Raw genomic sequence first — 275,626 nt, forward strand, 5'->3', positions numbered from 1 at the left:
ACAACTGGTAAGTCTAGTGTCCTGTTGCCAGCATCTTTTGGATTCAGATAGTCAACAAATTATGAGGTATTCTATATTATAAAATAGTCTTTCTACTAAATGACTTTGCCTAATAGCAGGCTGAGTATTCTGAGTATACTTACAGTAAGCTATTGTTATGCTCGGTATATAAGACATATTAAATGCATTTTCAGTTTATATTTTCAACTTAAAATGGGTTTGTAAGGACATAATCCCATTGTAAATTGAAGTATGCAGATTATTTGTAGACCAGGAATCTTTTTTGTTGTTATTGTTGAACCCAGTGGCACTTAACCACTGAGCCACATCCCAGGCCATGTTTTTTTTTGTATTTTATTTAGAGATAGGGTCTTGTTGAGTTACTTAGGGCCTCTCTAAATTGCTGAGACTGGCTTTGGACTCAGCTTCCAAAGCTGCTGGGATTATAGGCATAAACCACTGCACACAGCATAGACCAGGATCTTAATAGAAAGTACCCTTTTTAGTCTCTTTTTCTGACCTTAACAAACAATATTTTTAGATACCATTCTTTACTTTGCTCTGAAGATTTAAAATAAATTTATGAAGCTCACATTTGACATGAAAAAGCTACATATACAAATTAAAATTTATAGTTTTAATTCCTTATAATTTTTTTCAGTGCTGAGGATCAAAACCCAGAGTCTCATACATGATATATATATATATATATATATATATATATATATATATATGTATGTATATATAGATGCAAAATTACATAGTAATTATAGTATTATTTATACATCTTTGACCTCTTTAAAGTTTTTGAACATATTAGCAAACTTTGTACTTTCTAAATATCTGTAATTTTCTTTAAATGACCAAGGACTGGAAACTTAATAAAAACGTTAATTATCTTAAAATGGATGAGCTTCTTTTCCCCTTCAGCAGTCTAAGCCTGGATGGATCTTTTGTAGCCATACCTATTTTTATTTCAAGGGACATGTGATGGATTCTCTGTTAACCAACTTTATTTCCAAACAAAAATCCTTAAATAGAGCCAGTCTATATAAATATGATGGTTACATGATGGTGTTAGTTTTTAAAACACATTTAACAAACAAAGAGGTGACATAAAAGATTGTGGTATGGTTGGTGAGTCTTAATTGCGGAATTTCTTCTTCTTACGGAACTTTTTTCCTGCTGCATTTGCTGCTTTTTCAGCCATGATCTCTGAGTACTTCCTTCGGTTATATCTGGAAAGAAAAAACAAACCCAGGTTTTCTAAAGAATAACACATCAGATATTAGTAGTTAATATAACATTATGTAAGGGGTTTTAAATCTCAAGAGTTTTTGCACTTTTCCTATTTATCAGTAAGTTGCCATCACATGTCACGAGCCACACTGAGAACTAAGGATAGAACAGTGGACAGACAGCTATAGCTTCTACCCTCACACAACTTGCTAAAGACCCATGACAATGTTAAACACAGGACATAAATGGAGATAAAAATGCAAAAAGGACAAGTAAAACAAAAGTTTACACTTATCTGAAAAAACAAATATGACTGGTACATATTTCCTAGAACTTTAGAAAACATACTAATGGTTTTCAAAGGGTGATCTGAAGACCCCTTCAACAGATCCATTCAGTAAAGACTATTTTTTACAAGAATACTAAGGCAGTAATTGTCCTTTGCCCTCATCTTCTCCTGAGTATACAGTAGAGTTTCCTAGATGCTACATGATGTGTGGTATCTGCAGAAACAGATGTGAGGCTCTGTCTTTTTTGTTTTGAGTACCAGGGATCAAACCCAGGGGGGCACTTAACCACTGAGCCACATCCCCAGGCCTTTTTTATTTTTTTATTTTGAGACAGGTCTAAGTTACTTAGGGCCTTGCTAAGTTGCTGAGTCTGGCCTTGAACTTGTGATCCTCCTGCCTCAGCCTCCCAAGTCCCTGGGGTTATAGGTATATGATACCATGCCTGGTTTCTAATTGTCTTTAATTATGCCAGACATTAAAGAGATTTGCACTAAATTGCTTTTGTTATTTTCATGAAAGTGTATATTCATGTTTATATATGAGGGTTATTTTAAATGAGTTAATATTTTATAATTAACTGAAATTTTATAGATTTCTGCATATTTTAAAGAAATGCATAGATGTTACAAGATGAAATATAAAAATTCATTACCTTCTGAATTCAGAATCAGCCAGCAGTTCTTCCACAATAGTTCTTTTCCTTTGCTTTTTGGGAATTCGTGAATGGTAGAAATCAGCTGGATTGTCAACAATGGTTCCAACCTATGAACAATTGAATGAAATAAGTCATACAAAACCTGATTAAGTCATACAATGCCTAAATGCCACTGTTTATTCCATATTTCAGTGTAGTTTGAACAAAGTATATTTACAAAAAGGAGTGTAAATCACGAGCTTATCTTATAACAGTATTAAAGTTTATCTTGACATTTTTTTAAGCTAAAATAAATCACCTATGAGCACAGTGATGTTACTAATGACAGAGTATATAGTAGATCCAAAATTTCTTTTATATACATAGTACTAAACAGTACAGTTAAATTCACAATGAATAATAAAAGAAAAGTAGAAGTTAATAAACTGTTTGTTTTCCAATTCAAATACAAGTTCTATATACAGACCTACCTGATCTCCTAGACTATCATAAATACTGCCTTAGTAACTGCTCTGCATTTGTTCATTCAACTGACTAAAATTACAGAATGCCTACTGTGTGCCAGGCACTGTGATAGGTTGAGGAAACAAAGACAAACATCTAGTCCTTAGCAAGGTTCCAGTTTTAAAGAATACCAAAACAGAAAACTGAAGAATTAAAGCATAACATAATAGACACTGAACAAAATATTATAGAAGCTTTGAACACTGAGTGACAAATTCTGACCAAAAGGAAGAAAAGAAGACAAAGGGATGTCATTTTAGCTTGGATTTGTATAGGCAGAATTAAATACTGGTATGTACACATTCTGAGAAAGGGACTGAGTAGCTGAGCTTAAGAGTGTGAGCTTAAGAGGGCTATGACAAAAAGAAGAGTTGGTGAACTGGTTTGGGTGCAGATTATAAAGAACCAAATAAAAGGGTCACAAAAACTTCTTAGCAGAGTTGTAAAATGAACAAAATTTTTTTTTGTTGTACTGGGGAAGGAACCCAGGAATGCTCTACCATTGAGCTACATCCCCAGCCCTTTTTACTTTGACTCAAGGTCTTGCTAAGTTGCACAGGCTGGCTTTGAACTTGCAATCCTTTTGCTTCAGCCTACCAAGTTGCTGGGATTACAGGTATGTGCCAAGCTTAAAGAATACATGTATAACTGGCTACATTTGGAAGATGGATTGTAAGACAGCAAAACTTGGGAGACCAAAGACTATTATATAATCCTGATGAGTGTCAAAAAGTAATCAAGAATGAAATCTTTAAGGATAAATCAATTGGAGTTTCATCTGAGAATGCTTTGAAAACCAAATTTTTAATGATTTTTCAGAATTTGCTGGGGGAATTTGCTCCGTCATGCATGGTCTCTTGCTCTTAGGCTAGCATTCTTTATACACTTATGTTAACCCTTAAATTTATTAAGTTCCATTTAGAAAGTTAACCTGGAAATCCACCTATCATATTTAACAAAGTCTTTCTACCTGGGAACCCAATACAAGATGGTTATCATCTGAATTATGTTTAGGACATTATCTGGCCTAAGCAGATACGGTCCAAATGTCAGATATACACATTATAAACATTCGTCTGTTTTAGGAGTGAAAAGATGACTATACTACCCAAACTAAAATCTATGGGCTATACCAGAATTCTGTTTGTTCATACCTGGAAATACTTAGGGAAGCCATCTCTATCATTTTTCTTGTAGAATCTTTTTGGGTCCATGCTTGCTCTCATCTTCAGTGCTCTGAGATCATTTTTCAGTTCATCTGTCAATTCTGGAGCTTTCATACCAAACCAGCCATCACCTGCTGTTTTTTGTCGCTCTTTCTAAAGTTGAAATTTCAAAAATAAACATTATAACTTTAAATAAAACTATGAGTATGTTCATTTCCCCTAAAATTATACAAACAGAAAACTTTGTGAATAGAAAAGTTTCTTTATAGAAAGCATTCATCTCCAGAATCACCTTTATAAAAGGAATTAAGTAAAATCAGAAAAAGAGACTTTTTTTTTTTTTTTTTAGGAAATCAGGCATTGCATTACCAGAGTCAGAAATGAATCCTCCTTAAAATCTATTTTTTTATCTCAGCAAGTAACTGATGACTTGCTGGGAGAATCACACACCTTCAAATTTTTTTTTTAGAGAGAGAGAGAAGTTTTTAATATTTATTTATTTTTTTAGTTTTTGGTGAACATCGTTATTTTATTTTTATGTGGTGCTGAGGATCGAACCCAGTGCCCTGCGCATGCCAGGCAAGTGCGTTACCGCTTGAGCCACATCCCCAGCACCCACACCTTCAATTTTTACTTAAAATAATCCTTGTAAGTGACAATACATAAAAACATTTTCATGTCTGGAGCTTATGTGTAAATGTTAATTCTTCCCCACTTTTTTGGGGAAATACAGGGGATTGTAACCAGGGTCAAGCACTGAGCTAGATCCCCAGCACTTTTTATTTTCAGACAGAGTCTCACTAAGTTGCTCAGGCTAGCCTCAAACTTGGAATTTTCCTCTCAGCCTCCCAAATAGCTGGATTATAGGCAGATGCCATGATAACCAAATGTTAACATCAGTTACCTACGTGTCTCAGAGAGCCACTCACACAAACTAGTCCAGAAATTTGTATGATTTCTAAAATAAAAGAAAAATTCTATTCTTTTGAAAATTCCTAGAATTAATCAGTTTTGTTTCATTCATACAACAAATATTCATATGGTGCCTATAATCTGTCAAGGTACCCCATATTAGTGACATTACTGGTGTCCCATCCTCAAAGTTCCCTAGGGAACTTTTATGCTTATTAGTTTCCTTTAAAAGTGCAACAGAGAGCTTCTGGCCTTTGGTAAAACAGTATCTAAAAACTACGAGAAGCTGAGTGCACTGGCACACGTCTGTAATCCTAGTGACTCGGGAGGCTGAGGCAGGAGGATCTCAAGCTCAAATTCAGCCTCAGCAACTTAGCGAGACCCTGTCACTAATAAAATATGGAAAAGGGCTGTGGCTTGGTGATTATTAAGTACCCTTGGGTTCAAACCTTGGTATCCCCCACCGCCACCCCCAAAAGCTAATAGATATAGACAGTGAACCTATATGTTGGCTACTACTGTCCTTAAGGTATATTTTTAAAAAGCTATATCTGTGTATACCACTGTAGCTGCAGAGATATTGTAAATTAATATTAAATGTGTCTATAAAATGTTATTTTATGGCCCTTAGGTATCAAAATAATTTCATATATATATATATATATATATATATACACACACACACACACATACATACACACACACATACACACCTAGGTTTAACTTTAATTGTACAAACATGTTATATAATCTGAAGGTACAAACACACAAGCATTCTAAGTTAAAGTCACTATACTTACCCTGCGTTTTTTCTGAAGTTGACGTTTTGATTCACTATATGGTGGGACACCATAGTTTTTTTCAAAATCAGGTGTAATGATGGCTTTCTGCAGAAGCTATAAATACAAAATTGTATTTTCACATAATTTTGCAACATTTTGAACTTATATTTCAAAATTTTGTGCCATCAAATTTGTTAATCTGTTCCTATAAATCTGTATTTTTTGTTACTTACTTAGGATAATTAAAATATTCTTATAAAACAATGTGATTAAAAAGGAGCTACAGGGTAGTTAGTATGTTTCTCAGTATAAGAAAGTAAAAGTGATCCTTAGCCCTCAAATTTTTTTTACAGGAATATAGCTCAAGCATTAATTTGGCAATGCCATTTGAAATTACTGATTCAGAAATTACTAATAGTCAATTTCCTAATTTGGGTCCAGGCTTACAATTTTGGGCTGGTACGGTAGCATTCTAAGCTTTTCCATCATTTAGAAAGAAATTACAACAATTACTTAACAGCTAAGAGCTTGATATATGTTAAAGCCTATAATAGGGTCTAGGACAGTAGTTCTCAAATGGAGAAACTGGCAATGTTACATTTTTGGTAGTAAAGGGAAAGAGAATGCTACTAGCATCTAGTGGGTAGAAGTCAGAGATGTGGCTAACAATCCTACAATGCACAATAGATCATCCCACAACAAAGAATAATGCAGCTCAAAACAGCAACAGTGCTGAGATTAAGAAACCTTGCTTAAACAACTCAGATCTGTACTGGGTGTTACAGATGCACAGAGGTACAAATAAGGACTGGGGGAATCCAAGTATGTTTCCCATGGCTGTGAACTCTGTATTGGTCTGGAAAGAGCAGAAAATTTCAGTAGTCTTCAATGGCAAAAACAAAGCATTTTGAAGGCTCTGAGAAACCTCTGAAAGACTTAAGCAAGAGAATACTTAAGCAGATTTGTGATTTTACAAAGAGAAATCTAAAAGTTTTCAGGATGACTTAAAGAACAAAAAGAAAGCAAGACCAATAAGGAGATTGCTAGAGTATCTCAGGTGAGAAATAAAGGTCTGTACTACTTGTTGATGGGCTCAAAAAGAAGGAAGGCACCATTGCAAGGGCCTGGTGATTAAATGCAAAAGGGAAAGAGACTGTGGTGTCATTAATCAGCACACAGAATACAAAAGGAGAAGCTAGTTTAGGCCAGGAAGAGAAAAAGAAGAATTAGTGAAGTCAAGTGCCTGAGTGCATTGAAATAAACAGATACCTACACTCAAAAGTCTGAAGTTAAAAGAAGCATCAAGGCTAGAAAATACAGATTTAGAAGAAAGCCGTGCAAGTTGTTGGCCAAAGCTAAAGGTTTAGGTAAGATTATTTTAATAATAATTCCTTCTAAAATTGTATGTCTAATCTTTGTATGTAAATAAGCATTTCCCCTACCTCCAGCCCAAGGTGAGAGCAGCAGGCTAGGACAGTAGTTCTCAAATGGAGAAACTGGCAATTTTTAACATTTTTCCAGAACAGTTAAGAAATAAAAATATAACAAGAAACAAAACAAAACACTCTGGGATTGTAACTGGTGGATGCAAGAAAAGAAATACTGATCTTAAATTTACTTTTCAAGCATCACCTTTTATAGGTGGGATTTTGTCTTAAAAAGAAATGACTCTTCTAGCGAGATGGGAAAATAGAACTGATTAGGCCAAAGTGGTTTTACCATGCAAAAATTGGTCTTTTACCAAGAACTAAGCATTTCTAGAAATGACACTTCTAAAACAAAGCAGACATTTCAAATAATTTACCTCATTTTTCTTCTTCTCCTTGATCTGTGTTAGGGTTCTCTTGTTAGACTGTAGTTTGTCTGCGTTGATATTAATATACACACCACCTAACTGCTTGATACTCAGACCAGGATCTATGCTGCTACTTGTCAATTTCAGACTGAAAGAGAAATGATCACTTAAAGATGAAGTAATTACATTTTAAATCTAGTACATCCAATTCTAGGATGAACAATTAAAAATGCTTTTTGGGAACACATCCAAACTTATTCCCCAAATTTTTAAAAAAAGTATTAGGCCATCAGTAGAGTGCAGCAGTATTGAAAGTTCAGGGCTAGCCCCAGCAACTTAGTGAGAATGTCTCAAAATATAAAGAGGCTGGGAATGTAGATCAGCTGTAAAGTGCCTCTGGGTTCGATCTCCCGTATAGAAGTGGGAGGAAAAGGATTAGGCTATATAATATGCCAATATATTTCATAGAGATTAGATAAGGAAGAATTACAGAAAAAGGAGGAGGAAATATTCCTACCAATTCAGCTTAACTTCATATAAAGGCAAAGAGTTAGTTAATAAATGTACATATTGAGAAAAGGCCTTCTACTCTGAACTTGCAAGTTATAAAAACCTAGAATTCTTCCCTCAGTAACTAAAAATATCTGGTACTGAGTATGAAATGGTAATAAACATCTATCTCACAAGAGCTTTTTAAAAGTTAAATGTCATGTCTCAAACCTACCAATTAGAATCTTCTGCATCTTGTGTGGGCTATATTTATATGAAGAGAATTTCTACTTTATATGATCAGAGGGTTCTTATATGGGGGAAGACTGTGGTTTTTTAAAAAAAACTAAACATGCCTAAGCCTGATGTCATTGCCTGACTTGGTTGGTTTATAGCAAAGCCTATGCATCTGTTAATATACACAGCCCTAGAAGGCTGCTGGCATTTCTAGTGGATAACACTACCACCAGCCTATGACCAGGAAAAAAAAAATAAGTTTAAAACAGGAATATAGAAACTAAAGAAATAACCCCAAACATTAGACCCTTTTAGTGGATAATGGATGGGACTAGAGATGATTATTTTTCTCATACTTTTCTATATTTTTTAATTTCTTTACAATGGACATGTAAGGAGAAAAAAGTAACTTTTTTTCCTCCCCTTTATATTGCTCACAAAATAAAATCACAGAAAAATCTTAACAGATGATTTCTAATATATCATCAAAAGGAACACTTAGTCACTGAGAGGAGTATGTCTGTCAAAGGTACTCACAAAGATGAGAGAAATGCTAGATAGAAAAGCACTTCCATAATGAACTAAAGGCAGTAATTTTCTCAATTCCATGTTTTCTAATATTGCATATTTTTATGGTAAATTAATCATCTGACAAATACATCAACATCTACTTTTAAAACATAAGGGTAAAAACTTACAGTTTAGATTTTGTGTTATTCAGTAAGTCGTCTTCATCACTACACTCATCATCTTCATTTCTGTCATTATCTGATAGTTCTTCACTGTTTTCATCATCTTCCTCCTCCTCCTCTTTTTCTTCTTCAATGGCAACTTCACTTGCTTTGTCTTCCTCTTCCAAATAAAATTTTTTCTCAGCACTCAATCCAGGAGTTGTATCAATTACAAACAGTGCATTTTTGCATGATGTATTTCCAGAGTCTTCACTTAATGACTCATTTTGGCCACTATTTTCAACAAAACACAGAGTGTCCTCTTCACTTTCACAGTTTTCAGACTGCTGGCTTTCATCACTGCTAAGAACTAATAAAACAGAATCACTCACCTCCTGAGAAGTGTTGAGTTCAGACTTGCAGAGTTTGGTATCACATTCAAGGTTTTCACTCATTTTGCTGTTGTCTTCACTGACATCTATTCTAGCAGACTCTTCATTATCATCACTGAACTTTGTTATGTCATTTGTTTTTATGGTACTATTTATCTCTTCACTCCATCTGTTCACTTCTACAACTGCAAATGTTTTTGCTAATGATTTCATTATAGTCTCACAGTTCAGATCTGATTGTTCTGATGTGGTTTTCTTTTGGGGAGTTGAAAGTTTCTGGGACACAAATGGTTGAAGACTCCTGTCCTGAAGTTCAGAAGGACTCAGCTGAGAACCTTTCCCATTAATTTCTTTTCCCTCATCTATTATTTCATTGTCCTCTTTAAGAGATATTGTTTCTCTAAGAGATGCAACATTGGTCTGTTTTTCCTCACTTACATTAAGATGTTGATGTTTTTGCACTGTTAGTACTTTGTCTGAACTTCTGTGGAATGGATCATCATTAAAGTCATTATAAATTTCATTATTACAGAAATTTGTCTGAGAAGGAAATCCTGCTGGTAACTGAGAATCCTGAATGGTATCTGCATCTTTTGAATTCACAGGCGTATCTATGATTTGGTTTTCATTTCCTGGTACAATTTTTGTATCTTTCTTCTCAGTTTCTAGCTTTAATTTCCTATACACATTTCTGGCTTTTCTCTTAGGTGTAATTTCAGAGATTGAACTGTAGGAACACGACTCAGTATCAGCTTTAGTTTCTTCATTTGATTGTTGGCTTAGATCTCTTACTTCAGATTTAGTCTTACTTCTGATTCTTCTTGTTACTTCTGTGGAAGTAACAACTCTAGAAACACCTGAAGCATGAAATTCTGTTTCAGAGACAACCTCTTCAGTAAGAGGCTCATTTATTGGAGTTATTATCTGCCTTTTCCTAATAGGAGTCACTGGGATGAGTGGAATTATGATCTGCCTTCTCCTAGTTATTCTTAGAATAGGCTCCTGGACCTCAGACACAGATAAATAATTTGACTCTTCTTCAGAGTTCTCTCCATCAGAAGATGGTTTAGTTATCTTTGCTTGTGAGTCTGCAGCTCCGCTCTTCCTCTTTTTGCTTTTAGGAGTTCTAGGGACTGAACTTTTTTCCCCAGCAGTTTGCAGTGATTCAATAATACTTTGGCCATCAGATCCACATTCCTTCCTGTTTTCTGGAATCCCTTCAGCACAACTCTGCAACCCAAAGAAAATAAGTTATAATTTAGGCAGGGTTGGGACAAGGGCAAAGCAAGTAAGGCACTTCCTTGCAGGAGCAAAATTTAGGAGGGCACTATAAAAACCCAATAGGCAGCTGGGGCTGTAGCTTAGTGGTAAAGCGATTGACTCACACGTGTACGACCCTCAACACCACATAAAAATAAAGAAAGATACTGTGTTCATCTACAACTAAAAAAAATATATATTTAAAAAACACTCAGTAGGCAAAATTATCATAAAAAGCAAAACCCATGATTTAAAAAAAAAAAAAAAGCTAAATGCTAGATCTGACCCTTTATTTGCCTTATGTGCCTCAGCTGGACCTGGATCTGACTTTGCAAAGACAAAAAATAACTGAATAAAGAAAAAAATTTTCTCCAAAGAAAAATAAGCATTTCGATCCATACATAAGGGACGAGAGGAAGTACTCTCAGCAAAGAGGTATTTAGGTACACACTAGTAAACTAGTCGCTGCCCTTGCTTTGACAGACTGAAGAGAATTGCCGCTCAGTTCCCTTCGCTGCAGGAAACGAAGAATGTGGCAGAGGAGAGCCACCAGGCGGCGCCACCACAACCTCTACACGTCATTGGAATTGGGTGATGGGCCACTGCCAGCCTCCCCTGGTGAAAAGGATGTCCTTTTCTCCAGTCCCACTAAATGATGTTCGAGCACCGTGACTGAAATTAGTCTTCCTTGATACAGTGGCGTTAACAATCTTAAAAGGTTTAATCTCTGTGTCTGCATGAAGTCGCTGAACAACACAAGGGACGTTAACTAACCTTCTCCTTAACTACTAAGAACTGCCTTAAAAGACCGTGGTGAGGACTAACCAGTTTACATGACAGGGCAGAAGCAGAGCCTTGGTTTACCGCAGCACAGTGAAAGCTCGTGCCTTCTCCAGCGGCCCTTCGCGCCGCCCCACCTGCCTAAGGGCTACTCTGTGGAGCGGAGAGGAGAAACACAGGAGACTTGGGATCTCCTACCTTCTGCTGGGAACTTTCAGGCGATGTATCTTGGATCCTGGCCCGAGAACGTGCAGACCTGGTGACCACCATTTTCCCGGCTCCCCGGCATCCACCGCGGCTTCCCTCCGCCCCTCCGGCCCGGAAACGCGTCAGAGAATGGCCTCATTTGTTTTCCCAGATGATCCCAGAACTCGCGAGATCTCTTACTTGGCCTTTGCCCCGGGCTCTGGCCGGGCTTTGGCTGGGTTCTTGCCATGTTGGGATTTCCAAGCTCGGGTTTTAGTGTTCTCTTTACGCCCCTGGGAGACAGATCAGCCTTTTGCTGGCCGACTCCCCGAGGACGCGACATCTGCAATGACAAGAGGGCCTTTGTCTCCCTTTTTACAGGAACGAGTTGTAAGATCGCATCATTTACCTAATTTTCCATTCGTTCAGTAAATACAAAGGTCTTGATGTCGCCAAGAGTGTGGCCAAAGGAAGATGTTTGCCTTATTTGTACTTTTTTTCAGTAATGTACTTATGTGATGTTAATTATAAATAAAGACACGGCTGGGACGGGGATGTCCCAGGAACTGGGAGACTAGTTAGGAAGCTATATAAAAAGTGATGTGGTGCTTCAGGATTGGGAATAAGCAGAAAAGAATATGAAAGAAATTTGTAAAGGAGAGGGATAAAAGTTTTTGTTGTTTTTTCTTTTTCAGTGAAAGGTAGAGAATGACCAGAATTAAGGTTTTTGTTTGTCTTTTAATATTAAGGGTAGAGAACTAGAATTATGTTAGAGATGATACAAAGGGATTGAGGAAGTAAAAGGGAGTTATTGTTGTAGGGGAGAAAAGAATGCTTTATTAAAATTTATTCTCCGTGGTCCACTTCTTTATAATAGAAAACCACGGTTTCCTTAAAAGTCACAGCACAAACATTTCAGTGAATAATACATTGCCTCCCAGCTAAATTGCTCCCTTTCAGCCTCCCTTGAAGACAAGTATGCTAACCGAGTTTTGGTCAAAATTATAAATTCAATATCTATTCTTTAGGGACAGTTTTAGAGGAGAACCTTCCTGACTTCTTAAATTCCTTTTTTTTTTTTTTTTTTTAAATTCCTGGAGAATTGTGTTCACTGGTTTTTAAGCAGCAATTCCGTGCCCCAGGACACACAGGGCTTCAGAGTTACTCTAAGAGTGAAAATGAAAAATCATGAGTTCCTGACAACTTGAGCCACCACATCAGCTCTCTCAACAGCTTACCTCTGGATTTCTTTCACGTGAAACAATTTGTCAATGTTCTGATTAATTTTTTATTGGAAGGCTTTGCAGCCAGTTTTAATTTTCTTCTTTCCTATAATTCCATACACATAAAATGAAATTTCCAACTTTTAAAAAAGTAACTAGAGGAAGGAAAGATTACTGCTTGGGAAAGAAATCCATATTTTCACCAGCAAGAGTATATATCCTGGGGCTGGGATTGTGGCTCAGTGGTAGGGTGCTTGCTTTAACATGTGAGGTACTGGGTTCCATTCTCAGCACCGCATATAGATAAACAAAAAAAGTCCATTGACAACTAATAGAAAATTTTTAAAAAGAGTACATATCCTGGAATTTAATGGAATACTGTCTTCAAGATGCTAAGGAAAAGTATCTGGGAATTTAGAATTTTACAATGTCAAATGATTACTGATGATTGAGTAAAAATAAAGACGTTTTCAGACAAACAGGACCTACAGAGTTTACTGCCCAAAGACCTTTGGTGAAAGAATTGCCAAGAATATTTTTAAAAAGTGAACTTGGAGGAATAGAATACAAGAATCAACAGTGAGCAAAGAAATGGGGAGAAGAGCTGAATCGTAAGCTATATTTATCATAAAACCATCTTAATATGAATCAACAGACACACCAAAATCATCTGTCACTTTACACATTAAGTTATTGCTAAGGAGCCACTTTTGGGGCAGTGCAACTCTATATATATATACAGTCATATTCTGATGTATTTAGGGGAGTTGGGCAACTTGTAGTCTCTAATCAAATATGACCTTCCCATTACCTACTCTTGTCCCAACAGGAGCAGTTCCCTTTCTGGTATTAAGCTTTTGAAGGTGTTCTCATTGAATTTGTGTTTACATATAAACTGCTTCATTATTCAGTAAAAGTATATTTAAAAACTAGGGAAACAGAGGCCTTTGCCCACAATGTCCACATCACACTACCTCCTCTGACCTACTCTAAAGCTAAGTTCTTTAGGAACATATTTCTGTACCTTATTTTGTAACCCAGCCTCACTTCATTCCACATGCCCCCCAATCCTTTTCACCACTTCTGTCATTAATCAATGCAGCCTTTTATTGCTTTTATTTATATACAGATCTCCTCCACTTGCCGGCGAATATACTGTATATACTCCTGGAAGAAAAAGGGTTGTCTTGGGGCTGGGGTTGTGGCTCAGTGGTACAGTGCTTGCCTCACATTTGTGTAGCACTGGGTTCAATTCTCAGCACTGCATATAAATAAATGAATAAAATAAAGGTCTGCCAACACTAAAAAATATTTTAAAAAAAGGGGTGTTCTTTTCATCTGTGTCCACCTGTAGCACCTTGCACAGTGCTTAGCACATAGAAGGCACTCAGTAATCTATTGAATGAATGAAGCATGAATAGCTTTATGACTTAGATATTAAAAATTATTCAATTTATTTTCAAATCATACTCAATTTAAATCCAAATAGTTCAAAATCAGTATACTGCCCCAAGATGCTCCAACTATTGAAACAATCAATTTAAAAATATACAACTCACATTTTATTTTAGTTAAATTCATAATATAGGCAAAAGTAAAAATTATTATAAATATTTAGCTAATAGTGCTTTATATCTTGCTTTTATAGTACACTACAACAGACACATAAGAAAAAGAATTATCTAATTAAAACATTTTCCTAAGTATATCTCTAAAACCATAAAAATATTAATGTAAATCATGTTACATATATTTTAAAAATTAAGCTGCAATATCCCATCAGCAAGTTTATGGGGAAAAGACAGGTACATGTGTTGGTACATTTGAAAGTTAATGATGAAAAAATAGGTTCAGAATCATAAGTTGATGTATTTGAGTATGCATACACAAAGAATACAAATGGTTTAAATTATTAAAATAGCTGCACATTTCTCAAAATGCACATTTGGCAGCAAGATGAATTGTTCACCAATATACAATACATATATCAGGTGCTTACATCCCCAAAGATTGAAGATACTGGGTGGAAAACCAAGAAAGAAAATGTTATAGAAAGAAAAAATGGGTCTTAGACCTATTATTACTGAAAACTGATACCCTTAGTTACTACTTATTAGTTCTGGTATAGAAAAGTCTGAATCATTCATGCAAAGTAGATAATAATTTTTTATTTTCCATTTTACACACAGTTGTCTAAGTCATTTTTGAGAACTGAAAAATTATTAGCTATTATTTATGATTCAAGTTTTAGCACTGACCATCCATAAATGAATACTCTATTAATGTACTAGCACAATGTGGTTTTCAGAATTTATACCACATAAACAGATTTTATAAGACACTTAGGTCCTTCTGGTGTTTATGATTTCTTGGATGGGAATTTAATGTAGTATCATGGAGCAAATTCCAAGTTACAGTACATTATGTTAATTAAAGGCTCCAGGGTATTTTGGAAATGTAATAACAAGCTACAGTTTCTTTTGTACTTACTGGGAAAAAAACATATAAACTCTTTCTACCTTGGGTCACACGATTCACATCTCCCCTGAAAACATATCTGTTATGTACACTATTCCTAACTTAGCTTTCGGTTTTAAGCAGTTATTTGGTAGTATTACCACTTTTCATTTTATGGCTTTTAAAAGAGTAAGTCCTTGCTGGGCACAGTGGCATGTGCCTGTATTCTCAGGGATTTGGGAAGCCAAGGCAGGAGGATTTTAAGTTTGAGGCCAGCCTCATCAACTTAGCGAGACCCTGTCTCAAAAAATAAAAAGGGGTGGGATATAGCTCAGGGTTTTTTTTTTTTGTTGTTTGTTTGTTTTAAGGTTATTCAGTAACAGAAATTCAGAGTACAGAGTGACACAAAAAACTCATTAAAAAATTCCATACATGATCCCCTTCACAAAATGAATCTATAATCTTGCTTCTTGGGGCGTTAGGGCAGAGATAAGAAAAAAGCTCCTTATGAAGCTTGGATATTATCAACAATGTTGTTCTTTTTTCTCTCCATTTTCAAAATAACCCTTTACACAATCCATTTTTATAAGTTATGGGTTTTAAAAAATGATAAATGTGTGATATTCAAGTTCCCCTTTAAAATACCTCACCCAGCTTACTACTCAAATTTAAAATAAAATGACCACTTAAAGATTTACACTATACGAAAAATGTACATTTTCAAATTAAGAAGTTAACTATATACTAATAATATTATACAATTAATATAAAAGCTAAAAGTCTTTAAGAAGTTCAAAGTCTAAACAAGTTTTAGCAGGTAAATCAGTTGCTTTCATGTTATGATTCTAATGATTAATTTTTTTCTAACCAGAAAACCAGAAAACCTTACTTAGGAAAAGATTCTATTGTTGAACATGGAACCATACTTCTTTTCCCTAAGTTCATAAAATTTGAGATGTAGAAAATTTTAAAGAATTTTTCAAACTATTTGGTTTACTGATATAAGTATATGGAATTAAGGAGAGCTATAGTATATATCAAAGGTAACAGCTTATTTAATTTGTAATTTTTCTGATTCTTAAACTCATGAGGAATTACACTAAATTACCATATAATCTTGATTATATTGTTCTGCTTTAATTTAATTAAGACTAGGCTGGGAGAGTGACTCAGTGGTAGATCATGTGCTCAGCATGTAAGGCCCTGGGTTCAATTCTCAACACCAAAATATCATGAAATAAAATAGCTAAGATCACATCTCAAACCAAGTTGTCTGAATAGACAATATTGGCCCTGAATTAAAGAATTTTTAAAAAGCATTTTCTGGCTTTAGTCCCTCCTAGTCCATTACTAATGGGGAATACATATCACATATTTTATTCAAATGAATCTTAATCCTTAGCTCTGTGCACCTCTCCACTCTCCAGAGCCTGTAGGGCCCAGCATGTGGTAAGTGTAATACTTAATGAACATTCTTGAATGAGGAGCAATATACCAAAGATGGATTAAGAATTACAAAGAATCTGGAGATAGTGAATGCTTTTACAAAGCTCCCAAACAATATTTTCAAAGTTTCTAGTTTCCTTTTCAGGTTTACTTTGGTTTGCCCTTTTAAATAATAGGAAGAGAAAATATGGCACAAGAATATACGGTTAAATCTCACAGCTAAACTACAAGCAAGAACACATAAAATTTTTTTAACGTTTCCATTCATATACTGAAGAATGAATTTTATTTACACCACTGGTAAATCCCAACTGCTCCAATTAATCTGACATATAATTACTTTACTAATGACAGGAAAAAAATATCTTCCAGTATTTTCATTTTAACAATTATAATAAAACTGCTTAGTTATATTATAGAGTAATAGGCAATTAATGATTTTTTGGGGAAATAAAAAATATGTATATACATTACCCTGATGTATAGGCCAAAATATATCTAACAACAAATTTTCTTGATTTTTATTACTCATAAAAATAAAGGAAAATATATATTGCAAGTATTTTCTTTCTAGACAATTTCAATTAGAAAATAATAGTTTAATGAAAACAATACAGTGGTTCATGTGACTGGACTGACGGAGGCAAGAGAAGTAATCAAAAGTTGATAGACAACATTCTGTTAAATACAGCTAAAGAATATGTGCCTAAATGACACAATTTATAGGCAACAGATTGATTTTTATACATCTCAATTTTATCTTATATTCAAGGAAAACACGGGTAAATAATGACCCTAAGTTGTAGTTAAGAACCCCTTCTTTTGGCTTGCAAAATGTAGCCTTTGGACTTAATAATTCCTCTACTTTTCACAATGACAGAGTATCGCAGCAGCCACAGTGGTACCCACTCATGTGCTTGAATGTCAGGGATGCTTTCCTGAAGAGCTTCTTGGAAACTTGCTTCAGAGAGCAGTTCTAAAACAACAAACAAAACCCCAAAGAGTTAAATTTGAAGACAGAAAACACATAACTATGTAGGTAAGCATTTAAACACAACAAAAGAAACATCCCAAACTTAATATAAAATTAACTTATTCTTTCATGTGTGCTATGAATCTGAACCAGAATATTAAAAATAGCCAGGCAGTTCTTTTAAAAGTACCCATCTCTGTATCATAATTTCCGATGTGCAGAGCCTGGATGTTTTGTTTTATTTTTTAATATTTCCAGGGAATTCTAATGTACAGAGAACATACAAAAAAGTGGAAAAAAAAAAAAAAAAAAAAAAGAAAGGTCACTTATAACCCTGCTAGCTGGAAATGATATACCATTTCTATTACCTTCAATTTCCTTACAACTTTTTTTCTGTGTATGTATGTATTGGAAATTAAAAATGATTTACAGTGTAAATGGAAAAATCATTAAAAATCATTTAAAAATCTTTGCCAAAGCTGGTCATGGCGGCACATGCTTGTAATCCCAGCAGCTCTGAAGGCTGAGGCAGGAGGATCACAAGTTCAAAGCCGGCCTCAGCAATGGTGTGGCACTAAGCAACTCAGTGAGACCCTGGCTCTAAATAAAATACAAAATAGGGCTGGGGATGTGGCTCAGTGGTTGAGTACCTTGAGTTCAATCCTCGGTACCAAAAAAAAAAAAGAGAAAGAAATCTTTGCCAATAGTCATTTTTAAATTTGCATTTTATTAATAAACTTATTATTTTCTTTTTCTTCTGGTTCTGGGGAACTCAGGGGCACTCCACCACCGAGCCACATCCCCAGGCCTATTTTGTATTTTATTTAGAGACAGAGTCTCACTGAGTTGCTTAGCACCTTACTCTTGCTGGCTTTGAAATCGTGATCCTCCTGCCTCAGCTTCTGGAATTACAGGCATGTGCCACCACATCTGGCTCTAGGAACTTATTATTTTCATTTCAAGCTTATATCTAAACCCTCTACTACCTCATCCCATTCCTCTCCTAACTACCTGTCTTCCAGCCACACTAATTTCCTTGCTGTATCCTGAAAGCCTCAAGCACATTCACAAACTGGGGTCTCTGAGTCAGCTATTCCTCCTTCCAGAACACTTCTTACCTTAATAGAGGCCTCCCTGACTGTCCCATGTAAAAAACCACCTCAACTTAGACCCTCTTTTTCTTCTTCAGCCAACTTTTCTTTAGAGCATATACCCCTACTTATAATTTTAATACTTATTTTCTTGTCTGTATCCTTCCATTAGAATAAGAATTCCATGAAGACTAGAATTTGTCTTAGTATTACATACCTATAGTACCTAAAACAGTGCTGAGTACATAGTAGGTGCTCAAATGTCTGTTGAATAAAAATGGAAAGATCACAGGGGTCAGAAGCAACCATATAGATAAAGATGAAGTGACTATCTACACTGTATGATTTGGGAGTGCTAACAGATCCAACTACCCCAAATGAACTGCTGTTGACACTTCATATATAATAAACTCTAAGTAAATGTTAGTATAATAGTAAACTCTAAGTAAATGTTAGCTATTTTCATGTTGTGGGCACTTTTCTGAGTATCTTCCATGTTTGAGCTCATTTAATCCATATAACCCTATGTGTTAGATACTATTATCTCCCTTTTGGGGGGAAACTGAAACAATGAGAGGTCACAGTTAGTAAATAGTTTCCATTAATATAAATGTCTCCTGGGAAAAGTAACAATAATATGGAATTATGTATCAGATGTCTAACAAGAGAAGGACCCTGAGGGAATGAGGCATAACACAGATTTAATGGCAATGGGTGGAGAGGTAAAGCAAATAAAAGGGGGAAGTTCCAAAGTCACGATCACCTACTTTACAATTTTACCCTAACTGTGGTTAAACTATTACTATAACTTTTAGGGTACAGGGTAGTGAACAATAAACCCATCCTGAGGAATAAGGGTAATTTTAGAACACAGGTAGACTAGACTTCAAGGAACTTAAAAAACAGAATTGTACTTCAGATGGCAAACAGAGTTCAGTGTTTTATGATTTGGTTACTTAGAAAATCTGACACAAAATTAGAGAACTATGCTACTCACTAACTGAACTATATACTTTCAAAATTAATTCAACTACATTAACTCTTTACAACTAGTAAACAGAACAAATCAAGTGAAGAACTGCTTCAATATAGATCAGAAAGTCTAAAGATTCATTAATGGTATATGCAGGAACACCCTATAAATTTTAAGCAGATTTGGAATAAAAAAGATAACCGTGTATCAAATTTTATCAGTAACACTAGAACATAAAAAAGATTAAATTAAATCTATCTCACGATGTATTTTGCCATACTAATGACAAATTAGCACACAACATTTAGTACATGAAGGGTGTATAGGCTAAACATCAGCTGTTGGCAACTACAACTATGATCAGTAACCCTTGAAAACAAGGATCTAACAATATAGAAAGTTAAACTTTAAATGGCTTATATTTCAGAATAAATCAACACAACAATTCTTTGTTACTTTTCATCAAAGTGACTTTTTAAAAAAGAATGTATTTGGGCTGTGGCTGTGGCTCATTGGTAGAGCGCTCACCTGGCACGTGGGAGGCACTAGGTTCGATCCTCAGCATCACATAAAAAAAAATTAAATAAAATAAAGGTAGGTGGCTACAACTAAAAAAATACATTAAAAAAAGAATGTATTTAACCTCCTTGTGAAAGTTTTATTGGAGTGGGCAGGCAAAGTCACTACAATTACTCTGATATCATTTAAATGAAACAGATAACAAAGTAAAGTTTCAGACTGAAATACTACAATACTAATGTTTCAAACCAGAGATAGCAGTGTTTCAAAACAGGATAACAGAGAAATTCTCCAATTTCATCTAGAACCTAGGTCCAGGTTCAAACTTCACCCTATGCCAGGTGAGTGACCTTGGCTACTTTCTTAAAACTTTAAGACTCTATGTCCTCATCAATAAAATGTCTTGTTTTAGCTATGGTGAAGATTATAGATAATCTTTCTGAGGTACTTAGTATGATGCCTGGCAATCAAGGAACAATAACTATTAAAACTCTTTTGATGAAACAGTCAAAAAATAAGAATGGGGCAGAATGTCTTAATAGGTTATCCACATTCTAAAAGTGAACAATCAACCTACAATATTATCTTTTTAGACGTGGAAGTAAAGCTAAATGTTTTTCCAAGGGATCATCTGTGAAATATAATTTCATCTAATACATAAATATATCTTTTTGTGGTGCTGGGGATTAACTCACGTATGCTAGACAAGTGCTATACTCCCAGTCCCTTCCTTCAATTTTTTTGGAACTAGAATCCCTGTAAAAATGTCACAGAGATTTACAACTTTCACAAATCATTAATTTGTAACCAAACATTTCTCACCTATACCAAAAATACTTGTTACAGCTTCTATGTGAGATTTATCTTTGCAAGTTATGTTGAACATTCTCTTCCCAGTCTTTCTAGTTATCTTGTAAAATGTTGATAGAAAATTATTCTAGGGCTGGGGATGTGGCTCAAGCGGTAGCGCGCTCGCCTGGCATGCGTGCGGCCCGGATTCGATTCTCAGCACCACATACAAACAAAGATGTTGTGTCCGACGAGAACTAAAAAATAAATATTTAAAAAAAAAAAATTCTCTAAAAAAAAAAAAAAATTATTCTAGAGGGGATATCGGTCAATGGTAGAGTACTTGCCTAGCATAGGTAAGACCCTGGCTTCAATCCTCAGTACCATACATAAACATACACACAAAATTATTCTTTGGAAGGTAGACAGGTCTTTCTAATTAAATAATGTTTCTGATTAACACCAAACATATATGTCTTGGCAGTGATGATTAATAAAATATCTGATCAATTACCTATTCCAAGATACTACATTTTAAATTAAATTGTATCTGCCTCTTTTTCTAGAGAATTACATTATTTAAATGGCCCTCTGGTCCAATCTTTGCTGTACTAGACAAGACTTATATACATTACTATTTAGAATGCCTTAAAAGATCTTTTCTTTGTAGTTTAATATTTATAAACCTCAATAAATCAGATGTTTAGGAAATGATCCCTTCACTTTTTCCCCCATTGGTATAAAAAAAAATAAAAGCATGTATGTTTTGAACTAACCATTAAGACTAGTTCCAGATAATACTTATCTAGAACTTTTATCATTGCACACATTTAAAATTAAATATTAACAAAATGCCTTTTTTTAAAAGCAGTGCTAGGGCCTAGGCCTAACCCCATGGGCCTGACACATGCTAGGCAAGTACTCTATCACTGAGCTACACCTCCAGCCCAACAACAAAGCGCCTTTGAAAGACAAAAGATAATGATCAATCTCTATAGATCAAAATTGTCAGTCTTACCTTTTGGATCATTATGAGTCAATAACTGTATGTCAAACTGTTTAGCAAATGCAGTTAAATCAGGTGGCATCACGCAGCAAGAAGCAAGATTAACTTGGTTACTATTTGGTTTTACCTAAAAGTGAAAATAAAATCATATCTTTACTAAATAAAATAATACAGAAAGTAGAACACAATAAGCAATAAAGGGGACTGGGGTTGTGACTTATCGGTAGAGTGCTCGCCTAGCATATACGAGGCCCTGGGTTCAATCCTTAGCACCACATAAAAATAAATCAATAAAATAAAGGTATTTAAAAAAATAAGCAATAAAAGGGTTTAATTATAGAGTATAGGGAAAATCACATTTTACAGTGCTTAAAGTTTGTAAAATACTTTTACATGAATATCCTTATTCATATGTGCTTTTCCAAACCATGTCAGTGATAAGAGGGAAAGGAAAAATAGTTCTAGGAGGAAAAAGCCAAAATAGAACTACACTATTAAAAAATCTCTGTTAGAATCATTTAGTAATGTGATACATCTGCTTCGGAGACAAACATGATTTTAAGTTTGTCTCAGCAACAGAAAAAATATGTCTTAAAGGTAGAGAATCAAATACAAGTAAATACATTTAATGTCAAAATATAAAATGTGGCTATTAATCAGCACATTTTGAAAGAGAAGAATTCGATAACTTCTAATAACTGCCCTGGTTAATTTCTATATAGATTCTGGATCATCCAAGTCTCTTCAGAAGGTTCTTGACCATGTCTAGCTACTAAATCTGAAGGAGAAGGTACAATAATTTATCCAGGGTTTTTCTGCCCACAAGAAACTGAAAGTTCTGAAAGAAGGCTGAATATTTGAATAGAGAATAAAAGGAATGGAGAAAATTATAAAAGAGTAAAAGGTAAAATATTAATAACTTCCCTCACAATTTTGCAGGTAATTAGATGAAAGAGTAGGGATGATTAATGATTGACGTATCAAGCTATAAAAACAGAGTCCTATACATCTTTAAGTAATAGTCAGCAAAATATTTGTTACATATAATATTCCCTTACTTAGGAAATTAGAGCCACAGTCTCTCATTATATCTAAAGAAAAATGTAACATTTTCATCACATATGTAAAACTGAAAGAAACAGCATAATCAGCTTGCAATTAAAGCTTCAACACACATTTTCTAGTGTTTCTATCACTCATTTTAAAAGGAATATTTAGTTCAAGTTGACATATATTCTAAAAACCCCCAAACCCTCAAGGCTTTAGATAAAACCTGCCTCAAAGCTCCCATACTTGGAGTAGGTACCATTTAGTAAGTGTGCATTATGTGCATTGTGCTTAAAAGTAAGCAGCAAAGGCTAGAAATAGTAGATTCCTCCCCAGAGTGCACAGGATCTGGCCATCCTTTACCTGTGCCCACTGATAGAGCTGCTCCAACTGTGTTTTATCTAGATCCGAGGTACCTATAGCAACAATCTTCTTGCTTTGAACTAAGTTTTCTAATTCTTCCCAATAAGGCTGTAAATGCTCCAAGGAAAGATTAACTCCATCTTCAATAGGAGGTGACGCAATGATCACAGAATCCAGTTGTGCAACTCCAAGGACTGAACAGGCTGATGGGAAGAAAAACACAAAAAGGATCAATGTCTGCTACATAATAAAAACAAGAATTATTAATGTGTTCAAAGTATCCCACTGAATTCTATTCATATCATTCACTAATTTTCCATATAACAGATTATTTCAGTTTACCTGTCATTTAGAATATTTCCATCTTCTGTATGCCATCTCTTTGTGGCATACCAGTGGGTTTCTCTGACCTGCTTTCTTTCTAGGGAGCTCAAAGCTACTATAGGATCCTCCTCTTTCTGGAGAACAGGCTTCCCTTTTGTTTTTTAGGCCCCAAGACTTTTTGGTGGTTTCCTTATCTTATCTTCATACAATTTTCTTCTCTAGTTCTACCTGTTTACTAGTATCTCATATGGATGATCATAAGAATTATGACCTTATTCTGTGACTAGTAGTCATAGCAAGAATCAGCCTGAAACTGAAAACTAAGACTACCTTTACAAAGGTAGATAATTTCTTAATTTATATAAAAAGAACTTAAGAGCTTATTTTAAATGACTATATTCACTCTACACTTATATGAAAAGGCCAATTATTTAACTTTGCAACATATATAAATGCTGAAAGAATGCTTTTAAAGTATTTAATAACTGTAATACTATAATCATTTAACCAAGTGCCAAAAATAGACATAAGATACTTATTTTTAGTTGTTGTCTTTGATTTTAATATTTTATTTATAGTATAAAAGAGCTAATAACATGATTAAGGAGAACTTCTATACCTAAGCAACATTTATTAGTCAACATTTAATAATCAATAGTCAATAATTAGCTAATTAAGTCAGAATTAGCTATGTCTTTTACAGTTTTCTTCTATATCAAAACATGAATATATATAAGTCAATATAATTCTATAGAGGCCTTAAGAAATTATCACTTAAAAGGTAAAATTACAATTTTCACATGTCCTTTCTTCAGTCTAAATCTGAACCCAAGTTATAACTAATAAAACTAAAGTAATTTAAAGTTCACTATTAAGAAAGTTAAATTTTTTGCTTACCCATGTCAATTGCATTCCTAGTTGATGATGAAGAATTTGATCCTACAATGAACAGTTTTGCTGAGTAAAAAAAAACAAACTGATTACTATATTTAGGTGTACGTCTTACTATGTAGTATTAACATGACAGATAATCCTTAATAATTTTTCGTTTCCTAGTCACATCATTTTATAGTTTTTAAGACATAAAAAAGTTGATATCCACTGTAACTTTTTAATTATATACTTAGTTGTGAAAAACTTATTAAAATTAAAAGCAATTATTAGAAGGCAGGTCAGACACAGGAGCTTATATTACTTAAAATATATATTTTTATGAATTAAAAATACAGCATATTACATCCAATAAACTATAATCTATAAAAAGACTAAATTAAAGCTGTTAAAATGACAAAATTGAAGGGAAAAATTCACAATCCTACCTTATCAATAGAATCCTTTTCATTTTCAGATACTATCTGCAGCTTTGGTCATTTGAAGATATATTTTTTTCTACTTCTGTTGGTTTACCTTTAGGTAATATTTTGAATAAATTTCTATGTATATTTAGTTATTTAAAAATTTTTATAATGGTAATATGCTTACTCTAGAAATGAAAATAATCTATAAAACTAGAAAGACCAAAAATAGCCAAGAATCTCATTACTCAAAGCAATTACTATTTATATTTTTGTATACTCTGTGTTTAATGTACAATTTTAGATACTCGATTTTTATACATGAACATTATCTATAATTCTGATAGGGTATAGTTCATTAAATGAGTTTCTGCTTATTGAACATTTAGGTGAGTAATATTCCTGTAGTACCAGCTTTCTGTTATCACATAAAATACTAAAACAACCATCTTTGAACTCTTTGTTCAACTTCAATTTTTAAAAATATTTTTAAAAAATATTATTTTAGTTGTGAAGGGACTCAATATCCCTATTTATTTATTTTTATGTGGTGCTGAGGATCAAACCCAGTGTTTCACATGTGAGAGGCAAGCACTCTACCACTGAGCTTCAGCCCCAGCCTCTTTGTTCAACTTTATACTGAATCAGGATGAATTGTTAGAAATGTGATTCAGTCAAAAGATCTGATGTTTCTTGTTGAGTCTTGCTCTATTTTACTTACTTTCTACTATAGAAAAGATGTGGCCCAGTTTACCAGAACACCAACACTGAAGAGTTTCCTCTCCTAATAATATAGGATCCTCAACATGCAAAGTCTATGCAAATATTCCAAAATCTGAAAAACTGAAATCTGAAACACTTCTGATCTCAAGCATTTTGGATACTAGATCCCATAATTACACTCTATGAAAATCCTCTCCATCACTCTCCCTTGATTCATGAAATGGCTTCCTGTTTTTGAAAGATGAAGCATTTTTAGAGAGGTAGAAAGAAGAAAGTTCCTCATATGGGGAGGATTTTGATATCTATCAAATATTTCATGCCATATAGGAACTGAGGACAACCTGTAAAAAATCCAAAATAAATCTTCATCATGAATTATAATTAATGACACAAAGTATGATGTTTTTACTTCTATACCTACACAAATAGCAATGTTAAATTAACAGAAAGAAATGGATTTTGGAGTTGGGCATACCTGAATGAACTCCTGGTTTAACCATTTACTCTATAACAACTTTCTTTTCTTTACGTTCTTTTTTAAAAAGTAGGGCCTTGATATGTTGCCCAGGCTGGTCTTAAACTCTTGAGTTCAAATAATCTTCCTGTCTCAGCCTTCCAAGTAGCTGGGACTATCGGTACAACCCTCTATACTCAGTTGTATAATAACTTTCAAGTTATTCAATTTATTCAATATCTAGTACAATGAGAATAATAGATCAAACTTGTAGGTTTGATTTGATAATTATATAAGAAAACACAGCACTTAAGTGACAATTACTATGCCTGGTATAAATTAAGACTCAATAAATAGTAGTCAGTATTATTAGAATCAAAAGACAATGCTCGATCTCATCATACGTGTGGATCTTAATAATAATAATACTTAGCAATGACCACAATAACATGGTAATTAAAAACAGATATCTAGCATGCATTTTGTAGCAAGCACTATGCTATGTACTTTCTTAGTTATTTCATCCAGTGTATACAGAAGCCTGTGAAATAACTGCATCGTTATTTTATGGATGAGGAAACTGAAGCTCAGATTAAATACTTTGTTAGACCACGATTATACTGGACAGTAATCTACAAACCCAAGAATCTCAATCTGGGCTAGCTCAAGCTTTTTTTTTTTTTTTTTTTTTTTTAAAGAGAGAGAGAATTTTAATATTTATTTTTTAGTTTTCGGCGGACACAACATCTTTGTTTGTATGTGGTGCTGAGGATCGAACCTGGGCCGCACGCATGCAGGCGAGCGCATTACCGCTTGAGCCACATCCCCAGCCCCAAGCTCAAGCTTTTAATGACTATAAGCTAAGGACAGAACAGTACATTTAAATTTCTGGGATGTATTAGTCACTACAAATGTTGAATGGATATGTATTTTCTTGTTGCCCAGACTTCTTTCTACACTTTCTGGTGATGTCAGTCATTAGTTACTATCATCCCCCAGGAAGGGAGGGTTTATGCTTTGGGTAGACACTGCTCCTAAGCCTTCCCTTTATCCTTTCCATTTCTTCCACCCTAATCTTTTTACTGTTCTGAACACAGGTAAATTACATAAGAACATCATGAAGAGCAGGAAGTCAAACTTATACTCTGACTCCACTGAAGTAACCAGCACTGACTTCCTATAACTCCTTCTTAAGAGTTGACATTAAAGCTGGGAATAATCCCAGCAGCTGGGGAATAAAAAAGGGCTGGGGATGTGACTCAGTGGTTAATGCCCCTGGTTCAATTCCCGGTACACCACCCCACCACCACCCCTGCCAAAAAAAAAAAAAAAAAAAAAAAAAGTTGACATTAACATTATGTTTAAAAAGGAATTTTTATATTTTCCACACTTAGTGATGAAAGTGCTCATGACCCACAGTAAAGGAAGGCTTATTCCCATACCTAACAAAAGCTTACTATCCCTTCCTTCCATTATATAATAAATTGAATTGTAAAGTTATAAAGAACTTTACCAGAAACTTTCATTTCTTCTCTTTCATCAGGATTTATCTTTTCTACTGCATGAGATACAGTACACTCCAAGACATCTGGAAACTCCTAAAATAAACACAATATTTATAATGAATATAAAATTAGTGTTTCTGATTAATCATAAATTTTCCTATTGTTCATTAAACCCTTTAGAAGAGAACCAGTAAGACAACAGGATTTTATTGGTGCATTAAATTACACATAATAGTGGGATTCATTTGTTACATACACACCTAATATAACAAGAACTTCCCATTTCTCTCTATTTCCTCTCCCTAGTCTTCTTTCTCTACTCTGCTGGTTTCCCTTCTAGTATCATGAGATTTCCCCAACTTTTCCCCTCCCTTTTCTCTTGAGTTACATGTGAGAGAAAATGTATAACCCTGCACTTTCTGAATTTGGCTTACTTCGCTTAATATGATGCTCTCAAGTTCCACCCATTTTCCTATAAAAGACAAAATTTCATTCTTCTTTATGGCTGACTGAAACTACTTTTGGGGGGCGGGGTATTGGGTATTGAACTCAGGGGCACTCCACCATTGAGTCATATCCCCAGCCCTATTTTGTATTTTATTTAGAGACAGGGTTTCACTGAGTTGCTTAACACATTGCTTTTGCTGAGGTTGGCTTTGAACTCGCAATCCTCCTGCCTCAGTTTCCTGAGCAGCATAGATTACAAGCATGTGCCACTGCACCCAGCTTACGTTTTTATATGTATATTTTCTTTATCCATTCATCCACTGACAGTTACCTTAGGTAATTGGTTCCATAATTTGGCTACTGTGAACTGGGCTGCTATAAACATGGTTATGCTATAACAGTACAGTATAGTGACTTTAATTCTTTAGGATAAACATTGAGAAATGGAATAGCCCTCTCTAGCATTTGTTATTACTGATATTTTTGATGGTTGCTATTCTAACTGGAGTAAGATAAAATCTCACTGTAGTTTTGATTTGCATTTCCCTAATTGCTAAGAATGTTGAACACTTTCTTAAACTGGTTGGCCATTTGTATTTCTTCTTTTGAGAAGGGCCTGTTTATTTCATTTGCCTATTTATTGGTTGAATCTATGTGTGTCTATGTTAAGTTTTTTTGAGTTCTTTATATCTTATGGATATTAATCCTTTGTCAGAAGAGAAACTAGCAAAAATTTTCTCACATTTTACACATTCTCTCTTCATACTCTTGGTGCCTTTCCTGTGCAGAAAGAGCTTTTTTAATGTGATGTCATCAATTTATTAATTCTTGTTATTATTCCTTGAGCTTTAGGAGTCCCATTGAGGAAGTCACTGCTTATACCTTTATGTTGCAATGTTGATCCTACATTTTCTTAAAGCAGTTGCAAAGTTTCTGGTCTACTTCATAGGCTTTTGATCCATTTTATATGGACTTTTGTGCAGGGTTGAGAGGGATCTAGTTTCATCAACGATTTTCCCAGCACCATTTGTTAAAAAGGCTGTTTTTCCTCCAACGTATGGTTTTTAGTGCCTTTCTCAAGGATCAGTACCTTTGTGGGTTTGTCTCTGTGTCTTCTATTCCTTTCCACTGGCTTAGGTGTCGGTGCGTCAATACAATGCAGTTTTTGTTACCAACCTTTGTAGTATAATTTGAAGTCAAGTATTGTGATGCCTCCAACATATTTGGGGGGGGCTCAGAATGGCTTAAGACAATAGGATTGTTTACTTGAGGTCTACATGGGCTTCTCAAAGGTTGTAGAGCTTGGACATAAAGATAAAATGCTATGTGTATGTGTGTCTGTTTTCTGGAGAAAAGTATCTCATTTTCATTCAGTATTCAGAAGAATGCATGACCAAGACTTCTTTTTAAAAAAATAATCAAGCAGGAGAGGAGTACATGAGGAGTTAACAACCACTAGATATAATACATAAATTTTACTTAAAAAGAAATCAATGAGCTGGGCATGGTGGAGCACGCCTGTAATCTCAGAGGCACAGGAGGCTCAGGCAGGAGGACTGCAAGTTCAAAGCCAGCTTCAGCAAAAAAGCAAGGTGCCTCTGAGCTACTTGGCAAGACCATGTCTCTAAATAAAATTAAAAAAAAAAAAATTGGGTTGGGGATGTGGCCCAGTGATCAAGTGGCCCTGAGTTTAATCCCCAGTAGCTAAGAAAAAAAAGAAAGAAAGAAACAAATGAAAAATAAACTATTCTTCTGAATATTATGTTAAAAACATTAAAAATTTACATGTTTTTAACAAAATGTTAAAAACTTTCTACAATCACAAACTTTTAAGAAAACTTTTCTTAAAAAATTTTAATGTCATTCAAGTTAAACCTGTGAGGAATGTAGGTGATTTTTGAAAGTATGTTTTAGAGTAGTTTTAGATTCACAGCAATACTGAGCAGAAAATACAAAGATTTCTCATTTACCTCCTGCATCCACACATGTATTGCCTTGCCCATTATCAACATCCCCATCAGATGGTACATTTATTACACTTGATAAGCTTACACTGACACATCAAACGGGTTCACTCTTAGTATTAAGCATTCCATGGATTTGGGCAAATGTACAACAACAATGTATCCACCATTATGAGATTACTGCCATAAAAACCCTTTGTAGTAAAGAAGAAAAAAATCTTCTGTGCTCCAATTATTCATCCCTCCCTTCCTTGTGAGCCCAGCAACCACTGATCTTCATACCATCTCCATGGTTTTGCTTTTTCTAGAACATTAAATAGGCGAGATTACATAGTATGTGGCCTTTTCACATTTGACTTTTTTTTCACTTGGTTAATATGCATTTAAGATTATTCCATGTATTTTTGTGGCTTGACAGCAAAGAAACAATATTCTATTGTCTGGATATACCAAACTTTATGTACATCTACTGAAGGATGTTTGGTTGCTTCCAAATTTAGCAATTATGAATAAAGCTGCCATACATATATCTGTATGCAGAAATTTTCATGGACAAAAACTTTCAACTCCTTATGACAGACACCAAAGAGCAAAACTGCTGTATCACATGACAATAGTATGTTTAGTCTTGTAATCACAAACATTTTTTTTTAACAATTTTTTCCTTGACTTCAATTTTTTTAAAAAAGCATGGCCCATTCTAATGCATTAAAACGAATAATTTGTAAGGATAATGATAAAAATGTTAGTACTTATCAGTAAGAAACATTCATTTACCAAACAAGATTTAACAAAACAGCGAGGCCTTTCCCATGATTGAAAAACACATTACAAAACCTAGTACATACCAAGAGTCCAGTTACAAGTCAGGCATACATACGGTAAATGGTCATTTCAGAGAAGCAGAAATCAAAGACATTAATCAATGTCTGCATAGTAGCTATAGGGTTATAAATCTGCACTATGCACAAGGGAACAAGTGTTTTGCACATGTCCTCTTTCACACTTTTAAAATGGTCTGGATTTAGGGTGGTTACAGACAGGTACTTTTTACATTAACATTTACAATAATAATCACATACTGACATTTAATAAAATATTGTTCTTTATTGTTTCATGATAGAAATTATTTCTAGGGACTATATTATTGAAGTGGATATCAGATATTCTAAGTAATCTACCAATCAAAGCTGCTTGATAATCATCATCTACTAGACCAATATCAATAGGAACAAAGCACTGCTGGTGAGGAAACTAGTGGGAATTAAGCATGAGAATCCCATCATCTTGTCTAGGTTGAAGAGTTGCCTACAGAGTTCAGATTTTCTTCTTATGCTTAATTCAACTGAATCAGATTGCCATCTCAGCAACTCAGCCACAAACAGTTTGATGGCTCATTGACTTTTTGACTTCTCTCCCCAAACTTAGGAAGTTAACTTCCTGCTTACTTCACTTCCCTTTTGATCTGCAGGATTTCTGCAGTCACTTTCCACTTACCCTGACCAAATCTGGGCTGATTTGGGAACTCCACTCATTCAAGGTCTTTTGGATACAATCTCGAAGCTGCAAAAGGAATGCATTTTTAAACTGTTAATAAATCTCTATTCACTCCCCTTACATCTATAAACAAGAATGCATAGTTTGGTAAATTAAGCAGGGGAAAAAAAAAGACATCAATAGGATTTATCATACAAACCCTTAATTCTACAGGTTTTTGTTTCCTTCAACAGATAAATTCAGACCTGTTTTTATTCTACTCTTAATTCTCAAACATTCTTAACCCAAAGCATTATTCTAATTATTTTTACACTGTTTATGTACTAAGAAAACTTTAAACTTACACACATTCATAAAGAAACAAAAAATGATTTCAAGAATAAGGTTATAAACAGAGGAACTTGGATTTAAGCCAGAGACACTAAAATTCTTATTAACCATTATGCTACATTCCTTGAAGACAAGCAACAGAATAAGTGTGGCCAGAGGAACTTCTACATCAGAATCCCTGTGGTGTTTATTAAAGACTCAAACTCTCGCTCAATCCTAGACCTGATGAACACTCTCCAAGTGCAGCCAGGATTTCCATTTTAACAGGCATTCCAACTAATCACTATGTACCCTGAAGTCTGAGAATCAAAGGACAGCTGTACCTTACAGAAGTCAAGGTGCATAATAATGATAGTCCATGAGTCATTTCCTAACACCTCAGTATATGTCTAACTTGTTTTCAATGTTTTCTTGGATAAACATTATTTATCCAATATGCTATCCACAAGAGCATGTTGTAAATTCATTAAGGAGTTTATTCCATTTATATCTCTTATGTCAATGTGTTTCAAACTTACTTGACAGTAGCCCAAAGTAAGGTGTATATTCACTTAATGAGTGAAAAAAGACTTAGCTTCATATGAAGGAACAAAAAAATTCACAAAACAATATTTATGGTCACTACATGCCAGTACTCTAGCGGCTTTTAGTCTTTTAATCAGAAAAAATATGATGTTCTATGACTCACTAAACTAATTTGTGACCACTAATTGGTCAACACCAGCAGTTTGAAATCACCATCTTAAAAGATAACAAAGGTTACAGTACTTTACCTTCTTTAGGCAATCAACAAAAAAAGAAATGAGCAATGAGAGCAAGCCCCTGAACTGCAAAAGCACTTTCTGAACAGGGACAATAGAGAGTAAATTTCTAAACAATAATTGCTTATGATGAAAACTGACACAAGCATTTTACCACTTCTTAATCTTAATCACAAGGGAAAACTGGTTATTAATTTAAGGGTACACAACCACTTATGTTAGGATTTACAACCCACAACAATAATTTATATGCTATCCATAATAACTTACTTAAATTTAAGTTACCAGGTCTATATCTGTATGCAAAATTTATTTCTAACAAAATTGAGATCAGTAGGTAAAAATTAGTTGATAATCTTTCCAGATAAATCAGTAACTGTTGAGGAAGCAGGACTGATAAAGTCAACAATTTTATCAGGACTGCTTTGGTTCAAATTGTGGGAGAAGTCTAAGAAATTTTTCTTTGGAAGAATGATTCATTTACATACAAGACTTTCCTGATTAATTCTTCAATTCAGAAAGATAAGTGTATTTTCAGAGTATTTACCCCTTTTCTGAAACCATCTCTTTAATTAATCTTGGTTTCTGCAAAATTCAGGATAAATTGTAGCAAAGTCTAAAGTTATATAAGAAATTCATTGACTATATCACAAACTGAATGATTTTTAATCTTGTAAGTTACATGCTATCTATATTGACTGAATATTATTAACCTTATACCTTTTTGTTTCCTGCTTTCTTCATCATCACATATACAGTAAATACTAAAGATAAATATCATCACAATGTAGTCTACATTAGATCTGGAATGGCTCAAGAATTTTAAAAATACCACAATTAAACTGATCAAATACTCAACAACAAAAAAAGACAACACAATCTTATAAAGATTTATTTAAAAACAATATTTGAACCTAGTTTCAATACTCAGCACTGTCATAAATAAATAATTTGTAAATATTTGATTTCATAAAACACTAGTGAAACACAAAAATATGTGAAAAGATCAAAGAATCAAAAAAGCATTAGAACTAGAAAAGATCTTTTAAGAATCGAACACTCAACCAGCCCGGTGGTGCATGCCTGTAATCCCAGAGGCTAGGGAGACTAAGACAGGAGGATCAAAGCCAACCTCAGTAAAAGTGAGGCACTAAGCAACAGTGAGACCCTGTCTCCAAATAAAATACAACAACAACAACAACAAAATTAGGGATGGGGATGTGGCTCAGTGGTTGAATGTTTCCGGGTTCAACTCCTGGTATTCCCCCACCCCCCCCAAAAGAACTGAACACTACCAGATGTATAAATTTTCAATAATGATTTTTTTTTTTCACTTTCTTTAATCTCTTCAATGAGGTTGAGCTGTTTCAAGTGGTACATCCCAATTTGGAGCTCTCTATGTAAAATTCTTTACATAGAAATAACACATGCCTATCCTATTCTAATTAAACTGTTATAGTTTCCCTACAATATGCTGCTATTTCTTCAAGTTTTCCTCAAATATCCTAGGGTCTTTAGTTTTGTCCTACTCTGACAAGGCACCCTAAACAAAAAACTACAGACCAGAATTAATCTTCTGAACAATGTTTTTCAGAAAACTGCGTGCATCAGCGCACACTGTCCCAGTGTAGTTCAGTGGTGGAGCCCTTGCATAGCATGTGTGAGACCCTGAATTCCATTCCCAGCATCGTGTTAAAAAAAAAAAAAAATTAAAAACAGGATAGAAAAAAATTGAGATGGCTCAGTATACAAAGGTTAACATCTTTTTGTGAGATCTCTGTTTCAGATACATTGATACACACATATAAATATAAAATTATGAATGCATGAGTAAAATACATTTCTTACTATTTGGAGTAAACAACTTTGAAAGCCACTACTCTACGATGTGTTACAATGACAGAAGAGAGAAAATCTCACCCAATATTGTCAAAATACATGCAGAACTTTCAAGTACATTGGTCATCAGTGCTGAAAGAAATTAAGGCTTTATGTACCAAATATAGAAATACTTATCTTTCAGAGAGAGTCAAAGTGGGTGGTTTAAACAAAGCTGGAACCCAAACACAGAATAGGGTAGGAATTCTGGTGCATATTAAAGTGACAACCAAGAGTTCTCACCTCCTGAAGGGTGCTGGTTCCCCACACATACCAACTGCTACTTCCCGTATGGTCTGTGGACAACAGCTCTCTCATAAACAGCTAAAACTGACTCTGAACTGCTGATAACGTCATAACCTGACAGTTTAGGCAACCGGTTCTTTCAATCAAGATTCTCTTTCTGATGGAACCAGGTTATTTGGAGCATTTTCATATATAATTTCTTAATTCTCACAACTTCATGAGGAAGGTAGCACCCAACTTCAAAACTACTTTCTAAAAGTCACACAGCTCCTAAAGTAATTGTTTATTATTTTTACGTTTAACCAACACATCATAATCGCACATATCCATTGGGAATTTTTCAAGTACTAAAATTATTCCGTGCCTCCAATTACCTGTGCAGTGAATGGATGACTACTCACTGGCTCAGGAACAATCAGCAACAAAGGGGTAACAAGTGCATACTTCCAGATTAACATCTGCCACCTCCAACTAACTGGTGATCAGTCTTCGGGAAAATAAAATGCGGCCGATCAACTTCCAGTAAGAAAAAAAGATATATCTACGCCCAAATCAAATTTGAGGGTTTCGTCATTTGCTTCACAGCAATAATATCAACATGATCAAAGTTAAGCGTATTGTGAATACTATCATTTACCAAAGGTTAATCTTTGGAATATTCCTTTCGAAAGGAAAGGGTGGGGAAGGGAGCAAGAGATGGAGAGAGGCACCCAGCCACGTACTGGCGCTCCCCGACTCCCCTGCCAGGGAGAGGGATCCAGTGCGTCTCAGAGTTCTGCTATCCGCCTTGGTAGAGGCTGCACTCTGTGCAGTTGCACCTGCTGAGTTTTTAGGACGCTCGGTCCCAGGCGGCAGGTCCGGATGCGAGGTTGCACAGACCCCGGCCGCAGTCTGCCGCCCCGCCCCGCCCACCCCTCTGCGCCCAGAAGCGCCCTCCCGCACCTGCCCTGGCCCGCGGCCTGCCCCAGAACCTGGGTCTGCGCGGACGCTGCTCGCCGGCCCTCACCTCCTCGCTGTGCGTGGAAGGGCACTTCTTCCGCAGGCGGCCCCAGTTCAGCAGGTTCCCGGTCTGCAGGTGCAGGGTGCGGGCCCGCGCCAGGAGCGCCCCGGCCGCGCGGCTGTCGGTGCCCATGGAAGCGGCTGCCCGAGGAGCCAAGAGGTGACGGGGCGGGCGGGAAGGCGGCTATCTCGTAGGACGCGGTTCCCGAGGCCGCAGGGGTGTGCGCGAGGCTTTTGACCCGCGTGGCGGGAGCCCGATGTGCGCTCCGGCTGGAGGAGGCCGGACGGCGGCGGAGCGGCGGCCGGGAGGGAGGTGCTGAGGCTGCGGCTCCGGCTGCTGCGTCTCTGGCGTCTGCCGCCGCCGCGGGAGAGTTGACTCCAAACTGTGGAAGCTGTTTCCTGGAAGACAATGACTAAGCAGAAATCGTGGCGGAGAAAAGTGCTTCGTAACCGTTACTCGTCCCACGGCGGAGATGGGCGGGGCGCGAACGGGCTGCGGGACTCCGACCCGCGGGTGACTGGCCCCCGGCCTGCGGCGGGCGTGGCGGCGGGGCGGGCGGGCACGCCGGCCGAGTGCGCGGGCCGCGCTGCTGGCGGCACAGCGCGCGGCAGGGCTCCCCCTGGCGGCTTGAAGACTGTGCTCCCGACGTAGCCCGCTCGCTGGCGCGCTCCTCCACCAATGGAAGCCGCGCTGTTGGGTTCCTCACACGCCCCTTTAAAAGGACAGACAGATGAAGGGTCCGCCCAGCCTTTGAAACACCAGCTGGGTTTGGCTTTGGCGGGCAGGTTTTAATGCACAAGTGCCCTTTATCTACTTTACCATCTTTAAGAACCTTCCCGCCCCACAAATGCCAATTTTTCTTCATTACTTAAACGTCTGTTAATTTACCCTGGTATGGTGTGAAGTCAAAGAATAAGACTTACTCTTTGCCCTTGCAAAGCTTAAGTTGCCGAGATGAGGCCTAAGCATATTGTTACCAATATGTCCCCAATGCTGAAGTATAACACAAGAGAAGCACCCTAAGGCAAGTTTGAGTGGAAAGTTGAAGCTTTATTAAAGGACAGCAGAAAAGACTTCTCCCTGGAGGAAGAAAGGGACCCAAGAGGTGGAATCCATGGAAGGGGGAGGTCTTCCATCTTTTATAGCTAAGGTCTACATTCAGCTTTCCCGCATTCCTGTCGCATTCCTGTCCTTGCAGTGAGGGAATGTAGGTGGGAAGGCCCAAAGGGTGGGGGGACAGGTGGGCTGAAGGAGTAATCTGGGCAGGAAGGGCTTTTGAATTCGCATTTCTTGGTTTGCTGGAAGCTGCTTCATTAACATTTCCTTGGGATGGGCTTCATCTTCTTCTTACTCAATATTAGACCTGATTTACATAACTACCTACCTTTAAATCTGGCTTCAATATGATACATTAAGTAGTATTATAAGAAAATCATAGGACAGTTAGTTTCTAGATGTGTTCACATTAAACGCAAATGGCTGAGTTGAGAGAAGGCTTTATCACTCATCCTGGTAGAGATGGTTGTGATATGATTCTTTACTCCCGTTTTCATGTGATAAACTTGATATAACATCCGTTTCAACATTTATTTAGCTTTCCTCAAGAAATCTTCAGTTGTTGGGGGAATCCGACATATTAAATGGCAAAATGAGGTTGTCATGAGAACAAAATCTACTGAAAAGAGATGACCTCAACTTGGTAATTAGATAAGACTTAGGGCAGAGATGAAGAAGATGATATTCTAGAAGGTTAGCAATTTGAGCCTGATGTTGAGCAAATATTTGTTGGCCATATCAACAGAGTTAAGAGTTCGTTGATGAAAAGGGTAATGCTAGAAGCAAGAACAAATATGGGCTTCTTTAGTGAATATAAGCGTTTGATCCTTAGGCTGAATTTGCTGTGCTATCACATCTTGACTTTTTTAGTCTAGTACTTGGCTCATAGCAAACATTCAGTAAGTGAGAACTCCTAATACTAATACCGCTATGTTTTCCCCTTACAGGTCAGTTCTCACAAGGTTGGTAAATTCATAACATGATTTCACAGCAAGCATCATATGAACTTTCTTGTGGTTCACAGCAATTCATTTAAGTAACTTGTTGAAAATCTCAGCTAACAGTAGATATAGGTCCTTCAACTTTAAACTCTTTACCCTTCCCTATTACAGGTAATTTAAATTCTTGAATGTGTTTGTGCATGATTTATATGCTTTGAATGCCTGAACAGCTTTAATTTACCCATATTATACTTAACGATAGCCTTGCCATAACACCACAATTTTGGGGTGAGGAAGATTAGTTTATTCTGAGGATAAAAAGAGGGACTAGAAATCAGAGGAACATCATTATATGGTTATTTTGAATGAGTCCTTTTTCTCATATCTAGGAAACAGGAGTAATGTTTAAAACACTTCCATCTTTGGGAATCATATAAATTTTGTGTTTAGGTATGTAAGGAAAGAAGTAATGAAGGAAATAAAGAGAGAAGAGGCAGCTCAACAGTACCACAGGTTTATTGGGGACAAACCTGTGGAGGGGCACCCAGTGGAGACTGAGACCCATCTTCTGCTTACAGCCTGGGGTAGTTATAGGGGCTTGAAAGGAGTAGGGAGATTTTTGAGGTTAGGCCATTGCTAGCAGATTGTCAGGGAAGGTCCTTGTGGTTATCACCTCTATTCTTTGAGGTGATCACTGTTCCATGTTGAACCAGGTGTTTTCAGGATTTCAGTCCCAGATAACAATTTCCTTTCTTTGCATAATGATAGAGTATTGTCAGGGCTCACGTTAGGCTGAATCAGTGACCACGAGGTGACTCTTATTCTAAGATGGAGGATATGTTTCAAAACGGCATTGCCTGTGTCAAGTCCTTCCTAATAAGATGCTTTATTTATTTATTTATTTATTTTGCAAAAGCTATGTAATCATTGACCACTTTTTTAAAAAAAAATTCTCCTTGACACATTATCTGCTACTACTCTTTATTCTCTTCTTTGAAAGATTCTTGCTTTTCCTGGAATACACTCTACCAGCGTCCCAAAGTATTTGATCATAGAACACTTCTGAAATCCTGGTGTACTGTTGGAAGCCCAACAGGTTGTCAGGGAAGGGTCCCTGTTCTTTCATCTTTCTCTTAATAGTATTTCTCCTAAGGTGCCTCTAGAAATTTGTATCTCCTATGCTTTTAGTTGTGAATAAATGTCTTCCTTAAAGATTCATCTAATACTAGATGATGAAAGAAATTACCATCAAATGCATTTGAAATTTGCTAATACTTGCTAATTCTGTACAGTTATGTTTAATATCTGACTAGTGTTAAATCAACTTTGGGATTTCTTTAAATTGTCTAATGTTGGTTTGAGGCAGAGAAATTTAAAACCAAGTCTAATCTGTCAGTACACAATAGAATGTTGAGAATTGGGTTCCATTTGACTGTCCCCAAATATGGTTTCAACCCAACATGCACACAGACTGAAGACAGAAAACATATTTGCCATTAAATGAAGAATTACCATCCTTCTTTTAGAGAGAACCTGAGGCTGCTGGGAAATCATGATCCCAGAGTCCTAATAAGGCTGAAATAGTGAATGATAGAAGGACCTCTGGTAAGCCACGAACTTTCCTCGGTGTTGAAGTCTCACTTGTGGAGTGAAGGAACTAGAATGGGTGGCACTATCTCACTATGGCTGGCTCATCTGCCAAAAAGAAGGACGTTACTGAATAATTGGCAACTGAGAAAATGAAGTTGTGAAAGGTTTTATTATCATAAGAGTTGAAATTCAAAAATAAAATATAGTATAATATTTAGAGATACTATTTGTTTCTATTAGACAATATTGATTTGAGATAGTCATATTTGCCTATTAATACTGTTTCTGATGCTGAATCATCAAATGCAATTTGTTTAGTAGGAATTGAAGACTGGTAGCTGCCTATGCATCTGTGGGTTATCTTGGTTTTGAGGCAGGGAGATTATAAATCTACTTTTTAAGCTGATCTTTCAGGGGTCTCCTATGCTCACTATACTTTGAGAACCATATTTTTGTTTGTTTGTTTTCTTTTTTGGTATCAGTGATTGAACTCAGGGGCACTAACCACTGAGCCACATTCCAAGTCCTATTTTGTATTTTATTTAGAGTCAGGGTCTCACTGAGTTGCTTAGCACCTCATTTTTGCTGAGACTGGCTTTGAATTCTTGATCCCCCTGCCTCAGCCTCCCAAGCTGCAGGGATTACAGGCATGCACCACCACATCCGTTTTGAGAATCATTGATTTTATATGTGTATTTTCTTTGACATCTGACCTCAAAGACTTGATTTGTTAAGGGCCCCAATTATCCTGCCCAACATTTCTTCCTTAAAAAAATACACACACACACACACACACACACACACACCACACCTGTAATCCCAGCTACTCAGGAGGCTGAGGAGGGAGAATCGAGTTCAAGGCCAGCCTGGGCAATTTAGTGAGACCCCATTAAAACAAACAAACAAACAAACAAAAAAACTAAGCCAGGCCTGGTGGCAAGTGCCAGTAGTCCCAGTTTCTTGGGAGCCTGAGGATGGAAGATTGTTTGAACCCACAAGTTTAAGACCAGCCTGGGTAATAATATGGTGAGACCCTGACTCAAACCAAAACAACCCCCAAAACATTTTTTATTATAAATATGTAATTTTATTGCAGCACTTGTGGAATATGCAGAAAAATAGAAAGAAGAAAAATCACCTCTACTACTAGAGATAACTACTTTATCAAAATACATATTGTGGGATTGGGGTTGTCGTTCAGTGCTTAACTGACAAATGTGAGGCACTGGGTTCGATCCTCAAAACCACATAAAATATAAAGTAAGGGCTGGGGATATAGCTCAGTTGGTAGAGTGCTTGCCTTGAATGCTGGGTTCGAACCCAGCACCAAAAAAAAAGTATGTGTATACTTATAATAATATATATAATATTATTTAATATATATAATAAGATAAAAAAGTAAACAGATTAAATTCACCTTTAAAAAGTATATATTGTTACATGACTATTACTCATAGTGTCATAATAATTGCATATCTTCTTAACATCATAGCAGACATTTCCTCATATTATTAAAAACTTTTTAAGCATTAATAACATTTTTTTTGAGACAGGAACTCATTCAATTACCCAGACTGACCCTGGACTTTTGATCCTCCTGCCTCAGTCTTCCAAGAGGTGTGTGCCACCACACCAGGCTTTGTATTATAAACATTTTTAAACCAGCATTTTTCTTATGGCTATTCATCATAGAAAAATTAAATATATACAGAAACAGAAAGAAAATAAAATCCATAATCCACCATCCAAAATAAGAAATATATCTTTGTCTAAGCTTGCTTTCTTTCTCTTTCTTTCTTTCTTTCTTTCCTTCCTTCCTTCCTTCCTTCCTTCCTCCTTCCTTCCTTCTTTCCTTCCTTCCTTCCTTCCTTCCTTCCTTCCTTCCTTCCTTCTTTCTTTCCTTCCTCCTTCCTTCCTTCTTTCCTTCCTTCCTTCTTTCTTTCCTTCCTTCCTTCTTTCCTTCCTTCCTTCCTTCCTTCCCTCCCTCCCTCCCTCCCTCCCTCCTTTCTTTCTCTTTCTTTCTTTCTTAAAATAAGACCTGGCATGTGCTAGCAAAGCACTCTAATACTGAGCTAGCCCTCTAATCCCTGTTGTTGTTTAATCTATATTCTATCTATAATTGTCTTTATCTCCTTTAGTTCTTTTATTTATGTATTTATATATAACAGTGGAATGCATTACAACTCTTATTACACATATAGAGCACAATTTTTCATATCTTGGTTGTTTACACAGTATATTCACACGGTTCGTGTCTTCATACATGTACTTTGGATAATAATGATTATCACATTCCACCATCATTAATTACTCCATGCCCCCTCCCTTCCTTCAGTTCTTATTAGATTAAAATTAGAGGGTTAAATTGGCAATGCCTAGAGAATGGGGCTTGGACTCCGCCCTCAACCACAGCAATTCTGTCCTGGTGTATTTTGTTTGTTTGCACATCTTCATAATATTTAGTTTGGACAAAGGATTCGTCCGTCAAAACTTGTTTAAAAATCCTTGGCTTAAATAAATTATAACATTCTTTTCCTCTTATTAGCCCAGGAACCACAGTTCCTCATTTGTTAATAAGAAAGAAGTTTTGCTGGCCTCCTGAAAAGAATCATTACATACTAGGAAAATTTCTACCTCCTTAGTTTCCTTGAAATTTAATCATAGATCCAGCTGTGTTTCTGGATGTTTCTCTGCAATGTCTTGACATGTAGAATTCAGTTTGTTTGTATTTCTATTTATTCCTAAGTTTGTTCAGTTCATGCTGAGATTTGCTAGCTGATCATAAAACAGCTCTGTAGTGATGTCATCTTGGAGATTAGATGGTTGTACTATGAGGTTGGAGTCGGGCCCAAACTTGCCTTTTGGGAGTTTAGTGGAAAAAGGAGCACTGGCAGGTTTCATTTGAACATTCACCATTTAAAAACTGTTTGTTAAGAACAAATTAGGATGCATCTAAAATTTAGTGCATTTGAGCATAAAGAAGAAAAAAAGTATTAAGTACCCATTATGTATAATGGGCTGTGCTAGGGACAGATTTGGGAGAAAAACAAAGACTACACTGTCCTCTCTAAGGGAGTTTGGATCAGAAGTCTAAGAAATAATTAAATTAGCCTAACATTTAGAGGTTCATAAATGTTTGTTTCCTACTGAAAATAAAGAGAACTTATGAGCCATTTTGATCTTGCTGGAAATAAATTTAGTCAGACTTGCTGTTTGTGACCTGAATCTGAATTCTTTGTGGTTTATATATTAATGGTGCATTAGATAGAAGGCCAACAATAAATTCTGTAATAACTGTTACCTAGTTATATGTTAGGTAACTTTTTAAATGAAGCAAACTGGCCAAAGAAAGGACACACTTTTGTCTACATACTTTGCAAGTGCTGTTCTCTTAATCTAGAACACTTTTCTTCCTGTCAGTGTACTCCCCTTTTTTGTGGTTAACCAATTTTTTTTTTCTTCCATACTGGGGGTCAAACCCCAGGGCCTCCCACATGCTAGGCAAGTGCTCTACCAGTGAGCTACATCTAAAGTTACTTCCCTACCTTTTAAGTTTTGAGATAGGGTCTTGCTAAGTTGCCCAGACTGGCCTTGCCCTTGTGATTCCCCTGCCTCAGCCTCCTAGTTGCTGGGATTACAAGCATATGTCATGGAGACCAGCTGGTTAACTGATTTTTAAAGTCCCTGTTTAGAGTGTGAATTTTTTTGGAAAACACTTTTAAGTCTGGGTTATACATCCCTGTTTTGTGTTTTCCTAAAACATCTTGCCATTAAATGAAGAATTACCATCCTTCTTTTAGAGAGAACCTGAGTCTGCTGGGAAATCATGAGCCCAGTCCTAATAAGGCTGAAATAGTGAACAACAGAAGGACCTCGGGTAAGCCATGAACTTTCCTTGGTGTTGAAGTCTCATTTGTGGAGTGAAGGAACTAGAATGGGTGGTACTATCTCCCTATGGCTGGAGCATAGGAAGCACTTTTACTTTACTGTATCGATCTATTCATTATGGCTGGAGAGAGAGCTGTGATATGAGGTGAGAGGCAGAGATTTGGGGAGAGACACAGACCCAGGGATGAGGGCCTGGGAGAAGAAAAAGCCCTGCTTTCTGAAGCTGGAGGCTGAGTACTGGGAGCTCAATGTTCTCATACAAGGAACTGATGTCACAGCTGGACAGTCTGGTTGTGTCAGGACAACCTGGAATATATCTTGTTCTGAATCTGGAACTAGTCACCCAGATGACTTCAATTTTATGAGCAATATTATGTATTTTTTTTTAGTGAAAAAGCCTATTAAAAACAAAAACACAACTTGTCTCTTGATGCCAAAGATTGAAAAAGTTAAACTCTCAGTGTCATTTGAACAGTGGAATTTCCAGAGCACAAGGAAACAATGACTTCTTTTTGAAAGGATTTTGAGTCTACAGAGCTGTTGAAAAGGAAGCTTGCATGAGCCACCCAGTTTGGAATGCCCCAGGTGTGTGGAAGAAGTGGACCGACCACTTCCCACCTGTCGTGCGGCTGTCTCATCCTTAGAGCGGGAATCAGACTTTTATGAGAGCCGCTAAAATTCACAGGTGCCTCAGTAGCACTTATTTATACATGCCCACATGGACATTACAGATCACATATGTTGTAGCAGGGCAGTCATGAAGTCCGTGCTTAGTCTTGTTCTGCTTTCTGAATATACCAAATTCCTTCCTGGCCCATAGGTTCTTTGCCTCTTTCCTTCCCTTGGGCCTCTTCAAATCCTCTCCCTCTCCCATTGAGCCTTCCCAAGTAACTCTGCTGCTCACTAACCTCCCAGTTTGGGGAAATGTCAAGACATTCGTGATTTGTACTGAAGTGGTCAAGGTAGGACTATATGATGCCTCTGACATCAGCTCGTGAGGCCCTTCACCTGCTTCTGCCAATTTCCTGAGCTTGCCATACTTCATCTTACTTAATTTCTCTAAGCCATCAGTTTCCAAAATGTAAAAGAAGACTTGAGTAGAACCCCTGTGGTAAGGGGTGAGGCATTTACCAGAGAAATGGATGTAGCTGCTGGGCATAGTGCCTGACACACACCAGCCCTCCTAGGCCAGTTCTGCATAACAGAGTTTCAGAAGTCACCCTTTGCCCCTGGGTCTCATGGTGTTCCCCCTTGTGATGCTGGCATTGGATGTGGCCTTGTTATACAATGAAGTTAGTAATCTAGTGTGTATGTCCTTCCATAATGGGGAGGATCCCTGCTGGGATACAGAATAGAATGTGCTAGAGCAGTTTAATCACAAGCTTATTTATTAACCAAAGCAGGGAAAGTTTGGCTGAGACCCTAACTGGCATTTGGGCCCTTGATCTTTATTTACCTTATTGCCTGCTTCCTCTTGGTCCTGTAGGTTTTTCTTAATGCAAGAAATGAAGCCAACCCAAACATAATGATGAGGGCTGGCAGGGGTGGCTGGGGACCATCCTCCTCATTCCAGGTGTCATCCATTATCACATGTCCTAACAGCGCTCCTAGGTTCTTGGTACTGACTCCTCCTCCTTGGCCCCAGGAAGGCTGCAGGGATTTTTCATGAGATTAAAAAATTAACTATTCTGGCCAGGTGCAGTGGTGCACGCCTGTAATCACCGAGGCTTGGGAGGCTGAGGCAGGAGGATTTTGAGTTCAAAGCCAGCCTCAGCAAAAGTGAGGTGCTAAGCAACTCAATGAGACCTTGTCTCTAAATAAAATACAAAAGAGGGCTGGGGACGTGGCTCAGTGGCCGAGTGCCCCTGAATTCAATCCCTGGTACCCCCTTCCCAAAATGAACTATTCCAAAGGTTTCACTATAAGGAAACCAAAACTGATTAGGGCAGAGAAGTGGCATCTCGGTCAATACCTTGAATTTGGGCTGCCTGGACTCTGAGCTTTACTGTCAGAGATGAAAGAAACAGCAATGTGAGCTGTGGGGATTCTTGGGCTTGTGTCTGCCACTGTGGTCAGAGATGGGCCAGTCTTTGCACAGGAATTTTTATTTTTACAATTGAGTTCTCAATTGTTCAATCAAAAGTTAGTGGAACTATGAGGTGGTGGGTGGAGTGACATGAAAAAACCTGAATTCTGGGCTATGGGATCAGGATTTAGTCTTGATATAAGCCCAGTGACAACAGGGCATGGGAAAATTCTTTTGAAAACATAAGCCCCTTTGCTCTGGGCCAGGCATTCCCAGACTAAGAGTTGCTAACATTTGCTAGCCACTCACTGTGTACTAGGCAGGCCCTGTGCGGCGTTTGAAGCATTTTTTAACTTAGTCTCATAACAGCCCTTAAGGGTGGGTATTCTATTCCCACTCTACAGACTCAAAACTGAGATGCTGAGAGCTTGGTAACTGGCCCAAAGTCAAATAACTAGAAATCGGCAAAATTGGAACTTGAACCCAGGTCTGACTGATGCCAAGGTCTGTCCGTGTAGAATAGAGGAGAAAAGTCATCATGCTCCTCTTCTCCCCACTCAGTGAAATCACTGAAAACAGTTGTGTTCCATTTGCCCTCATAGCATAGTTGATTGCCTTCCAACTCCAGTATCTGAGGAAGCAGCATGGATTTGCTTCAGAAGAATCTGAGAGGCAGGCTCCAGGTTGGGGACACAGCCCAGCAACATGGAATTGATTATGGCCTGATCTTCGTAGAAATAAGATACAAAAACAATACCTGTACTGTGGCAAATGGGGGTGGGGAAGCAAGCGTCCTCATCAATGGAAATGTACCTGCTCAGTCTCAATTTGCCTGTTTGTAGAAACCTACAACTGTAAAGGCCTTTGTTGAGACTTCTGCCCTGTGACCCAGAGGGAGAAAGTTTGTTTTGGGCAGGAATGTTTGGGTTGGGCTGTATCCAGGACTGAGGTCAAGGTTGGGTACAACCCAGCCTATGTGCTTTTCAGATTGGTTGGCTTTTCTTTTACCTGCCCCCTCTCAGGGTTCTAGCCAGCATCTAACCCAACCCTTTAAAGGCTCCGGTAACATCCAGGCCTGCGAGATGGCAGAATGTGCTCAAAGTTGCAGTTTGGCATAGAGTCGGAGCTAGAACTGCAGTCCCCTGGTGCATTTCCTGTGCCCTGCCAGGCCTTGTAACCCCTACTTGTTTCTGGCAAATTGACACATTGAGAACTTTGGGTGAGGGAATCTGCATTCTCAGTGTCTTCTGCTGGCACTTTACTGCTTTTCTGTTGAAGTTTCCAGGAAGAGAAATTTTAGAAGGTGTGGCTATTTTTTGCATTTTTGTCACCTTTTGTTCCCTGGGAACTGTGTGGTGCTTGTGGGTGAGCAAGTGAGAGTGCAGCCCATGGATGCTCTGTGCCTGACCTGATAAAGGTGCCTGAAGGGGTCGGCCAGACCAGCAGGTTACTCATTCAGCCAGTGTTAAGCTTTTTCCCAGAACTAGAGGCAACTGTGGTAAATACTACAGCTCTTGGAACAAGAAGAGCCAACAGTCTGGTGGGGACACTGACACACAGTCAGGCAACTGTTCTATAGTGAGGCTTCTTCAGCTGGCCCCAGGGTGTTCTAGAAGCAGTGCTGATGGTATCTAACCCAGGGGTGCTCAGGGAGGATTCTACAGGGAATAGTTAGGCAGCTGGAAACCAAAAAATATGCTGTGGGACAGGTGTAGGTTGAGAAGCCCCAGATTAGAGAGCTCATCACACCTAGTTTAGTACCTGGAGCAAGAGCTGGAAGAGGGGCACAGGATGGAGGGGAAAGCAGAGCCAGGTCATGTGTGTCTCAATGAAGGCTGGGACATTTTCATGAGAGCAGCAGGGCCTGAGACCTTGGTCTTATCTCTTTCTTTCAATCTAAGCATGTGAGAGACAAACTGAATGCAAGGTGAATCCACAAAGTCACGAAGTCTTTCTAAGAGCTCTGGGAGCATGACCTCTAGGCCAGAGATAATAGCTAACCTTGGACCTTCACAGTGAACACCAAACCAGCTTTTGACCTTCGGTATGATTCAGTTTCAGAAACTGGAGCAAGGGAAGCTCTGGGGCATCCTTCTGCTCTGTACTTTATTCCCTGCCATAGGTTTGGACAGGAAGTAACTAGCCATGCTGTAGAGAAGGGTTCAGACCTTGAAAGCTAGTGCCATATCTTGTGTAGCTTTTAGTTTTTCTAAACAGGACTATCTTCTTCTAAGTTTTTATTATGAAAGTAATAAAAATTATTTAAAAGTTAAACAGCCCAGAAGTACATACGATAGAAAGAATTTCCTGCCTCCTCTCATAATCTCACTTTCCCTCCCACAAAACATTATCTTTCCAGATTCTAAAAGATATGTATATGTATACATTTCCTGTAGTACTGTCCTTCACCCAAGTAAAAATAGGCCCTCAGGATTCTCAAAATGTCCCCCAGTTTTTCCTGGAAGTCCCTAAGATGGTGCGTTAAGTGTCCACATGCCTATGTATTGGATGTAGCTCCACGTAGTGACTTCTCTGATTCTCTTCTCCCATCTTGTTCCCACTCCTGTGTTTCTGAGGTTCACAGAGCTTGAAGGAGTTCATGGAGGTCAAACACTAACACCATGTCCCAGGTGCTGTCTCCAGCTATCTTCTCCTCTCCAGGCTCTGGTAGGCAGAGTGAGATGTTGGGTTTCAGGCAGATGTGGGGAGAGGGCCTCTCTTCATTGTGTGTGAGTAACCTTTGCCATCTGAGTCCCTCAGGCTGCTCTACTTAGATCCTAAGTCTCAGGGGGTCTCTACTGAATCTCCTTTCAGCTTCTGATAGATTGTCTCATCTAAAAAGCCCAATAGGATTATTTTGAAAGCTTTTGGATTATAATAGAAACCAAACAAATTGGTGTTCCTCCTATTCCTATTGTGTGCTTTAAGCCTTCTTTGCTTACAGTAGGAGGTTTCAGAGTCACAGCTTTTGCAACATGATTATTGAAGCAAGGGGCAGTCAGAATTCATAAGCTAAAATGGCAGTCTGAGAAGAAGGAGGACTCAATTTACCCTTCTGCATACACTCTCTGAGAGGAGCCAACCAGGTGCACCAGCGTTCTTCATGTGGCTGTGAAGACAAAGGGCAGCCCAGCTGGCTGAGTGTCTGTGTGTGTGTGTGAATACATTGATTTTCTGAAACTCATCTCAGCTACTTGCTGTCTGTAAGCTCATTCATATCTTTGATTGGGGTCTCTGATTGGGGTTTCCAAGCAGAGGCCACTTGGGAAGGGTGAGGGTATGGCAGGAGGCGCCTGACCTTTGGTTCTGGTCTTGATGGTAGCAGTATCAATGTGCGAGGAGACATCCTAGGTGAGTACACCACCTGAGCAGTAACTAGGGTTTTTGTTGTCATTTTTGATTATACTAGGTAGAAATTCTTTATCATAAAATTGAGAAATAGCCTTGTCTCTGGGCAAAGAAGCAAGCCAGGTATCACAGGTATGATGGGATGGAAAGAAAATGTGTTGAAAATAATATAGGAGCTAGTGGCGATATGGGTGAATCTCAATTCTGCCCTTTACCAGTTATATGATCTTGAATCTGTGCCCCAGTGTAATCTTTTTAATTAGAGTTATGGTACTGATATGTGGAATTAATTGACATGAAATGCATTTCATCTGTGTGAACACTCCTGGCATGTATGTTCTTATTTTTGAAAAAGTAGGTGTATGATGGGCAAACATACCACTTTGATAACTAATTAAAGACTTGTTTTATTTAAAACCAATGTGTAGATCTTAATGTTCTCTGGTAATTTCAGGTTTCTTCATCCCAGCTCTAAATGGTTGACGACAACATTCACCAGTTGGGCATGAAGGTGCTTGGCCAGTTAACACTCAGCCAACCACTTAGCTCTTCCTTACAACAAGCTGTAATTACGCCATTGCTATATTTCTTTAGAATGGTACCCTTGATATCCATCTCTTCATACTTTCATCAAAACATTGAAAGCTGATTCCACTGACCATGGTGATTATATACCTGTAATCCCAGCACCTTGGGAGCCTAAGGCAGTATGATTACAAGTTTAAGGTCAGCCCTCAACAACTGAGGTCAACTTAATGAGACCCTGTCTCAAAAGTAAAAAAAGACATAATTTTTAAACAAAAGATTGGGGTTAACTGTGGTTGTAATTCAGTGGTAAAGCTGGGTTAAATCTGAGTACCAAAAAAAAAAAAAAAAAAAAAAAAAGGAAAAAACGTTGATTCTGAGAAACTTCTTTTTAATTATAAATATTTTTGATACCTGTGTTGAAACTTATCCTGCAACTAATGATATCAGATTGGTATTTCTTAAATATTTTAGGCATCAACTACATACTCACAATGACATTAGATAACACACCAAAACTATGTTTAAATGTTTATGGCCTAGAAACTGACAGGTAGCTTGACATAGAAGGACCAAATATAGGAATTAAATCATCTCCTATGGCTATTTACAGCATCTGAATATGAATATTTTCCCATTTTCTTCTCCAGATCCTTCTGGTAACTACCGGATAGTCAACAGGCATAATCTCAGCAAGTACCAGTCAGGATCCAGCTGGTGAAGGGGCAATCCTTTTAAGAATAAAAATTTAAAAATCAGGGAAGTAGTCAGGAAACAAATGGCCCCATCAGAGCAGCTGGTGAAGAGATGGCTCTGGATCTGAAGTGTTAACATATTGGTTAGAAGCTGAAAGGGAGTTCCAACCCATCCATAGGGAGGCCTCTTGCTCATTTTAGACCTGCTTATCTGAGTGTAGGAAGCCAGACATACACTCAAAACATCCTTCTTGCCCAACTCTGAGACTGTAGAATGTGAAACAAAATGTCACTCTCTCTAGCATTGCCTGAATCAAGGAAAGATAAAACTTGCTGTGGAAGAGGCATGGTAAGAGGAGACAGGTGCTGGATACCCAAAGGGCTGAGACCTGGGGTGGATTTAGGTATGAGCAACAGGTAGGATAAGCATCACCCGCCTTCTGTGCTATCAGCCAGCTCCAGTTGGCCTGAGTTTCTTAGCATTCTCAGAACTACTGGGTTGTAAGAAGGAAGTTTCTGCAAAAATCTAGCTTAATGGATTAGGCAGTTTTAAAAAATGAATGTCAAGCTCTTAGTTAGAATGTCATTATTGTAGCCAACATAAAATAATAATCAATGTATTCTTCACCGTTGGCTGCAGAAAACAGGGCTACACTAATGAGTGGGTTCAGCCCTCTGAGGTGACATAATTGGCATTTCAACTAAATAGCTTCATGGACTATACCCAAATTCTCCCTGGGCCTCTGTTAACCAAGTGGGCATCGGTTCTGTCCTGCCAGGAGCTCCTGCAGCCCTAACTAGACTAGACAGGGATCTGATCCAAGCTCCATCCCCCAGTAGTGCCTGTGTCCTTCAGAACCTCAAGACCTTCAGTGGCTCTAGGGCCCCAAAGCTTACATTCATAATCCATACCATTCATTGCCCCTGCCTTTTGGGCTATACAATGCCCAAAGCCAAACAGTTCAGGACCACTCATTCATGGCCTCCCAAGGGCATCTCTTATTAGCAGACTCACTGTCAGAGTCAGCCATGAGCCTTGAAGCCCCTGGGCAACAGAGGGTTACAGGATTATCAAAGGATTAGGGTGCTTTGCTGAGTGAGCACATGTGGAATACTTTCTGCCAGAGAGATTTTTCTGAAACAGATCTGATCCTTTTGCCCCTTTAGGGCTTCATATCTCCTACATCTGGGTTTGGAAAAGTGTTGCCCAGCCCTCCCCTCATCAGACTCATGGTGGGGGGATACTAAAATGCAAATTCCTGAGTTCACTCCCTGACCTACTGAAACCAAATTTTTGCATTCAGGGTTTAGAAACCTAAAATTATAACAAGCTCCCCCAGTGATTCTTAATGCTTACTAAAGTTTAAGAATCAAAGTACACCACAGGATACACCACAGCCTGCTTAGCCTGGAGTACAAGGCCTACCAGGATATGGCTCTGTCACTATCTTGTCTTCTTCCCTGGAAGAACCTACTTAGCCCAAGTGATTGTGGTCAGCAGGCTGAGTTACTCCATACTGTATAGAATAGCAGTGCCCAGTCTGGAATCACTCCATTTTATAAAGCAGCAGTTTACCCTGAGTTACTCTGTTTTGAGTGCAAGTGCCAAGGCAGAGTGACTTGGTAACCTCTCTGGACAAATTGGTAACCACCAGCTGTTGGATATCCAGAATTTTCTGAAAAGAATAACCCTCAGCTGCACAGCACAATCATAAGGCATGAACTAATGAGCAAATTAATTGTGCTAATAAAAAATGACCATCTGTGAACTTAGTGAATTAAATCGGAGGCACACAGATGCATGGGCATCTCAAACACATACTAGGGAAACCAGGCCTGTGAGTTTATCAGACATACCAGACCATCAACTGATGCAACCCCCTCAATTGGAAGACATAATAGGAAGGGCACCTAAGGCAGTGGTACATTGGCACACGCTGTCCCCTTATCACAGTGAATGCTGCACAAGGTTCACAGGCTACAAACTTTCAACTCTTTAAAAAAAAATTAATTATTTGTTCTAATTATGTCTATATGACAGCAGAAAGCATTTTGATTCATTGTACACAATTGAAGCACAACTTTTCATTTCTTTGGCTTTACCTGATGTAGTGTTATACCATACATGCAGTCTTACATGTACCTAGAGTAATGATGTCCATCACATTCCACCAACTTTCCTCTATCTATGTTCCCTCCCCTCTCTTCCCTCCCCTTTGCCCAATCACAGTTCCTCCATTTTTCCCATGCCCCCCCATTATGGATTGGCATCCAGTTATCAGAACATTTGGCTTTTGGTTTTTTGGGATTGGCTTACTTTGCTTAGCGTGATATTCTGCAATTCCATCCATTTATCTGCAAATGCCATGATTTTATTATCTTTCAACACTGAGTAATATTTTATTGTGTATATATGCCACAGTTTCTATCAATTCATCTATTGAAGGGCATCTAGGTTGGTTCTACAGTTTAGTTATTGTGAATTGAGCTGCTATAAACATTGATGTGGCTGTGTCCCTGTAGTATGCTGATTTTAAGTCCTTTGGGTATAGACCAAGGAGTGGGATAGCTGGGTCAAATGGTGGTTCCACTCCAAGAAATACTCCCAACTTTTTCCTGGGACTTTACCTCAGCTCCATCTCCTTGCTTGTGTGGCCTACTTGAAATCTGCCTGCTGTGGGGACTTTCCCCTGAACAGCTCTGCATCCTGAGTCCTTAGGGCCCATTCTTAATTTTATCTGACCACGGGCAGTGATTCTTTTGCATTTTTTTTTCAATTATCTCATAATATTTGTTTATTTATTTATTTGCAGTTGGTTTGTTTGAATGAAGAGATACTACAAATGGTTTATATAACTTCATTTTCTTTTAGGTAGGCCTTTCCTCCCCCTACCTATGCCTTCTAAAAAACTGGGTCATATATCCTACAGAGTTTTCCACAGTTTAAAATTAGCTGACTCTTTTGCATTTTTATTTGCTCTCTGCCTTTTCTTGTGGTGCAAGCTCTTGAAGCCCTGTGGTCACTGTTAACTCTTTCTTAGCTTTTCAGTAAATTATATATCATTGTGTAAAGTTGATGTCTGAGTTGAGTGTCATAGATACTAGAAATTAATACTGAAATGGAATAAAAGAACCTGTGATTGCCCTGCTCATGGCTACCAAGTGAACCATGAGTATTTGGTGAACTAATGGCATTGAACATGATGTAGCATGTGAATTTATTTTTAGTCAATAAATTCTAACATTGTGGAAAGATACAAATGTGTTCTGTCTGTATTAATGGTGAAGCTCACTCACAACACTGATGCACCTCTCAGAACTTGCCAGGTTGTCTCTGTCTCTCACTCCCATGCCACTCCTTGCTTAGAACACTCTCCTACTATATTACTCCTTTCTTCCCCCTCCCTTGCTATTCTTTTGTTCAAAAATTAGCTTAGTCACATCTCCTTTGGGTTAGGCATGCCTCCTCAACTTGCCTCTTAGTGACAAACACTGAATCATGACTCTGGGTATTTGTCTTTCTCCCACTGGACTGTAAGCCCCACAGAACAGGAACCATGTCTTGTGCTTGGTTCCCTAGTGCATGCTGTGCTTCTTGGCCCTCAGTTGGGGCTCAGAGACAGTAGGAAATAAAGTTCTTAAGTTAAAGATAGCAGAACTTTGAGTGCAGTTGAGTTGAGTATGTGTCCTTAACAAAACTTGAATGAGAGTGCTCTTAAATTCTGACCTCAGAACAGGAATTACTAAAGAAGAATCAATCTGGGCTATGAGATTAACCATGTACATTTTAATGGAGATTAAATTAGGTGTAATAAATGGGACAAATTACAAATAGAGGTATAATCACAGGGTGGTCCTTTTCTAACTTCAAAAGCACACTGTGGGGAAAGGTGTTGGGGTCAGACTGAGGGGAATTTGGATGTGTGAGCTGCAGCTGGAAGTGGGGACTGAAATAAAGAAAGTTATCTTGCCCCAGAACCTCCAAGGAAAGAGGAAGCAGGGGCCTGAGTCAGCACTGGCAGGTCAACCAAGGGTCAGTGCTGCCAAGATCGAGTAACCACAACAAGTCCTACAGGCAGTGATTGGAGTTGTGGCCACAAATGGCACCATCACTGAGGGTCAGGAGCCAGAAAAAACTGAGCCGAGCTGGGCTTTGTGGCTCAGGCCTGTAATCCTAGTGGCTTGGGAGGCAGAGGAAGGAGGATAGCAAGTTCAAAGCCAGCCTCAGAAACTTAGTGAGGCACTGTCTCAAAATAAAAAATAAAAGGGGCTGGAGATGTGGCTCAGTGGTTAAGCACCCCTGGGTTCAACAACAGCAGCAATCCAACAAAAACCAAAACTTGGCTGAGAGTGGTGAAGAATTTGGAAAGGCAGGGCTGGCACTGCTCTCCAGGAGATCTTCGGCCAGCTTGGAAGGCCTTGTTTAGGACTGTCCACTAAAAGGTAGCTGTGACTGAGGGATCCATAGCAACATAAATATGGGAGTGTGGCTGTCTGGGCCTGGGGCCCTGGACCCCCTTGATAAAATTCTTACCAACCTCCTTTGTGACTGTGATTGACAAAGGCCTTCTGTGGCTTTAAAGAAGACTACCACCCCTCTTTCTTCTCTTACTAACCATAAATGGCCCCTTCTTTAACTTTTGCTTTCTCAAAATGAAGTTAGAAGATGAAATGGTGGGCATATGAGTTGGCATGTTTGAAACTTTATCTAAAAGCTAGGAATCTTTTTCTGATGGAAGAACAGTGTCCCTAAATGCCCAACTCCTTTACTTTCACAGGCCTTTCAACCTTAACCAAACAAGAAGCCAGTGTCTGGCCTCCCTGTATGAACTGAGGCTGCTCCCAGAGGTCCAGGGAGTATCAGCACTAGAGGGTTTATTCCCATGCCTCAGGCCTCATGTTTCTTTAGCTTTCTAAAGTTCTTCGTTTTATTTTTCCAGCTTGGTTTCTATCTGCCATTCTTTTCACCTCCAAAGGTTAAACAAAACACATTTATTCATTGGACTTGTCATGGAACCCTGCTGGTGTGGTGAATGGTGAAGGCAATTGCCCTGTTCCTGCAGCCTCTGTCCTGAGTGCTAGGTGCTGCAGGGGGCAGGGGCGTCTCTGCTGGGGAGGTATGTACCTGCTTCCATGGAGGGGAACCCTAGGGGGCCACACCAGGGCTCTGTGCAGGTGGCTTCAGCATTATTTCAACCTTATTATCCCTCCTGCCCTGTGATCCCAAGGTTTGTTTTTCACTAGTGCAGTAATCACTGCCCAAGAGATGCCATTCCCTCCTTCTAGCTCTTTGGCTGTAAATGTAGAAACACTGTGCCTTTGAGTAAAGAGTCTGACAAGTGTACACATGCAGCTCTGGCTTTTGTTCCATCCCTTTCTGCTTCTCTGGCTGCCCTTTTTCATTAAAAGGGAGAGAGGTGTGAACACAGGCTGAAGACAGGACTGGGCCATTAGGATTTGAACCTGATCCTGGCTCTGGCATTGAGTTTCCCTCTTCTCCTAGGCTAGTTCCTGAAACACTCACTTTTTATTGGCTCTACGAGTAGCTCAGGTTGTTTCTTGAGAACATGCTCAATATTGTCAAAAACATTAAATCTTTAAAATACCTTCTCAATGGTACAGCTGCATCCTTTGATGAATTCCAAATTCATTTCTGTCCCTCTCTGGTTTTGTAAGTTCCAGGGTTCAGGTATCCCAGTTAACCTCTACCCAAACAGTTTCAAGAATCTGGACAACTTTTCTTGGAAAAAAAGGATATCAGTTATAGACATTCATTCATTATAGCTGTTTAAAAAATTCACAAGCAAATCCAAGTAGAATGTGGTTTTGAAAGCCAAGGCCCATTGCCAAAGGAAGATTGTGTGAGTGAGTTCCTGCTGTTGGTCATGTGCTGTGTTATGCAACATCTGATCCTTGATCCCTGGATGTTAGCCAGTGAGTAGCTGGTTAGATTTTGGGTCTAAAATGCCCTGGGAACTGTTTGTAACCTTGGTGGGAACCAGATGATTCTATGGAGTTATAATTCTGCTTTGTAAATAGTCACTTGTCCTGTTCCATCTGACATAATCCAGCTGGTTTTCAGGTCTGGTAATCTTGCTTTCTGTGTCTCCTAGAGAAAGTATCCTGAATGGGTCAGTGAGGAGCCCATCCCAAGCTTGCAGGAAGGATTCCTGGTCCTCCTAACATCTTTATATCTAACAAGGTGTTTCCTATGCAAGGTTCCAGCTTGCTCTCTTGAGGAAATTTAACATACTAGACAGCTTAATGAAAAGAAAGACCATAGGTAATTAAATTAATAAAATTGAATTGAGCAGAAAAAATTTCATGAATCAGTTAGTACTGAGGACCAAAAGCACTTCAGATAGCTCCACTCCACAATGTGGGCAGGGAATATTTACAGCCAGAAAGCAGAAGGGACACATAGGAATAGCCTGATTGGTTACAGTTAGCATTTGCCTAATTTGGACATGTTTTGTCAGTTTGCAGTCTCTGATTGGTGAAAAAGCTTGGCTGTTATGATTAGTGGAGACTCAGATACCTATTTCAAGAACCTGCTCTCAAATTAGGTTACAGCAAAGTTGGGTTACAGCTTGCTACATATGAAGGCAGCTTTAGTCCATTTAATAACTCTCCCCTTTTGTTCAGACTCTCAATCTTGAGAGATTGATCAAGACCCTGGGCACTGATACCACTTTCTATCACCATGATAATGGACTTATTTGTTCTCAATGTGGCATACACAATTCACAATGCCAAATTAGCTGGATGACTCTTCATCTTTTTGTTATTCTAATCATAAGATCATTTGATGAATAAAGGAAGCCTGTGTATGAATATTTAAAAATTTCCAGAGTTTATGACACATGAGGGAGACTATTATGATGACTATCAGGGAGCAATACCAAGACACTGCACATTCCCCAACTATTAAGGAAGTACATTTCTTAATAGGAGTCTCCATGAATCAAACTAGTCAAATCAAACCATTCAAAGTTCAGGCAATAAAGATAGTTTAATGGACTTGAGTCTTATTGATCATAGCCTTTGGAACATGATAGCAATTGAGGACTATTCACTGGAAAGTTGCCTGATTTAAAAAGATATCCATTTTTTTCTATTTATCTTGGTAACATAAGTTGTAGCACCCTGGAGTACAAGTAAATATAAACATAAAGATTTGGACACTTTGGAATAGCCAGGCTTATCCACCATTCAAGATGCCTGCAAACCAACTGGTGGCCACTCCCATAAACGCATCTTGTGTTCCTTTATCCTTGGAAACTTCCTCAATGTATTTAGTGGTAGTGTTTAGAGAAGTGGCAGTATACTTTTTAAAAAAGTGTAAGTAAAAAAGTCAGACACCTTTTAAATTAAGATTTCTGGAGCAGTAAAATCAGGGGAAAAATAAGTACAGTACTCAGTTTCATTCAGCTCCTAACATGAGCATAGAGAGATCTAGAGTTGCAATATATGTTTCATTAAGAATTTTTGTTAAACATGAATGTTTTCCTCCATATTTCAGACAGTGGATTCTACTTTTCTGAACTCCTAGGAGACATGCTTGGCTACAAAATCCAAGATATCTCCCTAAAAGTTAGCTTCAAATTATACACAACCACCACCCACTACAACCAAGAGTGAGCCCCTAGCAACCCCAGTGGAACATTTTCCAGGGAAGGAAACTAACTCATCTTCATCTATTTCAAGGTTGGTACTAATTTTGGTTATTCACAGCTTGGGCTTCTTATTTTGGAAGGAAGAGTCATGTTTCATATATGATATTTCACTCAATGACAGACTACATATATGATAGTGGTCCCATAAGATTATAACTGGAGTTGAGAAAAATCACACCATCTAGTGACATCATTGTGGCACAATGCATTACGTGTTTGTGGTGATGCTGGCATAAATAATCCTGATATACTGCCCATCATATAAAAGCATAGCAATACAATTATGTATAGTATATAATACTTAATACTGATAATAAATTACTATATTACTCATTAATATATTTAGTATACAATACTTCTTATTTGTATTTATTTTTTATGGTGCTGGGGATCAGACCCAGGGCTTCTACCTCTGAGATACCTCCCCAGTCCCTTTATTGTGATTTTAGAGTGTTGTCTTTATTCTTTTAAACAGACTTTACTGTAAAACAGTATGTTCTGTTATACCTGCAGCAGCCTCATACATCTTGCATTTACTGTCTTGTGATTGCATCATTCTCTCTTATGCTTGATATAATCTACTGTTGTTTTATTCCATGACCCCTAAACATACAAAATCCTTTGCCAATATTACCAGTAAAAGGCCAAATCAAGTGAGGGACCTGGAAATAAAATTAAAAGTGAGTAAGTACTATGAAGGTGGGAAATCAGTCATAGTTATTGTGTGCCAGTCAGTTATGTCCTGTTCCATCATTTTGAAGAACAACAACAAAGTGACAAATGCTTCATTGCAGGTATTGAGACTGCAATATGGTTTGTCTGGAATGTCCTCCCAAAGCTCATACATTGAAGGTTTGGCCCCCAGTGAAGCAGTACTCAGAGGTGGGACCTTGGGGAAATGATTGGGTCCTGAGGGCTCTGACCTCAACAATGGATTAATCCATTGATGGATTCATAGCTTCATGGGCTCTTAGGAGGTGGAAGTTTAAGGAGGTGGGGCCTAGTTGAAGGAAGTAGGTCACTTACAGCCAACTTCTCTCTTCCCCCTCTCTGCTTCCTGCTGCCATGAGGTGAGCAGCTTTGCTCTGCCTTCCCTTCTGTCATGATGTTCAGCCACACCACAGGTTTAGAAACAATGGAGCCAGTTGACCATGGACTGAAATCCCTGAAATCATGAGGCATAATAAGTATTTCCTCCTATAAGTTGTTTTTCTCAGGTATTTTGTCACAGTGACAGAAAACTTACAAGCACAGAGACTCACAAAAATTCAAAAGGACCTATATCACTTACGAAGAAACTTCTTAGAACTGGATTAAAGACCAGACACAGACACATATCTCTTTCAGTACCACAATGATCATGGCCAGAACAAAATATTTATTTGCAATGTTGAAAGAAAGGCTGAATCTAACTATGCTGTTGAATTTACTCTTATCTCTGGGTGGCTTAAGTGATTTTTAAAAATCATTATTCATTACATAATGTGAAAGTGAATGATGAATCTTGAAGTGTGGATGTGGAGGCAGCTAAGGAATTTTTGAAACTCTGGATAAGCTAATTATAGAGAAAATTACTTGTCAGAGTAGATCTTTAAGGTCTAGTAAGAAATTTACTTTTTGTAATCCCTTTATAACATACTGTAAGGGTACATAACTACATAGAGTGCAAAGAAACCTAAGTAAATGATCTTCAATGACATTTTACAGATAATTAATTGTACCTGCATAGGTAGTCTTCATGTCTTGAATACATGATCCCAGAAGCACAAGACAGCTTTTGCAAGCATCACTCTTTGGAGCAATTGGTATATTCATTGGAAAGGTCAGAGTACTCTTTCCAGTAAATGTAGAAAAGCAAATAGCAATTGTGTCTGGAATACCAAGGATGTGAATGAAGAATGGGTGATAGAAGAAATCAGGAGAGAGGTTAAGAAATTCTTAGAATCAAATGAGAATAGTGACACAATATCCAGAACCTCTGGGACACTATGAAAGAAAGTTTGTAGTTATGAGTGCCTACACAAGGAAATCAGAAAGATCCCAAATCAACATTACTGGAATTGTTTCCTGATTCAGGGGCATTAGTTCCCAAAACAACAATTACTCTAGTGTCTTGCTAAAGCATAACCTTTGCTAAAGCCAACCACAGATTATGGTCCCGTGGATTCTCTAGTAAGGAGAGGGAAAGGGTTAGGACAGAAGGAAACAAGAAAGAAGAAGGAGAAGAAGTGAGAAGAGAAGGAGGTGAAGGAGGAGGAGGAGGTTAAATAGATAATCATAGGGAAGTTGACTTGGATCAGTCCTAGGGAGTTCATTTAAATGGCATATCCTTCTAGTTTCCACACTAAGATTCTGCATAAAAATGTACCAGAGCTATCCATGATATTCAGGTTCAGATTTATAGGCATGAGCTTCTGATTAATATGCCAATTAATATGTCCTAGAGGTGCTGGTATGTTGTATCACTATTCTCACTAATGGTGATTTGCAATGGTAATAGGATAGCAGAAGGCAGCATCTACTTGGAGTCTGTAGTTGATAGAGTTACTGCTAGAAGAAACCCCTTATTTTTATAATATGCAAAAAATTGTGGAAAAAGTATAGCTACCTTCTGTATAAATATGAAGCTCAAGTGAAAGCAAAAGCATGGCAGTTTGAGCTGACTTCAATTGGGGAAGTTTCCTTTTCTAGTAACTCATTTTGGGTTATAACACTGACCTGCCTGGTATTTTGGAATAAGACCTGTCAGCAAATAGTATAAACCCAGGACTATTCAATGGAATCTCTTATAAATTAACACAAGGGGCAACTGTTCCTGAAACTACACTCACACAATAATAGCCTTCATCATCATGAGGCAGAGGTAGTACAAAGGTGGAGTTGAGCTGCAATGTGCATGGAGATTAGAGGGAGACAGGAGGAGAGTTCCATGAATTGCCAATTGCTAAAAAATGCTCAGTTTTGATTTAATAGACTTTCTACAGAATGCAAAGACTTGTAAATAAACTTAATTTCCTAAGACTAGCTCAGATGGAACCTCTATTTGCTGCTGCTGCTGCTGCTTTTAAATAATTACAACATTCTTTAGCTACTGGATCTAACAATAAGTTCTAATATGTGATGGACCTATGCTTTCCCCATGCTCTTGGGTAAGAATTCCTATTGCCTGACTGCATGTTCATGAACAAATGAGTAAAAGGTTTAGCATAATTTGGAAGTTCTAAGCTAAGCTCTATTGTAAGGCCAGTTTTACTTGGTTAAAAGCATGCCATGAATGTTTTCCCAAAGTGAAGCCTCTGGTATTGTAATTCTAGTGACCTCATACAATAGTGAGGACATTGAGAAAAAATTTAGGACCCAGGATCTGTAGTTTCTTGCAAGTCCAAAAAGTCTTCTTAATTGCCTTTTGGTTGTAGGCCAGGGAAAACTTCTAATAGTTTTATTCTCTCTGGTGAAAGGAAATCTTTTCAACAGTCAGATCATGTCCTCAAGAGCAGATTTTTTTTCCCTTGAAAATTGTAGTTTTCCACTGAAACCCTGTTACTTTTATGTGCCAGTTGCTGTAAGAGGTAAATGTAAATGGAATTTGTTTCAGACCACTCCTCATGAGAGAACATAGCAACTGATCATCTGCCTATTGAATTTGGGGAGGATTCAGAAGGGCTGCAGGGCTGCTAGTCCTCATGCCTGAGACAAATAAGAAAGGGCTTCAGCAAACCCTGTAGCATTACAGTCCAGGTTCACTGTTGACATTTCAGGACAGGCAGACAAAAACTGACTTTCTTTTCAACTAGAATACTAAAGAAAGCTAAATGAAGGTCTATGAACTATGAACCATTTTGAATCAGCAGGCACATTGGACAATAAAGTATTTGGGTTTAGACCCATAGGAAACTTCAGTGTCATAATTTTATTAATTATCAGAATTTCAACTTCACCCTTTTGGTTTTTCAACTTGTAGGACTGGAGTTCTATCGGGATGGGTACACAGATTTGTAAGTCCTTGTTTAGTTAAGTCCTTTACAATCAGTGAGAGTCCTTGGATTGCATTAGGGGTTAGTGGATATCAGGGCAATTTAGGCAAAGTTTTTGAATAATCAATTTGAACTCCAAATAGATGGAGGTTCCTTCTTTAACTTTTCCTATATCAGTCAAAGAAGAGGTCCATAAACATTCAGGTATTTTTGAAAGGTCAGGGCTATTGTGGGCTTGAATTTCCATATAATTAATTTCTGCCAGTAGAGAGTATAACATTTCTGGTTCAGGGGAATGAAAACACTGTGATTATTTCTCTGAAGAGAATTTTATGTGCCTTTTAGTTTGTAAGTCTTGCCCAAGCAAGTTTACTGGAGCAGTATCACAAGGTAAAAGGTGTGTTTTTCTGAAAATGATCTCCATTCCATTGAAGAGGTTAAGATATAGAAAACTCTTGAACTTGACTTGAAACCCCCCCCCACCACCACCACCATAGAAATGACCTTTTAGCTCTAAGAAATTTGTTGGCTTTTTAAAATGGGGCTCATGGTAGATAGGGTGGCACAGTACCCATCAGAGTTGTGCATAATTTCCCATTTACTTTAATTTTAGTTTTTCCATGTTTATTTAAAGGTAATATGGTGAAATTTTTCCTGGAGAAACACTCAGAGCTCTGTTAATGCTGCTGATCATCTCATGGGCTCCCTCTCGTGGAGAAACAGTCTAGTCCAAAAGGAGGCGGCCCATTGGTGCACTGACGTTAAAGTGGACCATATTTCTTCCATCATCCTGGTTGTTTGCGAGGAGGATGAAAACTTTAAGATAAAGAGTTTCTTGTTCTAGGATCTCTTGGTTGTGGTTTAAAGACAAGAACCTCCCTTTAGTCTTGGCCCCTATATCTGTTACAATAGTAGAGATGGAGGCTTGTTATTCTTTTATTTTTTCCCCCCTGTTCTAGAGTCTTTTCAGAATGCTCAGCTAAGGTTGCAAATCAACCACATATGTGATTTCTGACCCAGGATCTTCACACATTCTAGGTCAGTTTGGTTTTTAACTAGGCTACTAAATTCAGGATGAAGTCCCAGTATAAGGATTATTACACATTTTAAATATGTAAAGTACTTAAATAGTCCCTGATTATATAGTTAGTGTATTAGCAACCAATATACCGATTAAGAAAACCTTCTCATTACAACATAATGAAAACAATATCTACTGTTTTCTTCCCAAACTTTTCAAGTTTGGCTTCACGGAAGTGGCATTTACTCTTCCCTTTCCTCTTCTGTCCCCTTTCTTTCCTGAACAAATCCATTCCTAAGTCCGTTAGGTAGGGTAGACAGGGTGGGGCTAAGGAGAGCCTCTGTGGTCTTGAGCAGTCTGTAGGAGCCCAGGTGAGGTGAGTAGAAGGTCCATGTAGGAAGGTGGCCTGGGGTGGAAAGACCCACCCCAGTCAGGGTGAGGAGTATGGTGGTATGGCCTGGAGTGGGGAGGCAGCCCAAGCAGGAGAGGAAACAGAATGGAGTGTCAATGGACATGGGAGAGGACAGGCCAGCCCACTTAGGAGCTAGAATATCACCCATGCAGAAATGATAAAGGGCAGTGATAAAAAGCAAGGAGAGAGGGAGAATTGGGAATGACCTTGTAGTGTGGGAAGCTGTGTCTCAGCAAATGGCAGAATGCAGGATGTGAAGGAGGAGGAAGAGGATTCTGAGGTCTTGAGCCTCTAGGACGGGGAGAAGAGCTATGCCTATAACTTAACAGGAAAATAATTGGTTTAGAATTTCAGAGACTGAGGACAATTGAAATAATGAAGTATAAAGTTACTTTAGCATTCTGTAGTTCTCAAAGCTCATCATCTCTCTGGTGGTAAACATCACTGGATACTCCAAAAAAGGGTTCTCCTCTTCAACATGGAGACTACAAATAAATGGGCTTTCCTGATTCTGCCCTGGTTTTCGCCCAAGAACCCAAACTAAAAAATGAACCAACCTTCAGATCTTGTTATTTTGTTTCTATAGAGCTCCCTAGCTGAGGGAACCAGCATGGATATTCAGAGCCAGGTCCCTGACACCTGCTGGTTTAGGGAGGAACTGGTGCTGTGCCTATAAATTATCTTGAAGCAAGGTGGTTGGGAGAGGCAGGTAAAATCCTAGGCTCTGTCATATCTTCCTGCAGGTTGGCTGCCGCCAATTGTTATTGGTAGGGATTATCTTGTACGCTGGGGTGTCAGTCAAGATTGGAGATAAAAAATTAAAGATTCTAACTTGAAAATGGTTCCCATTCTCTGACCTTAGACTTACATCTACCGTCCCAGCTAGAGTTATTTCAAGTCCCAACTATAAAAACAGAATAAAGGGAACAAGTGGTATTGGGATTTCCTAAAAGGCACCTGAAGCTGTTTTTAGGTCCTTCTAATACATCCCTCTGTTTACTCCCTGGAAAGGTTGACACCCAATGATCTTCAGGCCATATCCAGCCTCCCCTGTTCCTTTATGTACTGTCTGTGACTGCTTCTGGGCCACAGGACCCAAGTTGAGTAGTTTTAAGTATATACTATATAACCTAAAAAGTTGAAAATTTCCATTACATACGTTCTCTTATGAAAAGCCTGCTGACCCATTCACTAGTATGTTAACACCATGGCCAGGGTTGGTGGCACATGCCTGTAATCCCAGCTACTCAAGTAGGAGGCAGGAGGATCACAAGTTTTGAGATCAGCCTGGGTAATTTAGCGAGACCTTGTCTCAAAATAAAATGTAAAAAGGGGCTAGGAATATAACTAAGAGGTAGAATGCCTCTGGATTCAGTATGGGGGGAAAAAAAAGAAAAAAAAGTCAAATCATGAAGACGGAGTCTGGTCTTGTTCACTGCTTCATTCCCAGTATATGGAGTTCTGGGTGCTCTTTGCTCCTCTTCTGCTGTTTCCTCTCCCCTATCCCTTCTCTCTTACTCCTTTGCTTCTCTGGTAGCTATAGGAGGATCAACTCAGTGGTCAGTATCATTCAAGACCAAAGAGACCACCAAGCTGTGCTGGAAACCAAGAACAACTCTGCGACTGAACAGCATGCCTGAAATGTTCTCTGGCCAGGTGCTGCTGTCTCTGCAGAACTCTGTGAATGGAGTGTCCCCTGAAACTCACCACGACACAAGATCATGGGGTTTGACTACAATAGGCTGTGCTCTCTTGTGAAAGCTAACAGTATACAAAATCAATAGGAATACTCTAGTCTGGGCAAAGCTTGCTTCATGGAAGACCCACATTCAAGCCTTGATAAATATGGACACCTGTTCAGAAAGCTGAGCATGTGGCATGGTGAGCTATGGGGATGACCCCAAGGAGAGCACATATTTTGGGGATCCTCATACTATACCATCTCAGTAACTTATAAACCAAGTGAACCAACTTGGTTTATAATGAACTTCTTAATGACCTGGGATCAAATGTCAACTTCTTGGTTTCCTTGGAGTTCCACACTGGATGATGGTGGTGCAGAGTGGGATGCCCCATGGCTCTCTCTCCTTTCCTTCCCTCCCCAGTTTTTACATGGGTTTCATGTGCCATGTGCAGACACCAGTCTGCATGATTGAGCTCAGCCTTGCTTCAGAAAGGGCTTGGAAGCAGGCTTTACACCATTTGGACAGAGAATTTCAAAGTTCTGGGGTCAGAGGTCATGTCTCCTGGTACCTGTGAACTCTGCCTGTGAGAGAAGCAGCTGGAAGAGGACCAGATTGGGACCCACAGGGAAGGCTGAACGACCAGTCAAGGAATCTAATTTTTCTAGGACTTTGTTTCATTATCAAGTAAAACAATGGAAACAAAACAATGATATGGATCTTAGATTTTGAATGCTGAGGTATTTTCTAGCTCTGTAAGCCTGCTTTTGTGAATCTGAATCTTCTCCTACCCACACTTTCCCAAATCTGATGATCATTTTGGACAAAATATGATAATTATTTTTTTACCTATAAATATTAGGATTAATGAACTGTTATTCTCAGGACAACTGTTGAGGCCCTAAACCACCATACTAAGGAAACTTGAGCCTCAATTGTCTGGGTTCCTGAAACAGCCGTCCTTTAAGGCTAACACTCTCTGTTACCAGAGGAAATGTTCTCCCTTTCTCCACCATCTCACAATCCTGCTGGGGCAGAACTTCCTTCATAGGGGCTGCACTGCAAGTCCTCAAGCTGTCACAGAGACTCTTTCCTCCAAGCCCCGAGCTCTGCTGCCCCTGTTTTTTCTTCCTGTCTCTTAGGAAAGATGGAGTGACAGGCACACATGAAGCTCTCTGTGAGCTCTTTACTCACACTGAAAGAAGCTTCTCCTTTGATTACAGCTATTGGAAAACTTGAGCTCCCAAAGAAGAACTGGAAACTTCAAAAATCTGAAAGCAAGTCATATGCCTGAAACATCTTTTATGTGGTCTTGTTTTCTGACTTGACTCTCTCTATTTCTTCCCCTCCTTTTTATAAATCTTTATGAACCAAGATGGGGGGAATCTTTCAGTAGGTTAACTCATTTTCAGGGAGATTTAGGCTAACCTGCCAACTTGAATACTCCTCAAAAATAAGCACACTGGGTATGAGCACTACCAAGCCCATCCACAGGTCCTAGAGGGAAGACTGTCTTGGTAGAGAAGTCAATTTGCTTTCCTCATCCACAGTCTTTTGAATGATTTGATTTAAAACTATCATTTTCTAGCTCCTGGTAAGCTTATTTGCCCCATGACCTATTCCCTCTGATACCACTGCATAGGACACACTTGTCTGCATGGTGGGTGTGGCGTGGTATTGTATGAGGCCTTGACTTCTAAGTTTACAAAGACATGTCAGATTTCATCTAACCACTGAGCCACTCCTACCTATCCATGCTCTTTTGTTTCCTGTCCTAATTATACCTGTGAGGTAGACATTCAAATGTGCCAGCCAAATAGATGTGAAATGTGGGTTCAGATGATACCCACTGACAATGGACAGTGTTTACATGCATCACCAGACAGATGTCTTCTTCAAACTCTATAAAGATTTGACATGCAACATGGACACTAGTCCATTCACTTCCACCTGTGTTGCGGAAAGTGCTCCTGTGGCAATAACTCTCATGGAGGTTTATGGCACTATATGGAGCTGCACACTCCCACAGAAAATATCTGAAACCATTTTAGATGGTGCACACCAGGGAGGTCAGTGAATAGGATGATCTGTGATTAGACTGCATTTTATTTCTCCTTGAAAATTAAACTTAACTCACCATCCACACACCACACATACACAGAAGCAGATTCACTTGAAATAAGAGTGATATTGAGGCTAAAGGTATGGCAGGCTGGACTGGGATTCTACTCCCATGGTCTGGATGGAAAGGTTATTCTATTGTTTGGTGGGGTCAGTTTCACCCTCAGGTGTTGCAGGTGAGCTATCCCTCTGGTTTCCTTCTGAAAGAGCCTCCTCCTGAGTTCACTGTGCTCCTTGTAAGTTTGTTTGCTGCTGTATTGGATCAGTTTCTTTTGGATGACCACATGGGCAAAGGCTCCTGCAGTCCCGCGTTCCTTTCAGCCAGTAGGGAAGAGCAGTGCTGAAGGATATCAGGCCTGTGGAAGGAGGTTAGATAGACTCTTATCATCGAAGTTTTCTGAGGAGCTGGAGTAACTGCTTTTAGACATTACAAGTTCTTTGAAGGAAGCCCAGCTAAGGGAACTGTGGTTCTGTCAGATCACTGAGGCTATGGGCCATGTTTGTTTCCTCTTCTGTGAGGTTATTTTTCAGGGTTCCCAGCTCTTAAGATTCAGGGTGTCCATGTTCCTTATGCACACGCACACCCTGGAGTGCATGCAGGTTGCTATCTTAGAGGGAAGCCACATCCTCCGTGCTACCTCCAAAGGATGCTATGGTGTCTTTTGATTTGCTTTTTAGCCCAAGGAAGTAACCATGCCCTTACTGTCTTAAAAGCCAAGAAATCACAAAGCAGGTCAGGCTCAAGTCCAGAATTCCTTTGTCCACTTCCTACAGAGGTGGCTCCTAGGAAACATGAACATTAAATTTGGGGGATGAAGCATAGAGTGGGACTTGAGCTGGGGTTCAGGATATCAGGCTCCAGATCAAACTCAGGAACCAAATCCATGCCCCTGGAAAAGAGGAGACAAAGTGACCTTTCTAACTGGAGATATTCTGTTTCTATTCATAAATTGTAGGTGGAATTCTTGAACCAATCCCTGCTACAGGTGTGGGAGAGTGTGGGAAGAGGGGCTAGAGGCAGGCCTTCCCAGTCCATTCAAAATGTGGTTTATTCAGTTTTCTGGATTAAAATCACCCATTCTCTTAAGGCAATGACTACTGTTATTGTATTCATGGTTCAGCATATGCTTTGAGGTAGTGCAATGAGGCATCAGGTACTTCTAAACAATGAAATTAGTTTCATAAGGAAACAAATGGATAAGATTAAAAGTGAGGCAGGGAAATTGCAACAGTGTGTGAAAATAAAGATCAGAAATTGATCTGAGTTGTTCCTGACTTTAGAAAGCACAGATGACCACATATTTAAAACCCATTTAGGATGTTTTTAAGTTGTCTGATCATCTGTTGCCTACTCATCTATCAAAACAATCCTTACCTATTTTTATAAAATAGATGGTTAAGATAACACAAAACCTAATTCCAAAAGATGTTTTCCAAGACTAAGTCCTCTGACAAACTTTAAAATGGTCTCGATAAGTAGGTCTCTAGACCTTGTGTAGGCCTTGCTCACAGCCGGGGACTGTGAGGCCAACAGCCTGCTGAACTTCCTGAAGCTCAGCTCTCCCATTTGTTCAGAAGCAAGCTGCAAAGTTTTTCTAGAATGCCTTGAGAGAAATTACCCTTTTCTGTAGAGTACTTAAAAAAAAAAAAAGTATTTTAAAGTGGTGTAATATGAACAAGAATGTAATTAACTCTGTTTCATGACAGGTTTGTTTACATACAAAGGAGTTTGCTAACCTTTGTAAAGATAGTATGTCATAAATTAGAGATACGGTTTGAATTAAAAAATTTATTATAAAAAAATAATAAATAATTTAACAAATATGTCACAGTAGATTTTCTAATATTTGTGAGCCAAAATATAAAAAAAAATAATTTAAAAATTATGTCTAATAAAGGGGAAAGTTTGGAATTAATTGCTCTAGGTTTCAGACTATCAGTGCCCCTGGCCTGGCCCAGAGGTGATGTATTGGCCCTTTAAGATGGAGTATGCCAATGGAGGCTGGGGGAGGAGCAGGGTAGACCCTGGAAGTTCTAGGAAACAATTTTGCTACCCAATTATGTATTTGTGTTATAAAAAGGATTCATAATTTTTTTGAACCTTTATTTTATTTATTGATTTTTATGTGGTGCTGAGGATCGAACCCAGGGCCTCGCCTTGCACATGCTAGATGAGCGCTCTACTGCTGAGTCCCAGCCCCAGCCCCAAAGGATTTATAATTGCAAGCTGATTTCAAAGAATCATTTTGACTAGTGTCAACAGCAACTACGAGATTTATAAGTGAGAAATGGTGACTAGAAATCAGCAAAACTAACCTTCCCTGAATAGGTGTCTTTGCCTGGCATTTTGGTGCGGGGGTGCTGGTGGGGCAAACTCCACTTTGCTAAGTGACCGTGAGACCTCTACTGGTCAAAAGGAAAGGGAAACATTCATCACAAGCCCTGTTTTGGAAAGCAGTATCTCAGTCATTCACTAGATTTGGTTTTTCTTGCAATCAAGAAATTGGTTGGGAGGAATGAGAAATCTATGGAAAATAAGATCTTGCATACTTCTGCTTTTTGGAAAATGCTTTGATTTGATTTGGTTTATTCTTCAGGTAAGAGGGGAGAAAGGCTGAGTCAACTCGTCCCTTTAAAAACCCCAGGCTTAAGTCAAGTCACCTGAGAACTGGCACTTCCATGCTTTCTCTAGCGATCTCTCCGTCTGGGGAACTTGGAGGGCAGGGTGTGCTTCTCACATGGGCACTTTGCCAAGGTAGGTACCTGGACATACCCAAGAGTTATTGCAGGCCAGGATCTACACCTTCTATTGCTTCTTCCTCTTTCATCTTGATACTTTTTTTTATAAAGAACAACAAGCCCCCTTCCTACAACAGACATGGCCCTTGATCTAACTAAATGTGCCCACCATTGAAACAGAAGCTGGTTCACTCCCTTCCTTTGAAATTCTAATGCATGACCAGACATAGATATCAAGTATCCTAATAGCCAAAATGTTTTAATATTCTGTCCTATCTTCCATGCTTCTTATTTCTAAACAAAAACATGTGGGAAAGTTCTTCTTCTAAAAAAATGCTCTCCCACTGGGGCATGGTGGTGCATGCCTGCAATTCCAGCAGCTGGGGAGGCTGAGGTAGGAGGATTTTCAAAGCCAGTCTCAGCAACTTAGTGATAGTGATACTTTAAGCAGCTTAGTGAAACCCTGTCTCAAAGAATAAAAAGAGCTGGGGATGTGGTACAGGGGTTAAGCACCCTTGGGTTAAATCCCTGGTATAATAACAACAACAACAATAATATGCTTCCCTATCCAAATGGTTTCCAGATTACAATAGGAACAACAAGACCTTCAGCGCAGAGTGGTGGGGATGTAGCAAGGATATGGTAGGGGCATGGTATGAGTGGAGCTCTTAGCAGGAGGTATGTGTGAACCTTGGGTCACCTCAGGTACAGTGGGCCAACTGGGCCTGGGAGCCAAGGATCTGCCTCAAGCAGTGGACTGAGAAAGGGCAGCAGCAGTACCTTGGCTTTTTGGCTGAGTCCAGCAGCTCGAGGATGCAAAGGAAGGTCATGAGGTTCCGTCTGCTGTTTATTAGCAAAGTTCACAAACACCTGGAGTCAAAAGATGAGCAAGAGTAAGTAGATGTCTCCAGAAAAACAGCACCCTACACGACCTACCCAGTTAACTCTGTATTTTCCAATTATCATACAGCCCTACTGGGGTGACTGGTGTCCTAACTAGGGGAGGCTGGTACATGCACACAAACCCAGCCACTGGTGCCCTGGACAGAGCTTGCATCTTAGACCCCCTGAGCCAAGCTAAGGAAGTTCCTGTTAGAGGTTTCAAAGGACTTTGGGTTCAGATGTTGGAGTAACCAAGGCAAGGCAATTTCTCAGATAGCACCTTCCTAATCTGTTAAAGAAGGAACTAAGAAAAGGTAGTTGACTCTTTTCTGATCTTCATTCAATGTACACAACTCCTGCCTAAGGAATCCAGTTTGGCCTTTACCTGCTCAAGGCTGATAAGAAGGTGCAGGTGAGCCAGCTCCTCTTTAAGGAGTAAAGGGTGACTTGCCTGTTTCTACTGTTTTGTTGAACTGTCTTTCAGGGTGTTTAGTAAAGAACAAAAGACATTTAAAAAACACTCAGAACCCAAATGTCCACTGATGAATGAATAGAAGGATAAGCAAAATGTGGCATTTAAACCCAATGGAATATTATTCAGTCTTAAAAAGGAAGGAAATTCTGACACATGCTACAACATGGATGGGCCATGAGGACATTATGCTTAGTGAAATAGGCCAGTCCCAAAAGGAAAAATTTTGCATGATTCTACTTGTGTGAGGTACACAGAATAACCAGTTTCTTAGAGACAGAATGAAGAATGATAGTTGCTAGGAGAAGCGGCAGAGTGGAGGAGGAAGAACAGTACAGTTTAATGGACACAGTTTCAGTTTTGCAAGCTGAAAAGAGTTTTGGAGATGGGTGGTGGTGATGGTAATTAACACTCCTGAACTTTACACTTAGAAATGGTTAAGTGGTAAATTATATATATTTTACACAAACACATATATATTTTTACCACAATAAAGAGTGTGATTACATTATAAAAATACAGATGGAACATGTTTATAAAAACTCACCAAAGTGGGGCTGGGGTTGTGGCTCAGTGGTAGAGTGCTCACCTAGCATGTGTGAAGCACTGTGTTCGATCCTCAGCACCATATAAAAAAAATGAATAAATACAATAAAGGTACTATGTCCATCTACAACTAAAAAAATTAAACTTTTTTTAAAAAAATCACAAAAATGTACAATTAAAATAGGTGTGTTTTATTGTATGTAAATTACACATCACTAAAGTTGATTTGAAAAAAAAAGCCACCACCACACACAAGAAAGAAATAACATGTAAAAGAAGAATGATCTAAAAAAAAAAAAATCAATGACTTTGTTTGCTGATGAGTAACATTATTAGAAAACAATTTCTGATTTATCAAGATTTACCCTAATAGAGACAAAAGTGTGCTAAAAATCGGGAATGTCATGCCTGCCTCTTGTGTCAACTGCAGCCCATGTTGGCATTCTGGCCCAGTCTTTGCACAGTCTTCTCTCCTGTGCCTGGTGCCCTGGGGTGGACTTGCCTGATCCAGTGTAGTCTGTGTGACTGAGTACTCCTCGATGAACAGGCTGTCCTTGTGGGAGAGGAGCAGCTGGAAGATCCTGGCCAGGGAGGAGGAAGAGACCTGGAACTGGAGCATGTTGTAATGCCTCTCCCTCTGCACACTGCCAGGGAAGTTCCCCTGGAAGAACTGTTCCACGGGATTCAGGTCAGGAAGCAAGTCATCCTTTGGGGATTTGATTTTCATTGTGACAATGTAGCCGTCTCCAAACCTAAGGGATGCACAGTGAAGTACAGGCCTGTCAGTGGGTGGGGGTCAAAGGCAATCACAAAATAAGGAGTAGACTCATCCTGCACACTGGGGTTAGGCCCATACCATTGGCCATCTGTGTGTGTTTAAAACTAGAAGAAAGAAATGTAGTAGTCCTTGGGGAAACCTTTTGGTACCAGTTTTTAAAGGTCTGAATGTGTGTGGTAAAGTGACAAAGTTGTACTTTCTGAAGTCAAAGGTGGTTATAGCCCTGTGGAGATCCCAGGCCCGCTGATAAAGACATGTGACCAGTGCATTCTGAATGGTGTGGCAAGGGCTGACTGGCCTTCAGGACACCAGCCAGGGGGAAGCAAAGGCCTGGGAAGATAGCACGCTTTCTCTAAGGAAGTTTCCAGAAACAGGGCCATTGGTGCTTCCTTCCTCCCTTCACCAGGTTGCTGGTTATCTTCACAGGGAGGATGAAGGATGGTCTACCAGAGAGTGTACTGGTGGTCCTCTGGCCTCTGTATATGGCTAGGTCAGGGTGTATGATGTACACTATCACTGTAAGGTCCCTCCTTGACCCAGGGCCATTCTCCATCCATCTTTCAGCTCCAGAGAATTGATGTCCCTCCACATGGGAAAATGCCTTCTCATCTCTTCAATCATCTCCTCAATCATGGAGAATGAGAGGCAAAGGAGTACGGGGTCATCCCTCAGCAGTTGGGCACAAGGAATTGCTGACACAGAACTGACCTTACATGCTGATGTCCTCACTAATATCCAGCTTGGAGACTGTAATTACTCAAGAAATCAGGGTCAAATATCCATTTGCCAAATGGACCTTTCTCCCTAGACCTTTTCATTGAAATACACTTTCACAGATCCTTAAGATTAAGCACATCCACATAGGTAAGGTAGATTCTGTGATGTCCCTTTTGTCAACTAGCTGATGATTTTAGATTCTGGGTTCTTGATAAGTGTGTTAAATAAAATCCACAACTATAAACCCACTCTTTCCCAGGTTAGAAGGCATGTCAGAATGCAAGGGAACCTGGCAATATAATGATAATCTTGTTTTAACTGGTTATTAGTTTCAGCACACAAACTGTAAATAAGGAATTATTTACAACAATTTATGGGTACAGGATAATTCTAATCAAGACTACTGGCATTCTTAGTTTCTTATGGTCATTTTTCAAACTTAAAAGCATATAATAGTCTAGAGAAGAAATCTGGTTTCCAAGTTGTTTTGTCTCCTAATCATTCTTATATTGGTTGTGGCCTCTCATGATAAAGGCCAGAGTGGATCTGTTAGGATAAGTGAGGTGACATTGAATCAGTGTTTTAACCACAAGCAATTAGCCCAATACAGAGGAACTTATTATCAGCACAATGCTTTCTGCATTTGCCTCGGGGGGCACCAGGCCCAGCTACCACTAGCAGGTGGGATGAGAGGCCGCAGGATTCTCCCAAGCATCCATAGAGAATACAGGGCCTGATTCAACCCCACAAAAGGTAGCAAAAAGGAGCCACCCCCCCAGCTTGCTTACTTGGACTTGAGGTGCTGAATGGTGCCCAGACACTGAAAGGTGCCCTTCACCATGATGGCCAGCCGGGTACACAGCGCCTCACACTCCTCCATGCTGTGATAAAGGAGAGAGGAGGTGAGGCAGTAGGCAGGGACTCCCACCCACCTTCCCCACCCTGGGCATCTCTTGCCTGTGAGAGGTGAGGACCACGGCTCTCCCTTCTCTGAGGATGCTTACGATGGTGTTCCACAGCATGCGTCGCGCCTGAGGATCCATTCCGGTGGTGGGCTCATCCTGTGGGGTGAGAGAGAGAGCGGGGCATGTGGACTTGGAGTTGGCCTTTTTGGGTCACTGCAGCCTCTGCCAGCTGACTCCCTTTGAGCAGCCCTGGTGTCTGAGAAGGATGAGCTGACAGATACTTTCTCAGCGGTTTCCCAGCTCAGCAAGATGGGAGAAGGGCACCTGGGTGCAGCACATGGAAGGCTGGAGGTGAATCAGAGTAAAGAAACATGATGTACACCTCTAGATTTCTTCAACCTGAGAGTATGTTACAGTTGATATAGGCAATGGTAGAATTATCTGTTGAGAGCCATAGCCGAGTAGTTTGAAAGGTGACGCCAGCGAACCTTTGAGATGATGATTTAAGCTGTATATAATTGCTGTGATGCTGGATTGATTGAGTTGTATATGGACCCTGCTCCTGGAGTAGGGCGGCTCCTGGAATCTGCCTTGGAAATCTGCCTCGGGAAATCTGCCTCCGTTGCCCGCTAGTTGGAGTTCCCGTTCAGTTCTCCCGGGGGTTCAGGCAGATTGGGCGTGCGGAGCCCGGTGGAAGGAGTGTGTTCCCAAGTAGTGTGTGTGCAGTGCTGGTGAGAATTGGGGAATAAAGTAGTTGCTGTTTGAACCTACAAGGCTTTGTGGCGGCTCGGTTATTTGTGCCCAGCCAGACTTCAGCATTATCCTTTAAAAAGGCCAAAATAAAACAAAACAAACAAACAAAAAGCCCCACCAAAATGGACAACACAAAACTACAAGTGTGTAAGGAGAGGAAGATAACCCAGGTAACTCTTTGGCTCCGTCCATGTCCTGTGACCCATGCCCTCATGAACCTCAGATTGCAAGGTCTGGGGCCCCGGGCCTGCTCCAGCTCTGGGGAGAGTCATGGGAGCCTTGGATCCAGATCAACATGTCTGCCCACAGGTATCCCACACAGACCTCCTCATGCTGAAGTAATTTCCAACCAGACACCAACATTCCCCAGAGGGGACAGAACTTCCCCATGGTGAGCTGTGGCCCTGGAGAGACTTCCCAGCAACTCCTAATCAGACCATGCCTGAAAGCTGCAAACCAAACACTGGGCTGATGGCTCAAAAGGAACCGTGCAGGGTGCAATCCAGATGAAAACAAACTGCCACGGGACCTGGGACACATTTCCCCAACCAGAGAGATGCCGACTTGCTTGGCTCTTAGGGTTGCCCCCCAACTTCCGGTTGCGATGCCCTCACCAGCAACACCAGTGGTGGGCAGCCGATGAGTGCCATGGCTGTGGAGAGCTTCCGCTTATTGCCCCCACTGTATGTGCCCACCAAACGATCAGCATAGAGAGACAGGCCCAGGCTCTGGATGCTCCAGTTTGCAACCTAAAGAAGAGAATGAAATCCCATCTGGAGAAGAGGAACATGGACACACGGCAGACCTCCATAGTTCAAAGTTTCCCGTTCGCAGATCCCACCCGTCCAGGATGACAGACCCAGTTAGGGCTACTTGCTGGCTCCTGTCCTCTGGCACATGCTTCAGGAGCAGACAGAGTCTCCTTTCCACTCTGTGCCTTTGATACCAGTGTGTCTTGGGCAGCTCAACATTCATCAAGGGAGTGAACTTAGGGAAATGAACTTAGGCCTTACAAAGATGAAGAGAGCATTTCTTACCATGTCCTAGACTGTGGCTATTGGAAAAGGAAGAATCCTAAGGTCTCTTTGAGAAGATGGTGGGTCCAAGACCCACTGGTTCACCCCTCAACAGAGTCACACCTAAAGTTTTGTGCAGTTAATGCATACTTACAGAGCACTCACTATGTCAGGCACTGTGCTAGGCACTAGAGAACAATGGTAAACACAACCATCATGCTGTGCTCACAGATGGGGAGCAAGGACAGACAATAGAAATTAAACAGAATGACAGCAGTGTTTTGAGGGAGGTATAGAGGTATATACACGTGCACATGATAGAGGTATATACACGTGCACATTTGCACAGAGGAAAAAACTAAGAAAGTTGATGGAGATGATCGCACCATGCTCTGCCTTCTGCATTTGTTGTTCTCTGCCTGGTATGGATACTTCACTGATTTATCAATTGTCCCTCCTGCTAGAATATAAGCTCCATTTTTGAGTTTTCACTTGGAAATAGTTTCAAACTTTTAAAAATGTGTAAAAATAAAATAAATACAAAGAACATTCATAAGCTCCCCCTCTCTTTCTCATACAAACACACACACACACACACACACACACACACACACACACACTTATTTTTCCTGACCTATTTGAGGATAAGTCATGGACCTTCATTTCTAGGTACTTCCATGCATAATTCCTAAGAGTAGGGATATTCTCTTACACAATCGTAGTTTGGTTATCAAGGTCAGTAAATTAACACTGTCATGATATTTATCTAATCTACTTGTTCATAGTTCAGTTTTATCAACTGTCCCAATAATGTTCTTCATGTCACCCCACTCCCCCACACCTTGCTTCAGCACATGATGCAGTCTATTGTCTATAATTCACTCTTTATATCTCTTTAGCTTCCTGTTACAGGAACATTTCCACAGCCTTTCTTTGTCTGTATGTCTTTGATATTTTAAAAGAATATTTTTTAAAAATGGAATGTTCCTTCTTTGGAGTTTGTCTGATATTTCCTCATGATAAGATTCAGATTACACATTTCTAGTAAGAATTCCATATGAGTGAAGTTGTGTCCCTTGGGTATCCTGTTTGGGGCATGAGATGTCCACCTGTCTCTTGTAGATAACATTAATTTTGATCACTCAGTTAATATGTTGCCTAATTTTTCCATTATGAATTGCTCTCCACCCCTTGCAACCAAAAAGCTATCTGTGCAGATGTTCTTTTAAAACATGTAAATATCCTCTCTCATAAAAACTTCCCCTTGATTTATTATCCATTGGTGATTTTTGTGCAATCTGGTCTTTAATATGGTCATTGCAAAGTCGTTTTCTGACTCCAGAACTTATTCACACTAATCAGTTGGTGCTCAGCACTTGACTGTAAGCAAGATCCTTCCCTTCTCTTCTATTTATCTAACAGTATAGACACAGATTCCTACTTTGCCCCCAGTGTCTTACAACCTATCATGGTATTTCATTATTTTGATTTTCAGATTGTTCCATATTTGGCTGTGGTGGTCCCTTCAGGATGGCTCCTATGTTCTTGTGACATGTCTCTTCATTTTGCTTCCTACTTTTAGCACAATAAGATGTTCCAACTTTGGCATCTGTTACTTATTTGAAGAGTCGTGGTTTCCTTTAGAAGGGAATATTATAAAGATCAAAATCTGGTCAGAGTACACTCACAGCTATTAGGGTATTCTTCCTTTTTGGCTCTTTCAGAGGACAATAAACACATAACACACCAATATGCACATGCATATATGTGTGTAAATATGCACTATACATGAGCCTACCTATATACTTACATAAAAGCATGTAAGTATTTCACAGTGTTAATTCTAACTCCAATCCACCCCCACAGAGCTCCTTCTTGCTTTCCCCCTTTCTGTGTTTGTATTGTTACTTCTTCCATGGTGAGAATGTTGGCTCCAAAAACATCAACACATTTATCCATTTACTTAATCCTATATAACACATCTAAAATGGTTTCAGAATTGCTTTTTCTATGCCACTGTAAAAATCTAAAAATAACTCAGAACTTGAAGTTCTTTGTCCTCACTGCACCCTGCCCAAGACTGAGAATAGCCAAATACTATGTTTGTCAGTTGTATTAGTTCTTCTCCCACATCTGTATGCTTATGATATTTATTTGAAATAAAATTGGGTTTAATTAGCTTTAGTTTATATGCAGTGTTTTTTCCTTCCATTTATACCTTCTTCTCATTCTTTTGATTTAGTTTTATATGTGAATATGTAGAATATTAACATCTGCCAGAAGCTAAAACTATAGAAAGAGATAGCCCCAGAGAATTATTATCCCTTCCCTTCTTCCATCTTAACTCCCTCTTGTTCATCACCAAATCCATTGTTTTCTGGTTTTCCCATTTTGTGTTCTATTTGTGAACACAAATAGACATTTAAATGATCTTTTATTTATTTTTTTTACATAAAAGTAGCATTCTATTAGTTCTCTTTTGCATTTTGATTTTTTCCATTTAACAATATTAGAAATAACTCCCATCATTCACAGAGATCTTCCTTATTCTTTTTTTTTAATAGCTGCACAAGATTTGTTGTGTGCATGTACCATAAATTCATCAACCAGTCTACTGTGCCTAAACATTTAGGTAATATCCAGTATTTTGTATTATAAATGCAATGAATAACCTGTACATATGCATTTTTTTTTACTGTGGGATGTGTATTTTCAGGGTGAATTTTCAGAAGTATAACTGCTGGGTTGATAGGTAAGTGTACACATCTTTTTTGATATGAATGTAGGAATTTTTTTTCCTACTTTGTTCACTGCTCTATCTCTGGCTTCTAGAACAATACTTGGCATCCAATAGACACTATAAGCATTTGTTGGAATGAATAAATGAATGGATAGTATGCTTTAGTTTCCCATGTCTAAATTAACATACTCCATGAAACAGGCTTATGGTTTGACAAACTCTTATATGGCCACAACAAACCATTATTACCTTCTCAATTTCTTCTGCTGGTACACCCCGAAGCCGGGCATAAAGGTAGAGGTGTTCTCGGCCTGTGAGCAGGTCATCGACTGCATCAAACTGAGGACAGTAGCCCATATTTTGATGGACTTCAGAAATATTGGTTAAAATACTGCAAGAAGAAACAGTAATTGGTGAATTTCCTACATAGAGAGAATGACTAGAGATCTGGGCTGGAAAGCTTCTCCCAGGGGGATAAGTAGGCTGACTCTTCTCCTTCCTGCTTTGCTTTAGCAATGCACACCAAATGCACACCTTTGGAAATCAAAGCAGGGACCTAGCAAAGAGGCAAACATGTGAGAGGTCATCCGTTGTCCTGTCCCAAAGAGGCAGGAAGTCTGTTTAAAATTGCAGAGGGCAGCATTTACCCTCTGGAAGCTGAGGACACAGACCAGTTTTTCCTTTATACTCTTTGGTGAGGCAAAGCCAAGCATCAGCACACAGTCATTGCAGACCTAGGACTCCCAAGAGTCCTTTAACAAGTCCCTATCTAGAAACAACCTAGGGAAAGGACACTTCATCATGGTAATTCTGAACTTGGGATCCAGGGGCTCCAGCAGGATTATGAACATGCTTCAGGGTTCAGTAAATTCCCTGAAACTTTTTGCAAAAATGTGTGGAGAGAGGTCATGGGAGGTGCTGGTGTATTCTTTTGTATTTTTTAATACCAGGGATTGAACTCAGGGGCACTGGAACACTGAGCCACATCCCCAGCCCTATTTTGTATTTTTATTTTAGATTTTATGAAACATTTTCACTAAGCAACTCACTGAGTTGCTTAGTGCCTTACTTTTGCTGAGGCTGGCTTTGAACTCGTGATCTGTCTCAGCCTCCCAAACTGCTGGGATTATAGGCATGTGCCACCACCCTGCTGGTGTAATCTTTTGTAGGAAGAGGGTGCAGGGTTTATTAGGTGCTCAAAAGTTAATGACCCCAGAGAAATGAAAGATCACTGACTTATTGCTTCCTAGAACTTTCTAAGAACCTGTGCTAACAGCACTCTTAACAATCACAATTCATTTCCATTTTTCAGTGTATCTCTCATGTACTTTTAGGACCATGCTCTCTGGGAGGCCCCTTCCTCTGCAATGATCTTTCTAGGTTACAGAGTCATCCTGACATAGGGTCTGAAGATCACCTTCCCTATGTTGGATCAGGGAATGTGGCCTGTGAGCTACACCCTGAGGCAGAAAGGGCAGGGGCACTCACCTCTTGCCTGCTATAGTGGCATCGCCTGATGTCACTGTGGTGTCCCCTGTGAGCATCTTGAATGTGGTTGTTTTGCCTGCACCATTCACTCCCAGGAGACCAAAGCACTAGGAGAAAAAACAGAGCTGGCCTTGCACAGCAGAATAAGAGGGCCTGGAATGTCAGGCTCCAGTGTCGGTGTGTGATCTCGGGGAGGCATTTGAGACGTGGACTGCCAGTACAGAGGCTACTAGCCACATGTGGCTACTGACACAAATACATCTAGTCCCAATGGACATTGGCCCTATGTGTAAAATACTCTGGATTTTAAAGGCTTAGAATGAAAAAATATGCAAAATAGCTCATCGATACTTTATATTAATTTCATGTTGAAATGATAACACTAGACATATTGAGCAAAATTAAAAATATTATTAAATTAGTTTTAATTGCTTTTATTTTTAAATGTAATTATTAGAAAATTAAAATTCACATATGTGGCTCTTGTTAGATTCCTATTGGGTAGCTCTGCTTCAGAGGGGAGGTGTCTTGCATAAACTGATTTTCTGAAGCACTTTCATGTTGGTCTGCAGATACCTACCTCACCAGGTCGGATTCCAACACATAGCCTGTCCACTGCTGGGCTGGAGGAGCCTGAATAAACCTGCAAGATCCAGAGAAACTGAGGTGAGGACTGAGACAGGGTTAGAGCAGGGAGAGCAAGAGCAAGCAGAGAAAGATTAGTTTGGGAGAAAACCATCAATGCTCAGAGGTTATGGATTGACATAGGTGTTCACAGAGCAGCTGTAAGCTCTGAGAATTGTGAAGCTGACCCATGCTGTGCAGAAATGGAATGGAGAAAGATCAGTGATGGTCAGCTGAAGGAGCTCTCACTGAGGTTCTGTATCAATATCCAAGGGGAATAGCAGGGTCAAAGCATGTACCTAGATGCTCTTGGAAGACAAGTTATAACACAGAGATGATGATGATGCCACATATTAGGAAAACAGAATGCTTGAAGAAGCAGATCACTTGCTCTAGAGAAGGAACATGACAACGTTGTGCCATCTGAAGTCCAACTAGTAGCACCTCCTAAGCACCATGCCTACGCCTTTTTCTTTACCTTGGTGAGTTGATTTAGCCTTAAGATATCAGTTTTATCTCCACCACTAGTAATTCTTTGTCTCTCTTCAGCCACATCATCATCTTCATCAACAATAGGCTCCTTGGGGGGCTCGGCAATCCTAGGGGAATGAAGAGGACAGGATTGGGCTGGGTGTGTGGAGTCCTTGGCACTGTGGTATTCACCTGACCTTTTCTCCAGTTCCCTCACTTCTACTTCCCCTGGACTTTCATCCTCTAGGGCTTTTATTCTAAAAAGTGTTCCTAACAGGAGGTAGGCACAGACAGAGAGGTTGAATGTTCACATCCAGAGTCAGCTCCAGGATCCAGTTCGTGCTGGACCTTTGGCAGGTCATGGACCTTTCTGAACCTTTCCTCCTCCAACCACAGGATGGAGAGAAGACTCTATCTCATACAGTTTAGTGAAGATGAGCTCAGCACAGTGCCTAACACAGAGTAAAGACGCAGGACCTAGAAACTTATTACCAAGACATTTTTTCTCTGTCAACAACTCAATAAAGTTTAGTTGCTGTCTACCAAGCTTTCTATGTTCTTCCACCCACTATGCAAACTCAACCTCTTAAAAACTGCTGTCATCTGGTCATCCCATGCCACCAAACCTTCCATCATTCTCCATCAGCTATAGGCTAAAACCAGATTTCCCAGTTGGAATATCAGAGCCCTGTACTCAGGCCCCCCTGCCCTTCCCACCTGATCATCTCTTGCACTCGCTCTTCTATACTACTGGTGCCTGCCCCTGGTCCCTAGCTCATGCTGGCCTTTGCTACCTTTCACAAATTCTCTTCCTCCTGCTCTGCTAAAGGAACCCCCCCATCCTTAAAGGCATAGCTTCTTCTCTGAAATTCTCCCTGACCACCAAGGCCTCTAGTCCCCCCATTTTTTGCTCACTGGCTATATCTAGCCCATCACCAAATTTTGTCTAAAAATCTTCCTGCTATTTATCCAATCAACCTATTTTTCTCCATCTCCTGATGCCACCATTTCTATCCAGGTCACCATGGTTCTTGCCTGAGTACCAATATGACCTTCTGTCTGGCCCCCCTTCTCTAAGTCCTGGTAAGATCACATCACTTCTCTGATTTAAACACCCCCCCAGGGTTGTGTGTTGTCCTCAGGCTTGAGTCCCAAGTCATTAAGATGAGAGGGTATTTCATGACAGATCTGTGCCCCTCCAGATTCATCTCCTGTCCCACTTCACCTTTCACAGCTAATCTGAACTCCTACCATTCCATGCACCATTACTTTCTGGGGCTTCTGTATCTTTGTGTGGGCCCTATCCTTGACAAGAGCACCCTTCCTTTCTCCCCTCCCTGGCTCCTTCTTTATATGGGTGTGGCTGGAAACCAGAGGCTATGGCATGCCTTTTTGGTCCTCCTTAGGATCTAAGGCAGGCAGAACCCACTCAACTGTGCTGTCCTCAGAGTGTGATGGTAATGGCTTGTTTGGCTGAATAACTGTCTTCTCCACCCCTTCTCACTCATCACAAAGGCCTTTAAAAGATGTGGCCAAAGGTTGGGCTGGGGCTCAGTGGCAGAGTGCTTGCCTAGCAAGCATGAGGCACTGGGTTCGATCCTTAGCACCACATACAAAAAATAAGCAAATAAAATAAAAGCATGCTGTCCATTTACAACTACAAAAAAAAAAAAAAAAGATGTGGCCAAAGCGGTAGAGAGGTCTTCAAGGGCTGAGGATCCCAAGAACAACAATTCTTCACACTGTGTCCCGTAAGTAGAACCAATTCCTGATCATGATTTATCAAAAGTGTTTGACCCATTATTTCTTTCAATCCTTATGACCCTGTGAGTAGAACAATAGATTAATTTCCAATGAATCAATTTCCTATGGGCCAAAACCTTAAAAAATACACAAAAGAGCAAGTCCAATGGCCGGGTATGGTGGCACCAGTAATCCCAGTGACTTGGGAGGCTGAGGCAGGAGGATGGAGCCAGCCTTAGCTGGCTCAAACCCAGCATCAGCTACTTAGCAAGGCCCTAAGCAACTTAGTGAGATGCTGTCTCTAATAAAATATAAAACAGGACTGGATATGTGGTTCAGTGGTTAGGTACCCTTATACAAAAAATCAATCATCAATCCCTGATACCAGAAAAAAAAAAAAAAAGGCAAGTCCAAACTTGGAATCTTTATTTACATGTGACTAGAATTAGTCTTAGAGAAGAAATATTAAGAAACAAAACACTGGCCAGGTGTAGTGATACACACCTGTAATCCTAGCAACTCAGGAGGCTAAGGCAAGAGGATGGCAAGTTTGAGGCCAGCCTCAGCAACATAGTGAGACCTTTCTCAAAATAAAAAAGAAAAGAACTGGGGAGGTAGCTCAATGATCAAGTGTCCCTGGGTTTAATCCCCAATACAAAAAACAAAAAACAAAAAACAAAAAAAAAAAAAAAAAAAGAGAGAGAGAGAGAGAGAGAAGAAAAAGAAACAAAACACTGTCAGGAAATTTTGTTAGGGAGGGCCCAGTGATTGCAAAGCCAGTAAAGGTCTGGATTACAGAGGAACCTGGGTTGCTGCTCAAAATGAGGTAGGAGCTGGCAGGGCCTGGGGGAAGAGCCTAGGGAAGATGGGCTGAGCTGGGTTGGGGCCCTGGTCAGTTGACCCAGCCATTGAGAAGTCCTGGTAAAGTTAGAGTTGGCAGCTATTATCCAGCATCCAGGGCGGGAGGGTGAATCATTGCCCCTCACCCTTCACAGGCTCCTGGCTGCACTCATGGGGCACGTAGCCCCTATATTACTCCCCATATTCTCTCTGTCCTATGGTAACCCCACTCAAATTTCTAATTAGCAAAAGGGTATATTTTGTGTTTTCTCAAAATTATTTCCTAGTTCTTTGGATGCTTTTTTAACCATCGTTATTTGCAATGCTATTATCTAATTTCAAATGAGTGTGTGGTAATTAAATGAGAAGATTAAAATAAAGAATTAAAACTAGTGACATCTATTTTAAATAGTTTAAAGTTGAGACTTGGCTTCAATTCTAATATGCCTATTTTAACCCATCTTTTCCTATGTTATTTAGAATAAGCCGGGCCTTGAGAATGTAAAAAACCATCATGGAGTGGGACTCCTGAGGAAAGAAATGACCATATCAGTATGAATTTCAGTCCAAGACACACTAAGCTGCCCGCTGGAACCCCCAGGTGCAGCAAGGCCATACCATCTGGTGAAGAAGAAGTGTTTCTGGACGAGGAGGTTCAAGAGGAAGTACACCACCCCTTCTGCTGCCATGGCAATCAGGTTCTTCCCAATCAGGTCCCACTGGAATGGATTTGGGGAGTGCTCCTCACCTGGAGATTTGAAGCCACTGAACATCAATAGGGTTTGAGTCTGTGTCAGCTGCCCCAGGTACCCCCTAAAAACCTGGCTACAATAGGCCCAACTGGACCAGGCCTCATGCAAGGGATTAAGTAAGAGCCAAACATGAGTCTCATCTTGGCTTTCAAGTCAAAGAGAGAGAGAGTAAAAACCTGCCCTCTGCCCCTCCTGTGACTCCTGAGCCATGAGAACAGAGGCACCCTAATCCCTCCTGGGTGGCAGAAGAAACCCAAGCCAACACAGTGCCTTTCCACCCCAGCCCAGAGTACAGATATGATTGTATCCTGCAATCCTCTCTGCCTCAATGGATCCAGGGCCTGTGCTCCATGGACCTTGAATGCCACCCACCAAACCGGGCATAGACGTCTGTCACAGCCTGACTCAGAGCCAGGTCAATGAGGCCCCGGCCCAGGCAGAAGTGGGGGAAGATAATGAGCAGCTTCCTCAGCATGGCGTTGAACCTGAGTAGCGTCTGAAACAGAAGGACAACTGTTAGATATAAGGGGTGATGCTGCCTACCCTGTCCTGAGCAGGTGGGCCGGGATGCCCACTCAGGGTGGGAGCAAGGGAGGTCTGCAGGAAAAGGACTTCCAGCTAGACTGGCCACAGGAGGGATTGGTTAGGCAGGATACAGAGGGTTTGATGTAGACATCCTGAAGTACTTACTGGAGGTGCCTCAGGACTAGGTCACGGAAGTAATAATAAATTCATGACTAATCAATGCCTGGGGCTCCCTGTGTCATTCTTGTGGGTAGGAACTGATACCTAGCCCAGCAGCATTTTCTGAATATTTACTGTGCTCAATGCTATGTGGGCACTGGGGCTAACTGTAAGGAACATGCACATTGCTTTCCTTAATTAACCCTCCATGACTCCATGGACTACAGCAATAATCCATGGAGAAGCCGCAGCCCTGATGCTGTCTCTTTGGGCAGCTCTTCTGAAGACTTTCTTTGCCATGGTGTGGGAGTCCTCCAAGATGCCTGTTGCCAGAAGATGCAGCAGCTGCTAGGAGTGTGACTGGGGTCTCCCCCCCCTTGGTACAGCTGTGAGTCAGACCTGAATAGAGGCTCTTCCATCAACTCTATCTTAGTCCAACATGAACCAAATGGGAGCAGGCCTTCAGCTGCCTCCTGGCTCTGCTTCTCAACTCTACACAGGGGCAACCTGTCATTGTCTAAGGAGTTTTGGGAACAGCCTCCCTCTAAAAGGTAGAAAGGATACTAAGAAGGTGAGGCTGGTGAAATTCGCTGAGCCCAGCTGTCCACTCCATCTGGCCCATCCCTACACTACACCTCCTTCCTCTCTAGTCTCTACACCTCTGCAGTTTCCCTCATCCTTCTCTACACCCACCTCCTAACTCTTCCCAGAATGCACTGTGCTCTTTTCCCTCTAGGCTTCTGCATTTGCGGTTTCATTTAGTTTCCCTCCCTCCTCCCTCCCTCCCTCCCTCCCTCCCTCTCTTCCTTCCTTCCTTCCTCTTCTCTTCTCCTCCCCCTCCCTCCTTCCCTCCCTCCCCCTCTCTCCCTCTCTCCTCCCTTTCTCTCCTCTCTCTCCTTCTCCCCTCCCCCTCCCTCCTTTCCTTTCTCTTCTCTTCTCTTCTCCTCCTCCCTCCCTCCCCCTCCCTTTCTCTCCTCTCTCTCTTTCTCCCTCTCTCTCTCTCTCTCCTCTCTCTCTCCCTCTCTTCCTCTGTACTGGGGATTGAATCTAGGGGCACTCTACCACTGAGCTATATCCCCAGACCTTTGTATTTTTTATTTTGAGACGTGTATGGACAGACTGACCTTGAACTTGGGATCTTCCTGCCTCAGATTCCCAAGTGACTAGAATTACATGCTTGTGCCACCAGGCCCAGTGGCATTTGCAATTTCTGACACCTATAGCTCTTAGCAGGAAAGGATGTTCTTTTCCCTTGTGCTCTCTGACAAGATCCCTACCCTTCTTTAGGAAGTCACTCAAGCAGTCCCTTCTCTCTTAGGCCTCCTCTGATTCCTGGGTTAAATATCCTTTCCTCTTTTACCACATTCCTGGGATTATTTCTTTTTTTAATGCACCTACTTTCTCCACTTAAATACCTTGGTTCCCTAAATACCTTGTACAGTGGTTAGCTCTTTGTAGGTACTTTATGATTCATTAAATAGGCTAATACTATTCTACGTACTCCAGGCCTGATTCAAGTTGAAAATCCCCCATAAGATGCTTCTAATCCCTGCAGCCCAGCTCTCTGGCCCACTCTGATCTGTAGTCTTTTACATTTCTTGCTCCTTTGATGTTCTCTCGAACACTGTCTTATGGACTACCATATATCATGGCTTTTGTCAGTTGCTAACTTTGATGTGCAGCTTGTTTCCTTGCTGGAACAGGAACTCCTGGGCATAGGATGAGTGAGTCACACTTGTTTCCATTCACATATCTGTCACATAGTGTTCACCTAGTAAATGCCTCCCAACTAAGCAATGATAACAGCTACCCTAAGAGCCTCATGTGGGATACTGGAAATTTCTGTAGCATTTATTGATCAAGTAAGCAGCTTTTATGGGAAGAAGAGTGCTTAGTAAATGGCTAAGTGCTCAATATGTGGCTGAATGTGACTGCAGGAGGGAGAATGTTCTGAGTTCCTTTTAGCTTGCTATTTAATTATTCTGAAATAACACACCCTCTTAAGACAGTGGGCTGTAAGCCTGTGGCAAAAACAGCTCTGATGAGCAGCATTTTCATCCACCAGGTATGCAGGCCATCTTCTAGCTCTGTGTTCTTATCCATGTCCCTCTGGTCTGTGATCTGCCATATTTCTATTATTAATGGCACAGGTGGGTTAATTCCTGGCTCAGTAGCCACAGAAAACCTCACTAGGTCTGGGGGAAAGTGGCTCTTAGGAGGTCATGGGAGGTTAGCTTAGAGCCTCAGCACAGACTTACCCTCTGTTTTCCCAGCAAGGGCACAGTGCAGATATGCTGGCTGGTGCCCACCCCTTGGACTGTGAAGAATTCATGAGGAAAGGAAGGGTTATTGAAGTGCCTGAGGATACAGGGACACCAGCAAACCTGAATGCTCTGAGGACAGCCATGAAAGGACTCAGACAGAGCAGGTGGGAGTGTAGAGTAAAGGCAGCCTTGTAGCTACTGCCACTTCTTTTAGGATTCAGCTGGCCATTTCTTTCTGGAAGGGAAAGTCAGAGGGTATGGACAGGACAAGTGGACTTCGTAGCTCAAAACATTTGAGTCATTCAGGACCATGATTTCCTAATCCTGTCCTAGGGATTAACAGGTGCAGGATAGTACATGGTATATGTTATAGTTTGCATAAGAAGTGGGAGAAAGAATATTTATATATTTACTTTATATCTCTAGAACACATTAGAAACTTGAATAAGGTTTCCTCTGGAGAAGGAAACTGGGTGAATCAGAAACAGGGGTAGAAAGGAGATTTTTTTCATTATATGTCTTTTGTTCCTTTTACATTTTGAAATCACCTAAATGTGATACCTACCAGTGTCAGTGTGTGTGTGTGTGTGTGTGTGTGTGTGTGTAGGAAACCTAACAAACATAACACTCACAGTCCCAGAGGAAACTTTCTTGAAAGGGATATGAAAATCTAAAGTCAGGGTCTTAGCAGTCATTTATAGCTTGCAGAATAGGCTTAGAAAATGCAACATTCAGAGCATGCAGATCAGCAAGAAGAAAGGCATGCTGAGAGGGAAAGAAGACAACAATGCTGGTCTAAGCACTGAGCATCTGCACATGCAGTGCTTGCCCATGGCTCTGCTTGGCCATTGCATACTCTCTAGTATGCAATATACTCTTAATCAAATAAAGATGCCAAGAAAGTCACACTCACCCGGTTACTCTCAAATAATTCCAAGATGAAGGTGATGGCACTGCTGTTGATGCCGATGAATAGATTAGCACAAGACAAAGCCACATAGGCTGTGCTGGGGACGTCAAACAGGAAGGATGCTGGGTACATCATGGGAATGACTGCCCATCTGTGTGAAATGGCAATACCATGGGAAGTGTTCCAATTGTAATCCTATCAGCTGTACCTAGATAGGATGTACTCCCCTCATGTGTGAGGTGACACATTTGAATGACCAGAATCCCAGGGGGAAAAAAAGAGATGCTCCATCCCTAAGTTCTATGCCTCATCCTTAAATGAAGATCATAAGGCCCATCCTGACCATCTCATGGATCATGTGAGGAGCAAATAATAGTGGCTGTGTGTGTATTTTGTGAAACACAATACACAGGAGGGTTCTCTACCGTGCAGTGCTTCTGGCTCTAGTCTGGATCAGCAAAGCAAAGCTGAAGGTCCCCAGCAGCTCATCATCACAGTTCATTGGGCAGTTCATAGTTCCCTGGCTTCTGAATTCCCCTTTTCCAAGAGAGATGAATGGAAACCATTGCTCTGGTAAGATTTTACTGGCCCACATAGGAAGGGCAGGGATCATTATTTCCATTTTTCAGATGAGGAAACTGGGCCCCACATGGGTGGTTTACTTGTCCATAGTTACACCCACAGAAAGAGGTAGGCCTGGGATATAAAGTTGCATGATGGGCTCTACAACCAGCTGGACTTGAATCTCTGTCACCCTCTAGCCTGACTCAGGAGCAGCTTTCCAGCTGGAGTTTTCTATTATGTGAAAAGAACTCCTGGGCAGTACAGATGAAAGCACAGAGATGGGCAAAGTGGCCACAGATGACTCAGGGTTGTGGAGGAACTGGGGGAGTGACCAATTCCCAGACTCCAGACAAGGCCACAGTGGGAGTGGAAGAAGAGTCAGACTATGTGGAGCCCTTCCCAATGTCCCTGAATGGACTGGCCTTAGAAATACCTCTATTGGAAAAGTCAGAAACAGAAGCCAGATTCCTGATTAGCAGATGCAGACCCTGCTAGGGACTAGACACTAACCCTGTGCATCTACCACTGCCGGAAGTCCCTCCCCACCCCTGGTTTCCCTTTGGTGCCATTAGTTAGGAGCCCAAATGACTTACCCATACAGCATGAGCAGAGCAATAAGGGCAGGAAGATTGCTTGGGGATGTGTAGGCTTTCTTCTGAAACCCCACGAAGATACCCACCACCAGTCCTGCACTCACGGCATAATTCATCTTGAACAGAGAAGATAGCAAGTCATGAACAACTAGGACCTGTTTCATGGTCTGTACAATGAGGGATGGGACCAGGCTCCTCCAGATATTAGGGTCTGGGGTTGACTTCATCTGTCTAAACAGTTCCTAGTCTTCCTGCTATCTCCTTCCCCCAGGGACCTTCAGTCTATATCTATGAGATGAATGAATTGTAACATCCAACTGGATCTCTCACTCTTTCTAATTGGTCATGAAGCCCCGCTGATGCTACTTTCTAAGCACATCTCTAGAATTCAGAAAAACTTAAAAAATAGTCATTGATCTCACAAAGCTCAAATAGATGATTACACCCTTAAAAAAAATGCAGTCCTGAAGCCATTAGGTCAGGCACAGGAAGGTGGGCACTCATGGTAGGGTTAGGTCTCAAACAGGTTGAAAACCAGAGGGTGAGGAGGGCACCCACAGAGGGTTCCAGGGAGAGTGGTTGAGCCTCAAGGGGAAGGAAGGTGTTCTTCCAGGAGACTGAGCTGGTGTGGAGTATTAGAGCCAGGACTGAAGGAAGAGGAGCTCCACAGAGCAGCAAGAACAGGGAGAGGGGGTATCCATGCAGGGAGGGGTGGTGGTAGAAATGGGGCACTTACTTGTTACTTACAGGTAATAAACTCTGATAGGTAAATGATTTGGGGTGATAAAAGCCAGTTTCTCACTCTTGGAGAAGGGAGTTATAAATGCAGGGACAGAAAACTAGAATGAGCCTCTGGTGTTGGACTGGAGCTAAAGGTTTTGGTGAGCATAGAGCTTGGTGTGCAGAGACTGAGGAATACAGATTTAAGTATGTGGATGACTGTGGACATATATAACGTATCTTCCCTGGGTCTATCTACTGAGAAGACCTGGTCCCAATGACACTTTAGTGGCAGTGAACAAATCTGGCACCCAGATCTTGGTCTCTGAGGGCCACTTTCCCCTGAAATGAACCAGGGCCCTTTGGGGAGATGGTTGGTTCTGGGAAGGGGTGGCCAAAGGACAGGGTAAGCTTGGAGCATCTTGTGGTGCCAGGGAGCAGTGAAGTGCTCAAGGAGGATGTAGACATAGTGAAGGAGACACAGAGGCCAGCTTGAAGGAGCTTTCCCTGCCACACTTGGGACAATCTTCATATTAAGCTAAGTAATGATGGTATGGAGTTATAATCCATCAATTAACACAGGACCCATGACTACATACAAATATATATAAATAAGTAAATGAACAAATGGAAAGTTTTACAACAAACAAGATATTTTCACATATTCAAAGTACTTCTCAAAATTTTTACAATTATAAAGAGAAAGAGAATAGTTCTGACAGTGGAGAGTAGTTCTGACAGTAGACACCTTCTTAAGTGAAAAGGTAAACATCCTCAGTAATAGGACAACTTAAACCGGAAGCAAGCTGATAAGATGCAAAAAGAACCCAGCTTCCATTTCATGACACTGCTGCCTGGGACACTCTACCTCACAGGGAACTCTCAGGCAAACCCAGATTAAAAGATGTTCTGCAAAAGAAATAGCCTGTAATCTTCAAAAGGACTAAGACCACGAGTATTAAGGAAAAAAGAGAAACTAACTGTACCAGGATAATGGAGACTAAAGAGACAGGACAACCAAATGCAAGGCAAAATTCTGAGCTAGGTCCTTGTCTAAAAAAGATGTCATTGGTGCAATTGGTAAAACTTGAGTGGGTTCCAAGAAACAGGTGGCAGTGGTGCCCCAGCACTGGTTTCCTGAAGTTGACAGTTGTGCAGTGGTTGAAGGGGGCAAGTCCTCATTTGCAGGAGATAAATATTGAAGATGCTGGTGTGTGTGTGTGTGTGTGTGTGTGTGTGTGTGTGTGTGTGTGTGTGTGTCAGAAAGAGAGAGAGAAGTGGGGGGAGAATCTTGTCAAGAAGTTGCTCCCAAATGACCCAGATAAAAGTTTTACACTGTACTTGACATTTTTACATAAGCCTTACATTTCTTTTCAACATTTAAAAGAAAAGGAGATGACACATATAAAAAGATAGGAATTTAAAACACCACAGATGTGCTAAGTGACTGATATAAACAATAATTGTTCATTTGACGATGACCCCCAGGCATGTTTTTTTCTTTTTACCACTGGCTAATGAGGGTGATTCTGTTATCTGGCAGTTCAGCCAGGAAACCTGCCTGGATCTGCCCACATGAGAAGTAGGCAAATAATAAAAAAAGAAAAAGCAAATTTTATGCAACTCTTTTTTTTCTGCTTGAATTTTATACAGCTTCTTCTCTCCAGCTTGATCAAACTGCATACAATTCATATTTACTTTTTCCATCATTTGCCTATTTCTTATGTGGGAAGGTGGCTAGATCCAGCCAGGTGGAATCCAGGAAGGCTCTCTGGCCTGGCTGCTGGTAACAACAGATTTCTGAAATTCAGCACTACAGATTCTGAGATTCAGATTCCAGGCCAGCTTTAAAATCCTAAAGCATCAGGAAGCCTGCCAACACCATACCCAGTGCACTATCTTCTCTCTTCTAACCCTTCAACAGATGAACCAGGGTCTACATTGTCAGTATGGCTTCCACCCCAGATGGCCACTGTGTCCTTCTAGCTGTATCTTTCTATAGGCTGAGTTCTCTTTCTGTAGACACACACACATAGGTCAACTCCAAGTGCAAATGGTATTCCTCATCTTTTAAAAGTGAAAATATATATATGTATATCTCATCACTTTAATAAGTAGCTTCTCAGGGCAGGAGAGACTGAATCCTTTCATGTTAAAATCTCAGGGCCACTGTAACCTCTGCCCAAAGAGAAGCCTGCAGCTTCTGAGTTCCTATGCGCTTGTGTTTTTTTCACGCAGATGGAAAAGAAAGGAAAGAATTTAAACACTACTGAAAATTTCTAGCTTTGAATGTTAAGTGAGAGCTGCTTAATTAGTTGAGTCAGATTAAAGAAATCATGTCTTCAGGACCCTAATTTTCAGTATTATTGTCAAAAGCCACAGAGAGGGTCACTTGTACTGGCCTCTACAAGATGCTACTTCTGGACTCTACCAGTTGATGTGTCATCTGGTGGAGCTCACGGTGGTCTTAGGATGCTGAGATGAATCAAATGTGTCCTCATATAGTTGTTGTTTTCTGTCTCTCCTTTTTTTGCTGTATTGGGGATTGAACTCGGGACCTTGTACATGCAAGGCAGGTATTCTACCACTGGGCTACACCCCAGCCCCTGGTTGGTGTCACAATGATCCTTGCTATATTATAACTAGGCTTTTGCTACCAATAAGTTCTGACCATGTGGCCTGTCATAAAGTACCCCATTCTAATTCCTTCCTGTTCCCAGAAACCTTGGTTGTGAGCAATGTGGTAGTCCATTGTTGCTCTGATAATTTTTTCTTATTTTTCCTAAAGTGGTGGCTAATCTGATATAGTGAAGGTCTGTCTGGTTACTTTGGGGAAGCAAAATAAAGCTCCTGAGTAGAGTTTTCAGATTTGCAAATAAAGATACCAAATGCTCAATAAGCTTGAATTTCAGATAAATGGCCACTAGTTTTTTTTTAGTATAAATATGTCCTATGCAATATTTAAAGTGGGATATACTTACACTAAAACTTTGAAAAACCAGCCTCTATCTCAGAGCAAAGCCTGTCCAAGGAAGGGACATGACCTTTGTCCTTGGAAAAACCCATAGAGTGCTCCTAGGCACATTCCCACCCTGCTAAGTTGTTTATCTACAGGAGAGATCTGTTGCGCCAGGTGTCCCTGACTCAGTCAGGCTAGGTGGGGACCCATAGCAGCCCCCTAGCAGCCACCAATCAGCATGAGACAGGGAAATACCTGGGATGCCAGATGACCCTCCCAGTAGTTTATGATGTTGGGAAACCATGTAGTTCAGCATGTACACCCCTCTTGGCTTAAACCAATCAGTTCAAACGAATACCCCCTTGTACTGACCAATCACCCCTAGACAACTTGTCCCCGCCAGTAAATGTGCTAATCATGTTTTAGAGTTGTTATTTGATTTTCCCGTGGTGTGTGATGATTTGCTAAAAGAGGCTATGATGTATGTGAAGTCCCTGCCCTCTCCAAAAAATGTATAAAAATGCTGCAAACCCTGGGTTCGGGGCCTCTCAGCGTCACCAGTTGCTGTGTGTGCGTGCGGAGGACCGAGCTAGCTCGCAATAAACACCTTTTTCCTGCTTACATCGATCTTGGGTCTCTGGTGGTCTTTTGGGGGTCCCGAATTAGAGCTTAACAACTTTACTTATTGTTTGTTTGAAATTCAGATTTAACTGGGCATCCTATATTCATCTGGTGAACCTCTAAGGAAGTTCTACTTTAGAGTTTTTGGGAATGAGGTGGGATTTAAGAAGGAGATTTTGGGTGAAGAACCCCTTGGTCCATTCCTACATCCAAACTATTTTGGGGAAAGCCAGACTCCTGCCTGCAGTGCAGTGACTGGGTCAGAAAACCCCTTAGTGCAGGACACAGAGCCCTCAGTCCACAGTTGTGAAGTTGTGATTCACAGCCTTCCTTAGCTCTGGGATCCTAGTGCCTTTCTAAGATGATGTCAAGGGACAGTAGCACACAAAGCCATTAGCTGAGTACCTTCCAGCAGCCCGGGCAGTGCAAGAACCCCTCCATGTAATATCTCCTCTGTCAGAGTGCCACCTTGGGCCCAAGAAGGTGAGGGAAGGCTTGACACTTACAATGTCCCAGAGGAAGTTGGTCATCCAGTAGGTGATGGCACTCACTCCACTGACAAACTGGAGATGCTTGGCTTTATTCATCCTTTCCTGAATCAAGTAGAGGACAAAGCTGGCTGGGACAAAGGACATGGCAAAAATCACACAGATGGCAACGACAGCATCCACTGATGTGGTCAGCCTGCAGCAGGACGAGAGATACAGGGAGAGAAAGGTGAAGAAACAGGAGCATAAACAGGTGAAGATGCACGGCAGGCACTGGCAGTCCTTACCCAACCCAGATAATGTCCTCCAGACTCCCAGTCCCCAGCCTGAAGCTTGTCATTCCCCTGAACTGTCTTAATCAGTCTGGGTCAAGTTTAAAGAGATATTTGTAGGCTGCCTTTCTGTTTCATGTGAGCATTTCTAGACAACCCCCCCGCCCCGCACCATTTTTTTTTTTTTTTGAGAAAGAGAGAGAGAGAAAACTTTTTAATTTTTTTTTTCTTCAGTTTTTCGGTGGACACAACATCTTTATTTTTTTAATGTGGTGCTGAGGATCAAACCCAGTGCCACGCACATGCCAGGCCAGCACGCTACTGCTTGAGCCACATCCCTAGCCCAACCCTTCTTTTTATTATGTTTTTTTTTAAATTTTTTTTTTAGTTGTTGATAGACCTTTATTTATTTATACATGGTGCTGAGAATCGAACCCAGTGCCCCACACATGCCAGGCAAGTGTGCTACGGCTGAGCCACAGCCATAGCCATTTATTATGTTTTAATACTATTTATGGTTATAGAAATCAAAATTTGTATTAATCTTATATACTACAAAACTCTTGTTAGCACAAATAATTTATGTGTATAATCTCTTGAGTTTTTATATGGACAGTTATATGGCTTTTTTAAAAAAGAAATAAATTATTGTGTTCAATCACATTTTGGGGAAATGTTCATAATGTAAACAAGGCAAAAGAGAGCAGGCAAGCTATATAGGAGCTAGGCTTTATTCACCCTTTCCTGGACCAAATAGAAGGCATCTGGCTAAGGGGGTGAAACCCAGCCTGAACTTTATGTACAAGCCACAGTCCCTGTGCAGAGCTGTGCCCACCTGCAGAGAGAAGCATCTGTACACAAAGGCACCATATGCCAAAATCACAACCTGACTGATAACAGCCCTATATACCACATAGAACCATGACTGGATGGGAGCTCAAAAATGCTTACAGGCAATACCTTAAATTAGGTAGGGTTATAGATGATAAGTTCTTAAAACTTTATTATCTAAATTTTATTTAATGAACATATATTGTTTTATAATCACAGAAAACTATTCTTTCATATTCTATATTTGAACAGCTTGGCAGGAGGTATGGAAACTTGGGCTGAGTGAGAATTTAACATAGGACAGTTCAGAACCCAGGGAGTGTCCAGAGAAAGGCATCAAGGCCCAAGAATTAGCAGACACTCTGGGCATGTTCAGCAGTACTCAGGGAATACTAGGTAGTTAAATGAACTTCCCAGAAGAAGTGTGCACTAATAAAGACAGTCCCAGCAATTCCTCCTGCACATAGTTCTCAGAAAGAGCAAATAGGGCACAGTGCACAAGGTGGATGTTTTTACCAAGTGAAGCTGTGCCTCAGAGCCTAAGCTTGAACAAGACAGATATGTCAACAGCTCCAAAGTATGACCACCTGAGGGAATTAGCAGCTGAGTCTTGGATGATCATGCCTGGGAGAGGAGAGTTTCACTGAGCCTTCTCAGCCTCTGGCAATCATTTTGCATGCTGGCAAGGAGAACATCTGGGAAGACTGCAGGAGCAACTTGTATCAAAAGCCCAAAGGGAATGGAGTGAAATACAAGCTTACTTTCCAAATAAATATGGAGGAGAAAGCATGGCCAAGCAGTTTGGTCCATGAAGCATTTACATTGCCATCCAGCCCTGCCCTTCATGATTGTGAAAATCCAAAGAGTGGAGGAGGTGACCAAAAAGGTGACCAAAAGCCTCACCAAAAGTGAGGCTGGGGGCCATGGTGGCTTACACTGTGATCTCAGAGAGCTGCTCCTTTGTGAGGTTCAGTGGCTGGCTGATGACGGTGATTCCATGCTCCTCGGGGTTCCTGTCCTTGTGCAGACTGGCCCGCAAGATGGCATTGTGGGCCACATTCAAAAAGCTGACCAGGGCGTGCCAGCCTTTGTTGTTAAACCACACCTAGAGGGCAGAGGTGGCCTTTGTTAGGCTGTACCACAACCTAATACCTGAGACTGGCACTAACAAGGGCTGCTTAAAGAAAGAATTAGCAACAGGAAAAAGAAGGTGAGGATGAGGCAGGGTTTGGCAGCTGGGAGACATTCCACAAGATTTCAGCAAGAGGAGGGATGGAATTTAATTATGCTGGAAAAACAACAATAAAATAACAGATTCACATCACATGATTTTCTACCTCTATGGCATATTACGCAGGTCCAGTACCTTAATGTTGTCTTCAGTTTCAAGATATTTAAGGAAATTAGACATTTCTTTAGAGGCCTCTCTGGTGATAGGACCCTAGATAACCATAAAAAACAAGCAAGAGGGTTCTGTTTTATTTTGTTTTTCTGTGACACTCATGATAATTTGTATTTCAAATCTCCAATCTGTTTACATACCCCGCTCACGTTCATCATCTGGCCAAGTTCACTTAAAAAACCAACAAGATCTTCCCCAGTGATGAGGAGCACTGGGAGTTTTCCTCCAATGGAAATTCCTCCATATCTACAAGGCAACAAGGAATCCTCAGATCCATGCAAGGAACCTCATACCTCCTTGTGACTCTCCCAGCTTCTGTAGGAAAATGCGTACTTCAGTGGGTATTTTCTAGACTAGTAAGCAACACTGCTTCCCTTTGCAAACTAATGTTTTTGTTTCTGTTTTTTTTTTTTTTTTTTTGAGACAGGGTATCACTATGTTGTCGAGGCAGGCCTCTAACTCCCAGGCTCAAGACATCCTCCTGCCTCAGCATCCTGAATGCTCCACTGTGGGCGTGTGTCATCACACCCAGTTATAAACCAACTGTTAGCTCTTCCCCATTGCTGCTCCAAGGTGAAGACTGGATCTCACCCTTGATATAGGGCCCTTCTGAGGTTGGCTTCTGCTATTCTCCAACTTCAGCGCTCCTCAGAGCTTCCCTTGAAGGACGTGTTCCAGCCATGCTGAATCTCTTCTAGAGCTCCAAAAGGTCTGGGTCTCCCTTGGGTCTCCCTGCCTTGCTTCCCAGGCTGTTTTCTTTTTCTGAGCATCTGGCCAATTCCAACTTGCCTTTTAACTCTCTCTCTTCCCTCTTTGATGTTTTCCTGACTCTCCTCCACCCCGATGTTTGTCCTTCATGTACTTGTGGTTCCACTGCATGCACTTTATCTAAATGGGGCCAAGCACTGCTGTTCCTGTCTTGATGCCTGTCAGCCCGCCACAGCTTTGGCAGCACCCACCAGCCTGCCTCTTGCTAACTTCTTAACTGGGATCTTGGTCTTTGGCTCCATCCTCCATACTGCTCTAGTCTCAAGTGATCAATCTGAATGTGTCACTCTCTGGTTTAAAATTCTTCAATGGGTCAGGCACAGTTGCACACACCTGTAATCCCAGAGGCTTGGGAGGCAGAGGCAGGAGGATTGAGAGTTCAAAGCCAGCCTCAGCAATTTAGTGAGGTGCTAAGCAACTCAGTGAGACCCTGTCTCTAATAATACAGAATACACCTAAGAATGTGGCTCAGTGGTTGAGTGCCCCTGAGTTCAAGCCCTAGTACCTTCTACTCCAAAAAAAAAAAAAAGTCTTCAATTCAGGATAAAAGCCAAATTTGACAGAACAAAATAAATTCACTGGTAAAGCAAAGCAGAGGAGGAAATCCTTATTTCTCAGGATCTAAAATTGCCCCTCACTCCCACTTTCTGCTTCCGTGGAGGTATTCCAGTTCCCTCTAGTGGAATTTCTAAAAGTTGAATTTCACTTTACAGTCTAGAAGCTACCCAGGAAAGGTAGTCAACATCACCCTTGCACCCATTCCAGAGGCCTAGTCCCTGAGGGAGTGACAACTCACTCCTAAGTACTCCTTAAAGATTCTCCAAGTCTCTGGAACCAAATGAGCCTCTAGGATGGTCCAGGAATGGGGTGAATTCTAGGGCTGGACTAGACCCTCTAAGACCTAAAATGAATAGACCAAGGAAAGTTCAGGCTTATAATCTGAGTTTGTATTTCTTATAATAGTCTCTTACCTCTGTTCGTTGACCCAGAATTTGCTCTTTAAGCTGAAAGCCAAAATAAAAATCAAGCAATAACTATCATAAGTATGACAGTATTAATTTTCCTTCCCAAATAATCATTGGGATGTTTCAGTCTTTAGGACCATTTTAGCAATTTCTGACATCCAGTGTGGAAGGCACCCAGCCTGGAAGCCAAGTCTGGAAACACACAGAGAAAGGACTAATGTTTTTCGCCACTGGATCCCCCAGTCCCCCAGCATGCTGGACCTTCCAAATGGCCACATACTCAGCTCACATGTCAGGCCGGTGTACCCAGTGTAGACCCAGAAAACATGGCAATGATCATGCCTGTGTGGAGTGAGGGCTATAGCCCTTACTGTTTTACCTGTACAAACGAGATCCCTGCACACTTGGGGGAAATTCTGACTTCCTCACTCAGAGGTAAGACCCTGACTTCCGACAATCAGAGGAAAACTGACAAGATGGGAAACAGGCAGACACCATCCCTAGACCTCAGAGTTCAGGCCCTTTTTCACTGTCATCAATCAGTGAGTAAAAAAAAAAAAAATCTAAAATCCCATATTGCAAATGTGCTGTGGAGAGTGGCTGCTGCTTACTGCATTACTGAATCAACTCTGTGCACACTGCTGTTATTCTGGGCTTGGATGGCATTCATTTTGCTAACTGCTGGCTTGGCCCTGCCCTCCCAGCAGCTGCTTTCACCATCTGTGGTGTGTTCTAGTCATTTGAGTGTAATTGTCCCTAGTTCAGGGCTCTGGTTGGGAAACCAACTGAAAATACTACTAAAATTAGATGCTATGTTTTATTTTACAGTCCAGACATGTGGGGACTGGCTCACAGTTCCTTAGGATCTCTTGTCAAGTTGTTGGCTCTGATAGGGGATGCTGAAGGCCTTCCATCCCAGAGGTGGGGCATGGTAAGAACAGCTGCAGAGCTGAGAGAACTAGACACGTACTGAAGGGTTCATGGGCGTTTTCAAGGGCAGTGATAACAGATGATAACCTAGAGTTGGAGTATGGCCACTGTAGCTAACCTGATCACCCCTCGCCAGAGGACTATCACTTTGGACCTAAGGTTGTCCTTTCTCCTTTTGCCTCTTACTTTTCCTTCCTGCTTCTCTTTTCTTCTTCTACCTCTTGACTTATACTCCCCTCTCCAAACTTTTCTCTGTTAACCAGTTAAAATACAAGGCTGCATAACTTAATAAATTCTGTGTTTCTGGTAATATTTTTAATAGTGCCTGGGTTAAACTTTGTTTGCTCTAAATATAAAAATGCAAAATGAAATGAATCTCACATTGTATTTTGCTTGTATATATTTCAGTTGCTTTTTCTTATGGATGAGGCCCTCACATTAGAAAACAGAAAACATTTCACTGCCATGGTTATAGGTTAAGTGTTCTGTCCCTAGTCAATATTGTCTATAGGGGCCCAGGATGATAAGAATCAAAGGTCTCTTCTTACCTGTTTCTTATAAGAGCTGGATACGTTTTTACCAAGTAGTCGGAAATGTTCCTGTTCGTAAGGTTTTGTAGGATTTCAGTGCTGCGCTGTATTCTCTGAGGCAATGAGACTAACATTAATCACTTTGGAATTTGAGATCTTAAAAGTTTGTGAAACTGCTGTTGTTCTCCAAAAATTATTTATGGATTCAGATGCTAAGGAAAATATTAGATAAAGCACTGAAGCTACCCTAGTTTCCATATCAATCATGGGATAGTCACCTTTGATCCCTCTTCTTTTCCTCCAAACCATTGACAGGATAGGATGGCTTAACCCATCTGCATCTCTCCAGCTCCAATCTTGGCACCCTAGTCTAAGCCACCATCTAGACCTCACCTAGGCCTACACGGAAACTTCCTTTCTGTCTCCATCCTTGGTCTTCCATGTTCCATTCTTCACTCAGCTTCCAGATCAAAATAGAAGTCACACACTTTAGCCACCTTGCTTATCACTTGCCAATAAACCCTAAGGTCCAACCCAATCTCATTGTCAAGGCCCTATGGCCCCCTGTAATCTGGCCCTGCCCCCTCTCTGAACTCACCTGCCACTCTTCCTTTCCCACCCATTCTCAGGGGGCACCTCTTCCTCCTGTTATGGCTCTGCACTTGGTGGTTCACTCTGCCTGCAAATTCTCCCTGCAGAACTGCACACGGCTCACTCTCAGTCCACTTTTGAGTTCTCACCACCACATAGGCTTGTGTTCGCTTCATAGTGCTCATCTCTGCCTGAGACTTCTTTCTGATGGACTATTTACTTTTTCTGTTTTCCTTGGTATGATATCACTTCAGGGAGAACAGGGGCTTCCTCTGGTTTGTTGGCTATTATGTTCCCAGTTTTCAGAGTAGTCTCTGACACACAGCTGTCATACAATAAACTTGGGACATGAATGAAAGAATTGGAATAGTGCCTTATAATTTACAAATGACTTTGAAAATACATCTAGGACTATAAGCTAGTTAGTTAATTTAAAATTTTTGGAGAATTCAAAAATGCACAAGCTTGGCCTCCAGGTGGCAATAATACTTCATATTCAGGAATGCATAGTATAGAGTTTATTGTGCTAACCAACTTGGTAGGCTGATCACGAGCCTTGGGCAACAGCATTCATTCTATCCAGGGTGTGACCTAGGGTGAGCAGGTGAGGGGGTTGGGGGGCATAAACCACCATCATTATGCACCATTCTTTCATTTTTTTTTTCCTTCACTTTCATCTCCCCCTTGCCGTTCCCATTTGACTTTCCCTCCTTAGTTCACTTTCTTCACTTTCCACTCTCTGATGGAGAACTAGCACCTACTAGATGCTTGCTGAGTGCCAGGCACCATGTTAAGTGCTCTACATACATGATCTCACTTAACCCTGACCCTGTTATGAAAGAGGAATTCTTAATTTACAGACAGAGAAACCAAAGTTCAGAAGGTGGGCTAATATGCACTGGGTTGCAGAATGTGTGGGTGGTTGGCCTAGGATTGGAACCCATATCTGTCTGACTATAGTCCTGGCTCTTGCCACTTTACTGGCTGCTTCTCTGCTGTCGATGCTATCCAGGGGAAATGCCAAGCTTCCCTGGTGGAATCCAGGTTGGAACAATTGCTGATTCATGGGATGGTTTATGATCAATTGTTTTCTAAAAAGTATTTCAAATAAAATACTCCTACTTTATCTCCATGTACACTAGAAGTTAGGGAAGAGCATTCCCACCTCAGGACCCTTCCTTTTCTAACATTCTTTCACTGCTGCTGCTGGGTCCTGAGGTGGGAGTGCTCCATCCTTTCTCATTGGGAATGAACCATCCAGAATAAAGCCTCTAGCCCCAGTCTCCCTGGCTGCTGGGTTCTTCCCAGTGACATGTAAATGAAGATGTTATGTGGCAGCTTCTGAAGTTTTCCTTGCACACATTTGCACATTTTGCCCTCTTTTTCTTTATCCCTTCTTCTATTCTGCTATCTGGAAAGTAGACTGTGCCATGTTGTCCAGGATTATGGTGGCCTACTTGGCATAGATGAGCAGCAGAACATCATGCGCCACCCACATGAATGTGCACATGGGACAGGCAAGAGTTGTGCCTTGTTTCACCCACTGTTAGTTTGAGGTTTTTATCACTTGAGCTGAACCTAATTCTAAGTTATTCTTTATCCACATTATTTCATTCAATCTTCATAATAATACTGCAAAATAAGTACAGTTTTCCTGCATTTCTAGGTGAGAAAATGAAGGTTCTGAGAGGCCATGTAATGAACCCAGGCCTCCCCCACCCTCATGCCTGTGCTCTTCCCACTGTACCACACTGCCTCTTTGAGGATTGTTCATTTTTGATAAATCACGAGAGGGGCTGTCCAAGGTCATTCTCTGCGAGGCAGCTAGGAGGCCATACTGGGCTGAATAGGAAGTGTTTGGTAGGAAATTAAGCTTTGGGTTAGTGACTTCCTCTGGGTGGCATAGTGATAAGTTCCTCTGGGAAAGACCTCTGAAGGACACAGGGATGCTGGCTTAGCCCCCTGATCTAACCTTGCTCACTTAACAGTTTGAAATGTTATTTGGATAGAAGCTCAGGAGGTAATAAGCAACCCCCATCCCTGGGACTACAGGCAGATGGGACCCTGGCTTCCCGTGCTGGGTACCTGTGGGGGTGGGAGCCCCCCGGCACCCTCGGGGCACTCAGGTAGCATGGTGAGCTTCTCTCTGGTGCTGCACTGGCAGGAGGGTGAGGGGTTGGCTGGTGTCCATTTTTGCTTCTGGAACAGGAGGGTGATGTTCGGGGACACTGAGGGAGTCTTCCAGGGGGTTGAATTGCCACACGGATACTCCCTCATGGAAAGCAAGAAGATATTCCACAATCAGTTTCAAAGGTTGATTTAAAAATCCCTAAAAAGGAGAAATAGTGCCCAACCCTCTCCTTTTCAGCCTTTCAACTCCTCTGAGTCATGCATTTTCTCTAGCTATTGAGAGATGGAACAAATTAAAGAGGAATTTTCCTTATTGAAGCTTTGAAAAAGACTAAATAAGAGAAGAAATTAAAATTACATTGAACCAGCTGGGCACGGTGGCACACGCCTGTAATCCCAGAGGCTAGGGAGGCTGAGATAGGAGGATTGCAAGTTCAAAGCCAGCCTCAGCAACAGTGAGATACTAAGTAACTCAGTGAGACCTTGTCTCTAAGTAAAATACAAAGTGGGGCTGGGGATGTGGCTCAGAGGTTGAATGTCCCTAAATTCAATCCCCAGTCCCCTCCTCCCACCCCACCCCCCCACACAAAAAAATTACATTTGAACCTTTAGGATTTCTGGTGAATTTCAACTCACCACTACAACTCTCTTCTCTATACTTAAAACAATAATTGAGAGCTGGCCATAGAAGTCATTAATGCCAGTTAGGGTTCAATTATACAACAGCATATGCTCCATCTCCCTCCTGCCCCTGCTCAGAGGCCTTTCAAATAAATTAAGGGGACTCATATATAACTCAATATGGAATTTTTATATTGAGAAATACAGAGCTTTCCAATGTTGCAGGAGCTACCTGGGAGGTAGTGACTGCCCTTGCACACAAGTGCTAAAGAAGAGGCTGGGTAAGCACTGGTCTGAAACAGGGAAGTGGTCCACAAAATACAGAGCAGGACTGAGGGTGTCTTTCCCATCCCTGCCAACCCAGACCCTACTGCCAGGCTCCCAGGGGAGATATGGTGTCAGGACAAGGGGGCAAAGGAACTCACAGAAGCCACTCTTCCTTCAGGCAGCGGTTGCCAAAACCTGGCTTGTTCAGGAGGACGTCTGCCAGTACCTCAAGGTGCTTGCTGCCAGGCTCATCCATGCTAGACAGAGTGAGAGAGGCTTACCTGGTGGTCACGTGACTGTGAAGGAGTGGACAAAAGCAGCCCACATCCAATTCAAAGCATTTAGGGAATGGCTACTACATGCCAGGCATGTTCATAAAGCTCTGAATGCTGCCTAGGGATGGTTGTAGGTCTCCTGGGAATGGGGTGGGCTGCATGAATAAACCTAGAAGACCATCTACACCTCAAAAAGATGGCTCCTCTGCTCACTTTCCCCACTTTGCATTCTCTTTTCTTACTCTCTGTTTCTAGGCAATGGCAGTACATTAACTTTTTTTCTGAGGGAAACCCAAGGACCCCTGCTGAATTGGTGGAGATCTCAGGGAAGTGAGGAAGTCAGAGCCCTTCCAGGCAGGATGTAGCCTAGGAGCTCCACACTATGGAGGATAATGGTGACCTCTGGGAACAAGTTTGTGTACCTGAAGAAGGTGTACTGCTGCCCATATATCCAGGGGTGGAGGGTCAAGGCAGGGTATTCACCAAAAGGAGGTACAATGATGGAAAGCACCAGAGCCAAGAACACAAAAGTGGCTGGTAGCACCATCTGTGGGAGAATACACATGGACACACGGCTGTGGTATAGAGATATAAACATGGACACATGGCTGTGGTATAGAGATATAAACACAGCCTCATGGTCAGATCCTGATGGAAGATGGGATTCTGGGGGGACAGGCAGGGTGTACAAAGACAGGATATGTAAAAGAAAACAGAATGTTCTTGTGGCCATGAAAGAATCTGAATATAGGCAATGCTCAACCAGAGGTTGAAGGTCAACTCAAAGAGCAAGTCACATGACTCCCCATTCTTTGAAGAAGAATTTCTTTTTCCTGAATGAAAAACCAGAACAAAAAACGAGGAGAATGACCTGCACATATATAGTGACACTGTAGAAAGGAGTGAAAACATGACTTTGCCTTTCTCTGTAATAGAGAAGAACAATATTAGCATATTCACTACTATTTCATTTTCTTTGATGAGGGAGGTTCAGTTCTCATAAAGAAGGCTTTTATCGCCCTGAATCAAAAGAAAGGTTTGGCAGGGAGAAAGTGAAGTAGGCAGGATGTAAAGAGGGTGCTGTGGGCTGTGTTTGTACCCACGGGCCTGTTGGGTCCTGGGCAGAGTGAAAGAGCACAGCCCAAGAAGCCCTTGGGAATACCTGGGCCAGGAAGTCCTTGCGGCTGCGAGTGGCATGGTGGAACCGCTTGATCAGCAGCGCCTGCACGTGCTGGAGGACTAGCCGCAGACCAGTGTTGAGTACTGTGCCCCTGTCTTGTGGCTCCAGGGGAGGCTGCACTGGGGAGCAGGTGCTGGAGCTCTGGGCAGCCTGCTGGGCCTTCTCACTAGGAACCAAACAGGGGTGTCGCATGCTGGCATGTTCCCTTTTTGTCTGAGTGCCATCTGTTTGGGAGATCAAATTATTAATTTGGAAAGCCAGACAAGATCTGGACCTCATGTGCCATTTTTCTTGCAACATTGATTTCCCCTTCATTCTAGAGCAGCAACAAAATACCAGACTAGGCAAATTAAAAATCTCTTTAAAAATCCATTTTACAGTGTAGATTCTGAACAGGTAAAATCACCTGAAATTGCTTGAAAATTCTCTTTTATCATTAAAGAGAAGAAAATATCTCTGAATGCACTGACATAGAGATCTAAAACAACTTAGTACAAAAAAAAATAAGGTGCAGAATGATCTGTGTAATAAGTTCATGTTTATGTTAGAAAGTTAATGACATCTTAAGTACATGCACACATAACTACTGTCTAAAAGAATGCATACCATGTCAACAGAGGTACACTGGTACCACTGGATCAGATGGGGGTGCATGAGGAGGAGAATTTCAGCCTTTTGGGTATTTAAATTTTTAAACAACAAAATACATTCACTTATCACTTAAGGGAATATATTTTAAGTGTACTTAAAAATTAAATTAAATTACAGTCAACTTCATTCTTTCTGAATTTTTAGAGAAGTAGAGAAACCAATGAAGTAGGAGTTAGCAGATCTGGGGGTGATCCTGATTCTTACAAGATGCATACATTTGGGGAAGTGACTCAATCTGTGTGAATCTATTTTCTCATTTGTGAAATGAAAATGAGAACATGTCATAAAATTGCTTTGGAGATTAAATGAGATAACACATATAACTGTGCTTTATAAACCAAGCAAGTTGCCATTTACTTTATATCTATAGTTCATAGTGACTAATTGCTATTTGTTTGCAAAACATCTGCTGTGGACATGGAGAGTCTATAGGACCACTGTTTGGTCCCCAGCTACTTTCTTTCTTTTTTTTTTTTTTTTTAGAGAATTTTTTTTTTTAATATTTATTTATTAGTTTTGGCGGACACAACATCTTTGTTTGTATGTGGTGCTGAGGATCAAACCCAGGCCTCATGCATGCCAGGCGAGCGCGCTACCGCTTGAGCCACAACCCCAGCCCCCCAGCTACTTTCTAAAAGCCTCAAGTTCTCCAGGACAAGGGCAATTGTAGATAGTTGGATCAGCTCAGTCATCCATTCACCTAACATTCATGGGGGACCTATGAAGCACCAGGCCTGGGATGTGACAGCCCTAGTGACAAGAAGCCCCAGCCCTTACACGTAGAGAGATGGGGGAAGTTCTGTAGGTTCACTGACCTCCAGGCATCAGAGTCTCAGTTCTCTCCTCCTCTTCCTGACCTGGGCTCCCCAGATTTGATCTCTGCAGGGGTGGGATTCCTGTTGCTTCTCTCCTTTCCTGCCTGACTCATCTCAGTCCTCTGATGGCCCCAACCAGACTGGAGCCTACTATCCCCCATGCCCGCCCCCCTCTGTCCCCCACCAGAGCTGAAGGGCTCTGGACCTGTTCAGCATCTCTGGTTCTGGTGCTCTCCAGTAGTCTCTGGCTCTGAACTACTCTTTCAGAAATGGCACTGACCTTTTGATGTTTTGGGTTACTTCAGACTTTGGGGACAAGATCAGAAAATGTCATTTTCTAAAACTGAGCTAACTAAAACAAATGTACTTCGCCATCTGAAAAGTGTGTGTGTAAGGGGGCAGCTAGTGAGAATAGAGAACTGAGGATTCTAGCTTTGAGAGAAAGACCTAGAAGCCTGTGTGGCTCTAGGAAGGTCACCCAACTTCTGTGAGCTCAGCTTCCCTGCCCTACCTGCCTCATGTGTTTGTGATGATGATCAAATAGCACAGTGGATGTTAGGTGCTTGTCAAGTAAAAAAGTGACAAGAGTCTGAGGTAGGAGGTGACTTGTAGATGCTGACATGAGAGTGTCGCTGTCTTGATTAGAGATCACATGTGGTGCTAAGACTTGACATGCATTGTCTCATGTAATTCTCTCTACTACTCTAAAGGATAGGTGCTAGTATTATCCCATTTTGCAGATGGGGAAAGTTAGGTACAAAGAGGCTAAGTACTTACCCCAAACTACTCAGTTAGTAAATTATGGAGCTCAGGTTTGATGTTTGGCCTGCTTTACTCCAAGGATAAACTTCTACCCTTGACTATCTCTTTGAAATAACCTATTCTATGTCCCTACTGACCAAAACAGTCTTCAGGTCTAATTTCTTCTTCTAACAGGAGAATAATTATTAAAGAGGAGTATTCTGTGTAGATAAAGGGCCCTAAAGTTTCAATTTAGCACAACTGTTAACATAAATTAGCATATTTGCATTCTGATCTTGGTTAATCTAAATCTTTGGCTTTGGGTAAACTGTATCAATTTCTGTATCCACAAGGCACAGAGAAAGCCTGGTCCCTATGGTGAGCTGCTCCTACCCTTCCCAGAGGACAGCCCCTCCCCACACACTGTGTCATGATGACCATCTCTTTGGGCTCTGATTGACCCACTTGGGTGTGCTGGAGCTCATATGGCATGGTATGTCTGACTACTGGTAGTTCAAGGCAAAACTAATAAAAACTTGGGATCACTTGGAAGCAAGATGAAAATCCCATTATCATACAAGCTGGTACCAGAACTCCTACAGGGAGAAAACTCTGCATGGGAAAACACCATGATGTGCCACTCTGGGTAGGAGGAGATAAGCAGTGGCACAGGTAGTCTCAGGAGCCCAAGGCAGCAAATAAGAATTGCTGCCCATCTTTGCCTGTGAACAGGAGAGGGGGCCTAGCAAGAGAGCTCTAAAAGCCCAGGTGGATGCTTCTTGTTCTATCACAGGTGGTTTGTGTTGGGGCAGACGTGTCACCTCCTCTGCACTTCCATCTCCCCATCTTCCTCCTCTGCAGTGGAGCCTACTCCACTCACGATGCCTCTTGTGATCTCAGGGTTTGGTTAAAAATCATGGAAGGATTCCAGCCTTACACATATGGAAGGGTATCCCAGAATTCACAGGAATTCTGGTCCCCACAGTTCCAAAGTCCATATGCCACCAACTGAGGGTTTGCAGTGATTTTGTCTTTATCTCTCAGGAACCAGAGGAATCTAGCTGGAATCTGGGTTGTATTAAGAGTCACCATTATCTCAAAGGACTTTGCTAGCTGTCACTCATGCAACAAGAATGGATCAGAGACCTGGTGGATGAGAGATGAGAATGGCCACATGGCAGAACAAGAGGCTCAGGATGTAGGATAAGTTTGGGGAGAAAGTTACCAATCTGACCTCCATGAGAACCCCGATTCATCTGGAATGTTCCTACCCGGGCCTAATTCAGTCTCTCATTCCTTTGTTATCTCAAGGCACCAAGAATACAAAATGCCTGTTATTTGGGGGTCAAACACTATAGAGGAGAATTTGCATGTGTGGCTCTTTTGTGACTTTTCCTTTAGACTTTCAAGACAGAGTCTGGGTGTGGGGAAGAGAGTGGCAAGCCACATACCCCAATACCATACCAGCAAACAGAGGTCCTGAATCAGAATCTTCTGTGACCTTCAGAAAAATCTGTCAAGAAATAAAAGAGAGAATTTAGTAGGCATTCCTACTCTCAGAAAAATCTAACCAGGGTCCATTTTGTCAAGTATTGCTTCATAATGGGAAAAAAATGCAATATGGTCTTGATTCAAGAACATAATCTCCTATAGATGCAAAAATGCAAGCATACAGTGAGCACAACTACGTAAAATATGTATGCATGAGGACAGAAGCAGGAGGAAGTAAGCCAAAAATGAGGATAGTTGCCATGCTTGGGTGGGGAATTATGCCTTTTTACTTCTATAAAACTTCACTATAGTGTTAGACTTTCACAGAGAACTGCCTCTTCTGGTACCTGACAGAAGCCAGCTGGAATATTTGTGTTACCTCTTCCAGGGGAGTGTCAGAAATGCCGAAACTGCTGAGCCCCAGGTCGGCCAGCGTCTCCTCCAGTTCCCTGAAAAGGCTGGCGTATGCTCTCTGCTTGAAGTTCTTATTTGGAAGTAGGAAGATGAGTTCTTGACCAATGCATTCCACCAGCTTTGCCTCTGGAACATGGTGGCAAACTACATCCATCAACTCGTTCACATCCCCTAGCACAAGAAAAAAGATTGAGGTCAACTCTTTTCTCCAGAACCCAGAAGACTGTGAGACTGTGAGGTATTCCATTTTCTTCCACCTCCCATTTGAGAAAGGGGCATTTGGTGACTCAGTAGTGACTCTTTCAGAGGACTGACACTCATCAAGTCTGTTTTGAGCTAGTTGGCCTGCAGTGACCTCTGAGAGGAGAAAGGAGCTGGAAGTGAGCATGCTCCCCACTGACTAGCCATGCAGCCTCTGGGAGGTCATGCAATGTCCCTGTGCCAGTTTCCTCCTTTGTTCTATCAAATGTTCTGTCACCTCAAGCTGTGTTGTATTGGAGAGGTCCTATCCTAATTTTATCATCTGTGAAAAGGCAGAAATAACAGTATCCCCTTTGTTGTGAGGATTACATGAAATAATACACATAAAGTACTTGGAGTGGCATCCCCACCACCACTCCACCAGGTGACTGTTAGCTGCTATAGCGATCAGAACATCATCTCAGGGAAGAAAGCTCTTTGCTGATTCCATTTCACTGAAAATGTAAGAATTAAGTCAGAGTTGCTTCCATTTTTCTGGTAGGACACAACCTAGCTATGGGGGACTTACCCAAGATGCATGCCTAGAACAGGTGACCAAATGAGTGAGAAGCTCCCTTCCTAAATTACACACCCCTGCCTGACCTAACTCCTTGGAGGGCTGCATCATTTCCCTTGGGACTGCACATGCCTCTTCAAACAAAACAAAACTTAACACCCAGCTCTCAGGAATTTCAGGAAGCTGAGAAGCCACGGAGAGAGGCTGGGGTGGAGTGGGATGTGCAATGTGTAGCAGGGACTGTGGGCAAATGTCATTGAGAATTTACTTGATGCCCTTGTACAGTTGGAATTGATTTTTTTTTTTTTGCACAAGCATGTGTTACTTTAAAATTAAAAACTAAATTTAAGTAACTTCAAAGCATGCACCTGAAGAGACAGTTCCCCAGCACATTGATAGGCAGGTCAAAGGAAAAGGGATTCTGGCAACTCAGAAGGAGACTCTTTAGAAAGCAGTTCTCTTAGAGATTCAGGGTCACCAGGGGTTTCTTTTCTTTCTTTGTTTTAAAGAGACCTGTTTGGAGGACTTTCGTGGCTTTCAATCAAAATGTTTCTGTCTAGCTGGATTGAAAGTTTTATTTTATGTCAAACTTGCACATCAGACTTGGTCATCTTTGGTTCTCGGGTCATTTCAGACAGAGGCTGGGTAGTTCTTTACATAAGGAAGCTGCTCTGCCCTAGTGGCTCTGTGGGGTCATGCTCAGTGTTCTTTTAGGAAGGAAATGGAACCTGAAGTCACTGGATTCCCAGGAACCATGTGCCAGCCGTTCAGAGGGAGCCCTACCAGCCAGCAGTGCTCTCAGCTCTGGCTGTGAGGTCCATGAGGGGGTATGTGGGTGGCAGGGGAGCCATCCAAGGAGCTACCTGGGGATTAAACGTATCTTCCCTCCCTTATTTCGGGCACAACTTCTTACAGCACTTCCTACCATTCAAAGAAAATCCCTATTCTAGTCAAAGAAAGCCTTTACTGGGAAATAAAATAACAATTAAATACATCATCCTAGCCAGACAGGCCCTAGTTTCCAACTTGGATTTTTGGTGGTCCATAGTAACTAAAAATATTAGTAATAATTAAAATAAAATCAAATTCTTGACCAGGATTCTGAGGAGGAAGCTTCAGAAAGCTGGGATACCCTAAGCAAGGCAGGCAAGGCATGAGGAACAGTGACGTCACCCTGAACAGATGTTTTCTGTTCATCCCAGGCTCTGTCAGTGTAGAGGGTGGGGAGTAAATATTAGCAGTAGAACTCTGGGTATTTCCCCTCAAGTTGTAAACATAGTATATAAGTATTGTCTGGCTTTCTTGTCTCATCAGATTTCACTTAGTAAATTCTGTAGGTTTAGAAAAAAAATTATGCTAAATAGGAAACTTCATTAACCTGGGATAGTACATTAAATTTAATTTTACTTCTACTTAGGATTTTAGGGTATGTTTTATTCCATTTGCAGAGACTTCCCAAGGAAGGCATGGGAGGTGAGCATCAGTGAAGAATGGAAACAGTGTCCCAAGTTCTCTGGATCCTAGAGCTCAGATCCTAGGAGGTGAGGGATTGTGTATACAGTGATGGCCTCCACTGAATCTCTGGGGGTGAGGGAGAGTCCCTGAGAGCTTCAATGCACCCTCATTAAGGGGAGAATCTCTGGAAAATTGGGAATCTAAGGGGAGAGTTAGAGTATAACAGGAGTGTGGAGCATCATGCAGACCATCCACACAGGCCATCTCTTAGTGAAAATTCACTGTAAGAGCTGTGCATCATTGTGGTTCCACTAGAGGGCGCTAGGTGCACCTTTAAAAGAGGATCTCTCCAAACAGGAAGGAATATTCCCTGGAGCCAGGGTAGGAGGACCTCAGGAATGGAGGCTGCATATGGGAAAGGGCACAGAGTGAACACATGGAATTCCTCATTAAAGGGAGAGAGTGGTGCATGACTTTTAAATGCCATGGAGAATGGAGGAAAGAGGAGAAAGAAGTTAAAAAATAAAAAGATGAGCAATTGCATGACCTTACCCCCACACCCGCTCCCAGCCCTCCAGAAGTACGAATGTTCTCTTTGCTCCCATTCTAGTACAACATGACAGGACACCCCCAGCAACACCAGGTGATGATCACTAGACTAAAATGGAAATACATAGCCTTCCCCAGCCCTTACCATCCAAGACTTGCTCTGGAGTTATCTCATCAATGCGGGTTGGACACTTGACAGAGAAATCCTTAGATGCACAGCTGCAAGTACCCTACAATGGATGGACAGGAATGACTGACAAGGTACACATCACTTCAACAATAGCATCTCTCTGATGCCAAAAGCTGTCACCACCTGCTTGGCTTGTTTCTCACCACCAATTATGTTTTTTCCTGCACTGTTTAACCTACTAATTCATTGGAGCATTTTGAGGGTGTAGCCACTATATTTTACCTTGGAGAGTGTGTGAGTCAGGGAGAAGCAGAACCTCAAAGGATCTCTTTGGCTTATCATTAATCAAGTGACAGCTGTAGGTTCTGCTCACATTCTGTTCCTCCCTCCCCATGGACATGCACTGGTCTGTGGAAATCTACCCAAGACAGGAAACCCACAGCAGCCTGACACTTTAACCACAGGCATAAATAATCCTACAATATAATGCTTGTGACAATTTGAATGTGAGCAATGTTTGTTCTCAAGAGCACATTCATGATAAATTATCTAATATATCTCCACTACATCCCTAAGAAGCAGAAGCAGAGATCATTAATTGCATTTTCCACATGGGAAAAATAACAGCAAAGAAGTAATTTGCCCATGATATAGTCTGTACACTTCCCAGCCCAGATCTGGATCAAGGTCTCCTGACATGCTGAGTGGTCTCTGCAGATTAGCATTTTTTGCTCCATCATTTTATTTATTTATTTATTTTTGGTATGAGGGATTGAACCCAGGAGTGCTCAAGCACTGAGTCACATCCCCAGTCCTTTTTTATGTTTTCATTTTTAGATAGAGTCACGCTAAGTTGCTCAGGGTCTCATCAAGTTCCTGAGGCTAGCTTTGAATTTGCAATCCTCCTGCCTCAGCCTTCTGGGCTATTGGGATTACAGGCATGTGCCACCATGCCCAGCTTGCTTCATCAATTTTAGGTTACAGTTCCCAATGAGATTTTCCTTAGCTTTCATTTATTACTGGAATTCAGGTTTAATTAGGAAATGTGAATTTTGGGGATTAAAAAAGGAAGTTTCAGGACTGGGGTAGTGGCTAAGGGTAGAGCACTTGCCTTGCAAGTATGAGGCACTGGGTTTGATCCTCAGCACCATATAAAAATAAATAAATAAAATAAAGATATTGTGTTTATATACAACTAAAAAAATTCTTTTAAAAAGGAAGCTTTAATCATCTACTATTTTGGGGAGGTGTGGGGCAGTCCCAGGGATTGAACCACAAGCCTTATACGTATTTGTCAAGTACTGTATCACTGAGCTACATCCCCAGCTCATAACTCTTCAAGCAGTTCAACTTTGCAGGATAAGATGCTTCCATGTTGCATCTAACCACCTATCCACAGGTTGGGATATTGGTGTGAAATCATTTCAGTTTTTTTAAAACTAGTTGTAATTTTGGGAGACACACCTCTGTAGGAGGGTTCAGGACATATTTATCAAAATCTCCTGCAAATGGTCTCAGAAACAAAGAATCTGGTTCTGACTACTAGGGCTCCAGTGGATAGAAATGTCTGGAGTGGCCGCCCCCCACCCTGTGTTCCCTCTCACCCAGGATGTTCTCCTTCCCAGGAAGACATGTACCTCACAGCTGCTTCTTTGACTCTGGATGTTTTTCATCTTTCGAACCAAGGTCAAGTAGAAGCCCTTGCCAAAGCAGTTCTTCAGGAAGAGTGGCGTGCCCGAGCAGTAGAGTCTTCCCTGGGAGATGATGGCAATACGGTCACCAAGGAGGTCTGCCTCATCCATGTGGTGAGTGGACATGATGATGGTTCTGCCTGCAGGGGGGTCAGGGCAGGGGAATCATCAGACAGTCCTTGGCCAGGGTGAAAATTGGGAGATAACAGATAAAAACAGGTGCTAATTCCTCCAGGACATTAGAAATAATAATGATAGCAACCGCACACCATAAAGCATTGTCACATACATATGTCTTCATTAGGCACAGGGCTTGATTCAAATAAATCACCATGCATGGGACACATTCATTACTGTCAGTCAGCATCAAAGTTCCATGTGTACATTCTCTGGAACATTAAGCATTGCACTGATAATCTTTGTAAAGAACACACACAAACACACTTTTCCTAATTGGAGATGATGTCATTAAAATAAAATAGTAATGAGAATTTTAGGATGGCTTGGGGAAATACAACGCAAACAGAGGGTAGATCTTGAGTTCACACAGGGTTGAAACACACTGTCTCCCATCCCCAACTCTCCATGTACAGAGGATCAAACCCAGGGCGCTTAATCCCTGAGCCACATCCCCAGACCATTTTTTGTATTTTATTGGATGGAGTCTCCCTGAGTTCCTTAGGGCTTCACTAAGTTGTTGAGGCTGGCTTTGAACTCATGGTCCTCCTGCCTCAACCTCCGGAGTCACTGGGATTATAGGTGTGTGCCACCGTGCCCAGCCACACTATCATATTAATGGGCACTCTGAGCCCTGCCAGCTGTCTCTTCTGAATTTGAGCCCTTTGGAAGGCGCCAGGTCAGGGATGAACAGGTCCCATTCTGAGACATGTCCCTCCGCAGCACCCAATACCCAACACATTGCCCTTGCACCTGGTCCCCAGTGGTCACCTGACAGCTAGGTAGCTTATTTTTGTTTGTATAAGTCTCCTTCACTAGATGGGAATTGCATTTAGAGCTGCACCCAATGTTCCAGACAGAAGGACTAGAGGTTGAGATAGGTTTCTAGAATATTTTGGGAAGTAGGCTGATACCAGTGACTCCATTTTTATTTATTAAGAATCTCAGGAAGTTTTAACTCATACTTCAATTCATAGATAAAGCCCACCTGAGTGTGGTTATGGCTGTTAGTATACTCAGCTGCAAAACACCAGGTTTGAGAGAGCAGGGCCCACAGGGAAAGCCCCAGTGAGAGCACCAGGCACTGAGCAGTGGCTGTTACCTGAGCGATACTTCAGGAGCAGGTCCCAGATGGAGCGTCTGGAGTAGGGGTCCACCCCAGAGGTGGGCTCATCCAGGATGACCACCTTGGCATCTCCCACAAAGGCAAGTGCAACGGACAGCTTCCTCTGCATGCCACCTGGAGGCCCAGGAGGATGGGATGGGCGATGGTCACAAGTAGGATAAAGAGAAAAAAAAGAAGAGAAAAAGCCCAGGAAGAGAAAAGGCCAGGGTTGGTGCCATAAGGGGGCACCTTAAATCTGGCAGGAGTTTGATGCTGTCTCCTGAGAGGTCTAGAGAGAGTTCAGAACTCTACTGGAGTTGAGGGGAGGCCTTGTAAATGCAGAAAAGAGCCTTACTGCTAAGAACCTTATTATTGGAAGACTTCTCTTCTCACACTTTAGTTCAAACATATAAACATCAGAACAAATAAAGCCCAGGCTGACTGCAAGACAGAATTGAATGTGGCAAATGATCCAAGGGCAGCTGCTCTCAGATTCTCAGAGTAGCTTCACAGAGTGTTCCAACTCTTAGGTGCTTTCCTGTTACAAGCACCCCAACCCCACCCCCCACCCCAATTCCTCCAGTTTCTCCAACCCTGGCCTCCTAGGTGCACTGAGAAGCAATGGATGTGCCATCCTTGGCCCTGTTACCCTCCAACACCAAGCACCTGAAAGTTCCTGTGCTTCTTCATTCCTCTTGTGGTGAAGGCCTGTATCCTCTAACATGGCTTCCATCCCCAGCTGGGCCTCCTCCCAGGACTTGCCTTTCAGCTGGGCATAGAAGAGGATGTGCTCAGCCACTGTGAGGCTACCAGGACAGAACAAGGAAAGCAATGGGCTCAGCAATTGACTTCTAGTAACTTATTTTTTATAGAAATAATTCAAGATGACAAAAAAAAAATGCAACAATCAAGATGCTACAAGTTCATTGAGGTATTGTTCCTGATACAAATGCAAAACATACACCAGATCTGGCCTAAGTATTTATTAGAGAGCTTGGCTTAATAGTTCATCTTATAATGAAATTTTATGTAAACATTGCAAGTTAATTTATAAAGGAACATGTAATGACATGAAAAGATATTCATATCTTAGGTTAAAAAAAGCAATCACATTTCTAAAAAAGTCAGGTTACAAAATTATATGCATAGTTTTTTTCTTCTTTATAATTTCAAAGAATGTATATATATATATCTCTGCATGTGTGAGAGAATGTTTTGAAAAATTATACACCCAGGTGTTAACCATAGTTGTCTCTGCATGGTGAAATTACTGGTAATTTTTATTTTCTTCTATTTGTTTAGCTATCTTTTCTTACTTCTTCCCTCCCTTTCTTTCATATGACTATATCTAAATTTATACTTATTTATATGCTTTCACACTATATCTAACAATATATAGATTTTAAGATAAGAAATAAAATATATCTTAATTGAAAAAAAAAGAGTGCTCCAAATGTTCTGAAAGTCAATCCTTAGTGCCCTGGTTTAGAAGAAGAAAAGGAACCAGGTTCTCCTCTCTTTGGTCCTGGATGGGAAATACTTCAGGGCTCAGCAGGGGGCCCAGCCACTGTCATAAAGAAAAGAGTGTCACTCTTCTGAGGGGAGAGACCTCAACTCTGAACACCAAAGGCACAGTCCCATGTTCAGAGGGACAATTCTCAGTGCAAGCCAGACAAGAACCTTGAACAAAGGGGACATCAGCTAAGAGCATCACCACTTGTACCCAGACCAGACACCCTGGGCGAGACTCTAGAGAACATATGTGCTGGGGCAGGAGTGAGGATGGGAGATGGAGGCATCTCACCCCTGTTTTTCTTACTGGTGGAACAGGATGTTGTACTGTGGACACATGCCGAGGCTCTGACGGACTGCATCCAGGCTGGTTTCAATGTCCTTTCCCCCAATGAGCACAGTCCCTGATGTCGCCGGCAATAGACCTGTCAAGATGGACCTGCAGAAAGCAGGAACAGGGGTGGAAGAGATGGTCCTTAGGAACTTGCATTGGGAGAGCAGCCCCCCACCAATGTGAGGGGTCCTCACCAGGGTGAGGACTCTCATGGTTACTCCAGCTCATGTCTCTGAATCGAACTCAGGTTCATCATTAGCAGCAGGGCCCAAAGTTTCCCATACAGAGACTAGCACCAGTGTGTACATCAAGACCCTAATGCAGAGGAGCAGAGAATGAAGGCAAATGTGGCCCTCTGCTTCCCCTTATCTCCTGGAGCTCCCCAGCAAGCACTAGTGGACTTCGGGGATTCTCAGCCTCAGAACATTTACTTGCAGGCCTTGAGCTCCCCCACCTCCAATTCAGCCCTCAGTCCCTGGTGCCAGAGGAGCCCAACAAAAGGTTTTTGGTCATGGCTTGCTGCTCTGCGTTCTGGGTGAGCAGTTGCTGATATTGACAAGCTAGGTGTCACCATTATAAGACCAGGAAGGCCTTAATGAGGTGAAAAGCTGGCACAACCAAGCATTCACTGTACCAGTTGATCAATTGACTGAAGCCAGATCACCACCAAAAATACCATCTTTGGAGCCAAAACACAAAAAGTCTAATAGCAATGATGCATGTTTTTTTGTAAAGTGGAAAATAATGGCCCCCATGTGCTGAGGAGCCTAGTCTGGGTACATTAGAGTTAATACATCTGATGCATTTAGCACTGCACCAGCATTAAGAAAAACTCAAAAATATCATTACCATTGTTACTAAACACTGTTTCAACCCCAGGGAAAGCTGTATTTCTGCAGCTGATGAAGTAATGTGTTTTCCTGGGAGAAGTTCTGGGGTTCCGTCTGAATGAAATGTCCAGCTCTCTGACCATATTAATTAATAAGAAAGGAAATACATCGCATGGAGGTCATTCCTCAAAAAAAAGGAAAAACCAACAAATAAATGAGCTCACACTTCATCCCAAAGCCCTAGAAAAAGAAGAGCAAAACAACAGAAAATGTAGCAGAAGGCAAGAAATAATTAAAATCAGAAGCGGAAATCAACGAAATTGAAACAAAAGAAACTATTGAAACAATTAACAAAACTAAAAGTTGGTTCTTCGAAAAAATAAACAAGATCAACAGACCCTTAGCCATGCTAATGAAGAGAAGAAGAGAGAGAACTCAAATTACTAACATATGGGATGCAAAAGGCAATATCACAACAGATGCTACAGAAATACAGAAGACAATTAGAAATTATTTTGAAAACCTATATTCCAATAAAATAGAAGATAGTGAAGGCATCGATAAATTTCTTAAGTCATATGATCTGCCCAGACTGAGTCAGGAGGATACACACAATTTGAACAGACCAATATCAATGGATGAAATAGAAGAAGCAATCAAAAGACTACCAAGCAAGAAAAGCCCAGGACCGAATGGGTACACAGCAGAGTTTTACAAAACCTTTAAAGAAGAATTAATACCAATACTTTTCAAGTTATTTCAGGAAATAGAAAAAGAGGGAGCTCTTCCAAACTCATTCTATGAGGCCAACATCACCCTGATTCCGAAACCAGACAAAGACACCTCAAAGTAAGAAAACTACATACCAATATCTCTGATGAACCTAGATGCAAAAATCCTCAATAAAATTCTGGTGAATCGGATACAAAGGCACATCAAAAAAATTGTGCACCATGATCAAGTAGGATTCATCCCTGGGATGCAAGGATGGTTCAATATATGGAAATCAATAAATGTTATTCACCACATCGATAGACTTAAAGATAAGAACCATATGATCATCTCAATAGACGCAGAAAAAGCATTCGACAAAGTACAGCATCCCTTTATGTTCAAAACATTAGAAAAACTAGGGATAACAGGAACTTAGCTCGACATTGTAAAAGCTATCTATGCTAAGCCTCAGGCTAGCATCATTCTGAATGGAGAAAAATTGAAGGCATTCCCTCTAAAATCTGGAACAAGACAGGGATGCCCTCTCTCACCACTTCTATTCAATATAGTTCTTGAAACACTGGCCAGAGCAATTAGACAGACAAAAGAAATTAAAGGCATAAAAATAGGAAAAGAAGAACTTAAATTATCACTATTTGCGGATGACATGATTCTATACCTAGCAGACCCAAAAGGTTCTACAAAAAAACTACTAGAACTAATAAATGAATTCAGCAAAGTGGCAGGATATAAAATCAACACGCATAAATCAAAGGCATTTCTGTACATTAGCGACAAAACTTCTGAAACAGAAATGAGGAAAAACACTCCATTCACAATGTCCTCAAAAAAATAAAATACTTGGGAATCAACCTAACAAAAGAGGTGAAAGATTTATACAATGAAAACTACAGAACCCTAAAAAGAGAAGTAGAAGAAGATCTTAGAAGATGGAAAAATATACCCTGTTCATGGATAGGCAGAACTAACATCATCAAAATGGCGATATTACCAAAAGTTCTCTATAGGTTTAATGCAATGCCAATCAAAATCCCAATGGCATTTCTTGTAGAAATAGATAAAGCAATCATGAAATTCATATGGAAAAATAAAAGACCCAGAATAGCAAAAGCAATTCTAAGCAGGAAGTGTGAATCAGGCGGTATAGCGATACCAGATTTCAAACTATATTACAGAGCAATAGTATCAAAAACAACATGGTACTGGTACCAAAACAGGCAGGTGGACCAATGGTACAGAATAGAGAACACAGAGACTAATCCACAAAGTTACAACTATCTTATATTTGATAAAGGGGCTAAAAGCATGCAATGGAGGAAGGATAGCATCTTCAACAAATGGTGTTGGGAAAACTGGAAATCCATATGCAACAAAATGAAACTGAATCCCCTCCTCTCGCCATGCACAAAAGTTAACTCAAAGTGGATCAAGGAGCTTGATATCAAATCAGAGACTCTGCATCTGATAGAAGAAAAAGTTGGCTCCGATCTATACATATTGTGGGGTCAGGCTCCAAATTCCTTAATAGGACACCCATAGCACAAGAGTTAATAACAAGAATCAACAAATGGGACTTACTTAAACTGAAAAGTTTTTTCTCAGCAAGAGAAACAATAAGAGAGGTAAGTAGGGAGCCTACATCATGGGAACAAATTTTTACTCCCCACACTTCAGATAGAGCCCTAATATCCAGAGTATACAAAGAACTCAAAAAATTAGACAATAAGATAATAAATAACCCAATCAACAAATGGGCCAAGGACCTGAACAGACACTTCTCAGAGGAGGACATACAATCAATCAACAAGTACATGAAAAAATGCTCACCATCTCTAGCAGTCAGAGAAATGCAAATCAAAACCACCCTAAGATATCATCTCACTCCAGTAAGATTGGCAGCCATTATGAAGTCAAATGACAACAAGTGCTGGCGAGGATGTGGGGAAAAGGTTATTCTTGTACATTGCTGGTGGGACTGCAAATTGGTGTGGCCAATTGGAAAGCAGTATGGAGATTACTGGTAAAGCTGGGAATGGAACCACCATTTGACCCAGCTATTGCCCTTCTCGGACTATTCCCTGAAGACCTTAAAAGAGCGTACTACAGGGATACTGCCACATTGATGTTCATAGCAGCACAATTCACAATAGCTAGACTGTGGAACCAACCCAGATGCCCTTCAATAGTTGAATGGATAAAAAAATGTGGCATTTACACACCATGGAGCATTATGCAGCACTAAAAAATGACAAAATCATGGAATTTGCAGGGAAATGGATGGCACTAGAGCAGATTATGCTTAGTGAAGCTAGCCAATCCCTAAAAAACAAATACCAAATGTCTTCTTTGATATAATGAGAGCAACTAAGAACAGAGCAGGGAGGAAGAGCAGGAAGAAAAGATTAACATTAAACAGAGACATGAGGTGGGAGGGAAAGGGAGAGAAAAGGGAAATTGCATGGAAATGGAGGGAGACCCTCATTGTTATACAAAATTACATATAGGAGGTTGTGAGGGGAATAGGAAAATAAACAAGGAGAGAAATGAATTACAGTAGATGGGGTAGAGAGAGAAGATGGGAGGGGAGGGGAGGAGAGGGGGGATAGTGGAGGATAGGAAAGGCAGCAGAACACATCAGACACTAGTATGGCAATATGTAAAACAGTGGATATGTAACCGATGTGATTCTGTAATCTGTATTTGGGGTAAAAATGGGAGTTCATAACCCACTTGAATCTAATGTATGAAATATGATATGTCAAGAGCTTTGTAATGTTTTGAACAACCAATTAAAAAAAGAAAAAGAAATCAGATGATTTAGTGCCGCCACACCCAGCTCTGTTCCTGAGTTCTGATAAAATCTCAGGCTATCTGAATTTACACTTAGAAGCTGGAATCTCTGTCGTTCAACCACTAGAGGGAAACAGAACCAAATATAATGGCACCAGCCCCACATTCCATTCACACAGAACAGCCCAAGAGCACATTCCTGTGTAGGGTGTATACTTGCTATTCCTTCCTAGGCTTCTGCAAGAAGCCAAGGATTTAAGACTGCATATCACATGGGCTGTTGTCCTGAGAGGTCTGCATAGGAAAGCTTGGTGGCCATGTTCTCCTCAGCAGATGGCACTTGGGCCCCTTAGAGAAGTGTGAGGTCCATGCACAGCCCTGTGTCTTGCCTGGATTTGGCCTTCAGTTGCCAGGCTGCTAGCCCAGGTCCATGTAGAGACTGTGTCCTTTGTACTTTCTCTAGAACTGGGACCAGCATTTATTGGGGGCCCCATGCTGATGTTGAAACCTACCTAATAACTGGCAGGAAAAGGAATAATCCTTAAAAATAAGTCTTGCTTTACAGACCTGGGGCACAGGATAGCGAGGGCCATGACACTATCACTCTCATGGATGATAATGATGCTGGAGAGACTGGGGAGCGGGGAGAGGACTCAAGGCTTTAGAAGCAAGAGGTGGTTTGTGGCAGGAAGACCTGGCTCATGTCACCATGTAACCATTATACTCAGTGCTTCAGGAAAGTCCCCTAAACTCTTAGAATGTCCAGTTCCCTGGCACACAAAGCAAGCACTAAACTAACTCTGTTTAGCTCTTGTTGCTTCTTAGGAAGATCAAATTAAAACCAAAATGTGAGTGAGCTTTAACCATTGAAATATCCTTTACAAATTCTCAGGGCCAGAAATATAAAGTGAATTTTGTCAGTAAAACTCAGTGAGAAAGAGTAGATTGCAGCTAACGGGAAAAACAAAGCCAAAAACTGGCAGGGTGGTGTGGCCTCTACCAGAAGACTCACAAGGTGGTGGTTTTCCCTGCTCCATTGTGACCTAGGAAGGCGGTGATCTGGTTCTCATAGAAGGTAATGTTTAGACGGTCCACTGCTGGTCGGGTACCAGGCTCAAAGATCTTTACCAGATTCTTCACACAAACCCCAGGAACCAGCCCTGGAAGCTCACGTTCAAAGAAGGAGTCTTGAGGAAAACAAACAAACATGATATAAACCCAGTGCCTTAACATACACGCTCCTCACGGTTCTTTCTTCAGACCACTGTCTTCTGTCTATAATTTCCCTGCCCTACCCCAACCCCGTCCTTGCTTCAGCTATGATCTTTGTAAGGAAAAGCAGAATAACAATGAGATAATAGTACTGAACATTTATTTAGCTCTTATTCTGTGCCAGGCACTGTTTCAAGTGCTTTCCATGAATTATTTCCTTTCACACTTATAACAGCCAGCCCCTCCTGGTAGATATTACTAGGCTCATTTCTATAGGTGAGGAAACCCAAGACAGACATCAAAGTGTCCTATCACAATCACAGGGCTCACAAGTGGCAGAGCTGGGATTTAAATCCAGAGCCCATGTTCATCCTAGAGCATCCACGGTCCATGCATACAGTTAGCCCTAAGCTCTGTCTTCAGTCCCAGACCCTTGTTTCCAGTGGTCTGTGGGATTCCTCATGGATTTCTGGTAGCAGCTCAGACTCCTCATATTCTTCCCAGACAATGGTTTCCTTCAGACTCCCCCATGTCCATTCCTGGAGGCACCATTATCCCAGACAACCTTGGCTTGAGTCTTTGAGTCCACTTTAACCACAGCTGACTTCTTGCTCCTTGGAACTCCAGGATGGGCCACTCTTCCTCAGCACTGTCCCTCAAGCCTTGTCCTCCTTTCTATCCTCTTCAATGTAGACTTATCCTGCTTTGCCCTTGTCCCTACCCACAGCCTCATTCTTCTTGGTTGGTTCAGGGTGTTTAACTCTATATAGCACACTTCACTGGTTGTCTGAATATTGTAGGTCTAGGCATTTGCTCTCTGCAAAATTAAAAACAACAACAACAACAACAACAAAAAATCCTTGCTTCTTCTCTCTGTGCCTCCTGGCCTGGCCCGTAGGTGAGTTGGAACCAGTCTCCAGTCTCCCCAGCCTCAGCCTTGTCATATACTCTGGGATGAGGGTCTTCTAGAGGCACTGTTGCCTGCAAAACAGCTCTGTGGGGGGAATTGCTGGTTTCTGACTTTAGCTTTGTGAAATGGTATCTGGGGTATGTGGAGGCTGGATCTTCTCTAGCAATGTCAGGCCAAGTCAGAGGCTGTGTTCCTCTGTAAGCTCTAACATCCCCAGAGAAATGCACATGTTTAGGGTTGAAAATCCTTGGGAGAAACACAGAACTGATTCAGAGGGAAGATAGAGCAGCCAGAGCCAGGGACATAGACTAATGAACCTGGCCCTTTAGTCCAGAAAATATTAGGTAACTTCCACTGTCAGGAAAGGCTTTTGATTGTTTGAATGAATGGGCTTCTAGATTTGTAAATCATGACTGAAGTGCAGTCAGCTCTGCTAGACTCTTTCCCCTGCACACAGAAGCATTTATTTTTGTCTTTCTTTATTGCTCATGTCTGCTTAAAGTCCCAGTGACCCAAGTCATTGTTCTTGCTAAATCCTTGGAAGTCAGCATATTCATGCAACTCACTTGAGATCTGCCTAACAAGGGCACAAACACACTACAGACTCGGGATTTGCTTTCTCCAGGAAATATGCGTTAATGTCTGGGCTGAACCATTCATTCCCCACACATGCACCTGGACATGAGGTTCAACAGTGGTCAACAGAGGGAGTTGGTTTCCTGGGCTTCATTTCACCCATCATGAGCTGTTTTTCTCTGGCCTTTAAAGGGTGCACAGTCTTTCCCTTGCTTCTGCTCTTTATTAGGTTTTTACCATTCTTTCCTCCTGGGTGGTCTGGATCCTCCATTTCCTCTGTTAGGGGTTCAGTCTTTTCCAGGGCCCTCTCTTCTCTGGTTGAACACCCTGCACCAACCAGAAGCCAGTGTTACTCTCCCAGTGAGAGCTGAGAATCAGCAGGGACAGGAAAGGAGGGGAGATGTAGGGGGAGCAAGTGAGTTTTCCACCACAACAGGAAAACAGTCCCCTTAGAAGGCTGAACCAGTGCCCCTGTGAGACCACCCCATGCAGGCCCCTGGTCTGTCCTACTGAAGAGCTCCAGCCTCAGTGTGCAATCTCTGCCAAGCCCAGGGGCATTCTGGAATTGGAGTTTCAGAATTAGAGTTTTACCTCATCCTCTTGCTTTTTCTTTTTCAGTGGTGCTGAGGATGGAACCTGGGGCCTCAAGCATGCTAGGCAAATGCTCTACTGCTACCCTGCCTCCTTCATCCTTTTAGTGTGCCAGGGAGGGCCTACAATGCCAGAAATGGATTTAAAAACAAAAACCAAAACCAAGATTGAATTTGGAATGGGTTAAATTTCTTTAGCCCACCACTGGTTGTTTTCATTACAATCCAAAACATATCGATATCACGATGAACCTCTGGTAAAAGTCCATTCAAGATGACAAGATGGGTGGCCAGCTTAAACTGAGAAATATCTCCTCTGAGAAATCTACCATAAGGGTACTCAAGTGTCTTAGGGTTAATGGTAGGTGGAGTCTGGTTGGGGTGTAAACCTGGACAAATTGTGACATGTGGTATATAGAACACACAAACACGTTATACACACACTTTTTTGGTGCCCAACGTGGGGCATTTGTAAATTTGGCATTTGTTCTCAAAGGGTGTCAGGAAATCCTGGAAGGGGAAGACAAGCATAAAAGCTGGGCAAGTTGAGAGGAAGCAGGAGAAGAGGAAGCCACTGCTGCCAGACCTCAGGACCCTGGCCTCAAGTGCAGATGGATGAGCGGTTTTCTAAATGCAGAAGCCACCAGGGCCCTGGCATAACCCCTCTGTATATCTGGAGGGGCAGGCAGGTATGGGAGACCATCCTTGCACGTGACTGCGTCACACTCCCTGGCTAGGTGCTGAGGCGCTCAGTCCCAGAAATGTGTCAGAGCTTTCCCCACCCTTCTTGGGTCCGAGGGTCGGGTTCTCATGCATGGGTGTGTCTTGCTATAGGCCCATGAGTGAAGCTATGCTCACCTGTTCCTTTGTAATATAACGCCTTGCTCTGTTTAGGATAGAATCTACAATGAAAGTGCCTTATGTGTGTCCCCTTCTCTTACTGTGTCCTTGTTTTCATTACAATCCAAAACATATCGATATCATGTTATGGTAGGTGTGGCCTACCCAGGTGTCAGTCAACCTGCTGACAGTGGACATAATGAAGATAGACTCAACTCCCTGAAACCTGACCCCTTGCTTCATTTAAATAGCTTCTCCTCAATAAAAGGGGTCAGCACATGCTCTCGCTTTCTCTCTTCCTGCGGACCCTTAAGGTCAGAGGAGCTGTCACAGCAACCCCAAACAAAAAGGTATTTGTGTCTCTTGGGTGGTTATTTTGCACAGCCTAGTCAGCCCAATTTTACTGGAGTGACCCCTGAGCCTTTTAGTCGCGAAAACAGAAACCTGGCAATTGGTGCCCAACGTGGGGTGAAAGGTCTGTGTCCTTAAGCCGCTGTGACAAAAGTGACAAATGCTGGCTCCTAAGGGAAGTCCAATTTAAATATTAAAGAAAGTTAGTGAGTTTGGTAATTCTCTCCAGAAGTAAAGCATGCTTAGGATTGCAGAGTTTTGTGGGCAGAATTGTAGAAAGTAAGTGAATTAGACAAAAGGAAAATCTGTGACGTTAAAATTTTTAATATCGGGGTATAATTGTAGAGATTCTAAATTCAGATGATTAATGGGCTATATTGTTGAGTTAAGTCCTCTCCATGGAAAGAGCACTTTTATGGATTTTTAAAAATTGTTTTTGTAAATCTTTAGAAAAAAATTTTTTGGGGGGGCTGGGATTGTGGCTCAGTAGTAGAGTGCTTGCCTAGCACGGACGGGACCTGGGTTCAATCCTCAGTACCACATAAAAATAAAGACATTGTGTTATGTCCATCTACACCCTAAGGAAAAAAAAAAAGATTTTTTGGCCTTTATGTTCTAGAAGTTTGCACTAGGGAGTGAAAAAAAGGGGAAAAAATGTTGTGATGTTTACCTGGAGAGAAATGGTTTCAATTTTCTATTGTTTTTGTGAATACTCAGAAAGTCTGTACTGACCTCTTTGCTACATGACTGTCCTGTGCATCAGAATGGCTGTGACTCAGCCGCTAGGGAAGAGAGACTTTAGCTGTTGCTCCCTGCACTATGGGGTCCTAGCCCCTGAAGCCAGCAGTGCTTTTAACCCTTAAATGACTTGACCTGAATGCGGAACACAGACTAGCTTAAGATCTGATAACGCTGGCATCTGCCACTAAAAAACCTTTGAAACACCCATGTGCCACAGAAAAAAGTGCAGGATGCGGGAATACACAGGCTGCAACCACAGGTTGCAGAGGCAAAGCAAGCTACTACCACTGTAGGATTTTGGCCAGGCGGGGGAAAATGCAGACAAAATCAAACAAAATGCAATTGGCTAGGAAAACTTGGGGAACTTTTGTCCCGACAACGGGCAGCAGACTCCATGGTGTTTGTGTCACCATGGTAACCACGAGGTGCCTGGCCAGGGAAACTGGCTTCCTGATCCCACCTCCCATACCTTCGCAGGCTTCCGATTGGTTCTTCCACAGTCACTCAGACAGGACTTCTGGTCCCGCCTTCCAGCTGTTAACCTGTACTTATTGTTTCAGATTGCTACTGGAGCTACTCAGAGCCTGCATTTTTAAAATGCCCACCTGTAAATGCTAACGAAAGATATCTTTTTCAGAAAAAATTTAATTCCACAGGTTTCTATGTTGCAGCCCTAAATTTAAGTTAGTTCTGAGTTAAATAACCTGACTTTTCTTATAGTTGTGTTACTAAATAATTTTCTATTGATGAGAGATATCAAACATGGTTCTTTGTATTTAACTTTTAATTTTGGAGGTTATGGGGATGCATTTCCTCGTCACAGGAACAAAAGCCAGCAATGTTCCTGTGATGACCAAAAAATCCTTATTCTCATTCCTAACTATAAAAAATAAATATGTATATACAAGGATCTTATTTCAATTACATCAAGTGACGCCACATAAAAGAGTGCACTCCTAGGTAAAAATAAGTTGAAATGGATCCAAGTACTTTAAAAATCACATGGTTACATAACGTTAATACAATTATAAGTTATGTCCTTATTCTTAATATATATATTTGCTTGGCATTCGGATAACCTATGTTTGTTAATCTATAAAATATTTAGCACATGTCTAATTGTTTAGTTTATATATATTTGCCTAATTGTTTTTCTTCAACAGAAAATCCATAATTTATATGTTTTATATGTACATTTATCAGGTACTCTGCCTTTTAGAACAGATATTTAAGATAAATGTGTTTGCTCTAAATTTGCTTTTAAGTAAAAATACAATCTTCAAGTAGTTTATAATTCTCAAAGTTATTGTACAAACTCATAAAATGATAAACAAATATAATTCTGTCTACAAAATATCTAAGGATTTTAACTTAAATATTTTCTTGATATTTCTTATCAAAGTACAATAATTTATTTAGAGATTCTAAGGTTTTCAAAAATTGTTCCAAAGTATAACCAGAAAAAAAATTCTAAAAGAAAAAGATGCTTCAACAAAAAGAAAACACACACATTGGATCCTAAAAAGAAGAAAAAAATCATCTTTGGATTAAACAAGGTCTTTATATTCTAGATTTTAATGATTAAAGTATTTTCCTAAATAAGAAGATTTTTATATTATTATCTAAACAGATGATGTAAAAAGTTAGAACAATTAAAAAAGAGATTTATATATACTGGACTGACTATAAATTTTTAACTTATTAATTCAAGGATATTTCAGTCTATTTTCCTAATTTAACTATACTGATATGAGCTAAGATTTTGTCCATATTTTGACATGATAAAACTTATTAAAATGTTAAGTTTATTTCTCTAAAAAAAAGGTCTTTGTTGCCTAATAATTCTTGCTGTTTAAGACAAAGGTTAATTTTGGTAAATAAATTCACATCGTTGATTAAACACTAAATATATTAAACTGCTAACTTAGATCCCAATTTTGACAACTGTTCTTTAAGACTATATTTAATTGATTCTAAGACACAAAGACACTGTTGATTTTTACATATTTTTTGTTAGATGATTATAAAATTTAAAAAAAAATTTATTAAGACTCAAGTTCTCCAAATTAAAGTCACATGTTAATTTTGACCAATAAAAGTTAACAAACTTTAAAAATTCATTAATATTATGTAAGTTTTCTGACTGAACCTATTATCTATAAAAATACAGTAAGGTTTATGTACTACTCCCTACCTAAAATATAGCTACTCCCTACCCTAAAAAATAACCTTAATCATATTTTTTAAAGGCAATTAAGAGATACCTATTTAAAGGATAATATTCTAAAACATACAGATATTTTAAAACCTTCTCTCAAAAAGAGATTGAGGGTTTTTTCTAAATTGTTAGAAAGGATCGACTAGTCTATATTGGGAAATTATAATAAAAAGTAAAAGATAAATCTATTCTTCTCATTTAAATACTTGTACTATTTATTATCTATAACTTAAACTAATGATACTATGACTTATGCCAAGCCTTTACTCAATTTTATTAAATAAACAAAAGGGGGAATACAGGACTCCAGAGACGCACACTAGATTTTACAAATATTTTAAAGTTTTTTATTAAATGATAATATTGAGAGTCTTAATGTTACCTAACATGACTCAGTGAATTATATCAGATATCAAAGGAAAGTTTAAACCAGTTATCATGATAATGACTGAGAAACCTGGCTCAGGAAGGTAAATTTCCAGCTGTAGAGTTTACAACCATGCAGCTTCACGAGCTTGTCAGGTAAGTAAAAATTATGAAAAGACTTATATGGACCCATTTCCCAGGTCCACCTTTAATGCGTCTTACAGTGTGGACTGGAAAGTCCACCCATAAAACTAGATTAATTGTCCTGACTATAATGGTCAGTTATACCTATATATTGATTCTGTGGTAAACAGACTGACTGGAAGTGTCTTTTGAGAAAAAGACAGTGTTGAAATAAAGGATTATTCCACATCCACTTGGATGGTGGCTATGGACCAGATGTAAGTAACACCAACTAAGGGCCAGTTATCTATGAGGGATCATGCTCTGAGTCTTAGCACTGCTCTCCTCTTCATCTATCTGTGTTTCTTGGCTTTGTCACAATATTATTGTTTGTCTGTCTATGGCCTTTCTCCTTTCTGAACACAGCGTCACCAGCCCAGTGCTGTGAGCTGGGGCCTCCATGGAGAAGAAACCTGAGTTTGTCGGTCCTAAGGTAAATTCTGGTATGGAGACCACGGGGGCATTATCTATCAAGGAGACAGAGAGCCCTCTTGGGGACAATGCCTTGCACACTCCACATCACCCTGTTTGGCCCTGAAGAATGGCTGACTAGTCAATGACAGGTAAGATTCCTCAAGGGAGGGACAACCTAAGACAGGCACAGTTGCAGAGCAGCCATCAGGAGAAAACTTAGGGGCCAAGAGAGGTGAGGCACAGAATCTCACCCTCCCACACACTGGTGCAAAGGCCTAAGTCTTCACCCCTCTGAGAGAGGTCTCCTGCCCCCATGACTGCTTTGCTCCTCACGTCCAGTGACTGCCTGCTCATCACAGCAGAAAACTGCAGCTACGGAAATGGGACATGTCTAGATGCTTTTCTCTTTCTTGGTTCCCATTTTTTTTTCTATGCTTTTTCCTTTTCCTTTCTTCTCTCATCAGGGTTCTCCTTTAGCAATACATTTAATAAAGGGGAGGAAATGTTGGAATAGCCTTAAGTTGTAACTAGCAGCTATGAACAGCTTGGAAGCTTGAGGAATCCACATTCTTCAGGCCTGACAGAAATACCTGTAGGATGGGGTGCTCTGCTCTAGTGAGCCGTCAATGAAACCACGTGCTCAGCACTTGTGGTACAGGGCCAAACTACCCTGACTCAGTAAGCCTCTTCCCTTAGGGACAAAAACTCTTCCAGATTGCTTTCCACCATGACAGCAATATTTAGAGTTTCCTCACAGTGTGGTTACATTAGGCAGAAGATGATTGGCTTATGGATATCATCTTGCTTATGTATGATTGACGGGCATGCCCCACTTGAACCCTATAACAATTGTGTGCATTCCAAAAAGAAACTGAACTACTGGACATCTACTTGAGGTTTGTCACCAGCCAGTTATCACCAGCTCCCATGACTGAGGTAGCCAAAGTAGCCGAACAACAAATTGACCACACCAGTGACAGAAACATATGCTGGACAGCAGATAAAAAACCCAAGCCAGCCAATTATGCTGGACTTTAGTGACTAAGACTAAAATTACCTATATGGACAATTGTTGGGAAGATTATTAAAATAGATTTTTCCAAACTTATTTATATTACTGACAGAACTAATTAATTCCTTAAATGTGAGAGTTAAGAGAAAAAAATGATAAATAACCTGTAGCCTATAATAATACAATTGTGTCATTAGTTATTGCCGGCTAATATTATTGTGTCATTAGTTATTGCCGGCTAATATTTCAGAGCTATAATATGCTGAAGTTAATACTCAGGCTTTAAAACAGGTGTATGTCAATTAACCAGATGTAGGCAAACTTCTGGTCTCATAATCCCTGAAATTACTACTTTAAATATTATTCCTTGTTTATTCAATTGCAGCCTTTGTGGCTATGTCTTAAAACTTACAATATATGAATTTTCTTAATGTTTGACTTAAGTTACTTCCAAAATCCTTCATGGTCAGATAAGTGCTGATGGAAGGATGAGAACTAAGTAATTATGTTCTAGAAGACAATGTAATAAATAATGTGAGTGAGCCCTTTGCTCTATGGTTTATGGAGAGACAAATAAATAATGTCAGTGAGCCCTTTGCTCTGTGGTTTATGGAGAGGCCTAAATGCCATGGCAATGAAGATGTCTATTACTATGGCCAAACACAATGAATCCCAATAAAATTGGAAAAACATTAAAAATCTTCTGATGAGTGTTTGGTGAAGTAATAATAATCCAGATTATTGTGTTGATTGTGTTATGAAGATGATATGTTTTCTACTAATTGTGTTATGAAGATGATATGTTTTTTACTAATTCCTTTTGTTTTTCAATAGCAGATGGTGATGACCTTGGACCAAGAGTCAAGTGACTGAAAGATAGAATTTCCCAGTGGCAGGGGCCTGATGGTCAGGGATGTGCTCCCTTCAGTATTTGTAGCCTTGCTTCCTGAAGGATTTTTCAATCTATTCCCTGCAACTCCCATGGTCACTTTACTAGATGGCAGACTGCACTAATGGGTAATAAAATAGCAAGGGGAAACATCCTTCTGAATAGTTGAGCCATTGGAGTGGGGTCCTTGCCAGGAGAACTATTCAAGCTCCAGATTTTGTCTCCAGTGACCAGTGGGGATTTGTGCAAGATACGGATGTATCCTGGGCTCCATTTCTTCAGTTGTGAAAGGAAGGATAAGGTGGAGAAACTTAGTTATTTTCTGGTTTTAGACAATGTTAGAGATCTAAGTCAGTCTAGTCCATGAGACAACTAAAAAATATTTGACTTCTGTCAGCAAAATGTATGTGATTCACTTTTGAGGGAGCATATTTGTCTTCAGATATTTTTCTTGAGAGGCAGAGTATCTCTTGGGATTGGAGAAAGACAGAGGGGAATAAAGACAAGTCTTGATATTCATGGACACTAAATATATTCCAGAAACACACTCCTGTGTTGAAAATTCCCCCTTATTATGGACTTATGACTTTATTGTAGTAGAAATGTAAAGGTTAATAGATAGACAAGATGCATAAAACAATATAATGGGAAAATACTGGGCTGTCAAAATTTGGACCATTGGAAAGAAAGAAAGAAACAAAGAACACCAAAAAAACTTACCAGGCCTTTTAATGTTCCTAGACAATTCCCTAGAGACAGCAAATATTGATCTTAGTACTTCAAGGATAATCCTGGTCTAGGCCCAATAAAGTGAAGGGCAGGTAGGTGAGCAACAAACACATTGGAAAGTATTTCCTTTGTTTCCAGAAACTCCCCAACTCTAGGGAAACTGTAGCACATAGCTGTAGAATTTCTCTGCCTTCTCAGAAACTCCAAAAGAGGCTGTGCTTTTCTCTACTTCTAGAACTTTCTCCAGGCTTCTGTTTTGTTCAGGATTAAAGTTAAATTTTATCTCAGGTCCATCATGGGCAAATGTCCTTTTAGCCTTATTCCCCATCTGTAAGAAAGATCAACACTAGGAGAGCCTGGAAGTGTTTGCCTTGGAGACTGACAGCTCTGCCTCTGCCTTTGATGAGTTCTCAATTTGGAAGAATGAATTAATTTATATTTTGGAAATGTGGAGAGGAATCAGAAAGCAGAAGGGAGGCAGCAAAGGACAAATGTAGAGGTCCCTCCATGATTCCTTGGATCTCTGCTTTAAGCTGAGAAGTTGAAAAAGTTATTTGAACCCTGAAGTGGTATGGCCTTCTTATAATAGGGCATTTAATCCACTGGAATGAACTTGTTTGCCAATTCTCAGTCACTGGCCCAGTGACACAAAGGTGGGCTCCCAGAGGCTGTGTTGCTAGGAGGTGGTAGAGATGGCTTAGCAGGAATCTCATCCTTGACAAAAAGGCTCATTTTTGACAACCCACGCACATCCCACATTAGCACAAGGAGCCAATGTCAACAATTAAGGGTTTTTTTGTTGGGCTGCGGGTGTAGCTCAGTGGTAGGAGTGCTTGCCTAGCATGTGTGAAGCACTGGGTTTGATTCTCAGCACCACATATAACTAAGTAAAACAAAGGTCCATTGACAACTAAAAAAAAAAAATTAAAAAAAGAGGTTTTGTTTGTTTCAATTTTTAAACAACTCACCTTCACCACCAAGCCAGTAAGACTCCTGTAGAAAGAAATACCAAGGAAGTGGGGTTCCATGGTCCCCTGAAAACAGAAAAGCAAATAAGAAACCTAAGTTAACTGCTATCTCTCCCTACCACAGTTCTATAAGATCTAGAATGTATCTGTCTCCACCTCAAATTATAACTACAGTTATTTACAGTTCGCAAGCCATTATATAGCTATCCACAGGCTACCAGAAAGATTACTGCTTTCAACATGTTGTAATGCAAAAGGTCATGTTCTTTGGGTGTTACTAGCAACACTAATAGTGATGGTCTTGGCTGATATCAGTTTTCCAAGAAAACATTTTATTGAAGAATTGAGTCACATCAGCAGTTACCAGATAGCATAAATGAGGATAATCACTAACATTTGTTGGATACTTTCTCTGCATCAGGCCTTGGTATAAGCACTTTCAGTGTGTGAAATAATTTAATCCTCAAAACAACCCTAGAACATAGGTAGTAATATTATTCTTGTGGATACAGAAAATGAGGCTCTCTGAGTTTGAGCCATCTGCTCCAGATCACAGGTAAGTAAGCAGAAATGCAGGAATTCCGACTCAGGCAATCTGGTTCTAACATCACTGTTTCAAGCCATCGTTCTACTGGATCCAGCTGGGGTTCAAGGAAAAGACTCCCAAATTTCTAGTCCAGTTTTTGTTGCAACTTTTGCTCCCTAGAAAATGTTGGTTTTATAAGAACACTGTCCTTGCTTTTTAAATAGTTGTTGTGGGTCATGATTTTCCCCTCACTGAACTGTAAGTTCCTCAGGGCAGGCCTGGGTCTATCTTTGCCACCCCTTAATTCCCAGAACCTGCTGGAACTCACACAAAGATGCTGCATAGTAAATAGTTGTTGACAAAACAAACTATTTAGCTTGGCTAAAACCAAGCTCTTGAATTATGCAGAATTTCAAAGTACATCTTCTTCTACCAGCACAGGAGATATAAGAAACAGATGATCAAGTTCAAGATCTTGCTTGGGTCACTGCCAGGGGTTGGACTGTCTCCCTCTCCAAAAGACAAGTTGGAGTCAGTGGTATTATATATAATATCTTGGTCTTAGTCCTTAATTCCTGTGCAGGACACAGGGCTCCCAAAACCCTTGACATTTCCTGAGTGATAGGAGTGTCTTCTGTTATTATGGACCCCTTTTCTCAATGTACCCTTGACATTTCCTGAGTGATAGGAGTGTCTTCTGTTATTTATGGACCCCTTTTCTCAATGTACCCGAGTTATTTTTAATCAGGTGCCTCATTCAGGGTGGGGCAGGATGGAAACTGGTTATCAGAAAGAACAAATTTGTGAAGAGACAAACTTTTAGCCCCAATCTCTGTCTTGTGGGGAGAAAGAGCTCTGCAGATTGAGGTAAAAATTCTTGATTAGGACTTGGAGAGCATCCAGCTTGGCAAGCACATTTTGGTGCAGGGAGTGTGTTGGGCACAGAGAAGACATGGAATCCCCCACCCCCACCCCACTGTGGCCTTATGCATCTCTTCTATTGGATGTTCCTGAGTTTAATGCTCTATAAAAGTTGTCATTGAAATTAGGACACTATGGCAAAATGTGGCTATCCTGGTATTGCCTTTGCCCTTGATGTCTGGATTGAGGGAACGCTTGTGAACTGAGCCTGTGGCATCTTTGCTAATTCTGGATACTGTTAGAACTGGGTTGAATGGTTAGTGTCAGAGAATTTGTTGGTGTCTGAAAAAAAAAAAAAAAACACACACACACATTTGGTGTCAGAGCATTGTTGAAATAAAGACACCAAATTCCAATCCCATATATCTCAGAAAATGATATCATGTGGAAATGGGTTATTGCAGATGTGTTCAGTTAAATTGAATGAGGTCCCACTGGAGTAGGGTGGGCCCCCATCTAATATGACCGGTTTATAAGAAGATAGCCAAGTAAAGACAGATATACATGTGAAGATGGAAGACTCAAGTGATGTATCTCTGAGCAAGAAGAGGCAGAGTACTGAAAAACCTGCAGAAGCTCATTTCAGGCAAGGAAAGATCCTTCACTTTCAGGTTTTGGAGGGAACATGGCTGTGTTTTGGTTTTGGACAGTGATATGCCAATTTCTATTGTCTTAAGCCACCCATTTTTTTTTTTTTTAGTGATGTATTCTTTTTAAGAGAGAGAGAGAGAGAGAGAGAGAGAATATTTTTTTAATATTTATTTTTTAGTTTTCGGCGGACACAACATCTTTGTTTTGTATGTGGTGTTGAGGATCGAACCTGGGCTGCACGCAGGCTAGTGCGCTACCGCTTGAGCCACATCCCCAGCCCCTTAAGCCACCCATTTTTGTATTTTAGTATGACAGCTCTAGGAAACGAGTATACATCCAAGCCCAGGCCTCTGGACTCGGCCTAGCCATCTTTCTCCCACTGAAGTTTGCTGCCTACTTATTTTTGCCAACAAAGGCTGCTTTGAGATGATCTGAGAATCATGAGCTTGTCTTTCACCAGGGACCACAACCCACCTCACCCTCCCCTACCTGCTCTTGGTCACAGCATCAAACATCAGACCCAGCTACCATAGCACAAGGAAGATATTCTCAAGGTATAGGAAATGCTAATTTGAAGGAAAATCTGATTTAATATAAAACTGTGGAAATATACAATTTTGTTTTAGGAGCTGATTTTTCATGCTACAGATTAATTAGATATTTATTCAGTGTCAGGCACTACTAAGTATCAGGCACTATATTGGGCACAAGTACTGTCACAGAGATCAAAACAGATCAAGTGCCTGCTTTCATGGGCTTAAATTCTAAGTGTAGAGAGTCAAATATGATATGTCAAGATCATTGTAATGTTTTGAGCAACTAATAAAAAAATTTAAAAAAGATATCATATCAGGTGGTGATAATCATTTCCCAAAATAAAGTAGAATATGGGGAGGTAGGCACAGAAGGAATGTTGTTTATATAGTGATAGATATCATTACTCTGGAAAGATCCTTGTAATGAGGAGACATCTGAACAGAGACCTGAACAAAATGAGGAAATGAGCCTGCAGGTATGAGGGAGAGAGAGAAACATCTCCTGGCATTGAGAAGAGCAGGTGCAAAGGCCTGTAGAAGAAGTATACTTAGGGTGGGACCATTCAATGGGGAGGCTAATGAGTCTGGAGAAGAGAAACATAAGGGAGAAGGGAAGGACAGGAGATGAGAAAGATAACTAGAGCCAGATAATAAGCATGGGCTAGGTCAGAGTTGGGACATTGGGTTTTACTCTGAAATGAGAGAAAAGCCACTGGAGGGATGTGAACAGAGAGGGTTGACACCATCTGACTCAGATTCTGAAAAGTTCTATCTGAACACAATGGTAGGAGGTAATGGTGGAAGAAGGAGGTTTGGACTGAGGCAGTGGTGACATGAAACAGATTCTGGATCTATTTCTAAAGAAGAGCCAACCAAATTTGCTGGTGTATCTTTGGCTTCTAGATTTAAGTTTTAGATGCTGGTTCTGGAGCCCAAATTCAAAGATCTAAGAAGACATAAAATTTAAACTAGATGGATGGGTGAGAGTTGGGAATCTGAAGAACACAATCACCTTTATCCTAGGGAGGGAGACACCTACCTGGAAACACCTGGTCAAGGTACCAGGCAAGCAAGCCATATATAGCAGCATCAAGGAGCATCATCTTCATGGACAGCAGGAAACTATACCCATCCCCTTCCACGGGACTGTTTCCAATGTTGTTCCACTGCAGCCCTAGGCCTTGCTCTTCAAAGCGAACCAGGTACTCAGTGCCAAACCCAAATGCCACAGGGGACAGCAGGCTCTGCAGTGGGATAAACAGGATGGAAAAGACAAGCAGAGGGTCTTTTACCCAACCCACCAGCACTCAGAAGCCCGCCTACAGGGAGGAGTGCCAAAAGAGGGTTCATGCTGTGTCTGAATATTAGGCCAGTCAGGAGGGGTTACGGTGGTTTTCCCATAGGTGAGAATTCTGGGAATGCTTCTCAGGCCTCAGAGACCCCTGCCCAATATCCACTGGGCCATGCTCATCTGTTCAATGGAACATAGTCATGTTGTAGTGCAATGGGGAGACAAAGAAATGTCACACAGCATAACACACCACAGAACCAATAGCTCTCATGTTCTTCCCTATCTGTTCCTCCTTTCCTTTCTGATTTGGAGGAAACCCACATGGTTCTGGGTAGAACAAAGATGCTAACTTGAGCTGTGTTATGACAATCCCACTGGAAGAGTCTGTAGTGGCACCCCCTCCTCCACAGAAAATCTTAATCAAGCTTCTCCAGAAATCTTCATCATAATTGATTTTAGGACTATCAGCAAACGAGTCTCTACAAAAGAGTTCAATATAGTTAAACTTCCTATTTTCCTGTTGTTCTATTTTATTTGGCCACTGGCCTGGAAGAGATCAGCATTCCAGGTGCTGAATGCCACTTTTCCTAGTTTTTCACAAACTTTTATCCAGTATAGTAGTTTGTAAAAGTGTGTTTGCAAATGCAAAATGTGATTAAAAAAAAAAAAAAGACAAATCCTTTAACAAGGCCTCTGGCCTTGAGCTGGAGCCTTACAAAGGTGCCTACATTTCTAAGATAAGTTACCAATTGGGCTCCATGGTAACAGCTGGCAGGGGCAGGCAATGTCCTTGAAGGATTAACTTGCCCAAAACAGTTAAAGAAAAAGCTGCTTTTAAATGAACTTCTGAGCCCCTCCCCTTATACACTGGGTGTAAAGTTCTGAAACTACCTGAACTTGGGGTTCAGGGGATTAATTGATTACAGAAAAAGTTGTATGCTCTGAATCTGGCTGCAGCCAAATAAAACTGTTTCCTGCTACCTTTGGTGCCCTACGTTGTCTGTCCCCTATAAGAAGTCCACAAAGCATCAGTTTCTTGGGGCAAGGAATGGTCTTGTGGCCTCCTGAGGCCTGTCAGATAGGTCAGAAAAGCCAGAGATTACATGGACATTTCCCATCTCCAGACTGAAGATTAGAATTTATTTAGGTTCTCCTACCAAAGAACAAGTCAACTGAACAGGTGAAATGTAGAAAAAAATATGAAGAGCAAGTGCCCCAGCCAAGTCCTCAATGGTGATCCCTGACATGGCAAAGCATGTGCAGAAGAATTTGCTACCCCCATTTGCTACCCCTCTGTGCTCAGAGGTCTCCCTGTAGTTTGGACGTCCTTGGAGAGATTTCAGGGTGTCTCTCTGTGAAAAGAAGAGATTCTCTAGCTCTATGTCTACATAAAACACTTTAAAAAAAAATCTCAGCCCAGTTCTTGTCCACACAGTTGTCAGATCTATAACTTCCTATAGATCCACACTCTCAAGATGCTGACTTGGTCTCAAAATACTGTCTGACTAACTACTGCATACCAAAGCAGCTCAGCTTTGCCCTCAGGCTGATGCAGCATTTCTACCACTACACTGTGATCATTTTAGAAAATTGGGAGCTATATATAGCAGCAACTAACTGCTTATTTAACGTGAGAAATAAAAGGCAGATGCCCTGGCAGCTCTGCAGCCAAATGAGTTTGTGTTATGAGAACAAGTTCTGCTAAAGAGAGGCAGGCAGTAGTCCTCTCTTGACTGACAGCACAGAGACAGGGAGATTATGGAGGACAAGGAAAACTGCACCCTCCAGGACTGAGGCTGATTAGTCTGGGCTAATGAGAGGGTGGAAATGGCCCATTTTAAAACAATTAGAGAAAAGACCAGTGTTAGTTTGGGAATTCTGAACTAAGAGGTCTCTCAGGCAGTCAAAAGTCAATTTCAGGAGTCCTCTCTTGGCCAGAAAGCCTGATTCTGGGGGTTCATTTCTGCACCAGTTTTGCATGTACTGGGGAGCATGTCAAAGACACTTGTAGAGCCAGTTTGATCCAAGGTCTTTTGGAGTAGGAAAAGCCCCTTTTAGATAATGAAAACATCTTTCTGAACAGTGAAGGATTAGCTCCCCCCTTTCTGATTCTTCTCAAACAGAAAGAAAAGGAAGGTGAGTGAAATGGTCACTGGTTTTCCTCTCACTTGTAAATAAAGGCGACCATGGGATGAACTGGCTTTTCATGGACTTTTAGGGCAGATTAATCAAGTAGGATTGGTGAAGAGGGACCGTTAGGGAGGTCATGGTGGCAATTACTGGTACTCTTGCCCCTGCACTTTGAGCTTTACATTAACCTTTTTAGTCTTTGGAGCCAAAAGGTAAAGCAGACTTCCTGAGAGAGCAGGTTGGGCTGCTACAGACCCTCCAGAGGCAATACATGCCGGGGTGAGCCCCAGGCTCTCACCACAGCCTTCTTCAGCTCTGCGGTCATTCGGTCCTGCCAGGCAAAGCACAGGATGTGCGGCAAATAGAGGGTGAAGTAGATGACGCCACTGCAGGCTGCTGCCAGGCTGGCCTTGGAGAAGAAGGTGCTGAGCAGGAAGCACTGCATGATCGTGGCAGTGGAGAAGGTCAACAGGAACAGGAAGATAATGAACGGATTGCTGTAATGTAGGATCCTTCCATGCTGAAACCAAAGAGGTCTTGGGTCAGTAATTGCCAACCATGCCCAGGATGCCATCCCATTCAGGGGTGACCTTTGTGCAGTGATGCCAAGGCCTCCAGAGCCTCCGCCCAGGAGGGGTCTCTCCCCTGTGCCTGTTTTTAGTGTCTACATTTCCACAACTCACCCTCTATTCTCAGAGTTCCTTAATCTCAAACATGCCATTTCCCCTGGGAGGGGTGCCACATTAGGCTGCCTCTCAGTCATGGGCAGTGCTACAGAAAATTAACTGAGAGATCATTAAGCTGAGCTGGCTCCAGTATTTCAGATTCCTATATAAGCAAACCACTCCTAACTCCAAGTAAGGGTCACTTAATCAGAAATTGTCTAGGGACTTTAACCAATCGAATATTTCCTTTTTCTATGTCTTGCTTCCCCATCTTTTGAGTGGAGCCCTGAGTCACTGAGGAATCACTGTTTGCTCAGATAAACTCTTAAAAATGTTAATGTGCTTAAGTTTATCACTTAGCAGCAATTATTATAGGTTAAGTAAGCAAATCCCAGGTGCAAAGGGGATGGTGTGGAGAAACATGCTACAGCAAGGGAAGAAGACCTGGGTCAGGGTGCTTGAGGCACCAACAGCACCCTGGAGGAACTAAGTAGATGAGGGCAGAGAGGGAGTGGGAAGCCCTCTCAAAACAAGCTTTGATATTTCCCTGGGGCCTGGCCTGCACTGGACCACCTGCACTTGTATCTGAGGTTTGCCATATACATATGTGAAATGTCAGTAATGAATCCATATTACTTGGAAGTGGATGGGCCCTCCCCATTCATGACTATCATACAAATACTTTTCACAGAACTTGCTTGCAGTATTCAGTATCTTTCACATTGGTCATGTAGAAAATAGGAGCAAACTATCAACTCTCACTAAGTGAGCTACTGCCTAGTCACATTATAAGGCTAGATGTTTAAATGTACTAGACTTTCTTCACTGTTCTTCACTCTAGCAACCTATGAGGAGTTTAACCCTTTTGAGATAGCTCCACAAATAGATGATCCTGTGCTTTTCTCAGGAATACAAATGAACAAATGGGTTCATCTCATAAATTAATTCTGGTCTATTTGTGGTGGTTCCATGAAGCCCTGGGTTCTTCTCAGTAGACAAGAGAGACCAATCAGCAGTATCTGTCATGAACATGGAAGAGTTGATTGGAACAGGTGTGCCTCTTACTGCTGTGGCCACCATTTCTCCTTCATGTCCTTAAGCCTACTGAGCACTAAAGGAAGAGATTGAAAAAAAGAGGTGTGTGTAGCAAAGGAAGGTGGAAGAGAGCTGTGCTTAATTAGAACAAATGTCTGAGGAAGTCTAAATAAAAATCAAAATTAGGACTCAACACCCCTGATTTTATGTGTCAGCAGTACTCCACATCACACTAGAAAGCGCCATGCCCTTTCTTTAATCACATGCAAAAGTAAGTCTATGGCCGAACATGCAGCTTTTGACTACAAGAACTTTAGGACAGTTGTTTCTGTTCTTAGAAGAATGAAATCAATTTCTTGTCTCAGCCCAAAGCAAAATCCCACAAATGCCCAGGCTGTGTAATTTCTCACTGACTTCAGCCAGGGATGTAAGTCATTTGGCCAACACTACTATTTCACTGGCTTTGACTTTTACCAATGACCACTGTTTTATGTTGTTGTTCCTAGCAGCTTGCATAACAATGGAACCTTCCATTGTCCTTGCTTCCAGCTTCTTTCCTGAGTTGTTGAGTTGGGGAGGAAGGAACAAGGGAAGATGGGAAAGTCATTCAAAAGAAAACCCTGCTTTGGTGTAGAATGCTCAGCTTATCACTGGAGTAATATTCTGATTTTCATAAGGAGGAACCTTTGTGCTAGAAACTCTTCACGACCATTCTTTACCTCATGTCCTAGCTTTGAAATCCAAATGCTCCATTCTTAGGAAGGCAGTTCTCCATGTAAGTTATTAGCAACAAGTCAGGCAAAGCCTCACAGATGTTCAGTCAGATATTTACATATTGACTCCTTTAGTTCTTTTTTTAAATATTTATTTTTTTGGTTGTAGTTGGACATATACCTTTATTTTACTTATTTATTTTTTTTTATGTGGTGCTGAGCATCGAACCCAGGGCTTTGCAAGTGCTAGATGAGCACTTTCCCCTGAGCCACAACCCCAGCCCCTGACTCCTTTAGTTCTGAGAACCCAAATTATCTAGGCACTGGGGAATAAGCAAACCCAAGGATGGGATAAAAGAAGTTGCTGACAAGTTGTTCCCCTCATCTCTGTAGTACTCTGGTCCCATTTGCAAATTTAAAGCCACATCCAGGTGGAATCAGGTTGTTTGAGATTGACTTCTATCCACCTTAGCACTGGTTTTCATTCAACTTTAGCATTGGGTTTGGCCAAGGCCACAGCTCACTGGATTACAATGTAACACTATAAAACAAAATCCCTGATATTTAGGAATTTTATTATAAAGAGAATGGACAGGATTCTTGTTTAGATGGATATGTTAGTTGGATGGGATATATGATGGAACATTCTTGGATCAGGGAGATTCCAGGTGTGGTCCAGTATGGGATGGGAGACACTCAAAAAGTCTGTGGATCACTACACTATTGCATAGTACAGAGGAACACTCACTACAAGATGGTGAAGATTTTTTTTTTTTTTTTTTGGAGCCACTACCCCAGTCCCCAAATACCATCCTTTAAAGCAGAGATGTTTTGATGATTTTATAGGGGGCACATTTTTTTTTTTAAGTTTGTGAAGCCATGAGTGTTATAGCCATGATGATGATTAATAAATAGTCCAGGGCCCTTGCACTAATACCACTGAAAGGGCATTTCACTTTCAGCTATAGCCAGTTGTTGGAATGATAATCTCAGAAAAAAAGTTCCTGAACTCATTCTATGTGTGCATAGAACTTTTGAACACATAATCACCCTGTGCTGGGTTCTGTTAATAGCAGCCTCTCCAGAGAGGCATGGAATGGGGCTGGAAAATCTGTGTAGTCAGGGGCAGGAAGGTGTCATGATACACTCCTTGAGGGAGCCTTTCTCTCTCTGAGAATCTTCTTCCTTGGCTGAAAGGGCTGGGAAGCTAGATGTCATGCTATCCTTGGTAGCCAGATGACTAATAGGCACAAGTTTATTAACAGGAAGAAAGGTATAAGGAACAAAATTGTTTACAAATGTTTAGGCCTTTTCCATTTGGCTTACCATGATGAATATCATCAGGAGAAAGATGCTCATGGACATGATCGAGAAGCTGTCCAAGAACCAGGTACACCAAATCACTGCATTGGAGACACCCTGGTTTTTCAAGGTCTCCTTCAGCCTCAACTCCTTTTCCAAAACGATGCCCTTTACAGTCATGGAGACGGAGTAGATCCATGCCAGCACCATGAAGATAGGGAAACAGCGGTTCAGGATGATCATAAAACTAAAGGAAGAGGAGAGAGGCAGAATAATAGAGTATCCTGTTTCTGATGGAGATAGAGTAAATACTTGTCGAAGGAATAGAGTAAAAAGGAAGAAGAAAAAAATCTCCATTGGGCATTCAGTGGGCTGGATCCTTTAATACATTCCATATTTTTCCAGAAGCATTACTTTCTCTTTTGAGAAAGACAGAGGCTTTCTGGTTACCTGTAGATAAACAGTCTACAGGTAAATGGGTAAGTAAATCACATATATATGTCACATAATATAGGTCTAGATCTTCCCTGTAAGGACTAATGGGAAAAGATTTGATGATGTAGGCTGTGATTGGAAGAGAGAGGTACATGTAAACTGGCAATGAAGACCAGGAGGGTGGAGCACAACCAAGGGGAACTGAAGGAGGTGAGATGGACAATTGGGCTCTCCAGGGAAGTCAGTCAGCCCCGCGCTGTCTGCCTGAAAGGTTATATTCTGGTTTATCTTAGTTATGGGGAAAGAGGCACAAATATAACCAATCAGTGTGGCCTTTCTGGATGACAGTTGACCAATCAATAAATCAGTGATCCAATAGCCACTGATTCTACCAGCCATGCAGAGGTAGAGTAGATCCTTGAATATATACTCCAGCAAGCAGGATAAATTTGCTATATTGGAATTATTTTCACATGTTTCTCTGTGTGTAACATTCTAGAAAAGCCTTTGGGATTATTATTATCGAAAACTGTTGAGTGTTGACACAAGAAGGGCCTGATTCCAGGGTACATGTGTTGCACTTAAAACGGCCCCAGGGAGAGAATCATGCATTCATAAAGCATGTGCATTCAGGAATGGCCACCAGAGGACTCTCCAATACTGAATGACCCCAAATTCAATGTCACCCCACACTCACCCACTTTCCATTCTGATCCAAAAGTGGACCTGCGCTTTTGCCCTTGGCTCTACTTCCTATCTCTGCCTTTTGTCCAAACCCACACTAACTGCAGAACAGCCTCTGTTATCTCACTGGTTTTCCACAGAACTAAGGCTGGAGAACTGATTGGACTAGAATGTTGAGAGAGGGCTTCCTGTGTTCCATACTTGGCTTCTCCAGCTGGCAGTTTGACTCTTACTTTCTTCAAGGCTGTTCAGGCTTCTCTCTTTCCTGAACCCCAGAGATACACACATCCACTCTGGTGAACGTCTCAATCTCCCTCCCCCAACCCTTGGAGTGGAATCCATAAACCAACTGTAGTTCTGTACTATTGTCCTGTAAATGTTTCTGACCTCATCTGCCAGGATCAATGTGTCCTCCCATCTCCTCTCCAGCTTTTTCTCACTCTCTATCACCCTCTAATTCTATGTTCAGCAAAACAGTATAGATATGACAGGTCTGGGGATAGAGGGGGCCAGGGGAGGAGACCGGCCCATCCAATGCATTCCTCCACATTTTCATTAAGCATACATTGTGGGAATGTTAATTACGGGAACAACTGCATTATTCTGAGGCTCCTAGGAGCCAGACCTACTTGATATGCAGAATCCAAATCTGCTGATTTGGCAATCAGTGGGCAAACACACTGACAAGAACCCACCTAACATAGGTGGTGGGAAATTTAGATAGCCTTCATATCTCCTTCCCCAAACTCACTTCCAAGGCTTTAAGTTTCACCTTCTCTTTTGCACTTCCAACATCAGCTCTTTCCCTACTTCCTTCACTTTCCCCTTTACCCCTGCCTGGAGCTGGGGGCCAGCTCAGTCACAGCTCTATTCTCTTTAATCTGGACCCAGTCCCCAGGGTTCTCTCTGGAGACACTGAATCTTTGGAAGCACCCACCCAACCCTAGAACCCACTAGCTTTTCAAGGAGGAGGATGGGCCGCCTGGGACTCACGAGTCATCTACGAAGCAGGGGTAAGGCATTTGCTGGAGATAGACTCCTACTGGAACTTCCACCTGGGCCTGACTCCTTGTGATCCCCTGCTCAACCATGTCCTGCAGATAGGCAAAGCCTCCCCAGATGTACCGGAAATCTTCCACAGGATCTGCCCTGGGGCCAGAATCCCAGTACCTAAGAAGACAGGAGGGAGAAACAGAGGATGTGACTGGGAATGGGCAGCTTACCCACTCCCATGCTCAAGTGACTCAGAACTCACTCTCTGAATATCTTTCTCCTAAATGTTCCCAAAGTATTCAGTTCTGCTTTCTAGGTCACAGTTTAAATCTCAAAGCTGTGAGCCACAGCAAGACTCTGTAATCACTTTTGTTCAAGGACTCTAATTTTTTTTTTTTTTTTTTTTTTGTGGTGCTGGGGATTGAACCCAGGGCCTTGTATCAACTTTGAGCCATACAAACATATCTTATTTTCTCTTGCATAACAATTGTATTTCTTAGTAGACCGAGTCCAGCCTCAATCCCACTGACTTTGGAGGAGCCCACTGAGCCCTGCCTGAAATGTTACCTGTCTTTGATCTTATTGGTTTTCTCCACCACATCTATATCCATCCGGATCTTGTACTTCACATGGGGTGGTAGGGAGCTGGTCCAAGGATACATGTCGGGGAATACCACAGCAGCCCAGAATCTGTTTTCCTCCAGCAGGGAGAGGGCTCTTTGAGTGAGCTGAATTTCATCATCATAGCTTTCAAACTTATCCAGGACCAGGCACTGCAGATAATCACAAGAGCCAATAGACTTTGAGGAGCATCAGCTGCAGAGACTCAAAAGACAGAGGATAAGATGCTGCCACAGGAGATGAGTGAAAGGCAAAGAGACCTATAAACTGAACGTTTTCTTAACTCTGGGTCTGGTGTTAATTTCTCAGTGTGTCTAAACATGGGGATTCCCAGGGGGTTTGCAAATGCTGACTTGCTCTTCTCCCTGAGGGTTGTACTGTCCAGCTGTTCAAGTTGTTAAAATATGCAAGTCCTCAGAATGACAAAAATATAGCTCTCACTCCATAGCATGGGGAGGCAAGGGAGTAGGGACATAGTGCACACAGGCTGCTCAGAAGATCAGAAAACCCTGATGATAAAAGAGTTTTAAAGAGAAAGAGAGAGAGAGAGAAAGAGAGAGATTGATTCTGAGTATTGAACCTTCCCAACTCACTCCAAACACACAGGATTGACAGCTGAGCGATAAACTGGGAGGAGGAAAGAAAGAACAGACAGTGAAAATGATTTCACCTGAGAAATCATTTTCAATTACAGTTTGATGACAAGAAACACTAACAGAGGGGTTTCCCTCATATGTCTATTTTCTCCTCCTGGAAGAGAAAAAAAAATGTATCCACAAAAGAGCAAACCTCAGAATTTCTTTGAGTTTGAGTGCGAGAGTTTGCTCACTTGTACAGACTGTTATAACATGTTTATTGTACTGGCATTGGTTTTTTTCCCTAACCATTTGTTCCTATAATACTTTTGGGTGCTAGTGTCCGTATTTCTTTCTTAAAGTACACAAGAGGTCACATGGCCTTGTCGTGATGAATTTCTTCCTGAGAATATGCTATGTGCCAGACACTCTCTGATTACTGGACTCCATGGGATGTTCAGTACAGAGGGCCTCACCTTAAGGAAGGGATTTTAGCCCTTCTAGCAACTGAAAAGTATCCATTAAATCACTGTCACTTTCTATATAGACAAAAGGCTTAAAGATTTGAGCTTGGTTCTCAAAGTTTCTATTCAATATCATAATCAGTGCCACCTTGATTTGAGTGACATCATTTTCAAAAGTGCATTTGCTTAATTTTCCTTAATAGATTATTTTTTCTTTTTTGGAACAGTCAGGGATATAGGAGCAGAGGCTGGCATAGGAAGAAATGTTCAGTTTTCTTTAGTACAAGCTCAATTACTGAAAAAAGAGTCCCATGCCAGCCTTAATCTACCTATGCAGTGACACACTTGCTTCCCTGTCCTGGAGAGACCTTCAGAGTCACCAGGGAAGGATTTTCATGGCCTTTCTGCTACTGAGGGATCCTCAGGGTGGGGATAGAGGGATTGCCAAGTTCCTCCAGACTTTTCAAAACATAAGAACAAAAGCAGAGCAATCCCGGGCAGATCACAGTGACTTTTTGCTTCTTCACCCAACTATCTTGTCTTTTTAGTTCCTTACTACCTCACTTTCCTCCTCCCTACCTCTAAGGTCAGAAAGATCAGAAACCACATTATCATACCTGCTGGAGTTCTTCCACCATCAAATTCCCTCTGAGGAATTCCTGGGAGAGGCCACTGACCTATGACCAGGTGGCCTTTACTCAGAGGCCCTGAGAATGTCCTGGTGGCAAGATATAATTAGCAGTTTTGTGATCTCATTTGTGGAAGGGGCTGATTTAGATGAGGTCTCTCTGATTGTATTTTGTTTAAAAGTTAACGTTTATTAATTACTTATTATATGACAGGCTTTGTCTCAATTAGCTCTTTTAATTCTCAAAACAAGCCTGCTGGTTAAGTACTATTAATATCCCCATTTTATAGAGATGGAATCTGAGGAAAAAGTAGTAGAAATTTGAGCCCAGGGAACATCAGGGCCTGGAGACTGAATTCTTAACTATTTGAGTAATTAATATTTATTAAGCATCTGTTGGATGCCTGGTGCTACATTAAGCATAAGCTACCTGTTTTTATTTTTTTGAAAGCAATCCTTCAAGAAAATAAGACCTTTATATCAAGATACAAATAATCAAGTCAAAAAAAGTTAAGATGTATTCATTATAGGACCTCATGAAAACATTGTGAGAACGACTGAACTCTATTTTACAAGAATAAAGGAATGGAGCCCCCTATTCAGTCCTGCCTGGATCATAGCAGTTTGTGAATGGTGGTGGGCCTGGCTAGGGGTGTGGACTTAGCAGGTAGAGGCACTTAAGAGGAGAGTGATGTCAATTAATTATGCCCAGGAATGCCAAGACTCCACAGATCTAACAGCTGTGTAAATATAGAGATTAGCAGGCCTCTTCCCAGGGCATTCTGAGTCAGTCAATTTAGGCTGGTGCCTAGGAATGTGTTTTATGAAAAGCACTTAAGGTCACTCTTGTTTTCAGACAACTTGAGAATGGTTTTGTAATTCCCTGAACTTTGATGCTGCTGCTGCCATGTTCGGCACCTTTTGAGAAGTCACCTATGAAGTGTGTGCTAACACTTCCAGGGTCATGGAGAGGGAGGATCATATCCCTAGGGAACTCTTAGTGGCTGCAGGGCAGCAGGGAGTCCTCAAAGGCACCCAGGAAAGCACAGCCAGGTTCTTCCTCTGTAGGCAGTCTTCCTCAGAACCCACACATCTGAGATAGGAGGGTTGCTGGTTCCAGAGACTCTCAGTTCATTTCCTCCTTCATGGCTTAAACATCTACCTTCTGATGGTTTTAGATGACATCAGGCCCCAGAGCTCATTGGTGGCAAGATCAGCCCTTAGATGGAGATATTCCCTGGAGATGTGAAGCTGAGAATTTGAAAATGACTCTAACTGAATTGGACAGGGGTCTGAAAGGTGTGAAGAGAGAGCCACAGAGTAAATGAAAGAGGAGTAAATGACTAAACCTATGTTAAAGCAGAAGGGACATTTGAGGACTGAGACTCAAAGAATGAATGAGTAGATGGAGAAAAGGGAAGAAGTCCCTTCAGGTTTTATTAGTTTTAGCGGTTTTTCTACCTCATTTTTCTTCTTTTGGGGAAACACCCTCCCCCAGTTTATGGTAATCCTGTTCTTAGTAATGCTCCCCATGGTGGACATATAACCCAGGCCTCCTACTTGGAGTATACTCACCTGAGGGGGTCAGGGATAGTTATGGGAACCTGGCCAAAAGGAGAGTTCTCTGGGTACTGTTTGTGCTGTGGGGAAGCCATTCCCTCTTTCTGTGGAATTTTTGTGTAAGAATGACCATTGAGGACTGCCAGAAGCTGAGCCACCTCCAATGGAGAGGCACTGGCCAAGTGCTTTGGGAATTACATCATTAAGATTTTAAATGAGGGAGTGATGCAAGCAGACGTGCATCTGGAATGTAGCTATGGTGTCAGTGTGAAGAAATGCTTGAGCCAGCAGAGATAGGACTCTGGTGTCCAGGGCAGCCATGGGCTAGCACAGAGACGACAAGGCTTCTAATCCTCAGAGATCCCAGAAAACAGAGACAGAATTGAGAGATATTTAGGAGGTGGAGAAGACAAAGCTCAGGTGACACTGAAGCCAGGTACAATCAGATTTGAATTCTGCTCCACACTCCTAAAAGCTTTGGGATCTTATTCAACATCCTTAGCCTTCAGCTTCTGCATCTGTAAACTGGAAGTGATAATGCAGGGTACTTTATGGAGCCGTGAGGATTCTAGGAGGCTACTATAGGCAAAAGCATGAAGCACAGTGTTCAGCACGGAGTAACACTCAAGAAAAGACTGCTCTCAGGTGGAGATGAAGAAGAAAGAAAATTAAGTGTGATTCTAAAATACTGAGCTTGAGAATTTGAGCAAATGTTGATGATGCTAATCAGGACAGGAAATGCAGAAGGATAGGTTTGATAGGGAGGGAGATGAGTTTGTTTCTTTAACTTCTTGAGTCTGATATGCTTGTAGAATGGTGGGGAAGAAGCTGCCAGCAAGCAGCTAGCCTCAGGACTTCAGGTTTGGTGGACCTGGTCAATAGATGGTCAGTGCAGCCATGGTAGACAGGACAGATACAGGATAGATACAAGGGAGGAAGAGCCAGTCAAGGAGTCACAGAGCACTTAGGAAGCAGGAGATATGAAAACGAAATCTTTTTAAGTGTGGAGAAGGTGTTAGATAGAGGTCAGCATCTGTTGGGCCATGAGAATTCTTGTTTCTTCACTAAGGAAAATGAAAGCCTAAACTCAAGACCACTTGACTGGTTAAGGGATCTCTGGTTCCACTCATAGGGCTGTCTTCAAGGGGCTCACTGAGGTCCTCAGGTGACCTGCTTCACTTACCTCCAGGTACTGATTAACCAGGCGGAGGGAATGGTCAGTAATATTAAATATGTCTCTCCAGTCAAAGTTGGTCATGCCATCAGCTCGATTCTCCGCAGGACCCTTATAGAGGAAGTTCAGCAGGACCTCAGCAGTGATACCTTCTTCACCAACATGTCTATTCAAAAAGTCTTTTACAGTTGGGTGTCCCAGGGTGTCCTTGGGAAGAACAAATACAGTCATAGAGGGGCTGGGATTGTGGCTCAGCTATAGAGCACATGCCTAGCATGTGCGGGGCCCTGGGTTCGATCCTCAGCACCACATAAAACATAAAATAAAATGAAGATATTGTGTCCAGTTACAACTAAAAAATAAATATTAAAAAATGCATTAAAAAATATCTTCATAGAAATTCTGTAGGATATTTGAACTTGTTCTTACATCATTTCTAAATTTTAATGATTTGGGATAGAGACTGTAAGGCTCCCTAAAAAGCTAATTACAAGGTCCCATGACCCAACAGATGCTGACCTCTAATTAATTATAAGATACACCTATTTCTATCCCATTTTCCCCAAACACATGGGCGCCTACAATGGAGAGATTACATTTGTGGGGTGCAGTAGACATAGAAGGTGGAGAATGTAAAATGATATAGATAAAGTTTTCCTTTTTAATTTTAATATTTAAAATTATTTATTTATTTTGATGCTAGGGATTGAACCCAGGGTTGCTTTACCACTGAGCTACCTCCCCAGGCCTTTTTTTATTTCTGACCCAGGGTCTCTCCAAATTGCTGAGGCTGGCCTCAAATGTGTGATCCTTCTGCCTCAGCCTCCAGAGTTGCTGGAATTACAAGTGTGTACCCTAGTGCACCCAGCTTTCCTTTTTAATTTTTTATAGTTGTTTTGTTATCTTTTCATTATCTCTGCTATATAGAACTCCTTTTTCTTTTCTTTCTTTCTTTTGGTTGCTATTGTTTGTTTGTTTTTGAAACAGGGTCTCACTATGTTGCCCAGGCTGGCCTTAAATTCCCAGTCTTCAGTGATCCTTCTGCCTTAGCTTTTCAGTAGCTGGCACTATAGGTGTGTTGCCACACCCAACTATAGAATCTTTGTCTCTTGACTTTGCAAAGCCACAAATGGGATCAGACAAACACACTCAACCATTTTTGCAGTAAAGAGTTGGCCCCTTAGGGAGATGCCCATTCAAATCTGAGGCCCTCAAGTGAATTCATAAAAGCAAGAAACTCAGGAAGCCATAGGTCTTGTGGTACCTTTTATGATTTCCCCCAGAACTTGAGAAACACAATTCCTATCTAAAGTTAGTGAATCCACTTGGCAATAGCTTCCAGAACTGGTGATTCCCTGTGAGAAGGAAACCTCCTCCCCCTTCTCCACTCTCTAGTGCAAGCCATCCTTACTCTGATCATTGTCATCTGTGTGCTGCTTTCAAAGAAATACCAGATCTGGGGTCCTATTTCCTCCCAGGCTTTGACCAGCTTCCTGAGACGTGCTAGTTCTTCAAAAGTTGAGTTGGCCTAAAACCAGATAGGGAAAGAGGCAAGAGTGAAGAGAAAAAAGTGAGAAAGAACCTTTGGTTGTATCTTTCTTGCCCTGTTGTAACCCTTAATGTTTGGGAAAGGTTTTCCATGGAAATGCTTTTTTTCTCCCCCAATCTATTGATTTTCCTAGGACATGACAATTTCTCAGCTTTCCAGACTGACAGAATCTAATTTCTTAGTATCTCAGAGGTACATGTAACACTGATGCTGTTATTGTCTCAGAACCTCATTAAAACTATATTGGGACTCCTAGTGAACAAATGCTCTTCCTCGCTATCTTTGATATTTCCAGGAAGCCAGAATTCAGAGAATTGTGAATCTGTCCAATTAGGGATGTAATTCAAGCATCAGGGATGAAAACCTTATTGTAGGCTGCATAGGGAGTGAGGACCAGTCAGGGGCAGGGAAGCAATTCATTCCTATGATGGCTGTAGATGGGGGAGAAAATCCAGGATTCCACTAGCAAAAAACAAATACAGGACTCACTGGGAGGAGAGCCTGCAGGTATATCCATCCCCTCCCCCTTCACACACACAGACGCTTACACTGGAGGTCCCTGTGAGAGACAGGACCAGCTGTGGGATCTTACGTTCTTTAGTATCCTTTGTGCTGCAGGGGAGTCAGGAGTAAAGAGGATTTTCCCCATCAGTAAGGGCTTCGCTGCCCTCCAGGCTATTTTGGTTAAAGGGTTTGACTCCAGGCTCTGGATCAATGCATTACAAAAGGCGGCTGCCAGAAGAAAAAAAACAATTTTTTTTTTTTTAAGAAAGTCCCTTTTTCTTATGACTAAACATGGACATTACTGCATCCAAATCACACTTGTCATTCAATTTCACCCTGGAGGATTTGAGGAATAACTGAAATTAGTAGGCTGTACTCCACCAAGAGGAAGCTCATCATTAGTTCCTAACAAAATGCCACACTGCCTCCAGATAATGGCCTCATCAGTGAAACAAAGGATGGGGCTTGCCCTGTGGTTTATTCTGTGTTGAGGCTGAGAAGCCTGTTTGGGATTACTGCAAAGAACAGAGACCAACCTCAGATGAAAGGGAGTGAAAAGCAAAACAGGTCCCCCTTGGAACCTCAGCTTTATGATTTCCTTTCAATCAGCACCTTCCCTTCTTTGTTTTATGTAGCTATCTCAGGGCTCTTGTCTTTCAATTTTTAACTAAAGGGTCAACCATCTGCATTTCTTCCCCATTCCACTATGCTTTACCCTAGGAGACAATGATGATGATGATGATGATGATGATGATGATGATAATTAGTAGTAGTAGTAGTAGTAGTGGGGAAGGTGACTTGCCATTGGAATGTATTTGAGTACCACACACACAGATTTTCATTGCTTTATGTTTGTAAAACAACAAAACCAAAAAATATCCCCAGCTAAGTTGACTTGCCAGGTCCCATTTGAGCTCAGCTTTTCTTTCAACTCTGGGTTGACTCCTCATATATCATTCTCTCTTTCTCTAGAGCCTAACCCAAGTTCAATTATATCAGTGGGAAATGTCCCCTTTGTTACCTTTCCAAGTGGGCCTCAGTGGATCATATCCAGAATATTTATTTATTTCTGAGCACCACTCTCTTTCTACAAGTGAAGTAGACTTTCTGGGAAAAGTCTGTTTGCCCAATGCCACAAAACAACACCAAGGGAGAGTCAGTCCCAGGACTGGTTTCATTTGAAAGTGTTAAACCATCATCTTAACCAAAATCATAGGCTGATTTGTGCACAAAAGTCAGAAAACTTACTTGTTCCTTTGTCATAAGAATAGAGAGGATCTTTCCTGGTAGAGTCGATCCCTAGGAAGGCCTTGTAGTTATTGTCTTCATACCAGTTGAAGGAGAACACCCGAGAGCCCCCTCCCTCTGGGTACCCACACAGAAGGTCCGACAGGATGCTCATCAGCTGTGTGAAGGTCTGTGGACCACCATTCTGCAGGAGAGGTCTGGTCACCCACAGCAGGTCTTGAACACTTGGCTGATGGATAAACTAGGGCAAGGGGAAGGTTCTAAGTATATTAAAGCAGCAAGAATCAAGACTTCCATATATATATTTGACTTTCACATTAAAAAGAAAACATCTATATTGTCAGCTATCCAGCTGTGAAAATGAAGAACAAAACCTACTGCCATCGACTTAGGGACTGGGAGAAAAGAACGAATCTTAAAAAAAAAAAATCAAAGAGTGAGCATCAGATAACAACCCTCTCTGAAACTTTAATGGCATCTCATAAATCTTGGCTTTCCCTGGCCAGATAACGACCCTCTCTGAGGCTCTAATGGCCTTCCTTCATAAATTCTGATGTCAGGGCCAGCAAAAAATATGAACAAGCCTTTGTGTTATGCTTGTCATAATTTTGTTATCTGTAAGATCCTCTGTGTAACTTTCTGGGCTATAAAGCTGGGCTTCTAGAAAGCTTGGTGCTATTTTTGGCTCCCGTGGTTTTTGTTGGGAGAGGCAGCCTGGCCGGTTAAAATAATAAGCTTGCTTTAATTTTATTTTAATTGACGTCAATGGTCTTTTCTTTGCATCGTGGTCTAACAAGATCATTTTAATATTTCCTCTCTCTATATTTGGATGCCTAGAGAATATGTCCTTGGGGAAATGCAGAGATTATTTCACTGTAAACTAGTTCCTGGGTTCTTTCAACTCAATTACATGAGGATGCTGGGGGGCAATTGAGAAATAAAATGATGGGGAATGCTCCTATTCTAGAAAGACAAGGTCAGGGTGGATTTCTTTGGCTAAATAGTTTAGAATTTATTTCCCTAATTTGGAAAATTATTTTTTATTGGCTTAATTTTATCAAATGTGAACTCTTCCATTTACGTGAAATTTGTGATTTGTGATTTGTGTGTGTGTTTTAGATTTGAGGAACTGGATTAAGTCTCCATTCTTGGAAGAACAACTTTTCAAATTCTGCAACAACTAAGAAGAGCTTGATGCCTTTTGTCCACGTGGGAGTCATTGCACTTGCTGGCCTTGTCCTTTGAAGGTAGATCTGGGATACTGAGAACTGCCAAAGTTGCCAATGCTTTGGTTCCCATGAAGCCATCTGGCTTTGCTTTAGGGGCAAATACAGAATTTAAAAAATGCTGCTTTTATTCCCCAAACTCACCTTACTAGTTACTTTGAAAGGCACTTGGGAATTTAAAAAACCATTAGGACTCAATCAGGTAAGATGGAAAACATTCCCTTACTGCAATAAGGGGTGTTTCTCTGTTGTCCCTCTCTTTGTCCACATACCACACTTGCCATGTGAATTCCACACATGAGTTATGCCTATAATTACATACTATGCTTCAATAATAAAGTTAGAATCTCAAATTGCTTCAACAACAGTGAGTCTCATGATAATCTTGGAAGGGGTTATGTTGCTCATTTAACCAAAGCACTCAGAGATGAAGGGGGTGTTCTAAAGTCAAATGGTCTAATATTAATTAACATAAATCAGGCCATCTGCTTCAGCCTAATTCACAAAAGCTAAGACTTGCTATCTAGACAGGCAAAGAATTTTTGAAAATACCCACACAGAATTAAGAGTGTTGATATGCTTTGGGAAATTTTTTACATTCTCTGTCAACTTCAACTTTATTATATTGATATGAATTTTTCAAATGCTATGAAGGAAAGAATGTTAAAGACTCCCACAGCATCAGGTGGTCATCAGTACAATGGGCCCATCTTCAACTCAGTCACAGTATTGCTCCTACTCTGCCCAAGTTGAGTTTAGTTTTATAAAAAACAGATTCTAACCTTGCAATTTTCCAAGTTGTTTGAGCCTAAGTCAGCTGGGAATACTGAAGAAAGAAAACCATGTTTCACAGTTTGCATTCTTTTATAATAATCATATCTGAGAATTGCTTATTTTATATCTCTCTTCCCTGTTGATGTATGTTCCATGAGGCAACAACTGTGTTTGTCTATTCATCATTATATCTCCAGCATCAATCAACTACTGAGTGAAAGAATCAGGTGTTAATTAAAATGTGCACATATTTTATAAATAACACAAAAAGTCACTTATTTGGGGAATTAAATGAGTAGATATTGGTAAGGCACTTAGGAGTAAAGCTGATAAGCACCATATAAGGATCTGTTACTATTCTTATATATATATATTCATGTAGATCTTAAGATCATAAAAGAAAAATGGACCATCTCAGTCCTGGAAAAACTTAGATTTAATGGTAAGTTCTTTGAGGATTTGTGCCAGACCAGGAAAATTACTTATTTCCGGAGGTATTTCTTTCCAGGTGGAGAATCATAAGGATGATTCTTTTCTTTTTATGTACTACCTAGGAACAGGCAATTTAAGATATGAACAGATACTCTGAAGTTGCTAGAGGAAAAGAAAAAGTGTATTTCACTTTGAACAGGAGTGAAGTGCCATTATTTGTCATACTAAGTATGTTAAAATTGCATAAAAAGAAATTAAAATTACCAGCATCAGGCTACTTACTCCTTGAATTCTTGGAGATAGATCAGATACTATTTTTCCCCAGGATCTCAGGTTGATGCCTTGAGAATTGCTGTCTAGGACTGTGGGAAGCTGTAATTAACAGGACAAAAAAAATTAAAATATGTATGTAGTTGTATATACATACATACGTACTCTCTGATCCTCTGTGTGCTTATAAATGATTCCTTTCCCTCTTTCTGATTGCAGGAATTTTCTGCTTTCTGTTATGGTTTAGATGTGTTATCCCCTAATAGCTCATTTGTGAGACAATGCAAGAAGGTTCAGAGAAGAAATGATTGGATTACAAGAGCCTTGACCCAACCAATAAATTATTCCCCTGATAGGAATTAATTAAGTGGTAACTGAAGCGGTAGGGTGTGGCTGGAGGAAGTGGGCATTGAGGGCATGGCTTTGGGCATATATTTGTATCTGGCAAATGGAGTCTTTCTCCCTCTCTGCTTTCTGATCATCATATGAGCTACTTCCCTCTACCACACTCTACTACCATATTATTCAGCATCATCTCAAACCCCAAGGGATATAGCCTGCTGTCTATGTGTTAAGACCTTTGAAACTGTGAGTCCTCAAATAAACTTCTCCTCTTCTACAGTTGTTCTGGTCAGATCTTTTATTCACAGCAGTGAAAAAGCTGACCAAAACACTCTTGGAAATAGAATTCTTTAATTGAGAAAAATGACAGGCACTAGTTCCAAACTTCCCTGCTGAGATAGTCACTCATGTTTTCATAATGACAATACACCCATGAAATAGTGAATACTGGTTTAGTGACACCAAGCAACACCAAGGAAAGCAGAACACAGCTGCTGGCGTGTGAGGAAGGCTGTTGTGGAGACACCCACATTTCAACCTTAGGGCTTTATAGACATAGCCAGGTGCCTTCTTCAGTCACATCTTCCCTTCACCCTTGTATTGCTTTCCTGTTGGTGTCCTTGGTTCAACACTATTCCATCATAGAAGATTCCACCAGGAACATCACTTTGCTTTGAAAGCTACTGTTGGCTGGAATCACAGAGAAGTCCCTTGCCAGTTCTCCAGGTGAAAACATTGTTCAGGTAACCCAAGCCCACTGGACAGCTCAGACATGTTTTTGCATTTTCCATTTTGATAGGGAAGGTGGAAGCCCTCAAGTTTGCTGTCTCTAAGCCCCAGAGTCTGATGTGAACACCATTTTTTGAAAACCAAGTTCAAGTCCTGATGGACATTATTCTTCAGTTTCAGAACTGATTGAATCACCGATACCTTATGAGAGTATTTTAGGAAGGTGGGGGCAGTGGCGCACACCTGTAATCCCAGAAACTTGGGAGGCTGATGCAGGCAGATTGCCAAATTTGAGGCCACCCTGAGCAACTTAGTTAGATCCTATCTCAAAATTAAAAATAAAAATGATTGGAGATGTAACTCAATGATAGAGTGCCCTTGGGTTCAGTACTGGGGGCAAGGGAAATTCTTTCAGAACTGAGTTCTTGAATTATCAAATTCAAGAGTGTGCCTTGAGTAGTAAAACCTTGACTTGTAATTCTCATTCAAGTGTTGTAGACCACAAGCCATAAGCCTTGGCTTTTTATCTGCCAGTGAGGTTCTGTTGAATGATGGCGGCGGCACCAGTTGAGCTTGAAGCAAGGCTGAGAAGCAGGTGGAATTAGGTATTGACCACCAGATCCCCATTTTTAGCCCTATATCTTGTCCTCTTTCCTCCCTACTATAAGTGCAAGAGCCCTAGTATTCTCTCTGATCCTGAAACCATGAAATAAAATTTAGGTACACTCAGCAGACATTAGCATTTCAGGCTTATTTTCTAACTATAAAATAAAAGAATTTGTTATGCATGAAAAATGTAAAACAGACCTGACAGGGGAGGAATATTCCAGAGGAAGCAGCTGCAAAGCTGCCATTGCTGCCACACCACTGAAAAGCATCTTTACCCTGAGCACAGGGCCTATGCATTGGTCTTGCCAGGACTTCTTTTTAAATTCCTTGAAAATACCTTCAGTGTATCTGGGAAGAGCACTTTAGATCCTATTTTTCCTGTAAGGGCTAAGTGAAGTGAGTAGGAAGGGACTAAGCAAACAGGTAAAAATGTGTGATGATCGAAAGTTATCACAAGTCCTAAGGACCCTCTCTCCTGACTATCTTCCTAGATTATTAGATATATAAAAGGATGGAAGGGACCTATAAATACAGTGTCATGTGTTTTTTTTTTAAATTCTGATCTGGAAAATTCAGGTGTAATAATGGAGTAAGTGGACACAGACCACACACTGGACAACACTGAAGAATTATTAAATTTTGTTGGGTGTGATCCTAGCATTGCAGTTTTGTTAAGACAAATAAGACCGTCTCTGCTAAAGATAATTACAAGGCATGTACTGGTGAAATGGTATGTTGTCTATGATTTACTGCAAAAAAAGATTAGGGGTTAAAAAAAAGGAAGAGAACCATCAAAATAAGAACTAAGCCAAATGTTGATAATACTTGATGCTGGGTGATGGGTACATGGGCTTCATTATATCATTCACTCTATTTTTATACTTATTTCTAGAAATAAAATGTTCAGATAATAAGAAAAAAGTTTTCCCAGGCAAAAATAAATTATTGAATAAATGGATACTAAGTAAATACTTTCCCTATCTTACATATTTTTTCCTTCCCCACTAAGACTGCTTTTGTTCATTTCTCCTATAGAATACTCCATCAGAATAACCTTCTTGGGGGCTGGGATTGTGGCTCAGAGGCAGAGTGCTTGCCTGGCATGTGTGAGGCACTGGGTTCAATTCAGAGCACCACATATAAATAAGTAAAATAAAGGTTCATTGACAACTAAAAAAATTTAAGAAAAAAAAAAAAAAGAATAACCTTCTTGCTGGTTCCCTTGCATCTAGTCTCCTTCCTTCCCATGTATCTTCCACATTGTAGTCTGAGTTACCTAAGAGGCCTATCTAATTGTGCTACTTGCACTGATCAGAAATCTTCCATGGCTCTCTTCTCTCCCTAGGAGAGAAGGTCAATAACAGTGCTGGATACACATGGCCTCTCTAGTCTTCTTGTACTGGGAATTAAACCCAGGGGTACTTAACCATTGAGCCACATCTTCAGCCCTTTTTGTTTTATTTTGAGTCAGGTCTTACTGAGTTGCTTAGGGCCTCACTAATTTTCTGGGGCTGGCTTTGAATTTGGGATCCTCCTGCCTTAGCCTCCCGAGCTGCTAGGATTGCAGACGTGTACCACTATGCCTGGCTCTCCAGCCCTCTTACCTGCCTCTCCTCCACTAGGCCAGACTTCTGCCTCTCCTCACATATCTGTCTTTTGCATATCCCTGGGTTCTGTACTACATCTCCCTTCTTCCTTTGCCTGGCAGACTCCTATTCTTTCAAGTCTCATTCCTAACACAACTAACTATGGGAAAGACAGTTGTCCCCCAGGTAGCTTCAGATGTCTCTTTTCCATGCCTCTTTGTACCTTGTCCTATAGATTCCCTGAAGGTAACTTGTTGATTTCCCTCCTTACTTTATTCAGCAGTGGTGATTATTCTTTTGTTTACCTCTCATCTATCTCTCTTGCAAGAATCTTAAGCCTCATATAGAAAGGAACTGTGTCTGTGTGTTCGACTCACAGTAGTTACTCAAAAAATATGATAAATAAGTGAATGCTCTTATTAGAGCAAAAAACAAATTTATTATAATTGTTTTCATACCTGTAGTCTGTGAAATGGTATGTTTCTTAAGGACAAGAATCTTACTTTTTTAAAAAATGATTTTTACTTTTATTTTTTAGTTGTAGATGAACCTTTATTTTATTTATGTTTATGAGGTGCTAAGAATCAAACCCAGTGCCTCACACATTCTAGGCAAGCCCACTGAGTTACAAGCCCAGCCCAGGATTTTAAATTTTTATTTTTGTATTGCTTAAGTTTCTTATCCATCGCATTTTTTTGTAACAGCTCAGGAGAAATTTGTGAATCATAAATCCCATATGCTAGGAGGTGGAATGAAGTTTGCCTTAGAGACTGTGATGCACTCACTTATGTCAGATTAAAGAAGTATTCAGCAACATGTCTACTTTTAAGTTGCTTTTAAAGAAAAAGAGTAAATAAATTTTAGTATTTCATCTTTAAGACAAACTCCCTTACGTTGATGTTCTATTATAAGGAGATATAGTGAAGAAGTAGTAATGACTTCCTGGAAATTCATAATTATTCAATTTTAATAATTCAAGAAAATAATTAAATTATTGACCAGGGCCTCACTAATATTCTGGGGCTGGCTTTGAATTTGGGATCCTCCTGGCTTAGCCTCCCAAGCTGCTAGGATTGCAGACGTGTCCCAGGGAGTTCTGACTCTGATATGGAACACTTAGGCCTTTTTTTCACCTTTAAGATAACAAAAGTAATAGCTACTTACTTACATAAAGTACAGGATATAGCTCTCCCTGCTATCTGCCCTACTCTTTACCCAAGAGCAATCACTGTGAAAAATGTGGTGTAGATTGTTTCAGAAGCACCAGGCTCTTAACTTTATTATGCCTTTCTCCTGGCTGACAGTTTCACAGACCTGCACATTTTGACCACAGTTAGTATCGATATTAACTTCTATGCTAGGGTCTGTAGAATACCCTGCCCCAGATGGTGTTCTTTCTTTCTCCAAAGACTACCTGCTCATTCCAGGAGTATAAAATCAGCACTCTTTTCTTCCATTCCAGATGTTGTAACAACATCCTACAAATGGGATAGCCTACAAACTACAGAAGTTTGTTTTTTATGGTTCTGGAGGCTAGGAAGTCCTGAAGTTTGGTTCTGGCAGTTTTGGTGTCTGGTGAGGGCCTATTTTCTGGTTCTTTCTAGGTCTTATTGTGGTAGAAGAGGCAAGCTGGCTTTCTGGGGTCTCTTTTACTAGGATACTAATCCCAGTCCTGACCTCATTGCCTCCCAAAGGCCCAACCTCCTAATATCATCATCTTGGGGATGAGAATTCAACACAGGAATTTGGAGAGTGCATTCAGACCACAGCAAGGCTTCTGCTGCATTTTCAGAGAGGAATCTAAGAGTTATCTAAGAGTCCTGAAAAATCAAAGACATTGCTATGGTTTGGATCTGGGATGTTCCCCAAAGATTTGAGTACTTGAAGGATTGGTCTCCAAAGTTGCAGTGTACAGAGGTGCGTTTTTAAGAAAATTATTGAGTCATGAAAGTTCTAATTTTATGATGGATTAATCCATCATTGCTCATGGACTATTGGGAGGTGGAAGAAACTGTAGGAAGTGAGACCTAGTTGGAGGATAGGTCACTGTAGATGTGACCTGCAAAGATTTTTCTTGCAGCTGGCCCACTCTCACTTTCTCTCTGCTCCCAGTTACCATAAGCTGGGCAGGCCCTTCCACCATGATGTTCTGCCTCACTTCAGGCCCAAAGCAATTGAACCAGCCAGCTCTGCACTGAAACCTCTGAAACTGTGCTTTAAAATAAATCTTTCCTTCTCTAAGTTGTTCCTGTCAGGTATTTTGGTTGCAGCAATGAAAAGCAGACTGACATGAAACATAAGCAAGACCACAAGAATAAAGTTCTCATCTGTCTATTCCATAAATATTGCTCAGCACTGAGTGCCGAGGCTCTATCACTGTGAGAGATGGATGCCTGTTTACCCAATTCTGCTAAAGGTGATAATGCCTGGCTAAAAACTCTATTTCCCAGACTCCCTTGTGTACAGGTGGGCATGGGGCACAATTCTGATTAATACACTGTAACAGGATGGTGTGTTAAAGGTGTGCCCTCGCCTTCGCCCTGCCTGGAACATGGGATGGAGTAGGAGAGGTGCAGCAGATAGTGTGAGAACTCCAGGTGCCTGAAGTAAATGCAGAGGAGCCTGGTTCCTGAGGAAGTCTCTGGAGCTTCCATGTCACTCCTGGGTTTACCCACCACAGGACTGTGCTTGGAAATGGAAACAAAATTCATTTTTTCCAGTATTTTATTTGAGCCAATTACACTTTTGAACTGATGTGATCACACATTTGACAAATACAAATTCAGTGTCTGCTATGTGCAGGTGTTGGGGACATAGTGATGAACAAAACAAAAGCCTCTCTTCATGGAGCTTCACTTCAAGAACGCTGCTCATGTACCCTCAGCCTTCCCACCACTGGGACCACACTGCCAATATGCTCTTGCTTCTCAAATGGGAAAGAACCTTTTTCTAATCCCTTATCCCTCTGTAGTGACACTCTTCCTCCGCCACCTGTTCTTTCCACATTCCTTGGAAGCATAAGCCATACTTGGTGACTTCACTTCCTTAGCAACACCTCTCTATCCTTACCTTCACCATTCTACCAAGAGGCTTTAACAGAACCCCCAATTTCCTCCTGGGGTTTAAGTCCACTGAATATTTTTGCTTCTTTTTTTGGTACTGGCAAATGAACCCAGGGGTACTTTACACTGGGCCACATCTCCAATCCTTTTTATTTTTGAGACAGGGTCTGCTAAATTGCTGAGGCTGGCCTCAAACTTGCTATCTTCCTGCCTCACCTACCTTATTTTTGCTTTTAGTCTGTTGAGGCCTCTGCTTTTCTTGACACTTTTGATCACATTGCCATCTGTGACACTGTTCTTGACTGCTTTTTTTGCTCCTCCTTGGCCTTTCCTATGAACTCCTCTGCCTTCATCTTCCAACTATGAGCCAAGTTCCCTGAGGACCTGCAACCCTCACACTGCACTATCTCCCTACTTAAGAATGAGTAGTCTTATTCCCTTTATTATTGAATCTGCCACCTTTTTATTGACAACTTCTAAACCTGCTCCTCCAGCCCAGATTTCTCCCCATAGCCTTGGCTTTATGTATCCACTGCCTGCTGGTCACTGGGATCCAACACATCCCATATTGATCACATTGTCTTTCCCAAACCAGTTTTCATTCCTGCTGGCACTAACTTCTTCCCAGAAGTCAGCACTGATTCTTCACCATCCCATCCCATTGCCCAAACCTCTAGCTTGGGAATCTAGGAGTTGGTACTGGGTCTGAGTGTGGGGCAGATGAGCCCTCAGATTGCAAAGAGGGGAGACAAGGGACATGTGAACAACTGTGCTAGGAGGAAGTTGGACTCAATGACCACAGTCCAAAGAAGTTCTGCAGAGAAAAAAAAAAGGTCCTATGTGGGAGACCAACCTCGCACGTGACAGAGTTAACTCCCCTGCTGGGAGATGTAGCATCAGGCACCCATGCTGCTAGACTGCCCCGCTCTTCTAGGGTTCAAGTGACTGTGTCTTCGTGCCCCGGCATGTCTTCCTATAGCCCCATGGGTGGAGCTATGCTCACCTGTTCCTTTGTAATATTACCCCTTGCCCTGTTTAGGATAGAATGTTCCATGGAAGTGCCTTGTGTGTGTACCCTTCTCTTACTGTGCCCTTGGGTTGGCCTACCTAGATGTCAGTCAACCTGCTGACAGTGGACATCAGAAGATAGACTCAGCCCCCTGAAACTTGACCCCTTGCCTCATCTGAATAGCTTCTCCTCAATAAAAGGGGTCAGCGCGTACTCTCTCTCTCTCTCTTTCTGCGGACCCTTAAGGTCAGAGGAGCCCTCACAGCGACCCCAAAGAAAAAGGTATTTGTGTCTTTTGTGTGGTTATTTTGTGAAGCCCAATTAGCCCAGTTTACCTGGAGTGACCCCTGAGCCTTTTATTCACGAACAGAAACCCAGCAGTCCTAAAGGATGGGAGGGCCAGGAGGGGCCAGGAATCCAGAGGCAGAGAAATAAAGGAATCATCACACTCATGTGTCCAAGCAGGTTGGACATTAAATCAGTCACAAGTTCCTGTTCTTTCAGTTACTCCCTCTTCTTTCTGAGTTTGTTATCTGCCCTTCTCACTTGACTGTGAGCTAGAGACTGTTCATGACTATGTTTTGCCTGTGTGTATGTCTTTAACCCATCCTCTCTTTCACTGGGAGGGAACACCCTGAGTGCAAGGCCATGGGCACAATATAAGCTTAAAATTCTGTCCTACAACCAAGTCAGCATATTGGAAAGCACCAATGTCTCTATCTATTCACATCTCTTTTTATCAACATATTTGCATATACACACAGTTTTTAAGGATCCAAATATTGTTTTTGAAATTATATGGCATCCCATAACTCATTTAGTGAGTGAATCTGATTTCTCAGCAGTCATTATAAATACTTGAGAATGTGTGTAAAGTGGGAAAACCTGAACTATAAACTGAATTTTGAATTTCACATTTAATGAGTACCAAATTTAACAATAAAATTAAGTAACATTACCTTTCTTAAACAATGTATTGTTCCCTAAAGCAAAGGAGGACAATAAAATACCATGTCCCTGGATGCTCTATTTTTCTTTCCCCAAATCTAGCCAAAATAAGGGAACAATGAGATCAAGCGTGGGATGGGAAGTCCAGATACATATTATCTTGGAGACATTGGATTTCTCTAGGCACACTGGGAACTAGAGCAAGTTAGTGTTATCTGTAGAAGTTACTTTCTGCATGTACAACAAATCAGTTGCTCCCTGTGATGCTGTTCCTATAAGCAAACTAAGGAAGCTAATGCTGGCGATGTCACTGCTTCTGCCACTCAAGATACAAACCCCTTTCAGAGTGGGGACAGGCATGGAACTGAGGGCACTTTGGAAAGAATACATGTTACTTAACCAGTCACAGTGGACAGAACACTGTGAGTAGACATTGCTTGGCTATACACTGAGAGGGAATAGAAGCTGTTCATATTTTGCCACTGAATTCTTCTTGGTGCAGTCACTGATCTCATTAGCTTAACCTAATAAACCACAAGTCTCCCATACTGTCTCTGGGTACTTTTTTTGGACTTTCCCACAACTTAGCACGACTGGACTGTGAATGAGATAAACATGCAATTTCATATTTATTAAATTTAATTCTAAAGCTTTTTCTTTGTATTTTGGAGCCAATTCTTCTTTTAATTTCAAGTCTCAAACATTTTTTATAGGTCTCTGCAAAGTTTATGACCATAAGGCACTATACCTAATACTTTAGGGACCAAGGGATTAAACAGCCACCCCCACCCATCCTCACTCCACCTCAACTGGCAAGAATCAATTTATCTGAAACCACTTCTCCTCATCCAGAAGGCCTTCCCTCATCACCCTCTGCTTCCTGCCTCCTTCCCCATGGATAAGGTGCTCCTCCTAGCTGCTCCTATAATTAATTCTTACCACATTTATTTATCACTTTTATATCAGTTTGCTATTATTTTTTAATGTATCTGTCTTCCAGCTAAACTGTAGGCTCAGTAAGTGTAGGAATGGATTTATTTTGTTTTCATCTTCAGAGCATGCACACAGTAAGTCCTCAATGAATATGTGTTGTATTCATGAATAAATAAACAATGATCTAGTAGAAAAGAGACAGAATCTATTGAGATGAGAGCTTCCATGAGAAGTGTCTCTACTAGGTGTGATGGTGTCTTTCAGGGAGGCAGCAGGCGGTTGCACCTAAGGACATGAAGGTGACATTTGAGCTGAGACAAACTGATAATTGTGAGGTGAGGGCAGTGTCTGTGGACTGAAGGGGAGAGCCAGGAATTCTAGGTGGAGAGAAAAATGTGAAGAGAGCCAACATGAGAGTGAGACTAGAGAGAGCCAGATAAGAACAAGTCCAGGAATTAGGGGGAGAGTGGATGGGGGAGGGGGCACAGCTCAAGATGCATTTTTGTGTCTAGTTAACACTTCCTTTTTTTTTTTTTTTTTTTGGTACCAGGGATTAAACCCAGGGGCAATTAAATTCTGGGCCACATCCCCAGCCTTTTTTATTTTTATTTTTAAAAATCTGAAATAGTCTCACTAGACTGCTTGCAGCCTTGCTAGGTTGCTGAGGCTGTCTTTGAACCTGTGATCTTCTTGCCTCAGCCTCCTGAGCCCCTGGGATTACAGGCATGTTCTATCACACACAGCTAATGCTTTCTTTTTGACCTTGTCAATTGTTTAATAATATTCATTAATCAAATATTTACTAAGCTCTAGCTATGTGCCTGGAACACTGGCTATAATTGTCTTCCCAGTTCACTTCAGTGGAGATGGTAAATAATGAGAGTTTCATACTCACTCTTCATTTGAGATACCACTTACACTTCAGAAGGGTATCAAACCCCAAGAGCCTTCTACTTGTTCTTGTTTACCAGTGTTCCGGCTGGGATTGCTACATATTATAAAATAACTTTCCCAGAGCTCTCTTCTCCTTTTAATTCCTTCCATCATTATCTATTTAAATTTATAAGAATTGTTCCTGCCAAAAGAGTCAAAAAAAAAAAAAAAAACAAAAAACAAAAAAAAACCAGAAGAGACTGCAAGTTCATTTAAATGACAATGTGGAAACATTTCTGGATAAAGGGCTATAGACCAAAATGGCAAATATCATCACAACCCCCTCATCCCCAACTTCCTACACCAACAAGTTCTGTGAATTTTCCAAATAATAATCTTTCCTTGTCCCCACTGAGCTCAGTACTGCCAACCCAAGGTCAAGGTCTTATTAGACCTCTTATGGAAGATGGGATATACAAATAGGGCTGTGGAAGGCATAGTCTCCATCAACTGCAGTTGGTTTGAACAGTCCCTGAGCCTTGATCTTGTATGAAGAAATTGATACGAGGCCCTCACAGGTAACAAGAGGATTTTTGTCTCCATGAAGCCTCTGTTTTGGTTCTTCAGAAACTAAAAAATGCCTCTTCTTTGGGGTTGTGTAATATTTTTTTCATATGCAGAATAAATCATATAAGCTCCTAAAAAGTCTTGGCATTTGCTGATGCTTTGGATCAGATGCAATACCATCAGCACATAGAAAGAACATTTTAGGAGTTGAATTTTTCTTTTTTTTTTTTTGGTTTGATTTACTTTCTCTGATTCAAAGATAATCTAAAAGCAGTATTAATTTCTAAGTTGAGGATATACCTAATACAAAGGTAATTAGGTAGCCTCAAGTTAAAAGTGTCTGTATATGATGACGTAGTTTCTGGAAGATTCTAGAGCTGGGGATGGGTGGTTGTCTTGAAAACACCCAGACAAGAGGTAAAGAGCAGACAGCTGAAGACAGAGTGCTGGGCTACTGGGTTAAGCTCTGGGCTGCTGCTGCAGGAAGCCCAGATTTATCCAGGAGGGGAGTTGTTGCTGGGCAACTGAGAGAATGTGGCTCTGAAGCATGTTTGTGGCAACCTGACAGTTGTTAAGCATCAGATGAAAAGAGAGGAAGCTGCCTCAGTAGTGAGGGGGCAACCAGAAGGGGTGCCCTGAGTACTAGGAAATATGTCATGAGTAGAGAATTCCGACTCAGTCACTGGGAAGGGTGGGGGGACATGCCCAAACTGTCTCTCCTGGGGGAGGTCACTGAGACATGTTGTCTCCCCACTCTGGAGGAACAGCGTCTGAACCAGAGGGTGGGCTCTGGGGTATATGAATAGACAAGTGACGGGACTCTTTTGGCTCAACAAGAAACTAGGCCTTTTTCTCTCCACAGGGTCTTCCGTCCTGGTATCTGTGGCTGATGAAAGCAAAACTGAGCTTGGAATCTAGAGTCAGTTTAAGGTCACTCCACAAGAGAGACCACCCCCTAGTCTGAGAGGATTATAGAAAGGAGCCAAGGGGCCCCCAGGAAAGTGGGGACATTCTTGCTTTGATAAGAACAAAATGGTTTTGGTTTCAAAGTATTTTTCCATCTCTTCCCTAATGTGAATCTTGTACATGTGTAGAGCAGGTCTTATTGTCTCAATTTTACAAATGGGGGATGGAATCCCCTTTGAATGACAGCAAGTTAGCTGTCAGCTCAGAGTCAGGAAACAGTCTCCAGGCCACCTTCAAATGTTGGTGTGCCCCAGTGGGCTGCCCAGCACTCTGATCTCACTAAGGGTCCCATGCTCAGAGGGGATGCTGACGACTTTATAAAGAGAATTAAGGAACACTCTGTAGCTATATTGAGACCTTTTAGGAAAACATACATATTAATAGTAGGTAGTAAAGAAATTTTAATGCAGAAGCTCCTAACCTGGAGTTGGCTTCAGTGGCCTCTGTGTGTCCTGTGGGAACTTAACATTCCCTAAGAAAAGGGTCTAGCACTGGTGTCAGAGTATCTTTTTCTATAAATTTATAAAGTATTATACTTATATAGATGAATAATGGGGCTAAGAAAGGTTCAATATCTTGCCCACAATCACAGAAGTCGAACCAGGCCTTCTTCTTTCCTTTTTTTTTTGGGGGGGAGGGTACCAGAGATTGAACTCAGGGGCACTCGACCACTGAGCCACATCCCCAGACTTTTTTGTATTTTACTTAGAGACAGGGTCTCACTGAGTTGCTTAGCGCCTCACTAAATTGCTGAGGCTGCCTTTGAACTCATAATCCTCTTACCTCCACCTCCTGAGCTGCTGTGTGCTGCCACCATGCCCACCTCCTTTTTTTTTTTTTGGTACCACAGATTGAACCCAGGGATACTTAACCACTGAGCCATATCCCCAGCCATAACAGGATATTGTTAAGTTGCCTCACTACGTTGCTAAGGCCGGCTTTGAACTGGTGATCCTCCTGTCTCAGTCTCCTGAGTCGCTGAGATTATAGGTGTGCAACACCAAACCTGGCTTCTTTCTTAACCACACTGCTACAGGTGTTGGGGAGCACTCAGCCCACATTTGGAATAAACACACACCTAATGCTGAAGCTCCTATGACTCCTGGGTCACTAGGCCAATGTTCTAAAAATCATATTGGTCAAGATTTCTTGGGCCTCTGGAGCTTGGAGCTTCTTCCAGGCTTGTTTTGAACACTGGGTTCACACCTCCACCAGTGTCAATTCATGTTGGTGTGCCCCAGTGGGCTGCCCAGCACTCTTATCTCACTAAGGGTTCCATGCTCAGAGGGGATGCTGAGTCCCAGATGCTGCCTGTCCCAGGAATCACCCTTCCCTTACCACATGGAAGAGCTTGAAGAAGTCCACATTGGCATATAGAGTGTCTTCTATCCACTGTAAGGTGCCCTGGGAAAGGGAACACAGGGCGTCACGCACAGCCCAAGCCCCTTGACGCTGGCCAAAGATGATGAAGCGCTCCAGGAGGGCTTCATTGCAGGCGATGTCCTTTAGCACCAGGTCTGGGACTCCGTGAGCAAACTGCAGGGGAGAGAGGCAACACTGAACTCTCCTGGTGGTAGGAAATCACTGCCCCACCCGCTCACCACTCAAAGATGCCCACATTCTAACCCAAGGGACCAGTGAATATATTATATTCTAATACAAAGGGAATTAAGATTGCTGATGGATTAAGTTTGCTAATTAGCTGCCTAACTAGATCAGCAGGTTATTTTGATTTATCTGGTTGGGTCCAATATAATCCTTGAAACATGGAAGGAGATAGAAGAAACAGTGTCAGAAGAATGTGAGATAGGCTTGGTGGGCCACTGCTGGCCTTGCAGATTGAGGGGGACCACAAGCCAAGGAACATGGACAGTGTCTAGATGCTGGAAAAGGTAAGAAAATATATTTTCCTTTAGATGCCCGGTAAAGGATGTAGACCTCCTGGTACCTTGACCCTCATATTTCTCTCCTCCAGAATCATAAGAAAATATTTTGGTGTTGTTTTAAAACCACTAAATTTGTGGTGCTTTATTTCAGAAGCAATAGAAAATCCAGACATTCCCCCCAAGCCTCACTTTACTAGAGAAAATTTTAAAATGTAAGAGATCCCCTTCTCTGCACATTATGCCAGGGTGCCATAGAGACCTCCCCCAAGGAGTCGTGAGAAGACACTTGTGGTGGTTCTCCCTAAATCTATCACATTTTGGGTGAATAATGAATAATTTTAGTATAAGTGTGTCCCAAATAGGGTCTAAATGGAATGTAATTATGCTTGAGTTCTTTTTTTTAAAAAATTATTTATCTGATTTAACTAGTTATCCAATTTTGGATCCGTGACCCCCAAGGCCTGTGTATCTCACCACCCCCACCATGGACAGTGACTCCTGAAATATCATGCCCATGTTGGCCTCCAGAGGCTAAAGGGCCAAGGGAAGGGCATCAACCATGGTCAGAGGCCTTGGCCACCCAGCACAGTGCCTGGCCTCTTGGAGTCCTGGATCCACTGCAGTGAACAAGACCTTGAGGGTCGTGAACAAATAAGATTGTCTGGGCACTGCGGTCTCCTCATGGCTTCCAGTTACATGGTTCTCTGGCAGAGCAGGTCCAGCTTTGCCACCTGCTGCATAGGGACCGGCAGACCCCACCTGGAAAAGCCTGGTCCCTACAGAAAGTGCAAATCACTGCTGATGGTGGATCAGCTTTGTACTTCCTCACCTAGTAACAGGCTGCGTGTGCCCACAGAGCCTTCCTGCTTTGCCCACACCCACTTCTCTCATCTCTAATTCCAGAGGCTAAAACATTCCAAGATGGGCGGTATCAATCAACTCATTTTGTCCAAGCCTCTCATATTCCCAAGGAGGAAGTGATGGAAGACGAATCAAGTGACTTGAGAAACTCACATAGTCAGCCAGGGAGAAAACTGGGACACCATGAAGGTCCCACTCATTGGTCACTCTCTCTCAATGCCCACTCACTGGCTTCTTACTGTGCAGCGACCAGAAGAGTAAATGGGATGAATAAGTCCAATTCCCGCCTCTTAGAGGCTCTCCAACTAGCTATACAGGCAACTATACAGGCATCTAAATAGCAGAAATGCCAGATTAAACACAGTGAAACCAGCACACAGAGGAGGGATAGTTAAGTAGAGCTAGGAAAGGCTGTTAGTGCTTATTAAATCTTCACTGTATCAGGTACTGTCAAAAGCCATACCTGGGTTGCAAGTGGGTCGCCACACATGGAAGCCTAGCGGATAGAAACATCTGGTGTCTGGGAAGGACCAGTGGATATTTCCTCTGGTCAATTGCTCAGGGACATTGTGAATTTCTATCAGGCTCTACCATGGTCCACACAGCACCTGAGATGGGTGTGATGTGAGAAGATGCCAATCAACCTGCTGACTGCAAAACACCACAAAGCAAGACTTGGTCCTTGAAACCTTATCCCTGGCTTTGATATACCCTCTTAAATAAACCACCTGAGCCATCTTTTCTATGTCTAGTTCCAGCACTCATGTGAACTAGATCTATGAGGAGCTTCGCTTTTGTAAATATATTTTGGCCATTTGTGTTTTGTTATTCACTAATTATTTGAGACTTTTAACTTTTAGAGTGGCTTACATCCTCCAGAGCTGGAAGAAGAATCCCCCAAAGAGACACTGGCTGTGGCCCCGTTATGATGATGCTCAACATGGACCTGACCCAGGAATGAATTCAGAGTAAGCAGAGACTTGGTTAAATGGGGTCTGATCACGCACAGATTCAGAAGATAGAAATTAAGTTAAGCAACACCCACCTCAAAGAAATTGATGGTACACTGCAATCTACAGCAGGGAGGTGGGAAAGTTCATTTTGATACCCTGATATAAAACCGAAGCAAATCTCTTCCAGAAAAGGTCTATCTACTCAAAATCCTTATTAAAACAGAAATGGAGGCGGGGGCGGGGGGAGAAGCATTTTCTTCTGCTTTCCGTTACTCTAACAATTTAAACTGAGCGGGCAAATTCCCCGCAGCACCTCCAACTGCATCCTTACAGACCGCTAAGATAGAGCAATCTAACTTAAAGGCGTAACCCAGCTGAACTTTAATCACGCAAATTTAGAATGCTGGGACTGACAGAAGCCTCTAACCGCGGATTCCAGCAAGGTCTGTAACCTACATGAGGTGGGCCAGCAGTGTCTCTGTCTCTTTGGTACTTGCAAAAAGGATGCCAACTCTAACTAACTTGGGTACCAAACACAACCTACTTTGATTTATCCTGTCCGGTGATTGGTCCATTGCTAGATAAAGCCCACCTTTGGGTTGGAAATTATTTGCTGTGTGGGCCTGTCCACACACAGGAAGAAATCTATCCATAGTTGTAGAGACAGCTACTGCTCCCAGCCAACAATGTCTGCCTTCTGTCTGGGCTGGGCTGCTAACCCAAAGAGGAGACAAAACGCCGTCGCCGCCCACCAGTAGTGATGAGGTTTGCTGCAAGGAGTCAGCAAAAGGCAGGGAGAACCGCCTAAAAAGCCTCGCGACTATGCCGCAGAGGGGATACAGAGTCGGGAGGCGCAGGCAGACAAGCTGGTGGCACGAAACAAAACAGGGCAAATAGCAATGTGAGCGCTGGCCGCGGAAGCCAGACGCATAACAGCGGCGGCAGCAACGGCATTGACCCGGAGGATGCTGAGGGTGGCCAGAAACACGAGAGCTTTCCCCTTCGTTGGACGGGACAGCAGTGGCGGCTCACTGGGCCCACGAAAAAGGCAGTCATAGCTCAGATAGCTCCCAGCCTGACGAAAGCCGCCCGTATTTTAACTTCAGATAGGCGAACATGGGAGGCACTCGAGGGGTGGGGACCCCAGAGCTTCAGGTAGAATTTTAGGTAACATGGGAAAATAGCTCTGGCTACGCGACCGCAGCATCATGGCGCACCCCTTCAAGCCCCGCCTCCCGGCCTTCCTCTGGCTTCCTCTTGGTCCCTCCCGCCCATCCCTAGGGCGGGACTTCCGCCCGCCCTCCAGCGTTGCGGAACCTGTATCTCAGCATTGCTGTTTTTCACAAGCAAACACCCAGCTAGAAGTTTTTCTTTCGTTGACGAGGGATTTTCTTGACAGACAAAATGCAAGCCAACGAACTCCTGCGTCTTTAATAGTGGCCTTGTTCTTAATTCTTTCCGGATGCTGAGTTGAATAAACTAATTTCTAATCCCATTAACCAGGTTTCTCCAAGAAACTTGATTTCCCATTCTCTCTACAGCTGTGCTATTAAGGAAGAGTTGCAAAAAATTATTACGTTTTCTCACACATTATTTTTTGTTTTCTCACACATTATTTTTCTTTTTTAGAGATACTAGAGGTAAATTTTGATCATTATGAGAACAAAAGCCGGCAATCTAAAATGTTTAATCTCACAACGTTCTGATGATGGCCAAAATTTTTATTCTTATGATTTCTAAATATGTAAACACAATGATTAAATATGTATATGCACAAAAATTCTATTTTAACTTCATTAATGTCAAAGTTTGCATAGATAAAAAGAGTGCACTCATAATATTTAAACTAAAATAAAATGGATCCAAATACTTTTAAGTCACATGACTTAATAAGGTTCAATTTAAGGTGGCTGATTAAATTTTAAAAAGTATATCTTCACTTCTTAATACATATTTTTCCAGCTAGTTAAGTAATCTATATAATCTTTAATTCATAGGGTAATTAACAGATGTCTATTTACTTCTAATAATTTTCCTTCCACAGGAAATACATAACTCATTATGTACATTTACCTGATGCCCTTCTTCAAAGATAAATAATATTAAATTCATGGTAAGTGTAATTCATTATATAAATGCCTATTTCAAAAGATACTTAGTAACTTACAAAGTTAAAATGCAAATATCAAGTAATCTTAACTCTGAACTATTGTTTAGATTTTCATAAAGTAGTAAACAGATATAATTCTATGTACAAAGGTGTCCAAAAATTTTAGCTACGTTGCCATTGAAATATTTTTCTTATTAAAATATAAAAATTTATCTAGATTCAAAGATTTACAGGAATTGTTTCAAAATGTAACCATAAAGAAGAAGTCTAGAAGGAAAGGAAAAAAATGCTTCTACAGAAAGAAAAGAAAAATTGGAGAATCCTACAAGGAAGAAAGAAAACATCTCTGGGTAAAAAGATCTTTATGTATAGAAGACTTTAATGATAGAAAGAAAAAAGAATTTTCTCAATAGAGGAATCTTTGTATGATTATATACAGAAGGTCTAAATAGGTGATGTAGAATGTTTGAGTAAATAGAGAAAAGATTTGTGTGTGGCTAAATTGGTTATAAATACATAGGACAACCAATTAAAAATATTTGAGGCTTTTCCCTAAGATCAAATATTCATATGCTTATATAAACAAAAATTTTAACCTCTATATTGAGATGACAAGAACTTCTTAAAGCATTAATCTACTCTCATTCCAATAGAATAATTACTTATGCCTAGTAAATTTTATTTTTTAAAAAAGGACTAATTTTTAAGAAATTAAGACTCATACATTTTTGATTGAATGTTAATGTTTTCAAATACCACCTTGAGTTCTAAGTTTCAAACTTCTCTTTGAAAGCTAAAGTTAATTGATTTAAGACATCAATATAACTACAATAATTATTACTAATTCTTCTATATCAATTGTATCTCTGTTTCCTAAATATATAAATCCTTAAAATATAAGGTTTAAGAGAACATTTTACTAAACTGACGGTCTACAAACTAGTTTTTATAATGGTCTCTTACCAACTCATAATAATAACAAAATAATTAAAAATCTAATCATATGAATTATTCTTCTATAATTACATAAAGTAAAACATATATTATTACACTGAGAAGTAAGCTTAGCTATATTTTTAAAAGACAATTGAGAGACACTAGCTTATTTAAAGGGTAACATAATGTATAAAAATATTTTAATACCTTCTCTCAAGAAGGGATTAAAGATTCTCTTAATTTGTCCATTTCATATTTTAGATAGTTTATATTGACACAAAGAATTACATACCAAAGTTTATAGACTGATATTCAAATGAAAAACTAAAATAATTTCAAGATTAAAACATTTTATGTTACAAAAATTAAGAAGTATACATAAGAATCTCTTAGGGTTCTATTGTTCATAGTTAACTGCTGTTGGCATCTAATTCATAGCCTTCTATTTTCTATACACATAGATATTCATATTTTATATAAATATAGGATCATATTAGTATTTTCAAAATTTATATAATTATATACAACTGTATATATGTATATATATGTATATGTATACATAAAGATTGTTTTGGCATAAGTCCCATGAGATGTCATTGCTGGGTCAATGCCATGTAAAATTTTAAAATGTTCTAAATAATTTACTAAATCACTGTCCCGAGCAATACTACCAATTTACTTTTACCCATCAATATTTAAAGTACTGATTCCCCATAATGAGATCAACATTAGATTTAATGATAATAATTTTTTTCCTGAATGGGGACATAAAAAGCTATTTACTGTTCTATTTTATTTTTTATTATTAGTAATAAATAATTTTTTTCTTATGCTCACTAAACATATATAATTCTTATTCTAAAAAGATATCTATTTATGTCTTATATACCTTTTAGAGGCCAATCATACATTTGATAAAAGTTAAGCTTCCATTTATTATAATCCCTTTCTAAAACTCAATAATATTGGTTTTGACAAGCCTAATAAGTAACTCTTGCCAATTTTCCCGGCCAAGATAGTAAGTCTCTTCTTGTTATTGAAATACTTGTACTATAAGAGGCCATTGTATACAGTTTAAGGCTAATGATACTCTGACTTATATCAAAAAATATAAAATATTTTAAACATAGGAAATTATTAAAATGCGTGAAACAAATTTGGAGAGATATAGATCAGTAATGTGCTAGGACTGTAGAAGAGGTTGTCTGGTACTAGGAAGAGAGCAGCCCAGAAAAGCAAAGATTGGCCCTTCTGTGGCCATCATCAGATTCTGTACAATAGGAAGAGTGACCTCAGTCCACAGAGACTGTACTGCGCATTCTCAGTAGGAACTGAAGATATTTCAGAGACTGCCTTCTCTTCAAGAGGGCTGCTCAAATACACCTTTCAGAAAGTGCTTCCCTGACCTCCCTCCCACACCCCTTCTCTCCCCTCCCTATAGCTCCTGACAAGCTGGAGACACATGCCAGAGTCTCTGTGTCTAACTACCTCCTATCACCCCACTGGAATGTGAGCTCCTGAGCCAGGGGCTTTGCTTGCCTCCTTCACACTGTGTTCTATGTCCCTACAAAGGTCCCTAAATATCTAATTAGGGAATGAATAGACCTCAGTTTCCTTAGCCCCTACAGGGGAGGTTGAGCCTCAGGATGGCTCAGTTTCCTCCCAGTTATGAAAACCTGCTGAGCTTTAAATCTTGTGAGGTCATGTGTGCTTCAGATCTGGTGATGGGAATTCTGGTCATCTCAATGACCCCCAGATATTTTTCCAAATATAGGGCATTAGTCATGGATGCTGAATGTGAAAGTAATAAACCCAGCCTAATTCCCTCTTAAGGTTGGGAGCCATCTTGCCACAAAGGCATAAAAAGTTAATTTTGGCTTTAGTATAAATTACTGTGATTTCTAAACTTGCTTGGAATGCCTGCCTGTGCCTTGAACTCACCCATGCCCGGCTTTTTCTGACCAGATAACAACCCTTTCCAAAACTTAAGTGGCGTCTCATAAATTCTGGCTCTCCCTGGCCAGATAACAACCCTCTCTGAAGCCCTAATGACACCTCATAAATTCTGATGTCGGGACCAGCTAAAATATTAACTAATTTTTGTGTTATGCTTCTCACAATTTTGTTATCTGTAAGTTCTCAACACCCGCCACCCCTCCGTTTGTGTAACTTTCTGTGCTATAAAGCTATACTCTTAGAGGACTGCAGGGTTGTCTTCTGTTCCCGTGGTTTTCAGAGAGAGAACAGCCCAGACCAGTTGGAATTATAAGCTTGCTTTAATTTGATTTCAATTGGAGTTGGTGGTCTTTTCTTTGCATCCTGGACTAACAAAAGCAAGAAAGAAAAGAAAAAGCAAAGATCTCCCTTGATTTTAGCAGGCACAGTGCTTACCCCTCCCTTCCAGAGACCACTGACCAAGGACACCCACTTACCTGTTCCACACGGACTTGGGAGTTGACCAGCAGGTGGACAACTGAGCTGGAGAGGCCAATGTTTTTAATAAGAAATAGAGTCAGTGTCTCTTCATCTTTCAGGATATCCCGAATGCGTATTCCTCGTCCTGTGTATTAATGAGAAAAATAACAAGGTGTTGAAGGAGAGATGGGTCAAAAAAAAGGAACACAGGTAGAGCTGGTGGGAAATGTTCTAACTTGGCACTCAGGGGAAGACTCCATTCTTGGGTTCCCTGGGAGTAGTTGGAGGTCCATCCTCTTGCCTGTGGTCATCAACAACACAGTCACAGTATTTACTGTGGAAGCAGCAGGACAGAGTTCAGTGGGAAGGCACAGAAGGTGGTGAAGGGTAGCCCAGGGTGGGTGTCACATGCTTTGTGGGGTTGGTGCAGACAGTGGCTCTCAACAGGGGACGAGGGGTGGAGGAGGTAGAACTGGGCAATTTGTCCTTAGAGAATATTTGGCGATATCTGTAGATAAATTTAGTTGTCACAGCTGGGACAGTGCTCATTCCACAATACATAGCACAATTCCTCCCCAAATAAAGAATTATATGCTCCCCCGCCCCCCCCCCCTGAATTTTAATGGTGCTGAGGTTGAGAAATCCTGGTCTAGGATTGGAAGAGATAGGTCATTTGTCCACAATGCAGTTGTCATGGGGTAGAGGACCCTTCTTGGAGTTTCTGTACTTTCAGCTAAGGCTCCAAGCTCAGGACACTGGTGTGGACAAAGGGAGATGGGGTATGACGGGCAAGAAAGGCTTCAAGTGGAAAGAGGAGAGCCAGCCTCTTGATACTATTGTTGGGTTTTTGTTTGTTTCTTGTTTGCCACTGGGGAGTAGAGACCCCTGAGGGAGCCCCTCCATCCCTCCTCCCTGTTGTTGCTTCCTACCTGGGCATCCAGCTCCTCCTCTCTTCCTGTACCACCTCTGTGTCTGCATGGTGGCCACAGCCTGGCCTCCCTGCCCTTTGCCTTTCCCTCACCATGCACCTTTCTTCTGCTGCACTTCACCCACGGCCACCCTTGGGCTTGTGTTCTCACCCCATCCTGCCTGGAAGCCTTCACAATCCTAAAGTTGAATATTTCACTCTCTAATTATCAATCCTTTCATCTTGCTCATGTTCTCAGTCACTTAAACAGGGTCATGGAATGCACCAAGACCTCTATTCCCTGCTTTTCTATCCCCTTCCTTCCCAGCTCCTCTCAGTACTTGTGACTTCTCAAGATCCTTCTGCAGCCTGGGCCTGGTGCATATAGTACAATCATTTTCTTCAACCTCCTTGCCTCCTTGACCTCCTCTGGTGCCTCTCCCCAAGCTCCCATCACCCAGCTCTCCACCAGCCCTGCCTCAGGGCCTGGATGCCAAATATCACTGGGAAAATTGTACAATTGTACATTTTAATGTCATGGTAAACATGTGGTCTGTGACCTCCACTGCTCCTCCGTGCTCCTTAGCATTGCCACATGTTTCTGGTTTGCTGTCCCCCTGGGACTCCACACCTTACCATTCTCAGTAAATCCCTCTTCCCCAGCGTCTAGCCCTTGATTCAACCTGTGCTTCTCAGAGTACCATCTCTCTCAGTGTTTTGCTTTTTGTCTCTGGACTCACATGGGGTGGGACCCTTGGTGCCCTCCTGCCCAATTTCCTATCTTCTAGGCTGGTGCAGAGGAACAGGCATCTTCAGCAAGGCGATCCGCATCAGCCTTTGCAACCCATCTCTTCCTGCCTCCTCCGGTACCATTTTCCATCAAACCCTCTCCTGGCCCCAAATGGGTGAAGCAGGTGTGAGGTCAGTGAACACTGAGAATGCTGAAGCTCACCTGCAATTCTTTCAGGGTGAGTCCGCAGGGTGTCCATGAGCTGGGACAAGGTGCGGAGCTCTATCCAAATCTGGCCAAAGTGCTGGCTTTCTGGTGCATTCATGAGGAGTTCTTGAAAATCTCGATACACTCTTGCCAAGCTGTAAGAACAAAAACCTCATCAATAAAGAAATAACTGTCATTTTCATGATATTATTAATACCTTGTGCTATTTGTTAAAATAGGGAGCTTAGCTACGATACTGTGTCTATTTACAATACTGCCATGACAAAAAGAAAAAAGATAATTTTTTCTCTTTTCTTTTTACTCTCTTGCAAATGTAGGACAACAGATTGGGGTAGTGAGTGATTTGTCCAGTCCTCCAGGTGGGGCAGGGCCAGGTAACTTGTTAACCCCATGCTATCTACATCACTTGTCCTGAGAAACTTTAAACTTGGTAAAGCTTTTTAGAATATTGATGTTGGTGGATATTACTGGAGGTTCTTCCAGCCTTCTCCCACTTCTCTGAGACCTACCCCATATCCATTTATGGGAGTAGGCTCTGACAGCCATGCTTCATCCACAAGAAACCCCCTGAGTATGTGTGTGCACATGCATGCACACACACATACGCACCCCTTCACTGAGGCTGATTGGACAGGGAGAATAAAGTTGAGACAACCAAAGTTATTCCCAGGAACTTAAACAGGATTCAGGGTGCTCTTATGATTGCTCAAGTTAAAATGCTGTGAACTGGGTGATTGATACAGCCTGGCCTTCTAGGAGGAGGGGAGACTGGTCCTTGGAGAGAGGTGAGTGTGTGGATGAATAGAGACAGGCTGAGAGGCTGGACCTCAAAGTTCAGTCTGGAAGAGCAGAAGAAGCAGCTCCTGACAGCTCTCCAGCTCTTGCCCCTCCTCTCCTGAGGCCTGCCTTTACCCTTGTCTTTGTGAGAAGGTCTAAATCATGTATCCAAATCATGTATTTCTTTCTGGACCTTAAGCTGATTAGAATGGGTTCTGTGCCTTGCAAGTAAAAATACCTTGAATAAGTCATTATTTCATCTATAATGTGCATATGAAATGTGAACCCTGCTTTCCTGGTTCAAGAACAGGTGGAGTCTGGAGCCCCCTTCCCAATTCCTGCCCCTCAGTCTTCCCCAGTAACTAACTAACTAACTAATACACACACACACACACACACACACACACACACACACACACACAGAGCTAGGGCCAATCCCAACTAGGTGGAATTTAGTTGGAGGAAGTAAGTCACTGGGGACATGCCCTGGAAGGGTTTGTCTTCTCCCAGACTCCACCCCCACCCCTTTGCTGCCACAACCTGGGAAGCTTCCCTCTACCATGTCCTTCCACCATGATGTTCCCCTTCACCTCAGGTCCAGAGCAATGGAACCAGTGGCCCATGGACTGAAACTTTACAAGCCAAAATAAACTTTTCCTCCTCCAACTTGTTTGTGTGGGGCTCTTTGGTTACAGTAATGAAAACTTGACTAACATATCCTCTAATAAAAAAACTGAATTCACCAAATACCTCACTTTCCATCTGAGCTGGTGTGTATAGGAATAGGGTCCAGCCCAATCCCCTGTAAGCCCTTGTAGGTGACCTTCAGATTTAACCTTTGCAAGGTGCAGCCCAAGGTCAAAACAGCAGATGGAGGATGGTTCTGTCCATAAGCCTAAGCCTCTGTGTATAGGTCATGCCCACATTATGTCCTCCTAGTACTCTAAGAGGGAATTCCAAAGGTAAACTCTCATCCTAAGGGATTTGACTTGAAATTCAACTTCAGACCAGAAATTATTAACCTGGACTCCACAAGTTCCCTGAGCTCACACACACAATGTCGTGATTTGTGCTCCAATTGGCTCCAATTTTTGTGGGAGAGGGCTTATCTATTTTCATCAACTTTTTGGAAAGGTCTTTAGCCCCCAGTTTAAGAATCACTACCCTCAAGCCATATCCCAAGATCCTGCCTCTCAGAGGCACCAATGGCAATTATAACAGAGGATTTGGAATTGGTCATTTCCCGCTAAGAAGTAAACTTCACCATGTAAGCCTGATTTCTTTTATCCTCACAAGAATCCGTGACATTTTTTCTTTAGCCCTTAGATGTCTAAGAAAGTTTTCAAAGAAACAGAGGGGTGTTGAGTTGACTGGGGTGAAAAGCAAGGGGAAGAGAGTTTTTCTCACTCAGAGATTCCACTCAAGAAGATGGACGAGCATGATACAGTGAACGTGTCACAGCAAGGAAATGTCATCAGATCCCAGATCACATTTTGGGAACATAAGAACGAAGAAATCATGTCCATGTGGACTTTATTTGAATATTCTCCCCAAGTGCCCTGCCAGCTAGTAGAATGCTTCAGGAAAGAATCCTCCTGGGCCCTGAAAGGTCAGGGGTTCAGTACTATAGGCTCTGCATGTGCAGGCACATGCATCTACTCCCATGCATGCAGGGAACATCTTGGTACTTACATGGAGTTGTTGTAGTTTGACACAATTCCTGGAGATTCTCCTGGGGTGGGGCTTTGAAAACAAGGATTGTTCACATTGCAGAAAATCCCCTGGAGCCACGGCAACATTCCTGCTGAGGGCATTGCCTTGTTGGGAAAATGACCTTTGAAACAGGAAATGAAGACAAGAAGGATTTAGTTATGGAGACCAAGCAGGACACAGGCCCTAGGAGCAGGTCCTTTTGGGGAAAGAGCAGGGCCCCTCTGGTGCTCTGCTTTATTCATGGCTTAAGAAGCAGGAGCATTTAAACTAGGCCAGACCTATGTGGGGTGCTGTAGCCAATCTGTTCTCTCAACCTCTGGTAGAGTAAAGAGACAGACAAATGTCACAGAGGCATGGACAGAAGTGCGGGGGACAGATCACTCTGTGGTAAGAGGTGTGCAGAGGTGTTAGCTCAAGGAGGCTCTACCAGGCTGCTGGTGCCTGAGGAGAAGAGGCCCCTGTCTTCCTTCTGCAACTGTGTATGGAGCACCTACCCCCCACACATGCTGCAGTGTTGCAGAATAATGGCTCCTGGCTGGGTGAGGTGGGGAATTAAGAGTTTGCTGGACAGGAGGCTGACTGAGAGATGGAGGCTAGAAACTCATGAACAGAGGTCAAAGAGCAAGACCAGGGGACCAAGCAGTTTCCAAAACTTTTCAGGCCTCCACATCAGAGGCATCTCCTCTCTTCAGAAGGTACGAGCTTTCCAAGAGCGTGATGTACAGAAGGAGCCCCATCCACAAGGTTTATTAAAGGTCCCCAGATACATCAGGGATTCAAAAAATAATATTTTAGTAAGTATGATTATATAGCTTACCGTCACCTAATTTTTCTCTAGCATTATGTATAATATATCCCTGAATCAATTTTCTTTCATTGAAAAATATACTTAAATTAGGGAGGATAGGAAGGGCAGCAGAATAGAATAGACAATATGATTGATGTATGAACATTCCATGTATGTATTATATGTCAAAATGCATTCTACTGTCATGTATGACTAAAAAAATAAATAAAAATTAATAATAATAATAATAATAATAAACTTGTTAAAAAAGAAAAAGAAAAAGAAAAATATACTTAAATTGGTCTAAGTTAGAGAACTATCTGTAGCCTCTTCTCTTTTAAATGGTAAGAGTTTAGGTATATGTTAAAAAAAAGATTTGCACATTCTTTCCGTATTATGTACACATATTTGCTTAGAATGTGTAGGATTAAAAATTAGAATTTGTGTAACGCTGATGGATCTATTTACTGGTACATCGTGTGCCCCCACCCCCAAAACCTTCCTGAATGACAGGCCCTGCAGAGTCTCCCAGGATGCTCCAGGCTCACATTCGTGATGACTGTAGAGTGGGTTGGCATTCCTCAGCCAGATCAAGACCAGAAACAAAGATAAAGGCCACACGAGTTCCACCACAAAGCGAATCTGGAGAAACAAAACACAGAGAGAAAGACCAGTGGCACTAATATGTTCACTTCTTCTCGGCACTGTCTAGCTAGCTGTAGGACTTGGCTTGTGGTAGGGCTATGTGCTGCATGTTTTTGCCAAGTGACAGACCACATAGACCACAGTGGTCCCATAAGATTATAATGGAGCTTCCAAATTCCCATTCCCACCTTTGTAACATTGTAGAGTGGCCCATTACTCACAAGTTTTTGGTGATGCTGGTGCAAACCAACCTACAGTGCTGCCAACTGCAGAAACGTATAGCACATGTAACTATGTGTGGTACGTAATACTTCACGATGATAACAAATGACTACGTAAATGATTTATGTATTTATCACTATCCGTTTTTCATTATTTTAGAATGTACTCCTTTCATCCATTCATTTATTTCTGTACTCATTCAATAATTGTTTATTGCATGTGCAGGGTCTTGGGGTAGAATCGTTACCAAAAAGTTCCCTGCTCTCACACAAACTCCTGCCAAAATATTTGTGTTGAAAAAATATATGTTTTTTAGTTGTTGACAGACTGCAGTGTCATTGTTTATTTATTTTTATGTGGTACTGAGGATTGAGCCAATGCCTCATATGTACTAGGCACGTGCTCTACCACAGAAGTTCATTCTATCCATACTAAATGTTCTTTGTAAGACAGTGTGTGGAGTTGCAGCACCAGCTGCCTCTTAGATCTCATGCTCACTTGTCTCGTGATTGTATTTCTGTTGTGCTTGATTTAATCTTGTATTTAATCTTGTGTCCTTTGGCATGGCCTTAGGAGAAACAGACTACAACACACACACACACACACACACACCCACACACACACACACCACTATCGAGCCATATAGCATAGTAAGGACATACCATTGAGCTTTGTGTAATGACACTCTCGTGTTCACAGAATGATGAAATCTCCTAACGAGGCAGTTTCTAGTATGTGTCCCATTGTTAAGTAATGTATAATTGCATTGACCTGAAGAACTTTCTTCTCTTGTTTCTTGCTCCTATACTACCTCTACTTTGATTTATTATACAATCAGCTTTTTTTTTTTTTTTTGTATCTGGGATTGAACCCAGGGTGGGTTTAACCACTAAGCCACATCCCCAGCCATTTTTATATTTTATTTATAGACAGGATCTCTCTGAGTTTTTCAGAGCCTTGCTAAGTTGCTGAGGCTGGCCTTGAACTCTTGATCCTCCTGCCTCAGCTTTCCAAGCTCTAGGATTACAAGCATGGTCCACCACACCTGGCCATGAAACAGCTTTTGTGTCTAGCTGGGTTTTACTCTGTGTCTAATTTGGAAAACAGCATTAACCCAAGACTGATTATAAAGGGTCATGGAGGTAATGGGCTTCAGTCTTTGCAGATGATGCTATATACATGGATGCAGATTTTGATTCAGTAGGCCCCAGAAGATCTTGTATTTCTTGCAAGTTTTCAGGTAATTTGGTGCCACGGGTTATAAAGACCTTATTTTAAGCTGTTATTCTGCAGATAAAGAAAGAAACTCAGAGAGGGCAGGTGATCTGCAGTGTCACATCAGCAGTGACAGCACAGGAGCCAAAATCCAGTCTCCTGCTCCCAGGCCAGTGCTCTTTCTGCACTTCCTTGCAGATTGAACAAACTGCACCCCCAAAGGTGTGTACTGGCTTTTCGCCTTCCATTCTGGATCCTCCAGGTGGGGAGCAGGTTTAGCAAGATAGTAATGTGAGTGACACGTGCGAAGTATGAAACTGGAAGTTGTTTCTGGTGTTTTCACCAAGGAAATGAGACAACCAGTCCAGATTCTCCACTTATGACTCCTCCTAAGACAATAGTTTGCAATGTTGGCTTTCTCCCAAGTGAGTTGTGCTGCCTTCCATGGAGCGACATCTTCCTGGGGATGGTCTGGAATGTTAAACACTGGTGATGATTTGGGAGTGTGAAGATCTAGGTACAGCCACTTTCAGGCATGCTCAACCTCTGGGCCTCAGTTTTCTCATCTCTGAATTAGGACTATTTTGTCTTACAGTGTACACTGAGGATTAAGAGTAGATCACTCTGGGACCAAGTTTTATCTAGCCTCTTCTCTCAGCTACGAGATCTTGGGTAATCTGCTCAACTTCTCCAGGCCATGGGTCTCATTTAAAAAATGAGGGTGATAGGAGGACCTGCCACCCAGAGGAATTGTGATAATAAAATCAAGAGCCCAGCACAAGGTAATCTTCAACAAACATAAACCACTGCCTCATAGGATTGTCACAAGTGTCACAGGGTCACTGTAGGTGACAGCACATTGTAAAGACAGATGAGCAAGAAAACACAATTAAAATCATTGGAACCTCTTAGGCCTGCCCATGTTCATGTCCATTCCAGTCTCCTCCCTTTCTCGATTTGGAACTGCACACTCGCCAGTTTGAAAACATGGAGCTTCCTGAGAAACAGACCACACACTGTCTGCTGATCCTTACACAGAACAGGGCTTGCACAGAGGGAGGGATGAGTCAGTCTGCCTCCCTGTCCCACAGCTGAGATTTCGAAACCCACGTTGTATAATTCATCTCTCTATGATATGCTAGTCCCACCCTCTCTCATCCACTCACTCAGACTGTCTTGTGTTTTTGAAGTGTCCAGTCTGTGCGAGGCATTGTGATTCAAAGTCCATCAGAATCCACTTTCCTTCCTTGGCCTTAAGACTAGTACTGCTCTGCCTGGTTTCCTTTCCACATCTCTGAAGTAGGGCTTCTGTTTCTGTCTGTAAGTCAAATAATCACCTTCATTACCCTAGATCAGCAGCTCTCAGGGTCCTACAGGCTGGAATCACATGGGGACCTCAGGTCATGCCCCATGGGACATCAGGATATTTTTAAAACACCTCTCAGGTCATTTCAATATCCAGCCAACACTGAGAACCACTGGTCTAGGTAGTGGTTGGTGATTTTGAACAACATGGGTGGAGTGGTCGGTGGGACTGTGCTGACTGTGAGCATGTGACTTGGAGGGGTGTCCCTCACTTCCCTTCTGCACAAAGCCATTCCTTGCCCAGGCGCAGGTCTGTTCTCACAGCAGCCTCTCCTCCGTCCTCCAGAACTGTGCTCCGACCCCACCCCAGAGCTGCATCCTTGATCTTGAGGCTCAACTGTGCACAGGCATACCCTAGGGAGGAATTCCACAGTGTAACTAAAAACGTGTTTTCAGAGCTACTTGGACTCCTCCTCCCCTTCCCTTTAAACATGTCTGTAACTTTAATTAAGCCCAGTCGAAAGCTCAGAAGGGGTCTGTGGACATTTTTTGTTCTCTCTCTCTCTCTCTCTCTCTCTCTCTTTACTGAATCGGTATTTCCTTGTCCTCTCTTTGTGTGTGTGTGTGTGTGTGTGTGTGTATGTATGTGCGTGCGCATGTGCGCACATAAGCACATGTTTTCCTCCACCTCCTCTCCTCCTCTGGGAACCATTTTGTCTATTAGTAGGAGGACAGGTTTCTGGCAAGGGCAGAGTTGGGCTTGTTATTTTAACTTAGCCAGTTAGATTTACTTCCCTCCCTGACTGTTTTCAATTTAAAAGGGGGTAGCCAGGGCTTGTACTAGCTGCACTGTTCTTCCTTCTGCACTGAGAACCCAGACAGGACTCAGCTTGGTCAAATACCACCCAGGACCTGGCTGCTGCACTGGGAGCTGACTGCCCAGCCTCCTACATCTGCCACATTCTCTTCCCCTGACACTGGTCCTCCTATTAGCCCCAGAATTGAAGTCCACACCAGATGCCCAGGTCTGGAGTCCATGAAATGATGATCACCCTACTCCCATGAGCCCTCAGGTCTTCCCCGAATATCCTGTCCTGACCTGGAAGGTAGGACCAGGGACGGACACCAAGGGCCCCTAGGCTGTGAGTTCTCAGAGCCAAGAGACATAACTAGTTATCTTTATAAACCTTCCTGATGCTCTGCCTGGTCCACAGCCAGTGTGGGCCAACGTGTGTGTGTCTCATGCAGTGGGAGCAATCTCATCATGCTGAAGCGTGAGCTCCTGGGGAAATCGGGTCTAACCTCTCACCCAAGGTCTCCTCTGAGCTCCCAGAGCTCACCCGCACACCAGCTAGGGACTTCCTTCAACTCCATAGCTGCACTCAGGATTCTGCTCAGTATTTAAGTATGGGAACATCCTCTTGCCTGGCTCTGAATTCCATGAGGGCAGGGGCCATGTCCAGTTTACCTTGGTTCAGGGCCAGTATTAATTTACATTTATTGTTCTGGTGGATGATAAATGATCTCTACTCATCTTGGTGATCTCTATGCCCTACCCATTAGATAGTGCTGGTTGCAAGGGGCAGTGCAGTGAGATGGCCATGCCTGCTGTCCTGGAGTCATGGTTTGAATCCCAGGTCCAGTCAACCAGTCACCAACCCTTCCCTGAAGTCTCAATTGCCTCATTGGACCCACAGGGAAAATCAAGCTCGCTCTCCTGGAACTGTTGTGAGGATTCAATAAAGCAATATACTTAGTACTATGCCAGGTGCTTAGTAACACTTCTCAAAGATACTAACAAGATAAGAAAAAAAAGAGTGTGGGGAGGAGGAGAGCTAGGACCTGAAAATGATCTTCTTATACCCTGGGCATTGGGAGTGGAGGAATGGGAAAACTTGTTATCTGTTCTTACTTCTCATTCTTGCTCAGCTCATAAAAGTAAACACTTAAAACCATGGAAGTTTAAGGAATTAAAAACTTTGGAGTCAAGTTATGGCCTGGTGTGTTGTACTCTTCTTAGAGTCACCATTTTCTAGAGGCAGAAGTTTCTAGAAAAGCCAAAAGCTTTGGCAGGAGACACAGACCCCTCTCAGAGATAATGAATGTCTCCTTCTTACCCAGAAATCCTGGAAAATTCTGGAATATGGTAGCCAACTGGAGGCACACCAGAGATCTCTGTTTCCAGGACGTTAGGATGGTATCAGATGACTTTCAACCCAGACCTATGTCCAGCCCTGACTGATGACCCTGAACCAAGGTTCCTGGCCTGCACGGCTCCATCCCCTTGGAGCACACTGTGGAGATTTCAGAACAGGAAGAGACCGACCAACACCAGGGAAGGAGAGCAGAGATTGTGAGGGCACCTGGGCCAAACCCAGGGTCTGGAAGTAGGGTTGTGCTTTGTAACAGCAGCATGCTTGCCACAGCAATGGAATCATTGCAGGCCGGTGGCTACAGTCTTCTGTGAGAGCCACAAAGGGGACATTGAGAGTAAAGTGAACTGAGCATCTTAATTCATTATGACTAAGAGAGAAAATGTGAAAAATGGCAGAGTGGATTTTCCATGGCAATCTATAGACATATGCATTAGGGGGGCAGGGACTAGATGCTTTTATTTGCCATTGTATACTCAACATGGGGCACCATGCCTGGTGACAATTATTTATTGATGGAAAGAATGAGAAAAAATGATGAATAAATTGAAGAATGAGTCTTGTTCATATTTTGTCAATATTTTTACTCAAGAAGGGAAGCTTCTGGAAGAAATCAAGTTTCTGATCAAGTATCTGGATTCCTGGTGTAGTGGCACCCCCTTTCTCCACAGAAAAGTCTTAACTGGGCTTCTCTAGAAATCTTCACCATGGCTGATTTTAGGACTGCCAGCAAAAGAGTCTCTACAAAGGAGTCCAATGTAAATAAACTTCCTATTTTCGTGTCGCCCTGTTTACTTGGCCACTGACCAGGAAGAAATCAGCACTCCAGGTGCTGGACACCCCCTTACTAGTTTTTCACAAACATGTATCCATATAGTAGTTTGTAGAAATGTGTAAACAAGGAAGCTGGCCTTGAGCTGGGCTTCACAGAGATGTCTACATTTCTAAGATAAGAGAAGTTACCAATTCGGCCGCCTGGTAACAGCTGGCGGGGGGGGAGGGAGGATAGAAAGGGGAGAAGAAGCTCCCCTTCTCAGATGTTGTCCTTGAAGGGTTAACTTGCCCAGAACAGTGAAAGAAAAAGCTGCTTTTATGTGAACTTCTGCAGACTGTGAACTTCTGAGCCCTTCCCATTCATGCTGGGTATAAAATTCTGAAACTACCTGAACATGGGGTTCAGGGGATTGATTGACTACAGCAAAAGCTATGCCCTCTGAACCTGGCTGCAGCCAAATAAAACTGTTTCCTACTATCTTAGGGACCTTGTCTTGTCTGTCCCTACAAAACTGGGGGCCACAAATAACTTTAAAGGCTAATTTGAAGTGACACCTGCTTTGACAACAGAAAACAGCCTGAGGACAACTGTGTGTCCCCACCCCCACTGCCCCTGGCCTGTGTCCTGTGCAAGCCACACACAGGCCTCTGAACCATCTTGTGCATGGTTGGAGTGTCTCTCGCTGCTCCCCTTCCTGACAGTTTATTGTCCTATATCTGGACACTCACCAGGCGGGAATCCCTCAACATGGGGGGCCTCAGAGACTCTGCAGCAGCCTCTGCACAAATCCTAATTTCAGCTCCACAGAACTCTGGTCTTTGCTTCCATCTTACCGATCCCACTTTCTTCCCTCAGTCCTCAGTTCCAGGAGGTAGCGGAGTCCTGCAATTCTACCTCCAGGATACCTCAGTTCTTTTACAAGGCAGCTGCCGGCTTCTAGCTAAGCTAACACCTTTCCATATTCAGCCCTCTCTGACCAGACCCTGACAAGGTATTCACTCGGGTCTTCAGATGTTCCACAGTTGGCCCATTTCTTCCCTAACATTCCCCCTGAACCCTTCCCCACCCCCATTCCCATCCTGAACTGAGGTTTGGGGCAGACACTGTTCCCTTCCTCCCTATGGCCAGTCTTCCTCCCATGGCTGACTGGCTCAGTCTTTCTAATCTCAGCTCTCTCCAGCCCTCCCTGCTCCCCTCCCTTGTCCCACTTATCAGCTCCTTAAGTCACTGGCAGGACTCTGCAAGGCTGTGGTAAAGTGCATTGTTTATAGTTACATACTCACTCCTCACCCCCTCCCAGATAAATTGCACTGAGGCCGGGTGCCATTTATACGTAAGCTCTTGGAGTTCTCTGGTCTCCTGTGGCTCCTGGGATTTTGGCCTATGCTACTTCATATTGCTCTAGGTATCAAAATATACTTCAGATTTCCCCATCTACCAAAAAAGCCAGTCCAGGGGCTTAGTGTCTCATAATTTTATGTCCCTAGTGCATCCCAACCCCAAGTCTGCTAACAGAAGAGGTTCAGAATATGTACTCATTGAATCTAAGACGCCACCAGTTGTAAGAAGAACTGTCATTTTTCTGTACCACGAAGAAAGAAAAACATGTTTGGTTAAAGTAACTTGATTGTGAGCTGCCTCCCAGTTTTGGAATTGTCAAAATGTGAAAACCCAGTGTGCCTCCTGGAATCAATGGAATAGCAATCCCTGGGCTGGGGAGCTAGTGGAGAGCATTCTTGTTTTCCTTTGATCTTGTTCTGCAGGGCTTAGGGTTCTCCCCACTGCATGGGGTGGATACTCCAGAAGATGGTGGACTGGGCTGACAAGTGTGAAAACCAGGGGAGTGGGGACAGGGATGGGCATGCAGTAGATTCATCTCTGTGTGTGTGGTAGGGGCATATTGTAATGTGGCCAGGGACAGAGCAGCATGTCATCCTGTGAAGGGCACATGTCACAGGTTCACAGAGAAGTCACACAGATAAACACTGCTTTGGGGCTAAATGGCAATGCAGAACTCCTCATGCTCTCCTCCCCCCACTGCACCCCAAGCTTCCAATCTGTTCGCTTGCTCCACACCTCACTTCTAGGACACAGACGATAACACGTTACCTTTTGCCTTTTCCGCAGTGTCCAGTTCTTCCAGAGCAATAGTTGTATCTGTCTGGTGAAGCCCATGCTGGTGACCACCCAAGGACAAGGGGATGGCGTGGAGCAGAGGCTAACAGGTCAGGGTCAGGTTTTGGGTTAGTGATGGACATACACGCCGCTCAGAGCACCTTCAGGCTGGTTTGTCCTTCTGTTGGCGATTAAAGGCTAGTTTTCCCCTTCAAAGATAATCCCTTTTAATTCCACCTAAGCCCTTTGTTGGGGAGAGGAGGCAGATACCATGCTTGGTTCCTTTTTAGGAAGAGAAAATGAACACTAAAGACACACGTGATTGGGCACTGAGTGGGGACATTTGATGGGAACCAAGAGCCTTGGAGATGTCCTTCATCAGGGGCCTCTGGGATTCTGGAGGGGACCACCTCTGGATATATTTGGCCTTTAAGTTTGGGACAAGATCTCCTTGTGTAACTATAGGTTGGGCATTTTTCTCTCAGCCCTAACATGAGATGGTAGCCAGGGTTTGACTGCCCTTTTCAAGTCTCATCAATTCACTTGCCAGAGCCGAAGTGACTTCTTTCTTTCGTTTTTCTTTTCTTTTTTAAATATTTATTTTTTATGTGTAGTTGGACACAATACCTTTTTAAAATTTATTTATTTGTATGTGGTGCTGAGGATAGAACCTAAGCCCTCGCATATGCTAGGCGAGCGCTCTACTGCTGAGCTACAATTCCAGCCCCTTCTTTCTTTTTTAACCCTTATCTTCTCAAAGTGACTTTAAGCCAGCTGATTAATTAGTCATGGCTGCCCGGAGCCCTGTTGAAAAAATCCCTGGTCCCCTCCAGGCTCAGGCAGACAGAGTCCACAGTTGATTAGCAATGTCTGCACAGGTGTGGGCATGAGGAAGGGCCAGGTCTTGTCATTCTAGTGTGGCACAGGGGTGTTGGTGGATAGGTTCATCAGGTGGCTGGATACCTGATTTCAAGAGACACCCCAAACAGAAACCTCCCAGGTACTTCCCTCTGGACATTTTGTGTCTATCTCCTCAAATCTCAGGCTTTTTTTTTTTTTTTCTCTAGACCCTTGAAACTTCAAAGGGATAAAAAGAACCACAGAATGCTGAACCATAGGTTGCTGAGTTCATGAAATTTGTGATCATGTTGTAAACATGGGACATGAACTTGGATAATTAAGGTGCATGTGACAGAAGTCATAAAGGCCTATGGGCTGTTGGGTGGGGCTTCTAGGGAGAGACAGATGGTTTCTGCTTAGGTTGTTTAAAAGGCTCCTTGGAAGTGGTGGCATTTAAAATATGCTTTGGTGAACTACAAAATAACATTTTATAGTAATATAGGATTTCCAAACTGTTTTTGTGTATTTTATTTTATCTTCACTACAATTTTGTGAAGCAGATATCTGCTCTGTTTCACTGATGAGAAATCTGAAACCTAGTGAGATGAAGTACTGGGTGCGGGGTCACATATGATAACCTGAGTTCTTGAACAAATCAGTCGTTTAAAATCTCTGCAAAGCCTGGGAGACAGAAATAGCTTATTCTGCCAGGAAAATCAAAAGAAGTGAAGCATGGCTGGAGTGAAGGGGATGGAGGGAAGATGCTAGAAGAGGCTAGAAAGGAGGGAAAGGCTGAAAAGCATCATGATGTTGATGAGGGTGATTGTGATTTACTCAACCAAGATTTAATGAGCATATCTGGAGTGATCTCTGAGTGACCCACAAGTGGAGGGCAGGGCACCCCAAACAGAAGCAAACTCTGTGCAGAACCAAGACCTTGATGCATGTTAAAGAGTATGGACTTTTTGCAGGAAGAGATGAAAGATTTTGACCCAAGACTAGTCAGTTTGCTCTGGCATCAGTGTAGGGGTACACGGGGGGAGGGGCAGCAGGTAGCACAGAACCTGAGCAAAGGCAGTATAGCCATGATGGGAGAAGGGGAGGGATTGGGGGTGACGGGCAGGAAAGAGATACAGCATGCTGGCTGACATGTTAGAAGTGGGTGGTGAAGAAGGAGAAGCCAACTAGAAGGACTGGGGCTTGGGCCCTGGCTGGCAGGACAATGACAGGAGACAGTGGTGCTCTAGAGGGAGGAGTGACAGAGGAGGGCCAGCAAGGGCTGGGGGAGGAAGTGGGAGAGAAGAGAGGTTTGCATCTGACATTTGAAGTCCCTACAATGACATCTGAGTAGAGAGATTCAGCAAGCAGCTGAGTTCTGGAGTTAGAACAAGCTTCTAGGATGGACACAGATTTGGGAATCATCAGCATATAGGTGGAAGATGAAGCCCTGGGACTGATTGGCAGGTCACCCAGAAAGGATGCTCGGAGAATGTGTGAGGTCACACACAGCAGGCAGCTACGGATGGTGAAGGAATATGCTTCCTCCAAATTCCCAAAGGGAAGAAAAAAGTTGTGGCCATCAGATATTTGCTATGTAATTGTGTTCTAACATAATTTATAAGTGGCCAACTTTTAACTGAGTTAGAAAAGAAAAATTCAATGAGCAGTTTGTTATTATTCAATTTGCAATTCTCTAATAGCATTATTCCAGCTAATTGGTGTTCATGCCTGAATAAAGTTTTGTTGATGTTGATGCTTCCTCTTTCTTCATTATAAAATATGCATAACACTAAATTCACCATTTCAACTATTTTAAGTATACAGTTAAGTAGAGTTAAGAGAATTCGTATTGTATAATCAGCACGACCATGCATCCCCAGAGCTTTTTAAAATTTAGCTTACAATACTAAAACTCCACATCCATTAAACACTAACTCCCCATTGCCACCTCCCTTCAGCCTCTGGAAATCATCATTCTACTTCCTGTTCCTGTGAATTTGACTATGTTAGGTACTTCATATAAGTAGGAGCTTAAAATATTTGTCCTTTTATGTCTGACTTATTTCAGTAATCACAATCTTTAAGGTTCATTCATGTTTTAGCATGTTGTCTTAGTTCATTCAGGCTACTATAACAAAATACCACAAGCTGGATATCTTTTAATCAGCAGAAATTTATTTCTCACAGTTCTAGAAGCTGGGGAGTCCAGGATCAAGATGTTGGCAGATTCAACGTTTGGGAAAGGCCCACTTTCTGGTTCATAGACAGTGTCTTCTAGTTGTGCACTCACATGATGGAAGGAGTAAAGGTTCTCTATTGGGCCTCTTTTATAAGGGCATTAATTCCACTAATGAGAGCTCTGCCCTAATGATCTGATCACTTCCCCAAAGTTCCACCTCTTAATACCATAGCTTTGGGGGTTAGGTTTCAACCTATGAATTTTAAGAGGTAATACATTCAAACACCCTTTCAAATTTCTTTCCTTTTTAAGGTCAGATTCTACTCCATTGTATGTGTATATCATTTTATTTATTCATTTATCCATCCATCGTCATTTGGGTTTTGTCCACCTTTCAACTCTTGTGAAAAATGCTTCTATGATCATGGGTGTGCACATGTTTGAGTCTCTGCTTTCAGTTCTTTTATGCATACACCAGGAGTGGAATTAATGGATCAAATGGTATTTAACATCTTGGGGAATTAGCATACTGTGTGCCATAGCACCTGCACCATTTATATCTCTGTGCCATATGTACAGGTATTGTAGTTTCTCCCTGTCTTGCCCAGCACTTGTTCTGCTTTGTTTTTGTTTTGTTTTATAACAGCTATCCTCATGAGTGTGAAATGGCACCTCAGTGTGGTTATGATTTGTATTTCTGTATGTTGAAAACACTCTTTCAATATTGTAGCTATATTTAGGTGTGATAATTCCCCTCTCCCTGGTAACCAGTTTAAAAATATTATGTCAAAATAAAATCTGCATTCTCAGTTTTCTCAAATATTTCTGAGAGTTTGTCTAGTTGGTCCAGGATGCTACTGATGATGCCTGTATAATTCATTCCTATAGTTATTACTCTTAACACTAGTTGACCTGAAATTCTCAGCTCATAATGCATAATACTTAGGGGGTAGATGAGCAAAGACTATTTAGGTATTTGGAGTCAAGTTAAAACCCACTGTGTTCAATCCTATAGAGCCCTCCACCTCAGAGTTTTAGACTTGGATGGATAATATTAATGCAAATACATATGCATGAGGATATGTAGTAAGAGAACCTTCTAGACCAAATACAATAGCCATAGATAAAATCAAGTATGGCATGAGAAACAAATGCGTAGATGAAAAAGCCTGGGTGAGAAAAAGCAGGGACAGATTGTATTGCATCTGGTTGATGGGAGAATAAGCTCCACTGCTCATTTTTAAAAAATTTTATTAAAGGCTTAAAATGAGAAAACCTGGTTTTAATTTGAAAGTTAATGTTTAAACTCTTTCATTATTCTGATGTATTTAAAACCCTATAAAATTATACAGAGAAATTATCTAGAATGTCTGCAATTTATACCAAAACTATACAACATTTCATTTTTTAATCCCAGAGTTAGAATAACCAAGTCCTGTATAAGACTGAATATATTGTCCAGGAAAAATGGAAGCGTAAGTAATATGCTCTGAACATGTATGAACATATATTCACAGCCATGTTGAAATGAGTTCTGGGTGTTTATGTATCAAGTGAAAAGAAGTCAAAGGTTTGCAGTCTGGTAAGGAGAGGTTCTTTGAAGGGCACTCTGTGAATGCATTTCTCTTGGCAGTAGGTAGCTCTGCTGACTCAGTTCAATTCTAAGCAGATTTCTTTAATCCTGGCCTCTAACTGGATCAGTGCAGTCTGATTTCAAGCATTATTATAGGACGTGCAGGGACAATGGTTATTGAAAGGGCTGTGACAAACCTTTCTCTGGGAGTTGATTTTCCTTTGGTCATGATCAGAAACCCCATTCACCTGAGTGGAAAAGTGTGAGGACCACCTCTATTTCAGAGGAGGGGATAAACTGAGTGCTGCTGGTGATCCTCAGATGATAAACATGCCAAAAACTCCCCTGAGGGGTTTTGGGTATTGTTGTTGTTGTTTTTTAATAGGCTGCTTAGGAAAAGTGCTTAATTAGCTTACTGTATTCTTTGTACCAGTTCAGAAAGATTCCTCTGGGTAATTTGAGGACATGTCTGGAAGAGAATTTTCAGAGTTGGGAGGATAAACATATTTTAAAATCAGAAGATCTAAATGACAGTGTGATTACTCTTCACCTTCACCAGAGTCATGTTCTTTTGTTGTTTGTAGTTTGGGTTTTTATGTTTACAATTATAGTTTATAGTGATCATTTTCTCTCTTCCTTTCCAAGATCTTTACCTCTACATCCTTTCTGGTTTATTTTGTAATTTTTTTGGCGCAGGGGATCAAACCCAAGGCCTGCACATCTTTCTCTTGTTTCAGTGTGTCGGGGGATAATCCTTGTGCAGCCTTAGATAGTAAACAGAGGAGCAGCTGTTATTCTTGTGGTGTTTCTCTACGTCAGTGCACCACCGTGTTGTTTACCCGATGAGAATGATACAGTTGCCATCCCTCTCTGTCCCCATGTGAAGTGACACTAACAAGTTTTATATGACAGGACCACCCAGGCATTCCTGGAATAAACTGCAGAGTTGACAAATGTAAGCGGCACCAACCTGGCTGGGCCTAAAGTAGCTGCAGTACATTTTCTCAAGTAAATACACGAATAAAGATCATCACAGGAGACCCACTTCATCTGTCTCTGTATTTGTAAATTTTGAGATTTTCAAATATCCTCACATCTTTGTAATTGAGTCTTTAAGTGACAAAGCCAGATGACTAGAGGAGACCTCAACCCTCAGAGTCTTTCACTACCCACTACACGGAGTCTACCTGCCATGAAGACTTCTGAGGGTCAGGGGCCCAGGGAACTTGAGCCAGTTGCCCCTTCCTGTGGGTCAGCTCTCTGCCCATTTGCAGTAGGTCACCTTCCAGACCAGTGATTTGCACAGAAGAGACAGCAGCTCCTTTTCTGCTTACTAGACTCCAGAAACAGAGACATGTCTACAGGCTGAGGATTATAAATAGGGTGAGATGCCAGAGACCCCCCCCCCCCCCAAAGGCATGATTTCCCAACTCACTCCAGAGTATCCAGCTGTGTGGGGAATGGATAAGGGACGTTAGGCAAGAAGAGAGGAATGGCAGCAAGAAAGGACATTCCCACTGAGGTCTGCCAATGAGGGAAACGAAGATATCAGTTAACCAGGTAACTCCGTCATATTCTCTAGCCTGGTTATCTTAACATGTTTAAAGGCAGCTGAAAGTATTTTTTATTTAAAAACTGACTTTCTCTCTCTCTCTCTCTTTCTATCTATCTATCTATCTATCTATCTATATATATATACACACACACACACACATATGTATATATATATAAAATATATACTATAGCATACATATAGTATATATACTTAATATATAGTAAATTATACATAAATTATAATTTATAATTATATGTATTGGTGGGGGTATAAAGTGATGTTATGATTTACAAATAATTAAATCAAGCTAATTAATATCTGTCACCTCATTTGAAGGTATTTTAAAGTGTATAAATACTCATTATTTAATAATGAAATAGTGTTAAAAGGCTTGCCTTGATAATCTGACAACTCTACGTGTGAGCTCCAGCTCTGTCGGTTATGGGTTGTGTGATCTTGGGCTAGTGTCCTAATTAAGCCTTCGTTTCTGCATTTGTAAAGAAGGGATAATACACCACTCTCTTAAAGTTATTGTGTAAATGAAATGAGAGAATGTACATGGTAAACATAATAGCATGGAAGCTCAATAAATGTCAGCTACCATTATTTTCTCTTTAGGTTTCTGTAAGTAATATGATTCTTTTATATTTCACACAATGAGGAAAAAAAAAAAAACCTCAAGGCCTTGGGGCAAAAAAAAAGAGGTATTCATATCTGTAGTTTTTAGTGACATTAAGAACTATCATACAACTTTCTATAAAATATATTTCATCTCACAGCCAAAGGAAGTATGATTCAGAATGTTGAAAAGTGTATGGCTCTTGGAGTTGAATAAAGTCTAAGTGACCACAAATTCAGAGGAGACATGAGTCCTTAAAATAGATTGTTTGCAAAAATCACACATTAAGAAATACATACAGGGGCTGTGGTTATAGCTCAGTTGTGGACCACTTGCCTAGCACGGGCAAGGTGCTGCGTTCCATCCTCAGCACCATATAAAAATAAATAATTAAAGGTATAAAAAAACATTTAAAAAATACATACATATATATAAAATACATACATATATAAATATATACATATATATGTATATATATGACCAGCTATAAAATGATCATTCAAAGCAATATTCAGTGCATATACCAATATAGACATTTAGGTTATTTTGATTCATATTATATTCTATTTTAAACACATTAGTCAAAACTCAGAAGAGGGAATTCCTGTACATAAAACAGACACTTTTTGGAAGAGTCAGTGGAGTATTTAGCTCCCAGTGTGACACATTCATCAAGCTCAGGGGTCAGTACACTTTTTTTGGTAACAGAATAGATAATAAATCCTTTAGGCTTTGCAGGCTGGTGGGTCTCTACTCTGGTGTTATAGCAAAAAAGCAATTAGATAATTTATAAAATAAATGAGCACTATTGTGTTTTAATAAAATCTTATTTACATTGAACTGGGAGGCTGAGGCAGGAGGATGGTGAATTCAAAGCCAGCTTCAGCAAAAGTGAGGTGCTAAGCAATTCCCTGAGACTATGTCTCTAAATAAATAAAATACAAAATAGGGTGGGTGATGTGACTCAGTGGTCAAATGTCCTTGAGTTCAATCCCCAGTACCACCCCCAACCCCCAGTGGAAAAAAAAACAGGTGGCAGGCTGGATTTGGCCTGAACATTTTGTAGATATTACATTTATTTAAATATATCTATATCTATATATCTCTATATATCTCTATCTATCTAATATATATATGTATTATATATATATATATATATATATATATATATATATATATATATATACACACATATACAAACATACATACATACATATAGAGAGAGTCATGCATTGCATTCAGGATGTTTTGGTTAACAATGAGAGATAAAAACCTAACAGGAACCACTGAGCTATTCAGAAACAAACTTAAGTCAATGTAATCTCTGTACTATGTAACCATTTGTGTACTGCCAACAAATGAAGACAATTGTGTAAATATGTGTGTATATATATATATGTAGCATGTCATTAATATTTACAAGTATTTAATGTTTAAATCTTTTATATAATTATGAAAAGCTTAACACTATATTGGGTTCTTTCCTTTTGCTGCCACAGCCGCAGCCAGGAAAACGCTCAGGCTTCAGAAAATGCTTGCCCCAGTGTCCTCTGCTGTGGCAAAAGGAAGGTCTGGTTGGACCTCAATGAAACCAATGAAATTGCCCATGCCAACTCTCATCAGCAGATCTGGAAGCTGACCAAAGATGGGCTGATCATTTGCAAACCAGTGACTGTCCATTCCTGGGCTCCATGCCGGAAAATACCTTGGCTAACCAGAGGTGCAGGCATGAGGGCTTAGGTGAGTGAAAGGGTACAGCTAGTGCTCCAATGCCAGAGAAGGGCTCTCTGTATTTGTGGACAGAATTAATGCCTTTATATAAGAGGCTCCACACATCATTCACACCCCCCTTTGCCCTTTCTGCTCTGTCATCTGAAAACGCAGCAACACGCAACATCTTAGAAACAGAGAGCTAGTATTCACCAGGCATGCAATCTGCTGCCTCCTTGATCTAGAACCTCCCAGCTTCCAGAGCTGTGAGAAATTAATTTCTGTTGTTTATAAATGACCCAGTCCGTCTGTAGTATTTTGTTATAGCAGCAGAAATGAAGTAAGACGGTGGTCATCTAGTTTTTGCTTTGAATGTTTCCCTAATAACAAAAATCACAAGATCACAGGTTCCGCTTTAGAACTATTTTAATCGTAATATGGCTTCTTTGGGGGAAATATGCCTATGAATCCCAGTCTTTGGTCATATTTTTCCCCCAAAGTACAAACAGGTTCTTTAACTCTAATCCCTTTTCACTTCCAATGTTTGAGACTACTGTTATGTCTTCAAGTTTCCTCTTAGGTGAGGCATCTCTGTTTATCCTGTGACCTGGTTTCCAGATTATAGCCACCCCCCCTTTTTTTCACCTTGTGCAACTCTAGCTTCACTGTCCTCATTACCAATTTCACAATAATTCACTAAAGTCCTGTAGTTCTTCAACATTTCTTGAACAAATCCTTAGTGTTCCACCACTACAGCTAATAGGTATATCTACATTCTTCTCAAATTATATGCTCAATTATTATTATATATTTTATTTCAAATGTGACCTTGATCTTCAGTGAGAATCCAAGGGATACTGATAAAATTGGGGAAAGTTGCCTAACACTGAACATTTTATTTTATGAGGAATATTATCAGATAATAGCTTAGCCCAAATAAGATTGAGGTTTTTTTTTGTTTTTTTGTTTTTTTTTTAATAAATCTGCCTTTGGACTGGAGATATAGCTCAGTGCTTGCCTAGCATGTTGGAGGCCCTGGCTTCAATCCCTAGCACTGTAATAATAGTATTATTATTATTATTAAAATTACAAATCCCCTTTTAACATCAAACTCAGCTTCAAAGAGAGGTGAGAAAGGAAAAGAACTATTCAGTGAATAACCAAAAGATTTGTAGCTAAGACAAACTATCCAGCTCCTTCATGCCAGAAAATGTTTGTCTTTGTCACATGAAATCTCACAGGATCCCAAATAATTTAGGAATTTCGTGAGATGGGGTCTTAATTCCTGGAACCAGCTAGAACCACCTCAGAGTCATTTAAATATTTAAGTCACATTTCAGGGGAGAACCTTGAATAGCACTTGTTAAAAAGAAGACAAGGGACAAAGTGGCTGTTGACAATCAGTCTACAAACTTCAGTGTTGTAAGGAAAATTGTTTCTAACTTTAAATTCAAGGGATTTACTTAAATGAATACAGATTCTTTAGTATACAGCAGGTTAAAAAGAAAAAGAAAAAAAAAGGGACTTGGAATTTGGGTTTCAGGCGAGTTAGATCCTATAGCACATTTCCCAAGTGCAGAGATGCTAGGAGGAAGAAATGTACCCGCAAGAATAGAACTAGTTTAAGAGGGAAGAATGAATACAGTAAGAAATAACGTATAATATAGAGATGCTTCAGGTGCTATCTTCTCCTACTAGCTGTACAACCTGTGGCAAGTTAACCAAGCTGCTAAGAGTGAGTTCAAAACATCAGTCCTCTTGAGGATCCTGAAACAGTCTATATCAAAGCATCTTAGAGCACATCTGTAAAATATTCAAAAGAATAAATAGGACTGGGCTGAACGTATACAACAATTTGGAAGAGAAATGATATCTTCATAATACTGAATCTTCTAACCCTCAAAATAGTATATTCTTCAATTTAGTTCTTTAATTTATACCAAGAATAATTTTCATATTTCAGTGTAGAATCTTTTAGTCTCTTCCCTGCAATCTCTCCTTAGATTTCCTAGCTATTTGATGTTTTGATGTTATTTTAAATATTATCATTTCATAAATTTCATTCATAAAATTTTCCAGATTATGTCTGTGAGAATCTCTTTAACTGCCTTGTATGTCCCTTTGACATATCTACATTTCTTTGGGGATTTCTTCTTCTTATTATTATTATTTTGTACATCAAAGTGTTACAAGGTCATCTTGTACTTTTCCCTACCCCAGATCTAGATTAGACATTTTCAAAGAAATGCTGTTTCCTTAAAATGGAGAATAGCATATGGAAGCCAAGACTGGAGAAGGATTCATAGATAATTGGGAAGTCACTCGTTTTAAGCCCTCTTGGTAGAGAAACTTGTACAGAAGTTTTAAAGCACTTTAAAAGCATTTTAAAGTGCTCTTTTGAAAATGAGCATTTATAGAATTTTGAGTTTACTAGGGAAAGTTTAAAAATGGATGGTTACATCAATTTGCAGTCCCACCAGCAATGTATGAGTGTGCCTTCCTCCCCCCTCCACATCCTTACCAACCTTATTGTAGTTTGTATGGAAAGACCAAAAAACTGTTCCTGATGGAAGGAGACCAAAGAGATAGACAACTAAATGTGCTATGTGATACTGGATTGAGATGCTTGAAGATAGCAGCATTATTGAGGCAATTAGCAAAATGTGAATTCAATCTGTGGATTAGATGTCATTATCATGTTAATCTCCAGAGTTCCACGGGTACACGATGGTTATTAAGTAGTGTCATTGTTTAAGTACACACTCAAGTGGTTAGAGGTAATGGGTCATATGTCTTTAATTTTCAAATGGTTCAAAAATATTTTGATTGGGATTACATTGCAATAAAAAATGAAAGGTAAATGACCATCTTTACAATATTGAGGCTTCTAAATCCTGAAGTGCTCTAAAATTTATCCATGGACATCTATTTTATCTTTTTATTCTTAAGTACTTCAATTTTTCATTTTATTATTAAAGAGATCTTTCTATAGACCTTAATCTCTGTTAGTTGCCTATTTCCTGGAATACAACAGACTTCTACATGCTGATTGTGAATGTAACTTTGCTAAACTACAGATATTAACTGAATTGTCTACATAACATAGTCATACCAACATGGTACATTTAAAGTAGTTTCCAAGTGTATTTTTGTGCCAATACCATGCTGTTTTTGTTAGTATTGCTCTGTGGTATAGTTTAAGGTCTGGTATTTGATGCCTCCTGCTTCACTTTTCTTGCTAAGGATTTCTTTGGCTATTCTGGCTCTCTAATTTTTCCAAATAAAATTAATGATTGCTTTTTTTTGGTATTTCTATGAAGAATGTTCTTAATATTTTAATAGGAATTGCATTAAATCTGTATAACACTTTTTGTAGTATGGCCATTTTGACAATTCTACCTATCCAGGAGCATGGCCGATCTTTTCATCTTCTGAGGTTTTCTTCAATTTCTTTCTTTAGTGTTTTGTAGTTTCATTGTAGAGGTATTTCACCTCTTTTGTTACATTGATTCCCAGTTTTTTTTTTTTTTTTTTTGAGGCTATTTTGAACGGGGTAGTTTCCCTAACTTCTCTTTCAGTGGATTCATTGCTGATGTATAGGAATGCATTTGATTCATAAGTATTGATTTTATATCCTGCTACTTCACTGAATTCATTTATTAGTTCTAGAAGTTGTCTGGTGGAATTTTCTGGACCTTCTAGATATTGAATCATGTCATCAGCAAATAGTGATAGTTTGAATTCTTCTTTACCTATTTGTATCCCTTTAATTTCTTTCTTCTAATTGCTCTGGCTAGAATTTCAAGAATGATGTTAAATATAAGTGGTGAAAGAGGACATCCTTGTCTTGTTTCAGCTTTTAGAGAGAATGCTTTCAATTTTTCTCCATTTAGAATGATGCTGGCATTGGGTATAGCTTTTACTATCCCTAGTTTTTCTGGTGTTTTGAACACAAAGTTGTGCTGTATTTTGTCAAATGCTTTTTCTGTGTTCTATTGAGATAATCATGTGATTCTTGTTTTTAAGTCTATTAATATGATGGATTACATTTATTGACTTCCTTATATTGAACCAACCCCTGCATCCCTGGGATGAATTCCACTTGATCCTGGTGTACTATCTTTTAATAATGTTTTTGCATGCAATTTGCCAGAATTTTATTGAGAATTTTTGCATCTATGTTTATCAGAGATAATGGTCTGAAGTTTTCTTTCCTTGATGTGTCTTTGGTTTTGGTATCAGGATGATGATAGACTCATAGAATGAGTTTGGAAATGTTCCCTCTTTTTCTATTTCATGGAATACTTTGGAAGAGTATTATGTTAATTCTTCTTTTTCTTGTTTCTTGCTGGTAGGCTTTTTAAAAAATATATTTTTTTAGTTGTAAATAGACCTTTGTTTTATTTATTTATATGCGGTGCTGAGAATTGAACCCAGTGTCTCACACATGCTATGCAAGTGCTGTACCACTGAGTCACAACCCCAGCCCTGTTGGCAGCCCTCTTGGTAGGCTTTTGATGGCATTTTCTATTTCATTACTTGAAATTGATCTGTTTAAATTGTGTATGACCTCCTCATTCAGTTTGTGTAGGTCATATGTCTCTAGAAATTTGGTGATGTCTTCAGTATTTTCTATTTTATTGGAGTATAAAGCACCAAAATAGACTTGTAGACCAATGGTACAGAATAGAGGACACAGAGACAAACCCACAGAAGTACGTTATCTCATACTAGACAAAGGTGCCAAAAACATTCACTGGAGAAAAGATAGCCTATTCAACAAATGGTGCTGGTGAAATTGGAAATCCATATGTAGCAAAATGAAATTAAATCTCTATCTCTCACCCTGCACAAAAATCAACAGAAAGTAGATCCAGAGACTTAGGCACTAGAACAGAGACCCTGCACCTAATAGAGGAAAAAATAGGCCCAAATCTTCACCATGTGGGCCTAGGATCTGACTTCCTTAACAAGCCCTCTAAAGCACAAGAAGTAAAATCAAGAATCAATAAATGGGATTAATTCAAATTAAAAAACTCTTCTTAACAAAGAAAACAATCAATAATGTGAAAAGAGAGCCTACAGATTGGGAGAAAATCTTACCACATGCACCTCTGACAAAGCATTCATCTTTAAGATATATAAAGAACTAGAAAAAATAACACCAAAAAAAAAATAATACCAAATCAATAAATGAGCTAGTGAATAGAGACTTCACAGAAAAAATACAATCAATCAACAAATACATGAAAAAGTGTTCAACATCTCTAGCAATTAGAGAAAAGCAAATCAAAACTACAAATCAAAAGATTCCATCTCACTCCAGTCAGAATGGCATTCACTAACCCAGATGCCCTTCAGTAGATGAATGAATAGGGAAACTTTGGTATATAAACACAGTGGAATATTACTCAGCATTAAAAGAGAATAAAATCATGGTGTTTGCAGGTAAATGAATGGAGTTGGAGAATATAATGGTAAGTGAAGCAAGCCAATTCCCAAAAAGCCAAAGGCCAAATGTTTTCTTTGATATGAGGATGCTGATTCATAATGGCAATAGTGTGGGGAGAGCATGGGAGGAAAGGAGGAACTCTAGATAGGGCAAAGGGGAGGGTGGAGAAGGGAGGGGGCATTGGGGTAGGAAAGATGGTGGAATAAATTAGACATCATTACCCTAAGTACATTTATGAAGACACGAATGGTGTGAAAATACTTTGTGTACAACCAGTGACTTGAAAAATTGTGCTCTATATGCATAATATGAAATGAATTGTATTCTGCCATCATATATAACAAATTAGAATAAATAATTTAATAAAAAAAAGAATACAGGCAATAATAAATGTTGGTGAGGATGTGGGGGAAAAAGGTACACTCATACATTGCTGGTGGGACTGCAAATTGGTACAACCATTATGGAAAGCAGTATGGAGATTCCTCAGAAAACTTGGAATGGAATCCCCATTTGACCCAGTTATCCCACTCCTCAGTTTATACCCAAATGACTTAAAATCAGCATACTATAGTAACATAGCCACATCAATATTTATAGCAACTCAATTCCTAATAGCTAAACTATGGAACCAACCCAGGTGTCCTTCAATAGATGAATGGATAAAGTAAATGTGCCATATATATGCAACGGAATATTATTCAGTTTTAAAGAAGATTGAAAGTATGGCATTTTCCAGAAAATGGATAAAGGTGGAAAATATCATGCAAAGTGAAATAAATCGATCCCAAAAAATCAAAGGCGTAATTTTTTCTCTAATATGTGGATGCTAATTCACAACAAGCAGGGGGCACTAGAGAATAATGTTACCCTAGATTAGGTGATTAGGTAGAAGGAAGTGAAAGGAGGAAAGGAGAGGGCATGTGATGATAGGAATGATAGACATTATTACTTCATATCTATATCTATCTATCTATACACACACACACACACACACACACACACACACACACACATGACTGCATGACCAATGTGATTCTACAACATGTACACTCAAAAAAAATGAGAAATTGGGGCTGGGGTTGTGGCTCAGTGGTAGAGTGCTCGCTTAGCACATGCAAGGCCCTGGGTTCGATCCTCAGCACCACATAAAAATAAATAAAGATACTGTGTCCATCTAAAAAATATTTTAAAAATTGAGAATTTATATCCCATCTATAGATCCCATCAAAGTGCATAAATGCATTCTACTGTCATTTATAACTAATTAAAACAAGTAAAAAAATTTTTAAAAATAGTTTAAACTACTTATAAACTCTAATTAAATTCTCAGCATGTAAATAGGCCCATGGAGGTAAAGTATAATCAACCCTCCACAAACAATTCTCATAAACTTGAACAATATGCTTTGCACAAAGCTTTCTGGTGGCCTGGCAGCTCTAAAGGGAATCTCCAATATGCCCTTTCCCCTTGCTCACATCTGTTTCCAAGTGTCCTAAGACAACTTTCCAATGAACAATTAATTTCTACCACATTATTGGGTAGCAGGGCACTGTGTAAGCTCTGGGTACTCTAGAAACAGCAACCCCTTCTCAGGAGACACTTGCTTCAATGCCTCCAGGAAGCTGGAACATTCGGGCTGAAGGCTCCAAGCTGGACAAGATCCCAGGAGGCCCTAAAGGCAGAAAGGACATGACAGTGCCACGCTCACTTGTGAGGTCTGTATGCTCTGAGTGGGTGGTATCCACATATTAAAACCGAAGGAGTTTAAAGTCTGTAAGTTTTATTACAGGATAATGAAAAGGTTCTGGAAATGGACACTTGAGCATAGTCACAGAACAATGTGAATTTATTAGGACCACTGAACTGTACACTTAAAAATGGTTCAAATGGCAAATTTATGTGTATTTTACAATAAAAATATCTAAAGATGCTTTTTCTATTGTTCAGAGTTTTCTGCTCTTATTGAGTAATCACATCATTAAGAGCACTAACCAGCTGGTGCAGTGGCGCATGCCTGTAATCCCATTGGGAGGCTGAGGCAGAAGGATCTCGAGTTCAAAGCCAGCCTCAGCAAAAGCAAGGTTCTAAGCAACTCAGTGAGACCCTGTCTCTAAATAAAATACAAATAGTGCTGGGGAATATGGCTCAGCGGCCGAGTGCCTCTGAGTTTAATCCCTGGTACCAAAAAAACAAACAAACAAACAAACAAAAACCCACTAGCCATCAAAATTTGACAGCCCTGTATTTGAGATTTGGTTGTGCTTGCTGCATCTGTGGAACCTAAAAGCATGTCACTTAGTTAAGCCTCAGTTTCCTCATCTGTAACACAGGAATAACAATATGCTCACTTACCTATTATAGATTGCTGTGAAATTTCAACTTGGTAGAGTTTTAGTATACAGAAGGGCTCAACAAATATTAGCTGATTTTCCTTTAGGTTTTCATACCAATATGATTCTTGTACTTTGTGTAAGGAAGACTCAGAAAATCAGCTTTAGCATAAAAAGGCTGTTTATTCATTTCTCCTTAGACCTTAATGTTACAGAGAACTATAAGACAACATGCCATAAAACACATTTCATATTAAATAGTCAAGTGATATATGAGCCCAAGTATTGCCCACTGAGTCAATGGTTAATAATCTTAAAGCATCATATTCTAAGAGGCAACAATTTCAGAAAAGTCACAGCAACTTCAAATACTTGAAACAACTTAAATATATTTAATGTGTGTGTATAAACCTATACATATAATTTTTTAAAATCAAGTACAACATAGCATACAAAAACACAAGACTAGTAATATAGGTCACACATACAATGGGGCTTACTGTACTCTCAGAATGAACTTAAATAAATTTTTGCTTAATTCTAATGAAATATACATTTTGAATAATTATTCCAGGTAGAAAAAGTACATGAAATGATTTATAAGTCAAAACATTTCATACGATAGAAATGGTTTTAGCAAAATCCACACAATATCAAGAAAAAATGCATTGGATTTAAAAACTTGGAACTGTCATAAAATAAAAATTTATATAGATGAAGCTAAGGGGTAAAAAACTATCTCAAATGTATTTAGATCATCTAAAGCCAAATCAGATATAACTAAACCATATAATTTAAATTATAATTTTTATATATTATATATAACTTTATTATGCAATAGGAATAATATAATTATACTATGTTAAGTAATATAAATTAATATAAATAATAATATTATATAAATATATGTTTATATATTATATATATTATTATATAAACTTTTTGGTATTTAAGTGCATTTTCTTCATACAATTTAACTGAATATCATATGTTAAAAACAGACAATTAGAAGGCAATTAGATACAGATTTGCAAGCTTTGGGGCCATTATGTAAATATTAAAAATTTAAGTGAATTGCCAATTGAACAATAAAAGTTTATATACATATAAGAAACACACAATGGTCAAAGATTCACTATAACATTGTATGGGAAAAAACATATTCATACCCAATAAATATTTTTCAGGTACTTGCATTCAGAAACATTTTATAAATAAATACTTAGTTTTGCTCCAAAATAAAACCAATTTTCCCCTCCTGCACCTATTTGTTGAGAACTATACCATACATTAGGGATGCATTTAAATGGATCACTTTATGGAGAAAATCATTTGAAATTTTAAAATTATGACACTTATTTTATACACAAGTTCAAAAACACAGAATTAAGGACAATTCCAGTGAGGTACTACCATTCTATATGACTAAAACACCACCTATTCTATATGACTAGCAAACACCATACAAGAACAAAAGGCAAAATGCACACTTTGGCAAGCCTATACAAAAGGGGTCCTGTCAAAACATTCTTTCATAAAATAAACACAATACCACAAAACAAAAACAACAAAATAACAAAAACTGAATTTTACAACCCTACACAAATTGTGGGATTTCATCATCAAGGTCTTCAAACTGTTGCATTCGTTTTAGCCTGGGTCTCTGGTATGTTGGATTCACGTCAGGCAGGCCGTGTTCCTCAGAGTTCTCTTTAGGCTTACCACCTGGCTGCATAGGACAAGCTGATGTGCTGTCTGCGTCTGTAACTGGTTTCTCCACATGATTCAGGGGAGTATGAGCTGTGCTAGGAGGCATGGATGCTGAGGGCGAAGCTGGTCTCTCCTCAGTCCCTCTGACATTGCCGGGGGTATGTGGTTTGTAAAATGTTGTCCAGTGTAGGGGCTGTAGTGTTCTGGGTGCTCTGGTAAGAGTGAGGGGGCAAGAATCGGAGGACTGTCTCTCTGACACCTCTCTTACTGATCTGGCTGGCGTGTTGGGCTGTGTGGCACTGCTGGGATGGTCACCACTGATCCTGACGCTCATTGTCACTTTTTCCTGGAGTGCACTTGGCACAATCACTGCAGTCTTGGCAGTTAAGTTGTTTTGTTCACGTTGTTGTCCTAGAGTTTTGTGTGGAATCTGCTGATCAAAGATATTAAATTTGGAACATACAGTAGTAGGGGTATCTTTTTTATTAAGTTCTTCAAAGGTAGGATTATTGTAAAACTTGTCTGAATTGACATTTCCCACATTTCTGCTGTTTTTCTCAGTAGGAGGGCTTGAAAGAAGTACTACATCTTCAGGCAAATTTACAGGCCTAATCTCCGTCCTTGGTGTGTGCCTCTGCATATTGTTTGTTGCCACATCAGATTTCAGAATAAGTGGCTTAGTGGTTCCACAAATATCATCCATCTTTTGAAATGATGATTCAAGTTCTTTGTTATCTGAAAAAAGAAAGTTTTTTTTTTTTTTAACTTGGTTAACTTGGTTAATAAGGGAGTGTGGTTAGTTATAAATGGGTACTCTCTCAAAACAACACAGACTTATATATTTTTTCCAGCATGATATTCTCAGTCATCTATACAGAGGAATTAAAAATTCATAAGCATTAAAGGTACATTTTGAATTAAAGCATTACTTTTTAAAATTTAAATAAAAATTTATAAATTTAGATAAACACAAAATTTACCTAAATCAATACAATAAATAGCCACAAAGCACATCACAGATTGGTTAAATAAAACCAAACAAAAAACACTTTCCTATGTAACTTGTTTTAATATATTATCCATGAATGAAGGTTTTCTGGGTTAAGACTATCCTGATTTTCAACAGGCAGACACTGGTAACCTCAGAACGCTAAAACTATTTTATATCCAACCAAAGGCATGTCCTGAATCCCAAGAACTTTGCCTGTCACTTCATCTGCTTTCCAGCTACATTCTGTCCATACTGAGGGCACACACCAGAGAGGACGTGGATGCTCTCCCAGCTGATCAACTAATACATGGAAACATTGGTCAAATTAAGGTTAAAGAGTTGTCAAAATTGTCATTCTGCTACTGGTACTGGTGACTCCAGATTTACTTCCTTCTCTTTCTCCTCTAGTCTGGTCCCAAGATCCCTGTTTTCTCACTTAGAACCCTAGCACCTCACACTCTGTTCTTTGCTGCTTTACCCCAGAAGCTCTTGTTGCTGGAAAGGTGCAGCCCTCCATCCAGGATCCTCCTCTCCCTGCTGAGAAACATAAGACAACTGTGCGCCTTGGCTGGTTAAATGGCTTTGCCACTGGCCCTGTTGATAGCCCACTCCCTTGTCCCTGCCACCTGGTCCTTCTCCCACATCCTTGGGCAGTGGTTTGCAGACAGGTGCATACCAGCTTCACTTGCAGGTCATCATCTCATCTGACCTCCTTCTTCATCTGAGGCTGCTGGCCTCTCTTCCTTGGTTCCCATGCAGTGCTCCTATGATTTGCTGTCCTGGGTCCTTCTCCACATTATAGAACACCCTATAAATATGAGCTAGCCATTGTGGTTGGATGGTAAAAACCAGAGCATTTTTATTGTCCTGCAGAACTTCTAGCATGATGAAGACTGCAGGCTCTGCAGCCTGGTGTCTGGATGGTGGCTCAGTTTCTGCTCCAGTTCTGCCCTGGCCAAGTCCATTGCACTAATCCTACCTGCCTTCCTCTGTCAAGAAAGATCCCTATATGGAGCTATGCTATCATGTGGTCTTTTTTTTTAATTTTTTTTTTTTTTGGTTGTAGTTGGACACAATACCTTTGTTTTGTTTTTATATGGTGCTGAGGATTGAACCCAGGGCCTTGCGCATGCTAGGCAAGCACTCTACCGCTGAGCCACCACCCCAACCCATATCATGTGGTCTTAAATGATCTAATAAGGAAAAGGCTTAGAATTACCTGGTATGTAATAAAAACTTAAAAATATTTAAAAAATATTTATTGTTATTACTATGCCAAACTGGGAATCCAATTTCATTGGACTGTGAAATAAGTTTAGATTTAGAAATAAGACAGAACTAAGTTCAAATCCTGAGTGAACAATAATTTAGGCACATGATCCTTGGCATAATTAACTTTCCTCAGACTGTTTAGTTATGGCTTAAATGAGGCTAATGTTCATAGCACAGAACTGCAAATAGGATCACATCAGATAAATGGAATCAGTGAGTCCAGTACTACTTTTAGCAGGTAGGTAATTGACTCCCTTTGTTTTCAGACTTTCTCAGGCTACACTCATTGATATTTAATTTTATACAAATTTAACATATGTGGCTATATTTTAAAAAGTTGGAATTAAGCTCTACTAAAGCAGTAACAAATGGAAGGTTTTCAACCACCTTAACAGAAACCACTCACTGAAATAAAATTATCAGAGAAAAACAATGAATTAAAAGAACCACAGCCAAGGAAAAAGAAGACATACATGCTTAATGTATTAGGTAGCCCATGGGTAAAAGTATGTCAAAAAACTTTAGGAGTCTCTTTTTTTTAGAAGTCCAGTGTATTTCTGCCTTAACTTAAAAAAAAAAAAATATTTATTTAGTTGTAGACGAACACATGGTATCTTTATTTCATTTTATGTGGTGCTGAGGATAGAATCTGGTACCTTACACATGTAAGGCAAGTGCTTTATTTCTGAACTACAGCCTCAGCCCTCTGCCTTGACTTTAATTGATGAGAAGAAGTAAAAATGAAAACAAATTTCAGAAGGAGAACAAAAAAACATTTATGAATTCCAAGATATCTTTTAACAAAAAATGATATTCATTTATATTACGTTCCTTAACTTTCTCAATGGCTAGCAAAGTTAACTAATAAAACTTTAAAATTTGAACTTCCCTCAACTTCATTCACCTTGGATTTTAATTGTAGCTTATATGTTTGTATATTTTCAAACTTTACAAATATTTTACATGACCACTCACCAATGAGACATGCATCACATTTTTCCAACGTATTTTGCTTGCATTCTGATTCCTCAAATGATGTAGCTGATTTAAAATTTTCACTTTCACCATTTGCAGTGTGGTTATCCTATTGATGCAAGAGAATTTTTAAACTAAAAAAACAAAACACACCTCAAAATAAATAGTTCAAAGAGTGTTGACTTATTAACACAAACATCACAAAGTTCTAATGCAATTCTATAATGGTTGAAACTCACTTCCTTTGAAGAAAAATATAGTGACTTCATGGAACGTTGTATCTCTCTTTCTTTTGGTGATATCACAAGTTTTGAAGGACAGCTTTGATTAAGCTGAGGTGCAACCACATCTGTATTACATGTAACATCTTGTAGCTGAAGGGACCCATTGAAGATCTTCTGTGAGTGAGTTATGAGGAACTCTACTAATTGTGTCTTATTTACATATTCAACAAGGGTGACGTTGGTGATGGGAACACCTGTGGGCCTTTGCTTCATGAGACAGGGTGCAAATATCACCCCCAAGTCTCTGGAAGTCATCTTGTTTTCTTCAGCATGGTCTACTACTCTGAAAAGAAGAACACACAAAGCTGTATGAGATTTGCCTATTAGAGGTCCTTAATGGTAGTTTACTATGAATTGAGAAGGGTAGAGGAAGCATGGGCTACAGAAGTCTACAGAAAGTTTGTCAAAGGTCAGGTTTAGTGGGTCTAGGTAAAGAATACATTTGCTTGATTACAATATTTACCACACACCAAACTGAGTTTCAGAGTACTACATTAGTATAAAATTCACAGAAGTAGAAGGAACTACTGACATTTTAGCAGCAGAAGGAAAAAAAATACCCCTAAAAATTGCTCCTTCTTTGTATATGGTATGTACTTCTAGGTCCTTATATTGGAAACTGAAACATCACTGTCAATTTCTCTCTCACTGCCCACAGTTAGTTTTCTTTTTAAAAAATATCTTTAGTTGTAGAGATACAATATCTTTATTTATTTATTTATTTACTTTGATGCAGTGTTGAATATCAAACCCATTGTCTCACACATGCTAGACAAGCATTCTACCACTGAGCTACATTCCCAGCCCCCCCACTAGCTAGTTTTCTAGTCTAGATGATTCTCTCTCCTGAACATCTCTTTGTTCTACTGCCACTCTTGATGTTCTGGCTTTACTTCAAGCACTCACGGCTTTTTATTTCTATGACTATTCAAAGAGATCTGAATTGCAGAAGGGATCTCCACCAACCCATTTTTCATATTGCTGTCAGAAAGATCTATCAGGCAAATCTGAGCATGTGAAATTCTGGACTCCAAGTTCTTTAGTAGGTACAGAAACAATATGGTCAACTCATCGACTGCAGGTAGGATTTTCTTATCAGATCTGTAGATAGGGTAGCACAGTTCCTGCTACTGCTTGCTATATTGCAGTCTAACAAAACTATATTTTCCAAATGTAAAATGCCTTCTTTTGTCTCCATGTCTGTTACTCTCTGCCCAGTAAGCTCTTCTGCACATTCTCTACCAAATCCCAATCAGTTCTTAAAATCTGACTCAAGGGCTTGCCTCCTCTGCTTTACCCCACCCCCAAACTTCCTCTGCATGTCTGCATGCTGTGCACAGCTACTAGAAAAAGGATGATGCTGTTTTGTGGTTATGTAAAGGTCTGTCCCCCATGATGATAATAAGCCCAGAAACAGCAGAAACCCTGTGTTTCCATCCTGGTTTGCCCAGCTAGAGCCTGACACATAGGAGGCATCTGAGGGATCAGTGTTGGCTGCATGAACATATATTCAATGTCTCCCTTTTCCAACACAGAATAAAAACATCATAAAACTGAAACAATCATGTAAAAAACAATACCACAACAATACAAATGTACTTAATACTACCGCAACTGTACAATTAAAAACGGTTAAAATGGTATAAAAATTCTTACTGCTTAAGATGTATGATAAGGTAATGAAGACTGTTAAAATTTGATGTTGGCAATTGTCCTAGAAGGTCCTTGCTTTTTAGAAGAATTCGGCTTATTTCTAAACACATATCTGAGTATTTTTTGTCAGTGGGATTATCCTTGTTGGTTTCTTGTTCTTCATTAGCATGTTGGATCTCTTTTGCAAGGTTCATAAATTCCTTGTACAATTGGAATAAAATCAATGGTTCTGGGAGCTAAAGAAATAAAATTACATTAAAATATCTTCTACTTTTTTGTTGAAGTCAACAATTAGTGAGAGTTACTCAAATGATTAAGCACGTTCCTTTAGATTAACAAAATTTAAAGTCAAAATATATTTATTTATTTTGCAGTACTGGGGATCGAACCTAGGACCTCAAGCATGCTAGGCAAGCACTCTACTATTGAGCTTCATCTCCACCCATAAAACATATGTTTGCTAGAGATATGACTTACACAGCAAATCAAAATCTTCATCATAAATTGTATTTATGTTAAAACAGGTTAACAGATAATCAGTTAAACTCTAAACTTTAAATGAAGTTTAAACTTTAAGCTTCATGTTGAGCTTTTAAAATTCTTGTCTATATCTTCAATATATTATATTCACATCTGTCCCCCAAATGGCATGATCTCCAGTTGTTTTATTGAAACAAACCTAGGACAATGCACAAAACAAAATGAATTAGAAAAGGCACAGATTTTATTAGTAAAAAATATCAAAATGCTACAGGGCTCATGTTTTCATTGGGTCAGAATGAAGATCAGCACTAGATAATATGACCTATAAAAAACATGTTTTTAACATCTTACTAATCAAATTTTAAAACAGCCTGATTTTCCATGAGTAGATTAAAAGAAAAAGTTCCTCTGACAAATGTCCACTGCCATATGAATTTCAATGTCTCTACTGATCTGTGATAGAAAATTCAGTGTACCTTTGGCTACCTGCTGGTCCTATATTATCTGTGGAAAGTTAGGATGTTGCCCTGTGATCAGTTCCTATCTTCACCACTTTGGGATCTGAAGCAAGTCACTTAATCTCTTGGAGCTTTAGGTCAATGAGTCAAATAAAGATTACTTTCTAACACTATTGCAAGAATTGAGCACAGTTTCCAACATGAAAGTCTTGGACATACAAAATTCCTAAAGCAGAATGCAAGTTTATAGTACTGGACCCCATTAATCTCCTCTCCTTGAATATCTAAAAGAGATGAAGAATGACACATTATAAGACTTACAGTTATTCAAAGGTATAAACTTCTATTTCTCATTTGAAGGGTCTGTAAAATGTGATTACAGAGTATCAATAGTTTTCTGGGCTAACATTATAGATCCAGCAATTTATACTTAATTTCTTTTCCTCCTGTAACCCCACTAATATACAGTAAGCCCATAAGGACTAGGAAAATAGAGAAAACAAAAAGCAATATTCACAAGCAGAAGAGCAGATGAACAAATCCTGACTTAGCAGTTCCAAGAAAGCTGACCCCTTGTCACTCAGCATAATTTTCAGAATACTAAAGGGACTTGGACAATCAGTACCAGGTCCTATGATCTTGGGGTAGGGTGCAGGTGGGTCATTGGAGACACGTGGGTCTGTCTTCACTCCATGTTCTTGAGCAACTTCTTCCCTAAAAATCTGGAAAATGTTTTCTCTGGGCAATGTGATACAGAGGCTCTCTGAATGGGGGCAATGTCAAACATAAGAAACAGAGAGGTAACTGTCTGAAAATGGGGATTTGTTGGCTGTATGCACACTGAATGCACAGATCCTGCAGTCATCGTTCCCATACTAGCTCCTATGGTATTAGTACCATATCTCTAGGCAGGAAAACTCCTTTCCAGAGGGGATCAAATAAACCAGTCCAAGAGCAGGGAACTAGAAACATGTAAAAAGGCATATCCTAAATGTTCCACCTGGAACACTTTACAGGAAAGTTCAAAGTTTTTAAAAAGCCTTAATGTGTTCAAGAGCTTCCAAAGAAATTTCACTCAAATCTTAACATAACTAGACACCATGAAAGACAAAAATCAAAATGAGTAGAGAAAGAACTAACTGAAGGTCTAAAATTATGCTATCAATATGCTGGCCACTAGTTATATTTAGTGAAAGAGTACTGGAGATGCAACTGATCTAAATTGAGATGTGTTCTAAAGGAAAATAGATACCAGATTTCAAGGACTAAGAGCTCAAATATAAATAAATAAATAAATAAATAAACTATAGCATAATTAAAAAATACTAATTAGATATTCAAAATGTTAAATAAAATATTAAAATTAACTTCACCTATTTTTTTAAAAAAAATATGTGGCTATAGTAAATCTAATGTTATATATGAGGGTCAATCGTATTTCTACAGAGGGTTAGAAGCTAAGTAAAGAAAAGAACCCTTACAAGGAAAATCTGTGAATATCCACTGGAAAATAGCATGATATAAATAGTCATTTTAAAAAATGTTATCAAAGGAATAGAAAATCAGAATTCTTGAAAATTAAAACAAGATCTCAGGAATGAAGTAATGTACATTAGTCAAAAAGATAAAGTTGAGGAAATGACTTAGAAAGTTATTGAAGAAAAAAAGGAGAATAATAGAGGAAAGGTAAGTAAGGGAACTAGCTTCAACCAAAAAGTACAAAGACAGAGGAGGGGGAAAATGGGCAATAAAAATCAAGAAAAGTTCTAAGAACTAAAACACTGACTACTGACAGAGCTCATGGAGTAGCCATAATAGTGGATGAAAATATGTCCACATCAATATACAATATTGTAAAATCTTAGGATGATGGAGGTCAGGGGAAGATTCTATTTGCTTTTAGAGACAAAACAATAGGCACATAAAGAGTTAGGAATGAAATAAGGAGGATTCACATTTTAAGAGAACAAAAACACCCATACCTTCATAATTCAGAGGAAAAAGAATTTCCAGCCTATAATACTAAAACTTCCACACTATTACACTACTCCATATCTATTAAGAGAGTTTTGTGGTTATGTAAAGGTCTGTCCCCCATGATGATAATAAGCCCAGAAACAGCAGAAACCCTGTGTTTCCATCCTGGTTTGCCCAGCTAGAGCCTGACACATAGGAGGCATATATAGAATATACCACCCAAGATCAAGCAGTTACACTTTTTTCTCAGCAGCACATGGATCCTTCTCAAAAATAGATCATATATTATGTCACAGGGCAACTCTTAGACAATATAAAGGAGTAGAGATAATACCATGCATCTTATCTGATCATAATGGAATGAAATTGAAAATCAATGATAAAAGAAGTAAGGAAAAATCATGCATCACTTGGAGAATGAACAATAGGTTACTGAATGATCAATGGGTTATAGAAGACATCAAGGAGGAAATTAAAAAATTCTTAGAGATAAATGAAAACACAGACACAACATATCGGAATCTATGGGACACATTGAAAGCAGTTCTAAGAGGAAAATTTATTACTTGGAGTTCATTCCTTAAAAAAAGAAAAAACCAACAAATAAATGATCTAATACTTCAACTCAAAATCCTAGAAAAAGAAGAACAAAACAATAGCAAAAGAAGTAGAAGACAAGAAATAATTAAAATCAGAGCTGAAATTAATGAAATCGAAACAAAAGAAACAATTGAAAAAATTGACAAAACTAAAAGTTGGTTCTTTGAAAAAATAAATAAAATCGACAGACCCTTAGCTACACTAACGAAGAGAAGAAGAGAGAGAACTCAAATTACTAGCATACGGGATGAAAAAGGCAATATCACAACAGACACTTCAGAAATACAGAAGATTATCAGAAATTATTTTGAATCCTTATACTCCAATAAAATAGAAGATAGTGAAGGCATCGATAAATTTCTTAAGTCATATGATTTGCCCAGATTGAGTCAGGAGGATATTGACAACCTAAACAGACCAATATCAATTGAGGAAACAGAAGAAACCATCAAAAGACTACCAACTAAGAAAAGCCCAGGACCGGATGGGTATACAGCAGAGTTTTACAAAACCTTTAAAGAGGAACTAATACCAATACTTTTCAAGCTATTTCAGGAAATAGAAAAAGAGGGAGAACTTCCAAATTCATTCTATGAGGCCAACATCACCCTGATTCCTAAACCAGACAAAGACACTTCAAAGAAAGAAAACTACAGACCAATATCTCTAATGAACCTAGATGCAAAAATCCTCAATAAACTTCTGGCGAACCGGATACAAAAACATATCAAAAAAATTGTGCACCATGATCAGGTAGGATTTATCCCTGGGATGCAAGGTTGGTTCAATATACGGAAATCAATAAATATTATTCACCACATCAATAGGCTTAAAAATAAGAACCATATGATCATCTCGATAGATGCGGAAAAAGCATTCGACAAAGTACAGCATCCCTTTATGTTCAAAACTCTAGAAAAACTAGGGATAACAGGAACATACCTCAATATTGTAAAAGCAATCTATGCTAAGCCTCAGGCTAGCATCACTCTGAATGGAGAAAAATTGAAGGCATTCCCTCTAAAATCTGGAACAAGACAGGGATGCCCTCTCTCACCACTTCTGTTCAACATAGTTCTCGAATCACTGGCCAGAGCAATTAGACAGACGAAAGAAATTAAAGGCATAAAAATAGGAAAAGAAGAACTCAAATTATCACTATTTGCAGATGACATGTTTCTATACCTAGCAGACCCAAAAGGGTCTACAAAGAAACTATTAGAGCTAATAAATGAATTCAGCAAAGTGGCAGGATATAACATCAACACGCATAAATCAAAGGCATTCCTATATATCAGCGACAAATCCTCTGAAATGGAAATGAGGACAACCACCCCATTCACAATATCCTCAAAAAAAAAAATACTTGGGAATCAACCTAACAAAAGAGGTGAAAGACTTATACAATGAAAACTACAGAACCCTAAAGAGAGAAATAGAAGAAGATCTTAGAAGATGGAAAAATATACCCTGTTCATGGATAGGTAGAACTAACATCATCAAAATGGCGATATTACCAAAAGTTCTCTATAGGTTTAATGCAATGCCAATCAAAATCCCAATGGCATTTCTTGTAGAAATAGAGAAAGCAATCATGAAATTCATATGGAAAAATAAAAGACCCAGAATAGCAAAAACAATGCTAAGCAGGAAGTGTGAATCAGGCGGTATAGCTATACCAGACTTCAAACTATACTACAGAGCAATAGTAACAAAAACAGCATGGTACTGGTACCAAAACAGGCGGGTGGACCAATGGTACAGAATAGAGGACACAGAAACCAATCCAAAAAACTACAACTATCTTATATTCGATAAAGGGGCTAAAAGCATGCAATGGAAGAAGGATAGCATCTTCAACAAATGGTGTTGGGAAAACTGGAAATCCATATGCAACAAAATGAAACTGAATCCCTTTCTCTCGCCATGCACAAAAGTTAACTCAAAGTGGATCAAGGAACTTTATATCAAATCAGAGACATGGCGTCTGATAGAAGAAAAAGTTGGCTATGATCTACATACTGTGGGGTCGGGCTCCAAATTCCTCAATAGGACACCCATAGCACAAGTGTTAATAACTAGAATCAACAAATGGGACTTAATCAAACTAAAAAGTTTTTTCTCAGCAAAAGAAACAATAAGAGAGGTAAGTAGGGAGCCTACATCCTGGGAACAAATCTTTACTCCTCACACTTCAGACAGAGCCCTAATATCCAGAATATACAAAGAACTAAAAAAATTAGACAATAAGATAACAAATAACCCAATCAACAAATGGGCCAATGACCTGAACAGAAATTTCTCAGAGGAGGACATACAATCAATTAACAAGTATATTAAAAAATGCTCACCATCTCTAGCAGTCAGAGAAATGCAAATCAAAACCACCCTAAGATACCATCTCACTCCAGTAAGATTGGCAGCCATTAGGAAGTCAAACAACAACAAGTGCTGGCGAGGATGTGGGGAAAAGGGTACTCTTGTACATTGCTGGTGGGACTGCAAATTGGTGCGGCCAATTTGGAAAGCAGTATGGAGATTTCTTGGAAAGCTCGGAATGGAACCACCATTTGATCCAGCTATTCCCCTACTCGGTCTATTCCCTAAAGACCTAAAAAGAGCACACTATAGGGACACTGCTACATCCATGTTCATAGCAGCACAATTCACAATAGCAAGACTGTGGAACCAACCTAGATGCCCTTCAATAGACGAATGGATAAAAAAAATGTGGCATTTATACACAATGGAGTATTACTCTGCATTAAGAAATGACAAAATCATAGAATTTGGAGGGAAATGGATGGCATTAGAGCAGATTATGCTAAGTGAAGCTAGCCAATCCCTCAAAAACAAATGCCAAATGTCTTCTTTGATATAAGGAGAGTAACTAAGAACAGAGTAGGGACGAAGAGCATGAGAAGAAGATTAACATTAAACAGGGATGAGAGGTGGGAGGGAAAGGGAGAGAGAAGGGAAATTGCATGTAAATGGAAGGAGACCCTCAGGGGTATACAAAATTACATACAAGAGAAAGTGAGGGGAAAGGAGGAAAAATATAAGGGGGGAGAAATGAATTACAGTAGAGGGGGGAGAGAGAGAAGAGGGGAGGGGATGGGGGAGGGGGGATAGTAGAGGATAGGAAAGGCAGCAGAATACAACAGACACCAGAATGGCAATATGTAAATCAATGGTTGTGCAACTGATGTGATTCTGCAATCTGTATATGGGGTAAAATTGGGAGTTCATATCCCACTTGAATCAAAATGTGAAATATAATATATCAAGAACTATGTAATGTTTTGAACAACCTACAATAAAAATTAATTAAAAAAAAGAGTAGAAAAGACATTTATGGATGAATAAGTTTTCAAATATTCAATCCTACACTTCACTTTGCTTAAGGACAGACATAACCAAAACAGAATAACCCCAAAACAAGGAAAACTGGAGAGGTGTTCCATCACAAAAGAGAGGAGAGGAGAGTGATCTCAGGATGACAGCTAATAACCAATATAAAAGGGATCTGTAAGGGAGTAAAAGAACTCCAGAGAAGACAGATTAAGGATTATCAGCACTATTCTCTCTGTCATTATCTCTTCATTTTCACCCAAGGATAGAAGGCCAGCTGGGTCTGACCCAAATCTCTGTACTTGGCTCACAACAATGTGCTGATTAAGTTCCTGTAATTCCTCTGTAAGCGGCTGCCTAAAGCCAGCAAGGCCACTTACTTCACCCTACAGATGTGTGTGTGTGTGTGTGTGTGTGTGTTTGACTTACTCCTGCAAACTGCAGGTATAATAGTGAGCACAGAAAATGACAATATAGGACAGCCCACTCCCTGACCATATTCCTGCTGGACTTCTAGTACCCACTTTATGGGAAGACTTATGCTTGATGCCCCAAATATGATGAACTTCATGGCCTTGCCTACTGACCTCCCCAAATAGCTATTTTGAAACATCACTGAAGGCAAAGCTAGACTATGATCTAGATACTGTTCTACTTACTCAATATTCCTAACAGTGTGAACACTGACTTGTACTTAATAGTTACATTTATGCTTTTAAGTCAGTATTATAAAACTTAAACAAAAACTTAATAAGTGTTATTTATTCTTTTATGTTTAGAAAAATGTTTATCCCTTTTACATGATTAGGAGGACGTCCAAAGGTGGAGCTGGGAGGCTGCAACATGGAAGAGGTACCTGGAAGACTTGTACAAGGGATAGTAATATTCTATCTTCTTAAGCGGGGTGATGGGAAATAAATTTGATTTTATTATTATTATTCTTCTTTAAACTGCATGTATATTTTATATACATTTTATGATCTGTATATCAATAATGAGAAAAACGTTAACATGGGAGAATCAGTGGAGTGGAGTTGGGGGAAGAAGGTAGGAAGAAGAGGGTACTGAAGCAGAGTGAGTCAGATTCCATGCATGTATGAAATTGTCAGGATGAATATAGCTACTATCTATGTGTATATATATATATATATATATATATATATATATATATATATATATATTGCTCTAATAAAAAAAGACATCAACAGTGCCAATGAAAACATATGAAATATAAAACATATTTTTGCTCTTTTTATTTGATGGTAGGTTTAGAATTAAAAACTTTACCTGTTGAAGGTATAATTTTAAGACATCACAGATGTTATGTGGATGAAATTCTGAAAGGTCTACCAAATGCATTCCATTCTCCAAAGCTTGAAACAGTTTTTTAGTTTTTGCTTTGTTTCCAATATCACGATAAATTCCCTTGAATAGAAAAAAAATTATGCAAAATTCTTCTTTACTACAAAGGACTAAATGTAGACATCTAAACATATTGGCTGTATCTACTTCAATTTTTATTAGTATTTTAGAAAAAAAGTTAAAGTCAAATCAATTAACATTTTCCAAATAAATGTGAATAAATTTAGTTATTATAAACAGAGTACTGATTTTCCTTTTTTTTTTTTAAAATATTTTATTTACATTTTAGTTTTCGGCAGAGACAATATCTTTGCTTGTATGTGGTGCTGAGGATTGAACCCGGGCCGCACCCATGCCAGGGGAGCGCGCTACCGCTTGAGCCACATCCCCAGCCCCACTGATTTTCTTAGTCTCCTTTTCATTAAAAGAAATCACACAGGCATTTATATTTTTAGAATTTTAAGAGTTAACAACATACCTGTAAACACAAGGCTCTCTTTTCAATCTCTGAGACACATATTTTGAGTATAAAAGGAATGCCATCTGGCTCCTTTTTTGCAACTTGTGTGAATTTTACTCCAAATAAGTATATTTTTCCTACAAGTTTCTGATGACCACAAATGATGACTAGGTTTTCCAAACACTGTTGATGACAAACAAGGAGACACTACAAGAAAATGACAGTTTAAAACTGATTAACTCATCTTAAAACTATTCACAACTAATAACAACAAAAATGAGTTACACATAAGGGGCTAATGTGATTCCAAAAATATCTTACCTCTTCACATTCAACACCTTGGAATACATTTACAGTGCCTTCACAATCTCTGCATTCTGTGGGGAATCTCAATTTTCGGAACTTGTGAGTGACAGCTGCTTTTGACATCAATGGTTTCTTAAATGCTTCAAGGGAACTGGGTCCTTACAACAAAAATGTTATTGTATAGGAGGGTAAATTGACCAAAAAATAAAACAAAACAAAACAAAAACCAAACCTATATATCTCTCTCTATATATATGATGATATTGTACTTGAAATAATTTTTAGACTTTGAGATTATTCATATATTACAAAAAGCTATTATTTTGAGTTTTTAACATGAAAAAAGCATCCAATTTATAGATTTCTTTTATAAAACACATACTTTTATTCAACATTTTATCCATGAGTAAAAATCGCCATCAAACCCATAAAATAATTGGAAGATACTATGGCATAATGTTTTCTGAATCAGTAAATTTAAGCCAAGCACAATGGTGTATGCCTGTGATTCTAGCAACTTAGGAGGTTGAGGCAGGAGAATCACAAGTTTGAGGCCCACCTCAGCAACTTTAGTGAGACACTGTCTTGAAATAAAAAATGAAAAGGCCAAGGATGGCATCTCAGTGATACAGTGCCCCAGAGTTCAATCCCTAGTCCCAGAGGAAAAAAATAATATTTATACTTGTATTAATATGCTCTTCACAGAGTTGGGAGTATGTTCATAGGTGGCATATGAATGCTACAAATGCTTCAATGAAGAACAGCAACATGAGGTGAGTATGTTAGAAGTATTTACATTAAGGATAGATCTCTTAATTCATTATAAAATTATAGGTAATACTAGCTAGTTATATTTTAATATTATATCAATATTCCACTAATTTGGGAAATTATGCCAAGATAGGCATCTGCAGGTATCAAATGTACAACATTATTTTGTATGAGTCTAATCTGAGTCATTAAGGTGACTGACTTTTATATCCTTCAGCACCCAAAACATTCCTTATTCTGAAGAAGTACACTGAATCTGCTCTTCCTGCTTGATTTCTTATACTCTTTCTTTAGAAGGAGATTTCTCAGACTTTCTCAGGCATGCTCCCTTTTAACAGTAAGTCATTGGATTTATGAAAGAAGACCATGCCTAGCCTGCTATTTTAATACCACACCAATACATTTTAGATCTACTAATTTTGTTGCTTTTTTTTTTTTTTTTAATTTTTGGTGGTGCTGGGAATTGAACCTATTGAACCTATGACCTTGTGTATGCTAAGCAAATACTCTACCACTAAGCTATTATCCCTAACCCTGCTGCTTATTTTTCTATTTGTAATTTAAATAACTGATTATTATATTGTCAACTAATACTTGAACATAATTATGGGATATATTTAAGTTACTGTGTGGCGCTTTTGTTTAGTACACAGCAAAGTAATGATTCTTTAAAAAGACACTATCTTTCTAACATCATGAGGTGCTACTAATTCAACCAGTTTAATGGGTTTTCATTCAGGTGAATACAATACAATACCAGCTTCTGAAGGGGAAGGTGGCTCTCTTTCATCTAAATCATCTGCAGAAGACATGGTTCCACTGGATGGAGTTTGTGGAACTTTTTGATGAAAGTCTCCTAAAAGAAAATTGTTGCTACCATTACTTGGCTATTCATTATAGAATATTACAAATAGGGGGCTGGGACTGTGGCTCAGCGGTAGCGCACTTGCCTTGCATGGGTGAGGCATTGGGTTCAATTCTCAGTACCATGTATAAATAAATAAAATAAAGATCTATCAACAACTAAGAGAAAAAGTATTAAAAAATAATATTACAAATGGGAAATGACAATATTTTTGGAATTATACAAGTCATACATTTTATTAGTTTCACTGGAAAAATTTGCTTGCTTTTTTACCTTTTTTTAAAAAATATTTTATTAGTTGTTGATGGACCTTTATTTATTTATATGTGGTGCTGAGAATTGGGCCCAGTGCCTCATACATGCTAGGCAAGCACTTTACCACTGAGCTACAACCTCAGCCCCTCCATTTTTATATTCTAGATAACAGGGAGTTCTGATGTTCATTCATTCCTGGGAAAAAAAGGAATTTAACTAAATCCATCTGACTTTTCCAAATAAATTTAAAATTAGGTCATATATTCCTATGAGAATTTACTGCCAACTTCTGATAGAAGATATTAGAGGTTGTAAGCCTCACAAAGATAGGTAGTATTTGATATTCATGTTCTATATCTAATATCTGACAGTAGCTAGCAAAATAGTAAAGTTGTCATTAAATGTTTCCTAAGTTACAAATAAATGTATATAATCTAAGGCCTTCTAAAGTATACAAAAAACATTTGAACCCAATAATCCAATAGTAAAGTTAAATTATTTTATTAGTAATTCAGGAGATAGGAGCCAGAGACAACAACCCAGGGATCTCTAGCCAGGAACTGAAACCACAAGTTCAAACTATGTCAAAGGACACTGCTGTGTGTGTATCAAAGCTGGTTTGGAAGCAGATTGACTAGCAGAGATTTACTCTGATGAAATTATAAATTACAACTGAGTAAAGAATTCACCTTAACTCAAAATACTTAAAAAAAAAAAAAAAAGGCCTTGGAATTTGATGAAGTCAAACCCTATAACATCCCCCAAGGGCTAGGAGGAAGGCAGATAGCCAGAAAGGACTATAGCAGTCTTTGGTGGAAGAATGTGGAAGCAAGACTCTCTTGGGTTTAAATGTGACCTTCTCCTGCTAGCTATAAAACCTACGGTGAATTGTCCCAATTATGGACTTTAAGGCAGACATGGTGGTTATAATTGGGACTAGGTCTCATACATAAAGCCTGATTTTCTAATTCCAGAGCTCTAGTTCATTTAATGATCAAATGAGCAATCTGTTCCTTCATAAACCTGTATTCTCTTCAGAGCGAAAAGCACCTGTTAGGTCTGCATTCTTAGAGCATCTGTCGTCTTCTGTTTCATTACAATTGTCAGGAAGGTGCAAAACATCCTCTAAAGCAACAGCAGGGCCACATCTAGGCTTCTGGGAACTATTTGTTAATGGTTTATTTACAGTCCTAAGAAAAAGCAAATAAAGCTCAGCACTAACAATATCTACTTTATACCACAGTCAGAAAAATTTGTTCATTTAATAAATGTAGAGTAATTAACTGAATATTATGAACAAATTATTACATGGTTCAGCTTCTTAGAGGAGATATGGGTAAAACTTATTTTCACAGTTGAAACATGAACAGGAATAGCAATGGTACAGTTAGTAATTCACTTTATGGTTAAACTTTTCCAACATCACCTCAGTAGAAAATGTAGGTTAAATTTTGTGGACATTCAAAATGTGTATGTTTGTCCTTTGCCATTCTCAAAAGATTCTTATGTCTCACAGAACTGAAGTCTATCCAAACGGAAACCTTTACTCTCAAGTGAGTTACATCTATTCACTAAATGGACTAAGAAATTACAAAATAATACAAAAAAATCCAGAAATTTATAAAGCTAATTCTATGAATGTTAGAAAAGATACCTCTTTATAACAGTCAGGAACTTAGTAAATGTCTTATTTCTAGAAATCCATGTATATAGTAATTCTTACCCATCAACTTTTTCTTCTTCAGTTGAATTTGTAGCCTTCACAGATTCACTATACTCTTGGCCTGGATCATAAAGTTTGGCACTATCACAGAGAGACTGTAAACTGTTTGCAAGGGAGGTAGCCTGCAGGTGCTGCATCTGGAAGAGGTTAACTGTTACCTATAGTTACAGAGACAAAAGGCAGAAACAACTCATGATATACAGAATGTATTATAAATAAATGTACATTGATTTCAATGAATGCACCAATATAAAGGGCATATAAGTAAAACAGCAATGAATACCGCTGTACACATGGTATACTGCCTAATATTATGAAAGATAAAGATTGTAAATAAAAAAGCAGTTTTAATCTAATATCTAGGAATGATCGTTTCCTGCAAAATGGTTTTAAACTGTAAAGTGTAAAAGATACAACCAACTCCCCTGATGGTTCACAATCTGAGGATCCACAGCTCTGTACCCTGCTGGTTTGACCACACTGCCTACACTTACTTATATGACCATGATCAAGTTATTGATAACCAGTGACTTGAAGAAAATTGACATTCGAATGAATCACCGGAGAGACCTTGTTCAAATGCAAAGTGTGGATTGAAACCCAAGATCCTGCATTCCTTACAGGCTCCCAAAGTAATGGCAATATGACTGTTTCAAAGACCTCATTTTTAGAGAAAAGGTTTTCTAGAATTTTGTTTCTGCATCAGTTAAAAAGGAGATAAAAACAATTATATTTTACCCAATATGACTACATGTGAATTAAATAACTTAATGTAGACAAATAGCTCAATACACTGGTATGTAAATACTTAATCTTAAATATCATCAACTATAGTTTGAGGTGAAGAAGATGTGTCAAAGGTAAATGGTTAACCTAAATGACTTACAAGGTAATTTCAAATCCTTGGATTTTATAATCCTATTCAATTATTTTATATTTCTGTAAGCTACAACATATTAATTAAAATTTGGTAAATTAATGAAACATAATTTTAAATACCCAAACATTTTAAATGTTTCTTATTCAGATGCAGTAATCTTACTATCCCTGGGCTGCACTGAATTTGCTCAAAAACCCTGGGCAGAATGCACAAATCAGCTATCTAAGAACTGCAAAAAGAAAAATGGTAGCGGTTAGAATGTAGCAAATAAATTACAATTCAACATATATTTTCCTTGCTCCCACCCCAATCACATTTCCAGCCCATGCTTGGCCCCTATGCAAAAACAGTTTGAGATCCAGAAGTATACACAGGGTATGGATAGAAAGAACTCCAAGAGAGATCCTCTCCAGTCTAAGAAACAAACAAACAAAAAAGACATGGAATAGGAGATGTGACTAAAAGAGCAGGTGATAACCCTGGTTTCTTTGGTGGGTTTGTTTCCTTTCCTGCCAGATGAATTGTGCTCCAAGGAGTGAGTGGATATGAAATTCCTCTTGTTTTCCCTATTCTCCCCTTATTTAATGACTGAGAATTGATGCCCCTGGCTCCCTGGAGGACAGCAGAGTAGGCAGGTACATTTTAGTTTCCCAGTCAGAAGACTAGGAAGGGAGGCACACAGGAGCTGGAGAGAGAATCTAACTAGATCAAATTCTGTTAAACTTAAAAAAAAAAAAAAAAGAAAAGAAAAAAAGAAATTAATGTTCAATACAGGTTATAAACAGGTTGAAAAGTCACAGAATGTATGTTGAAAATAGTTCAGATATCATCTAATGTTACTTGTCACACAAAGAACCAGGAAAATCTCGAAAGTTTCATCAACTCACAAGTGAAAAGACAGTGCACAGATATCAACACTGAAGTAACTCAGATGGAGTAATTATCAGATGAAAACTCTAAAGCAGCTATGATAACATGTTCAAGAAGTGAGGACAATCAATCTTAATACATGAAGAGACAGAAGTCTTAGAAGAGAAATAGAAGATTCAAAAAAGAAACAAAAGGGAATTTTCCGATTACAAAATTTACTAAAGGATTGAATAGGAAAACGGAGTCAGTGAACCTGAAGACAAATCCATAGGACAATAAAGCTGCCCCTCAATTTATGATATACTTACTTCCTGATAAACTCACCCTAAGTTGAAGATGTATTTAAAACCCACTGTAAAGTTGAATAGTGTTAAGGCTGAGCCACAGTAAGTTGGGGACTGTTTGTAAAAACAATTAAAGGGAAAAAGATTGGGGGGAAAAAACAGGATCATTCAAACCTGTGAGAGCACTTGAGTCACACTTGAGTTTCAGAGAGGAGAAAGAAAGTGCTACAAATGAAAATATTTGAAAACAAAACAAAACAACAACTAAAACCTTGTCGATATTTGCAAGGGTCAAACGGGTAGATTCAAGAAATTCAGTGAATCCAAAACAGGAAAAAGTCAGCAAAATCCATGCACAGATATATCTTAGCCAAACTGGTGAAAAGCAAACACATAGAAAATCTAACCTTGGAAGTAGCCAAAGAAGCAACACAAACCATACAAGGAACAATGATGCAAATGACTATGGATTTCTTCTGAAAAACCATGGAGGCCAGAGATAGTAAAACAACATTTTTAAAGTGGTGGGGGAAGAAAAACAACAACCGAATTGTGTATTTAAAACTCAATGTACAGTGAAAATGTTCTTTAGAATTAAGGACAACATGAAGGTATTCTTAGATGAAGAGTAATTTGAAAAATTGTGACCAGCAGACTTGCTATAAAAAGAAATGGTAAAGGAAGTTCTGTTTATAGAAGAAAAACGTTACCAGAGGGAAGATGGAACTGCAGGAATGAAAGGAAAATAAACAGAAATGGAAAATATATGGGCAAATATCATATATTACTTTCCTTTTCTCTAATACATATGACTTTTAAGCAAAAATTTTAAGAGGACCTGGTGAGGTCTCTCATGTATGAACATATATCAAACACAATCCTCAGTGGTTAAGGGGACTTGTATAGTAGCTAGGTTTCTACATTTACTTCAAGTGGTACAATATTAGTTCTCTGTGAACTGTGAAATATTAAATACACTTATGCCTCAGTATCCATTTGGGATGGTTTTAGGATACCCCTCAGATACCCAAATCTCAGATACTCAAGCCCCTTATATAAAATGATACAGTATTTGTATATATAATCTATGCATACTCTCCCAAATACTTTAAATAAGATTCATAGAGATTACTTATAGTGTATGATATGATGCAAATGCCATGTAAATTGTCATTATACTATATTGTTTGGAGAATGATAAAAAGAAAATCTGTTCACGTTCTATAGTACAGATGTGATGTGTTTTTTGTTGAATTCATGGATGTGGAATCCATGCGTGGAGGATCAACTATATACACACACAAGCACACACACAAATACTGCAATTACTAGTATAACCAACTAAAATACATATGTGTACAATGAGATATAATATAAAAATCTAATATTTAAATTAAATAGACCAAATGTAGATGAGCATTTTAAATTAAAATATAATTCTGATAATAGATTAAATTAAATATATAATAGACAAAATGTAATTCCAGAAAATTATCAATTCAACCAAAAGAAGACAGTAAAAGGGAAGCAGATAAAGGAAATATAAGGTACGAGCAGGAAAGAAATAAAATGGACCTACATATGAACATATATGCTACTTATATTCTATATAAGAAACTTGCTTTAAATACAATGATAAAGTTAAAAATAAAAAGAATGGAAGAAGATATACCATGTTCAAAAGAAAATTGAAATAACTATCAATATTATATAAATTAGTCTAAAAAGCAAGCACTTTTACCAGGATAAGTTGAGACATTTCATAAAGATAAAAGGACTGATTTATCAATATCATATAACAATTGTTAATGTGGAAGTAACTAACAACATAGCTCAAAATACATAAAAACTGAAGGAACTAAAAATACACAATATGTTTGTGTCTGCAAACTCTTAGCAACTGATGAACATTTTTAAAGGTATTCAAGAATATATAAGAAATAAATTTCACTACAAACTAAGAGGAACTGACACTCATGAAACACTCCAGTCAACAATAGAATGCACATTTTTTTCAAGTACACACATGGGATATTCATTATTAATCTTTTCAAAGGAACACCTTTTAGTTTCACTGATTTTTCTTTTTCTTTTTCAGTTTTATTGATTTTTCCACTTTTTATTCTTTTGGTTTGTTCTTGACTCAATCTTGAGTCATAAAACAAACCAAAACAAATTTAAAAGAACTGAAATCATGCAAAATACTTCTTCCACCATAATGAAATTAAACTGAAAATCAGTATCTAGAAAAATAATCTTCAAGTACTTGGAAAATTAAACAACAAACTTTACATTACTCCTATCTCAAAAATGGAGTCTTAAGGGAAATTAGAAAGTATTTTAAACTAAACAAAAATGAAATTATATTTCAAAATTTCTGAGATTTTTGAGTTAAACAATGATATAGGGAAATTTAAAGCATTAAATATTTTTACTAGAAAAGCAGGAAGGTTTCAATAAACAATGTAACCTCCTATCTTTAAGAAACTTAAAACAAAAAGCAAACATGAAATAAAGAATAAAAAGCAGAAATCTATAAAACTGGAAAAAGAAAAATCAATGCAAATAATAATTATGTTTGAAATAGATTTTTTGAAAATATAAATAAAATTTATAAACTTGGAGCCAAACTGATCAGAGAGAAAACCTGCCAGTGCAAAGGAGGGGAGATAAGGAAAGGAGTGGATATAAATGATCTACATCAGAAACAAAAGAGGAGATATCACTAGGACCTACACACATTTCAAGAGGATAAGGAAACACTACAGACAACCCTAAGCACCTAAGTTCAGCAATTTAAGATGATAGGCCTGAGGCTGGGGTTGTAGCTCAGCATTACAGTGCTCGCCTAGCACTTGTGAGACTCTGGGTTTGATCCTCAGCAACACATAAAAATAAATAAATAAAATAAAGGCATTAAGTCCAACTACACCTAAAAAAAAGTATTTGAAAAAAATAAGATGATAAGCCCAATTCCATATAAGTCACAGGCTACCAAAATTTACCTAAGAAAAATTATTAACTTGCATAGGATTTTTATCAACAGAAGTTGAATATGTAGTAAAAAATCTTGCTAAAAAGAAAATCCCAAGCCCAGATACTTTTTTTTTTTCCCACCAAGGAATGCTACCAAACATCTAAACAGGAAATAACACATATTTAATACAAACTCTTCTAGAAAACAGAATAGGAGGGAACACTTCCCAATTCATTTTATGAAATGGGAATTACCCTAAACTAAAACCAAATGAAAAAGGAAAATAATGCACCTCAGAAAGAAGATTAATCTCAAGGACAAAACAAACAAAACAAATTACCCAAACGATAAATAGGCTAAGAAACTGAAAAGACACCTCACAGAAGAAATATAATTGATCAACAAATGTATGAAAAAATGTTCAACATCTCTAGCAATTAGAGAAATGTAAATCAAAACTACTCTAAAATGTCATATCACTCTAGGCAGAATGGCAATTTTGAAGAATACAAGCAACAATGTGGGCTAGTATTGTGGTTCAGTGGTAGAATGCTTGTCTCATATATGTGAGGCAGTGGGTTTGATCCTCAGCATCACATAAATAAATAAAATGAATAAAAATATTGTGTCCATATACAACTAAAAAAAAAAAGAATACAAGCAACAATTAATGTTGATGAGGATATGGGAAAAAGGTACACATACACTTGGGTGAAGTAGTATGGAGATTCCTCAGAAAATGTGGAATGAAACCACCATTTGACCCAATTATCCCACTCCTCAGTTTGTACCCAAAGGACTTAAAATCAGCATACTACATGTACAGCATACTGACTGTACATACACAGTCACACCCATGTTTATACCAGCTCAACTCACAATAGCTAAACTATGGAACCAACCCAGGTATCCTTTAACAGATGAATAGATAAAGAAACTGCAGTATATAATACACAATGGAATATTACTCAGTCTTTTAAATAAGAATGAAATGATGCCATTTGCTGGTAAATGGATGGAGCTAGAGAATATCATGCTAAGTGAAATAAACCAATCCCCCAAAAACAAAGGCCAAATGTTTTCTCTGATATGTAATGCTAATTCACAATAAAAGGAGGGAGTTAGGGAAGAATAGAATTACTTTAGATTAGGTAGAGGGGATTGAAGGGAGAGGAGGGGATATGGGATTAGAAAGAAGAGCAGAATGAATTGGACATTATTACCCTTTGTGCATATATGATTACACGACTGGTGTGATTCTACATCACGTAGAACCAGAAGAATGAGAAGCTATATCCATTTATATATAATGTGTCAAAATGTATTCTATGGTCTTGTATAACTAATTAGAACAAATTTTCAAAAAAGAAAAAAATATAGCAATATCTTTTACTATCTTTTAATATAATAAGATATTAGCAACCTGAATCTACCTATATATAAGAGGAACAAACAAGAGGAGCTAATCCCAGAATGCAAGGCCTGATCAACACTCCAATAACAATTGAATTTACCACATTAATGGGCTAGAGAAGACAGACCACATGATTACATCAAATAATATAGAAAATATTTTATATATTCCAACATTTATTCATGATAAAACTCTCAGCAAACTAGCAAAAAGAGAAATTCATTGATCAGATTGAAGGGTATCTTCAAATATCTTACAGTATCACCATATTTAATGTTGAAAGACCTAAATATTTTTCCCCCTGCTGGAGAATAAGACAAGGATGTCATCTCTTACCTCTCTTACTTGACAGTGGGACCCCATTCAACAGGGAGCCCCATCTACTGCAATAAGAAAAAAAAATAAAAGAAATATACACAGGATGGGGCTAGGGATGTGGCTCAAGCGGTAGCGCACTCGCCTGACATGCGTGCGGCCTGGGTTCGATCCTCAGCACCACATACAAACAAAGATGTTGTGTCCGCCGAAAACTAAAAAATAAATATTAAAATTTCTCTCTCTCTCTCTCTCTAAAAAAAAAAAAAAAAAAAAGAAAAGAAAAGAAAAGAAATACACCCAGGAAAGGGAAATATAAAAACTGTTCTTATTTGCAGGTAATGTGACTTTCTATGTAGAAAACCCCAAGAATCGGGAGCTGGGGATGTGGCTCAAGCGGTGGCAAGCTCACCTGGCATGCGTGCGACCCGGATTCGATTCTCAGCACCACATACAAACAAAGATGTTGTGTCCGCCAAAAACTAAAAAATAAATATCAAAAATTCTCTCTCTCTCTCTTAAAAAAACCAAAAAAAACCTTAAAAAAAAAAAAAACCCAAGAATCTACACAAGCTCCTAAAACATGTGAATTTACCCAGGTTGTAAGAAATAAGAGCAATATAAAGAAATTAACTGTATTTCCAAATATTATTAAACAACTGGAACTTGAAAGTGTATCACATACATAGATTTAAATTTAACAAAACCTGGGCTGGGATTGTGGCTCAGCGGTAGAGCACTCCCCTAGCACAGGCGGGACCTGGGTTCGATCCTCAGCATCACATAAAAATAAAGGCATTGTGTTGTGTTCATCTACACATAAAAAATAAATATTTAAAAAAATTTAACAAAACCTGAAAGAGATTTATATGTTGAAAACTACAAAATGCTGGTTTAAAAAAATCAATAACCTAAATAAATGGAAAAATATATAATGTTCATGGATTTAAAAAGATGCTACATCTATAATCAATTCTCTATAATATCATCTAACAATTAATACAACCTCAATAAAAATGTTAGTAATATCTTTCTGTAGATAAACATAACTGGATTCTAACATTTTAATGAAAAATTAAACAATTAAACATAACAATTTTAAAACATAAACAATTCTACAAAAAGAATAAAAGTGGAAGACTCAAATTACCTGGTTTTAAAACTTGATATAAAGCAACTGAATCAAGATATTGGGGTTTTCGAAAAAGGATAAACAAATAAATATTCCATTTGTTAATGCAATAAAATGGAGAATCCAGAAACAAATATAAACAAATGTGGTCAGTGATTTTTTAAAATAGATGCAAAGGCATTTTGAAGAGAATGGCACAGTGTTTTCAACCAATGGTATCAGTACAAGTGGACATCTATATTAACTGTGTCTTTTATTTTCTGTATTACATGATATTTTGATGTCTTAAAAAACACAAAACAATGCTAGCCAGGGAGAGACTGCCCCTTCTTGGGCTAGAAAACTCTTAAAACAGCCCAGGGCTCAGCTGGGATCACATACTTCACATCAAACCAAGGTGTCCCAAATCTATAACCCCAGTCGATTCCCAAACTCTTACCTCAAGCCAACGATTTCCTCTGACCCTCTATCAACCCAAGGTCAGGTACCAAGCAACTAGAGATCATCCCTATGTCCCAACGCCCACTGGAATTATTCAAACTAGCCAATTCTAAACTGTTACTTTGCTCATTTTGCCTCTCCTGAGGAAACCCCAATAAAGACGCTAACTCAACTTTCCTTTCACTCCTGCATCTGTCTGCCAAATTTGCTATGATAAGTCCCCTTCTCTTCAGAAAATGTAAGCAATAAATTCTTCTAGGAATGGCATTGACCTCTCTTGTGTTTGGTACAATATCACTTCCCGTAAGTTGAAATTCCACAGGTATAATTTTAATATAACATCTATATGCTAAAAATCCAACCTCAATCTATACCTCTTATGAAAATCAATAGGAAATCGGTAGAGAAAAGGGACCAGGAGAAGGGAAGAGACAAGAGAAAAGGCAATTGGTAGGGAATGATATTGCCAATTTATTTTGTTATATTGTATGCATGTTTGAGTATGAAACCACAAATCCCACCATATGTACAGTTATAAAAAATGGAAAATAGTAACTCAAATGGATCATATATCTAAATGTAAAATTATACAATTTTGTCAGGCACCATGGTGCATGTCTCTAATCCCCTCAACTCAGGAGGCTCATACAGGAGGATCCTTGCAAGTTCATGTGTAGCCTTGGTAACTTAGTGAGATACTGTTTAAAAATAAAAGGACTGGAGGATGTAGCTCAGTGATAAAGAGCCCCTGGGTTTAATCCATAATTCAAAAATAAATAAATAAATAAATAAATAAATAAGACAAATAAATAAAAGTTTTAGGAAAAAACTTTGGGTTACATGAAGTATCTTTATTCTTAGATATAACATCAAAAACATGACCCAGAAAAGAAGAAATAAGCTAGACTTCAACCAAATTAAAATCTTTTGCTCCATGAAAGACTTTGCTAAAATTGTAAAAAGAAGCTGTGAATGGGAGAAGCTCAACAACAGAAAGCAAACAACTCAATAAAAAATTAAATTAGATAGTAACATTTTTAAAAATATCATTAGTCATTCTGGAAACACAAATCGAAGCCACAATTAGATAATACTACCATCTGTTAGAATAGCTAAGATGTAAAAACAAGAAATGACAAATGTCAAGGACACAGAATAACTGGAATTCTCATGCACCACTGATTACAACCACTCTGGAAAATAGTTTGGCAGTTTCTTATTGAGTTAAACATGTATTTAGCAATATTAACCAGTAAAACCCACTCCTAGGTTACTTAAAATAATAAAAACATATTCAACAAAAGCCTGTAAATAAATATTCATATTGCTCTATGAATAATTGCCCAAACTAGAAACAACACAAATGTCCAACTTTTTTTTGTAAATGGATAAACACTGTGGTGTAGTCATATAATAGACTATTGTTCAACAATACAAAGAAATGGACTGTTGATACATGCATAACACTGAGGAATTTCAAAGGCATTAGGCTGTGTAAAAGAAGCCTGTTTCCAAAGGTTACCTACTGTATGATTACATTTATATGACTTCTGGAAAAGACTGAAGTAATGAGATGAGAACACAATAGAACTTGCCAGGGGGTTAGGGCAAGATGGAGAGTTTGACTATAAAGGTGTAGCATGAAAGAACTTTTTTTGTGGCACTGGGGATTGAACCCAGCAGGGTCTTGCACGTGCTAGGCAGGTATTCTGCCACTGAGCTACATACTTCCTGAGCCCATTTTTGTTTTAAACATTTTTCAGATGTTGATGGGCCTGTATTTTATTCACTTATTTATATGTGGTACCAAGAATTGAACCTAGTGCCTCACACATGCTAGGCAAGTGCACTACCACTGATCCACAACCTCAGCCCCTGAGCCCATTCATTTTGAAATACATTCTCACTAAGTGCCCAGGATGGCCTCGGGCTTGGAGATCCTCCAGCCTCCGCCTTCTGAGTAGCTGGAATGGCAGGTGTGTGCCACCACACCTGCCGCAACAGTATATACGTGTGTGTGTGTGTGTGTGTGTGTGTGTGTGCGCGCGCATGTGTGTGTGTGTGTGTGTGTGTGTGTGTGTTTTAAACTGGGGATTGAAGCCAGGAGTGTTTTTATCACTAAATTACATCCCCAGGCTGGCCTTGAACTTGCTATCCTTCTGCTCCAGTGTCCTTGGAATTACAGACACACACTACAGTGCCCAGCAAAAAGAATATCACTGAAGTGATGAAATTGTTCCAAATCTTGACTATGGTGATAGTTACACAAATTTATATGTGTGTTAAAACTTACAAACTACACCAAGAAGGTTTTGGATATGTAAATATTTTATAAAAAACATTTTAAAGAGGTAATGAAAACAAATGCAGGCTGAATGCTAGGTCTTCAAATATATCACTGGGTTTAATTTTAATATTTATTTTACTCAAATTTTGAAGAATAGATCTCTCTTCTGTCACTCAGCTGACAGAAGTTACAGGGTCAAATCAAATTTATCAATCAAGGCAAAAAGTGGCTTAGAGGCAATTTCAAATTTTCACAGTTCAGTTGAAACTAAGAGAATCATGAACCTAGGGGATGTAGAGAGGAAACAGATCAAAATAAATCAAACTGTGTCACTCATGAAAACGGAAAGCCAATCTTTAAACATGCTCTATTGCTCTCAGAATTTAAATCTCATAAGAATCAACTTCTCAAGCATCCCTCTCCCTTCTACAGATAAGAAGGCTTTTTTCTCCTCTCTAGTCTTCAAAAATACTGAAGAAATCACTCACAGCTTTAAGGGTAAGATCACACTGGAAAACAAGTGTCCTGAGTTGTGTTAGAATTTCTCTTTTGGTGTTTTCTAGATCATTTCGTCTTTCTTCAACATTAGTTACACAAACTTTGTAGAGTTCATTTGCTTCTTCTACCTTCAGGAATATCATAGAAAAAAAATAACACTGATCATCAGAATTTATATTTTAGAATACATACTTATTTTAGAAAAGTTGAGTTTATATAACTAAAAAGTCTTTCATCATGAAAATTTGAAATAGTCTATCTATATTTTAAATGGAAAACTTCTAAATATAACAAATAGTAAACATTCTGGTAAGTGACTCAACTACTCAAACACAAATTACAATTAGTATATTGTATGTCTATAAAGTAAACATTCTATTTAAAATACCATTTTCTATATTTATTTACTGTTTATCTCACAGAATTTGTTTACCAAAACTATATTTCATAAATAATTCAAAATTTTAGTTTCTACTTGCTAGTATAATAATTCCAGGTGCTGGAATTAGCACACATACAATATACACACTTGCTTAAAAGGTGAACTTTCTGAAAAATCAAGTAAAAAAATATTAAACTGCTGCTTTAAAAGATACTTCTTTCACAAACAAAACTCCAAATTCTTAAGTCTCTTAGCATAGTCATTCTCAAAGTGTGGATCTCCAACAGCATCACCAGGGAACTTGTTAGAAATATGTTGTTTGGGGCTGGGTTTGTAGCTCTGTGGTAGAGTTCTTGCCTATCATGTGTGAGGCACTGGGTTTGATTCTCAGCACCACAAATAAACAAATAAAAGTATATTGACAACTAAAAAAATATTTTAAAAAACGAAAGAAAAAAGAAATATGTTCTTTGGGTCTCACCCTTTATCCACTCAATCCCTAACTCTGAGGTGGGCCCAGCAGGTTGTTTGAATAAGCCTCTTCCATAATCCCAACACATATTACAAGTTTAAGAAGAAACCCTTTGCAGATTATTTCTAATTCAACTTCCAAATAACAAGAAAATATTACTTTTTGAAGTGCTTCCTCTTCCAGCTTTCGCTTTTTTTCTAGTTGCTTGTTTGGATTTTTTGCTAATCCACCACATGAGCACTGATGCTCCTCCTCTGCACGAAATATGGAAGATTTTGCTTTTTCGTATTCATCTTGATGTTGCATGCATAACAACATTGCCTTTTTGAGAGCAGTTTCTGTTTTGAGCTATACAGAAAATAGTATATTAAATATCAAATGTGAAAGAAACCCTACTATAAAAATTTCTTTAGCATATTCAGGAAGATAGTTAAGCAGTATTTTAGAAAACTAGAGTAAGGTAAAGGGTTATATAATATAGACGATTTTTAAATGTTCACAAACAGGTACATGAAACTCCAGTATAATACTAACCACTTTATTTTGTTCCTGTTTCCAAAGTTCCTTCATGTCTTTCCTTTGTTTTTCCATTTTTTTTATCCTCCCCAGTAGAGGCTGTTGAGGATATTTACAAACAAGAAAAAAAGTTGTTTTATGCTGTTGTAAAAATAGAATTGTGCATTATATAAATAAATGTTATTAATTAAATTAATTTTATTTTTAATTATTTAATTAATTTAATTTTACCTGTACAAATTTGTTGGCTTGGAGAGCTGCATTTGTTTGTTGCAAAAGGTGACTATTATTTATGTCATTGAGGAGAGCACTGGTAAATAAAGACTGTAGTGGCATAAACTCCTAGAATTTAAAATTAAGAAGTAAATTTTACAATAGAAATAGCACTAGAATTCCAGATGCACCCACTATTCTTCAAAAAGAGAAACTTAAGTTTAGATTGTTTTCTCCTAGAAAAATGACTATTCATGAACACAATTATGGGAAGAATACTAAAGAAAGTTAGTTAATTATAATTATAAAGTAGGAAATTGGCAGCCATTATAATAATAAATATGTGTATAAGATTGTGAATTTCCTACTGTTTTTCATAATTAATGGCTGCTGGGAGCCATCAGCCAAGTAGGTATGACAAATTCCTTGCCAGCTTACTCCCATGCTGTCTAGTGGAAGGACTTCTGAAAGGTGACCTTGCTCAAGGACCAGGGCAGGATCCGTGTTTAGGGTGTTCCCCCTTTAGAATAGGGCAGTTTAGCATAATAGGAGAGTAGGGTGTTTCCCCTTTAGAATAGGGCGGTTTAGTAATAGGAGATTAGGGTGTTCCTCTTTTGGAATAGGGCGTATCCTGCTGCTGAGTTCCTCTTGAGTGCTTAGGGTCAGACAGTATATTTTGGGAGACAGAAGCCCATGCGGAGTGGATTTAGGCAGGAGTGGATTTGGGCGGATTGGATTTGGGCAGAGAACCTGGATTCCCCCAGAACGTGTTTGTAGACGGCCGGTGTGAGTTCGGGAATAAAGAATTGCTGTTTGAATCTACAAGCTGTGTGGAGACTCGTGATTTGTGCCCAGCCGAGAGACTGCGGCAAATGGCCATATAAATTTAAAAGAATTTTGTCAATAAAAAGACTAGCAATTAGGGCTGGGGTTGTGGCTCAGTGGCATAGTGCTTGTCTGGCACGTGAAAGGCACTGGGTTCAATTCTCAGTACCACATATCAATAAATAAAATAAAGGTCCACTGACAACTAAAAAAAAATTTAAAAATAAATGAATAAAGTTCACTATTAAAAAAAAAGACTAGCAATTGAGTTCTTTCCTCTAGTACTTGAAATTTTCTGATTTTACAAGGCACTATATTTAGGAGCTCACCTGACTAGTTCTCTTATAATAGAACCCTAGAAATTCACAGAACACTTACCTCTAGGGCAATGTTAGTTCTAGTTGCTTCTGCCAACTTTACAAGATTTCTGGTGGATTCCATTTCTGAAAAGATTAAAGTAGGTATCAGAAGGCAAAAATTAATAAATCCCCCACCCCCATACTCCATTTGTAATTCTCCAATTGAAAGTGAATACAAGCTGGGAATGATGGCATATGCCTGTAATCCCTGAGGCAGGAGGAGAATTGTCAAGTTCAAAGCCAACCTCAGCAATTAGGACCTTGCTTAATTAACTTAGCAAGATCCTTTCTCAAATTAAAAAATAAAAAGGGGCTGGGAATATGCCTCAGTGGTTGAGTGCCTCTGGGTTCAATCCCTGGTGCCACCCCTCACCCCCCGAAAAAAGGAAAAGAAAAAAGTGATCACATATACTAGTGTGAATCTTGATGAAAACACAGTAATTCTTAATTTTAAGTGCTTGTCAGAATCAACTGGGAAACTTTTTCAAAATACACTTGACTGGACTTTACCTCTCTGAGAAATGAAACCTAGGCCTTTTTAAGGCTATTCAAGTGATTTTAATTAGCATTCCCTATTAAAAACAAACAACACAGTGGAAAGAGCCCAGGCTTTGATAGATTCTATTTTATTCCAGTTATGCTCTATGACCTTAAGTAAATCTGCTGTATGACCTTAAGAAAAATCACTTGTTTGTCTTATCTGTAAATGGGGCTAAGAATTCTTGTCTTGCCTACTTCCCAGGGTTTTGTAGGACTAAATGAGAAAATGCATATGAAAACCTTTTTTCAACTGTAAAACTATAGGTTAATATTAGCTGTTAAGATGTTTCTTCGAGCTGGGACTGTAGCTCAGTGGTGGTAGCATATACTGTGCTTGCCTAGCCTGCATGATGTGCTGGGTTAATCCCCAGCATGGGCTGGGGTTGGATTGTTTCTTCTAAGCTTTCACTGCCTTCTGCTGAAACATCTATTGTTGCGGTTATCTCCTTTAACCATACTATCTGATTGTATTTCTTTTCACCCATTACAATATGACTTCTAGGTCTAATGGTTGACCCACGTAAATGTTCAACAAGTACATTTGTGTAAGAAATTCTATTTCGAGAAGAGAAAATGAATAATGACTTTATTTATTACAATAAAATAACTAATCTGTAATCATAATACTTAGTCTATAGAAAATGAATCATAAACAATTTAGTTCTTATACTCCAAAGTTAATCAGATGTTCCAAAAGACAACTCACCCAGGTTAAGCTTTTTTTCAACCCATGACACTATGTTCTTTGCATATTTTGACCAAGTTTTAGCATATGACAAGGCCAATTCAATAGAATCAGTGTTTTTTAATAGCACATTGACTAATTCTACAGGAGAAAAATTTCCTGAAAAGAAAAAAAATCAGCGTAAGTATTTATTAAATATGGTCTGTAGTAATTCTAAACAAAGCAGCATTCAGACAAAGGGCACAATTTAAACATAAAATGGTTTCAAGTTACAATATATTTTTGTCTTAATATGTATTTCTATTATTCAAGTTACAAGTCTTATATTCTTGATCAGTCTATATCATCAAATTATTTACCTACTCAATTGGGATTTTCCTTTCAAGTTTTATACACAACACTTTATATATCATTTTGTACTAAAAATGAATACATTAGGTACACTAGGTTACTAATCAAGAAGAGATTAAGTAATCCAGAACACTTAGTTAAAGAAACTGCAAAATGTTTGACAAAACTTATAAGTACATTGAATATTACCTTTTCCATTGGATGACTCCACTGAGTCCACAGAAATGTTTTCTAAAGACTTTACAACATGGAAGAAAACAAATTTACGATTAGTGCAGAAGACAACAAATCTCTGCTTCAGAAATTTTTCACTCCAATTTGTTACTTTGGCATAATTACTGCTAAAGAATTTCAAGTATTTAAAACCTTTCAAAGGGCCTGAGAAGTCTGTTTAAATACCAGAACACTTTCTAAGAATTACTTTTACCACAGTAGTTTTTAAGATCCAAGGATGAACAATCACATTAATAACAGCATTAGTTAATATGCATGAATCTATGCAAAAATTTAAATTCTGCATATCCCCCAAATATTAGGAAGTCAAAGAAGTGATCTAAATAGATTGCTATCTAAATAGAAGATACAGATCTGCCTTGTCCAGCCATCTTTTACCATTTTATTATATGATAAGCATATCCTTGAAAGTTTATTGGACAGCTGAGCATAGAACTTTCTGTAAAGATGCAAAAGTTTTGTATATGTAATATCCTATATGGTAGTTATTAACTACATTGTAGCTACTTACCTGAACGTTTTAAAAGTATCTAACATGACTAAGAAGCAAATTTTTACTTTTATTCAATTATTAATTAAATTTAAAGAACTAGATGTGACTAATGGCTACCATATTAATATTAGCAGGGCTAGAAAACTGCATCTATCAAAATTGTTAAATTTTTTTAATATTTATTTTCTGGTTGTAGTTGGACACAATACCTTTAGTTATTTACTTATTTTTATGTGGTGCTGAGGATCGAACCCAGGGCCTCATACATGCTAGGTGAGCACTCTACCACTGAGCCACAACTCCAGCTCCCAAATCATTAAATCTTCAACAAATTTGATCTACTTGGTTGGGTAATATAAGGTACGTAGGGATTCAATGCAAAAGGGATCAAAAAGACCTGGGTTCTCAAGTCTAGCTCCATTATTCGCTCTATGACATGGGATTACACATTTAAACTCACCTAACTTTAGTTTGCCCTTCTATAAAAAAGGGATAAGAGCACTATATTCATAAGGCTGTTTTAAGAATTAAGATGATGTAATGTTATTAGCACAGCAGAGGGTACATAGTAAGCACTATTAAAATGAATTGCGGCTATTATTATTATTTTTTTTTTTAAAGAAAGAGTGAGAGAGAGTGAGAAAGAGGGAGAGAGAGAGAGAATTTCAATATTTATTTTTTTAGTATTTGGCAGACACAACATCTTTGTCTATATGTGGTGCTGAGGATCGAACCCGGCATGCCAGGCGAGTGCGCTACCGCTTGAGCCACATCCCCAGCCCGCGGCTATTATTTTTAAAGTATATTTTTCAAAAACCTTCATCAAACAATGTAATTTTATTATTAGGATTATATCATCATGAGCTTTTTAATCTTAATCTCTAGGGAAAATTAAAACTTCCAAAAAGGAAAGACAAGGCACAAAATTTTTAAAAAAGGGGAAAAGTATTTTCCTAATAAAGGAATTGTATGTGTCCACATTAGAGAAGCAGGAATAGGAAATATGATTCATACCTAAAATTTAAGTTGTTCAGAGCTTTGCTACATACATAAAATGTTTTATTTTCTGAAGAATCAGTAACAATTTTAAAAGGTAAAATTGAGGAAGAAACATGTATAACAGTAAAATACTTGACAATTTTAAGATTCTTCCTTATTTTCCATTTATCAATGGATGATTTTAGAAACATTCCTAGTCATGTTTGCAATACGTGTACCAAATGCCTTAAGCATTTATGTTCATATTTTGTATCATTTTAAGAAAGATCTTAAGGTTTTCTTTTGGGGGGCTGGGGATACCAGAGATTGAACCTGGGGTACTTAAGCACTGACACATATCCCTAGCACTTTTTATTTTTGATTTGATTTTTTGGTACTGAGTGTTGAACTCAGGGGCACTTAACAACTGAGGCACATCCCTAGCCATTTTCTGTATTTTATTTAGAGACAGGGTCTCACTGAGTTGCTTGGGACCTTGCTAAATTGCTGAGGCTGGCTTTGAACTCCCAGTCCTCCTGCCTCAGCCTCACAAACCACTGGGGTTATAGGCATGCACCACCTTGCCTTATTGTTTATTTTATTTTGAGACAGGGTCTTGCTAAGGCTGAGGCTGGCTTTGAACTTGCACTCCTCCTACTTCAGCCTCCTGAACTGCTAGGATTATAGGCATGCACCACCATACCAGCTTAAGTTTTTATATTATTTTGATATAATACAAGTCCCTGGTACATTTATTGAAATCCTTTTTGGATCTGATCAATCCTCTTTTTTTGTTGTAGTACCAGGGCTTAAACCCTGGGGTGCTTAACCACTGAGCCACAGCTCCAGCCATTTTTCAAAAAATTTTGAGACAGACTCTCACTAAGTTGCTTAGGGCCTTGTTAATGGATCAGATCATTCTTAACAGGAATTATCAACACATGTCCCTGAGGGAGTATGTTTAAATATCTTTCATTAAGTAAAAAAATAATCAGTCAACTGAAAATATTCCATATTATAGATCTTTAAGAAAACATTCTCCATACATTCCTCATGTTTTAATATTCCAAAGAAATTAATTTTTTTCCAATTAGAAATCATAACCCCAATCCTATGACAAAAGTATAGAGATGCTAGTTGGGAGAATTAAGACCTACAGAGATAACAAGTGTCCTGGCCAAAAAAAAAAAAAAAGTATGATATGTGAGCTTACCACCTCCCTCACTTTTTCCCCCCAAGTTTCATCAGTCTCAAGATCTGTGTCAAAATCAGTAGGGAAAAAAGGTTAAAAAAATCCTTTCTAAAATTTTAGGCTTTATACCATACGTTATAAATTATCAGGCATGCTCTCTTAATGGTTCAGTCCACTTAAAAAGTATTACCAAATTATTGCTCTAGAAACTGATCATATTCTCACATTTTAAATGAATTGGTCTGGTTTTCTTACCACAATACGGTAATTTATAAACTTAACAATGAAGGAGTAATTCTGAGATTAGGAAATACTTGGTTAAAAACATTAAAGGATTTACTCTGACACAAACAGCCTACCTTATTTTCCTGAGAAACAGGCAGTTGTAACAATGCGTCATTGCCCACATCTTCCATAAGGAAGTTTGTAAAGCTATTCAGAGAGGTTAAGGAAAAGAAAAGAATATCATTATGCTTCTTTGTTATAGGCTTTACAATCATGTCATCGAGGACAATCTGTTTTAAGTAAGAACTTGATAAAAAACTCCTAGAAAATCTATTCACATGAATCAGTCACTTGCAAATGAATGTTGCTTCTAAATAGCTATAAAGACACCTCCAAATACATTAAATAGAGCAACACAGGATGTGTCTTTTTCAGAGTTGTGATAATATGTCACTACAGTTAATACTTCAGTTTCTATGGATTGTACATGCAATATACTGGAACAGACTTAGGCCGAGTACCTTTAAATGACAGTCCTCTACTTACATATTCCTAAAGGTAAATGCCAATGTTTCAGTTGAAGAATACACTTCTCGGAACAGATCGTTTTTGTTGTCTTCATTAACTTCTGTGAAATTCACAGCTACAAGGAATGGTTGCTTACAATAAATGAGGGAGAAAATATTTGGAACTAGATTCACACAAAATCATTTAATCCTTTAAAAACTGACCATTATTTAATTAAAAGATCCAGAAACTGAAAGGGCTAATATACAAAATCAATCAGATGTCCAGGTATTCACTCAGGAAATCATAAAAAAATCAGTTTGCATGAAAGTAGTTGGTATTCTAAACTCCCTAACTCTATGCTTTAAATATTTTTGACACATATAAAAAATGACTTAATGTGAAATCAATCTGTCTTAAAGTCAGAGTCGTTACACCAGACCTCTTCATGAAGAGTGTTCTGTATTGGGCTGAGGTTGTGGCTCAGTGGTAGAACACTTGCCTAGCATGTGTGAGGCACTGGGTTTGATCCTCAGCACCACATAAAAAAATAAAATAAAGGTACTGTGTCCACCTACAACTAAAAATATATTAAAAAAGAGTTTTTTGTGTTATTTTTCTCTTGCTTACTACTTTCTGGGGTTAAAGACACTGTGGCTCAATGAAATCAATAGGAAGCACATATTTACTATGAGCCACCAATAACTGAAATTTTATATACATTTAAATCTATAGAAAACCTATAACACAACATATCACATTTTTTAAAAATTCAGTGCTTCAGAGAATTTAAATTCCTATTTTTCATAGTTTTATTGCTCATAATAGGCTCTGGGTCACTGAGATCTATGTTAATTGACACAGAGCTGTCATTTATTTATTTATTATTGATTAAAAAAATAATAAATGACTGTGGAATGCATTACAATTCTTATTACACATATATAGCACAATTTTTCATATCCCCAATTCATGTCTTCATACATGTGTTTTAGATAATGATGTCTATTACATTCCACCATCCTTGCTAATCCCCTGGCCCCTTTCTTTCCGTCCCACCCCTCTGCCCTCTCTAGAATTCATCTATTCCTCCCATGCTACCCCACTCCCTACCCCACTATGAGTTGGCCTCCTTATATCAGAGAAAACACTCAGCATTTGTTTTTTTGGGATTGGCTAACTTCACTTAGCATTATCTTCTCCAATGCCATCCATTTACCTGCAAATGCCATGATTTTGTTCTCTTTTATTGCTGAGTAACATTCCATTGTGTATATATGCCACTTTTTTTTTAATCCATTCATCCACTGAAGGGCATCTAGGTTGGCTCCACAGTTTAGCTTTTGTGAACTGTGCTGCTATAAACATTGATGTGGCTACGTCCTTGTAGTATGCTGTTTTTAAGTCTTTTGGGTGTCTTTTGTTTATAAAGAGACATTTTGCCCTTTGTTAATGCAAATTATGAAACAACAAAATGAGTTTTAACTTCTGTATGCACTCTTGATAAAAGCGCTCAAATACAATTTACTAAGACAAACTCTGAAGGTGGAATTGGCTTTTCTCTTTTTAAGTTAATAAACCATGCTACTCAGGCTGGTACTAAGGAGGAAATGGTTCTATGTATCCTATCCTCTCTAGTATCCATACCAGTAAGGTGCAGGTAGACAAATCATGTGGTGAAGAAGCCATCCTCTGTTTTACCAATCATTTTAAATCTTGGATGGAGAGTTTTAAAAACAAAGTCAGCTCCATCACCAAAGATTTGAAGTCTCTAAACAAAATATATAAAAGGTCTGGGGATCTGGCTCAATGGTTAAGCACCCCTGGATCCTTGGTACAAAAAAAAAAATTTCTGGAGTAAGGCACAGATATTTTTTCAAAAGCTCTCAGGTGATTCTAAATAGGCAAATAGAGTTGGAAAGCAAGGACTCTAATAAATTGGGATGAATTAACCTCAAGCCTATAAACTCCATGAAATTACAATTAGATTTTACATGTATAAACCTTTGTAGATTAGTGGGGGGTGAGGGGGGGTCCACACATTTCATTATATTCTTCTAAATATCCATAATACAAACAAAAAGGAAAACTTCAAAAACAGTGCAAGCAATTTAAAAAATATTCTAAAAACTTCTGTTTGGGCCAAGAAACTGGTTATAACTAAGCCCGAAACAACTGGAAAAAAACCTGTATAAAATTTAAGAAACAACATTTTTCAAGACACTGGATTATCTGGCAATAAAGAACAGTAGTCCCCTGACAGACAAGAAACACCATGGTAAGCTTATAACTGCCCCACTTTATTGCCTAATATTATACAATGTAGATTCTCAAGCAAAGGAAATTACAGGGGGTGGGGCGGGGGGGACACAGATGGACATGATTTTATAATTATGAAGGAGTCAGGTCATCAAGAGGACCTAACAATTCTATACACTTATGTATCCAATAAACAGAACTTCAAAATGCATGAAGCAAAAACTGATAGAGCTGCAACAAGAAATAGACAAACTCACAGTGATAGCAGAGATTTCAATAGCCCTCCCTGCAACTGACAGAACACACAGATGGAAAATGAGTAAGGGTAGGAAGATCTGAATGATACTAATAACCACCTTGACAAGACAGACAATTATAGAGCACTCCAACTACTGACAGCAAACACATGTTCTTTTCAAACGAATATTTACCAACACAGGCCATATTATGGCCATAAAACATGTCTCACACTGAGTTTGAAAGTATTCATATCAGACAAAACACATTCTGTGACTACCTGGAATTAAATCAGGAATAAATAATAGAAGACCTCTGTGAAATTCCCAAATATCAGAAAATTAAATATCAAACTTCTGAAAAACCCATGTGTCAAAGAAGAAGAGAAATTAGAAAGTATTTTAGAACTAAATGAAAACAAAAACAAAACATCAAAATTTGTGAAAGAGGAGGTGGAGAATTATAAGGGGAATAAACATTACTATGACTATGATGATGTTTTCACAGAAATGTGCATTTGTCAGAATTTAATGAGACCCACATGTAGAGGGTTGTATATGTGTAATATATCTCTGGAAAGATACAAAAAAAGCAGTAGTAGTTATTACTTATCTAGGGAAAGATATGGGTAGGCAAAGAGGCTGAAGTAAAAAAAAAAAAAAGTTCACTGGTGAATACCCTCTCCCACAATTTGTATTTGCTTGTGTAAATAAACTGCATATTGAAAGAATCAAGTTTGAAGAATAGAAAGAAAACATGAAACTTCTATAGTCTTGGAGGTATAATTATAATATAATGATTGCCTTTATAAATGAAGGGCAAAATACAGAACATGAAAAACCTAAATAAAACCTCCTTTTTATTTATATTACAATTAACAATATTACAATTAACAATCCCATGTAATGACAGTCATCGTGGGAAATAATATTCAAAAGATTACTTGACCTCATAATAGCGAACAAGGGCACTATTAAAATTGACCTAAATAAATGAAAATACTAATACAGCATAAATTCCTGAGTTCTGAAAATGTCTTATCTGCAAATTTGAAAAATGCATCTGATGGGTAAGAACTCCAAATAAGTCAATTGCTTAGGTCACTGCTGTTTTTTAAAATGTAATCAGGGGGTTAAGACTAAATGATCTAAATGATCTTCAAACTTTTACAGCTTTTTTTTTATCCTATAGGAGTTTTCCTTAATATTTCTCTCTAAAATAAGCATAACAAAAATATATATTTACAGGTTTTTGCAAAGACTGAAATATGCAAAGCACTTAGATTGCTTGGCACAGGATAGACATTAAAAAAATGGTTTTCACCTATACCTTGCTTTTCTGGGTTTTCAAAACTAAATTATCATTAAATCAAAGCATTAAATAAGCTCTTATCTCCATTTTGCAGATCACTGAATATTTTTCATTTACAATATCAATATATTTTTAGGGTGCTTCAAGATTAGGAGTAGGGACAGGGAGGAAGATCTTATTTAAAAACACATAAGCTTACCCCAACGAACAGTTTTTTAAAGTTTTCTAGTCTCACAATTCTTGCTGAAAGTAAATTTCACAAGTAATCTTCCCCTTTTAAGTTTCACCCAACGCAAAAGTAAAACAGTTAACAATCCCATGTAACAACAGTCATCACACCAACCACAAGGCACCCCTTCCCCAGGACATCCCGATTGCACACAGTAGCCACTGAAAACAATTGAACTAGGTCGCTATTTCCAAGCATGGAAATTTTACTATCTATAGACACAAATTTTCCTGAGTTAAATGGTACTTGTAAACAATCCATTTAAAACAAATTTGATTATTAGGCATATTTTTAAAAGCCACAAGAGAAGCTACCCACTTTTCCCACTTAAAATTATCTACCACCCATACATCAATTCCTAAGTCCACACCTTCAACTCCAAACTTCTCCATAACCCCTAATATGTTCAATTTGTCTTGTTTTTGTTAATTGACATCCATCTCCTCTAGACAACAATCAACAACCTACCACTACCACATCCCAGTGTCTGCCTTAAATCAGACCTTCAATCCTTATCTTGCCCATTACTTCTAACAATCTCCTAACTGACCTAAATACTTCCTTCACTCTCAATTCTTATATGTTGCAGCCCAGAATAACTTTACAATTTTGAGTGGTAAGTCATTTAACTGGAAAGTCTCAATTCTTGACTGTGTTAGCACACATATGCTATGAGTATACACATACACACACACACACAAGATAAACTTATTAATTATATAATTTTCATTTTCAAATCTTATAAGCCTTGTTCTCCACTTGGTTCCTTTTACAAACTGGAATTGCTACAACTGAACATTTTTAAACACCACTTGTTCTAACATAACAAAGATACTTGTACACTAATTAACTACCTCAAAATATCATGAACTCATTCATAAAGTTCAAATTTTAAATATCAGTTGTATAGTTCAAGTTAGTAGTTTTACAGTGTTCATTGACAAGTAAAGTTTTCACTTTTAAGAGAAGGAAAGCTGTAGGTGTGACTTACTGGAGGTATTTAAATATCCAAGTATACATAACTCTATTGCTAAACCTCATACAAATGCCATCAGAGAAAATGGTTATACATTATGAAACAAAATGTCTCACTGGAGCCTTTTTGCCCACAGCTACCCACTTTTAATATATCATCCTTACCTTTCACTTTTCTAGTAAGCATTTCTGCAGCATTTTGAAGATCGACAGAATTGAGGTTCTGATGCTTACTCATTACAGACTTTTAAACATGGAGAAGCTCATCCAGACGTATAAGAATAAATTGTTTAAAACAGTCTTAAAAAAGGAAAAAAAAAATTGTTTCCAAAGAAAAGTCCTGAAAATCTAAGCTACAAAATATCACATGAAATACATTTCAAGTGAAAGGCATTAGAAAGCATCCCACAATTGTTGCCTACTACACATTCACTTCTAATTCTACTCTTGCAGTTATGTTGCCTTCAGAAAATTCTTGGTCATTTTAATTCATTAAGGATTTCAAAGACTTTCACAATTTTATTGTCAATTTAGCACTACCCTTTTCAGTTTTCTCAGTCTACATATACTCTCCAGATTTTCCTTCAAACAACCATATAAGGTATTTCCTGTCTTACAGTTTTTACTATCATATATTTAATATATGTGGTAACTACATTAAGAGTCCTAAAAAGTTTGATGTTTACATAACTAATGTTTAAAAATACATGTTCAATTTCTACATTAGAGTTAATTCTTTCCATTAAGGAATTATCAGTTATTGGGAACAGTAACTCTGAGGCTATATGTAAGGACCATCATTTGACCTGCATATTTAAAAAATTCAATATAAATTACATATGATCTAATGCATTGATATTTTAATGAAATTCTGGGCTATTTAGAAAAATTTAATTAGTTGGTAATGGTGAAAAATTGGGTGAACCATTTTAAATTTTCCAGATTTCTGCCTACTCTAAAAAAAACAAGATTATATTATACCAGGCCTGCTATCTTCCTCAGCAGCTGGAGCGAAGCAGTGCTACCCTCTTAGATGTGCACATTTCCCAGGACCCACTAGTCTAATCCTAGCCTCCTGTGCTCATTTATACCCCCTTGCCAGAGGGATGCAGATAAGAGTTTTATAATCCCCCAAAATTAAGTGACCATATAATTTTCCCAAACCAAAATACTTTAGTGAGTAAAAGGAGGATGCTCTTCATAATCATGCTAGCATAACAGGCATATTCTGGATTATCATCCCAGGCAAAACAGTATGTATTATCAACCTACCTTTAGGACTCTGAAGTAATCAATCTTCAGAAGTTTGAAAAGATAATCATCTTAAACATAGTATTATGCTATAAATCTCCTTTCCTTGACTTTACATAGCAACAGCATTTAATAATGGTTAATATTTACCAAATGCTCAGTATGGGTAGACACTCTTAAAAATGCTTAAAAGATATATTTTCCCATTTAATGTTCATGATTTTATTAGCTGTAAACCCCCAAATTCTCCACTGTACAGATGAGAGAAATGAAGCTCATCTACATTTACCAAGTTATTAAACTGGGGAGCCAGAATTTATAAAGTTAGCACACATAATTCCAGAATCCATGCTCTTAATGTTATAATGCCTCCCTACTGAAATAGTTCAGCTTCAAAACCAAAAAAAATTAAATGTGGTGTTATAATTAAATGTATATTCTTGTTTTCAGAAATGTTGGAAGATAATCATTAAACAAATTATTCCATTTGTTAACAGTACTATCAAGAGTGAAATAAATGTGTAGAACAAGAGGAGCAATGGGTGGAGGTGCCAGGAAGACAAGATAAAGACCTGGGTATATCAGGGCAAAGAGTATTCAGAGAGAAGCAACAGAGTGGTCCATAGAGTGCTAGAAGCAAGAGAGAAAACAGTGCCTTCCAGGAAAAAATCTGATTCATTCATCTATCAAATTTTATTGACAGGGAAAATAAAAAAAAACAGGAGATCAAATACTAGCCTAATTAACTCTGGAACTAAGTATATTAAATGAGTAAGACTAATGGCAAAGGAAATACTGTGCTACAACTGAAAAAGTTTTTTCAATGGGAATTTGGATTTACAACTGACACCATTATAGATGTACACTGGACATAAACATGTGAATAAATGGATAACATGGTAGAAGCCAGACATCTCACTGTTATAGAGTGGAATTTAGAAATAAAGAGGGAGAGGAGAATATAATAATCCAGGTAGTGATGAATTAAAGTTGGAAGAACTGATGTTTGGCTTGCTATAAATGGTTACATATAGAAATATTTATGGATATGTGTTTATGAACATGTGGATCAGCACAGACATGTATTTCTTTGCTGTCAGCTAAGAGGGTCTAAACAAATGACACCCCAGTAGCAATAAGCATACCTAGCACACAGATATTGGTTCCTGAACCATTTGCCAATAAAAGACATCAGAACTCCTTTGAGAAATGACTAATTCTAGGACAGGGGCAGAAAACATACAAGCTGAATCAAAAGCATCATGTAGTTCCAGAAGGTAAGGAAGAGGGAGGGAAGGAGGAGGAGAGGGCAGGGAAAAGTATTATGGAACAAAATCTATCAAATTATGCTATGTCCATGTATGAAAATACCACAGTGATCCTGATTTTATACACACACACACACATATAATTAAAATGTACTAATTGAAATAATAAAAAGATTAGTAGAGTCAGCAGATCAGGGGGAGAAGGGGAAGGAAAAGGAGGATACTGAAAAGGTTCCCTGTGTCCAAAGCTGGAACAATTGGAGCAATAAACAGTATCGATGTTGTACCTAAAGTATAAAATAAATATCCATATGTTCATATTGGTATAAATGACTGAATAAATTAATAAATGGAGAAAAAACAAACCTCTTTTGTAAAAGAATACTAACTACTTTATGTACATAACTTTGCCCTCATAGAGGTATGATAGTGATTTCTTCCAAAAAGTAACATATGTATAGGAGGATAAAAGCAGTAATTTTACTCTGTAGAAGTTGACAAACACCACATACGACAGTTGATCAAGGTCAACAACAACAATGTTAAGTCATGTTGGTAGCAAGTACCCTTGAGATAATGTGATGAAAAAAAATAAAACACTTTAAATCTGTAATCTCTCCCCCAATGTTTCACAACCTCAGTCTAATCATGAGAACATCAGAAAATTCTAACCAAAGGCATGCTACACAATATCTAGGCAGTACTCCTTGAAACTTTTCTCACCAAAAATGAGAAACTTAAGAGACAGGGAGAACTTAAGGAGACATGACCATTAAATGTACTATAACAGGATCCTGGAAGACAAAAGGACATTTTTTATTGGTGGGGGGGGAAGGACATTTGGGGAAATCTAGAAAATTTGAATAAAATATTAACTTTGTTCAATAAAAAGGTAGCATTATTGTTGGTTACTGTCAAAATTGGTTCATTAATTCTTATGAAGATAAGGCAAACTGGGCATAAGATTATATGGGAATTCCATATACTGTTCTCAATTTTTCTGTGTATCTAAAACTGTTCTAAAAAACAAAGTCTGTTTTAAAAATAAAATACAAGCCAGTCAAACATTTTAGGAATTTTATGTACAGTTGGCATTACCCCACAAACCTAATTTAAAAAAAATCATTTATAATTTTTAATCCTCAGGAGAAATATGAATATCCAGCTTAATGAGCTATATTAATTAAATAAACAACTGTTTGGTAATTATGGGGGTTAAGTTTACTTAGTTAAGCCAATATGGCAGAGTGGTTAAAAAGGATAGCCTTTGGAACCAAACTCCCTGACTTCAAATTCTACCTCCATGGCTGAGAAACTTGGGCAAGTTACTTAATCTCTCTGCGCCTACTTTCCTCACCTATAAAGAGAAGACAAAGAGGGTCATTTCAAAGAGTTGTTAGATTAAATGAATTAAAATATATAAAGCACTTACAGCAATTTCTGGAACATGGTAAGCCCTCTATCAACATTTGCAGTTCCTATTATCTTAATCAACAGAAGATATAGGTTATAAAGGTTGGCTTTGAAACAGAATCCAGTAGCACTGAAATAAAACAAACTTCTTGGAAAATAGTACAACTTGATAGTTTTAAGGAAAAACTGTAAAATCATAGTTTTGTACAACCTAGTCCCTTCTTTATATTATAAAACTAGTCTATGCTAATATTTCTGGCTACTTACCAAAACCAAGGTTGAGTGATGATCATCACAGAGAATTGTACTGGATTCTTTTTGAAACCTAATCTATGGTAGTGCAATAGTATAGATGCTAAATATTCCCCAAAGGCCCACACTGTTCTCAGCATGGCACTACTGGAAGGTGGTGGAATCTTTAGAAGGAAAGCCCTGCGTCACAGGGGGTGGATACATCCTTAAGACTGTGGAATCACAGTCCATCCCCTTTCTCCTCTCCTCTTTTGTTCTGTAGCTCGACTTGTTCTACCATGTACTCCCACAACCATGTGCTGCCTCTCCACAGGCCCCAAACCATGGGGGTGTTAAATGATAATGGACTGTGAACAAAAATAAACTTTTCTTTATAAATTATCTTCTGTACTTTGTTATAATGACCCAAAGCTGATTAATAGTCTTCAAAGAGAAAACAGTTAGTCATTTCTAATATTCCCAATAAAATCAACAGATATTAATATACATGAGAAATACTCAAGAATATGATTTTTTTTTTTAAATTTTGAAATCTCAGGACAAAAGAGCTTGATTTTTAAATGACTGTCAACCACCACCACTAATATTAAAAATTAGAATAGGATATTAAGGAAGAATTACAAAATACTAATTACCTAAATGTCTAAATAAACCAGGGTCATAAATTCTGACCTTCTCAGAGTCAAGAAAATCAAATATATAGACACCAATGTATTTTAAAATTATTAAATACCCTTAAATTGTCTCAGTTTTAATCTCTAATATAGCAGGTAATATGTTATAGATACAAAATACAAAAAAGAAAATTCTTTGGGATCCTCAGTAATTTTTTTAATAGTTGTCATGAGAATGCCTGCTAAAAGTTGTCTTAAAAATTACTGCAAAACACTTCAATAACTGTCCACAAAAAATACCAAATTCCCTTTTTCCTACAAGAAGTGTTTATAAAAAGATATTGAAGTTGTTCCAAAACAACTTACTAATAAACTAATAATAAGGGATTGTAAGGGGTGGTCAGAAGCTCCAAAATTTACTAATAAACAGTAACTAAGTTATTTAGAAACCTGTTTCTGAAAGGCTAACAAATTGCATTATAAAATAAAAAATCCCAAATTCCTATGATTAAACATATTTCTGAAACCTATATAAATCAATGGTAATGAATATATCAGTTAAATTAAATGTTAATCACAGATTCATAAACTTTCCTATATATTTGGGCAGAAGGGTCAACTACTAGGGTGTCAGTATACAGTATACCCTGGTAATACTTCACCTGGGACTTCATAAATTAGCAAGCCCTTAACCATTTGTACCATAAAAAGTTAAAAAGCAAAAGGTTCTGTTTTTACCAAATGTTCTTTTCCCCTTAGAATAAAGCTACCTCAAATTATCTTTAAAGAAGCAAGAAACCTCTAACTAAAAATATCTTTAAAAAAAAAAAAAAAGTTTAAACAGCTCGTTCATCAACACTAAATATCTCCTGCCCTGTCACCACAAAACAAAATAGTCACACAATGAGTAAAGCAAGAGCAGTGACTGTTCTTTCCCAATACTGAATAAAGTGGCTGCTTAGTGTTAGAAGACAAAAGATTTTAAGAAATCTTGATTCCAATCCTTGAACTACCACTGCCTTGAAATGATCATATATAAAACTCTTGGCTTCTCTGATCTCAGATTCATAAACAGTAAGAGATAATTAATAAGAATATCTGTTTTACCTTATAACATTGTTGTGAATATGAAATAAATTAATAGAAATGAAATTGCTTATATTCTTAATATATAAATAATGATTATTACTAGTAAATCTGAAAGCCATTCAAACTAAGTATCCTTGAAAACAGATGTGCCTCAGGTACACTCAGTAACAAACATATCTATAGGTAAACCTCAATGTTTTAGTTAATGAAAAAGAGACATTAAAGTTCCAATTTAATTTTATATGTGAAATCTTAATAAATTACTTGGAAATAAAATTGTCATTAAGCATATATTTTATAAAAATACTTCTATGCCTGTCAGTTTTTAAAGTCATAGTTGCCACATTGCAAGTGTAATAAAGTTTAATTAATACTACAAAGGTATAAGGACGGCCTTAGGCCTGAGCCTAAGAAATTTCATTTTAAAACTCCAGTTTGAAACCTTCAGTCTCACCAGGCACACCTATGGAGCCCTCCAGTATGACCCCTCAGGTACAAACAAGTCACTTCTCCCCACCCTGACAAACTCTGAGTAAAGTCTCTGGCATGCTGCCCTCGCTCTGATAAGAGTGAGAAGCAACAAAATCAGTGTGGGGACCACCAGACTAGATGCTTTAACCCCAGGGTAAATGATGGCACTGAGAGACCCAGTGGCAGCTGATAGGGATTGTAAGGGATGGTCAGAAGCTCCAAAATTTAGTATAAACTTTGCCCCCTCAGTGCCAGCCGACACTGATGCCCTAATGCTGGAGAGTCTGATGAGAACCTGGACTGACATCCCAACTCTTCTCATCTGCCTGATCCTCTGCTTTCAAATTCTACAGCAGCCTCTGGACTCTGGTGAGAAAAGGACTTTTCCTATGACCGCCTCCTCAGCCAGCTTCAGCTCCACCACAGGAGAAGCCTGCCTTGATTCCTGATCTGGTCACCACAGTCTGAGTGAATGTGCATCTGTTGGACTTAAAGCCTAAGGTTTGAGACTTTTGATCTGACACTTGAACTTAGCATGCAGAGGGAATGTCTGTCATGCGCCTGTCAAGATTAAGTGTGTTTTCAGTGCTTAGAATTAATCTAGAATTTTTTGCTGCAAATTGATTGTCTATTGAAATGCCCAGCATTAAGGATTGTAATTTTCTTAATTAAGAACCTATAGAATGAAATTGTATTGAGTGATCTGAGTGAATAAAGCACTGAAAAGGGCAAAAGAGCATGGTCATTCTTTATTTCTCCCCCTCAACTGCATAAGCTGCACATTTTGCCCATCACGACAAAAGGTATTATAGATGTGAATATAATGAAATTCAACCAAAGTCTTAACATCAATCATCTAGAACAGTAAAAATATTCCAATGTTTATCTACTACCCCTATAATATGGTAACCGTTTAATTACTGCTTTGCCTATTTGTGTCATTTATTTTCTGCTTCATTCAGCGTATCAAGTGAAAACAGATCAGCCAGCTCTATTTGTCTGGTTCTCATGCATTAATACAATACCACATTGTTTATATTGCAAACATTTCACGGAAATATTTAAGTAAACAAAATGAAAAAAATTGTGTTTTCCTTTATTAAAAAATACTGACAATAATTTTAAAATCAGTCTTGTTAATTCAGCTTAATCTAACCAGGGAGAGCAATGAAAAGAATAAGGAGGGGAAAAAGCATCAGAACTCACTGCTAGGAAAAGCACCTATTTTTTGCTGTAATAATTTCTGAATTTATAGGAAATGAAACCTGAAGCACAGCAGCTTTATCTAGTTACCTGGAGACTGTAAATACAGTTTTCTGGGGAAAAAAAATTTACCTAACTTACCCTGGAGTGGGGCAGAGTTAGTTAATCTACAAGACACGTAATTGAAAGTGCAAATTTTAGCAGAATCTCTCATAACAGAACATTTAATGGCATTAAGCTTTTCATTTCATTCCTACTGTTAAATTAAAAATTGCTTTAGAAAGTTCCAACTATAGTTCTGTAAAATCTAGGATCTAGAATTCATCAGAAGTTATCACTTATAAAATAAGTTATGGTTTTACAAAATAAGCCTTTAAAGTTAGAAAGCACTTTTAAAAACCCATGAACTTAATTAGTTTATCTGAAATGGATGAGATTTTTATCTCCCTTTCTTACCTATTTAAAAGACAAACCCAAAACAAACAATAAAACAGAAAAATAAGGCACCATAATTACAGTGGTCAATTTTCATTAAAATTCATTTTAAAATAGCATTACATAATCAAAATGAAAACCATTAAGAAGTATTAGGCTGGTGTTCTCCTTCCAACATTTTATAATGGCACTTATTAATACTTCCAAGCACTGAGGTATTTTCCACTATTCCTTCAAGCCTAATTAAAATGACTTGCACCTTTAAAATTCAGAGATTTTTTTTGAACTCCCTTGAATGACACTCCATCTGGAAATGGTAAGGTATGTCCCAAAGGTATACTTCTAAACTACTGAAAACCTAGAAGAATGTTTATAAATCTGTTATTTGAAATTCAGAACACATTATTCCTCAGGGAGCAACCATAAACCTGAACTAGTACTTACACAGCACAAATAATTAAATATATACTCACATCAGGTGTTAAATGCTACTGTTGAGGCTAGACTTAGATAAGTAGCTTTGTGATTGGTTTATGGTCATATTTTCATTTACCCAAATGAGTTATAGAAATGATCATTCTGAACCTAAAAATCTAAAATGAAAAACTTTTTGAGTACCATGGCAGTAGAAAATAATTAAACACAAAGTATATATGTCTAAGTGAATACCTTCAGTACTTTAATATAAGACATAGATGTACCCCTGTAATTATTCATAATGTACCTAATGACACTGGATAGAGATATGAAACTTCAAATTCTGTATCTGCTACATGTATAAGACCACAGAGCAATCTCACCTTGCACATAAGTAGTGGAAAGAGAATTACCAAAATATTTATACTATTATCAAAGTAAGAATGGAGTAATTTCATAGTTTTTAGATATCTCACAGATAGCTATCATGTACTACTGAGCATGTAAAAGGTGGCTACTGCAACTGAGGAGTTAAGTTTTTACTTTAATTAAATTTAAACAGTCATGTATATCCAATGGCTACATATCAGCATAAATTTAGGTAATCCCCATGGAGTACAGAATTAGCTAGTGAAATAATGAAAACAGAGCAATGCTTTTATAGAGTGCCTGCCATGTAAAGCAGGTGCAATAACCTGGATAGAATATACCATTCTATATTAATAACCTCTGGGGCTCCAAATAAGTTCATTATTTATCAGCAATAAGAAGTTGACAAAAATCCTCTAATCTTAGTTATACATACACATCACTGGTGAAATGTGGCTAAAAATACTTGCCTTTATGGGTATTGAATGAATAAATTTCTTTGCATAGCAAAGTATTCTTTAAAATAAAAAGTACCATGTACAAATATAAAACTTCAGTATCCCTTATCTAAAATGTTTGGAACCAGAAATATTTTAGATTTTGGAATATTTGCATAGACTTTACCAATTCAGCATGAAACCAGTCTGAAAATCCATAATGCTCTAAAATCAGAAACTTTTTTCCTACAGACATGGTACTAAAAAAAAAAAAAAAAAAAAAAGTTTTTCACTTTAGATTTTTGGGTCAGGAATGATCATTTCTATAACTCATTTGAGTAAATGAAAATATGACCATAAACCAATCACAAAGCTACTTATCTAAGTCTAGCCTCAACAGTAGCATTTAACACCTGAAGCAATAGTCAAGTGACTTTTTGTATTACTGCCTCATTACAATTAAAGTATACATTTAAAAGGGTATTCTGATTAGACCAAAAGGTGACTTGTCTATCCACATTGTTTATTCTTTTTTTTTTAAGAGAGAGAGAGAGAGAGAGAGAGAGAGAGAGAGAGAGAGAGAGAGAGAATTTTTTAATATTTATTTTTAGTTTTTGGCGGACACAACATCTTTGTTCGTATGTGGTGCTGAGGATCGAACCTGGGCCGCACACATGCCAGGCGAGTGCACTACCGCTTGAGCCACATCCCTAGCCCCACAATGTTTATTCTTAAAGGCTAACTTTTCAGTTTTTTTTTTTTTTTTTTTTTTAGTTGTAGATAGACATAATACCTTTATTTATCTTTATGGGTCACTGAGGATAGAACCCAGTGCCTCACAAGTGCAAGGTGAGTGCTCTACCAATGGGCGATGACCCCAACCCCACTTTTCAGTTTTTTAAGAGCTAACAGACGTGAATTAAAAGGTAATAATAATGTCCAAAATTTTGAAGGCAAAAGACAAAGTATTGGCCAAATCTTTGACCAATAGGAACAGCGAGGAACACCAAAAGGGAACAGCGAGGGTCTGGGGCTGTACCTTAGTGGTAAAGCTCTTGCCTAGCATGTGTTAGGCACTGGGTTCCATCCTCCACACCACATAAAAATGAATACACAAAATAAAGGTAATGTGTCCATCTACAACTAAAAAAAGATTTTAAAAAATAATAAAAAGAGAGAGACGGAGAGAACAGTGAAACAGCTCTTTGCTGTCTGGCCACGGTTTATTGCTGTGATGGTTGAATACAGAAGTCCAGGAATAGTTCTCAATCCACATGGTTCATGTCTATAGAAATGTATGTAATAATACTACCTCAAAGAGTTACAGCATTGTAAACATTTTAACTGTTTGCCTGAAGATTATATCTAATGTGATCCTTATAATAACTCTGTTAAGTAAACAAGAAATAGTCTGATACTTCAAGAAGCTGAAAATCACACTCAAACTTAAACACAAGCATATTATTATATAGCATTCTCTTCATCTTTCATAGTGGGTTTCATTTATATGTTTATATATACTTCCTTACTTAAGGAAAACAAAACAAAAAGGTTCCAGCCACTCAAATTAACTAAATACTAATTTTCAGATTTGGATAACAACCTTCCAAAGATAGGTAAAACAAATTCTTATTAAATTCAAAATTCATACTAATGAAGGATACATGTATCTTTTAAAACATGATTGAAAAACCAAGCATTAAAATCAATCTCATTAGTATGAGAGTGAGTTTTCAAAACAATTGTTTTTCTGGGTTTTTAAAATTTAATTTACAGGGGCTGGGATTGTGGCTCAGGGGCAGAGCGCTCGCCTAGTACGGGCGGGACCAGGGTTCAATCCTCAGCACCACATGAAAATAAAGGCATTGTGTTTGTGTCCATCTATACCTAAAAAAATAAATATTAAGAAACAAATTAATTTATAAGCTTTTCAATTATTAGTGACACATCTGTTATTTAAGTTAAAGTACCAGCATGCTTATTAATAAAAGGATAATGTCCACACAAATTTTTAAACTTAAATTTCAGTAAATAAATTTATTTCCCTTTCTGTCCTTTAATCTGAAAGGGAGTCTCCTTCTGTATCTTATTATCATTTTTCTCTTTTCTCACTGAGAGTTGGCTTCCAATCCTCTTCTTTCCTATTCTCTGAATTATCTACTCACAAATTAAAACTCATAAATTATTTTTTTTTGCCAATAAGGAGTGGTTCAACTTATTTTAAATTACCACCATTTAAAATCTGATAAACAAGGAACATCTATGTAAAATGAAGATTTTAAAGGGTATAAAACTCCTAAGGAAAATAAACAACAGAGATCCTACCTAAAAATCTTATTGGTATTATTGAAAATGTATTTCCATTGATATATTAAATAACATCATGTTTTGCCCTAAATTCAGGTAAATGATTTGTCAGTGAATACATCATTTTAAATTTCACCTCAAAAATTAAAAAAGTAATGAATAAAATTTACTGTATGCAAACTTAAAAATAAATTTTAAATAATTAAGCCAGTTAAGAACAAATCTTTATTATAAAACTATGCTCCTTTAAATAAAGGGCAGATGTATCATTTCACTATGGATTTTGTTACCAGTATAATATTTAATATATTTAGAATATTTTCCATAACAAGTTACCTTTTCACAATTTAATCATCCATTTTAGACTTCAAAATCAACCTACTGAAACTTCTTTCTAATAATATTTACATACTCTGGAGCCAGGTGCAGTGACATGCCTGTAATCCCCAAGGAGCCCAGGTAAGAGGATCTCAAGTTCAAACCTAACCTTAGCAACCGAGCGAGACCCTAGGCAACTTAGTGAGATCCTATCTCAAAATAAATTAAAAAAAAAAAAAAAGGAGTGGAGTGGAGGGCACTGGGAATGTGGCTCAGTGATTAAGTGCTCCCAGATTCAATCTCTGGTACCCCCTGTCAGTGACAAACCTTCAGAAAGGGAAATGAGGAAAACTACCTCCATTCTCAATAGCCCCCAAAAATCAAAAACAAAAACACAAACACCTTGGGAATCAATTTAACTAAAGAGGTGAAAGATCTATATAATGAAAATTATAGAACCCTAAAGAAAGAAATCAAAGACTTTAGAATATGGAAAGATCTACCTTGCTCTTGGATACACAGAATTAATATTATCAAAATGACCATACTTCCAAAAGCACTATACAGATTTAATGCAATTCCGATGAAAATTCCAATGACATTCGTCATAGAATTAGAAAAAGCAATCATGAAATTAATCTGGAAAAATAAGAGACCCAGAATAGCTAAAGCAATCCTTAGCAGGAAGAGTAAAGTGGGTAGCATCATTATACCAGAAATTAAACTATACTACAGAGCTATAGTAAAAAAAAAAAAAACAGCATGGATTAGCACCAAAACAGACTTGTAGACCGATGGTACAGAATAGAGGTCATAGAGACTAACCCACAAAATTACAATTATCTTATATTAGACAAAAGTGCTAGGAACATGCATTGGAGAAAAGATAGCCTCTTTAACAAATGGTGCTGGGAAAACTGGAAATCCATATGCAACAAAATGAAAATTTTCACCATGAACAAAACTCAACTCAAAATGAATCAAGGACTTAGGAATACAACCAGAGACCCTGCTTCTAACAGAAGAAAAAGAAGGCCCTAATCTCCATCATGTGGGATTAGGTCCCAACTTCCTTAATAAGACTCCTATAGCACAAGAATTAAAAATCAAGAATCAATAAATGGGATGAATTCAAACTAAAAAGTTTCTTCTCAGCAAAAGAAACAATCTGTGAAGTGAATAGAGAGCCTACATCTTGGGAGCAAATCTTTACCCCTCACACATCAGATATAGCACTAATCACTAGGGTATATAAAGAACTCAAAAAGCTAAACACCAAAAAATAAACAAATAAATAAATAAATAACCCAATCAATAAATGGGCCAGGGAACCTGAAGAGACACCTCTCAGAAGATGATTTTACAATCAATCAACAAATACATAAAAAAATGTTCATCATCACTAGGAATTAGAGAAATGCAAATCAAAGCCACTCTTAAGATTTCATCTTACTCCGGTCAAAATGGCAGCTATTATGCATACAAACAACAATAAGTGTTGGCAAGGATGTGGGGAAAAAGGTACTCTTATACACTGCTGGTGGAACTGCAAATTGGTGCAGCCACTATGGAAAGCAGTATGGAGATTTCTTGGAAAACTGGGAATGGAACCATTTGATGCAGCTGTCCCTCTCCTTGTTCAATACCCAAAGGACTTAAAAACAGCATTCTACAGGGACACAGCCACATCAATGTTTATAGCAGCACAATTCACAATAGCTAAACTGTGGAACCAACCTAGATGCCCTTGAATAGATGAATGGATAAAAAAAATGTGGCATATATACACAATGGAATATTACTCAGCAATAAAATAGAATAATATCATGGCATTTGCAGGATATGGATAGAGTTAGAGAAGATAATGCTAAGTGAAGTTAGCCAATCCCAAAATCCAAATGCCGAAGGTTTTCTTTAATATAAAGAGGTTGATTCATAGTGGGATAGGGAGAGAGAGCATGGGAGGAATAGATGAACTCTAGATAGGGCAGAGGGGTTGGAGGGGAAGGGAGGGGGCATGGGGTAATTAATGATGGTGGAATGTGATGATCATTATTATCCAAAGTACAGGTATGAATTACAAATTGGTGTGAATATACTATGTATACAACCAAAGATATGAAAAATTATGCTCTATATATGTAATAAGAACTGTAATACATTCTGCAGTCATATTAAAAAAATACTAAGCTGCAAAAAAAAAAAAAAAAAGAATCACCGATAATGAAAAAGATCATTATAGTGGTTTAATGGATTTGAATGACTGTATGGTGAATGTTTTTGAATATTCCCTAAAATATGTAAGTAATCTCAGTGTTACCATTTGGAGGCACCTATATGAAAATTCTATTCACCAGATTTAAAAACTGGGGGATATTATAAAATTGAGGGATACTGTGTGAATGAAAAAAATTAATTGCAATGTAACAGGGCTTGTTCATAACTATGCACTTTAATATTCAATTCTTAAATGCTAAACAAACAAAAATATTTAAAATATATATATATATATATACACACACATATACATATATGTTATATGGAATATATATATATATATATATATATATATATATATATATATATATTAACATAGTCTTGTGATTGCTGCTTTAAGGAAAATTCAAACACTAAAATTTGAGGCTTTGGGACTAGGGAGGTTGTTCAGTGATAGAGTACTTGCCTTGCATGCATGAGGCCCTGGGTTCGAGCCTCAATGCCCAGAAAAAAATAATCATTTTTTTTCTCTTTTGGAGGCTTCAATTCTAGTTCAGTTATTTTGGGAACTTCAACTTGAACATTATAATTTGGTTAGAAATAGACTCTTAAATTTAGTGTAAGCATGAGATGTATTTTTAGATTCTGGTTTTCAAAGTGCACATCAGAAAACAACCATTAAAAAATTATATATATCTCATATATACATATTCCATTCCCTGAAAAGAGGGGCAGTTTATTTCCTGTCCTCTTGAATATGCACAAAATGTGTACCTAGTTTTAACCAAAGGAATACGGCAGAAATCTCCCCTCTCTCTCTCTCTCTCTCTCTCTCTCTCTCTTACACACACACACACACACACACACACACACACACACACACAGATTTGAAATCTTACAAATTTCTATGAAGGACGAGGAAGGGCCTTATTGTATAAATGCAATGAAAGTGAAGTGTAAAAATTATGAACATGAAAATGAACTGCTCCTCATCACAAAAGAACAGGAGCTGTCTCTTAACTATTAATTATCACTGACATCAAATTTGGATAGTAAAGAAACACTGAAAGTTAAAAGACTTAGATACTAAGGTGAAGTCAGGGATATATAATTCTTTACTTCAGGATAAACAAATCCCATTATCTATTTCTGACTAGACAAATTCTGTGATTATCCCTTAATATAAGAAGAGGTTACCAATCAGCAAAACAGAATTAAGTCTGAATATTGGGGGAAAAAAATTCATTCAAATACAGTCATTTTAAATTTGGCAACAATATGGAAAACTGAATTAAGGACAAAGCATCAACAATCGACATTGTAAACATCAGTTTGCTTATTAAAGACCAATCAATGTGCTGTACTGCCTATAACAAGAAGGTTTAGATTCCAGTGGTCTTAAATTGTACTGGACAAACTGACTGAAGCCAAAGACTTATTTTTCTTTTTTGGTACTCTTGTTTCTCCACCCTTACCAAAATTTTTATTTTGTGCTGCACTATTATTTATTTTTTAATTTTTCTCTTGCTCTTATTCATATTTTCCCCCATTATTCTTTTTGGTATATTATAGTTGGACAAAATGATGGGATTTGTAGTAACATATTTATACATGCACACAATATAACAATACAGTTTGGCCAATATCATTCTCCAACTGCCCAATTATTTGGCTACAAAATGGTTTACACTGTAATCATCAAACATTTAGGGAGGAAATTAGTCATAAAATAACTAAAGCAGAATAATACCCTGTTTCTACCATTGTGTACACACTTATCTGTAGGGAGGGTAGCATTTAAAATTTTACAACCTATCCAGTAAAAATGCGAAAAAGTAAGTAGTGGACAAACCTGAAAGTATAGCTTCATTGAAATACCGCAGCACATGAGGAACTTGCTGATATCATTCACCACCTCCTTGATGTGGTCCTGATCAGAATGGAGCTGGAACTTATAGACTGGAGCCCCACTTCAGAAGTTGCTACTTGAGAGTTGGCCTGATGTCTAAACATGTTTTTTTCTTGGCCTTTTTCTTTTTCTGAGCAATCATACCCTCACTTGATAATCAGAAAAACTGAAATCCTTAAGGGGGCAAGAAATAAACACAAAAAGGAGAAACACAAATACTACATAAGACAGGGAAACAAATTGCCCACACTCCACCTTAGTATTCTATTTTTAAATTGTAAAAACAAATGAATAGAACACTGTACTATGAAAACTAGCTTCCATTTACTAAGTCCATAATCCTGACAATGCCCAATATGCAAACTATCATTCTTTTCACTTCACAAGTGAGAAATCTGAGGTTTAGAGGTTAAAAAAATATGTCTAGACTCTCAACTGATAAATGATGAAATCTGAGTTAAATCTAGATCTGCCCTAACTTCCTCAATTCCTAAGGTACAGAATATTTTTTAATTGTAAAAGTTGTTCAGAAACATCACTTTAGTAGGTCACATTTTCCCTCTATTACATCACCTTCAAGAATAAAGATGAAAGGAAGGAAGGAAGGAAGGAAGGAAGGAAGGAAGGAAGGAAGGAAGGAAGGAGAGACAGGGCCGTAGGAGGTGAGCAAGCCCACCTGGTTGAATGGGATTAGACACCTTTTTTTAAATTTTTATTTATTTTTTTAGTCATACATGACAGTAGAATGCATTTTGATATATAATACCTACATGGAATGTATATACATCGATCATATTGTCTATTCTATTCTGCTGCCCTTCCTATCCTCCCTACTCCTCCCCTCCTCTCCCATCCTTTCTCTCTATCCAATCTAATGTGACACACTTTTTTTTTCTTTTTCTCATCACAACATCATCTATGTATTCTGTATAACAATGAGGTTCTCCTTCCATCTTCTGTGCAACCCCCCTTCTCCCTCTTTTTCCCTCCCACCTCTCTTCCCTATTTAGTGGTAGGGATTAGACACCTTATAAAAGGGGTTGGGGTGGGTTCTCTGTCTTCTGCTCTTACACCATGTGAGGACACGAGCAAGAAGACCCTCCCCAAATGCCAGATGCCAGTGCCTGGATCTTGGGCTTTCCCAGCCTCCAGAACTTAAGAAGTAAGTTTCTATCTGATCACGAACAGTGTTCCAATCCCTGCACACCTGGGAGAGGGCTCTTCTGATGGGCACTGACACTCTATTTTAATGCTCAACTTCAATTTCTACAGGGATTTCCATAGGACTGAGCCTCTCCCGGCCATCTCTTTCTGCCAGACCCTATGACCAGAGAAATGCAAATCAAAACCACTCTAAGATTTCATCTCACTCCAGTCAGAATGGCAGCTATTATGCATACAAACAAAAATAAGTGTTGGTGAGGGTGTGGGGGAAAAGGAACACTCACTGCTGGTGGGACTGCAAATTGGTGCAGCCAATATGGAAAGCAGTATGGAGATTTCTTGGAAAATTGGGACTGGAACCACCATTTGACCCAGCTATCCCACTCCTGGGTCTATAGCTAAAGGACTTAAAAACAGAATACTACAGGGACACAGCCACATCAATGTTTATAGCAGCACAATTCACAATAGCTAAACTGTGGAACCAACCTAGATGCCCTTCAGTAGATGAATGGATAAAATAAATGTAGCATATATACACAATGGAATATTACTCAGTAATAAAAGAGAATAAAATCATGGCATTGGAAGGTAAATGGATGGAGTTAGAGAAGATAATGCTAAGTGAAGTTAGCCAATCCCAAAAAACCAAATACCGAATATTTTCTTTGATATAAGGAGGCTGCTTCATAGTGGGATAGGGAGGGGGAGCATGGGAGGAATAGATGAACTCTAGATAGGGCAGAGGAATTGGAGGGGAAGGGAGGGGGCATGGGGTAACTAGTGATGGTGGAATGTGATGATCATTATTATCCAAAGAATATATATGAAGACACAAATTGGTGTGAATATACTTTATATACAACCATAGATATGAAAAATTATGCTCTATATATGTAATAAGAATTGTGATGCATTCTGCTGTCATATATAAGTAAAAAAATTATATTAAAAAAAGAATAAAGATGAAATATGGACTCTGAAAAAAGAGATGTGTTTTAAAATCTTCCTCTATCATTTACTATATGCCCTTAGAAGCTGTTAATCATCTCTTCACTTTAGTATGCTTATTTATAAAATCAGAAAAACATCCTGACAACACCTACCTCAGAAGCTTATTTTACAGAATTAAATAAGACAGTAGTATGTAAGTATCCATTGAGCACATAAAAGTAGTTTAATTATAGTTATTTTTTCTAGTGATATATATACATGTACACATACACGCTGACATTCTGGGTTATTAAGTTTCATGAAGAACATTTTTTGTTGAAAACAAGTTCTAAGGATGTCCCCTAATCTGATGTATCCTGACTGTACAAATAAATGTCATGTTATCAGAGAAATATTTCTGGTAATTTAACGATGGAATAGTGAAAAGACAATGTTTAGAATTATTTAAAAAAAATAGATTTGAATCCTGGCTCTAGTATTTTCCAGATGTGTGACTTATACAATTCATACTCAGGTTTGTGAGAAGATTAAAAGGCATCACAAAATTTAGAAATTTTTGTGTTAAAACATCTAATCCTAGCCCACTGGGACTCAAGAGAATCTTGAGGAATTTCTTCTTCATCCTTATTTTAACTTTCCAGAATAAAATCCCCAACTATTTTAAATTTCTTGAAATCAAAAAAAAAAAAAAAAACCAACTTGAGGAATTAGCCCAAGCATGATCATTAAAAGATTTTTCAAATATTTTGTCTTAAATATTTGAATACTTTCAAATGTAAAATGACTAAGGACTCCTATAAATTCACAGTACAAAGTTTTATGCAATGTTTTCATCATTTGTTAAAATACATTACTGTACCATGTACTATTACACCATGCCCAATTCCACAGATTTGGTTTCTCCCTGGGATTACAGTTCTCTAGTCTATCCCGTTCTATTTCTGCCTCTCCCACACTAGTGAATTGTCATTTCTTGTCTGAGCTACTGCACTAATTTCCTAATGATCGTTCCACAACCATTCTTGTCCCATTATAAATGTAGCGAGTAAACTTTTCAAACATAAATCTCATGGTGTCATTTCTCTGCTCAAACCTTCCAAAGGACAAGTGAAAAAATGTCGTACTCTGTGAGGCTCAAAGTGAGACATGGTGGCTCTTGCCTGGTCCTGCAATGTTATATGAAGTCACACTCCTGGCTCTCAACATTCCTGCCATAAACATCTCCTTTTCCTTCTTCTAACAGTATTTGTTTACTTTCGCCCACAGTATGAAACATCATGACCAGTATAGATACATTAGTATGTAATGTTGGTGTGTGGTATGTGTAAGATCTATTTGTCTTTCATAAAACAGATTCTAGCTAAGGATCTATGAGATATACTCAGATTTTTTTTCATTCTATTCCATTTTATTTTATAAATGCTGGTTGCAACTCACTAAATTGTCTTTATACATGTAGCGGGGGTCATGACATTATAGCTTAAAAAATACCTACTGTTCACATCAGGGTCCAGTCTACATGCAGATCCATTTGCCTGCAATATTCCTTCTTCTCTTTCACTCACTTACTCTGATCTTACCCAAAGATCACTTCCTCAGAGAAACTCTCCTGCACTACTCCCATGGCCCCATAATCACCATCACCAAACTAGAACAGAACCCCTAGAGATGATCTAGAGCATCCTACACTGTTCATCACTGCATTTACCACAACCCAAATAGATAATTCAGATCTTACCATTTAGACTAGAATCTTAAGGAAATTAAGACCTTGTCTTGGTTGTTAATCCTTTTTCTCTGTTCGCAGCACAGTGCTTTATAAGAGAAAGGATGAACTACTCAAACTATTTGCAGAATGAATAATGCATTTTCAGAAACAATGGACATAAATTAATAAAGTTACAACTGACTGTTACAGACACCAAAATAACTCTAGGTTTTTGTAATACTTTTCAGAGAAATTTTTTTTAAAAAATCCATCTCTAAAATGTTATCTTTCAAAAAAACTACATGAAGCTAAGCAAAGGCAAAATTACATAAAAGTGAACTAAAAGTTGTATTTCTATTATGTTCCTTCTGATTATAATAGAGTGACCCAATACTTTTTTTTAAAGAGAGTGAGAGAGAGCGAGAGAGAGCGAGAGAGAGAGAGAATTTTAATATTTATTTTTTTTAAGTTTTCAGCGGATACAACATCTTTGTTTGTATGTGGTGCTGAGGATCAAACCCGGGACGCAGCATGCCAGGCGAGCGCGCTACCACTTGAGCCACATCCCCAGCCCAACCCAATACTTTTTAAGAGCTTTTTGAAAATTTTTATTATTAGTTGTTCAAAACATTACATAGCTCTTGACATATCATGTTTCATACATTTGATTCAAGTGGGTTATGAACTCCCATTTTTACCCCATATACAGATTGCAGAATCACATCGGTTACACATCCATGTTTTTACATACTGCCATACTAGTGTCTGTTGTATTCTGCTACCTTTCCTATCCTCTACTATCTCCCCTCCCCTCCCCTCCCCTCCCCTCCCCTCTTCTCTCTCTACTGCATCTACTATAATTCATTTCTCTCACTTGTTTTTTTCCCTTTCCGCTCACTTCCTCTTATATGTAATTTTGTATAACAATGAGGGTCTCCTTCCATTTCCATGCAATTTCCCTTCTCTCTCCCTTACCCTCCCACCTCTCGTCCCTGTTTAATGTTAATCTTCTTCTCATGCTCTTCCTCCCTGCTCTGTTCTTAGTTGCTCTCCTTATATCAAAGAAGACATTTGGCATTTGTTTTCTAGGGATTGGCTAGCTTCACTTAGCATAATCTGCTCTAATGCCATCCATTTCCCTGCAAATGCCATGATTTTGTCATTTTTTAGCGCTGAGTAATACTCCATTGTGTATAAATGCCACATTTTTTTTATCCATTCATCTACTGAAGGGCATCTAGGTTGTTTCCACAGTCTAGCTATTGTGAATTGTGCTGCTATGAACATCGATGTAGCAGTATCCCTATAGTACACTCTTTTAAGATCTTTAGGGAATAGTCCGAGAAGGGGAATAGCTGGGTCAAATGGTGGTTCCATTCCCAGCTTTCCAAGGAATCTCCATACTGCTTTCCAAATTGGCCGCACCAATTTGCAGTCCCACCAGCAATGTACAAGTGTACCCTTTTCCCCACATCCTCGCCAGCACTTGTTGTTGTTTGACTTCATAATGGCTGCAATCTTACTGGAGTGATATGGTATCTTAAGGTGGTTTTGATTTGTATTTCTCTGACTGCTAGAGATGGTGAGCACTTTTTCATGTACTTGTTGATTGACTGTATACACAGACACATATATTGGAATCTATGGGACACAATGAAAGCAGTTCTAAGAGGAAAATTCATTGCTTGGAGTTCATTCCTTAAAAAAAGAAAAAAAAACAACAAATAAATGATCTCACACTTCATCTCAAAACCCTAGAAAAAGAAGAGCAAAACAACAGCAAAAGTAGTAGAAGGCAAGAAATAATTAAAATCAGAGCTGAAATCAATGAAATTGAAACAAAAGAAACAACTGAAAAAATTGACAAAACTAAAAGTTGGTTCTCTGAAAAAAATAAATAAGATTGACAGACCCTTAGCCATGCTAACGAAGAGAAGAAGAGAGAGAACTCAAATTACTAGCATATGGGATGAAATAGGCAATATCACAACAGACACTACAGAAATACAGAAGATAAATAGAAATTATTTTGAATCCTTATACTCCAATAAAATAGAAGATAGTGAAGGCATCGATAAATTTCTTAAGTCATATGATCTGCCCAGATTGAGTCAGGAGGATATACACAACCTAAACAGACCAATATCAATTGAGGAAATAGAAGAAGCCATCAAAAGACTACCAACTAAGAAAAGCCCAGGACCTGATGGGTATACAGCAGAGTTTTACAAAACCTTTAAAGAAGAACTAATACCAATACTTTTCAAGCTATTTCAGGAAACAGAAAAAAGAGGGAGAACTTCCAAATTCATTCTACGAGGCCAACATCACCCTGATTCCTAAACCAGACAAAGACACTTCAAAGAAAGAAAACTACAGACCAATATCTCTAATGAACATAGATGCAAAAATCCTCAATAAAATTATGGCAAATCAGATACAGAAACATATCAAAAAGATCGTGCATCATGATCAAGTAGGATTCATCCCTGGGATGCAAGGCTGGTTCAAAATACGGAAATCAATAAATGTAATTCACCACATCAATAGACTTAAAGAAAAGAACCATATAATCATCTCGATAGATGCAGAAAAAGCATTCGATAAAGTACAGCATCCCTTTATGTTCAAAACTCTAGAAAAACTAGGGATAACAGGAACATATCTCAATATTGTAAAAGCTATCTATGCTAAGCCTCAGGCTAGCATCATTCTGAACGGAGAAAAAATGAAGGCATTCCCTCTAAAATCTGGAACAAGACAGGGATGCCCTCTCTCACCACTTCTGTTCAACATAGTTCTCAAAACACTGGCCAGAGCAATTAGACAGACGAAAGAAATTAAAGGCATAAAGATAGGAAAAGAAGAACTTAAATTATCACTATTTGTGGATGACATGATCCTATACCTAGCAGACCCAAAAGGTTCTACCAAGAAACTTCTAGAGCTAGTAAATGAATTCAGCAAAGTGGCAGGATATAAAGTCAACACGCATAAATCAAAGGCATTCCTGTATATCAGTGACAAATCCTCTGAAACGGTAATGAGAACAACCACCCCATTAACAGTATCCTCAAAAAAAAAAAAAAAATACTTGGGAATCAACGTAACAAAAGAGGTGAAAGAACTATACAACGAAAACTACAGAACCCTAAAGAGAGAAATAGAAGAAGACCTTAGAAGGTGGAAAGATATACCTTGTTCATGGATAGGCAGAACTAATATCATTAAAATGGCCATATTACCAAAAGTACTCTATAGGTTTAATGCAATGCCAATCAAAATCCCAACGGCATTCCTTGCAGAAATAGAAAAACCAATCATAAAATTCATCTGGAAAAATAAAAGACCCAGAATAGCAAAAGCAATTCTAAACAGGAAGAGTGAAACTGGTGGTATAGCGATACCAGGTTTTAAACTATACTACAGAGCAATAGTAACAAAAACAGCATGGTACTGGTACCAAAACAGGCAGGTAGACCAATGGTACAGAATAGAGGACACAGAGACCAATCCACAAAATTACAACTACCTTATATTAGACAAAGGTGCCAAAAGCATGCAATGGAGAAAGGATAGCATCTTCAACAAATGGTACTGGGAGAACTGGAAATCCATATGCAACAAAATGAATCTGAATCCCTTTCTCTCGCCATGCACAAAAGTTAACTCAAAATGGATCAAGAAGCTTGATATCAAAACAGAGACTCTGTGTCTGATAGAAGAAAAAGTTGGCTCCAATCTACATACTGTGGGGTCGGGCTCCAAATTCCTTAATAGGACACCCATAGCACAAGAGTTAAAAACAAGAATCAATAAATGGCACTTATTCAAACTAAAAAGATTTTTCTCAGCAAGAGAAATAAGAGAGGTAAATAGGGAGCCTACATCTTGGAAACAAATTATTTACTCCTCACACTTCAGGTAGAGCCCTAATATCCAAAGTATACAAAGAACTCAAAAAATTAAACAATAAGAAAACAAATAACCCAATCAATAAATGGGCCAAAGACCTGAACAGACACTTCTCAGAGGAGGACATACAATCAATCAACAAGTACATGAAAAATTTTTAATAGCTTTTAAAGTTCCTTTATTCAATATTCTTTTGTTAATTCCAAATTATTTATTTATTATTTATTCTGATTTGTTATATATGACAATGACATGTATTACAATTCATATTACATATATAGAGCACAATTTTCATATCTCTGATTGTACACAAAGTATATTCACACCATTAGTATCTTCATACCTGTACTTACAGTAATGATGTCCATCGCATTCCACCATTATTTCTAACCCCATGCCCCCTACCTTCCCCTCCCATTTTGCCCTATCTAGAGTTCAACTATTCTTCTCATGTTCCCCTTCCCTATCATATTATGAAACAGCTTGATGCTCGCTGTTTTAATGAATCAGGTGGTTAGTATGTGCCCAATACTGTTAAAATACTTCATGAACTAGATTTCATGAAGTCTTTTAAAGTCATGTTTGTTGAGTTATAATTTATATATGGTATAATTTGCCCTATTGAGTTTTATAGTTAAATAAATTCTGAAAACACAAATATAAAAAATGATAACATATAAACATGGATATATAGAACTACAGTGAAGATACAGAATATGCTACCTTGTTCTCCTTTATGTCTCTTTTTAAACAGAGAAATTAATTTTAATATATTTTCATTTAACCCAATAGATTACCAACATAATTTTCAAAGAAAATAACTGTTGGTAAGATAGTTCATGTTCATTTTGTTTGTCCTAGTAATTCTTTGGAATCTAATGTCTACTGAACACGTAGCACACTTCAATTCAGACTAGACACATTACAAATACTCAGTAGCCTCATGTAACTGATGGCTGCCATATCGGCTCCTTTCTCCATCTTTAACCTTTTGGTGAGACACAGCTATAGGCTGCATGATAAGTCCCCTTGTTATGTAGTTTCTTGCTGAGTTCATTAAGAAAGGCACACCAAAGAGATAAATTTAGAATATACAAGAGTAGAGTGAAGTGTTTTATTTCTCCCTATAAGACTCTATTAGACTGTGAGTTGGTTTCTACATGCTTTTGGTGGGAATAACTTCAGTTATGTCACCTTATCCTACAAGTTTTTCATAATGGCTTCCTCTTCTTTCATCTCCTATCTCTCCAAGTTTATGGAATGTAATGCTAAAACTTTTAAAGAAAATATTTGTGTAACTTTGTGAAGAGAAATGGAAAAAAAAATTCAAAATAAACAAAAATATGAAAAATTAGATGATATTGTAGTTAAAATTTTTATGTGTAAATATTTATTCAAAAGGGTTGAAAGAGACATGAATTGTATTACTGGTCATTTTTGTTTATTTTTGGTATCTAGCTTTTCTTGGTTTCTCCCTTGGTTGGCTTTTCCTTTATTGTAGTTCTTCCTTTTGCAGATTTTCATTGTTGTTTTCATTTCTTCCTCATGGAATATTTTGCCAAGTAGTGCAGGCTTTCTTGCTGTAAATTCTTTTAGCTTTTGTTTGTCATGGAAGGTTTTTAGTTCATTGTCAAATTTGAAGCTTAATTTTGCTGTATATTAGATTCTTGGTTGGCATTCATTAACTTTTAGAGCTTGGTATATGTTCCAGGATCTCCTGGCTTTGAGAGTCTGGGTTGAAAAATCTGTTGAGATCCGAATTGGTCTTCCCTTATAGGTAATCTGATTTTTCTCTCTTGTGGCCTTTAAAATTCTATCATTATTCTGAATGCCAGGCATTTTCATTATAATGTGTCTTGATGTAGATCTGTTGTAATTTTGTACAGTTGGTGTCCTGAAGGCCTCTTGTATTTGATTTTCCAGTTCATTCTTCATGCTTGGGAATTTTTCTGCTATTATTTCATTGAAGAGATTGTACATTCCTTTGGTTTAAATCGCTGAACCTTCCTCTATCCCAATAAATCTTAAATTTGGTCTTTTGA

General features: G+C 39.2%; 4 protein-coding genes across 4 annotated transcripts; all 4 read right to left on the reverse strand.

The window, feature by feature from the left end:
* Window positions 1-995: 995 nt before the first annotated feature.
* Dnttip2 (deoxynucleotidyltransferase terminal interacting protein 2) lies at window positions 996-11,476 on the reverse strand. Its single transcript, XM_076861903.1, has 7 exons — window positions 11,371-11,476; window positions 8,768-10,362; window positions 7,353-7,491; window positions 5,567-5,662; window positions 3,843-4,007; window positions 2,182-2,291; window positions 996-1,238 (listed from the first exon to the last, which is right to left on the reverse strand). Exons 1-7 carry the CDS (start codon window positions 11,440-11,442, stop codon window positions 1,145-1,147), a joined length of 2,271 nt encoding a protein of 756 aa, XP_076718018.1. The 5' UTR covers window positions 11,443-11,476; the 3' UTR covers window positions 996-1,144.
* Window positions 11,477-14,120: 2,644 nt separating this feature from the next.
* On the reverse strand, window positions 14,121-36,207 carry Gclm (glutamate-cysteine ligase modifier subunit). The gene is made up of 7 exons (XM_076861905.1): window positions 35,676-36,207; window positions 31,455-31,520; window positions 27,555-27,639; window positions 24,467-24,526; window positions 23,246-23,448; window positions 21,848-21,962; window positions 14,121-17,460 (listed from the first exon to the last, which is right to left on the reverse strand). The coding sequence occupies exons 1-7, from the start codon at window positions 35,799-35,801 to the stop codon at window positions 17,291-17,293; spliced, it is 825 nt and encodes a 274-aa protein (XP_076718020.1). The 5' UTR covers window positions 35,802-36,207; the 3' UTR covers window positions 14,121-17,290.
* Window positions 35,853-190,095, reverse strand: Abca4 (ATP binding cassette subfamily A member 4). The gene is made up of 53 exons (XM_076862541.1): window positions 190,030-190,095; window positions 182,154-182,247; window positions 180,798-180,939; window positions 178,323-178,462; window positions 176,481-176,608; window positions 168,641-168,838; window positions 155,691-155,780; window positions 152,977-153,217; window positions 151,817-151,956; window positions 151,087-151,203; window positions 149,685-149,882; window positions 145,221-145,426; window positions 144,654-144,830; window positions 142,566-142,788; window positions 139,125-139,346; window positions 136,445-136,649; window positions 132,832-132,897; window positions 123,768-123,857; window positions 121,845-122,019; window positions 116,451-116,582; window positions 115,298-115,437; window positions 114,629-114,766; window positions 113,296-113,489; window positions 111,674-111,758; window positions 108,733-108,938; window positions 108,327-108,375; window positions 104,638-104,879; window positions 103,898-104,022; window positions 103,359-103,457; window positions 102,268-102,454; window positions 99,610-99,704; window positions 98,138-98,170; window positions 96,539-96,644; window positions 96,363-96,437; window positions 95,932-96,101; window positions 93,912-94,089; window positions 89,106-89,221; window positions 87,952-88,099; window positions 84,463-84,586; window positions 83,957-84,086; window positions 80,763-80,883; window positions 80,241-80,303; window positions 79,661-79,767; window positions 78,422-78,563; window positions 75,031-75,165; window positions 73,716-73,819; window positions 73,547-73,639; window positions 71,766-72,015; window positions 70,144-70,233; window positions 67,328-67,392; window positions 66,374-66,473; window positions 36,126-36,381; window positions 35,853-36,067 (listed from the first exon to the last, which is right to left on the reverse strand). The coding sequence occupies exons 1-53, from the start codon at window positions 190,093-190,095 to the stop codon at window positions 35,853-35,855; spliced, it is 7,431 nt and encodes a 2,476-aa protein (XP_076718656.1).
* A 17,633-nt stretch (window positions 190,096-207,728) lies between these two features.
* Window positions 207,729-250,126, reverse strand: LOC143404350 (rho GTPase-activating protein 29-like). Its single transcript, XM_076862542.1, has 20 exons — window positions 250,039-250,126; window positions 244,902-244,998; window positions 244,490-244,562; window positions 241,423-241,471; window positions 240,904-241,041; window positions 239,677-239,741; window positions 238,492-238,602; window positions 238,279-238,359; window positions 237,904-238,092; window positions 236,881-237,018; window positions 225,793-225,950; window positions 225,120-225,259; window positions 223,707-223,805; window positions 222,194-222,336; window positions 221,891-222,079; window positions 221,338-221,475; window positions 213,185-213,417; window positions 211,484-211,811; window positions 211,245-211,353; window positions 207,729-208,741 (listed from the first exon to the last, which is right to left on the reverse strand). The coding sequence occupies exons 1-20, from the start codon at window positions 250,109-250,111 to the stop codon at window positions 207,894-207,896; spliced, it is 3,399 nt and encodes a 1,132-aa protein (XP_076718657.1). The 5' UTR covers window positions 250,112-250,126; the 3' UTR covers window positions 207,729-207,893.
* Window positions 250,127-275,626: the final 25,500 nt, after the last annotated feature.

The sequence above is a fragment of the Callospermophilus lateralis genome, chromosome 7 (genome assembly GCF_048772815.1).
Source record: "Callospermophilus lateralis isolate mCalLat2 chromosome 7, mCalLat2.hap1, whole genome shotgun sequence".
In the NCBI taxonomy this organism is placed as follows: Eukaryota; Metazoa; Chordata; class Mammalia; order Rodentia; family Sciuridae; genus Callospermophilus; species Callospermophilus lateralis.

Bases quoted from the DNA above. Each gene is read 5' to 3' on its own strand.
- Dnttip2 (XM_076861903.1), bottom strand. From the start codon at position 11,442: ATGGTGGTCACCAGGTCTGCACGTTCTCGGGCCAGGATCCAAGATACA. The intron at 5,663-7,352 runs GTAAATTATTTG...TTGTATTTATAG, and splicing joins AGGAGAAGAAGAAAAATGAG to CTTCTGCAGAAAGCCATCAT. The intron at 4,008-5,566 runs GTAAGTATAGTG...TTTCAACTTTAG, and splicing joins AACTTCAGAAAAAACGCAGG to AAAGAGCGACAAAAAACAGC.
- Gclm (XM_076861905.1), bottom strand. From the start codon at position 35,801: ATGGGCACCGACAGCCGCGCGGCCGGGGCGCTCCTGGCGCGGGCCCGC. The intron at 23,449-24,466 runs GTAAGCAAAAAA...TCTTCCCATCAG, and splicing joins TAGGAATGCAATTGACATGG to CCTGTTCAGTCCTTGGAGTT. The intron at 21,963-23,245 runs GTAAAGGATGGC...TTTCACTTTTAG, and splicing joins AGCTCTATCAGTGGGCACAG to GTAAAACCAAATAGTAACCA.
- Abca4 (XM_076862541.1), bottom strand. From the start codon at position 190,095: ATGGGCTTCACCAGACAGATACAACTATTGCTCTGGAAGAACTGGACA. The intron at 151,204-151,816 runs GTAAGATCCCAC...ATCTGGTTTTAG, and splicing joins CACAAAGGATACTAAAGAAC to GCCAACTCAACTTTTGAAGA. The intron at 72,016-73,546 runs GTAAGCAAGCTG...TGCATCCCTTAG, and splicing joins ATTCAGCACCTCAAGTCCAA to GTTTGGAGACGGCTACATTG.
- LOC143404350 (XM_076862542.1), bottom strand. From the start codon at position 250,111: ATGAGTAAGCATCAGAACCTCAATTCTGTCGATCTTCAAAATGCTGCA. The intron at 238,093-238,278 runs GTTAGTATTATA...TTTTCTGTATAG, and splicing joins AACAGGAACAAAATAAAGTG to CTCAAAACAGAAACTGCTCT. The intron at 223,806-225,119 runs GTGCTTTTCGCT...ATTTTCTTTTAG, and splicing joins TAAGAATGCAGACCTAACAG to GAGACTTTCATCAAAAAGTT.